General features: G+C 47.3%; 4 protein-coding genes across 4 annotated transcripts in view; all 4 read left to right on the top strand.

Annotated features, from left to right (window-relative positions):
- The first annotated feature begins 10,584 nt into the window (after positions 1-10,584).
- On the top strand, positions 10,585-79,611 carry LOC149337547 (uncharacterized). Its single transcript, XM_089554452.1, has 7 exons — positions 10,585-10,597; positions 10,797-10,975; positions 47,241-47,399; positions 49,123-49,257; positions 50,351-50,491; positions 75,185-75,319; positions 79,546-79,611. The coding sequence occupies exons 1-7, from the start codon at positions 10,585-10,587 to the stop codon at positions 79,609-79,611; spliced, it is 828 nt and encodes a 275-aa protein (XP_089410578.1).
- A 1,259-nt stretch (positions 79,612-80,870) lies between these two features.
- LOC149337548 (ATP-binding cassette sub-family C member 1-like) lies at positions 80,871-192,300 on the top strand. The gene is made up of 21 exons (XM_089554453.1): positions 80,871-80,986; positions 84,850-85,012; positions 104,548-104,805; positions 109,696-109,899; positions 114,025-114,171; positions 121,419-121,518; positions 129,465-129,667; positions 133,830-134,006; positions 139,900-140,067; positions 142,643-142,817; positions 149,781-149,789; positions 149,850-149,911; positions 151,342-151,540; positions 160,233-160,543; positions 170,838-171,170; positions 174,873-174,974; positions 177,058-177,231; positions 179,031-179,189; positions 181,058-181,224; positions 188,660-188,854; positions 192,150-192,300. The coding sequence occupies exons 2-21, from the start codon at positions 84,881-84,883 to the stop codon at positions 192,298-192,300; spliced, it is 3,426 nt and encodes a 1,141-aa protein (XP_089410579.1). The 5' UTR covers positions 80,871-80,986; positions 84,850-84,880.
- Positions 192,301-211,207: 18,907 nt separating this feature from the next.
- Positions 211,208-231,132, top strand: LOC149337549 (uncharacterized). Its single transcript, XM_089553463.1, has 2 exons — positions 211,208-211,535; positions 229,763-231,132. Exons 1-2 carry the CDS (start codon positions 211,245-211,247, stop codon positions 230,906-230,908), a joined length of 1,437 nt encoding a protein of 478 aa, XP_089409589.1. The 5' UTR covers positions 211,208-211,244; the 3' UTR covers positions 230,909-231,132.
- A 47,775-nt stretch (positions 231,133-278,907) lies between these two features.
- The window catches only part of LOC149337550 (uncharacterized), a 20,591-nt gene continuing 11,140 nt past the window's right edge, over positions 278,908-288,358 (top strand). Inside the window, exon 1 of the mRNA XM_089554899.1 lies at positions 278,908-279,225. Within this exon, the coding sequence (XP_089411025.1) occupies positions 278,935-279,225 (291 nt within the window). The 5' untranslated portion in view covers positions 278,908-278,934. The remainder of the gene's footprint in view (positions 279,226-288,358) is intronic.

Below are 288,358 nucleotides of genomic sequence, written 5' to 3' on the forward strand. Positions count from 1 at the left end.
ACAATAAATTCACCCCGGGGAGTAGCTTTTTGCTGGGGATCGCGAAGATCCCCGTGGTAATAAAGAACACGTAACAATCACAAACGGCCCCAAATTAACGCTTCGCGTCACTGCCGCTTTGTGCGTCTCGCGCGGGCTTGAAGGCCTGCGCAGTCAGCTAAGTGTAGACGACGACCAAACAACTTGGGGTAAACTGCCGCTCACTGCTGTTAGTTCCAAGTCGCGGTCAGCACTCGTACTTGCTACATGCGGACAATATTACATGTTTCTCGACATAGCTACTACCACCTATAGGCCTGGTTTCTCAATCCGCTTCGTCAGTGGTCATCTTGCACAGGTAAAAATGAAGAGAAGGGACCAGGCACCTGACGGGACAGCAGCCGATAGCTGCGATGTGACCTCTCTGTCGCATCCGCTCGTGCGCCCGAAAGTTGACTGACTTAAGGTTATTGTACGATCGTTTTTTGGGCGGATTCGCGAGCGAGCGGACCGCTCGCTTTCAGCCTCCACCCTGTCGTGGGGCGGAATGGTGTTGTACGATAACTTTGCTGCTGGCGGACGAGACGGATGGTTCGAACTTTCTGATTGGCGCTCCTGGCAGTGATGCCCGTCTAATCGCGTGCGGTGGTACAGACATGTCTTTGTAGCGAAACATGCAGATATATTGCGGTAGAAATTACCCGTATTAATTGCGGCGTATTGAAGACAATATCTGTTGCGTCAACGTTTCTTTTGCTGCGGGATTTGCGTCGAAGGTAGAATCGTGGTCGGCTGTGATTCGGACTGGAACGGCACGGATCTCGGTTCAGACGACCCTGATGCTGGCCGCGAACCAATTCGCGACAAAACTTTGCAAGATCGAAGGTGTCTGCTCATCTGAAGCGATGTCGTCCGAAACGATACGTGTTTGATTCATTTTTTCCTCATGCATGCTGCTGCGTTTCAGACTTTATTTCAGACTTTATTTCAGCATCAGACGAAACACAGATCATGATGCAGGGACAGAAGCTAAAGGCTAATGGTGCCTGACGAGGCCTCTGACCCTACACAGCCCACAGCGGTACAGATACAATACGCATCTTAGAAACAAAAGAATAAATCGTGCCTCCCAGCTGTAGTCACAAAAGATAAAAAAACGCAACATTTGACACCTGTACATAAACGTATTGCATATACATGTGCACACAAAAACAACAAGTCACACATAATAGGAGGTTACACAAATAACTTGAATAAATTAGCACAAATAACTGCTGTACAAAATAATACATTAATACATAATGCACTTTTTAAATTGTCAGTGAAAACTTCATAATACTGTTTGAAACGACACCAAAGCAAGATACAAGGAACTGATAAAGTCATTTTGAGTTATACAGAGTTTTGTGTTTCTTTTATGAGACGACAGGAAAACATTAAAAAAACTCTTCAATTATGACTATATTTAATTTGACAACATAACAATAGCTCCCTAAGTTTGCATTTAAATGCTTTTAATTTGCATTCAAAGTTTAGCTTGCCTTCAGATTTGTTTAAGATGGTAGGTATTTGATACGCCATTGTCTGTCTTCCATAATTTGTTCGGATTTTTGGTGTACGGTGTTTTCGGTAATTCAAAAGGTATTCAGCGTATTCGGAGGCAATAATTACATACAATTTCTCCTGGTGTATTACTTGCAGTGCTTTGAAATAATACAACTGGTCTGCCTTTAGGATGTTGTGTTTTTTAAATAGAGGAGCGGTTCTTAAGTCCTGTGGAATGCCACGATAAGATTCGAAGCAGCGCAGGATTTTCTTCTGTAAAGTAATCAGCTTAGTATAATTGTATTGTGTAGTAGTGCCCCAAATCATTAAGCCGTAGGTTAGTTTGGAATAAAAAAGTGAGTAATAAATATTCTTTTTCAGCCAGAGAGGTATGAGCGCAGATATTATGTAAAAACATCCAACTCTGCGGGAAAGTTCTACACTTAGGTTTCTTACGTGTACAGACCAGCTCAAGTCTTCCTGAAACCAAACCCCGAGAAATTTTTGTGCCTGAACTTGTCTTATCAAGGTGTTCTAAAATTTCACGTTAAGGTTGTGGTAAAGAGGTTTGTTGGCGGGACGAAATATGACATATGTTGTTTTTGAGGCATTTAATCTTAATTTATTCCTTCTTAACCAGTTTGAAAGTTGTACAAGGTAGTCATTTACAGAAAATTCTAATGTCATTAGGTTATGTGAAGAGAAGAAGACATTGGTATCATCTGCATACATTATAGCTTGAGCAGAACTATGTATTTCGACAATGTCATTAATATAGATTAGAAATAGTAATGGGCCCAGTATTGATCCCTGTGGTACTCCTTGTTTTAGCTTCGCAAGTGTTGATACTGCATCATTAATTTTCACCAGCTGATAACGATCATTCTAATAGCTATTTAGAAGATCTAGTGCAATACCTCGGACACCGTACCTTGATAATTTGTTGAGTAATAAGTCGAACTGTATGGAATCAAAAGCTTTCTGAATGTCTAAAAACAAACCTAGTGTATATTTTCTACATTCTGTTTTCAATTATCCTGTCTTTGATGTGTACGAGAGCGTGTTCAGTCGGTCGATGCTTGCGAAAGCCATACTGACATTGAGTTATTACCTGATGCTTATCAAAAAATGAAACTAGTCTCTCATGAATGACGCTTTCGAATATTTTAGATATTGCAGGAAGGACTGAAATAGGTCGGTAGTTAGATAAAGTATTTGCATCACCTCCTTTGAATATTGCAGTGACTTTGGCGATTTTTAATTGTTTAGGAAATACGCCTGTTGTCAGAGTGAGGTTAATTATGTAGCTGAGAACTCCACATATGAAAGGCGATATTAATTTTATTTCATTTGGACGAAGTTCATCCACCCCTGGAGATATATTGGTTTGGTTTATGGGGTTTAACGTCCCAAAGCGACTAAGGCTATGAGAGACGCCGTAGTGGAGGGCTCCGGAAATTTCGACCACCTGGGGTTCTTTAACGTGCACTGACATCGCACAGTACACGGGCCTCGAATTTCTCCTCCAAAGAAATTCAGCCGCCGCGGCCGGGATCGAACCCGCGTCTTTCGGGCCAGCAGCCGAGCACCATAGCCACTGAGCCACCGCGGCGGCCCCTGGAGATATATTATTTTTAAGCTTGCCGATTATACTTGAAACTTCACTTGGATCAGTAGGCCTCAAGAAAAGAGAGTGACTCAGCATTGTGTCCACTGGCATGCGGTCGTCGCAGGCAGCTGCATTCGGGATACTGTAGGAGCCAGCATCCACAAAATGTGTGTTCATTGCATCAGCTAGCCGTTCACCACTGAGTGCTTCACCATCGACTATGAGCTGCGTAATGCTATCCATTGTTTTTTTTTCTTGAAGTGAGCGAGTTTACAACCTCCCAAATTCGTCGCTGATTATTATATATGCTCTCAAAAAGATTCTGGTAGTAGCACTGTTTTGCTTTTCTTAAATCGGCCGTTAAAGCATTTCGGTACTTCTTGAACTCTGCAAATGTATTTGGAACTCGTGTACGAATAAAATCATGATATAACTTGTTTTTTATTTTGATACGGTGATAAAGCTCAGAATTAACCCAAGGTTTCTTGTGTTTTCTTCTATTACGACCAGATGGCTGTAATACAGGAAATGCGGCATTGTGTGAAGCGCGTAGTAAAGAAAAGAATTTCTCGTAAGCGCTGTCAGAATCTTTCTCATTGTATACCTGACTCCAGTCAATCAGACCGACCAAGTGGAAAAATTCTCTTTGCGTTTCAAGGTTTATGGCTCGCCGGCCTGCTTTTTTATTGTCGTCCTTGTCATGGCGCTTTGCAGTTAAAAAAAGCAGAAAGATTTCTACCCAAGATACTGAAAAACGCGTCAAATCGCAATCGAGTACTCCTCGTTCGGCGCTAAGTTCTCACAACGGCCCGTGATTCCTGCCCCAAAATAACAGAATGCTGCCTGCTCTGAAAGTTACGCTGCCCCGACGATTTCACAGCGACGACGCAATTCTTACTGCGAATTCTCGATCGGGCCAGGCTGCAGTACAGGCTGCTAACAACTGTCCGTAATTACAATCGGTATAATCACATTTCTTAGTAGTTATGATCACATACTTAAAATTTTTAGTCAGTATTCAAAATAACACACTGCAGTGTTTTTGAGCTGCTGACAGAGAAAAAACAAATAATTGCACTTGCAGCCTCTCCCAGGCATTTTGCACAGTCACTGTAATATGTAAACTGCCTTCTCTTTGGCTCCCTATACTGTTACTGCAAAAGACATGCTTACCTATTCAATATATAAGGTGTGTGTATGTGCGTCTGAATTGTGCATGCATTTAACATTCACAATTTAGCACAACAGTGTTGTCCAACAGATGCTAATGTACATGAGAAACTATGTTTCCAGCTAATTGGAAGAGGTTGTAATTAAGCAGTTCTGCATTTCACAGAACAGTGATATCATTATTAAAGCCAAAATATAAATAGCACTATGCGGCTGCAAAGGGGCTTAGACGTTCATCACTGGGCTAAAAGTGTATGGCTTTGTTCTGCACAGTGACAGCGGGCCATCAAGTTGTGGTTTAGCATTCCTTTCTGAGCTCATATTACAGTTGCACAAACCAGAATACAATGTTGAAAAAAAGTATGGGAAGTTCTGCTAAAGGCCATGTCATTGTTTCTATGTACAAAACAAGCTGGCACATAACTCTGTACAACTCCAAAGCATTCTCAAATGTCGCTGTGAATGCAAAACAAAGTGGGTGCCTCTGTATTGCATAAAAGTCTGTACATGCCATTCTCATTAGTATAAATATAATGAGATGTCGGAGCCAGTAAACTGGATTACAGGTAGAGTAAATGCAAGAACCAATCGGGAGGGTTTAAATGGCAACGGCTCCTGGCTTAGGCTGAAAAAGAATACTTGTATAGTCAGGGAAACAGGGTACGATGGTCATATTATCTGGTTATCTCGAGCAAACACTAAGATCTCAAGCAGAATTTGTAAAATTGGATTTTGAGTAAGGGAGCTATGATGTCGTGCAATAAAATGAAATTACAAATAAGCCGTTTAAATATGTGACAGGTATATATGCATATGTTCTCTGATACAGCCTTTAAGCAATGTCTAAATTTATTTTCACTGATCAGTAAAATGTAGAATGGCTGAATGTAACAATCAGTTCCCAAGATAGCAAGCAAAAGCGAGCAATGCTAACTGTTAACTGATGTTCATACCACTTAACATATGCTGAATTTTAGAGGGCTGTTAGTTGCTGACTATCAACATGTTCACCTAAATATACCTATATCACTGCCAGTGTGCCTTCAAAGAAAAATTAACTGAGGCATTGACAGGCAACAGAAATTTGGAAACGACCAATATGAAGTTAGGCCAGAGAATGCCAAAAAAAAACAGAAAAGCAGTGATGGCTTTTGTTGTTTCTGGCATCTCTATACTGCAACTTGAAGGCGACGGGTTTTGTGTTTAAGATGAACCAGCAGTCCTGTTAACACTATCCTGAATATATAAAAGTCACACGCATAAGTATGCATTTGCAGCATTCTCACTGAGCCATGTTATGAAGTCGATGTCTTGCTTAGCTGAAGAGACAATAAGAGAGACGCACCAAAAAAAAGTCTGACACAGGTAGGCACAGTAATGCATGCTTAGCTTTTCAGTGCACGAGTTTAGCTAGCTAGACCTAGCTTGTGCAGTGTGCAAGCTAGCCTAAATGCAACTGTATACCGTTCGACAAAACTATTGTGTAAATCTGCCTCGATATTACTTGAAATAGATTGTGAGGAAAGTTCTTACGCATAAGATAGCATTGTATTGGTTTGCTGAGCTGAGCTAGCGGCTAAGCACTTCTTCAGAACAGTTTAATTTAACATTTATTGTACCTAAACAGTAATAAATGATAATACGTGAGTGGTGAGCTAACAAGATACGCCAAGTAGGAACTTCATGAGTTTGAAATTTACTAATAACAAGTAATTAACCATTAGCATCCATGTACAGCCATACCACTACAAAGGAAAGCTTTGTATGTTTTCTTTGTAGCCTTATGGTTTCACTTGAGTTGATGCTAATGAGTAATTACTCCCTTATCAAAAATCTTCACCTTGGCGGATTTACCTAATTCAGTGGATGAACATCATCATTTAATGCATCGATTTCTGCAGTGACTAGCTCAAAGGACAAGCGGTTAGTAAGCCCTGTGAGTTGGAAGGCCATTCTAGCCTTTTGTGGCAAAAACAAAAATGGATCTTGAAATGCAGTGGCATGAGCTAACTAAGGCACAACACTGCTTGTGCGTCTAGTGCAGAAGGAACCACGAGTCAGAACTGATTAGTTCGTTATGGGACGATAATCAGTTTAAAAAATCTGCAGTTTCTGCTCGACATGCAGAAATTTGAAGATTCACCTTTAGTGCTGTTACAGTGGAGCTTCAAAAACAGTCTTAGAGCATAAAACAAGCGGCTCAGGTCTTAACTCATTCCAGGATTCTAGTTAAGTTAGATTTGTGGCATGTGCCATTAAAATACCCAAGCTGATATCACACAGGGTATTCGAATGCAAGCAACTTGAAAGACGGTGATACTAAGGACACGTCGTGGTGTAAATATCATATGTTATGGGTGGGTGTATGAAGATTATTAGGTGAGTATTTGAACCAGCATACAGTAAATAGACATTTACGGAAGGCCTTATAAGTTGGCAAAATGTAATGCGACAATAAAAAAAAATATTAGTGCATTCTTCGTAACATTATCAAACAAGCCAATCCAGAGGATGTAAAATGTTGTTTAGACAACTCAAATGCTGGTATTGATTTGAAGGTGGCACACCCCATAGAGCTATCGGTGAAGGCATGTGACAAAACACTGAAGGGAAGGTAATAATCCATGTACTAAAAAGCTGAGGCCTAAAGGAGTGCCTCGGGGGACGTCCGAGATCGCACGGAAAGGCAGGATGCATGAGAATTGGCAAAAGAAATCTGGCGACGGCTGGTCGTTTAAGCTTGGATCCAGTTTAGAGCTATCGGATGCAAGTTAAAGCACGAGAAAACCAGCCTTACATAAATCCAGGAATCGCATGTTTTTTCAAAGCAAAAGAAAAAAGCATCATAGGGGGATGTTGCAGTCAAGGTGCATGTCGTGAAGAACAAGCGAAAGTTGGATATTGCAGAAATGCTTTCGAAAAGCTTGCCGATTTTTATGAAAAAAACTTATGGGCCAAAACAATCTAGCAGGGGCAAGAGTATGAAATGTGTTTGGTGATTTGCATCCCATGGCAATGCCACAAAAATGGGCCATAGGTACTGGGTGATGAAGGGTAAGAAACACAGGGGGGCCAGGCTGTGATGAGGCAGGAAGCTATCTGCACAGCATGCACTAGATACGCCTACACAACCTGCTTCCTCTGACATTGTTGATTAACGTAAATTTCACAGAACTTAATCATAGTGTACTGTGGGGTGAACTGGTGTCAAGTTGGCATGTCGAAACTGTGCTAAGGGACGATGACCGAGCAAGAATTGCTATCCTGTGCAGTGGTGTTGTTCCCATTATCTTTATTCCTTGCGTAGCTTTACGAGCTCCACAGGGCTCATTACGCAGTCTGCAAGTAATCATGTCTCTAGCAAGCAGTCACAGGCAAATCAAAGTAGCGTATTGACATATGCAAATGCATCAACGACATCTCAAAGCTTCGAGAATGTCTTGTTAAACAAACTGCTGCGGCTGACCCAGGAAGCGCTGCTGAACAACCGCTCAACACCAATAAAGCCGATTTTGTGAGCAGCTCCGCAACAATAGCATTGTGAACACATCCAGTTTCGTACCACTGATCTCCATATCGAAAAGGACCGTGAGGAAAATCAACAACAAACACTGTCATTGCCCATGAGGTGCTTCAAGACCACTGCATTTTTCTGATTGCAGTGGAAACCAACATCCCACTTAAACTGAATACTGCCAATCATTTGTCAATATTGACTTAACACTGCTAAGCAAAAAGAGAAAAAAAGCAATGGCTAAGGTTTTCTCAATTTTTTTTTTATTTTTCATCAAGACTCGTTACGCCCAACTTGCTATGTGGAGAGTACTGTGCGATGTAAGTGCACGTTAAAGAACCTCAGGTGGTAGAAATTTCCGGAGCCCCCCACTACGGCGTCTCTCATAGCCTTAGTCGCTTTGGGACGTTAAAACCCATAAACCAGCCAACCAGTTTTCAGCGCATAAGCTGCTACCACACTTTTTTTATCTGCGCTACATCAATTGAAATGCTCATGAAAAACAGACTTATGAGTTGGCACATATTAGAGATTTCTACACTGTCAACCAGCCGTGATTTAAATGCGGCAATGATTCTTGTTTGTAATCGCGTAATACCATGTTGTCACAACCTAAACCGAAATGGCTAGAGGAAGGTCAGTCACCCCTTCATCACGCAGATATTTATTGCAGGCAAATGTGCGCACAGCCGGTAGGAAATGAAAATAAATGACGCTTCCTAAGATACATTTGCACAGCACCGATGTTTTCACAAGGGTTGCACAGTTCCTCACGCGAGTCGTAACCCGAGCACCCATCATCACAAAACGTACTGAATGGAGCACCAAAGCGCAGAAGGATGGCGACATCGCTGTTGTCGCCGCAGAAAGTCGGACGGCCGTGCACCCAAGCTCGCGTCGCGTTACGTCGCACACACGGGAATTCTCAAGCACAGGGCCAACACGAATCGCGAACAAAATGGTAACGAATGCGTAGCCAGGAACAACGTCATGTGCATGGTTCGGTCGCGATCACTGCAACCATCGCTACGAATGCGACTAGCTGCACAACGCCAAGTTCATTTCAGCATTAGGAAAGCACGGCGTGCGTAGTGAGCTCTCGAAGGTGCACATTTCACTGCCTTGACGTAAAAGCACTCGCTTCGATCGCAATCACTTTCACTACGCGGACACTAGTAACTGTGCTAGGCAGCTCATGCACGCACAGAAGTTCACCGTGAGCAGCTGTTGCTCGCCGCTGTGCGTGATGATCCTCGCAGGAATTAGGAACGCTTGCAGCAACCACAAACAGCTCCATATAAACACTTCGTGACACCTCCAACGCGTAGGTCTTGCGTCGGTTTGAAGAGGCGCTCTGTCAACTACATCAGCGTCGATTATTGCAGAATTACACTCGGGAAACTGTCGCTCGCTGCTGCTGCACGCGGAGAAGTTCGAAGTTGCTCTCAACACTCGTAATATCAACATGTGGGCAATATAGTATGCTTCGCGGCACAGCTACAGCCACTACAGCCACGACCTATGCCTCGATCAGTCGACAGACGGCCATCTTGCCGCGGCAGAAGCGGAGGCAGACGTCACGTAGTCCGCCTGCCTGGCGGATCCGCCCAAAAGCGATCGTACAACGGCCCTTAGTTCGCCCGGGTGGACGCGACCATCCGCCCACTGTTCGGCTCGTGAATGCGTCATGCGGCATGTGGCATGCGTCCGCATGTGGCGTCCGCATGTGGGCGCATCCGCGTGTCAAAAACGATCGCACAGCGGTTTTCAGCCCTCACGGGCCGGCACGCCTCCCCCCCGCCGGAATAGTCCAGCTAATGATTCCAAGACCGATAGCAAATCAAATTGACAAAGACACATGATGTGAGGAGCCTGTGTCGCCACAGGATGATGTACAAGTACTTGGTTGCGCGCTTTTGTTCTGATAATTATTTTTAAGTTTGTGCAGTCATATGTTTTCAGCATTTGTGGGCCTGCTGGAACATATAAAACTCCAATGCACGTTTTTGAACAAGTGAGAACGCTGTCTATTAGTTATTCGTTTGTCCTGTCTTTTTTTTTTGTTATCTCATTCATGTTAGTGTTTTGCTCGTATTATCGTGTTTCTTGTTAGATTATTGTTATATATCTATGCAACTGTTGCTTGTTCTTTCCTTTTGACACTATAATAATCTAACTGGTTGTGATGTAATCTTTTGTTTAGAGAAAGATTCTATTTTTTTTTGTGGTACTTACGATTTAGCTTATATCATGCCCTTTTGTTACTTCACCGCTTTGTTTTCTGTACGTGATAAATGGCACATGTAATTCTCACCAGCTCACCATCGATAGCATTAACGGCAAAAGAATTTGATTATTTGAGTGATCATGTTTGAGTGTTGCCTTGGCGCATGCGTGGTGATTACTTGGCGGTCTGTACTCAATGAAAAATTCAGTTGTTAGTCCAGCCGTTGTCCTGTGTCGTTCTCTTCTTGTGTTTCCGTCTTTTTTGGCTGGTTTTCTCCCTTGACATGCCTTACCAACAGGCCCACCATTCTTCCCTGCTCCTGTACTTTTCTTCTACCGTGGGCTCTTTCCTTTTATGTCAACCTCTGTGTAATCGTGCCAACGCGTGCGTCAGTGCCATTGCTTTGACTACATGCCGTGCGCGCTACCTGACGTACTGCATCAAGAACGACGTGCCTCCTCCTGATGTGATTGGGCTCTTTGGCTTTCTGGAGCCGTCCACAGGCCACTGGAGAAGGGTCTGCCGCATCCTTAAGTCGGAATGCTGGCGCCAGGTGAGGAACCTGCGTGACTGGCTCCGTGCCGTTACGGCCTACAGCGCTGATGGTTGGGCCAACGAGAGACGTTTCCAGGACTCATGTCGACTGGCAGCCCGTCTCACCGAATGCCACTGGAACCAATGTCGCGTTTAGCTTCCTAGAAAGAAGAAAAGAACACTGAACCCAGGACCTGTGACATACATCGACTGCGTAGCGGGGCCTGAGAATATCGACTCCCTGTTGTCCAAGGGTCCCAAGTACTGCTTGGTGCCCGAAGTGAAGAACCATGAGCTATTGGCGGTTGTCAGAGGCGTCTCGGACCTGGCTCCTACCCAAGAAAAGGAGAGATGCCTGTCCGAAGGAGTTGACTGTCTTCGGAAGTCAGAGAACCAAGTTGGCGCAAGGAAAATGCAAGACCTTCGCAAGGTGGTTAGTTTTTTTCGTGACTCGAAGCGTGCTCTTCTACAGTCTGACAAGGAAGGCTGTTTTGTTGTGCTGCCTATGGGGCGGTTCAACGAAAAAGCTGCGGTGGCCATGGCAAAACATTTTGTAAGTGCTTCGAAAAAGCCGACCAAGGTAAGGTCTGCTGCTGAGCAGCTCCTTGAAGAACTCAATTTGGACCACTTGCTAAAATCCGTAAAGAAATCTTCGCGTAACTCGCTACAAGTGTTTTTCTCAGCAAAGACACACAAGCCATCGGTACCGTTGAGAGCCATTGTTACAGAAGAGGGCTCGTGGCAGAAAGTGGTTGGACACTATCTTCAACGACATCTGAATAGTCTTTGTCCAATAGACCCTTTCGGGATTAGGAACTCAGCGTCACTCGTGCAGGAGCTCCAGCAAGACCTACAAGGAGCAAACATGGCCTTCTCTGTGGACATCGAGGACGTTTTCTACTCTATTCCTCACGACGAACTGTTCCATGCGGTGAAAGAACTTATTGAAGAGTCCGGTGAAGTGACCTTTCAAACAAGATGTGGTATTCAGAGCGAAAGTTTTTTGGAGCTTCTTGCAATGTACTTCTCTTCGACACTGGTTGAGTTTAATAACAAGTTTTATATCCAGAAAAATGGAATTTGTATAGGAGCTTGTGTAGCCCCAGTGCTTTGCAATATTTTCTTAGCAAAGTTTGACCACTCCCTTGTAAGTTTTTTGGACGACGGGTGTGTTCTGCGAGTTGTCAGATATGTTGATGACTTTTTAGTGCTTTTAAACATCGGACCTATTGACTCCTATAAGATGATGGTTGAACATGTTTTGGGTGCCTTTAGGCGCTGCTCATCCCATTTGAAGTTTACTCACGAACTAGCCACTAACAATTCCATCCGTTTTTTAGACTTGTTGCTAACCTTTTCTGGAAAAGGCCATGTGTGCTGGATGTACTCACCAAGAACAAAAAAGGGGCTGCTACCCTTTGACTCTAACCACTCTAAACTAGTCAAGCGAGGTATTGCTAAGGCTTGTTTCCATAACGCCGTGAAAAAAAGTTGCTGCCACACCGTGTCAACCAGTGTCACTACGCAAGCCCAACGTCTATCTGATGCAGGCTTCCCAGGAGAAATGTTGAGAGCGGTCGCTGAATCCATATTAAAGGAGATGAATGGCATGGCCAAGGAGGGAAACAATGATGCATCTGACAAAAGGAAAAAAGTGCAAGTCATGCCTTATTTGCACAAAGTGGCGCACAATGTTAAGAAAGTCGCCGAGCGCCAGGGGGTCAATTTGGTGTTTTCTGCGCCAGTTAAGCTTTCAGGTCTTTGCGCACGAATTATGCCTGGCGGAAATAAGAAGCGTTGCACGACCAAACATAGAACTATGTACACAAAGTGCCGGACCGAAGTGATCTACAAGATTCCGCTGACCTGTGGAAAATTTTATATAGGTCAGACAGGGGACTGTGTGAACGAGAGGTTGCGCAAGCACAGAAAAAAAGTCGGCGCTGGTGAAGATGGTAATCTTGCTTTGCATTGCAGTAGATGTCCCGGAAAATGTTCCCCACGTTTCGCAGATGTCACCATCCTGGGCTGCGGAAAAACACGGAAGGCTCGTGAAATCTTTGAGGCCTTCCAGATTGCCAAACATGGTGATGCTTGCGTCAGCTCACCATCGATAGCATTAACGGCAAAATAATTTGATTATTTGAGTGATCATGTTTGAGTGTTGCCTTGGCGCATGCGTGGTGATTACTTGGCGGTCTGTACTCAATGAAAAATTCAGTTGTTAGTCCAGCCGTTGTCCTGTGTCGTTCTCTTCTTGTGTTTCCGTCTTTTTTGGCTGGTTTTCTCCCTTGACATGTAATTCTCGTACTCATTTTCTCAACGGCTTTTGCAAAGCATAGTGAGTGCAATGTTTTTCTCCAGGAGGCGATGCCTCGTCGTTGTTGTTGTTGTTGCCTACGAAGCTACAACAACAACGGCAAGGCCTCGCTTCCTGGAGAGAAACAATGCCAGGACTATTTGAAGCGCCTTTTGTTTCGTCTCCTTATAGAATGCTCCTGTTTTGAACTTTCTTGCTGATGATGTATACGTCTTTTCCACCAAAATAAGATCCAAATACTTGGGTAACTGATCTCTTTCCTCGACTTGTAAGTCCATCGGATGATAAAAAAGTGCTTTTAACATGCATTTAACGCTCAGTGGTGTGTAACCGCCGTGGAGGGTACTGTAGTGAGTGAGCGGATCTGTTGCAGGCCTGTCCCGTCTTGTCCACCAGTACCGACGTGTCGATCAGACATAGTGTCATAACCATGAGGTAAGCGAGACCTGAACAGAATTCCGCATGAGCTCCAAGGAGGAACCCGAAGGGCTCATTAGGCTTGCCTGTATTCAGTGAACGTCGTGTGCTCTCACGCCACGAGCGAAAGACAGACAGGTCGCCCTAGATTTGCCGCTAATGAGCAGTGGAACAGTGCCCTCGAGGGCCGAGTGCCGCGGCGCAGGTGCTGCTACGTCGCAAATGCGTGTCGGCTCTGAGAACAGCTGCTCGGCGTCCGTGGTTTGTCGCGCCGCCCCCTCGTCCGCTCGGAATCGACTGCCAGTTACCTTTTTGACGGTGCGGTGTCGGGCGGACTTGACGGAAAGGGAACAGCCAAGGCAAGTGGGACTGCCAAGAGGTGTTGTATTTGTTTCTTTCAGCGCCACTTGTTTGGATTTGTTGCAAAACTAGACGGCGCGTATTTGTTGACTCTAATTTAAAGGTAGCGTGTGATGCTGTATTATGGAATAGCATATGCTGTTTAATTTCTTAAACGTGTACATAGACTAGTAGAGATGCCGTACTGGAGGGCAACTGATTGATTTCCAACCTCCAGGTATCTTTAGAGACACTGACATTGCACAGAACGCTAGTAATGAGCAAATTGCCACTTGCAATAAGAGTTCTAATTTAAAAACTTGATAATTGAAATTGTGCCTGTTTGCGGGTGCTCTTTTAGCAGCGCCTTTCCTGGGACCCTCCAGTGGGCACGATAGAAAGAATGTCCCGCATATCCGGAGTATTTTCTAAATTAGCATAATGCTTTCCGAGAAGCGTAAAGTTCTTTTCTCTTAACCCGCTCTTTATTTAGACCGTCAGTTACTGTTATTTGGTCGACAACCGCTTTAACAAACATAAATCAATGACATATAATACAAAAAAGGCCGTGCTAGGAATCATCAGTGCTCTTAACAGAGTCACTGCGAAACATTTTCAGGTGATTAACATTAGTGCCGTTCACTGAAATTTATCAGCATTCGCTGAACAGGCGTTATGAAACTGGTTTCCGAAAGAAAAACAAATCGCTTGGCTGTATATCCTGTAATAAAATAAAATAGAAACATTCGGAACACTCACTTTTATGAGATTTGCGAGGTCCCGCGCAGTTTTACGAACTACACCGCCACGGTGGCTCAGTTGTTATGGCGCTTGACTGCTGACCCAAAAGACGCGGGCTCGAACCCGGCCGCGGCGATAAAATTTTGATGAAGGCGAGATTGTAGAGGCTCATGTACTGTGCGATGTCAATGCTCGTTAAAGGACCCTAGGTGGTCGAAATTTCCGGAGCCCTTCGCTACGGCGTCCCCCATAGCCTGAGTCGCTTTGGGACGTTAAGCCCGCACAAACCTCAGTTGCACGAGCTACAGTGATCATATGCTGCGCTTCGAACTTCCAAACTTCCTTAATCATTGATTTGCAAACATACCTGTTTTTTAACATGTTACGATATTTTGGCCTCTATACGAAAACTACGTTGCAGATATTTTTTTAGCTCTTGGTGTAGATTTGCTTTCCAGTGCGATAATGCTGATGCTTTTTTGTTATGATTTCTCGTGGGTAAAGGCTTACTCATCTATTCTTGCTCTCTCTTCTGTTCCTTATTTTTTGTTCGTATATTTACTATCACTGCTGTGTCGCTGTCAAGAAGACGGTCAGTGGACGCTGCTAAGCACTATTTTGAGGCTTTTTGGATTCTACACGCAATATCATTGTATGTAGACATTGATGTTGAAATAAAAATCAGATTGAGTTAGATTATTTTTTTCTATTTCCGCTTGATGGAAATGTGGCCGCTACGGCTGAGATTCGATGAAGCGGTGATTGAGTACGATTTATGGGCCAGGACCATATAGCAGTTATATTCTACTCTATATACACCACCGTGTCCTTTCTATAGTCGGTATTATTGTGTGCACTGCAGTGGAATAGACTCGAGTGAAAGGAAGTGAATTATTTTACCAGCCCTGTATTCTTATTCGGTTAGTTGGAAGCACACACGCAACATTAAAGTCGTAATTAACTTAAGCTTTTTTGGGAAGGACTGGAGCTGAAAGCGTCCAGATGCATTGCGCCGTCCAGAACGAAGAATGATTCGTGTTAGCATGGCGATGTCGTCGGCATAGGTGGATATGCATGCCGCACAGTATGCGCACTCGAATAACGCAAGGCGTTCGCCACAGAGTTCAGCGTTGCAGTCGTATAAGATTTTGTTGAACTACCTCCTTCTGCATTCAGGAAGAAACATACCGCTCCGGAAGCCACGCATTGCCCTTTGTCTGCTTAACTGTTTCACGAGGGCCTCGGTCCTGGAAGCCTTGAGGCCATAGGAAGCATAAGAGGGTTCTCACACAGCTTCCGCCTTCGCCGTTCAATGGCGTTCCACGTCGCACCGGCGGTAATATAGGACTAACTACGTCCGCCGCTTATGGCCGAGGGTGGCGCTGATGAACACTCTCATGGTTAGGACACAGGTAAAAATAAATACCCCCGAAAGCAAAGATTGGACAACCGTCGCCGCAGCTCAGCTAGTAGAGCACTGGACGCGTAATTCGGAGGTCGGGGGCTCAGATCCCACCGGCGGTGTGTCTTTGTTCTTTCTTCTGCTTTTATTAATCTCCATTTGATGAAAACTACAAATTAAAAAAAGACCCCCTATGCTCCTTGGTTTATTTTGCTGTCGGCTTCTTTTACCTGTTGCTGGTTAGTTACGTATCCTGCGGCCGCACGCACCTAAAGCGAGGGCACGTCTTGAACCGTTCTCAGTGCTGCATGTTCCTGATTTAGCCAGATGAATATATTTATTGTAGTACAAGAACACGGCATCGCAAAGAGCAGCTGTTTGCCACAGATATGTTCATCTTGAGACATTCATGGCAAAAAATTAAAAAAATTCCGGGCGGCCAAAGTATGACGCACGAAAGCGCTGACATTGAATCGTCATTTGATGAGCTTTGAGGCAAATGTCTGCTTCTGGCAACCCCGGGAAAAAAGCAAAGAAAAACCGTTGCGGCGATAAAAGCAGAACCATTTCCGTTCAGTGATTTGATTGTCTTTCTTTTGCTGTTTTATCTCGGGATGCCGCCGACAAAGGAAATTGATCTCCTTCTCTCATAACACAGTTAGTGCCGTGTTGACGTAAGGAGGGCCCTTAATGTTGGCCGAAGCTGGAATTCCTGTTGTGCAAACCCTGCAGGATTAAGTAGTGATCGAACATTGGTTCTCGGCGACAAGCACTGGACAGCAGAGTAGCAGAGTACACAGTCGCTTCTTTACGCACGTTGGCTTCTGGCTCGCAGAGCCGCATCACAAGGCCGATGTAACTTTTTTGCAAAATTGCCATGAATAGGATAGCTAGGGTACACAGGCAGCATGCTGCTGAACACTGTGCTGCATGTAGCCATGTGGCCTTTTACGAATGTGCTGACCAGCTTTCGCTCGAAATTGTGGACGCGTTTGAGATCACGCGCGTGGCTCAGATTTTGTCAACGCTGCTTAATCCGGCCATAAGGAACCTACACTCGTAAGAAAAAAAGGTGTCATGTCCCGACAGATGGGTAAATTCAATGATCCTAAATGGCTGTCTTCGAATGCAAGTGTAAGCATTGTCTTTACAGACAAAATTGGTACATAAAGTTTTGCTCCTGCTAGTTTGATTTAAAGGTTCTGAAAGTGTGACTCGCCAACTGAGCTTCCTAATGGCGTACATTTCTTTCAAAAGCTCAGCGCTTGGTCGGCCGGCGCCAGTAGGCATTCAAAAATCTGTTGGGTAGCCTGTGCAGTAAAATGAAAGGCAACGTGGCGATAAGCAGAGCGTGCATGATTGATTTGGTTGTATTGCGAGACAGGAGCTGTCTATTGTAAACACAGGTTTCTGATTGCCTTAAAGGTACTAGGAAGAGGTAGCACATAAGGGGTGGAAGGTATCCGGTAATTATTGTTACGATAGCACATATTTTTAAAATTTTCAATGAACTTAGATGAACAGGTGATGAATGCAGTAGCGCTTAGAAGACCGTTCCAGCCTGCAGCAGTGCAGGGAAACCCATACGAACCCCGTGATAGCATCTTCTACAAGCACTTTTGTCTTAGCTAGAAGTGTCAAGAGTAGAGTTTTGTCCAGCACACATAAAAGGTTCCCGCTCTGGAGGTGTTAGAAAAGCTGAGCATTTACCACTGCATGCAGATGAAGATGTTCAGAGCGAATGAGCGCTGCTACTCCCTAAGTTCTGAAGAAAAAACAGCCGGTTTAGCATGACTAAGCATGGGATATTGTGCTGTAGCAACAGTTACGGTGCGTACATGAGGTCCTTACGTGCTTAAAGCATTTGACCTAAAGACATTTGATCTAAAAGCATTTGACCCTAAAGGTCTTTACCACAAAGGACTTTTACCTAAATGTCTTTGTCCTCAAGGCATTTACATTGAAGGCATTCACCCAGCCCTTCACCCAGGTGAAGGCCTGCCAGGTGTACTCACCTGGCAGATTGCCCTCAAGCCGGTGGGAAGGTGTGCCGCCGTCCGTAAAGCAGGCTTCAGGGACGTATGTATGCAGGGTGTTTCACGTAACTTGAACCAAAGATTTAAAAAAAGCAGTAAACCGCAGCCCGCTGAAACCAATTATATATTGTTTGCTATCATGTGGCGTGCCTCAGAATATATTTTTTATTGCGCTGAATTTGTTAATTAACAAAGGTGAATTATGCAAATTTTCAAATACTCATTTTAGAGCCAAGACCGTTACGTTAGGTTGTAGAGCAGGTTTCTAAACAACCGATCCAGTTTACTGTAGCATCGTATCTCCTACGGGGTCCTTTTTCCCGGTATGCAAAAGTACCACGTGACTACTGTCGTGCGCTACCAAATTGCAAGCGCTCTCAACGGCGTTTCGAGCAAACGGAGCGTGCCCGCTGACCGTGGCGAAGTGAACGGCCGCCGCGCCGCTGAGGAAAGTGCTGGCGCACTGTCAAGCCGCTGGTATGAGAAGCGCCTCATGATGGCGAACAATGTAGCGTTGGTTTGAGCGGGCCGCGGTTTACCGCTTTTTTTTACATCCTTGTTTCAAGTTACGTGAAACACCCTGTATATGCCCAAAGTCGGAAAATACGCCTAGAAGTGCTTCCGCAGAAAACATTCATCGTCGTGGTAATTGTAGAACATGCCCAGGTCTTTCAAATTTGCGAAAAGCCTTATTTGATGCCCGGCTACCATGCTGCTTTTAGGTACACCTGGGTAGGAGGTGCGTAGATGGGTAAGCCATCCAAAGTTTAGTAGAGAGGTTTGGGGCCGACCATAAAAAGAGACCAATAATACTGGAGTACGCTGCGGCTTAGTGATAATGGCAATTACTTCTTGACGGGTATTTCACCAACGAGATAGGTCGACGGGAGAATGTGGTGTCGAATGATGAACATATATAGCTGCTTTTCCAGGAGCAAGACCACTTCGGCGGTCGGGTATTGATGGACAGTGATATGCACAATAACCAGACCGAGGAAGGATGGCATTATGTTCCTGTAGAAGGAAAGCCCAGTCAGGGAGTTTGCCGTCTTGAATACGCTGCTTCAAATCAGGGAGCTTATTAGTAAGACCTCGACAGTTCCACTGCAGCACATGGGAAGTAGCGTTAGTGGCCATTCGCTTGCAAAACACATGCAATCATCTGAGGCAGTTGCAGCAGCAGGATAATCAGGGATGACATTGAGGTTGTAGTTGCAGATTGCTCGGCTTGTTCATATTATGAGCCTGAAGGTTGAGGCACTTGGCAGACAGGCGAAACTGGGGGTAGACACGGACGTTGTAGTAGGAGAGAGCGACGTCGGCATAGCTGGTCAAGTTGTTGGCGTATGCTGGCGATCGCATCATCGATGGCAGAGATCTCATCAGACATAGAGGGATTTAGCGGAGGAAATTCGTCGTCCTTTTTCCACTTGTTACGGCAACCTGGCTTTAAAACAGAGGCATAGGAAGGGCGGATACTAGAAGGTGAGGGCAACGATGCTGGCGGTTTTTCAGTATTATCCTCATATGAGTCTGCCGACAGAGCATCAAAACGGTTGGAGATCTTGCTCCAGGCTGAGTATGCGCAGCAACCGGACGACGTTTCTTTCGAGGGCCTTTAGAATAAGTGATGTCGTGGTCGTTTGCCTTACAAAAAGGACACGTGAATGAGGGAACGCCATCCGCTGGTGGTTTGGGCAGAGTGTCTTGCGATGCAGGGCAGAACTTTTTGGTGTGACCTTGTCGCAGGCACCGGTAACAGAAGACTGGTGCAGGACGGAAAGGCTTCGGATGAACGATTCGTCCATTATAGAAGAATCGGGTGGGAAGTTCTAACGGCCCCGCAAGCAGGAGAAGAAATGTGCCTCGGTTCCCTAGTTGGCAGGCATTAAACACTGAGTGGGTGTCGGAGTACAGATCCGTCATCACTTCCTTCGGAGGCGCATTAGGTTCCAGGTCATAAATGACACATCTTTGCAAGCCGGGTCCAGATGCTAGATAGGCGTGCACAGGTACATACTGTGACTCGCTGATATATAATTTGTCAATATGACAGATCTTTTCAGCATCGGCAAGTGACGCTACTTGAGCAGTGATGGAGCTGGAGGGACGATGGTAAATAAAACCGCGGTACCCTGAGACGCCCAGTGCACGGTCAATGAGCTGCTGCACCGATCTTGAAGGAACTGACGTTATGTCGTATTGCAAGGTAGACTTAATATGCACTCGGAAGGAGCGATTAAGTTCAGGGAGTGAATATTTCGATGCTGTCATCTTTGAAGGGGTAGGATCGGTTGGAGTGGCCTTTACCTTTTTCGCAGCCGGTTCAAAGCTGGCATCAGAGACAGGTCGCGCAGGAGTGGGAAGGAGTGGTGTAGGGGTAGGCACATGAGTAGGCAATGCGGTAGGGGTGAACGATGCAGGTGAAGACGGTGACTTGAGTAGTGACGAAATACCGGGTGCAGGAGGAGTTGAGGTGCTGAGGATACATCCCTGAGGTGGAAGGGTAGGCGAAACAGCAGACGCATCAATAGCAGGATGTGTCCTTTCCATGTCATAATTACTGTTCATGCCCGTTAGCCAGGCTGAGGTAGGCCTGCGCGCCTCACAAAACGAACGTAGGCATTGTGAAGGCAGTGTCGGAGGGTCCGTCCCGAGATCTTGTGGCGTTCTTGGGATCTTCAGGCAGCGTGAACAGGTGACGCTGTGGCCGGAAAGATAAACACAGCACAAAAAAAGCTCAGAAGTAGCCAATCAGAAGTAGCCAATATATCAATGTAGATATGGATTTTTATATGATATGATGAGACGGCAGAGCAGCGGAACAACTCTGGGCGGCCGTCCGGCGGCCCGGCGGGCGTACCTGTGGCTGATTTGGTGTTTTCGTTCCGGTTAATGCTTCCAGCGAAATCCAAGTTAACCGACCATTCATTGTCAATGCCGGTTTCGAACGCCGGTGGTGCGGCGCCGCGAACTCCGGAAAGGGCTCGTGCTTAGAGTAAGAGCAGAAGCACCGAACGGGTGGCGCAAAACTCTGTTCCCATAGCATGCCAGCAGAAGGTCGGGATGTCGGAACCTGTCTTGAGGGAGAAGACCTCGGTCATCGCGCCTGGTACAGAGACCTGTTTCGGTGGTTCGCTCAATCCGGATAAACGTACCGTGGTATAGAAGTACGCTAGGAGGCCGGGGGCCACACATCCGGCTAATAGAGAGCGCTCGCCCTGTTTGGAGGCCTGATAAGGAGCTGGTATATATCAGGATAATTTGGCAAAGCTCACGCTCCCTCACGTTCTTCCTACGTAACATAACCCCACCCTGATGGACCACATCCCGTTTCCACGTCCATGCCGTCCGTCTTTTGCAATAGCAGGTCAGGAGAGTCTGTCCGGGCCCACACCTCGGATTGTGGTTTTGCTACAACTGGTAGGATTCTCCCATTAATTTATATTTTGTCGCCTGCGGGCGCAAAAGCACTAACTGTCCTTCCATGAACTCATTCTTTTATGTTTGGATTGCATTACGACGGTAGTGCTTTGAGCTCCCGGTGAAGGCTGGGGCTCTTCATTTGGCAATATTTAGGGGAGCCCCAAGCTGACAACTGAGTGTGTACACAAAGCACAAAGCTCCAGTCACCTAAACCATCGCAGGAGTGTTCTGGGTGCAAAAGAGATTCTTTGCATAACTACAAGCTTTGTATTGCAAGATTGCTTTTACCGGATGATTTTCACCGTTATTTGTCCGCAGCTTTTTGTCCCTCTATCCCTCCGTCCTCCTAGGTCACGAGAAAACAAATAAAATTAAAACTCATGAGAGGGGTATATATTTGAGTGGAGATTCGAACATACGCCTTTTAGGTGCCAGTATGGATAGTAACAACGGAGTGCGCTCAAGGCGGTTGCGTTTAAGGGCGCAGGCGTCCTGGCTTGCAGGTAGAGTTTTGGACCGGAACCGAACCTGAACACTAAACCGGGACTGTACTCATGTATTTTTCGTCATTTTGGAACCGAACCCGAGCCGGAACGATTGAGAGGGACCGTTGCGAACCGGTCCGGGTCGCGGTTCAGCCCCACTTTTGGTGCAATGTGGTATATATTTTTTTCACAAAAGTAAGAGGTTCTGCTGCCCAGGTTTAGTCATCGACAACTGCGATGGGCAGTACGAAGATGGCCCCCTGAGTTCACGGGAGCCGTAGTGCGCCAGTCAGTCTTTCGACAAAAGGACATTTGTCTTCGCCTGGGCCAGACAAATGCTAGTCGCCTTGTCGAAATATTGACTAGCAGGCTGGGTCTCCTCCTCAGTCCTTATTCATTTTGTTGTTTGGTGCTGTGACGGATTCCGGTTTGTTGCCTTGTATCTACTATATACCTTACCTACGAGAGATTAAAAATGAGAGTGGAGAGTGGCGTCCACGAGACAAAATACATGTTTCCATAATACGCATTTGTTGATCCTCCGCGGTGGCTCAGTGGTAAGGCGCTCGTCTACCGAGCCGGAGTGCCCGGGTTCGAACCCTACCGCGGCGGCCGCGTTTCGATGGAGGCGAAACGCAAGAGACGCCCGTGTGCTGTGCAATGCCAGTGAAAGGTGGAATTTCCTCCGAAGACCTCCGCGACGGCACCTCTTTCTCTCTCTCTTCTTTCAGTCCCACCTTCCTCCCTTCCCTTACGACGCTGTTCAGATGTCCACCGAGATGTGAGTCAAATATTGCGCCATTTCGTTTCCTCAATAAGTAGTTATTATTATCATTTATCCTACAATATTTGCAGCGGATCGATGAGAAACCTTTACTTGATCATACACTCCCTGTTTCACCAGATTAGTGAAAATCTAAATGAAATTGGTAACACTTCTCACACTCAAAAGCGCTGTGTGCGAGCACCCCTCTTTTCTCTGGGCCATGTACCACCTATATGTGAAACAGGTGCAAGGATCGAGCCCCGTTATGCAGCATTTATTTTCGAAGGCATTCATTGTCTCCTACAGCAGCTGCAAAGTAATAAGACTCCCCCTCCCCCCAAAAAAGCAAAAAAAAAATATCAAGGCCAGATTTGCTTTCACATCAGTCACTCGTCACTGGAACAGTGTTGCTGACGGGTTGCGGTTTACCTTCCGAGCATTTAGTGCATCATTACTTCTTTCAGGCCTCCTTCGGTGAGTTTTTGCTGAATCGCGTCGTTCTTTCGCTGTGCGTCTGATTAGGAATCTGACCCAGCTGCCATATCTACCTTCTTTATTTCTGTTCTCCCTAACGCGCAACTTACCCGTTGATTTCTTTTGACTTCCCCAAAAGCAACAAGATCGGCTACATGTGGTCACGTGCCTTAACGCTGCTCAGGCGGATGGTCTGGTCACGTGATGCCCTTCACCTTATCGCTGTCTTGTGGCCGTCAATACCCGCTCATATGGCGAGATGTTGACGGCGTACGCTGTGAGGTCTGTGGGAAAGGCTCCATATAACAGCTCTTGCTGTTGAAACCATGCTATAGTCCCGAGTAGGATTCTAACCGTCGGGGGCGCAACCAGTGAAGCATTGCTTCCCGGTACCTTATACCACTCCACGATCTCCGCAGCCTCTCGCGCTACGTGTTTTAATAGGTAGCCTCAGGATAAATGCATTCTGTCTTGGTCTCAACTTTGGTCCGTTGTTTGTGCGATTCGAACGTTTGCTAAGGACGCCGAAGAGCGGACAACTGCTATCATCACCATCATCAGCCTGACTACTCAAATTGCAGAGAAAACGTATCTCCTATGTCTCTCCAATTAATTCTGTCCTTCGCCAGTTGCGGCCACCGTGTTCCCGCAAACTTCTTAATCTCATCCGCCCACCTAACTTTCTGCCACCCCATGCTACGCGTGCATTCTCTTGGAATCCAGTCCGTTACTCTTAAGGAGCATAGGTTATCTTTCCTTCGCGGACAAATGCTATAGCGAGTCAGAATGCGAAAGCAGCAAGAGACGCTGAGCGTGCTAGCAAGCAGCAAAAAAAAATAAATAAAGGAGGTGCATTCGGTGGGACGTAAAGGACACCAAAAACGGCGAAAGAAGCGAAAGCGCTGTCTAGGTAAGAAAATACATGAAAGATCTTGAAGTCGCGGAAGTAGCCAGGGAGGCCAAGCGTGCTGCTTAGCTTGCAGAATCGAAGCGGATGAAGGAAACTCATGCTTAGCGGCCCATGAACCTGGGTAATGCAGATGAGCAAATTTCGTCACGTACGAGCCATTGTATATAAGCTATACCCTCCCTGAAAAGTAATTTAATACTTGTATCTATGCTCGACTAGGAGATTGGCTACAATATCTGTTTTTGTGATCTATGAAAGCCATGTTACGAAGTCCAATATTTTGGAGAACCGCCCAAGGTAGAGTAAGTTTTCAAATCAAATCAAATCAAATCAAATCAAATCAAATTTGTTTTCCAACAAGTGGATGGTCGCCTTGGCTAAAGGCTGCGCAACCAGCTTGACAAAGGCCCAGGAAACCAGTACACAACATAGCAGGAGCAAACAACAAATTTCAAAAGTTCATTAAAAGTGTTATACAACGCATACGTCACTGTAGCACGAGATGAAAACAAAACACAAAAGTTTTATACAGTATAATATTGAAATGCGAGTATAATATTTAAAGTAAGAACACGTGTATGGATAGATTATATTTGCACGAAGTAGGTTCCCAATTGCTTAGGACTAAAACCAACAGTGTCTTTATATTTGTTGAGAAAAACGGGAAGATTATGAGCCAAGGATTGTAATTTGTAGTCTGTTCTAAAATGTGGTAGGGACCATGTGTCAGTGCATCTAGGGTTTACTATTGCAGTGCGGTGTTCAAGAGATGCAAGTTTTACCAAGAAATTACCCATACCTGCCGAACCGAAATAAGTTAATTGTAACAAGCGATATTCATAAATATTATCCACGCGGATCACATTAAGTGATGTTATTATGCGTTGAATATTTGACGTTGGTTCTAAGTTTACTATGAGCCGAATAATTTTTCTTTGCAAGACAAGAAGCTTGGTCATATTTATTTTAGTTGTTGTTGCCCATACTAGAGCGGATGCCCCCAAATTATAAAAAAAAACTCATCTGACAAGTCTAGACCAGACGAAGCAGCGCGAAAAGATGAGGATGAACACAATCTAACAGGACAAACGCCGAGAAGAAATCAATTGTACTAGATTTGTGGCTTGAGCTTGTTGGTCTTGTTGGATGGCTAGAGGGAAGAGCGCGAAAAGACGAGGATGCCTGTCTTGTCAGCTTGTTTCTTGTCTTGTTTCACGCTGCTCCCTTTAGCCATGCAACAAGAACAAGCCCAAGCCAGCAATCTAGTGACATGCCCGCCTGCACGCCGTGATTGCTGTGTTCTGAAATGTTCTGCGTACAAAGGAACAGATCATTGAACGGGGCATGCTGGCGCTTAAAAAGGCGACAGAGCAGCGACGCAAGCTCTGGCTGCGCGATATACGACAGCGGTATGCTTCCCTCGCCGCGAATAATGATAGCGGCAAGCAGACGCTGCCCTATCGCTTGCGGAAGCGTGAATCGCGCAGCCTGCGCCTGCATCGCCCTCGTGTTACTTTTTAAGGGGCAGAACGCCAGGCTAAATGATCCGTTTGTGCGCGGCACTTTTCAAAGCACTGCAGCCGGTCCCATTAAGCAGGCATGTCACGTTTTATCATTTTCTATTTCGCGCGCATCTGCAGTAAATTGGTTTTTGAGGAAAGGAAATGGCGCAGTATCTGTCTCGCATATCTCGGTGGACACCTGAACCGCGCCGTAAGGGAAGGGAGGAGTGAAAGAAGAAAGAGGGAAAGAAGTGGTGTAGGTCTGGGGAATAAATTGACTACCCGGGGATCTTTAACGTGCACTGACATCGCACAGCACACGGGCGCCTTTTGCGTTACGCCTCCATCGAAACGAGACCTCCGCGGTCGTGTTCGAACCAGGGAACTTCGGCTCTGTAGGCGAGCCCCTTACCACTGAGCCACCGCGATGGGTATCATGCGTGCACCTGCAGCGAGCCGAAAAAAATAATCTGTGATAGACGGAAAGTTACAAACTACTAAAAGTGACGTTTTGCTGACCGTTCTGCAACTTTCTGATTAGAATTTCTTGCCCAACTTCGTTGCTTGAGAAGTAGGTTAATTAATCTCCACTAATTATCCCACAAGCACAATACAAAAAAATTGTGACTCGCTCGATACAACCGCGTCTCCTTAGAGTGCCTGGGCACATGTTTGAACCCACGCTTAAGTTAGTTGGGACACTCTGTATGTGTATGTCTCTAGGCCACGCTGTAGTCTAGGCGTAGCACGGTCTATAGAGTTCAAAATTTTACCCACAACTGTAAGTTATGAACTGCAGAAGACGTTGCGCTCTCGACCGATTACGCTATTGTTTGCCGTTCCGTGTTGCCCTTCGTGCGTTGAAAATTTAATAGGGAGGTGCCCATCACCAAGTGGTCACGTGGTTTGGCTTCTACGATGTGGAAGCGCGGCCAGAAAATCCTGAGCCCGGGAATGTAAGCTTTTCTGGAATTGGGCGCTACACAGTGTCTGTTCAGATCCATTTGATTGACGCCTCACACACAAACTCGCTTTCTGCGGTGGATACCGCTTGATTTTTTTGTATTTTATGACGATTGAGCGCTGGAGCGCTGTCGTTAAAAATTATCTGAGATATGTGTAGGTCTGTGTGTTGGCTGTCGCACACTGTGCGTTTGGTAGGCTGTGCCATTTGACTTCTTTTGCGACTGCAGACGCCGGCGCATGTAGCGAGCGTGCCTATTTTAAGCGCTGCAGAAAAGATAACGCAAACTCGTCCTCCTTGTATGCCGGAGTCCTTGCGTCCGTAGGCCTGTCAGTCAATGTCATCCGAGCCGCGGCCCGCCAGCGTTGCCCGGCATACGTTTCGCTTTGAAGCATGAGTAAAGGTGTCTGGCAAATGAGTGAACGTTTAGTTTGGCGCGACTCCTGAGCGACGTAGCCTTGGGAGTGAACTTTGCGCACGCCGAAACAAACAACTCTCTCTCTAAAGATATTGAGGAAGGCAGACCATGCTTTCCCGTTCCCAGACCGGTACATATTTAGACACACCAAAAAGCTTTACCCGGGGTTTTGTTTGGTGCAAAAAAAAAAAATGCCATTCAACCTGCGTTGTGTTATTAAGAGGCGATGCATCCGAGACGGTCGTTAGTGAGCGGCCACGAAATGAGCATTGAAATCATTTCTAATCTATGCTCTATTGCTGCTTTTCTTTTTTACCTTTTTAACAGCCCAAGTTAACCCACCTTACCTGCAGAGATTGATCTACTCTTGAAGAAAAAAAACTGCATATTCAGGACATATTCGGCGTTCGAAATGCGCGGGTTGTCTCAAGCTCACGTATCGTGGTTTTGAACAGACGCAGCTGCAGCCATAACATTCCTCTCATATTTTCTGGGAAGAGCGCGGAATCTGCGCGCTGGCACCTCGCAGATGTGGATTTCGCTCTAAGCTGAACACCGCTTGTGGGCAGCGGGTTCAGCACGAATCGGCATATAAGGTTTCACAGGTTTTGTGCTTCTGAAATGAGCATACCGGGCTTGTAGCTGCAGTCTTGACCCTTCTTTCCTAGGCGCCATAAAAGTAAGTTTTACACTCATCGACATGGGCCTTCCTTGGCTCGAGAGCTTTTGACTGAGCAAGTATAGAACATTGTAATAACAATAATATAATATATAATCTATGGAGCACACTTCCTCTACGATCAATTCCCACAGAAAAGGTTGGCCTCTAAATGGTATTCATTATGCTCTACGAGTCAAGATGCTGAAGAATCGTGTCACGTGTCACCACTGGTTCCTACTCCGCGTAGTTGGGAACAGCACTGCCATAAAATATATGAATTGCTCATATGTGTGAATTCAAGGTTATAGATACTGTGTTCCTATGAATTTATTTTTGGTGACGTAATGCCTTATGGTGCGCTAGTTAGTGCACGTGAAGTTGACATGAGTAATTTGTTTTTTTCAGTTCCTATAATTCTTTTTTCTTTTGTGCACGATGGATTTTAATATCCCCGAGGATGACTGACAGCAGTGCAACAACTATAGGGAAAAGAATAGTTGACAAGAGAAGAGTTCAAAGCTTCTTTTCGATTTATAATTATATAAAGTCCGTGCATGCCAGACATCCAACGTTAGCCTGCTGCGGGGGGCAATTAGATATGCTGAAATTTTATTCTTTTCAAGAGCCAATGCCCTGGAAAGAGCAATATCCTGTGACAAAATTCACTGGTCGGTTACTATAACTTTGCGACGCGATATGCAGCTGCAGCTGCTCAGGTATTTTCAATTCGAAATATATTCGCGAAAAAAATCTTAAGAGTGACATGGATACAGTATGAATCAGAAGGAAACTAGCAGCCACCAAACACATGGAAGGAATAGCGAACTGCCTTCTGAAGCGAAAATCTTCACTACGGGGGACGGAGCCGAGCTTCGCGTTAGCCGGAATGGAGAGTTCTGCGCATGCGCGAAGCCGAGTGACGTCACGCGCGACGCAGATGGCCGCAGCCGTCGCCGCCGACTTGTCACTACGTAAAAGGAAACTGCGTTGAGACTGGGAATTGAACCAGGGCCTTCGGCATTTGAAGCGGAGACGCTACCACTCCGCCAAGAATGCTCAAGGTTTGAGCATGAATAAAGGCGCAGCTAGTGAATGCACGCTTTTCATAAATACAATAAAAGGAATGAAACAGTAAAAACAAAAAATAAAAGATAATGCAAATATAAAAATAAAATGAAAATTATAATATCGGAATAATAAAGTGTAGTGAATTACAATGAACGCGCCTGAACTATTATGAATGCGCCTCAGGTTGCCTCGATGGCAGACGAAGGAGTTGACGACGAAGTGTGCCGGCGCGCGGCTCCAGCTCTCTGGCTGTGTAGACTGACTGTGATTTTGCTGCCGTCCGCTCAGCTGTTTGGTGAACTGTATAGCTGAGGTCACTAGTACGCGAACCCCCTTTCATTTGGTGGAGGTTGCGGTCGTCTGACGCCCTGGACCTTCGCAGCCGTCTTCTCCCGCCGCTCACAATGCCTAAGGACTCCGTGCCCAGTCCTGCACCACCCACCCCGACCGTTCTGTGCGCTGGAGCGCTGCGGCAGCGTGATCCCGCTTTCTTCAGTGGCACCGGTGACGATGACGTCGAGGATTGGCTGGCATCGTACGAACGGGTGAGCACCCACAACAAGTGGGACGATGCACTCAAACTCAACAACGTCATCTTCTACCTTTCGGACGTTGCGAACCTATGGTTCAGAAACCACGAATCCGACATCCCCACGTGGTCAGCTTTCAAGTCCAATCTTTCTGATGTATTTGGGAGGCCTGCGGTGCGCAAGCTGCGCGCGGAACAACGCCTGCGAAGTCGGGCGCAGCTGCCTGGTGAAAATTTCACCAGCTACATAGAGGACGTTGTGAACCTGTGCACACGAGTTGATGCCTCTATGTCTGAGCGCGCCAAGATTGAGAACATTTTGAAAGGAATCGACGACGATGCGTTCCAGATGCTTCTGGCACGCAATCCCACCACAGTCGCCGACGTCATTACTCATTGCCAGAACTTTGACGAACTTCGGAAGCGACGCATCCTCACCCGTTCTCCGCTCTCGCAGCAGGAATCGCTTGCTTCCCTCACATCTGACACCGACCCGGCGCAACTGTCACCGCAGATAAAGCAGTTTGTTCGCGAGGAAGTCGCGCGTCAGCTCTCGTTGATGCCCTCCAGTCACGACGCTGCGACTCCTCTGGTGGCGCCATTGCAGGAGGTCATCCGCCATGAAGTTGCCGAGGCTATTCCTACTGCACATCCAGTTCCTTCGGTTGCTCCCTTAACCTACGCCGAGGCTCAGTATCCCCAACCATCTCCTATACCCGCTCGGATGACCTACGCAGAAGCAGCGGCGCGCTCCGTGCCCCTGACTGTTCCACCTCGTCAGCCCGTCCCGCGCCCCGCCCCGTCTCTACGACCAGCCCCGGTTTCTTCGCCGTCTCCGCAGCGGCTTTACAACCCTTGGCGCACATCGGATAACCGACCCATCTGTTACTCCTGTGGGTACGCGGGACATGTCGCCCGCCACTGTCGCCGTCGCATGGTGGCATCGCCAACCATCTCAACCCCTGTGCATCCATCCCAGATGTTTTATTCGGCTTCTCCATCCTCGCCGCTAGACGCGTACGCCCCCGACCGTCGTGCTTACGAGACCCGACGTTCTCCATCACCGCGCCGTCGCTCACTGTCACCAATGCGCCGTCGCCCTCCCTCTGCTGAAGAGGGAAACTAAGATCCGCAGTTCCGGAGGCAAGAACTGCGCGCTGTTCGAAAAGCTCAAGGCCTCCGTTTTCCCCACGCAACGTTCTTCAGGTCATCGTCGACGGACTGCCGGTACATGCGCTTATCGACACGGGTGCCTCAGTATCAGTGATTCACGAAAAACTCTGCCGCCGCTTGCGCAAAGTCACGACGCCATTTACGGGTATCTCGCTCCGCACCGCTAGTGAACAGTGCATTGCCCCTCTCGCCTCGTGCACAGCGCGAGTCATCATTGACGATATATTGTATCCAGTCGAGTTGTTGGTGCTGTCCTCATGCTCGCATGACATAATTCTCGGGTGGGACTTTCTGTCACACAACAACGCCGTCATCGATTGCGCCCGCGCTGAAGTTGAATTTTCTCCTTTGTTTGACGAGCTTACTACTGAAACCTCTGCCCCCTTGCCACTCAAGGTCACTATCGCTGAAGATGTTGAAGTAGCGCCGGGAGCATCTGCCCTTGTTTCCCTGTCGTGCCGTGCCGCGTCAGATGACACCGTTTTATTTACGCCGTCTGCTTCCTTTGTACGCCGGAAGAACCTGCCGCTACCTTCTGCTGTCCTCGATGTTCGGCGGGGTGTCACGAAGATGCTGCTCTACAATCCATCCTCGTGTGCCCTTACCCTGCTACCTGGTGAGTCCCCTGGCTGCATTCAACCTGTCTGCCTTCTCTCTGCCCTTAATGTCCACGAGGCAGCCAGCGGTCCCTCTCTAAACGCCATGCATTCCGAGCTCGCTACTGAACCAGAGCCTGACGAACTTTTCCGCGCCGCCATCGACGATACTCTTCCGTCCCCCTACCGTCAGCAGCTTTCAGCCCTTCTCCACACTTTCCGCTTCGCTTTCGATGCAGCCCATCAGCCTTTAGGCCGTACATCAACCGTGGCTCATCGCATTGAGACCGGCTCCCACCCGCCTTTTCGGCAGCGCCCCTATCGCGTGTCTGCGGCTGAGCGTCAAGTGATAAGTGAGCACGTTGAAGACATGCTGCACCGTGGCGTCATCCGTCCCTCTCACAGCCCTTGGTCTTCTCCGGTGGTGCTGGTCAAGAAGAAAGACGGTTCTATCAGATTTTGTGTCGATTACCGGCGACTGAACAAAATTACCCACAAAGACAATTATCCGCTTCCCCGCATCGATGACGCTCTTGACTGTCTCCAAGGCGCCGAATACTTCTCCTCTCTTGACTTGCGTTCGGGCTACTGGCAGGTCCCGATGGCTGCCGCTGACCGTGAGAAGACCGCATTCGTTACCCCCGACGGCCTGTACGAGTTCACCGTTATGCCATTCGGCCTGTGCAACGCGCCAGCTACATTCGAAAGAATGATGGATAACGTCTTACGGAAGCTGAAGTGGCATACGTGCCTCTGTTACTTGGCCGATATCGTTGTCTTTTCGGTAGATTTTTCCACTCACCTCACGCGCCTGCAGCAGGTTCTGACTTGCCTCACCGACGCCGGCCTACAGCTTAATCTGAAGAAGTGCCACTTCGGCGCCCGGCAGCTAACCATCTTGGGTCACATTGTATCTAAGGAAGGCGTTCTCCCCGACCCGGCCAAACTTCGCGCTGTTGCGGAGTTTCCCAAGCCGACAACAATGAAGCAGCTTCGGAGCTTTATCGGTCTGTGCTCCTATTTTCGGCGCTTCGTCCGCAATTTTGCGTCGATCATTGCGCCACTCACGAAACTGCTTGGAACAGACAACCACCTGTCCGCTTGGTCCCCCGAATGCGAAGACGCGTTCACCACACTGCGCCGTCTTCTTACCTCGCCGCCTATACTTCGCCACTACGATCCGAGAGCCCCTACCGAGGTGCATACCGATGCAAGTGGCGTCGGCCTCGGAGCTGTCCTGACTCAGCGGAAAGATGGTTATGAGGAATACGTCGTGGCGTATGCGAGTCGGGTGCTCAGCAAGGCTGAATGCAACTATTCCGTTACGGAGAAGGAATGTTTAGCGATCGTCTGGGCACTCATGAAATTTCGACCCTATCTGTACGGCCGCCAGTTTGATGTCGTCACGGACCATCACGCGCTTTGCTGGTTGTCGTCTCTTAAAGACCCGGCCGGCCGCCTCGCCAGGTGGGCTCTCCGCCTTCAGGAGTTCGACATCCGCGTTGTATATCGCTCTGGCCGTAGGCACATGGACGCCGACGCTCTATCTCGATCTCCTCTGCCCACCGCCGCTGCCTGCTCATCCGTGCCTGTACCCGTCCTCTCGCCTCTTACCGCCTCTGATATGCTTGCGGAACAGCGCAAAGACCCGTGGCTTGCGTCGATCATCGACGTCGTGACCAACGCTCACACTGCTGTGCCTTCGCGCACTCTACGCCGCCAGGCAACACATTTTGCGTTCCGTGATGGCCTGCTCTACCGCCGTAACTACACGCAAGATGGTCGACGGTGGCTCCTCGCGATACCTCGCCATTTACGTTCTGAGATCTGTGCCTCGTTTCACGCTGACCCACAATGTGCCCACGCCGGTGTGTTGAAGACGTTTCAAAGAATATCTCAGCGTTATTATTGGCGGGGCATGTACGGGTACATTCGCCAATACGTCCGCTCCTGCATCGCCTGTCAGCGACGCAAGTCTCCCGCGCCCCGTACGAGCGGCCCCTTGCAGCCATTGCCGTGCCCGGCTCGCCCATTCGATCGTGTTGGCGTCGACCTCTACGGCCCGCTGCCCTACACGTTATCTGGGAACCGCTGGATAATTGTTGGCGTCGACCACCTAACCCGATATGCAGAGACCGCCGCACTACCCGCTGCCACTGCTCGTGATGTTGCCCACTTCCTGCTGCACAATTTTGTTCTCCGCCATGGTGCGCCGCGCGAGTTGCTCAGTGATCGAGGCCGTGTCTTTCTTTCGGACGTGGTGGAAGCCCTCCTTAGAGAGTGTCGCATCATTCATCGGACCACCACTGCCTACCACCCTCAAACTAACGGGCTGACTGAGCGCTTTAATCGCACTCTCGGCGATATGCTCACCATGTACGTCTCGTCAGATCAGTCTAACTGGGACTCTGTGCTGCCTTTTGTGACGTACGCATACAATACCGCCACCCAGTCAACCACCGGATTTTCCCCTTTCTACCTGTTGTATGGCCGTGAGCCGTCCTCCACAATGGACACGGTTTTGCCGTACACTCCGGACGCCTCCGAATGCACGCCCCTTTCTGAACTCGCCAAGCACGCCGAGGAATGTCGCCAACTGGCCCGTTCTTTCACCTCGGACTCCCAAGGTCGCCGAAAGCATGAACACGATGCCCATCAAACCGCGCACGCTTTCTCTCCAGGTTCATTAGTTTGGCTTTGGGTCCCCTCGACTACACCAGGACAGTCTTCGAAATTTCGCAGAGAACATCATGGCCCTTACCGCGTCGTCGAATCAACATCACCTGTTAATTATATTGTAGAGCCGCTTACACTCTCTTCGGACTTGCGTCGTCGCGGCCGTGAGCTTGTCCATGTCAGTCGCCTCAAGACTTATTACGACCCGCTCCTCTTGCCAGCACCATAGGTCGCCAGGATGGCTCCTCTTCCATCCCGGGGCCATTGTAGTGAATTACAATGAACGCGCCTGAACTATTATGAATGCGCCTCAGGTTGCCTCGATGGCAGACGAAGGAGTTGACGACGAAGTGTGCCGGCGCGCGGCTCCAGCTCTCTGGCTGTGTAGACTGACTGTGATTTTGCTGCCGTCCGCTCAGCTGTTTGGTGAACTGTATAGCTGAGGTCACTAGTACGCGAACCCCCTTTCAAAAGAAATAAAAATCAGGAAACTAAAAAGAATAAATAAAAAAAATCAAAATAAAAAACAATCAAGGTAAGAAAAGAAACAAAACAAAAATAAAATGAAAAATAAATGAATATGAGAAATATAAAGAAAAAACAAGCAGTGCGCCAGGAAATGCTCTTGACTTGCAGCATTTTAGAGAACCGAAGTGCCCCCGGGAATTTTAACCGCGCCGATTACCGTCTCCGCCTCCGTACAGTCAGTGTGTGGACGGCTGAACGCCTCCACCGTTATCGTGGTGCTCCCTGTGCATTGTGCGCGAACCGCGACAGCCATGACGTCAAACCAAGCATAACTGAAGATTTTCGCTTGTATACTAAGGCTTAACCAGAGCTAAGCCATTGCCTAAATTTTTTTTGATTCCGTAGCATTAGAATGGTCTGTGCAACCCGAAACGGTGGCCCCCGTCACGTGCGACGTAATGCGAATCCTGTGACGTCATCACAACCCTGCAGATGACACTGAAATTAATGAATGGCCTTTAGAGATTGCTTGGGAAGAGGAATCTGGCTCTCAGAAGCACAACCGCTGGCTGTGGTTGAAACAGTCACTCGCCATGCCAGTTGCATACCCCTTAACCGCTGCACCACTGCAGCAGATGTGGTATGAGGGCTCCCTGCTATCTATGAAGAAGAGAATGACTGATTTTACATGTGTGAGCATTAGCTGCAAGAAAATGAGCAGCAACAAAAATTGCCAATGCATTCATACGATCCACCGAGGATCGCCTGTTTGCGGTCGACATTCTCCGATTTGTTTTAAAAAATTGCGGCTTTTAATTAACTTTCAAAATAAATTTTCGCCCATATTTCTCCGGAAATACGGTTGCCGTCATTTGAGAGCCCTTCGAACTAGGCCACCAAGAAAAAGTAATAATTTTACTTCTCTGGGCAAATTTTTTTAACAGTGTAACAGAGCAGAGCTTTTTTATCATCCGTCAAGAAATTTTCAGCACGAAGGTTTTTATGTTTCTTTAATTCGTTTATTAGCTCGAGCTGCATCATGTTATAAATTTTTTATTAACCACCCAAAATTCTTGAAAAGTATAAAATTTTTTCTCGGTTCTCCATAGGATGTGCTATAGGAAAAATTTTGAACAGAAGTTGAGCTGAATATGTCCTGAAAAAAAATATGAAAATTAAAAAAGGCATGAGGGGAAACATAAGCTCCACCTTAAGAGTATGACGGGATAGCATTAATGGTTTCATGCCCATATATGCTGAATTGGTAATTCTATAATATCCGGACTTCGCGTCTTCGTTCACTGCTCCTGTCCTGCACTTGCATCAGCCGCTTCACTAGGCCTACCACTGCCCGGGGCTCGAGACCCCGCTTACCTTCCATCGTGTAAGCCCTAGCCTTGGATCCTTCTACTCATGTACCGTCTCCGTCGCCTCCCACGCCGCCACCCCATGAGTCCGCGGTCTCCGACCTCCCCGACTTCTGGTCATCAGACTCGGAACTTTGGTTTCCCACCATCGAGGCCTTGTTCCGCTGGCACCATATCATGTCCGGGTCCCCAAATTTGTGGAGACGAATCGCAGACACAAGCTGTCGTCGGGTCGCCACAAATATATTTGGCTGGACGCGCTCAGCCAGGAGAAAACTGGACAGCATGCTGTCCAGGCATGCATGCCGCCGGCATGCAGTTAAGCAGCCACCTAATCCAGTTGCGCGTGCTTGGCAGGCGTGCTGGGACTGGCGACGTCTTCTGCTGCCGGACCACGATGGCACGGCAGGAAAACACGGCACGGCAGGAGAACAGGAAAACATTGCTGAAACAGATCGAGATTCAGAGGCAGTGACAATACCGGAAAATTTACTGGAACAATCTGGGCGCAGCTGGCCCACAGCGGGAGTTACTGGAGTTCGCGGACAGAGCTGTACATGCTGCAGAGTGACAACTCAGCTCATGCTGATGACATACTCTAAATATTGCTTGCTCACACGCGACACATGAAATAAGATCAGGCAGAAAGTGTACAGAAGGCAGTTACGTTTGTCTACATGTCACAATCGCAGCTGTACCCCAGTGTGAGGTGACGTAATTGCACATGTACTTGCAAACAAAAAATAAAGATTTGCAGCCATGCCCTCATGAAATTCTCATGATGTCCTCATGAAAGTTGCACCATCGCATACACTCCTTTTTGGTTAGTGCAGAGCCTAGGGATGCGCTAAGGGTTTTTTTCTGCCTGTAGGTCGAAGACATTATTAATTTTTCTTGCGAGAATGTACGCCCACTTTTCAATGGAAACGAAATGCAGAAGACACCTGCACGCTTATATGATGATAGTGCACCTAAAGAGTGGTGGCTGATCAAAGATTCAAGCGAATTTTATTGGCTCGAATTGTCTCAGGGACTCCAGTCCCTCGAAAGAAACAGTGACAAACAAACAACAAAAAACACACATGCGGGAAGCCCACGAAAGTTCGGGGCAGAGTCACAAAGAGTTCACGTCGCGGTGTTCACTGAGCACTGGTGTTACTTTAGTCCATGGCACACGGCAGGACCATGCGCACAACACACACTTTCCTGCTCACTAGTAGGGCAGAGGTATTACGGCCACACGGCTACGCCGCACTTCGATGAAGCGGTTGGACCAGCGACGAAGAAATTCGTGCTGCTCCAGCGACACGAGGTCCACGCACGCGTGGGCCAACATGCGCGCACGCACCCGCTGAAACTTGGGGTACATGGCCCCCTGCGGCCGTCCTTGCAGAGCCGCTACACCTCTCTGGCGCCACAGTACGAACCCCCCGACGCAAAGCAACATGCGTACAAAAGGGTCGCGGAATCTGGAATTAGGGCCTACTCACTAGACATAACATACGAGACATAAGGACCCAGAATGTCCTGGCGACTGCACATTCAAAGAGCGCATGTGGTATGGTCTCTACGAGACCGCAGTGTGGACATCGGGCGGAGGGTGCCGAGCCCTATGCCGCCAGGCGATCTGCCATAGGTAGGACCCGCCAGCCCCGCAGCCAGCCAAAGCCTCGCACGTTTGCGGGAAGAGATGAAGCCAGGTCCCGCCACCGCCCCTCTCTTCTTAGCGCCAATTTCTCCTGTGGTGCTTCTTTTACGGCCAGGGGTTCGTATATCCGGGAAGCGGGAGTTGAGAATAGCTCTATCTCTGGCAGTGCTGCGTTGAGCGACCTGAGCGTCTGGCAGGCTCTCTGGTAGAACCGAGGCTGCTGCAAGGCTGTCGGGCCAACACTCTGCACTTTGAAAGAAAGGGGACGCGGCGTGCCGAGTAGGTATGCCAGTAGCCCCTTACGCGCGGGTAGCCGGCCTGGTTAACCGGATCATTGGTCGCTCGCAAAGCGAGCACATTGCATATCGTGGGCAAGTGTGGAGGCTGAATCACCCCATGTTATTGGGAAGCCGGAGGAGTGCGCGCACTACAGGCTCCGTTTTTCCCGCCCAGAAAAACGAGCAACATAAAGTGGCCAAGCGGCGCGTGATGGTGCGGGGTGGGTGGACAACGCGAGCGGCAGAATACAGTGGGGCGCACACCGACGCACGAATGATAAACGCGCGCTCCACGAAGGAGAGGCGGAATCGCGCCGCCAATGCCAACCGTTTTTCGGCGGTCTCTCTCAGCTGTGTCCTAATCAAAGTTAATCCAGAGCCCTCCCCTACAACACCTCTTTCCTTCTTGCTGCTTTTATTCTAGCCTTCATCCTGTCCTCTCCTTGAGGTGCCGTTTTGGAGACAATTACAGCACCTACATTTTCCTCAAGGCTAATATTGTTACGGCTATACTTACGATGTATGACGGGGCTCAGGCTGACACAGTTTCAAGAAAGCAAACTGTTTATCGAGTGGAATTGCACCCGCAAAGCAAATAACGCAGCAGATGCAACAGTAATAAGTGAACCATGCATGCACAGATTTGAGACGTCGGTTAACTAGTACAGTACTTGTGTTACTATAACTTAACCAACTTTTTTTTAGAACCCGGCGGTGGTGGTTCAGAGACTAAGCAATTGGCTGCTAAGCGCATGTGGCAGGATTTAATTGCAGCTACAGAAGCAACATTTCGATGGAAAAAATCCAAAAGAGCTCCATGGCACTCGTGTTTAATGCAGCGCTTTGTACTGTAAAATTTGACATAGCCAAATTGGAACTTTGGGATGTTTAGCTTACATTCCACCTTGTTTGTCACAACACCACAAGAAAATCCTACAGGCACTGCAGCGAAGGAAGTGCCATTGCCTGTTGTTCGTGAACACGACGTTATGGACGCCTTGCAAAAACCACAAAAAAAGCATATGGCTGTAAGAGGAAGGGAAAAGGCAATTATTGTGCATACTTCCCAGTGCCCAAATATGTGGGATGAGGAATTTAAGTGGATTTTACAAAATTTTCTAGTGAAGCACTACATTTTGACTCCAAATGTGTGGCCTGATTAACGGAAGAAACATGTCACTGTCATCTTGTACTGGGAAACAACTTTATAAATTGGGTATTGCAGTGCATAGAACAAAAAATTGTGTCTTTTATGGCAGCCACTCAATTAAATTTTTGCACACATTACACTCGTGAGCACAGTACTTAACTTCAGTTTTGCATGTAGCGTCCAGTCATTTATTCTACTGATGACACTCATCAGACGTTGCCGATGAGTTCGGATTGAGCTCGAGGGGCTCCCAGGAACACCGTCCTCCTTGAGCAATGCAGAAAATTGGTGCTACCCCTAAAGAGAACCATTGTCTTCAGCGCGCAGGGTGCTCTTGCATGTGCACTCGGTGTTCCTGAGGCCAAAGAAGTGCTTCACAAGGGCGCCAGTAACATGATATACGGCATTTTCGCATACCCTGTGACTGGCTTCCTCCCAAGACGTTAGCAGGTCGGACGAACCAAGGTCCTCCTGTCTGATGCGGCTTCTGGTTGGTGTGTTGTTGCTCGGCGACAGAAATACAGAAGCACTCTCCATATTGGGGAGTAATGCATTTCCTGTGACCTCGCAGTTTCCTTGGCAAAGTTTGAAAACCTTGGCGTACGAAATATACTTCAATACAGCTAAAAAGTAGCACACATTTGAAGCCTCATGGCAGCCGTGTTTTTGACACATGATTCTGCAACCTTTTCCAATGAGACTTGCTGCAGTAAGCCTGCGAAAAGGTTGGAAAAAATCTTTTAGATCTGTCTACAGCACAAGCAAGGAAGCTGAAGAGAAAACAACCACATACCGCCAGTGGGATCCGAACGCACGACATCCAAAGGTCGCGTCCGGTTCTCTGTCAACTGAGCTACGGCGACGACTGTCCAATCTTTGGCTTTCGGGGGTATTTATGTGTAGTGAAACTGAACCTTGACAGTGTCCACCAGAACCACCCTCGTCCGTAGCGCGAAATTCGGAGATCGTGGGTTATAATCCAACCAGCGGCATGTAGTTGTTTTTCTTCTGCTTTTATTAATCGCCCATTGACGAAAAACTATGCATTAAAAAAAGACATCCCCTATGCTCCTAGCTTTCGGTGACCGTTGGCTTCCGTCATGCATGTGATGACGAGCGCCTCTTTCTATACCCTTGTCTGCAGAATAGTGTAATTAGGGCCTGGAATTTGGCAGTCCTGATGCCATAGGTTTCATAGGAGGGTTCTCGCACAGGTTCCACTTTCACTGTTTGACCACGTTCCCAAGTGGCCCTTGCGGTAATAGAGCAGGATCTCACTTTACTTCCAACCTACAAGTTGGGGGTCCCCCAGGCAAAAAGCTGTCACAGACAGCTTGACTGGGCTCTGGGGGCCTACAGGCAGCAGCACGCAGTGGACCTCACAGAACTATAAAAATGAACATGAAAATGCAGTGCTTACATTTCCTAATGAAGTACACACACAAGATGAATATGAACATGAAACTTACAAACAGCAAATGCAGTGTTTACACTTCCTGAGGAGGTATACAATAATATTTCAATATAATATATTTGATTTCAATACGTTTAAAAAGAAACGAACCAATACATGCTAGCACATTATGAAGCAAACAAATGTTAATCGATCAAGAACCAATCAGTTTTCGGCCGGTCGAGCAGTGGTGTGAGTTCTTATTGGTCAGTGTCATTTATTTGGGTTGCAGTAATATTCATTGCCTCATCACAAAGCAGGACTTACTACCCCCGCCGGTATGGACGAGGGCGGCGCTGGTGAACACTCTCGATGTTCAGTTACACTACACTTCAATACAATACAATACAATACAATACAATACAATACAATACAATACAATACAATACAATACAATACAATACAATACAATACAATACAATACAATACAATACAATACAATACAATACAACACAACACAACACAACACAACACAACACAACACAACACAACACAACACAACACAACACAACACAACACAACACAACACAACACAACACAACACAACACAACACAACACAACACAACACAACACAACACAACACAACACAACACAACACAACACAACACAACACAACACAACACAACACAACACAACACAACACAACACAACACAACACAACACAACACAACACAACACAACACAACACAACACAATATACATGTCTGAAGTGAAGGGAGTAAAAGTTGCGTAAAAGCGGCTTGACGATGCTCACCATCACCTATGGTGTGTTCGGCAGCGCGGTGCTCAGCGATGCCACGAAATATTGGAAATCATAACAATAGCAAGAAAAGAACACATATTCAGGAAGCAAGAGGGCAGTTTAACAGTCGCGACAATAAAATAAAACAGTTCTAACTTTGACTTTTTTTTGCATTTATGAAAACTGACTATGCAGAAAACATGAAAAGAACTTCACAAAAAATTAACGACAATAAGAGGAAGACGCGACAGAAGCAACTCGAGCAATCTCTTAGAAGATATGGTTGAAGTGTTGTCTTTTGTGAGACCAAACTATTCAAAGCAAAGGGTAATGTATCATAATTCGTGCGTAGTTGTGGTATGTACCAGTATATCATGATGGCGTGTGAGGTAGCAAAAGGACTGCCTTCTGGAAGGTTAGCTTTTTGTCTTCCGTGAACAACACACGCTGAATGTCCTCGCGGAGCAGGCCGCAAACGAAACAGTCCCGGAGCGCTTCATCCAAGAAACTTCCAAACTCGCAACTCTGCACCAGCCTTCGAAGTTCCGCGACAAATTCGGCAGTGGACTCACCGCTTCGCTGTGACCACTTGTAAAATTTCGCACGCTCTGCGATGACGGACGACTGCGGCGCCAGGTAATCGCTCAGGAATTTCAGAAGACTGTCAAACTCTCGTGACGACGGTGCGTCCGGTGCCGTCAGCGACTTGAGCAGCGCGTAGGTCTTCGCGCCGATGAGACTTAGGAAAGCAGGAACCTTCTTTGCTACTGGAACATCGTTGACCAAAATATAGGCCTTCAACCTTTCCCCGTACGAGCGCCAGTCGCTCGTGGTCTCGTCGAAAGGTTCAATGTGGCCGATGTGACTCATGACTCACTTGGAAGTTTCGGCTGCAGTGATGCCAGTTTCAGGAATTTCACCGCAGGGAAATCTTCGTGCCGGGAAACATTTTTTTTTTACGCAGAGGCCAGGTTCTTTACACTGCGAATTCCGTACGGCGGTCATCCCATCCTCGTCGCCAATATGTCATGTCTGGCATCCAATAACGGGGCGGCGTAGACGTAGCATCGAAGGAACGTTTATTCCTGCTACTTGGCAGGAAGCCAAAAGGTTACATACTGAGCGCGGTGGGCCCGTGCGAGCGGTCTTTTAAAGCCAGCACGGACTACCCGATAAGAGATAGCCAGGCAGTGAGCATGCGCAGGCAGTACGCGATAACACGCGTGCTAGGTTTCGCGCGCACACAACAGTTTTCTCTGAGGTTTGATATGCAGGTAAGTAAACTAAGGTTCTGACTAATTTGGGTCTTATGAACTGTTAATAACGGATACTCATATAATGGATACTCACATTTAGAATATGGTATCGAGAAAATAGCTATGCTGAATATGAAACGCTGGCTATCGCTCTTAATGCATTTTTTTGTATCACTAATAATTTCTTTGTATTAGTCAGAGTTACACTTCCCCCATATTTGGTGACAGTAGTGAATATTGGGCTGAAACAGGGCATGGTAGATCAAAAACGTAGTTTTAGTCGGCAATGTTCGTTGAAATCTCCGCAAAATACCTACCACACAGGGAAAGTTTGACTTGTAACTGTTCTGTGATGGTCCCAGAGCATATGCTCATTGAAATATGTGCCTAGTGTTTTGACTGCCTGGCTTACCTCTATTACACTGTTGTTTAGACTAGAGGAAGGTCACAGCTGTATTGATAATTTTTTGTTCTAAAAAGTACCGCCTTTGTCTTATTGGTATTTATTAATAACGCTATTGATTGAATCCTCATTCCCCAATTTTGTAGTTTGGCTAAAATCCCATTAGCCTTTCGCATTAGTTCAGTAGCATCAGTTCCTGATATAAAGATATTTATGTCGTCTGCATACACTATGCACTCGGCCCCCTCATCAACTTTGACTAGATAATTAATATAAATGTTGAATAAAAGAGGTCCCAGTATGCTACCCTGAGGTAATCCATGATGGACGGATTTGTATTTTGATTTTTGTTTGTCAATACTAACGGTCTGCACACGATTTTCAAGAAGCTTTATGCAATGTCAAGTGCCTTTCGTTGAATTCCGTATGCTGACAGCTTTTCAGTGCGGCTAACATGATTAATCCGGTCGGACGCCCTGTATAAGTCGACAAATACTCTCAGTGTTAGCTTTATGTGTTCTATGTTGTCAATAATTATTTCTCTTTGTATCAGTAAAGCCATTTTTCTGGAATATTTTAATTTTAAACCGTATTGGTTGCTCGGTACTACATAAAATTTCTCAAAAAGCTTGATAACCTACTAAATATTAACTTTTCAAGACCAGTACCGAAAGAGGAAACACGATATGGGTTGATACGGGCGCAGATACAGGTCGGTAATTGCTGAGAACATTTTTATCTCCCCTCCCCGCTTTCTATATGACAACCGCCTTAGCTTTCTTAATTTCTGAAAGTACCTGACGTGAGAGACAAGTTGTAAATATGGGATAAAGTGGGGGATATAACGTCTGTCACATGTAAAAATGGGCTTCAATTTGAGACCAAACACGCTCGCTCTTTTGCTGTTTCTCAGGTTTCTGAAGGCTGGCAGTACCTCCGCATCTTCACACGATTGGAAAAACATTCCGCTGTCTACACGGTTAGACAAGTATTGGAGAGATGTTTATCATACATGCTGTCTACTAATGCGACAAAAAAGTCATTAAGTTTTTCCGCTAGCGCAGAACCACTAAATGTGTTGCCATCAACTGTTATTGGGTCGGGACTATAAGGAGCGGTCCCCTGAAGGAGAACATAAAGTTTTTGCCATCTATTCTTGGGGGTTTTTAAAGGTACCAAGGATATTTATGTGATAATTGTTTTTATCTCTTCTTAATGTAATGTTAAGTTCATAGTGGAAAACTGTGAATGAGGCGCACTACGTGTCAGAAGGAAGTTTTTTTTAGTGATTTCTGGAATGATTTTTTTAGAAATCATTTTAATAACGTCTGCAGCAACCCAAGGCTTTCGAGCATTTTTTGTTCATTGACAGCCTTTTGTGGAAAGCGGTTTCTGTAGAACAACACAACGAAAACGGCGCAAACTTCACGAAGGACGCAGAAAGGGTAGACGAGACACAGGCGCTTCTGTGTCTCGTCTCCCCTCTCTGCGTCTTTCGTGAAGTTTGCGCTGTTTTCGTTGTGATTTAAAACCAACTAGCTCGTGATGTGTTCTTCGGTTTCTGTAGAGCGAGATGAATGCGCGCAAAAAACTATTAAATGTGTGATGCGCTGTCTTCTGCGCGTAAATTGCATCCCAGTTAAATGTTGCGATGGAATTACGAAAGGAATCCAGTGCCTGCGGGAAAATGTCCGGTGTTGTCATGCATGCAACTTGCCTCTCAGTTCTGGACATATTGCTATTGCTACAGACAATATATGCAGGAAGATGATCACTGATAGAATGGTCTAACAAACATCCAAAGAAGGAAACAAGTAAATTGAGAACTCTCGCGAAGAATCCGGCCTGCACCTCAACGACCTCAGCACCACAGAGCATGTGATGCGTTAAAGGACTGAGACGGCTGGACAGCTTGACATCAAGAATATCCGAGCGTCCACAAGTCGGAAGTGCTGGCAGGAAGTGAAGCTACCGGTACGAAAAATGTTATCTCCGAGCCACCGTCACGACTGATGAGTAGAGACTGCCACGTTCTGATAGCTTTGGATTCTGTAAGGATGGGTTTATGGGGGTTGAACGTCCCAAAGTGACTTGGGCTATGAGAGACGCCGTAGTGAAGGGCTCCGGAAATTTCAACCAGCTGGAGTTCTTTAACGTGCACTGACATTGCACAGTACATGTGCTTCTAGAATTTCCCCTCCATCAAAATTCGCCCGCCGCGGCCGGGATTGAACCCGCGTCTCTCGGGTCAGCAGCCGAGTGTCGTAACCAGCGAACCACCGCGGCCCTCGTAGCAATGGCTATGCAGCGCAGCGTCCGCGGAGCGGCGTGTTTGTTAGTGTGAAATCCTGTGCAGCATAAGCCAGCCACAGGTGTCTTCTTCAGCCTTCTCCGAAGCCTGACAGCAAAGTGCGAGGAAGCACCGTTTAAAACCTGGCAACTGCTATCGCTTACCGATAAGCGAAGCCGTCTTACTAGCTGCGAGAATAAATTATCTTACGTATCTATCGACTGGACGTGAACTACACTTAATAACACCACCTGATTTCGTAAATAACGTGGTTGTATCAGCAGTTGTGGCAAGAAACGTATTAAATTTGCTACCTGCACTCACCGCTGTGAACTTTGGGGATCACACACAGGAGTGTTATTTCAGGTAAAAATTATATCAAAGCGCGCACTGTGAAAAGCGTTATGTCTGAGACGAATACATAGCGGAAGTAACGGGTCGCATCACCACTGTGTTGGCGTTCTGACGACCGCTATTTTACGTGAGAGCATAAGTAGTGTTCCGGGAATAGTTAGAATACTATGGATTCTATGGAATACTATGGATACTATAGATAGTATGGATCGGACCGCGTATAGGGATGGTGCGCTGAGCTTCCAGGGAATCACTCAGGAGTGTATTGAGAAAGTAGCAGGCTTTTTGTAGCGGCATAGCACTCAACCAACTGGCCCACCACGACTTCTCTGGCGTACAGCATACCACTTGCAATGCTAGCGCCCTGCTTTGGCACGGCAAGGCTGTCACGAAAGCCTACGCCGTCACATTGACCGGCATTTTCCTTTGCAGCAGTGTACATCGTCGTTGCTCTTAGGGCGCTGAAATGTTATCAAAAGGAAAACCGACGGCTCTGTACGTCTGCAAGCTGTGGACACGGAGGCGCGATGTAGCGCGCAGTGCTCTAGAGTAGGTTAAACTGTGTCAAAAGCGAACAAAACATGCATCGCAGGTGCATGCCAATGCATGAAATTCATCCTAGGAGCACTTAGAGGGGCACTTATATTTCTTTTACTGCTGCGCACTTGTAAATCAAGGTGTGTCAAGAACGGAAAAACAACAACAGAGGATGTTTACTACATTCGAATAGGAGCGAAAGTACGGATTTATGATGCGTAGAAGACGACGGTGTGCAGGCAGTGCCGCGGGACGGAACTGATGGAAGTTAAAGAAGACGACGCTCTCCAATGAACAGCGCGAGATTGTGGTGCAGTGTAACACGCGGCGAGTTAGCTGCTTCGATAGCGATTCTTTAGACTACATGTATAGCCTATCCAGAAGGCAGATGACTCAGGCACTTACAGAGTATTTGTTGCCTGTACCACTGTATCGGCAACCTTTTCTGAAGTTCCTTGACACTAGTGTTTTACAACGTGTCCGGCGAATGTGCATTTCTTCTGCTGCAAAAACATTCTTCTTTAAACAGCACACATCTACGCCGCCTGTGAAGGCATGCCTTCATGCTAAGGGGATGCTTGTGCCATAGGCGGTGAACTGCCGCCTGTGCAGTACACCAGAGACAATTGACCATTCTTTTATTCTGTAAATGGATGCTGAGTTCTTCTGGGACATATTACCACGAAAAATTAAGAAGGACATTGACATCACACCCTACAGAATCTGTTTTTTGCCTGTGGAGAAAAACTGTTTTGCGCCGTATAATCTATTTATGTGGCTGGGACTGTTTAGTCTCTGGAAGAGCCACATGATGGGCCACCACGCCGAATCACCACGGTCGTTGAAATCTTTGTTTCGTGAACGATGCGCTTTGGAGCAGGGAGTATATGCTGGCCTGCAAGAGCCGCCTAGCTGGCTCCCCTATACGGATGCATGTGTGTGCCTCCCATACTTTTGAGGTTCTGGAAGGTGGGGTCGTGCAGAGGCATGGTGGCTTGGCGTTTTGTGGCGTTAGGATGCTTAGATTTTTCTTTTCGGCGCTATTTCTATGCAATAAAAGAATGCTTAGATAGCCTAGTGGTCTCGCTGAGCGGCCCTTAAAGGAGATCGGTTCACGCAGCCGCGGGTTCGACTCCCAGTTTTTTATTTTTTTTATCGTTTCATGGTTTGACCTTTAAGTCTGCTGAAGGTCAAGTTTACACGGTCCGCGATTGAAGCCCGAGGTCCCGTAGCAAAGATTTCGCTTCAAAAAAAAAAAAACAAAAAAAACGAGGGCGCACAAAGCTCACAGGGGCGATGCGCCCAAACCTACTGAAACGGAACTGCCTTCCTTTGGCGCCGCCAAGTACTGGTTTCATTTGGCTTCCAAAATTTAAGTTCTCTTTTTTTCAGCTTCCTCGCATGATAAAAGCGCAGTGTCAGTTTAGAAACCGAACGCCTCGCCTTACAAAGAAAAGAATGCGCTAGTCCCTCGTGCAGCTTTGCGGTAGCTTAATGTCGCCCCCGAATTCTCGGTAATTCTTCCAAGCTGGCAAACTTACATGAGTAGTACGGAGGTCCGAAACAACAACGCATTTGCGAAACCTGCTAAATATGCTTAGGCCATAATTTCTCTACCCGCTCTAAGGAGGCAGGCGATCACGGCTTGACTGCCGCAGTCAATACCTGTCTCCGGTGGACCAGCCTGGCGGTAGAAAAATTTTGCTCGTGTTTTTATTTTATTCCAACCTGTCGCCTCTGGTGCTGCACGGAAATCCTTCGCACTGGCATTGAATGCGTTTCTAATATGACCGGCTGTGACTTTACGTGCAGATGGAGTCCTCCGAGCGACCGTCTGAAACCGGGTCGCAGCTTCTTAAGGGCGCTGTCCTGGTCGCCTTGGTATTGTTCGGAAAGGTGCAAACTGCGCAGAACAACTACCCCAAGTTTTGCCGGGAGCCGTTCCCCACGCTGCTCGACGCCGCGCAAGTGGTACGTTGAACAGTGTTTTACACTTTTGCATGTTGTGAACAGTATTATAAAGATACACTAGCACATTGAAGAGATTCCTGACCAACTGTCGCGCGTAGTGTCTGTAAGAAGTTATGCCGAGCTGTTAGGTAATGTTAAGTGTGGACTTTATTACACATAAAAAATTTGGCGACAGAAGCAGGAAGATAAAATGTAGCGCTGAGTGTAACATGAAGTCCTTTTTTTTAGCCTCGGAGTTACATTTAGTTTAGGAACTAGGAAATGAAACATGATGCGTTTCTACAAATACATCAGTTTCTATCGGCGAGCTTAAGAACTTAGTATGCTTCAGACAGGATTGTTAATGAGAAAAGCTGTGGCGCTTTCACATAAGCCTAAGGTTTTACTTCAACAAAGACTGAAACTTTCTTTTGGCCCATTGCTGAGAGTATTTTTCGAAGAGATGTGTCGAAAAACATTTTAAATGTGGAACAAGGTCTTGAGAACCAAACCCAAAATATTTGTATTTGAGCATAATCATCGAAATAAAATTTCCTTACGCATTTCGCCGACATAGCGCTCTGGAAGCAATGCCCCTTCTGCAGTTGTTGCGCCTATGTCTGCGCACTGTTTCCAAAATTTTAAAGGCTTAACGCTGCTTTAGGCGCGTCATCACCTGCAGTACGGTTGAGCTCCGTTACACTTGCAGTGTAGTAACGGCTTGGTGCAAGGAACTTAAGTAGTTGGCGTGCTCTCCTGTGTAATATGAGGGCGATGTTCACAGTTTTGGACCGGTCGTACTCAGGGGCTGCTTAAAGTTCTCTTTAATGTATTCGCCACTTTCTCCTGAGCAGTTTACGTTATCAACAAACAAGGAGCGAGAAGGGTTATTGCCATAAACTGAAGCAGTGTCAAATACTTGCTCAGGAGTACAGAATCGGGTCTAAACGACGACTTACGCGTATATAACGAAGTATACAGCTTGGTGCACTACGGAAGGCGGCAAACATATCTCGGGACGCATGAAATCTATTTAATATACCTCGGCCATATTGCGTTTGGTCAACGAAGCACCTTAAGTAAGGAGCTTTGCGCATAGAAATTATTTCTTGTGCTGCAGCCATCAGTATCCGCAGCAGATCCAGGCCCCCACTCAAAGAAAGACAAAACTAGAGAAAAGTTCTGGAATATTTCTTACCGAATGCATCCGAATAACATAAAGTGTTCGTTGCTTTGATGAGCATGTAACTATTTTATATTTCATTATATTTCCTTACTATAAGCCGCGATTCTGAGGATGCATATTTGTCCAGACGAAGGACGCTTTAAAAAGCAACGTCTCTACTTAGAAGCATGTATGCATATTGCATGCAGGATGATTTTGTATTCGTTTAAGGTCTGTCGCTTAGCATTCCTTGGTAAATGCAGTGTACTGTGCGATGTCAGTGCACGTTAAAGAACCCCAGGTGGTCGAAATTTCCGGAGCCCCCCACTACGGCGTCTCTCATAGCCTTAGTCGCTTTGGGACGTTAAACCCCATAAACCAACCAACCAACCAACCAACCAGCAGTGGTTTAAAATATTCCCGCATCCGCATGTGCAAGCGAGTTTTAACCAACAGTTAATTTTACGGGTTTGGAAGATCGCAAGCATTGTAGATATATTTCTATATATGCTGCGGCCATGCCCTGGCATGCGAAAGGTCGTGCTGACGCTGAACTAACAACCATCGAATCCGTTTTAGGTGCTGCTTGCCGCATCAACCGTACTGGCTCTTGCTACGGGGTGCAACACTCTGAAGCCTGCCCTTTCCGTCGACCGGGTAGATGCGGAGACTCTCCGCTCGGCGACAGCCGACATTGCCATGGCTCTCTCCTTGGTTCGTTCTGAGTTTTATGAACTCTTTCTTTCAAACCGTGTGATTAGGCAACGAAGAAAACAAATAGTGCTACAAAGCTACACAGAAAAGAAATAATTGGTATATGCCAATAGCTTCAAATCAGGCGAACAGCAATAATTGTAAATCCTCGGTCGTAGATGTCACGATACTGTCACGAAACTTGATGTACATTAAAATCAGGAAATCTACCCTGAGGTAGACAAACTTGATTCGCCGACTAGCCCTGCGCCCGAGTAAACTAGCCTTCATTCTTGGCCCTGACGCTCCAAATGGCAGCGCTGCAATAGCGTGCTATATTGGGCAATATTTTTAAATTGGTGCCCTCAACACATTTGCGCTGGCGTTGTTGTAAACGCCAGCACTGTCGAAGCCGCGTGTAGTGTAGCCGACCGGTCGACTCTAACACTTGTCGTGGGTGCAGTCAACTGAAAATATCATTGCGCACTGGCCGAGAATGCGGTTTTAGGAAGCGCTAACTGGGACAGGAGCGGACACACACGAAAAGAGCTACTAACAACTGTTTATTTTTCAGAAGACACTTGAGCATTAAAACATGCCACGACTTCCCACCATGCGCAACAAAATACGCAGTAGCCCTAGATCGAAGTTTTCACGTTTAAAACAGAAAGAAAAAGTTTGGTTTGGTTTATTGGGGTTCAACGTCCCAAATCAACTCAGGCTATGAGGGACGCCGTAGTGAAGGGCTCTGGAAATTTCGACCACCTGGGGTTCTTTCACATGCACCGACATCGCACAGTACACGGGCCTCTAGAATTTCACCTTCATCGAAATTCAGCCGTCGCGGCCGGGATTGAACCCGGGTATTTCGGGTCAGCAGCCGAGCGCCGTAACCACTGAGCCACCGCAGCGGGGCAGAAAGAAAGGAAAAGCGAAAACAACTTAGCCAGCCAACACGTGCGCATGACAAAACCTTTAGATAGGGGTCCTTCATAAAGTTCTTCATTTACTTCACGCAGAAAAAGAATGCACTGTATTCTATTTAGGGCATGAAGAATGCGGGATACACGCACCGCGCTTTTGTACTCAATGACACCCTCTGGAATTGACGCAGGTGCTGATGTCAGCGCTGCTTTGGAAGCGCTGGGTGCGCTGTCTGCCTCCTTCGGGTTTCGCCTGCACTCTGCTGGGGGGTCTGGCCACGGCGACCGTCCTGGATGCGTTCCGATTCTGGGCTTCAGAGCATACGCTTCAGGTGCGTGTTTCAAGAACTTCACATCAGGAGCTGCACGGGCTTACAAGAAGTCTGTTGAAAACATTGAACGCAATTAGTTTTCATACGTTATCCTGCGATGCAGCCAAGATGGATATTTTTTTTTTCCAAACCAACCTTCATTTTATTTTACAAATGTGCATACAGTCTTTAGGATGAGCCACAGGCCAAAAGCTAAAGAAAATAGCTTGAAAATGAATGAAGCGGCTAGTCAAACGACCTTTCTTCACGCATGACTTAAGAAAACAAATCACGCTTCTTGAAAGCACGAGGATTATGATTTTAGGTAACATATAAGCCAGAAAATTGGCTTCATAAGTTAAGGAAAGCGCGCAGGCAGTGTGCAAACAGTCGTGTAGCTGCAGAAGCATTTCCAGCGTCATATTGTCCGGTTGTAGAGACGGCAGTCCAGCGGTCAGTAGGACACCAACAAGACCTGGAAATGAAGCTCTTTATTTGGGCTGACTTGCGCCCGCAAAAGAACTGAATCACTCGGCGGCGGCGTAAGCAACAAACGTGCTCGTCAGTCGTCGAACTACGAATGCCCGCTGCTCGCGGCATCGTTCAATTTAAAGCCGGCAAGGAAACTTCGAGATAACAGGTCGAGATCATCTAGAGTAATCTGGAAACACGTAGTTGCAGCTCGGCATGGCTGTGATCAATCGAGATTAGTCCGGTCGCTTCTCGCGTCACGAACACAAATGATAACACCCCTTTCCTGCGGCTTTGCGCGAACGAACGGACACTACAATGATACGTGGCAATATAGTACTGTGCAAGCTCGACCGTGGGACTTTGAATGGCAGCAAATTTTTGCTGCTCTAGAAGGTTAATGTAAGGTGGGCGGATTTCACGAAATTCGTAATCAGATTTACTCTGACATCAGAGGCCCACGGCGTGCGTAGCACGTGGCTAATGAACACGCCCTCAGTTGGTCGGTCGCTCGCTATCGTGTCAAATGATTTGGTTCGCCCTAAACAGTACACGGAAGAAGAGATAGGAGAATGTCGCAGCGACTGCGAGCGATGATTACGTCAAGATCTATAGACTAACACCAATAAGTGATGTAAGGAAGATGCGTAGGCGCTGCTGTCATTGGTTGTGGGTAACCGCAGGAGTACAGACCTTAGAATGCATGTCAATAAAAGTTTTCGAAGTAGTTTTGTTATTTCACTGGGCGCCTATAAGGAAGGAACAACAAAAATCGAGTACAAGAGGATCTGCAGCCGCGAATTCGATGCAAGCAGTTGCGGTCGCATATTCTAATTGCCTTGCATGCGACAGTCACAAGTGGGGTCGATACGAAATAAAGGTCTGCATTGACGCTTCGGTTCACACCAAAGAGAGCGTTGCGTCCGCCACGATTCAGCAGTGACAAGTCCGGCGCCATCACTAGAAGTAAAGGGAATGGGTAGCTGCTCACAGGTATCGCCATGCGCCGTTTTGCTGCACCGTCAGCGAGATGTTTGCCTGCCAGGCCGCAGTTAGCGGATAAGCTCTCCAGCACAAAGTACTTTCTTCATAAATATGGTGCATCAACAGCCCTCTCTGCGCGACATGTGGTGGTCGGGAAGATCTTGAATGCTTGGTCTGCTGCTGTGAGATTTTCAATACTCACCGCATGGGATTGTGGGTACTTTAGGACTCTGCCAAGACGGTGCCCTGTGCCCGGAGTATGTCCTTGGACCCTGGAGTGGTGGGGCTTCGGTAGAGCGTAAGACTAAAGCCTTACTAGTTTATCTCAAGGGAACAGGTGTTCAAATCAAATCAAATCAAATCAAATCTTTATTTCCATCGGTGCTACAGATGGAGGGCTACGGAAAAAAAGCTGCCACTTGGCAACTTGACGAGTCCGCAACTTTTCATGATCCGTTGTGTTTTTGAGTGCTTGAGTGTTATGCACACTTGATTTCACCTTTCAAGTGCCCTAGCACTTACAGTGGCTCTTCGCAGCATTTGGCCGTTATATTTTGTTTGTCTGTCTGTTTGCCTGAAGACTGTTTTGTGGCAGGCTTCTCACCCACTGTGCTTAATATATATATATATATATATATATATATATATATATATATATATATATATATATATATATATATATAAACCTGGGTAGCGTGGTGGGCGCCCTACCCAGGTTTATATATATATATTTTAAGCACAGTGGGCGATTTCCGTCTTCATCTGTACATATACATCATCATCGCTCATCTTCGTCTACGAAGTGGCCGCTATAATTTTGAGTGGAAATAAAGCTCACTCCGTCTTCAGTCCCACAAGAGCCTCTCTCGATCCCTGTTTCTTCGTCGCCGCCATACTGCAGCTCCGTTCCGGTAGCCACCTGCTCGGACAATCCACCATGATCCTACTGGGGCTTCCGCTGGGCCTTCAGCTGCCTCAGAAGGTGCGTCTCCTCTAGATTCTAATCTCCCAGCCTGCAGCAATGGCTCCACCGTACGCGCTGCTCCGCAGTCCCGGGGAATCCCTACGTGGACCATCACCACCCTTCAGCGCGAGCCTCCTACAATTTGCGAGTCTTCGTAGCGACGCGGAGGACTGGCTCGACCAGTACGACCATTAAAAAACAAGTGAGGGCCTGGAATCATTGGGACTCTGCTATGAAGGTTCTCAACGTCTCCTCTATCTGACTGCTGCAACCAAGGCTTGGTTCGCGAACCACAATGATGCCCTCCCGGACTGCACCCACATCTCCTCACAGATTCGTGAAATTTTTGGAACCATTAGTGCAAGCCTGGTCAGCTGCAAGAAAACAAATTAGATACGCGTGTCCAGCTACTGGGCGAATCTTACACGTCCTACAATGAAGATGTACTCGGCCTGTGTCGACGTGTCAACAACACCATATCTGCGTACGACTGAGTTCGTCATGTTGTTATAGGACTCGAATAATTTGCTTTCAATCCGCTTACTGCTTAGAATTCTCCACAGTACAAGATATCCATGCATTTGCACCGTTAACACGACCTTCAATCGCTCCGCTTGCAAGACTCTTGGGTCTTCCGCCATTCAACCAGAGTGGACATACGCTGCCGCATTCGCACTATTATCCGAGAACTTCACAGCTCCACCTTACCGACAGTTGAATCCCATCCGCGCCCAACTCGGTCCTCGCCCTTGCGTGATCTCATCAAGGACTAGCTCACTTCCGTCATTCGCCCCGCGGCTCCAGAACCCTCTGTGCCTCGTTGCGTGCCACATATACCCTGATGCCTCAACTCCTGCTGCCGTTGGCTATCCTTTCAATCCGCAGCAAGTCCAGCACAGTCTCGCCTCCTTATCCTCGAGACCTGCTATGTGTCCTAATTGGAGCCCACCTCCTCTTCTTCCGGTGTGTTTATCATCATCATTATCATAAGCCTGACTACGCCCACTGCAGGGCAAAGGCCTCTCCCATGTCTCTCCAATTAATCCTGTCCTTTGGCAGTTGCGGCCCATGTATCCCCGCAAGCGTCTTAATCTCATCCGGCCGCCTAACTTTCTGCCGTCCCCTACTACGTTTGGCTTCTCTTGGAATCCACTCCGTTACCATTAAGGACCAGCGGTTATCTTGAATTCACATTACATGCCCTGCCCAAGCCCATCTCTTCCTCTTGATTTCTACCAGGATGTCATTAACCCGCGTTTGTTCCCTCACCCACTTAGCCCGCTTCCGATCTCTTAACGTTACGCCTAACATTTTTCTTTCCTTATCTCGCTGGGTTGTCCTTAACTTAAGCTGAACCCTCTTTGTTAGCCTCCGTATTTCTGCCCCATAGGTAAATACTGGTAAGATACAGGTGTTGTAGACTTTTCTCTTGCGCGATACTGGCACACTGCCATTCATGATCTGAGAGAACCTGCCATATGCGCTCCACCCCATTCTTATTCTTCTAGTTATTTCCCTCTCATGATCCTGATCAGCTGTGACTACCTGCCCTAAGTAGACGTATTCTTTTACTACTTCCAGCACCTCGCTACCAATTGCGAACCGCTGTTCTCTTGTGTCCGGTGTGTTACTGTGGAATTCGTGGCCATGTTTCGCGCGTTTGTCGTCGGCGCCAGTGTGGCGAGCGTGAATGGCATGGTGGCTTCCGCCACCACGCCACGTAGTCGTCTGCTTACCGCCTAGCGCTTGCCACCATTCACTCCTAATATGGTGACTTCCGTCACGACGCCATGTATTCAACGTCTGCTTGCCGCCTGATGATTGCCACTAATGATCCTCGTGGCTCCTCATATTGTGACTTCGACCACGACGACACATACTCTTCCTATTCTCACCGCCGGCCGTTTGCCGAAAATGCTCCTTCTCACTTCTCCTCTCTGTCTATCTCTCCTGACCGCTCGCTAAACATCAGGTCACCACGCCGCCACTCCCCGTCACCTTTCCGCCGCTCCTCATCGCCTCTTCGCTCACCATCTCAGACCCACAGAAAACTAAGTTGTGCAGTTTCCGGAGGCAAGACCTCTAAATTCTTCGTCAGCCGCCGTCGAACATGTTAAGTGCTGATATTGAAGGCTCTGTTGTAGAAGCTTTGATACACGCGCCGCTACTTCTGTCATTAGTCCTGCTTTGTGTTCTCCTCTTCGGTGCGCACTTCTTTCTGCGGTCCTTCTCTCTGTCCTCTCCGTCCTTTTCTCCATTGGTCCTTCTCTCTAATTAAGAATCGATGTACCCTTCCGGACGGTGCACAGCACGGGAAACTATCGACGGCATCCTGCATCAGAAAGGGGACTGACACTTAGTCAGGCATTCGTTGCCTTTTTGTCGGCCTCCTCGACAGACTTTTTTGTGTTTCTGTCCAAATAAACATTCATTCATTCATTCATTCATTCATTCATTCATTCATTCATTCATTCATTCATTCATTCATTCATTCATTCATTCATTCATTCATTCATTCATTCATTCATTCATTCATTCATTCAAATCGAGCTCCCTGTGCTCCCTCCTGTCCTCATCTCCACATACTCGGCTCTGATTTCCACCGCTCTGCGTAAGCTGCACTTGCATGTTGTTCTCACACTCTACAGGTTACTGAACCCACCATTTCTGACACTCCTGTCCTGCCTTCTCATCACATGGTTACCACCAGTGACCATGCGCTTATCCATGCTTTGAAGATGTCCTCACATTTGCTTCTGCCCACGTCAATGCTGGGCACGTTTTAATCACACCAAGCCCCCTTCTTTTCTTAAGAGGCATTTTTCTCGTCGCGTCCCTGCTCCGTTTCACCAATGGGTCTTCACTTCTCACTGCCTTCAACACTACATCGGAGCGCATTCCTCTGCGCGAAGGCACGGTAATCGCTGCTGTGGCTAATGCCCAACCTTCGATAGTGTTGGTGGTGTCTTCCGCCTGTGGTCGTCTTTTTTGCGGTACTTTTTTATTCAAGTATGCGCCCAACCTGTCACCATTATCTATTTTTCTCTATCAAGCTTCGCCAATTCGCTATGCATCACCCCTGCACCTATTTCAGTTACAATCAGCACCGGTCTCACACAGGCCCAAAAAGAAGATTTTTTTCCCGTCTTGACCAAGCATGCCTATAGTAAATAGTTTTAGGACAAACTTCCGCAGCTACTCATGACATCCACGCAGACGGTTCGATCATCATTTGCCGTCGCCCGTAAGGTGTGTCCTCTATTGAGCGCAAAAATATTCAAGATAATATAGACGATGTGCTTAAACGCCGAATCATGCGCCCTTCATCAAGTCCTTGGTATTTACCTGTTGTTTTGCGTTAGTATTCTCCTCTTGTGCCGGCTAGTCAGTAGGCTGCTAAGCCTGATCCTGCAAAGCCGCCTCAGTTATACATTATCCCCACCTAACGCGCGTTAGAGACGTGCGCAGTTTTCTGGGCGCAGCATCATATTCCTGTCGCTTCATCCGCAGCTTCGCTTCCATCGTGTCCCCTTTACATGAATTTCTTGGCGCCATTACGCTTTTCGTTTTGTCTGAAGCCTGCAAGGCCGCCTTTATGACCCTAAAGCAGACTCCCTCATCTGATCCGATACTGTACAATTTTAGTGACAACGCCCTAACAGTTTTGCGCACAGACGCCAGTGGAGAAGAAACTGGTGCTGTTCTTTTGCAGCGTCCGCAGTCGTCTAGCGAGAAACTTATTGCTAGTTGTACCTGACTGCAGCGGAGCATAACTAGATGATCACTGAAATAAAGTGCCTCGCAGTTGTCTGGGCCGTTAAAAAATTTCTCCCCTATCTGTACGGCCGCCAGTTTACTATCGTCACTGACCATCATGCCCTGTGCTGGCTTTCGCCACATAACTTGTCCGTGTAGCTCGGATTCTGTATCTCCAGGATTATGACTTTACCGTACCAGACGATTGGGGAAAAAACATAAGGACGCCGATGCGCTCTCCCACTGCCCCCTCGCCTCATCGCAACCTCCTTGCGATCGCAACCTCATCGCAACGCTTCGCATACCTAACAATTTAGGGGAAAAACATTTGTGAGCTGGAAACCGTTTATGAGTGCAATGTTTTCATATAATGCAAGATTTCACTACAACAATCAATACGCTGGCAAATCACCGAACGGCAAGCTTGAATTTTTTTATTTTAATGTTTTTGCTATCGTCAAAGGCGTTCTCCATTGGTTTTATATGGCAGTCTTAACTGCTCGAAGCAATCGATGAAAACACTTTAAAAGAAAGATGTTGCTACTTATCACAACAACGGACAATTACATTCAATATTACCATAACAGTGTCTTAAAATTTTCCAATTTTCAAAAGTTTTGTCAGGCGATCTTGGATATGTCATTCCCCCAAGCTGCTCATTAACGGCTATCTAAACCTCGACAGCCGCAGCTATTGATTTGATGCACGCTCCCAGTCTCGACAATCTCGTTTCAGCACAGCGGGCCGACCGTACTGTCGGGCACTCACCGATCGTCTCGGTGGCGCTAAGCGGCCTCCCAGTGCCCGCCTACGTTGCCAACTTACCTGCTTCAAGCTGATCGACGATATTCTTCGGCGTAGGTTCTCCCTCGGTCACTCCTGGGCAACTGTCATACCCTGTTCTCTTCGTCGTGAAGCTTCGCAGGCGTTTCGCGATGACCCCATGGCTGGCCACTTGAGGTTTCTGAAAATTGATGACCACATCAAGCGGCGTTTCTTTTGGCCTGGCCCTTTAACCTTTGTCGGAAAATATATTGCCCCTTGCACACCTTTACAACGTCGCAAACGCGCCACGTATCCTCCTGGGTGCCTCCTACAGCTTCTCCCTTGTCCTTTCTTCCCTTCGAAGTCTTTGCAGTTGACAGCTACGGTAGCTTACCGCCATCGACCACTCACCCCAGATACGCTCAAACACCCCCCCCCCCCCCCCCCCCCCCCCCTGTTCTTTTCGGCTGTGCTTCTGAAATCGCCGATTTCCTGCTGAATGCCATAATTCTGTGTCGTCAAGCCCCTCGGAACCCTGTCAGTGGCCGCGGCAAGTTATTCCTCTCCAGCGTCCTTGCCGAGGTTCTTCATGCTTATAGAACTGACCATAAAACAACTTCTGCCTATCACCCCCAAACCAGTGGGCTCACACAACGACTTCATTGCATCCTGTCATATATACTGTCCACGTATACACAGCTCGACCCCTCCAACTCGGACACCATGCTCCCTTTCATTACCTTTGCTCACAACACTGCAGTGCAAACAACAACCAGCTTTTCAGCGTTTTTTCTCCTTTATGGCCGCCCACCTATCTTCACTCTCGAAGTACCTTTCTTCTCTGTCCCCACAACCTCTTCAGCACTACCACACGAAGAATTTATTTCCTGTCTTGCCATTGACGGCCTGAATAGTGACGCCTGCCAATCTTCGCATTAAAAACACCCATGACTTCACCAAGCGTGGTGTGTCTTTTTTACCTGGCGATGAAGGGTTGCTGTGGACTTCAGTGCGTGCCCCCGGCTTGTGTGAAAAACTCCACGATGAAGGCTTGCTGTGGACTTCAGTGCGTGCCCCCGGCTTGTGTGAAAAATTCCACAGCCGCTGTATTGGTTCGTATTCTGTACTAGAAGAAACGTCCCCTGTGAACTATAGCGTTGCCTTTGTCCATCCTGTAAACGACCGTCGTTACCACGGTGGTACAATTGTCCTTCTTAAAGCCCTTTGCTCGTCGCCCAACTCCGCTATAACCTGCGCCACGGCCGGTCCCTTTTGTCCTTTAGGAACGTGTAAGCATAGTGTGCGAACTTCCTCTTCATCTGAACATTAAATCTTTGTTCCTCTTTTAACTCGTTAAATCAGAATTGGCAAAAAGTTCATTTTATATCATGTGCTCTATTTGTGTTCCCTTGCTCTTGTTACAGATTCATAATTAACTGCGCATGAGTTGTTGACCTCGCTGTATGGCTATGTACAGGGGGCATAAGGTGTCATTCATGCGATGATAGTTTGCTTTTTGCCTGAGCTCGCCGACATCTTTATGGCGTAACTGAAAGTCAATTGAAAAAAAAAAATGAAAACATATTTTTCATCATCGTGCAACCTTCAGGTTTATCTGTACATATTCATCATCATCATCGTTCATCTTCACATTCGGAGTAGTGGCCGCCAGCGTACTTGCGAGTGGGAACAAAGATATCTCCGTCCTCACTACAGTGTGTATATCTAGCAACCTGACAACTGTGTCAAGCAACAGCTCCATTAATCGTGAAAGACTGCTTGGGATCAACAACCTGGGTCCCAACCTAACCCAAGAAACCACTGATGGGAGCACCTGCGATTGAAGGGCGGTCGCACATTCTTTGACCACTGCACCATTGCGCAGGAGTGGTAGGAAGACTCCCAGGGATCTATGAAAGTCGAGAATGAACAATTCCGCATATATTGGCAATAAATCTACCCAAACAACTGGCATCCGTGAACATTGGACGCGAACATCGGAACCAAAGCGAAAACCAAACTGCTAACGCACCTTGTTCGCATTTGGCCTAAATACGCAAATCAACCACGATTTTTGATCCTTCTTTTCCTCTCTTCTCCATATTCTTTCTTCACTCTAATCGGAGTAGCGTGCGGGGTTAAAAAGCAGGCACGCCTCTCGTCTAATCATTAAGATCTCCCACTGTGTCTCTGCCACCACGGCGATTCTGTGGTTATGGTGATCGGCTGCTGACTCGGAAGACGCTGCTTTGATACCGACTGCGGAGGTTGCATTTCGATGGAGGCGAAATGTCAGAGGCCAGTGTACTTTGCGAAATCAGTGCACGCTAAATTTTTATTTATACATGTACCTACATTCGCCGCAGGGGCATTACCGTAGGGGGGTGGAACACAGTATTCTTCATACATTAGCGCCGAGGAAACAAATATATACATAGGCAAAAACAGTAATAGAGGATAATGCAAGCACTCCGTTAGGACACAGCAAGAGCATGCGGCAAAATATCAACTTAAATGAACACCGGCAATTGAATGGAAAAACATAGTAATGTCACCGCGCACACTAAAAATTTGCTAAGTTTAAAACATCGTAAAGAGAACAAGCACAGAACAAGTCGACATACAGACCATGGAAATCAGTGTTAAACCAGAGCAGCCTTTAGCGCAACAGAAAATTTTGAATCGGATGTAGCCGCAGCTATGCTGCGGGGAAGATTATTCCATGAACTGATTGTGCGTGGAAAAAGTGAATGTGCAAAAACTGAGGTACGCGCTGATATTTCTTTAATCTTATGCGGGTGATCTCGACGCTGGGAAATGTACGTAGGAGGTAAAAGATAGGCATCTTTGTTCAGTACGGTGCGACAATGAAATATATCTGGTAAAAATACCAGTCGAAAAAATTCCCGACGTGAGGATAGAAGACGCCATTATAAGCTACTTTTGATGTCAGTGATACTGCTACGATGCGAATAGTTGTGGGACAGAAAACGGGCATCTCGGTTCTGAATTTTTCCAACCTGTTGTTAAGAACTTCCGTGTACGGGTCCTATATGACACAAGCATATTCTACTATTGGGTGGACATTTGTTACGTAGAAGTGTTGTTAAGAACTTGCGTGTACGAGGCCCATATGACACAAGCATATTCTACTATTGGGCGGACATTCGTTACGTAGAGCAGTTTTTTAATATCTTGTGGAGCATATTTAAAGTTTCGTCTGATAAAATTTAAAGAGCGGGCTGGCTTCAGAATTAAGTCTCTACATAATGGTGTCATGTCAAGTCGGAGCTAAATGTTACTCCTAGTTATCTTGCCTCGCTTACTGGAGAGATTATTTCAGTGTTTAAATAGTATTGTGTATTGATCGGTTTATGCTCTTGGGGTAAAATGAACATGCTTGCATTTAGACATATTTAGATTCATAAGCCAGGAGCGACACCAGAATGAAATACTGTTGAGGTCATTTTGAAGTTCTTTCCTGTCGGAATCATGGTTTACTTCTCGGTACAAGACGCGACCATCAAGCGTACAATCTAATTTTGGAGGTTTTACCGTAGCCAATGTCATTTACGTAGATCAGAAACAGTAGTGGGCCGAGAACCGACCCCTGGGGCATACCTGAATGTACGGAAACGTCTGTCGATTTGGAGCCATTAATCAAGACCTTTTGACTGCCTCCTGTCAAATAATTTTGTATCCCGCAAAGCATATTGTGCGGCAAGCTGAGAAAGGATAACTTGTGCAGAAGAAAAATGAGAGAAACAGTATCGAACCCCTTTTGGAAATCAAGTAATCAGGAATCCGTCGGTAGGCCCAGATGATAGGAACGAAAATGTCATGCAAAAATTCAATTAACTGCGTAACACAAGACCGGCCAGAACGAAACCCATGCTGATAGTCAACAAGAAAGTTATTATTGTGGTGTTTGAGTAAATTTGAATACATAACATATTCCAAATTCTTGCAGCAAACACTAGTGAAAAATATCGACCTATAATTTACCACATGGTTCCGATGTCCACCCTTGTGAACAGGCACAACGTTATCCATCTTCCAGTCTGCTGGTAAATCACAATTAGCAAGAGACAGGTTAAAAATTATGGCTAGATATTCTGAAATAACTGTTGCGCATGATTTCAGAACGAAGTTTGGAATACCATCAGGGCCTGAATCTGAATTAGGCTGTATCTTTTCAAGCAATTTGTACATTCTCAACATGTCAATGAAGATGTCAGGCATAGGTTCACAAATACAGCTTGAGTAAACCGGCAGTTGGCTAGGTAGGGCTCTTGCAAAAACTGATTGGAAATATTCGTTAAAGAAATTTGCCTGATCGGTATCGTTATTTATTGCGGAATTATTAACGTCAATTATCGGAACGCCGACGTCCTTACGGCTCGACTTAACCCACGTTTTGGACAGAGCCTGTCCTTTTACAAATCTTGAAAAAGGAGATGCTCTGTCCGAAACGTCGACTCGCAATAAATGTTTACCTATATGAAGCGTTCCTCAATTTCGCATATATATATATATATATATATATATATATATATATAGGTTGCGAAAGCATGGAGTACTTGACTGCTTACAACAGTATATAGCGAAGTATACGCTTCGTTAAAGGAAACATATTTATTCTACTCGACGTTTCGATCGGAAGACCGATCTTCTTCAGGAAGATCGGTCTTCCGATCGAAACGTCGAGTAGAATAAATATGTTTTGCTTTAACGAAGCGTATACCTCGCTATATATATATATATATATATATATATATATATATATATATATATATATATATGGCTTGGCAGCACCGCAGCTATGTCGACTACAACTCACCTGCGACGTTTGTTCGTCCTGCAGGTATCCGTCTGCCTCCTGCGATGCAGTGACTCTCGCCCGAGCGAACCCTGGAACCCGACTTGGACCACAGTCTGGCTGCCAACGGTAGACCGTCCGACCCCCGTACCGCTGCATCGCTTCCGTCCTCCTGACTACATGCCAGCAGCAAAGCCCCGTCAGTGCCCGGCAACACCCATTCAAGAACAAGCTCCGAGATTATCGCTGCCACTGTCAGCATCAGCGATAACTAACGACCGGAAGTCAACCTCCTCGCCGCATCACCCCTTTATAAGTCCAGCATCACCCCGCGCCGCCTTCAATGGGCTTGGCAGCACCGCAGCTATGTCGACTACAACTCACCTGCGACGTTTGTTCGTCCTGCAGGTATCCGTCTGCCTCCTGCGATGCAGTGACTCTCGCCCGAGCGAACCCTGGAACCCGACTTGGACCACAGTCTGGCTGCCAACGGTAGACCGTCCGACCCCCGTACCGCTGCATCGCTTCCGTCCTCCTGACTACATGCCAGCAGCAAAGCCCCGTCAGTGCCCGGCAACACCCATTCAAGAACAAGCTCCGAGATTATCGCTGCCACTGTCAGCATCAGCGATAACTAACGACCGGAAGTCAACCTCCTCGCCGCATCACCCCTTTATAAGTCCAGCATCACCCCGCGCCGCCTTCAATGGGCTTGGCAGCACCGCAGCTATGTCGACTACAACTCACCTGCGACGTTTGTTCGTCCTGCAGGTAAACACTTCATGTTCCCTATTTGCCCGCCGCACCCGCTATGCGGCTTTAGTGGTGCTGCCAAGCCCAATGTGTTGTATTGGTATTGCCTGTGATTGCTATCATGTTATCATGCGCTTACTAATTTTATCAGGCGACGTAGAACTCAACCCTGGTCCCACCACTCGCCACTGCGATGGTCAGCCACCTAACGATATACTTAAGGCCCTGAATGAAATCCAGTCCAGTCAAGCCACGCTCCTAACCGAAATGAAATCCATCCGCCTTAAGCTCTCCGAAAATGACCAAACGTTTGCAGAAATCAAAAATCGACTTACCAAAATTGAAACCGACTGCTCATCACTATTAGCAATAAAGGAACAGGTAGACGACATCCAGGCGCTGTCTGAGCAAAACGCGAATGACATTGCCACTATCACAGCTAGACTTGATATCTCAGAAAATCAGTCCCGAAGGTCAAACCTACTTTTCTTTGGCCACGAAGATAACGAGCAGGAAACATGGGCCCAGTCAGAGGCCACTATTATCGAACACTGCAGCTCAAAATTAAAGACGACTATTCTTCCTGTGGACATTGAAAGAGCCCACAGATTAGGAAAGTTTAGGGCGGACAGGAATAGACCGATCATTGTTAAATTTGCACATTTTAAAGTGAAGGAAAAGGTTCTTTCATGCGCCAAAATGTTGAAAGGTACAGAGTTTAGCATATCTGAGGACTACTGCCCAAACACCGTCAAGGCCAGGAAGCATCTTGTTGAATTCTGCAAAGCACAAGACGAAAAAAAATTCAAACTTCGACAAGACAAGCTAATCATCGGGAAGAAAACATACACGTTCGATCACAGTACTCAGAAGGTAGTGCCGCACGCTTTAAACTCGTAGAAGCCAATCGTCCCCGCTCTAGCCCTTCCAACACTTCCTTTTTATACACTAATATTAGAAGCCTCCTGCCTAAACTTGATGCTCTTCGTAATCTGATTCACACCACAGAGTCTAACCTCATTATTCTCACAGAAACATGGTTAAACTCTTCAATTGCCGACTCGGAGATCCTTTCTCTCTCTTCCGATTTAAATGTTTTTCGCCGTGACAGAACTAACAAAAGGGGAGGTGGCGTTCTAATTGCTGCCAAGAGAAGCCTTCAATGCATCGAAATTAAAACTTCATCCGCACTGGAAATAATATTCGTTCTCAGCAACTCCTGTTATCCCCCCTTAGTAATCGGCGCTTGTTATCGTCCCCCAGACGCTAGTAGTTCTTTTGTCGCTGAATTTCACGAGGTGCTTTTTTCCGTTACCGCAACCTATCATCAATCTCCCATTCTGATTTTCGGTGACTTTAACTTCCCTTCCATTAACTGGTCAAACCCCGCCTCAACCCTATCCAAAAACAATGCTGAAAGCGATTTCGTAAACACATGCCTTAACTTTGGACTAACACAAGTAGTTTCACAGCCGACGCGGTCTGGCATAAATTCATCCAATACGTTAGACCTGATACTTACAACTCAATCTGACAAGCTTTCCCCAATCACATACTTGCCTGGTCTTAGCGATCATTCTGTTGTTCATGGTTCCTTATACTGTAAATTACTGCATCCATCGAAAATAACAAAAACAATAACACTTTATGAGAAAGGCAATTATTCTGCAATTAACACAGCACTCGAAGAATTTTCCATCTGGCTGCTTCGTGACTTTTCGATACGCTCCGTAGAAACTAACTGGTTGCTGTTCAAGACTAAAATACGTGACCTGGTACTAACATACATACCCACTATCACTGTAACAGAAAAACAGTCATCACCATGGTTCAATCATGCGCTCAAACGCCTCAATAATAAAAAGAAAAGACTTTTCCGCTCTGCTAAACGAACTAACACGCAGTGCACCTGGCAAAAGTATTACGCTGCAGAAAAGGAATTCGAATCACAAGCTAACAAAACAAAGCGCCATTTTTATTCTGAAATTCTTCCGAACATGATAAAAACTAATCCTAAAAAATTCTGGAATACGATTAACCCAAAGCGCTCTCAGCCATTAAAACTGTACGACAGCCAGAATTGTCCTATTCCAGACAGTCAAGCAGCCGAAGAACTTAACACCGCATTTTGCTCTGTTTTCACAAAAGAACCTGATCATAATTTACCAGATTTTCCCCAGTGCCACCATTCATTCATGTCCGACATCACTTTTAATGCCTCCGGTATAGCCAAAATAATTGAATCACTAAAGCTAACATCCTCATCCGGAATTGATGGTATCAACACTAAAGTACTAAAGAGCACAAAAACTGTTGTAAGTGTGATCCTATGCAATATTTTTCAGCAGTCATTGTCATCAGGAGTGGTGCCGGAAGACTGGAAAGTGGGCAAAATAGTTCCAGTCCCGAAAAAAGGTCCTTCACATTTATGTTCCAGTTATCGTCCCATTTCACTAACAAGTGTTTGTTCCAAGGTAATGGAACACGTCCTCTACTCTCACATAGTAAAATTTTTAATATCTGTTAATTTTTTCAATCCTAGACAACATGGCTTTCGCAAGGGCCTCTCATGTGATACACAATTAGCTTCATTCATAAATGACATAAGCTCTAACCTAGACCTGAACATACCTGTAGACGCGCTGTTCTTAGATTTCGAAAAGGCCTTCGATAAAGTTCCCCATCGGAGACTACTACTTAAACTCTCAAGATTGTGCATTAACCCCCTTGTATTAGATTGGATTTCTAATTTCCTTACGAACCGAAAGCAATTTGTGTACGCTAACAACTGCTCCTCGTCTTTTTCTCCAGTCCTCTCCGGAGTCCCCCAAGGTACAGTACTCGGACCATTGCTGTTTCTAATTTATATTAATGACCTGCCTAGTAACATATCCTCTAACATCCGCCTTTTCGCAGACGACTGCGTACTTTACCGCCCCATCCACACCACCTCTGACTCTAGAATTTTACAGGATGACCTTAAACGAATTGAAACTTGGTGCGACAAATGGTTAATGTGCCTAAACACTAACAAAACGTCTTTGCTTTCCTTTCACCGTCGGAAAAACTATCAGGCATCAAGTTACACCATTTGTGGCTCGGTAATCTTATCTGTCCACTCTTACAAATACCTTGGCGTCACCCTTTCAGATACACTAACCTGGTCAGAGCATATAATGAAAGTTACTAACGAAGCCAATCGCACTCTTGGTTGCCTCCGTCGAAACTTGCGCCTAGCCTCTGCATCCGTGAAAACACTTACTTATCTTACATTTATCAGACCTAAAATAGAATACGCATGCTCAGTCTGGGATCCCCATCAAGCTAATCTTTCTAACACCCTCGAAGCTCTACAAAATCGCGCTGCAAGGTTTATTTTCTCAGACTACTCCTATCATTCCAGTGTCACTGCACTCAAATCACGGGCTAATCTTACTAATCTTGAAAAGCGACGCTGCATCTTCAGGCTGTGCCTTTTTCACAAATTCTACCATACGCCACTTAATGTTTCAGCAATCTTACCACTTCATCGACAGTCAAGCCGCACCAGCCATCCTAAAGCCGTCTATCCGCCCCCAGCACAGACCACAGCACATCTTCGTTCGTTTTTTGTTCAGACCGCTCGGGACTGGAACAAACTGCCTGTCGACGCTGTGCGCCACTCCGACCCACATTCCTTCAAGACTGCCATCGAACCACTCTTCACTTGAACATTATGCCCATCCCTCATGTAATACCCCACACCAAGGGGCATTTGAGGTACTAATAATAAATAAATATATATATATATATATGAAAGAAGCCAACAGCCAATATATATATATATATATATATTTATATAAGCAAACAAGGGAAGGGGATGAGGGGCTCGTTATAAATATGAGAAGCCAACAGCCACAGAAACCAAGGGGCACAGGGGATTTTTTTAAATTAATTTATTTATTTTGTGGTGTTGATCAATTTTAATATTACTGAATATGTTATCGCTTAAAGCTAATCGATTAGAAAAGCAGAAGAAAAAACAACCACATGCCACCGGTGGGATCCGAGGCCGGAGGTCGTGGGTTCGGATCCCACCGGCGGCATGTGGTTGTTTTTTCTTCTGCTTTTCTAATCAATTAGCTTAAAGGGATAACATATTCAGTAATATTATAAATTGATCAACACCACAAAAAAATAAGTTAATTAAAAAAAATCCCCTGTGCCCCTTGGTTTCTGTTGCTGTTGGGTTCTCTCACATATATATATTGTAAGCACAACATGCGACCTTCGTCTTCATCTGTACATATCCATCATCATCGCTCAAAGCACAACATGCGACCTTCGTCTTCATCTGTACATATCCATCATCATCGATCATCTTCTGCTTCGAAGGGTTGGTCGCCATACTTGCGGGTGCCATTAAAGCTCGCTCCATCCTGCGCTCCGTCTCCTGTCTCACAAGTGGTGGAGTGTGCTCTCGATCCCTGCGTCCTCTCCGCCGCCAGACTGCAGCTACGTTCCGGTCGCCACCTGCTCGTACCATCCGCACCGATGGATACCGTCAGCGACAACACCACTCGTACTCCCGATGGGCCCCCCGTTCTTCTTCCTCTCGATTCGAACCGTCTGGAGCCAGCAATGATGAGCCAACCCGGTTCTTCCCAATCTTCTGGACACCCCACTTGGACCATCACCACACTCCAGCGCGAGCCTCCCATTTTTGCTGGTCTTCGTGGGGACGATGTCGAGGACTGGCTCGACCAATATAACCAGGTCAGTGCCTATAATCGTTGGGACTCAGCGATGAAACTTGTAAACGTGTCGTTCTACCTCACTGCCGTGGCCAAGACTTGGTTCGTCAACCACAAAGATGCCATCCCGGACTGGGCTCAATTCTCGGCACAGATACGACAAATCTTTGGCACATCTGGTGCAAGCCCCGCTGTCTACAAAAAAAAGCTAGATACGCGCGTTCAGCTACCCGGTGAGTCCTACACATCCTACATTGAAGACGTGCTTGCCCTGTGTCGACGTGTCAACAGCGCTATGTCAGAGAACGATCGGGTACGTCATCTTCTGAAAGGGCTTGGGTCATTTGCCTTCAACACGCTTGCTGCTCAGAATCCAACGTCAGTCCAAGACATCCGAACAACTTGCCATCGTCTTGACGACCTTCAGTCGCTTCGATTAAAAGACACCTGGGACACCCCACTTTCACCTGACGTGGACTTACGCTCCCTCATTCGCTCCATTATCCGGGAGGAACTGCACGGCTCCACCTTACCGCCAGTTGATTCCCACCCGCCCCCAGCCCCGTCGTCCTCGCCTTTGCGTGATCTCATCAAAGACGAGCTCGCTTCGGTCACTCGCCCCTTGGCTGCGGAACCACCTGTACCGCGTTTTGTGCCTACCTATGCCCAGGTTGCTGCGACGCCTCCTGCTGCTGTTTACCCGTCGCATCCACAGCCCGTCCAGCAAACTCCGGTCTCTGTGTCCCCGAGCCCCGCTATGTGTCCTGTTTGGAGTCCGCCTGCACGTCGGCCGGTATGTCACTACTGCGGAATTCGCGGGCATGTTGCCCGTGTGTGCCGTCGGCGTCAACGCGACGAGCGCGAGTGGTACCCTGACTTTCGCAGTGGAGCTACGTACTCGTCACCTGCTTACCGTCCGGCGTTTGCCTCCAGTCCTCCTCGTCGCCCATCGTACGGGGACTTCTGCCAAGACGCTCCGCACTCGTCGTACGCTTACCGCCCACCGTTTGCTGACCCTACCAATTATCGTCCCTCCTATTCCTCTACCTCTCCGGACCGCTCCTCGACCGACAGGCCGTCGCGCCGCCGCTCCCCATCGCCTTTCCGCCGCTCGTCGTCGCCTCTACGTCCACCATCCTCCCAGACAACTGGCCACACGGAAAACTAAATTGTGCAGTTTCCGGAGGTAAAACTGCACCGCACGCCGCCCTCTCAATTCCTCCTGCACAGCCATCGAACATGTTAACTGTTGACATTGAAGGCACTGTAGTAGAAGCATTGATCGATACGGGCGCCGCCATTTCTGTAATTAGTTCTGATTTATGTTCTCGTCTTCGCAAGGTGCGCACCCCTTACAGTGGTCCTTCTCTCCGTGCTGCCAATGATGAATCAATGCGTCCTTCCGGATTGTGTACGGCACGAGTCACTATCGACGGCATCCTGCACTACATAGTATTTGCTGTGCTTCCCTCCTGTGCTTATCCCCTCATCCTCGGCTGGGACTTCCTCCACTCTGCGCAAGCTGTAATTACCTGCTGTCCCCCTACTCTACAGGCTTCTGGATCCGACCTTTCAGCCGTTTCTGTCCTGCCTTCTCATCATCTGGTTACCACCGCTGATCATGTACTTTACCCCGGCTGCGAAGATGTCCTCTCTGTTGCTTCTGCCCACGTCAACGTTGGGGACGTTTTCGTCACACCAAGCCCCCGTCTTCTCTCAAGGGGCATCTTTCTCGTCGCGTCCCTGCTCCGCTTCACCAATGGGTCTTCACTACTGACTGCCTTCAACACTACGCCGGAACCCATTCTTCTGCGTCAAGGCACAGCCATCGCTTCTGTGGATACCACTCAACCTGTGGCCGTTCTTTCCTCTGCCCCATCAAGCTTCGCTCTTTCGACCCCTGCCTCTGCCTCTGCATCTATTTCAGCTGCTATCAGCCCCGGTCTCACCCCGACTCAAAAAGATGAATTGCTTGCCGTCTTGACCAAGCATGCCGCTTCCTTCGATACCCAGGCAACAACCTTGAGCCAAACCACCGCAGCTAAGCATCGCATCTACACAGATGGTTCGGGCATCATTCGCCGTCGCCCGTATCGTGTGTCTTCTAGTGAGCGCAAGGTTATTCAAGATAACGTAGCCGACATGCTCAAGCGCCACATCATACGCCCTTCTTCGAGTCCTTGGTCTTCGCCTGTTGTGCTCGTTCAAAAGAAGGATGGCTCAGTACGCTTTTGTGTTGACTATCGCGCTCTTAACAAGATCACTAGAAAAGATGTTTATCCGCTGCCTCGGATTGATGACGCCCTCGACTGTCTCCAAGGTGCACAATTTTTCTCTAGTCTCGACCTAAGATCCGGATACTGGCAAATACCATTGCATGAGGCCGACAAGGAAAAAACTGCTTTCGCCACTCCCGACGGATTATACGAATTCAACGTTATGCCGTTCGGCCTATGCAATGCTCCGGCCACGTTCGAGCGCATGATCGACACCGTTCTCCGAGGCCTGAAGTGGAAAACGTGCCTATGCTACCTCGACGACATAGTCATTTTTTCTTCGACTTTTTCTGAACACCTTATTCGTCTCGATGAAGTATTAAGCGCACTTTCTGAGGCCGGCCTACAGTTAAACACCAAGAAATGTTGCTTTGCTTCCACTTCTATCAAGGTACTCGGTCACGTCGTTAGCCAGAAGGGTGTAAAGCCTGATCCCGACAAAGTGGCTGCAGTTTTGCATTTCCCTCGCCCATCGCGCGTCAAAGACCTGCGCAGTTTTCTGGGGCTAGCGTCATACTTCCGGCGCTTCATACGCAACTTTGCCTCTATTGCGGCCCCTTTGCATAAGCTCCTCTGCGCTGACCAGCCGTTTGTTTGGTCTGAGGCCTGTGAGGTCGCTTTTACTACCTTAAAGAAGGCTCTCACATCTGATCCGATACTGGCACATTTCGACGACAATGCTCCAACGATTTTACACACGGACGCCAGTGGACACGGCATTGGTGCAGTTCTTCTGCAGCGGCAGCACTCTTCGTGCGAGCAAGTCATCGCCTACGCCAGTCGTACACTGACTGCAGCGGAGCAGAACTACACGATAACTGAGCAAGAGTGCCTCGCTGTTGTCTGGGCCATTCAGAAATTTCGCCCTTATTTGTACGGCCGCCAGTTCACAGTTGTCACTGACCATCATGCCCTGTGCTGGTTGTCCTCGCAGAAAAACTTGTCCGGCCGCCTCGGCCGCTGGATTCTCCGTCTCCAGGAATATGATTTTACCGTCACCTATAAATCGGGCAAGAAACACCAGGACGCCGATGCGCTATCTCGTTGTCCCCTCGCCCAAACCAAACCTCCGCATCCGCAACCCGTTTCCTCCGCATCCTCAAACTGCCAAACTACCCCTTCGACGGCTATTTCAACCTTGACCGCCGCACCCATTGACTTGATGCCAGCTCCCAGTCTTGGTGATCTCGCCTCAGCGCAGCGGGCCGACCCTTACTGCCGGACCCTTATCGACCGTCTGAGCGGTGCTACTCGGCCACCGAATGCCCGCCTACGTCGCCAACTTAACTCTTTCAAGCTAGTCGACAACATCCTTCTTTGGCACAATTACAGCCCCTTCGGTGACTCATGGGTGCCTGTCGTACCCCGTTCTCTTCGCCGAGAAGTTTTGCAGGCCTTTCATGATGACCCCCCGGCTGGCCACTTAGGCTTTCAGAAAACTTATGACCGCATCAAGCGCCGTTTCTTTTGGCCTGGCCTCTCAACCGCTGTTGGAAAATATATTGCGTCTTGCATCTCTTGCCAACGTCGTAAACGGAGCACATCTGCCCCTGCGGGCCTTCTACAGCCTCTCCCCTGTCCTTTCTCCCCTTTTGAAGTCGTTGGGATTGACCTCTACGGTCCCTTACCATTAACACCAACGGGCAACCGTTGGATCGTCACTGCCATCGACCACTTAACTAGATACGCTGAAACGGCCCCTGTTCCTTCCGGCTCTGCTTCAGAGATCGCCCACTTCTTCCTGAACGCCATCCTTTTGCGCCATGGAGCTCCTCGTGTCCTTATTAGTGACCGCGGCAAGTCCTTCCTCTCCAGCATCCTTGCCGAAGTTCTTCACGCCTCCAGAACCGTACACAAAACCTCTTCAGCTTATCACCCTCAGACCAATGGGCTCACAGAGCGCTTTCATCGCACGCTGTCCGATATGCTAGCCACCTACATCCAGCCCGACCACACCAACTGGGACACCATGCTTCCCTTCGTTACCTTTGCATACAATAGTGCCGTGCAAAGAACCACCAACTTCTCCCCATTCTTCCTTGTGTATGGACGTCAACCTACCTTCACCCTCGAAGCGTCTTTCTTCTCCGCCCCCTCAACCTCTTCCAGACTCTCTCACGAACAGTTTACTTCTCGTCTTACCTACTGCCGTGCCATTGCCCGCCTGAATACCGACGCCTCCCAAGCCTCCCGGAAAAACACCTATGATCTCTCCCACCGTGCCATATTTTTTCACCCTGGTGATGAGGTACTGCTGTGGACACCAGTGCGTACCCCGGGATTGTGTGAAAAATTTTTGAGCCGTTATATTGGTCCGTATACTGTACTCGAACAAACGTCCCCGGTGAACTATCGCGTTGCCCCTGTTCATCCTGTTAATGATCGTCGTTGCCGAGGTGCCGAGATTGTTCATGTTTCACGCCTCAAACCCTTTGCCCGTCGCCCTACTGTGCTATAACCTGCGCCCGGGCCGGTCGCTTTCGTACGCGAGGGGAGAAAGTGTAAGCACAACATGCGACCTTCGTCTTCATCTGTACATATCCATCATCATCGCTCAAAGCACAACATGCGACCTTCGTCTTCATCTGTACATATCCATCATCATCGATCATCTTCTGCTTCGAAGGGTTGGTCGCCATACTTGCGGGTGCCATTAAAGCTCGCTCCATCCTGCGCTCCGTCTCCTGTCTCACAATATATATATGACGACGCGCCGACGAAGACGAAGCACCGATGAAAGACGAAGTGCCGCCGCTCTGCACGAGATCGGTTTGGCTGGACTGGCCATCTTCTGCGCTGCCCGCCGTCCTGCTCGCCCATCTTGTGTCGCCCGCCGTGTACTCCGTCGCCGGTCTACTTGTGCAAAAACCCCCTTCACTATATATGTATATATATATATATATATATATATATATATATATATAGAACAAGGGATCACAACATTGCAATTATCTTCATTTAATACCGACAGTTTCGAACGGAGGACTGTCCTTCCTCAGGGTATACACACGGGTATACACACGTGTGTATACCCTGAGGAAGGACGGTCCTCCGTTCGAAACTGTCGGTATTAAATGAAGATAACTGCAATGTTGTGATCCCTTCTTCTACAAGTATTCCTGGCCCATTGAACGACAAAACCTGCTGCAACTATATATATATATATATTCAGTAAGGGTCTTCTTATAGCAGTGAACATGGCACACACAGGGTTTGCAAAAGAAAAATGAGCAAATTTTTTCTCATTTTTCTTTTTCAAACCCTGTGTGTGCCATGTTCACTCTTCCATGCACTGTATGATCATTCTTGAAAAAGACCAGTCCCTGGTCGAAACGTTTAATAAATCTGTTAAGTTTTTCAATGACTTCCCCAACCTATTATATATATATATATATATATATATATATATATATATATATATATATATATATATATATATATATATATATATATATATATATATATATATATATATATATATATATATATATATATATATATATATATATACGACGTTTGGATCGGAACACCGATCTGCTGAAGAAGATCGGTGTTCCGATCTAAACGTGGAGTCGAATATGTTTCCTTTAACGAAGCGTGTACTTCGCTATATACTCTTGTAAGCAGTCAAGTACTTCATGCTCTCGCAACCTATATATATATATATATATATATATATATATATATATATATATATATATATATATATGTATAGCTCGGAGGAAGCTAGGGCTCGTCGTAGGAACGAAGTCAAGGGGAGGCGGCGAGCCAAGGAGACTGAGGAAGAGCGCGCTAAGCATCTAGATAAGCGACTAAGGACGACGCAGCTAGACGGGCCCGCTTAGCCGGCGACAGTGCATCCACGACGACAGATGGCGATGCACCGGGTTCTGCGTCTCTCAAAGAAGCTAGACTCTCGCTACTCTGCCAGGTTTAACCAGAGCTAAACCACAGCCAATTTTTTGCGCTGTCCTCTCATGAGTTATGTATGAACCAACTAAACCAAACACAAATATTTAAAGCACTTGGCAGAGCAGCGGGATTGATTTTCATGCAATAAAAAGAAAAGGTGCATGCGTGCCGTAGCGGTGGCATGTTCGACTCAGTACCAAAGCGTCAGTGGTTCGGTTGGCTGCTGGTGACCCCAATTTTCTTCTCAGTACAAGTTCACTTTATTTACTTAGATGTCTTCATGACGTTTCAGCCGTTTTGCGACCTCGTATTTGCCAGTTTTCCTACTTTTCAAATATGTCACCACACGTGTGACGTAGGCACCTTTTTAGCCGATGCGAATATTTTGTCGCAGCGCCGAGAACTACTACAATGCCGACGCCGGACTTTTTGTGGCGAATGTGATCCTTAACGCTGTCGCGTGAGAAAATGCGTAAGAAATTATCGTTTTCGTTTATTCGTTATCTAGCTCAGCTGTTGCGTGCTTTTTAATTTTCGATTTCTGAATTTCCTATTCCTCCTCACCTTCTTAATTTCGAGGCATGCTAAAGGGGCTGTCATGGCGGAGATGTCACGTGGACGGATGTGAGGGCTTTCTGCCAGTTGCCTCTGGTTTCTCGGGGGACAGGGCATCCGGTCACGTGCAGCATTCGCTCGAGTGAATCACGGCGATGGTACCGTCACCAGGGCCATGAGGCTACTTACCACATGATTAACATCACGGCTCATCCTGCATTCCTGCATCAAGCCAAGTGACATGCCATGCCGTTGGAGACGGATACAGGGCGAATGAACTTCCAACCGCTTCACTGTAAAGACAGCTGAAGTATTTGCACGCGAAAAAACAAAACTAGCAAGCGCGTGAAGCTCCTTGACGACACTGTGGTACAGGACCTCGCGTCAGTGACCGTACAGCAGTAAGACATTTTCGCTGACGGTGCTGTATGGTTCCTCAAGAAGAAGGAGAAGAAATATGGGCAGGGATGTTAATGAGAAGAAGAAACCCGTTTGCTACCCTGCACTGGGACAAATTACTGAAGGGATAGAAAGGTGGGGGAGAAAAGGGAGTAACAGGAAAATGAAGTCAATATGCGAAGGCAGTAAGCGTGCGATAAAATCACACCTATCCTGCATGCACTTGCTTCTCCTGCACCATCCGTGCGACACTCATGCGCTCTGAACTAATTCGCGCGAGCATGCACCATGTTTGACTGGTAACCAGTGTCTATTGTTCCCTCGCAGACCATCCTGTCGGCACCTGAGTTGCGAAGCCAGCAGGCAGTCATTGTCAGATTTATTTTGGCTGCATTGATGCTGGGAAACTTCATTGATTCTGGATTGCGTGATCTGGTGCTGTCCGAACCAAGTATATCAAAGGTGAGATTAAATTGTGCCAGTCTAACACTATGCCCAGCTGCATCTAGGTGATCATTCTGTGGAAAAGAAATATCCTTATGTTTTGCATTTTTGTAGACGTGCTTCTACACTTAAATTTTCATTGAGAGGAGAAGGTCACCACTACTGCAGTTGGGCGAATTAGGCAGGTAGTACGTCGCTTACAGAGCGAGGTTGTGGTATTGTTTTAGTTATCACTTGCTTAGGCTAGAGGAGAGTAAGACAACTGTTAGTTTTTCCCCGTAAAAGTGCAGTGCCTTGATGTAAAAAAGGGGAATGAAAGGGGAGAGTGGGCGTTACTAAGGACATCGTAGGATAATTCTGGGTTGATAGTTTTCCAATATTTGGGGGCACGGTGCTTTCGAGCGCCAAGTCTCTCTCTCATCTGGCAAAGGCAAGCTCCATCGGGGATGAGCGGACCAGAGTGAAACTGCCACCTGCGGAACTGGAACGACATCTCCTACCAGCCAGTGGTAAAGCGGGCCTTAAGCCTTCATCAGGCAAAGTTTTAATAAATAGTGTTTGGTCACGAAATCGATTCCTTGGATTGTTCCTCTCGCTTCAGCCGGGCCCCTTGAGTGCAATCCATTTGGTTGCGCTTTGGCTAACCACTGACAAGAGGGAAGGTCTTTTTTAGGAGCGCTGCCCTTTCACAGGGAAACACAAGGGAACTTAAACCACGTATATTAAGTTTCCGCCCATATGTTTTCAGCCACCGCTACCCGATATTGGTCTCCTGCGAGCTTAACTTTCCGCAAGAAATCTAGCAATCTGGTTACGCAACATTCTTCTCCTCTACATTAGGGGAACGCTGCACCTACTTGACATACTTTCGCGCGTTCTTCAGCCTCATAATGACAATTGGCGCGTGTGTAATATTGTCAACTAGAGAAAAGCAGACTTCGAACTAATGGCACCTTATGTTTCCCCTTCTGTTCAGTTCGACTGTGGGAGGCTGAAGGCCTTCATAGCAACGACCCGAGCTCCCTGAGTTATGAGTGGGCATTGCAACGCCCATCACTTACGGTGCGAAAGATCCAGGATGAAAGCCAGGAGAAGGAGTCTCGCATTATTTGCTACTGAGAGCGAACTTTGCGTTGCGAATAACGACAGTCCGACTTGCTTGCGGGGCTCCTCCTTCTGCAGTTGTCTGGACCTGAGCTTAATGTCACGGTCTCTGCACCAGCGTATCCGGTGGTTTTGTGATGACAGGATTCACGGGGGTGCCACATACTCACCTTCCAAGATTGTCCATTAACAAGGTGCATCTAACCCAAATAATTTCGTGCACATCGTCTGGAAGACTTTCAAGTGACTTATAGAGAATGCATGCCAAGAAAGTCTCTGAAATCGTCTGGAGCACACTATAGTAAATCTAATCAACATTTCTAGAGGCTTCCTTCCACACGCTGACTAGAGTGCGCACGCAATTTGATATGATACTAGAACGCATGTGTGGAAGGAGATAAAGCGCGCCATATCTTTAAATGAGCGCTGAGGGGCCCGTCGGTAGCAGCGGAAAATCAAACTACGAATAAAGAAGTTAGCGGACCAGCGTTGGAAGTCATCTTTTTCTCGCTCTCTCAATCCTCGCAAGCCCATGTCCCTAACTTGGAGAACGGTGCGAGGGCCTTGTCCACACTCGTAACTGAGACAACCGTTCTACGTGCTGTCTCTAAATCAAGGTCGTCAGCAGACCGAAGCTGGAAGTGAATTCGGCAGGACAATCGCGACCTCAATGGTAACGGCCTGTTCTCAGCTTGTCCTTCGTGCGTGTAAGGAACCAGTGATGGATGTTCCTTTCTCTCAGAAGCACGACGCTGCTTTTGTGAGAGTTGCAACAGCGTTCAGGCTTCTCCGCAGCGCACAGTGCCTGTAGGGGGCCGCATGTGGACGTCATCGACGAGGGCAGTACATTTACAACACGGTAACATTTACGGGTAAGAAGGAAATGAAACCCACTGCGGGTAAAACACGCGGGGCGTTACTTGGCGCAATCTGACGAGGGATGACAAGCCGCTTGCCAACGCGTTTAAAAGTTGAAATTTCACCGGAGATGATGCCAACATCGAACTTCTTCGCACAGCAGAATCCTATCACAAGAAACCTGAAATTTGTCGTGGCTTTAACTGATGATTGCATCACCATTTTAAATGCTAGCGAAAGAAATAAGTTTTATTTACCTAGTAGCTTCATACATTCATATCCCTTAAATCCGACCGCCGTGGTCGCTCAGTGGCTATGGCGCTCGGCTGCTGACCCGAAAGACGCGGGTTTCTATCCCGGCCGCGGCGGTCGAATTTCGATGGAGGTGAAATTCTAGAGGCCAGTGTACTGTGCGATGTCAGTGCACGTTAAAGAACCCCAGGTGGTCGAAATTTCCGGAGCCTTTCACTACGGCGTCCATCATTGTTTGAGTCACTTTGGACATTAAACCCCCATGAACCGTGTCTCTCAGACCTGCTGAATGCAAAAAAAGACGATTTAGCTTTTCTTTAGTATTACTCAAAGCCACTACTTCGTGAAATTCAACTACACTCATTTTACTTGCCCGACCCTGTTTTACGATGTTCCAACCCCAACTGGACCAACTGCCCTGCTCCCTCTGCCAGTTTAGAGCTCTTTTGTCCCCTCCTCGTGGTCCTGTCCTCTAGTTTCATCCTCTTTCTCTCACTTCTCTCCCTGGAGCGCCTGGCTGTAGTCAGCCAGCTTGATCACGAACTTCCCCCGGTCTGCCAGGCACGGATATACTTATGCATAGCGCTTCATCGGCGCTCTTTAATAAAAAAAAGATTACCGAAGACACTTCGGAAATTCTAAAGTGTGCTTGGCGAAAGCCTTGTGGTCAACCCACTGCCGCTTCCCCGAAGCGCTTGGCGCGGAATCACTGGGCCGCTTTAGAGCCATGCGTCTCACTGACTGGACTGCAACGAGACGTCTGGCGAAGGAGAGAGAGAGAGAGAGAAACAACTTCATTTGCCCGAGCTAAATACGACGTCTGCTTAGACGCCGTCGATGGGAGTGGTTCCCTTTTCACGGGACCCATATGCATCCCTGGCCGCCTGGCCCCTGGAGATCAGGACGAGCTGTTCTTCCACGGCGGGGCTGGTTAGCAAGTCTCCCATCGCTCGGTAAGGGAGGATGAGGGATGGGGTGGGATAGTGGGGCAGGTAAGAGGTGGGGGGATTTCCTTGATGAAGTTGCATACTCCAATGACATGTTGGAGCGTGCCTAACTCAGTCTTGCAGAAATCACATTCCTTCTGGCACCTTTCCGGGTACATCTTGTGTTGAAGGTAAGGGTGCGGGAAGGATCCTGCCTGTATCTGCCTGTAGATCGCTTGCTGTTCTCTGGTAAGCGATTTGTGAGGATCGGGATAACGTCGCCTCTCCGTCTTGTAATAGTTCGTAATTTCCATATAACTAATAATGGACTGTGGCTCACCTTCCTCTGCTGGCGAAGGAGCAGCGGTGCACCTGCCACCGCCGACACACGCGCGCTCGTTCTTCCCCTACTGCGTGACGTCACTGTTAGTATGCACAGCTGCGCCCCCCACCGGCGTGCCGGTTGCTAAGGAGGGGAGGAGGTGGCACCGCTGCGCGGAAGAGAGGCCACAGTTGGCACGATTCCAGCGCACGGACGGACACCGCGAGCATGAGCCATTAAAGGCTTTCCCCTTAATAATGCTCTCTATATCGGTTCGCGTTTCGTTGCTTTTTTCATCCTATCAGTATAACCACTCGCTGTTGAATAGCCTGCGATCAACGATTTAGAAATCACTCTCGTTGTTTACGTCAGTAAGCGAAATATCGACAATTTAATTTTACACAAGGAAGCAAGTGGACATTGCGAGAAACATGCAATAAAACTGTAGCCATCATACCAGGTGTGATTCTTTTGCACTTTGTAACGCTGCAACCATGAATGTTGCGCCGCGATTCGATTTTTTCAGTCATGTCACTTGTCGCGTTTATGCATACATGTTCCTGATTGTCTCAAATTATGGACTTGGTTGCCTACGGGTCTTTGAACCAGAACTGCTGGTACTACATATAGTATTAATACTACTGTACTACTGCCATTGCTACACTGATTATAAAATTGCGTGTATGTGTAGGCGAAAAACTTAAATTTGAACCTCCAAGCAACCTGGGAAACTGTAGGCACCTCCTGTGTTTGTCGACATCAGATTTTGTTTTCTCTTGCAGAAATCGAACGACGAGGATAACTCATCAGTATTCGCTAGGCTAGCCTGTGTGGTGATATATCCGTAAGTTAAAGGAATCATCGTTGATTGCTCTCTTTTGTGACCATTGATACGAATGCTTTCAGCGTGGGCACGCATAGCTGCTTTAAGCTCGCGACACCTCCGCATTGCAATAAGTTTTTATTTCATTCGTTATTTAATTTAATATATTGTGTTTGAAATGTACTTAGTGTTCAACATGTGTGCCCATTTTATTTAGCCAAGAAATGGGCCCGAGGAAAGGAGAGCAAAAAATAGTTATTTCCGGTACACGCCAAGTACTCATGCTGTGGCCCTTGTTATCGGCGGCCCATATTTAACGCAATATGAAAAAAAAGGAGAATTTCCATGCTTGGTTTCTTCGGGCCAAAAATCAACATATAGACCTAAAATTTTTTGCAGTGTGATTTTTCATTGCGTGGTTTTTATTCAGTTATTTGCGATTTTTTTCTTTTCGAAGGCAGTGCAGAGATGCCATTAACAAGAAAAAACTGGCGAAAATCAAATTTCCAGTGATTCGAAGAGGAGTACGGTGCAAGAGACTGCTCGACCGGCTGGTATTCGTGTTGGATTCCAGGCAAGTAGTGCACGTCTCGAAAACCAGTAGAAGGCACAAGTTCAGCAACAAAGTGGAAAGCGGTGCTGATTGGTGCAAAACTCACGGCGAAAAACCGCTGTTACACCGGAGAGAGGAAAATGTGTCGCTGCAGAGGAGCGTGTGCAATGCCCCCATTCTTCTCTACTTCATGTGAACGCTGTTTTTTGATTCCTTCGAAATGGGATCCGAGCGGCTCGGATTCGATCACGGGACCTCGACATAAGCACGCGAAAGCCGATGCCACTCAGCCACTGCAGCCGGCCGGGATATCATTCATTTAACAGACCTTTGCAACATCGAAAATGATCATCCGTAGATTTTTTTCCTTGCGCCATTAAGGACTGGAATTCTGTGAAGGCCAGTTTACAGTCCATTGAAGGAGGTTAGTGGGAATTATTCAGTAACATATTGTGCTGTGTGTGGAACTATTTGTGATTCAATAACTGCTTTCCTGTCTTATTTCCTGTGATTTCCTGCTTCTGCTACAGTCTTGTATTGGCGCAGCTTCTGTGGCTCGAAATTATGGCCTAGGGTATTTCAGGCGTACTTGCCAATTAAATAAAAACAAATAGACAAATAAACGTATTTAGAAGAGGCGTTTTGCGGGTCCTTGTGGGTACTTTCTTTTATTGTAATATGGGATAACATGAAGGTAACCGCATTTTCGTTTCAGAAAACGCTATTCAAGACGTACTCAAGCATTCATTTTTAGCGTGTTCAATATCCTTTGGATCGACGCGCTGCGTGTGGTATTGTGCACTGTGGCTTACTTCGCTTGTCTGTTCGCAAGAATTCCAGCTCTTGAGTGAGTATCATTTTCAGATGTTAAACAGTTTTGACATTTCTTGCCTTGGATCTCGCCGAAAATGTCTGCGCTGGAGACTTCGCAGAACAGAGCTGTCGTCACTGTTTTTACCAAGAACATGGCCCCTGTGCGCTTACGGTTTTATAAACGCATGCGAAAGCTGAACCCATTCCAAAGGAGCACAAGAAGTAACCGCAGGGTGAAATTCCCTTTAACGAGTTTTGAACTGAAGGGCTGAGTTACCCTCAGCGGGGAATTATAAGGAGTGCTTTGACTTCCGTCTTAACAGCAGAACGAAAGCTATGACTAAAGCTTCGAAAGTTATAACTTGCTTAAGCTGCAGAAAAAGAACTGATTTTGCAAGAAGAGGAAAGCGAAGTACTTTTAACAAATTTTGCTCATGTCGATGAATAACTAAACCAAAATGAAAGCCACACTACATTTGTTTTCACTTCCTTCGGAGCACTTCATTGAAGATTTTAGAAAGTAACAGAGCGAATTGGTGTTCAACAAACGTGAACACTGAGTGCACTTGGTGAAATTGTTGGAACGGGAAGAAATACGTTACTTATCTATTTCTTCCAAGAGTACAGACGGATAACAGCTTAACGAGAAGCTAGTGTCAACATGTTCCGCTCTGAAGCAACCACGACCATAACAACGTGGTCTGCGGCAATACAGTCGTCACATTTAAAGCAACAATCTGAGGAGCTCACAACAAATAAATGTCGGAATGCTCTGACAGTGCACCGTGTGGAATATTACGCTAAGGTAAATTTGAAAGCGTTCAACTGCGAAAAATATAAATGGCACAGTTAAAGCGCACCGTAATAATGTGGAGTACAGTACAAGGCTGATCATACAACGAAGTGAGCACGGTACTAAAAAAACAAATTAGGAGATAAAAGAACTGCACAGTGTCAATATAATTTCTGAACAAACGGGGAGGTAGGGAAATGAAACACATTGCATTGTATGTGCTACAATAATCTTAATACGAAGTGAATAGCCAAAACTCAAAAAGTTAGCAATACATTTTGTTACGACTCGTTTAAAATGCTGCTCTGATAGGCGAAAGACGTTGTGTTAAGGAAAGAGTCAGAAAATTTGCGCAAATAAAAGAACATATCTGAATGAGATCAGACATCGTTTGCAATGCTCATCAAGCTGTTGTAGCTGGAAGGGGAGCAAGAAGATCACAGCGTACCTGTGCTCAGAACCGGAATAAAACTAAAGAATGTTACGCATAATAGGCATCAGAAAGGCGAAAGAGGCAAACACCGGACAGGGTTTAAATTCCAAGCAATTTATTTCCGAAGAGTATATACGGGGGAACTACTGCAGATAGTGCAAAAAGAACTGTGCGCCTAAAAAAGGAAAGAAAACAAATCAATGCAATTTGCAAGCCGATATGAACGGATGATTCGTAAGGTAGTTGATGTTTTCATTGAAAGGGAAAAAGACGAACCGCCTCACATTTATTCATTAATCTGGCGATCTGTACGGCTTCCAAAATTCCACGTCTTTGTGGATCTTTCATCCTACCAACGGCAAAACACTTTGTAAAATACCGGCGAACGTTTTTCGTGTGGCTGTGAGCCACATGAACACATCGATAAATGACTTCCGCTAAAAGTTGTCACCGCTTGTTTGTAGGAGGTGTTGCGAGGCCTGGGTTTCAAAGGTTGAATTAAGATTTAATGGAGAATACTTAAGCAATTTGCGATTCGTTGACGACATTGCCTTGCTAAGTCACTCAGGAGATGAGCTGCACAGCATGATCAATGAGTTAGACAGGCAGAGGAGGACGGTGGGTCTAAAAATTGACACGCAGAAAACCAAAGTAAGGTTCAACAGTCTCAAAAGAGAACAGCAGTTCACAACTGATAGTGAGGTGCTGGAAGCAGTAAGGAAGTATATCTACTTAGAGCAGATAGTAATCGCTGATCCGGATCATGAGAGGGAAATAACTAGATGAATAAACATGTGGTGGAGCGCATATGGCAGCGTCTCTGAGATAATGAATGGCAGTTTACCAATATCCCTCAAGATTAAAGCATACAACAGCTGTATCTTACTGGTACTCACTTATGGGCTGAAACGGGGAGGCTAACAAAGAGGGTTCAGCTTAAGTTAAGGACAACGGAGTGAGCTATGGAAAGAAAAATAATTGGTGTAACGTTAAGACACCGGAAGTGGGCAGAGTAGATGAGGGAACAAACGCTAGTTAACGATATCCTAATCGAAATAAAGAAGAAATTGGCTTGGGCAGGGGATGTAATGCGAAGGCAAGATAACCACTGGTCCTTATGGGTAACGGAGAGGATTCCAGGAGAAGGCAAGTGTAGCAGAAAAGCGGCAGAAATATTGGTCGGAGGATGAGATAAAGAAGTTTGCGCGGATACGGTAGCCGCAGCTGGCAAAGAACAGGGTTAATTTGAAAGACATGGGAGAGGCCTTTGCCCTCCAATGGGTGCAGTCAGGTTGATGATGGCCATGCTGAAATGTCTTTTACGATCGTATTCTTCTCGAAATCTGCCATTAGGGCCCTTGCAAGACTTCCCAAAGTGTTGCCTGTTGGATGGTACACGATAATTGTGCGCATACGAAGTTTTCATATATGTCTGCTGGCTGCCTCATTTTATGTGCAGCGCTTTGTTTCATTTATTTTTCCTTTCTTGACGCATCCGCTCTCCACACAATCTGTCAGAGTTTCGCAGCAGGGTGTCCAAAAATTTGGCTGTGGTTCAACCTGGCTTGACTCAGTTTACAGAGCGGAAACTCAATTAAGTATCGCCAGATAAGGCTTGCTATGGTTTAACGTTTGCTCACGCCGAATCTGCGCGGAAGCTGGGCGAGTCACATGATTCCACGTCATCGCCACACCTGCACTCCGCCGCTTGAAAACCATTCTGGTTTGGACAAACCATGATGGCCAGGAAACTACTTTGAAATGTTTGTGCTGCTGGTCACTTACCTTTAATTTCAATACCTGCCGTTCAGCTAAGGTACGTTGGAGGAGCAGCGAAATGATTGAAGAAAATATTGAAATACCCTTTCTACAAAGCGGAGAGCAAGTTTCGGGCCATGTTCAGCCCAAGGGTTTCGGAGCTGAGGTTTTATGTCTTGGCAACATTTCTTTCTGTCAGTCGTTAAAGAAGAACCTAACTTTTTCTACATTACACCGCTTCTGCGAAACAACTGTTCCAGGAGTGTCAGTTTTTCAAGTTTTTTTTTATGTTTTGGTCATGTCTGTAGTCGGATATAACTAAAAATCGCAGCGCCTTCAAAGGACCCCCTTCCAGCCAGTAGCCCTGGCCGATTCTGATGTCCCTGCTAGTGTCACAAAGCAGATTGGTAGAAGAAAGGGGATAATCCCTTCACTGTACGATCGGGTATACACCCCTCTCTCCATTGTTACGCCGTTCCCTGCGTTGCCACACTAGCAGGGTCATGAGACTCGGCCGACGCCATTGGCTGGAAGGGGCGTCCGCTGTCGGGGAAAAGGCGTTGCTTTTTTGCTTTTTTGAGTAGCATCAAGCTGAAGTGACCAAATCATCATAGACAGTCGGTAGCGTACCTGTTGAACCTTCGTTGTTACTTCCAGAGCTTCAAATTAACAAGCACTAAGTACGTAAACATGTTGAGATGAAACCGCTGAAATACCCAAGTTATTGGGATCCAGCCATTGGGTGCTCAGTCAATCCATGCATTCTTGTCTTCTGTTGAATACACAGATTGCCATTTCACGAAGATGTGATAATGGGCAGTTAGGAAATGAAGAATCGACGGGCTTCCTCATATAGAGTCAAACTTGCATTGAATTCTGAAGAAAAATTTTACACCGCAGTCTTGTGTTTCAGATACATTGTTAACAGTTGCGGCAGCGTCCACATGCCTACAGCTTCTCTGCTGTTTGTCGTGACGTGCTTAGGCGAATGTCTGCTTTCGGTGTACACCTTGGAACTACTGCAAGTGTCTGGATGCAGAGCTCGTGCTCTGCTGCAAGCCATCGTCTACCAGAAGGTGAGACATTGTACGCTTTGTAATTGGAGCCGTGTGATGTTCCTGCAGGAAAAAAATCATCTGCCACTAATCTACAATTAACTTTGTCTTCTGCCGGCTGCATTAACTTTTTCTAAACCGCATAGCTCGAGTGCAAACGAGAGCTCATTGCCGTGTTGGACCGCAGCTCCTTTCATGCGTTTGTATGTTAGGGCCACATTAATTGTTCTATTTTGTGCCAATCAAGCCGCCGCGGTGGCTCAGTGGTTGTGGTGCTCGACTGCTGACCCAAAAGACGCTGGTTCGATCTCGGCCGCGGCGGCTAGAATTTCTTTGGAGGAGAAATTCTAGAGGCCCGTGTACTGTGCGATGTCAGTGCACGTTAAAGAACCCCAGGTGGTCGAAATTTCCGGAGCCCTTCACTACGGCGTCTCTCATAGCCTTAGTCGCTTTGGGACGTTAAACCCCATAAACCAAACCAAACCTATATTGTGCCAATCGTCGTTGCTGTATAAATTTCCGGCACGTACTGAGACAGCGCGGCCAGCAGGTACCGGCACGTACTGAGACAACGCGGCCAGCAGGTACCGGCACGTGCGAGAGAAGCGCAGCCGCGCTCGATATAACGCCGAGAAATGCGGTGTTGGGTCAGTTTTTTTGCGCACTGTCGTAACGTGTCCCGCACCTCCACGCACCTCCACCAGATGTCACTGGGCGTAGCGAAGAAATCGGAGAAACAAGGACGCACCACGCTTAATAAGCTAACTTGTGCTCACAGACACTAACACAAACACTTTTCAGGACCCTTAAAGAAATTTTCCACGCTTTATGCTAAATAAATACAGTTTCTTTTAAAAAAAGAGAAACAATACGGCTACGTGGGCGGTGCTGTCCATATTGACCCACCGCCGCTGTGTCTCCTCTTCTTTCGCACGTGGTGATACCTGTAGGCTGTACGTTCCTCTGCAAGTTCCCTCAGCAGGTATACAACTTGTATTAATAGACAACGTAATATCAAGCATGCACACAGTACACAGCTTGATTCCCTGATTTTACTGCTGCGCCTTATAACTACTCCTCTTTACTGACTGATGTAAGCATAAGCCGTACTAGTTGAATGTTCTTTAATATGACAAACAAACTAATAGCTAGCATGAGTATAAAATTTGTTGAAGGCTCTGCCGTGTGTAGTCCGCAGCCAAGGTATAACTTGAGTACCACACGACTAAACTGAAGAAAAGTCGTTAAATTGTACTTTAGATTAATACCCTCTGTAAAAGCTCTAAATACTTAAGTTCAATCCTCACGTCAGATCTCAGATGAAACGAACATGTGTCATATATTACAAAAAAGGCTAGGCAGAAACTAGGTTACATGAGAAGAGCCCTACAGAACTCTACTCAAGAGATAAAGCTTCTTGCCTAAAAAACTTTTACAGACCCGTTTTTGATTATGCTTGAGCAGTCTGGGATCCGTACACTCAATTAAAATTGCCAAACTCGAAAGCGTTCAAAAAAGGCAGCTTTATTCATCTACAGTTCATATAGCTGGCTTACTTCAGCAACTGCACTTGTGGAAAAAGCTATTTTAGAACCATTACAAGTGCGGCGGTATTATGAACGAACGGAATGCATGCATCTACACTCTAAGATCTGCTACTCCTCCATTAAGAGTAAAAGAGCCTCTCTACTCCTGCAGGTCTCAATCTACTCTCTCTACAAACGAGAAAGAGTGAAAGGTCCTATTCACTCCTCTTGACAAAAGAGTAAAATGGCATTTCCACTCCTGCGTACTTCAAGGGAGTTCAGTGCTTGTTTTACTCCTCCGCCCTTACGGCCATACATTCGTAAGGGCGCGCTAGCTTCTCGGGGCCGGCCTGCCAGCCTGGATGCCGGCGTCAGAAAAATGCACTGGTACTGTTTGTTCACGACCAAAGCTCTGGGATAGAGTATCATTAGCCAATGTCGAGTTGTTGGTAGAAGCGATAACAGCCATACAAATTTCCTCCCATAGCCGCTTTGCTGCTGCTCTGGAGTTCGCCTGGCCTCTGCTATAGCTCCGCTCCTGAAGGGGTCGCGGAAACCGAGCATATATTTATTTCCCTATGACGCGTGGTTCAGAGTAAAACGGTGCCGAGGGTAGCACCTAAGTGCTGGCCAGTTTCGAAGCGCATTCAGCTACAGCATCTATGTGAAATCGGCTAGGTTTAGCGACGACAAGGGCAGCCAGCGAGCAGCGCACAGTTCGTCGCCCGGCGCGACCGCGGGCGGCGTCGTTGCCGAAAGCTCAGCTCGCTCAATGATTCGCTCCGTAGCTTGCGAATCGCGCACGCAAGGCTGGAAAATCGAGCAGCGACTGGCCTGCGATTGAGCGAGCCTTTATGCCCACGTTTGCAGCACAAGTGAACAAATTTAGCACACATGTATGCATGGAATATCGGCTGCGTTGCGGCGATTCTTAAGCTCGTCCTCGACGCCATCATCACCATTCGGGTCGACCCGAGCATATCTTTATTTCACTACGAGACATAGTTCACAATAAAACGTACTTACAATGCAAAGAGTAGCACCTCAGCGCTAGCCAGTTTCGAAGCGCTCTCAGCTCTGGCATCGAAGTGAAACCTCCTAGGCTTAGCTACGAATACGGCAGCCAGGGAGCAGGCCGAAGCTCGTCGCGCGGCGCGCTCGCGAGCAGCGTCATTGCTGAAAGCTCGGCTCGCTCACAGATTGGCTCAGAAACTTGCGAATTGTACTCGCAAGGTTGGTAAATCGAGCAGCTAGCGGCTGGCCTGCGACTGAGCGCACGTTCGCAGTACAGGTGAACAACAATTAGCGCACGAATGCTTGGGATACCGGCTGCGTTGCGGCCACGTTAAGGCGATTCTTAAGCTCGTCCTCGACGCCATCGTCACCGTACGTGACACACAGGCTGAGAACTTGAATTCGAGTACGTGCTAAAGTAAGCTGCTCGTATTTCTCGGAACAATCTGAACTCGAAAAGACAGTTGCTTCTGTCGGCTTCCATGCATGTGGGCTCTTGCTAGTGAAAGTACACTCGAACAGGATGCGGCGAGTGCGGGCCGCTGTTGCATATAAGCTAAAGTGTGAAGCAAGTATCGTCGTAGTTCCGTAACGCAGTTGATATCACAGTAATCCGCTTGTACGGGTCACATTTAAGCTCTGTTTCATGTAGATCTCCGTCGAGCATGCCAGTGTCGCGTTGAGTAATGCATCGCAGCAGTTCTTTGTCCTACCGCTCGCGTCGAACATATCCTTGATATGGACCAGTTTGCGATACGGTGCGTTTCTTTGCGTTTTTTGTCGCATTTAAGGGATTTTCGCTGCCGTCAATCGAAATTGCATTCCGTCAACAGCGTCGTCTGCGCCGTCGTCTGCTAGGACACCCGGGGATGGGATCACAGGATCGCAGCTTCTACAAACGACATGTCAGCAAAAGTATCTAAAAGCGCTTTGGTATTCGCATTTAATAAAGAAATAAAATGAAAAAATATAATTTGTTTTTGTTGCGAACACAATTCAAATATTAGTAATAAAAAAAGCGCATTTGTAGGTTTTTTCAACGAAGCAAAACTGCAGCCGTCGTCACGTTTTGTGTTATTTGGGTTTTCGTAGCATTGTTTGAGTGCTCGTGCGGTGGACGTGTATGAAGAACACAAGTGTGTTTTGGAAACCAACGACGAGAATTACGCCCTGTCAACACTGGTGATTTTGAACGGGTAAAGCCGTGAAGAAAGGTAGCGCTACGACTTCTTGTCATCTGGAGAGGCAACGAAGAAGAATGTGCGGTTTTGCTAAGCCTTGATGAGCCGTCTGAACGGTGAGTCCCGTGTACGTTTCTTTACTTCTGATCTCTATTCGCACGCGTTATTAGTGTGCGCCTATATAGGGATGGCAGTGCAGGCGTGCAGGCAGTCTGCGTGCGGTTGCCTCAGCTATAATGCGTTAAGGCCGATTCACACGACGGTCCGTTCGCCCGCGGCCCGCGCACTACGTATACAGGCGCGCTGTCGGCCGCGGCCACCAGTTATCACAACAGAGTTATGCGGTCGCTTGCTAGCGCTGCGAAAAACAACAGACAATGTTTACTACATTCCAATAGCATAGATTTGTGCTACGTAGGAGAGGATGATGAGCGTGCAGTGCTACGTTAGAGAGCGCTCTTGCTAGGCCAGCTGCGGACAGACAAGGGAACTGACAACTGTCGAGTTGCCTCGCGGCTGGTGACCGTCGGATTGATTTGTGCTACTTAGAAGATGACGATGAGCGGCAGTGCCGCGCGACAGAGCACTCGCGCAAGGCCAGCAGCCGACAGTGCTCAGTGTGTGTACTCGTCGGATTAGTGCTTACATCTTAATATTTATCATACAATTTTTTCGGGGACAATGATCGCGTGTAAAAGGCTGGGGCATATCCCTTGCCTAGTCATTTGTAAATTTTTATCTGTGCTTCCCCATGGAACAGAATTTGACACAGTATTATGTCAAAGTTAGATCGTTCTTGCGTCTGCCCTGAGGTGTAGGTGTCGATGCTTCCTCGCCTTCAGATTTTGAGAACTGTTTGGGATGCAACTGCGCACTTATTTAGGATTTCAAGCTTTTTGCTATATCCCTCGTTTGTGCGGCCCGCTTTCAAGTCGTTCGCTATATCGGTGATGACTTGTTATTGATTTTCACTTTCTCTTATTTATTCTTGGTTGACTGCCACCAGCTGTGCTGCCGGCGATTCTCCGCGCTCGGAACTAATCCCAGGCACGAGACCCTACCCACAGACCTCCCTGCACCACACTCACCAGTTTTCTTCGGTATTTTTTTCCCTTGCTCTTACTTGCATTGCCACGAGGCAGTTTTTATTTCTGTGCAGATTTGTTAAATGCAATACCAATTTTCGTTTCATGCTGTGATGTGAGATATCGTGCTTCTTGCTAATGAATGCATGCCTTTTCCATCCTCTCATCATTTGTGCAAAGCAGACGGGTCTACTGGTCGCTACGTTCAATTTAAAAATACCTTCGGTGCTGCTCCAAAGCACCCTAGTAGTAATAATTAAATCCTGTGCATGCTATATTCGAATAGTTACGCTCTTTTCATCATGCATAAAAATAGTGGTATTCCAGCCTGCTCATCTTTCTATGCGGTTGTGACAGTCATGTAAATCTACTGAAAAAATGTATATCGGTGCATCACATACAATCTGTTCATTTCTTTTGTCATGGGCCATCTCATTGCTTTTTGTGTTCCTATGTGAATACCTTATTCTAATTTATGAAGCAGTAGACAATTTCTTCTCTTGTCATTCATGACATTGTTACGGCCGCTGACAACAGTTGCTCTGACATATTTATTTGCAGTTGCCAGCTGCCAGTATCTACTGGGCCATTCGTGCTTCCAGCTTTTGGCTGTGCTATCTCTCCTCAGCTGTTTGTGGTAGGTATTGTTTTCCAGTGATGCATACCTTACCTGCCTATTTAGAAAACTTTCGTAGACATAGGCTCACAGCCGGGTTTAGAAATGCATGCAGAGCTCTACGTGCACTTAGCAGCAGTACCTCCCTGTATAATCACATGAATCTGATCCTGAATTACATTAATGTAATTGCATGATCTGTATGAAATAGTCGCTCATGAAGCTTTTGACTGCTGCTGTTAACATAATGGAGTTTACACTGCTTCAGGTGCAGTGACTATTTCACACATGTTGCCTCTTATGCATATGTGCCCTCTGAAAGGGCGAACATATTCCTTTATCCCTTTAAAAAACATTGTGTTCTATCATGATGCTTTACCGGTATTTCTGGTGTATAGACCAAAATGTCACTCAGTATTGTAACATGAAGCGGGAACTCAGTTTGTCCAATGTTTTAGAGGTAACATGAAGCGGGAACTGAGTTTGTCCAATGTTTTAGGGGTCCTAAAACATTGGACCAACACAGTTCCCACTAGAGTTATTGATCACTTCGCTCTCGCCCTACCATAAGCTTGCCGTCCAGGTTGGACAAATTGGTAGAGCGACTGCTCCAGTGAAGTGGTGGTTCTGAGTTCGAACACCGGACCAGGACGAATCTTTCTTTAACTACGAAGTTTCTGTGAAAGCTGTATAGCTTTCCTTTGTAGCCATTTGGCTGTGCTCGAGTGGATGTCAATGAGTAATTACTCCTTATTACAGATCTTTTGTCAACGCCAAACTGATTCAGTAGCAACAAATAGTAGAAGGGTAAAAGCATGCTGCTCCCAAAAATTCGTTAAGCATGTTATAAAATGTATGCTGTATTGTTTTAACTGCTGCAAAGAAATAACGGTGATGTTAGATGCCCAGCCCCTATTAGGTAAACATAGCTCGCAATTAACACAGTGGATCGAAAAGAAGTATGTACTTCAACCCTCACGACGACCCTCACCCCAGTAAAACAAAAAGTGCCAGTGTTGCCATACTTGAGAGCTTTGCTCTCTAAAAGTGCAGTAGATTGCTACTCAAAGTTGACAAAAAAATGCGTCTCGTTTTCTGCATGTGCATTCCACAGTGCTGGTGCCATTTTCACTGGCCATTGACATTCAGTCGCATGATGTGCACCCCGCTCCTCGAGTTGATTTTGTTTGTCTTGTGAACCTGCCGTCAAAATCAGTGCAGGATAATGCTTCCCCAGTTGATCTGCAGTTAACCTTGTCCTTTGCCAGCTGCTGTCACCCTTTCTCCACAGAGAAGGGCGGTGGGAGTCCAAGCCAGGTGGAGTTGAAATATTTGACTAGTAGTGGACAGGGATCCTGCGGTTTGTTTGAGGACACAGGCAAATTGGAGACTTATGGAAGAATTTTTTTACCAGCCAAAAAAGACGCATACACAAGAGAGAACCGCACAGGACAAGGGCTGGTAAAAGCCGTAGTCCTCTGTGGTTCTCTTGTGTATGCGTGTTCCTTGGCGGGTAAAAAAATTCCTCCGTAAGTCTCCAATTTGCCGGCTTCCTCCACAGATTGGAGGATCCCTGTCTGTTACTAGTCAAATTTCACTACTCCACCTAGATTGGACTCCCACTGCCCTTCTCAAACTTTTGAAATCCTGTTGCCCTAGCAGATCATCAGCTGTCGGTTGTATTACTTTCGCTTCAGTGAAATTTGACATGTAGCGGACAGGGATCCTAGAATTTGTGGAGTACACAGGCAAACTGGAGACTTATAGAAGAATTTTTTTTACCAGCCAAGGAAGACGCATACACAAGATTCGTTGTCTGTGTTTCACTACTGAAAGTTCTAAATGCGTGCAAAAGTGTATCGTGCATTCGCATGTATTTTGAAAACTCAATTTTTGCAGCGTTAGGTTTTCGGAATTGGAGCTGTAGCATTGCCGCCACAGAATCCCGCTCGTTAACAAAGCGCACACTTATTTGCTAGGTATATATTCGGTATACCGCAACCAGTACACGTCACTGTTTGGAAGGTTCTGTCGTGAAATTTCTGATTGTGCAAGGTAGCTTTTCTTTTAAATTCAAGCGCTCTCTATTTGCTTTTTCCTGTGCATATTCATCGGTCGTTTCAATTCGGAAGCGTTGGTGCTGCAAGACGTGCATACGGAAGCTACGTTTGTGCACAAAGCTCCTGAATTTTTGAAAGCGCAGCTCTGACAGTTCTCGTTGTCATAAATAAGTACAAAGCAGCCTAATCTTTTTGGACACACCATTTCATGCTCTTAGCTGTTTCTGAGAAACAGGCTGCCTTTTTTTCTGTTTTTGGTGTGAAACATTCCTAACAACTTCTTTCTTTCTCCATGCACAGATAGCCTATGCATTCACGGGCAGCTTGATTGCAATATTTAGGGCAATATTTATAACAGGTGCAGTGAGCCTTGGTGCATGTGGACAGAAATTAAGCTAGGGTGGGGTGGGGTATTTGCGCACAGGGTAATGTTATGCGGAGGGTCTGGCGTATTGAAACCGAGTCTTTCTGAGCTCTTATTAGGCGTCCCAGCACCAGGACAGTAGTTGAGGCTTTTCTTCTTTGTTGTCCAGTCAATGGTTTCCATCACATAAAATAGCCTCAATTCTAGCTATCCCGTGGCCGTCTAACAGAATGATGCAGATATACTGAAGTGATCAGTGTTGCATAAAAGTAGTGAGAACATTGCAAATGCGAGACAACTTCATTGGTTTGCAGTGCACTAACGTGGCAGTCATAGAGAATTACACATTACATTTGCAAATCTAAATTGTGCATAATAGTATGGACTGGCATGTAATGTGCGAAGTAATCACAGTTTTCTCGTTCATGCCAAATGCTAGTGTCAAACATTGTCAGTATTGCATATTTATAAAGAGCAGACATGCTGCGCCTAACTTGTCGCTGGATAGATTTTATTACTATGAAAGCAAAAAGTTTACACATGGCTGTCGTGTTCTTGCGTGGGAAGTAGTATTATCTTAAATGAGTATAAACACCAAATTTTTGCTTATGTGTGTTCTTTGTAGCGACGTGCTGGGCATTCGTATACATAGAATTGTTGCATAGTATTCGTCTCCAATCGCTAAATAATTACAACCAGATTTCTTTTCTTCCCTGTTTCAATAGCATAGCAATTGCTATGACATCAATGTTCAGTATAGGTTATGGAAGGCACAAAAAAGCTACGATATCGCTACTTCATCATTTTAATTAGTACAGCTAAAGCCAGCCTGCCTTAAGAGTCGGAATCACAATGAATGACGAAGCCGCAATTATATTGCAGTTTTCCTCATGCCTCCCCTGGCTTATACTGACCTTTGATGCCATTGCCATTGCTCAGTTTTTAAAAGTGAAGCAGGAGAGAGAAGATATTTAATTACAAATTATTTAGCAGTCATAGGCGAATACTGTGTGGTTATCCGTGCATAGTAATGCCTTATGCATCATTAAAAAAAAAAAAAAAAAATGTGCAACTGAAATTTGCTCGGCTGCTGACCGAAAAGACGCGGGTTCGATCCCGGCCACGGCGGCTGGAATTTCTTTGGAGGAGAAATTCTAGAGGCCCGTGTACTGTGTGATGTCAGTGCACGTTAAAGAACCCCAGGTGGTCGAAATTTCCGGAGCCCTTCACTACGGCGTCTCTCATAGCCTGGGTCGCTTTGGGACATTAAACCCCATAAACCAACCCAAACCAAACTGAAATTTGTTGTTTGCCTCTTTGAGATGAAAAATTTTGAATTTTTCCTTCACTATTTTAGAGCATGAAATTCAGTTAATGGTATCTGAGAAACAGGAATTGCAACAGCCATTTCTCTGCAGCAAGAAAACTGTCATTGGTTTAAGTGTTTTCCCGATTCAAGGTTACCTTATATTTTAAACTGCACAATGTATTATGTGACAAGAAACCGTCGAGCACAATAGGTGTGGTTTTAGAAATGACTGGAAGTGATAAGGGAATACATTTACTTAGAGCAGGTAGTGACCGCTGATCCGGATCATGAAGGGTAATAACTAGAGGAATATGAATGGGGTGGAGTGCATATGGCAGGTTCTCTCAGATCATGAATGGCAGTTTTTCAATACCCCTCAAGTGAAAAGTATACAACAGCTGTATCCTACCAGTATTCACCTATGGGGCAGAAACGTGGAGGCTAACGAAGAGGGTTCAGCTTAAGTTAAGGACAACGCAACGAGCTATGGAAATAAAAATGATAGGCGTAACGTTAAGAGATCGGAAGCGGGCGGAGTGGGTGAGGGAACAAACGCGGGTTGAAGAAATCCTAGTCGAAATCAGGAGAAAAAAGGGTGCTTGGGTAGGGCATGTAAGACGAAGGCAAGATAATCGCTGGTCGTTAAGGGTAACGGAGTGGATTCCAAGAGAAGGCAAGCGTAGCAGGAAGCAGCAAAAAGTTCCATGGGTGGAGGTTTGCAGGAACACGGTGGACATAGCTGGCGAAGGACAGGGTTAATTGGAGAACATGGGAGAGGCCTTTGCCTCGCAGTGGGCGTAGTCAGGCTGATCATGATACTTGCAGAAGAGCTTGCTCATGTTAAAATTTTCATTTGGTAAATATGTGCTTGTTTTACATGCACACAGCTTTTGAAAGGACTAGGATAGTGATAATTGTATTGGGCTTCATAAAATTGTAGCTCTGAATGAAGGTTTGCAATGAAAGGTGTCTGCACTTGGTCACAATATAGGTACACACTAGTGGCGACATGACACACACGATCAGTACATTCTAGTTGTATTCTTTCTTTTTTTCCATGGGGTTATATGCAGGATAGTATGAAAAGGGCATTGGAATTGACTCTTACTTGCATTATTTTCATTCATGTTTGCAGGCACCCGGAGAAATGCACGCATAGCCAAAGCTCCTTCACTCAGCCGAGCAAGCTACGGCATCATCCAGCATCTTAGTTTCTTTTGAGCGCTTACAGCTCACTGCGGTGGATTTGGTAGATGGGTTTACTTTGCTTTTGGCAGTGTTCTTGGCATTTAATGTCAAGTACACCCCAAAAACAAAGCGGGTTTGTCTGCTGCTTGAGACACTAATGGGGCTTGATCCTAGCGAGCGCCTCCCGAGCGTGTTTTGGGCAGCCACAGCAATCACAGCAATGACTTGAGAAATAAAAGTTATCAGTGTTGTACATTTGTGTCATTATTTCTTGAACCATTGTTATTCCCAACGCAGACAGAGCGCCATACTAATGTGCAAACTGTAGTGTAGCCATAAAGTAGTTGTATGAGCAAAAATTATTCTACTCAAAGATTATAATCCCTTTTGCTCATTACTCTTTTGTAGATGTAGCGCAGGTGGATCCTGCAAAACATATGACCAACTTGCTCTGAAGAATATGTGAAATAAGAAAATTAGTAGGATACATTGAAAACACGTGAAACTCGTTTTGATGGAGTAAAATAAGATCTGGGCTGATACTCCTTGAAGGAGTATAGTCACTCTAACAAACGGAGTCCTGGAACTGTACCTGAAAGAGTAGTAGGATGCTGTTTCAATGTGGTAGCTTTACTCCCTCGGAGGAGTGCCTGTACTCTATTGCAGGAGTAGTACAGTACTCCTTGAGTAGGTGTTGGATCACTCTTTGTCCAGAGGGAGTAATTTTATTCTGGAAAAAGGAGTGGAATATGGGACAAGCGCATACTCCTTCAAAGTGTGTTCTGGGCACTCCTCTGCACTCCTTTAGTTCTAAGAGTGTACTCTACTATAGCAAGCTAAGTATAGACAGTAGCATTTATATTGAGCCTGTTATACGGTGATGTATACGTACAAACCATTCCAAAAAATTAAAAGAATAGAGGTGCCGAACAGACGCCTTCCGAAATTCCTTCTTTCCATTAACCAACCGTCAGTGGAACACTGTTCCTTCTGACGCCGTGGAATGCCTGACTGCCGAATCTTGTTAGTCATAACTGAAGTGCATGCGTTTGCTCAACCTAAGTGTTTTGGTTCGCGCAGGGCTTCATGTGTTATTACTTCACTCATCAATATTTGGGGTTGGCTTTGTGTGTTTGCTGACGGAAGAGGGAATGTCTTCCTTTAGTGTTTATCTGCCAAAGCAAGCTGTTGCCAGTGTTCTCGGGTTTTGAGTCAGTTTTTTCGTATATGCCTGAAAAGTGCAAGCTTGTACAAAGCATTTTCCTTTTCTTTTTCTTTCTTAGTGTTTATCCGCTCAATCAGGTGGATGACAATACTGTTGTTATTATCACGTCTTCTTGCGCTTTTGTCTGCTTTGTTGTAATTTCTTCACAATCTACGCTCACTACTTCCAAAGGCCTTCTGCGAAGACTGGAAGTACTTTTGAAACAAGTAAATCAAATAAATTAAAATTTTCCTGCACGAAAAAGTTTAGTTAGCCTACTTGACTAGGTGCTAGCCGAATCGAACGCGAAATTTTTTTCATTACTTTCAGTCGCAATGTATGGTAATATTATAATAAGTTCGTTTTGGGCTCCAAGAGTGAATAATTCTTTAAAGGTTAGCAACAACGTATTATATGGCAGTCTGTGATTGAATGATGTCTGTTTCCATTAAACATCATAGACAAACAGGTAGCGCAAGTTACTCGTGCATCGGGCTGTATTTCTCTTTCTTCGGCATAACAAATACATCTTACGTGTACAGATTTGAGGAATTAATGGATGTGAGCTGGATCAGTAGTAGTAAAAACATTGATTTCGTAATAGAAGCATAGGGGATGGAGGGTGGGGGAAGAGATAGATTTGGAGCTTAAGTGGTCGGTCTTCCCTATTCCAGATCCCATTGCCCTACGCCGCCTCCTAGGCCCTCGTAACCAGCATAACCTATGTACGCGGTTTGAATTCAGTCAGAAAGGCCTCCCACAGCTCTTCGCTAGGACTAGGTATCTTGGGTAGTGAAGGGCTTTTTTTACAGCCCCAGGTGAGGTGGTACGTCATCGCGTATACCCCACACCACATGCACTCTTTCACGTATCCATTCGGCCACGTTTTATGATATATGGCTCTGCATGAGTAGGCGTTCGTTTGCAGCCGTCTGAGCATGATGGCATGCTTTCTGTTGAGGTTGTCCGCCGGAACTGAATGCTTCTCGCGCGCTCCCAACAACGCCTTCATTGTCTCCCTGTAAGATTCTGGGGTGCTGAAGGGATCGACCGGCAGACCAGCCCTCCGGTTCGTGAACACTCGAACAACGGTGTCTGCCATGACATTTCCATCAACACCAGTGTTGGGGACCCAAATGATGATGCTTTGAAATGTTTGTGTTCTTAGTTCCTTGTCTGTGTTGTTTTTGTTCGGAGAGAATCCTCGCGGCTTTGCGGCCGATCCTTCCATCTCTGCATATCCTAGTTGCAGCTTGGGAATCCGTCGCTATAGAGTAACTCAGTCCCTGCCGATTGGCCTCAGTCAGCGGTAGAGCTATGGCGATCTCTTCTGTTGCCTATATTGTCTTTGTGGTGATTATTTTCCTTTCGGCATTTTCTGCAGCTACCACCCTCGCAATTTCCTCCATTATGTACCTGGACGCGTCCACATAAAAAACCACCTGTTTCTTCTTTAGGAACTTATAGAACTCCAACTCCGATTATCTTGTCGCCCTTCTTCCTTGTTTGTTCTTCGGGTCTATGTTTCTGGGCCCCAGTTTAACCAAGAAAGTGCTCCTCGTTTTACTGTCAATGTTGTTGTTGTCCTCTGCTGGAGTGGCATATGTTGTTATCCTCGTACAATGGCCCATCCCACACAGGGAGATTGGCCAAGAATTACCCACTGACTTGTCTTTGCGCTCGTCTTCTGCCGGGTATGCGCATGCTTGTAAAGAAAGGATAGGCTGGCGAAAACACTTATAAAAAAAAATTTAGCCTTTCTACTTCCTCTGATTTTACTTTCTGTTCCCTGTATAGCCTTCCTTAGGACTCTTCCTTTCTTCTGACTGAACGAAGTTCACGTTAAATTGGTTTTGTTCTGGCTTCCTTTCTCCGTACAATAAAAAGCTCAGCTAAATTTCAATTCTGTCCTTTCTTAATACCAACATACTAGCAATGTTATTACTAACATTGCTGAGACATATTTGAACACAATAGACGCATATTTTTTTTTCTCTTTTGAGCGACAATAAAGTAAGCTTAAAGCATTGCTTTTTCTTTCTATGTATTCTTTAAAGTTCCTACTTGTTCTATTGGCCTAATTTTTTATGGTAATCAAAGATTTTTTGCTAATCAAAGAAAGTAGAGTTAGTTCTTGGGCTAGTTGGTATTCTTGATTTAAGCTCATAATTCTTCAGGGCAACGGCACACGGCCAAAGAACAGAAGCAGAAAGAGAAGAAGGACGAACACAGCGCTGACTGTCAACTGTCTATTCAGGGACGCACACACAGCTTAAATACACTCAGACCGGCTCAGGCGCGCCCCGCGCAAGGTAAACAAGACAAAAGAGAAAAAAGACTCGCGTCACATATTTATCGCAAAAACATTGAAAAGAACATTTTTTCTGCATTATACAAAAGAACTGAAGTATCGCTGACACATTCTGACCCTGCTTTCTGAATATAATACGCCTCGATCGTTTCACGGGTTGTTTTTAATTTGCTTCTGCTCAGAATCCTCACTCCCGAAAACACCGGTGTACAATCCTTGCAGGTAGCGCAGTGCTCGACAAGGGTAGCACCTTCCCCATTCCTTAGGTTTCTTGCGTGCTCCCTGAGCCGGTCGTTGATGCAGCGCCCGTTTGCCCGATGTACGGCCTGCCACACGTCAAGGGGGGGGGGGGGGGGGGGGGCTAACTGGCCAAGCTTCCGAGGGGCTGACAAGACCAACGGCACGTTGTGCCGGTTTGCCACCTTTTTGAGGCCACGGGATACTTTGTGCACGTAGGGCATCACTTCATGCCTTACTTTCGCCTGCGGAGGGGTTATTGCCTCCTTGCCAGTTCCAGGCTTCAACTTCTTCGAGAGCGCTTCTGCAGCAGTGACAACAACCGACCCAGGGAAACCGGCGGCCTCAAGCCTAGCCAATTGATTCTCGAAACTATCTTGCATATCATGTACACATGATTTTCGGAGTGCAGACTCTAAGCAGAGTTCAGCGATCCCTCTCTTCACAATTTTCGAATGGGATGAATTATAAAGCAGTAGCTCTTTTTGTGCTCTGGGCTAGTAAGACCAGAAAACATGCTTATTGATGAACCTAACACTTAAATCCAAGACCTGCAGGCTGTCTCCAATCGGGAGCTCGTACGTGAAAGTGAGCCCCCTGCCATGCTTTTCGAAGTTATGCAGAACACTCATAGTGTATCCTCATTGGGAATAACGCATATTTGTTTAAATCAATTGAAAAGTCATCCACGTAACGAAACACTTTTTAACACATTCAGTCTTAGAACGATTGAAATGATCATGCAAATGGCGGTCAATGCACGCTAAAAAGATATCACATAAAACCGGGCAACGCATGATCCATTACAAACCCTTCTTTTGCAGATAAAACTTATTGTCAAGGGCGATAAACGTACTACACAAACAAAATTCTGAAAGCGCTAAAAAGTTTTCTAAAGTCATCCCCGACGTATTCTTAAACTGAACCGGGTCCGTTATCCTCAATACATTCCTTGCCAGCAGCAAACAGTCCTTGATGTGGAACGGAATAAAAAAGGTCGTCAACGTCAACCGAAAAGGCATATCTTATATCTTGGTTGTCCTTTAGGAACTGAACTACATCCATAGAACTTCTCGCTATAAAAGGGTCATTAATCTTGAGGTCCTTCAACACTCTTTGAAGGAATCTGCTGACATTAATCTGCCATGTTCCCCTTTCACTTAAAACTTACGGAGCGGCGCATCAGCTTTATGGGTCTTCACATTGAAAAACACCTGTAAGCCACGACTTACACTATTTGTAATTGCTTTAGCAAGCGGCAGTAGCTCTAAACGCTTGCCAAAATCCGCGAATTCGCCTTGAATCTGGGTGTCACGTTTCTTCACTGCTACGAAATTTTTCCTCACTGCTTGCAAAGCTTTTTCATTAAACATGGCTCTAGGCATGGCAACAGAACCAGTGACTTTATCCGTGTGGAAAAGGCAAAACTCATTATCAGTGAAAAAATTCACGATACTAGTCAAATATTTTTTAGACTTGTCTCTCAAACTTGATGTTCTGTGCCAGAGAACCTATGCCATCTAAAAGGCAACGTCCCTGATTTTCCTGAGCTGCCGTCTCGGCTAGGCGCCGTTTGAGGCCCACAAGCTCATGAGGGTGCACACAAGGTTCCAGACTGAATTTTGGACCCTTGTCAGGCAAGTTCGAGATGTTGGCAGGGACCCATCACACCAAGTTCCCCCTTGCTCCGCTCTTGTTGCTTAGGCTTCCTCGAGGTAGCAAAAATTCATTTCAGGTTCTTGTTCCACCGAACCTCCTTCAGTCTTGCAGCTTCACTTCTGAGGTGATGAAACCACATCTCAGCAATCCATTCCGGGAAACACGCGAAACATAGCGCGCGTAGCCAGTCGCTCTATAAGCTTACTTTTCTCCACAGTTCAGACCTTAAGAGTTTGCAAACGCGTTTCACACTCCCCCACGACGGCGGAACCGCACCAAACAAGACACTCACTTCTGCTGGGGTCACACTCTAGTGCTACCCGCTAATTCAGTTCTTTTGTATACTGCAGAAAAGGTGTTCCTTTCAAAGTTTTTGAGATACAGATGTGATGCGAGTCTTTTTTCTTGTCTTTTTTCTTGTTTGCCTTGCACGGTGTGTGCTTGGCTGGTTTGAGTGTATTTAAGCTGTATGTGCGTTACAAAATAAACAGTTGTCAGTCGGCGCTGTGTTCGCCCTTCTTCTCTTCCTGCTTCTTTTCTTTGGCCGTGTGCCGTTGCGCTGAAAAATCTATGAGCTTAAATTTCAGCTTGAGAGCGCTCTTCAGCCTCCGGTTAAAGGATAGACAGATGAGAACCCTTTCCATTTTTTTCAGTGAATAGAGAACAATAAAACACATTAAAATCTCATTTTTATCGTTTACCCTTTATCCTCCTACTTTCAGCTCCTACCCTTACCGTTCGACCACGTTCCTACGTAGCTCTCGCTGTAATAAGGACGTTTACACAACACATAAATACCCCTAAAGGCAGCAGATTGGACAGCATTGATTGCATACGTACCACACGAGAGCTCTCTCACAGCTTCCGCTCTCATCGTTCGACCACGTTCCACAGGACGTACCACGTCCGCAGCTGTAGTCGAGGGTGGCGCTGGTGAACACTCTCAAGGTTCGCTTACACTTCACATAAATACCCCCAAAAGCAGCAGATTGGGCAGCCGTCACCATAGCTCCATTGGCAATGCACCGGACACGAAATTCGGAGATCGTTTATCAGAATGCGACCGCCGGCATGTGGTTGTTTTTTCTTCAGATTTTATTAATCTCCCATTGATGAAACACTAAAAATATGAAAAAAAAAATTATGGATGTCCTCTGCGCTCCTTGGTTTCGGTGGCTGTTAGCTTGCGTTATGTATGCCATAACAACCACCTCTTTTCCCTTCACTTGTATGCTCAACCAGCCGCAATGTCAGTCGTACTAATTGGGTTCACACTTCTAAAATATTCATGAGGAAATGAACTGCGCGGATTACCGCGGCGCTAAATAGTCATGGATGCCGGCATTGACAAATGCACGATTCTCAAGCCGAAAACAATCGTTCAGTGATGGCAATCTCGCATTCTTGTTAAGAAGGTGCCCCTTTATCTGTATGAGAGGGAACTTGTTGAAAGGACATAATACAGCAGCGGTGCGAACGCGAAGAGCTGGTCGAGAGAGGTACTCGTCAAGAGGATGCATCATTGTAACCTTCCGACGACTTTGCTTTCCACTCTACGTCAAGATGTAGCGACGGTCGGGGCTTCAGGTTCACGCAGATTAGGTGAAGACCCTCTCACCTTTTCGGATGCAGTGAAGGGCGACCGACTTATTTCCCCTTGCGCTAAGCCCTTCAGTCAGCAGGGCAGAAAGTGAAAACGTGGTCTGTGAACGAGAGTTTTCGGTTGGAGGAAACCTTCGTGTAAGTCAGCTTTCCTGTAATTTGCAAGTTTCCTTCTAGGCGGCGGAAAGCCGTGTGTATCAATGCTTACGTGCGCTGGGAAAGTAATACGAGCAGCAAGAAATGGAAGAAGAAACGGTTATTGTACCTCTTGCCAGGAATCCAAATGTCGATGAAAATACTAGGAAGTCTGAAAGGAGCTGCAATGAATGTTTAAGTCGCAGACATCTAACTTCTGGAATTTTCGAATTAGAAGGAAACGCGCTCAGAGTGCGACCTAGCTGCAGGTTTCACGCCGAGAATTGGTTAGATTTCAAAGTGGTCGGTTAGTTTATCGAGATTACCGTCCCGAAGTTACTCAGGCTATGAGGGATGCCGTAGTGGAAGGCTCCGTATGATTTCCACTACCTGGGGCTCGTTAGCATGCACTGACATCGCACAGTACACAGGCCTCTAGAATTTCACCTCCGCCGAAATGCGGCCGCTGAGGTCCGGATTGAACTCGCGTCTTTCGGGTCAGCAGCCGAGAACCATAACCACTAACCCACCACGGCGGCGATATTCACGTGTCGTGCCGTAGTGCAGTGTAGCGCAACGTATTGGCAGTTGGAAGATGACTAGTTATGAATCATGCCGTTGCCGTCTTGCTTTGTTTTATTACTCGAAATGTATGACCCTTTCGCTCCAGTGGCGGGATTTTCAGCCCGGTTGTTTAGGGAGGATATTGGAAGAAAATTGAAAGGATGCTCAAATAAAGGGCATTAAATCTCAGTTCATTGGTGGTGGCCAGTTTTCAATTGACAGCATAATGGCATGATGCCGTGGAATTAATGGGCAATAGGGAACTTTTGGATCACAAGAAATTCAAAGACTGTTGCCACGCATTGCCTTTGGGTAGTTCACTTTGAATTCTAAGGACTTTTGGCATTTCCATAGCGGAAGGTAGTTTTTTTTTTCGAGTAACGCAAATACTGCCGCTAAGCTTTGTCATATTTTTTTCTTCATGCTCAACGCCGCCAGCACGCGGCTCTATCACTTCGTGAAGTGAAACGCGGCAAGATTTATATTGAATGATCGGTCCCATGCGGAACCGATTCTGCGATATTCGAGAACGTTGTGGCTACTTCGTTGTGCGGTGATTGTTTACGGTGATTGTTTACGGTGATTGTCCTGGCATTGATACAAACACTTATCTAAAGCAGCCACACTACACATCGGAGAAAGTAGACCGCACTATAAAGATAAAGAGGTAGTGCCGCAATAATGTTATTAATTGGTTGGTTTATTGGTTTATTAGGGTTTAACGTCCCAAAGCGACTCAGGCTATGAGGGTCGCCATAGTGAACGGCTCCGGAAATTTCGACCACCTGGGGTTCTTTAACGTGCACTGGCATCGCACAGTACGCGGGCCTCTAGAATTTGGCCTCCATCGAAATTCTTCATTTCCCCCTAACACAGCTCTATACTAAATTAACGTTCCGAAAACCTCTGTTTGTGCATCCGATTTGTTAACGATTGTTCTAATGATAACTTGATCTGCAATTTGCAGTTAGTCGTTTAGAATGCGGACCACAGCTTGCCGAAATATGTTATGATTAATACTTAATAGTTGCAAATTGATGTCTTCCTTCTTTTCGTTTGTGGTCTTACCTTGCTGGCATGTTCTCAATACACTGGCTGTATGTGATATTATACGTCGTTAACACCCGTTAGAACACTGGTTCACGAGCGCAGTAGGTATTTATAATAACTATCACTTTCCATATTATATCTATATAATTCAAGAGAGCACGTTGTTGGGCGAGTCGGTCGTACGTACTTAAAGAAGGGAAGTGCGCTAAAAAGACACACACGGACGAGGCACGTCCATGTCCTTTCTCGTCCGTGTATTTTTAGCGCAATTCCCTTCTTTAAATATTCATATAAGGCAGCTTATTGTGCAGTCAAGGAGGCACTGCCACGAGTTGCAAATTGCCGTCTCAATAAGGTCACTTCACGTGAAAATTCCCGCCAGAAAATTATTTCTTCAAGTGTAGTCCGTTGATATTGTAAAGGCACTAAGACTCCGTCGTTAATCCGACAGGTGACCACGATGACCTCGAGCACTCGTGCTCGGTACCCTGCTGGCCGCATAACTTCGATACTGGGCGTCGACTGCATCCAGCTCAGCGGCCTGGTCTTCGTGGCGCCCATTCCCATGGTGGGCATGCTGACTTTGCCTTTCCTCCTCTGGATGCTGGCCGCAAGGGTGGGCTGTGTTCCAGCATTGTGCTGCCTCGCATGGATTCTGTTCGTGGTCAGCCTGCCCTTCATCGTGGCGCCCGTGCAGAAGCGGTTCTGGGTGAGGGGATGATACTTTGATAGGGAACATTTTTAACGCGACAACATTAGAATTCGCATCACATGACATCACAGTGACAACATTGTGTATGGGGAAAAAGATTGGTTTGGTTTTTGGGGTTTAACGTCCCAAAGCGACTAAGGCTATGAGAGACGCCGTAGTGGAGGGCTCCGGAAATTTCGACCACCTGGGGTTCTTTAACGTGCACTGACATCGCACAGTACACGGGCCTCTAGAATTTCTCCTCCAAAGAAATTCCGCCGCCGCGCCCGGGATCGAACCCGCGTCTTTTGGGTCAGCAGCCGAGCACCATAACCACTGAGCCACCGCGGGGAAAAAGAATGGACAAAGACACATAAACGTGTAGCAGCAAAGTTTGTTTCTAATGCTGCCGCATTCCATTGTTAAGGTGACCTGAGCGTTCCCGTAATCTTAGCATGCATCACTTATCAGGTGTAAACAAAGAGAGCTGCAGCGCGGATACTAATAAAGGAATCATATACCAACGGAAAATCATACACAGAGTTTGCACTGTGAACACAACAAAAACGGTGTATGTTAACAAATAAAAGCAGGCCTCTCGTCTACAGCTGTGATTCCCATGCCCGTCAATGCATTCTTTCTTGCGGGAATGGAAGTGAAAAGAATGGAAGGTATATGCTGAAGGAGAAATGTAGCATGAAAGGAAGTTTTATAAAATAATCTCTCACATTACAGTTTCTTCCTTCCTTGACCTTTATGAACTGAATTTCGCTTTGATTTCTGCGCCATAAGAGGGTTATAATGTTTATATTTTTAAATCCCAGAAACACCCTAACAATACATTATTCAGTCGGAAACCGCAAAGTAATTTTCAACAGTTTACCACTGTTGCTCCGAATAGATGTTTTCGCATTGTTGTCCGCCATAAAAAAGTCAAGAAGTACGTCACATCTGCATGGCTTTTTGTATGTGTTCTTCGAAGTCTTACGTACAATGCAAGTATTGGGACCCTGTTGTTTACCTTCCAAAGCATAAAATATGGAATCTTTTGACGCACTTTAGACAGCACCCCTCACTTCCATTATGACGTTTTGACGACCAATATGGTATAGACGCTGAAAATGGAGAAACATGCTGTGTACCTTCTGGTCGTCATGTTCCAGCGGGTGCTTCAGCTAGTCCTAATACAGTTATAGTCAGCTGAACACAGATCAAGAACAAAGTGGTATATGAGCCTCAAAGGAGCTCCTCCAACCTATGCAGTGGACCTTGTTCCATATCGCTGAGGTCAACCGCTTAGCACCTGGTACATCGTCTAGCAGGCTTACGCTGGCGTGTGTGAACTGAGCATGACCTCTCAGGACTCTCTCGACGCTTTTAACTGGAAATCCTTTTTAAGGGCTTTATGCGCTTCGTGTGTGTTTCATCATAGAGCAGCTACTAATAAACTCTTTCTGAACAGGCACTTAGCCACTCGGCTAGTACTAGTGCTCAATGAAAGCTGCGAATTCACACCACAAGAATAAAACTGTGGCCGCTCACAGACACAGATTGAACAAAAAGCGAGTAAAGGTCTTTCCCGAATTGTATGGAGATAATATTATTCATATCTGCCTCGTTTACGGTACACCGAATTACGTATAAATGCTTGCTCAAGTCAAAAGATTGCCTCTGAGTTATTTACAGAGTGCATATAACGCGTAGGTCACACTGAAAGGCTGACCCCAGCTTGTATCATAAAGGAAGAGAAAACAGAAACAAACTAAGTGCAGATAAAACTAAACGAAAAAAAAAACACTTGTTGACAAGCCATGTACTCCTCGCATATAGAAATCACGAAGGCGTTCACTTTATGTTGTCCGCGCGTTTTTCCATGCATATTTTGCATTTTGCGCAAACAGGAGATATGCTGTTTCGCACTGACGTTCACAAACGTAGTTCTCAAACGTAGTTCTCACCATAATAATTAACAAAATGTTCAAGGCAGGTGTGTTTCCAGATTGTCTGAAGACTGGTAAAATTATCCCAATTTTTAAGGCAGGTGATCGCAACTACATCAATAATTACCGTCCCATTTGCATTCTCCCTTTTTTCAGCAAAGTAATTGAGAAGCTTTTTTGCACGCGTATAATGAACTACCTTACTAAATTTAAACTTTTATCTCCTCAACAGTTTGGCTTCAGACAGGGTTATTCTACCGATCTAGCACTGATAAATTTCATTGAAAATGCCAAACAAGCCATTGATAATGGCTTAATTGTAGGAGCAATCTTCAGCGATCTAACAAAAGCTTTTGACTCAATTAACCACCGCATACTTGTTCATAAGCTAGAATCTTTTGGTATTTCCGGTCCACCTCTTCAGTTCATATGCAGTTATTTAAGTAATCGATCACAAGTTATTGCTATAAACGACACTTTTTCTACCTCTCAGACTATAAACCAAGGTGTTCCGCAGGGATCAATACTGGGACCGTTACAGTTCTTACTATTCATTAATGATCTACCTATCGCACTAAACCACACAAAATGCGTATTATATGCGGACGATACAACCATTTACGCTTCAGACAAATCCACCACCACACTTCAGCATAAACTTAACATAGACCTAAATAATATCAGCCAGTGGTGCAAAAATAACATGCTGCAAATGAGCCCCAAAAAAACAACTTTCATGCTATTTCACTCTCCTCTCAGAATCATAAATATTCCACCATCACTAACACTTGATAACCATGCACTGCATATTTCCGAATCTTTCAGATTCCTTGGGGTCACTTTAGATAAGCACTTGAAGTTTCATCTCCATGTCCAATCACTCATGCATAAGGTTTCCTTCGGCATTCATATCATAATCAAAACACGTGCATACTTTCAACCGCACATCTTACGTTCATTATATTATGCATATATCCACAGTCACCTTAGCTACTGTTTGTCTTGCTGGGGAAATGCATATTTCACTCACATTGAAAGACTTCAGCGCCTTCAGAATCAGGCCATCAGGCTCATGTCATTCAGTTCATTCCTAACACACTCTTTACCACTTTATCATAGCTTGCGCATACTTCCACTTCAACAGTTATTCACTGTGAAATTATCCATCATTATCTACAAGGTAATTAATCATCATGCTCATATTGATGGCTTTCCTGATCAGCTTATAAATACTAATTCTGCTAGGTTTCAACAGCGTAATAATCTTCTTCTACCTAAAGTGAGGACTAATTATGGAAAATTTACCACAATATTTGCCGGCATATCCTGTTGGAATACTTTGCCATGTGAAATTAAAGCGTCGTTTACTGTTCACTCATTTCATCACCGCATTAAAGAGTACTTAATTAATTTCCTGTGTAGTTCGCATGCCTAAACAGTAGTAATCCTTGTTTAAAGTCTCATTTTCTTTGCATTATGTTTCAAAGTCGTTGCTGTATATACTTTTTGTTCCGTTTTTCACACATAACATTGTAAATTTTTTTGTAGATTGTTTATTTATGCTAATTGATACACTGCCTTCCATTCTTTGCAATTTTGCCCCACTTGATTTGTTCTAGGAGGTCCCCCCGACAGTCGTGTACTATGGGACCTCCTTCTGTACTGATTTTATTGTATATGTATTACTATGTGCGTTTTAAATAAACTTGAAACTTGAAACTTGAAACCTTCGAAGGCATGCTGCAATGAAAACGAACACCTGAACAATTAACAAATTAACACTTCAAAAGGACGGAATAGGAGCACAAGTGATGCATCTAGGAGCAAGAAGAAATACTGGAATAGTCGATGGTTTGACGGCGTACCGTCTGGTCAGGAATGATGGCTGATGAAGTTCACTGCTCACCTGTAAACCAGTGAAGTTCATAAAATAGTGGCATAGCTTCATGAATAACTTGCAAAGATGTGTGAAAACAGAGTTTATTCTGAATTACATTAGCCGAACCGAATTTATTAAAGTACACACGCGTCACATTAACAGCGTCCGTTTATAGTTTACCGACGGCTTGATCATACTTAACGAGACGGAATACTAAAAATGAACTGCAGTAAAATGGCACTTTGGGCGAGTTGGTTATGCATCGCGAAATAAAACAGCGCAAGGACACAGGACAAGAACGGGGAGAAGACACACACGGCGCTCAACTTGCAACTGCCAAGAGCGGTGCTCGGAAACTATTGCCCTGAACGGAATCTCTGGATTATGTGTCTTGGCCGCAAAGAAGGTTTCCAGAACCCCAGCTCGGCATCTTTCACCTTCTTTGCTAGCCCTTCTAAATTAAATTTAAGCAGCAGAGCCTCTGCCATCTGTTTACAACGTGCTAGTTTTACCTTGGTGGTCCTGAAATTCTTCATCACAGTATGGCAGGCTTTCTGGGCATAAAGGTCTTCCTATAAGACAACAAAAAACCCTTCTTTGTCCGATTGCACCGCTCGAAGCTGCCTATCACACAGATAGTTTACCAAGGAACGGAACCGGTTACTCTGTCCTTTGGTAGTCTCACAATGACCTACATCTACGCACTCAGAAACACATTTTAAGCGGTCATCTACTGCTTCCCTAGACGATACATTGCGAGAAAAACCAAGCTTTTCAACAGTCTTCATACAGGTTTCCAAACAAAAATTCGGTCCTAGGCATAGGAATACTAAAAGCCTGTCACCCGCATGATGAAAATCTCGGCACCAATGAATGAATTGATTTCGATTAAGCTAAATGACATTTAAGCAAAATTAAAGGGGTTCTAGAACTGACCCATGCGAAGTTCACTGGCCAACATTGTATGATTGCTTTTAATATTTACTCTTTTTACGAAAGGTTCTATTAGCATTGGCCAAGACTGAACGTTGAACATAACCAATTGAAAACCCCGTATTTAGCGTTGTTCCTTTCGTGGTTTCCCTGCAGACTGCGGCACAAGCTGCTCGCGAGGAGCGTCTGAAGGCAACCTCGGACCTTCTCTCCACCATTCGCCTGGTGAAGATGTACGCTTGGGAGGATGCTCTGCAGGAGAGCGTTGTCCGCGCACGCCTGGTCGAGCAGAAGTGGCTTCTCCGGGTGAACTTGCTAGACGCTGTGCTGGATTCGGTGTACAGCTCATCCAGCTCTGTGGTACGCTCTGCATTGTGTCGAGCACGGCAAATAAAAAGCACGGACACATTGCTAGTAACTGCCACATTCAGCATTACCAGCAGCATTACCAGAGGCAAACGTGGCAGGGGGCGGCAGAAAGTTGGGTGGGCGGATGAGATTAAGAAGTTTGCGAGGATACAGTGGCCGCAGCTGGCAAAGGGCAGGGTTAATTGGAGAGACATGGAAGAGGCCTTTGCCCTCCAGTGGGCGTAGTCAGGCTGATGATGATGATGCCACATTCAGCGAGTGGCAACAAATAACCACTGAACTTTTAATCAATAAGAATTTAACGGAAACTGAAATTACCGATACTGATGTTTCCGACTTTACTACGCATACGTATGTCGAATTGCAATTAAAAGTGCTCGCCTTAACTGCCTACCTTTTCCCTTGCAAGAAAAAATGTTTCAGTGCCTAGGCTGCAAATAAATTGAATTGTTCTTGTGAAGCAGTCATACCGTGGTGATGATTCCACGCAACCAATAAGGCCAACGCGAGCCGAGTGCACAGTACTGCTTAATGTCTTGCTAAAAACAACATTCTTTAACGTGCTTGAAAACTCGCTCCGTGTCCCTCGAAATTTGATAAGCGCCCCAGGGGCTTTGTAAGCTGAAACATTAAAGGCGCTTACATCAGTCGGATAGAACTGCGGAGCAAGTAGCTTCGCAGCGTTGCGTCATGTAATCAAAGCTAGGGACGAAATACCCAGGAATAAGATCAAGAAAGGCAGAGCGGTCTCTATACCCTCGCCAGACGGGCCCCGCGCACATTTTAATGCATATTGGCCTGTTAGGCATTAAAAAAACAACGAACCAATTCTGCAGTCTCCTATAAAGTTGTGCTATGAATTCAATTCAATTCAATTGCTTTTATTTCCTTCTTCAGAGGAAGAGACAGGACAAAAAGCCGTGACAATGGCTTGAAGCAGGTCCTGCCCCCTTACAAATTGGCAGACAGATGATACCTTTGTGGCACAAGTGTTTGACAGGTCAAAAAAAGTAAATAAATAAAGGAACAAAGTATTAGCAACCTTTGACCAGTCACTCAACACAAAGAAAGTTTCGAAAATGAATGCGAATAGACATAAACAGTAGTCATCAAAAAACGTTAATTAGGAAAGGCTAAAAACATGCTACACACTTCACATAGGTAAAGATGATAGAAATAACTTAATCTTAGAATTCGGGTTAGAAAAAAGATCGAACGACTCTTGCTCCAAACGATTGCTCCAAGTAAGCTATTCAAGAAATATGCCACAATAAGAGGGATCTTAGAAGCCTACAAATTTGGTTCATTTGTATAAACGTAGTTTGAGCTCCGAGAGGCCAAATGGCTGCCATGTTACTCGCGCTGAACCACGCAATTATTTGTAATTCTGATTTAAATGCGAATTTTATCGAGTATTTATTTAACTAAATATGTTTCATGAGAAGTTGCTGCATGTGTCTATTAGTCCAGATGTCCATAGAGGAGAGCAGAGAGAAAATTACGAAAGAAAGCTTTGACCTGCGAATGGAAATTATCTTTGATGATGATGATGATGAACTTTTATTGCGGAAAGGCGTGTGATGCCGAAGAGCACCACAGCTCAAGGTTTTCTTCTGCTCAAGATAGGGTCAAAGACCCATTTCCGATGCATTTCACTTTAAAGAGTCCGAGCACTAGGCAGGGGAGGGCTTGTACCCATTGTATTACCCTTGAGTACCCGGTGGAACTCGGGATCGAACCTCGCGCCTCCCGCATGCGAGGAGGTGTAAATTATTTTTGTGTTCAATCATGGAAAGCCGGAGGCTGTAGAAATTCGTTCCCATTAGCGGGGAGAAGTCGAATTTTTGCTCGGGTCGTACCAGAATATACATGAAATTCTTGCTGTAGCATACTTCTCTTCGGAAATGCATGTTCGTTTCGCACCGTAGCCAGGAACAGTGAGGCTCCTTACGGCGGCTGTAGCGGCCACGGGATGTCCGCACCTGTCGTAAAGCGCACGCTGGAATCATTCGATGCCAGACAGCCGATGTGGCTTCCTCTCTTTTCAAGACAGCGAGTACGTGGTGCTTCAAATTTTGAATTCGACGCCGTGAAGCGTAAGGAGCGTGGTAGCTAAGATAGGGACTGATACTTTATTACCTTAAAGACCTCCAGGATTGGGGGCATTACGTGAGGGGTGGGTGAGATCTCAAAAGCAGATTGAATAAACAAAGAAAATACGTAAGGTACATAAATTATTCGCTGTTAAAGTCATTTGCTAAACAGTTCGGAAATGGGCAGGTGATTGCGGCGATGTCATGTGGAAGGCTGTTCCAGTCCTTGGCTGAGCGTGGAAAGAATTACGATGCAAATGTAGTTGTACGCGTACACGGCCGGGCTACTTTAAGGGGATGACCAATGCGGAGGCAAATGCGTGCCGGCGGGTTGATGTAGGGCGGGCGACGAAGTGAGCTCAAATAACATTTATGAAACAGGCACATACTAGTAATACGACGCCGACAAGCCAGGGAATCAAGACCTTTGTACTACGACGCCTCTCACAGCCCGTGCCACTCCGCGACTATACAGTCCATATACGATCCATCTAGATTCAGGCGTCCAGTGACATAAGGCATGCATGAGAGTCATTTTCTAAACGTGACCTATAGAGATTGCCCGCAAAAGACAGTACAGCAGAAGCAAAAAACTAAGGATATTCTAAACTGCAGTAGCACATAGTATGGGGGTAAGCGGCTCGTTCGGCAATTATCCTTTGACACTCTGCGTGGATAGCAAGACTGTTCCCAGTTAGTTTAAGCAGCATGTTTATTTTTCTGCGAGGCACAGTTACGTTAGTACTTTTCGCTATTACAACATCGCATTCCTAGTATAAATCAATTGCATCCAAATGTAACGGCGAAATGTGTATTGCAAGCAAATGACGAGGTCATTTAAGACGTGGAATTCGAGGTAAATACCATTTTTTTTTGGCGCGGGCATCTTCGCAAAATGCTTGCCTCTGCTTTTAGTGATGATATACTGACATTATATGAATAGCAGGAATGTATGAATCTTGTGGCTCGATTTTGTACTGCCTCTAGGGAATTTATTAGGTAATTTTGGTTGGGACCCTAAATAGCAGAGGCGTATTCTAATTTAGAATGGACAAGTGATTTGTAGGCAAGTAATTTTAGGTTTTGTGGCGCATGATGTCAATGTCGTTTTAAGAATCCAAGGCTTCTGTTAGCAGATGATATGAGTTTAGTGACATGCCAGTTCGAGGTTAAATCATTGGTCAATGTTACTCTGAGGTATTTGTAGGTCTGAGCTAATTCTACCATGACGTGCGAGATAATATACGAGAAGAGGAGAGGATTACGTTTTGGGCTAAATGACACGAGTTTGCATTTGAAGCCGTTTCACATTTGAAGAATGTGCCTGTAGATGTGACATGCTTTTTGCGTACGCATGTGAAACATGGTACCAAGCCACGGATTGATGAAGCAGTCAGGGTGCTCTACGGAGACGAACGGCGATATTTGCATAGCGTCCTTTCGTATGAGAGGAGTACGTTGCACCAATCTGTACCTGGCTGCGTGGAGGCACTTCTACTATTGATCGTATAAAAATATTGTACATATAGCAGCGCAATACGCAGGAAGCATTATTTAAAGTGGTCCTTAGAGGGGTCGTAAAGTATTACGCGTTGTGGTGCTATTAGTTTACAATAAAGAAGCGAAATAGACACGGAGCAGATCCTAGAGCGAGGACAAGTTTCGTCTGTCCTCTGTTTCTAGAAGGGCTTCAATATGAGGCGTGAGACTTGTCGGTCAAATAAGCATACAAGGGCAACTTCTTTTAGCATTGTCTGCGTTGAAATGCGGGATAAATTTTCGAAAGTTGCTCTGTTTTCAGTACGTGTGTAAATAGGGATACATGCATGCATGGGATGCAGATATATTGGGGTGGCGCCTAGTTATCGCGGTATTGTGAGTACCCGCCTGGAGAAGTTTCCCGCTATGGAATTGAAATTTATCACCTCGAACATGAAACTACACAGTAGCTTCCGCCGATGAATTCTCCGCTTAGCCGCTTTTCATACGTACGTGGATTAAATGCTGTCATTTTTTGTTCCAGCTTGTGATAATCTTCTTTGCGGCACTGACCTTCTTGGAGCCTCAAGTGCCCCTAAGCCCAGCGCTGTCATTCTCCTGTGTCTCTCTTATCTACATGACTGACCTTACGATGAGTGGAATTGGACAGTCACTGAGGGTCCTGAATCAGGTAACCAAGTTTCAAACTTGTCGAAGTAGTTCCTGCGAAAGAATCTTGTAGTGTGATAGAGATTTGTCCTGCAATTCACGACTAGGGTGTAGTAGATGCAAGGAAGCAGTCTAAGTTGTTTGTACTTTGCCCTTTTATAAGTTGGGGAACGTAGTTATGTCAGTCGTTTATTTTATTAAAATACGAGGAACTGAAAGCGGCGCCTGCGTTTTACTTGTGTGGCATGTAGGAACACGGTCGGCCAGCGCTTTATTACGCAGAATTTGCTTTTTGTATTCTTGTTTCATCAGCATAATTTTGTTCACCACTATGCAGTATGGATATGGAGTATGAATGTTACAGTGTGAATATTCACGACTGCCTTTTCTTTCACCAAAGATCACGCTCACCTATTAGTAAATTTCCTATGCTCATGATTGTTCACAGTTACAAAGTAAGAGTGACAGGAGCTCTGACTGGAGCGTGCCGCCACTCATTCGACACATGGCGCTGATACAACCATGGAACGACGCAGTTGGCGTTTTCTTGTGCCGTGAGGCTTCGCTGGCTTACTTTTGACGGCACACTTTTCAGCACGCTTTTTTCGTTTACCACTCTGACCGCAAGCCGATTTGGTCGACGGTAACAAAAATGTTGAAAGCGGCGGCACTGAAGGATGGTGCGTACTGCTAAGGTGTCTGAATAATTCTTACCAGAATGAATTAATGTATGCTAACAGCGTCCTCTTTGAAACAAGTTGGAGGCTGCCCGCAGGCTCAGCTTTGTTTTCCGCCTATTTTTGTAGGCCTTTGATTTTTGCTCTGAAAAGCATTTGGTTCAATGAAACTTGTTTCTGGGCTAGCTGGGGACATACTTGAATAGAAAATAGCGCAAAAAAAATACGACCACAGAGGAAGACACCGACTTCGTGTTTACTTGTCTTCTTCCTGTGGTCATCTTTTTTCGCGCTACCTTTTTATTTAAGAAAAGCCTTAATTTTATTTTAACTATTTTAAGTTAACAAAGCGGTCGGTCGGTAGGTCGGTCGGATTTATCAGTGAATTAATCAGTCAAATTTTTTCTTGCATGTACAGTACAAAGTGGAATATATATAGAAGGATGTACCATAATTCGACATTCTATCGGACGTCTTAAATTAATGAGCACTAATTTCTTTCTAGGAGCAGACAATCTGATAAAAAAGTTACAAATATCAGATTAATGTATAGAGAACTATAAAGCAAAACATTTAAAAAGATTTCTACAATACCAGAAACAAAAGACGTGAAATCAGCTAAACTTAGCCTCATTGTAAAAACGTTTTGCTCAGTACAGAACGATTTAATTCTTTCATAAATTTGCACATTCATTTCGAGGCTTTTAGTTGACGTGGTAATGAATTCCAGAGAAAAAATGGTGACAACTTTGTTTTCCGAAGATAGTATGTACTTCAGGCACAACTATTTTGTTGTTGAAGCATAAACTTATTTTGTTGTAAGCGGTGAAAGACGGCAAAATGTGCGGTAGGGAAGCTTGGCCATTGATGAGCTTATAAACTAGAACACGGCGCCTATAATTTATAAGTCGGCATATGGAGGTTTGAATACAGTGGCACTTTTCCGCTAGTATTGGGGGGACCCTATGTTTGAATTAGAATGTCTTGATTTTGAACTATTTGAAGAGATGTGAGCTGAATGTTGCATGTGCTACCCTACCAACAATGTTGTAACTTATATGAGAGTGGATAAACGCGTACTAAATTCCCTGTAATGTGGAATGGGGAAAAATAGACTTGCTATAATGAGTGATCTCAGGATGTCGGCAATATTCTTCTTTTTGGAATCTATATATGAAAATGAAATTTAAGGTTTTCGTCAAGTATAACACCTACAATTGATGAGCAATCGCTCGGTTTGATAGTAAAGCATACAGCCAGTGTGGAAAAAGTTTGCTGTCATTGATGAGACCTGAATGCCACAAACTTAGTTTTACTCGGGCTAATTGAAACCTTGTGAATGTGACACTATTGCCAGAAGCCATTAAGGTCGTGGCTCAACTTTAATATACGCGCATTATTGGATTTGTCGGAAAAAATGCTGGAGTATCGTCAACTTAGAGTATAGTTTGAGCAAAAGAAAGAGAATTGGGAAGATAAATTATATAACGATTAATAAAATCAGCTCAAAAATGAAATCCTTTAGGCTACGCCGGTATTAAATGTTAAGATTCATATTAAAGGCCAGAAATGCTGCCAATTAGAGGTTTGATGAGCAGGAATTTTTTTTAATCAAAATTATATGTGCACTCAATATACGAACAGAGATTACAATGAATTTTAGGCAGCACCGCTCCCGGATGCTACATCTCTAGGTCATGCCTTTCTTTGAGGCCATCGATTTAAAAGCCGTGTTTTACTTAGGCCCCGTGAGAATCATAACCCCTGTCCTGGGGTTGCCCCTAACACCAAGGCTTCGAGGATATTTATTTTGACTCCAGTGGCGCACAATGGCTGTTGGTGAACTACTCATTGGATACTGACATATACACGGTGTTTCACGTAAGACTTCCCACAATTTTCATAAACAGGCTTTATGAGTTAGAAGAGCGCTTTTTTCGATATGTCAGCATAGTAGTACATCAAAGCAAGCTGGATAACTAATACCAGGATAACTAATACGCGTTACTTTTTTCGGTAACTTAGTAACGTACTCGTTACCATTTTGGAACTGTAACGGGTAACGTACTTGCGTTAACATTTTCCGGTAACGTGAGATTTCACGTTACTAGTTACTTTTTGTTTCAGTTGTCTCCGTCCGCCTCCTTTTCAGAAAAAAAAAGCCGAAAATGATGTTGCAAATAAACAAAACATACGGGTGCTCTCTACGACCCTTGTTGCGGCTCGCATGCATGCCAGAAAACACCTGCCCTTTACGACGCACTCACCTAAAAAAAGCACGAACACGCATTTACACACTTGTCTTCACCCCCAAACCACTCTCACACACAACTCTCTAAAGAGTGGACGCTTGCCGAGCCACCAATGGACCATTTGCAGAAAACTGTAAGTCAGTTTCTCCGTAAGCTTGTTTTCCAGCCAAAAGGTCTCGTTCCCAGGCGACACTCTCGCATTCTTTGTGGAAGCAGTTCCCTCTTCTGAGTAAACTCAGAAATGTCGCCACTTTACTTCAAGATGGTCCCAAGACAGCCGTCGAAAGAGTGCAATGGTACAGCGCAGAAAAGGGGATTGCAGTCAACCGGCTGTAGCACCGAAGTAGAGGAAAAAAGGAAATGGGCATTTGCTAATTCCTGTGCCGGCAGTAGTGAGCTACCTCACACTAAACTTTCTAAAAATTTTCTGCTGAACAACACTGTCGCTCCAACTTTCTCCCGTCACAGTCATACCCCCCCCCCCCTCCCCCTCTCCCTAGCCAGAACAAGGAACAACACACTCCCCACAGCACTGTGACTAAGGACGGCCTTCCTCCTTTTCCTGCCTAGACCCTGTTGCAAGCAGAGTGCGACCATCCGGAGTTGCCATTCGCTTGAAGAATATGAGCGTGTCGTCAGGGTTTGAGATCTTTCGTTTGGAAAACAATGCGCTGTTCTTATCATGCATCGCGAGCACCACCCACTTTCATGTGTATATAAACATCGTCACCGGAATAAACGGGGGTCATTTGGTGGAACGCCGCCGGCCACGAACCTTGGCGTCCTTCTTTGTTTTGGCGCCACCACACAAGCCTTGCAAGAAGACGCGTTATAAGTCACAGAATTACAGCGAAGACGCACTGATTAAAATTTATGGCCATGGAGTAACGGCAAAGTAACGTGCGATACTTTTTTTCGGTAACGGTAACGGTAACGCGTTACCTTTTTTTGAAGGTAACGTAGGGTGGTAACGCGTTCTTTTTTTTCTTAGCGTAACGAGTAACGTATTTAGTTACTTTTTTTCGGTAACGCCTACAACACTGACTAATACTGAATAGCTAATTTTTTCAACCATTACTGTTAGACTCCTTAATTACTGAGATGCATGTAGCAAACCGTAATTGATATCCACAATTTTTAGAATTTTGACGGCGCGGTTACCCTCGGTGTTGTGGCCTAAGAAATTTTGGCTGCTTCGACGAGTTACGTGCACTAGAGAGGCTGTTTTGCCTGCAAGTTTCTCGAAAGCGAGTGTATTTGGGCGCACGTAGCCAAAATTGGCAGCGGGACGGCCCGTATGGCAAGCTCGTTGGTGGACGCCAAAGGATGCTATCGGATTGTCTCAAGTAATCAGTGATTAAGCGCACACTTAAATTTATTCATTGGAGGTACAGTCATTTATGCACTATGGAATTATGTAACCAGCAGATTTCCACCTTGCTAACAGCAAGCAAATCAGTATCAACCATACCGTTTAACTCGTGTTCATGGCATTAAGAAAAACCACCTTTTTCTAAGAGCTATACAAAAAAAATGCTGACACTCATCTGTCTTGTCATTCGGAAAATTCTGCATAAATAAAACATGTAGTTGCTGGAAAAGAAAAAGCGCTCCCGGAGCCCAATAAAAAACTAGACAACATATTGACAGCCTTGTCGAAACCTGTGAGGAGTGCAAGTCGGGTGACTGCCATGCAATTTTCAGAGAATGTGGAGTCATCAGCAGGAATAAAAAGCCACTAAAACGGAAGATCCTCTCACTGGACGCATAAAACAAAACAAACGTTGATTGTGCGAACATTTCTTCTGCATTACCATGGGTTGTAAACAAGAGGCAAATACTCCGTTGGACCGTGATTTGCTTTGTGGTAGGCCGGTGGAAAGTGTTGCTCGTATTGCCCTGCTGTTCGAAAACCTGTCCAAGCAATGAATCAAAGAAGTTAAAAACTAGCATCTGTTATGTATTTCGATCCGTCTTTATCTGCCAAGCACTAGAAGTTTTGTCTTTAGTAAAAAACTCAACCAAGCAGCTATCCATATTATGCGGACGTCGTGTCTTCGGCGAAATGAGCCTTGATTGAGGAAGAATGAGAAAAATTCAGGGGGCACTTTGGCTCTCTAAAGTGCTGCAAAGGCGAAAGCGTTTCCTGGACACTGTTTGTTTTTATTTTCTTTTTTATTTTTCATATTTTGTTTTTTAATTTATTTTTGCTCCATTTATTCATTTTATTGTTTTTTTATTTTTATTTTCACATCTTATATTTACTTTGTTTTTATTTTTGTCCATTTTCTTATTTTTATTTTTTATTTTCCTTTTCTTGACTTTACTCCTTTTATTTTATTTATGAAGCCCATGCATTCACTAGATGCGCCTTTATTCATGCTGGAACCTTGAGCCTTTTAAGCAGTGACGCCGAAAGGCGGACGAATCTGCCGACGCGTCTGTCGACACTCCTGCCGACGCGTCTGTCGACACGGCTGCCGACGCGTCTGCTAACGACAGTATGAGGCATTAAAGGCTTTCGCCTTAATATAGCTCTATGTCGCCCACTATTCAGGAACACGTGAGCTTACGAGGTACAGCATCCCCAGAATACGGTGTCGGCGCCGTTCGATGTACCGTTTGCTGCAGTAGGCCGTTTCATATTAACCCATGGTTAAGCAGCGCCGAAGGGACAAATGGGAGACGCTGAGTTGGTATGAACCCATAACAACTCGTCCAGTTTTCCGTTCTTGTGAATCATATTAACGATCATCGCCATAAACGTAGATTGACCTTTGAGCGCTTCCACCCATCGCGTCCGCACACTCAGCCAAAAATTAGAGACTGCAGACTGCTTGCCCCAAACTGGATAAAAGTCGATTAGTCCATCACGGATACCATTGCGCTTAAGCTGTACTTTAGACTTGTAGAAGTTCACGTCTTCCAGAGTCCGATAGGACTCAAGAATGCAGCCGCCAGCGTCCTGTCATATTCACCAGCAAAGCAAGCCACCTGAACGCGATGCGATGACAAAACGTGTCCCGCCATTGATTGGAGGCCATTTTTTTAGGATTTCGGTTCGTTTTTCATCATCATCAGCACCGTAACTACGCCAACTGCAGGGCAAAGGCCTCTCTCATGTCTCTATAATTAACTCTGTACTTTGCCAGCTGCATCCAACGTATGCCCCCGAACTTCTTAATCTCATCCTCCTACCTAACATTCTGCCGCTCCCTGCTACACTTGCCTTCTTTTGGAATCCACTCTGTTATCGTTAAAGACGAGCGGTTATCTTGCCTTCGCATTACATACCCTACCCAAGCCTATTCGTCTATCTTGGTTTCGACTAGGATGTCATTAATCCGCGTTTGTTCGCTCACCCACTCTGCCCGTTTGCAGGCTCTTAACGTTACACCTATACTTTTTCCCATACCTCACTGCGTTGCCCTTGAGCTGAACACCTTTCGTTAGCCCCTACATTTGTGCCCCATAGGTGAGTATCGGCAATATACAGGCATAGCGGCTAGCGCAAAAAGGAGACGCACACGGAAGGATTCCAGACAGGACAAACGCGTTTGTCTCGTCTGGAATCCTTCCGTGTGCGTCTCCCTTGTGCAAGAGCCGCTATGTCGAATTATAATAACCAACTAGCCCAATTAAGAGCCTTGGCACTATACAGCTGTTGTATACTTTTCTATTGAGGAATATTGCTAAACTGCCATTCATGATCTGACAGAACCTACCGTATGCGCTCCACCCCATTCTTATTCTTCTAGTTATATATCCTTCGTGATCCGGATCAGTGGTAACTATACCTGCCCTAAGTAGACGTATTTTCCTTGCTACATCCAGAATTTCGCAGCAAATTGCGAACTGCTGCTCCCTTCCGAGACTGTTGAACATTGGTTTGGTTCTCTGCAGCAGTAATTACCCTTACAAAAAGGTTTTAGACAGTCTATAGAGTGTCTATAGAGTTCTGTCTATAAAGTATATAGACTGTTCATAGACAAATTCTTCAGAACAGTCTATAGGCAATACAAATGTCGCAGACAGTCTACAGGCAATCTATGGATTTATAGCCATACACTTTTAGTAGACTTTTTTCTATAGACAGTCTATAGACTATGCAAAGACAAAAAGCAATATCTATAGGAAGTCAATATAGTCAATAAGAAGTCTATAGACTGTCTATAGACCATTTTTATAAGGGTATGCTGCCATCGCGTTCAATTAGAAGATTCTCCATATTCTCTCTTTTACTTTTCCAAATTTGGTACTTCGTTCCTTGTTTGTTGCAGCTTCCACAAGAAGAAGGGAGCGAAGAAAGCGCTATTTACGTGCCTATTTTTCCTTTACAGTCTTTAGTGGGCATGAAACGAATCGCTGGTTTTTGTACAGCGGATGAGTTGGAAGAAGAAGCTGAAGAAAAAAAGGCGCCTTTGGTGTCGAAAAAAATTGGTAAGTGTTGGTTTATTTCCTCTATGCGAAAAGTAATCGTGACTACAGATAAAGAACTTCCCTCATGGTGAGCACACATCTATGTTTTACGTATAACGCGTTACGCCGGTAAATAGAATTAACGATAGCCAAAATATATATTTTAATAACCATGAATGCTAACACAGATCTGTAGCACAACATCGTATGATCGCCCGTTAAATTCCGCTCGGCGAGAGCCGTTCTTGGGAGCCCCCCTGAACCGTCGTTGAAACCGAATCCGACACAGGAAAGGCTTGGTTTGGGTGATCTAAATTTTTAAAATGCACAATACAAAATTCGTATATAAGTGTTTAAATGAAAAAGTACATTGTTAAAATCCTGTATCTATTTATTGAAATAGGTAATATAACCTAAAAGTGATAATATGAAAATTTTGTAGTTTCTTTTAACATTAAAATTTTACTTCAAAAACGTTTTGAGAGAGTGCCCTTTCCATGAAAGTTTTTGCAAAAAACTCTTCGATTTATTTCATAGAAAAAAAACAAGTAAAAGTGGGCGTTTACTTATCTTTTCAATCATCGAAGGAGCGGAGCGGCAAGTCTAAGGAGCGGACCGGCGCTTTTCTTTTCACAATAGCCCCCATAAAATGAGTTAGCTCGAGGAGAAACGGCTCTTTTTGGGGCCAATTGAGTAGGACGTATGAACGATTGTGCGAACGAGGGTGTTTGTTGGGAAAAAACGCGTGGTGAAGCTGACTTGCCAATTTCACAAAGTTTTTAAATTGATCAGTAATGACTCACCGGATGTTTTAGCGAAGCAGTGGCTTAGTTTATTTAGTTTTTGTAATTTGTTACAATGTTCATTCGTATCGTGGTGTATCTTAGTTACGTTTTGCCAAAGAAAAATTTCTTCATTGTAGTCGTTTGCAACTCTTGAACTTTTGTGGGAATGGCAAAGTTAGTAATTAGGCCTACCTCGTTCTCGAAACCACTGCGGTAAGAGCTTTGACAGATATTGCATCTCATAAGGGTGAACTATATCATAGATATTGAAGTTTATATAGCAGCCCGAACTACCGATTAACAATATATACCGACGCAAAATAAATAAAACAACGTGGGTTGTGAGATCACGTCGCGCCTATGTTTTGTGCAGTCGCTGGTGAAATTTTCTACAAAAAACAATTTAAATAAAAGCAGAATTGTTTAAAAGTGCTTCAAGGAGCTTGATCTCCTACGTACACCCTCGACTGTTGACATGTTCTTTGAGGTCTGTGTTGGCGCGCTTTAAAAAAAAAATGCTGGTTGAATTGGAATAAAAGCTCCTGATATGCATTGAAATATTCATTGCTACTGAACGCGATGCAGAATGAAGACACCGACGACAAACGCTGATACCGATTTGCGAGTGTTTGCGAGATTAGAGGGGAACTGTACTCCGGCATTTATGTCCCCTACACTGAATCGTAATGTAGTCCCACTAAATATACTGCACATCAAAAACGCTAAAACATGAACACGAAATGGGAAATACTGAATAAAGATGATTTTGGATGGTGTTGGATATGATTTGGGTTCAGGAAAGCTGCTGTCGCGGGTACAATTCAGGGATTTGTGCTAAATTTCAGCTATATTTGACGCATGTTTTCGTTAGCTTCCACGTTAAGAGTTCGAATGGTTGAAAGCTTTAATGGCTGCTCTATTGATGCCGTTATCAATGACACATCGGCATGCGCAAAACTTCCCAGAGAAGCAGGCGCGTGCATTGTGCCGTTGCAGCCTCAAAGAAACTCGCAGGGCAGCTAACATTTTGTAAAGGGAGATCCAGTAGCAGCTATGAAGTGTCGACAGGGTGGTCTGGCGATACTGCAGTCCCTTAATTTTTTTGCAAGAGGCAGCAAGTTGTGAACTTTATAAATTGAGAAAGCTTACCTTTGTTCCGTAAAGCGAACATTTCAAAGATAGTCGGCGAACACGTTGTCAGCTTTTCTGAATATCTGCCTCTTTCATCGATTTCTTAACCCCTTTCTTCACGGTATGGCCTAGGGGCCCACCCGCTGTGACAGTGCTACAGCGCATTTCCTTTCTAGCGGTTATGAGGGATAGTGCTATCGCTGGATGCGCCGTATTCCGTAGCCTGGCGTAAACATCGTGGATTTCCGTTTACAAAGTTTACGGCCACAGACTTGCCGGCGTTATTGGGCAGCGCGTTTGCACGATATGCCGAGTGTGTACGCACTGTCCTGAACGAAGTGTTTAAAACAACTGCATGTTTGAAGCTCTCGCCTTTCGCCACTGTGCAGCGTCCAATAGGCGTTTTGAAACGCTCGCAGCGTGTTACGAGTGCGTGTCCAACCCCACGACATTTAAGGTAGCGCGAATCGCGAGGAACGGGCTGCCATACGGTGTGGGTCATGGGATTGTGGGTGGCCTTACTCGAAGACGGTGAATACATCACGAGGCACGCATGCTTTGCCGCGGACTCCCTCCCACAGTATTTTTTCGCAGATTCCATTCACCTATGTTTCTCGTGACACTTTACCCATTTTGTCTGAGCGCAAGCGTCTCTTTTCTGCTTTCTCATGAATAATTGCCTCTCACAAAGCTTTACATCTTTAGCAATGCCTGACTGACGCAGAGTTGTATGGAAGAATAAAATATATAATTCATGAGGTTTTTAAAAAAAATGGCTGAGGCTTAACTTGGTTAACCCTGGTCAGATGCGAAGCATTGATGGCTAGGCTTGTTAATACATGGCTTTCCTTGGTTGAATACTTGATCATTTTAATACAACCACTAGAAGCCTTCGTCGTGGGGGAAGACAACGGCATGGCTACAGCGGAACGCTGACTAAACCCGAGACGCGCGTTGGGTGAGCGCCTGGATTGCCACGGAAGCCGCGTCCGCCTGCCCGGTGGAGCGAGCGTTTCACCTACACCGAGTGTGAACGCGCGTTCGAAATGCGCGGGAATGCTGCTCGAGAACATTCCGGTGTCTGGGCGATGGCATCGTTCACCCTCTCCCAGCGCGTGACGGCGATCTGTCGTGACGTCATGTGTCACGTGGTATGTCACGTGGTGTGTCGTCACTGTACCACGTGGTCTGCACGGCGTGCAACCCCAGCGACGGCGCGAGGTGGACCCTCATCTTCCTCTGTCGTGACGTCATGTGTCACGTGGTGTGCACGGCGCGTAACCACGGCGAAGGGCTGTAGTGTACCTCTAGTAATATGCTTCGCATAAAAATTCAGGGGGCACTTTGACTATCTAAAGTGGGTAGAGGCGGAAGCGTTTTCCGCACCACCTTCGCTGTTTCTGTGGCACTAGTGGCGTCACATATAATTGAGTACTAATTACTAAGTGATGACAAATCACTAATTAATGGTTAATCACTGATTAATGCCTGAATACTAATTAACTGCTAATTAATGACGCTTAAGCTTCGCCTTTAGGAGTGGAACGTGACAGCGCGTTGTAGCGCTGCCAGGGAGTCCACGGAACGCCACCACCCGTTCGGCGCGATGCCTTGCCCTTTGAACGCAACGCTTTTTGAGGAAAGGAAATGGCGCAGTAATTCTCTGTCATCTCGGTGGACACCTGAACCGCACCGTAGAGGAAGGGAGGAAGTGGGAGTGAAAGAAGATAGATAAAGAGCAGCCGTAATGAAGAAAATGAAAATTGTATTTGAGGAAAGGAAATTACGCAGTAACTGTCTCACAAAATTCAGGGGGGCACTTTTTTGACCTAAAGTGTGGTCACTGATGTGTGGTTAAGATGTTAAGCTTCGCCCCTAAGAGTGGAACGTGACAGCGTCTTGCAACGCTGCCAAGGAGTCCATAGAACGCCATCGCCCATTCGGTTCTACGCCTCGCTCGTCGGTAAATTGGTTTTTGAGGAAAGGAAATGTATCTGTTTCTCATTTGTCGGTGGACACCTAAACCTCGCCGGAAGGGAAGGGAGGAGGATGAGAGTGAGCGAAGACACCGTATTCACTAGACGCGCCTCTGTTTATTCCAAACCCTCGAGGTGGCATGGCGGAGTGGATAGCATGCTCGTCTCTCACGCCGAAGACCGGGGTTCGATTCCTGAGCTCGACCAATTTCTTATACCCCTGTCACACGGCCATTTTCAATGGCCATCGAGTCGAGGGCCTTCGAGATTTTCGATCGCCATCGAACTCGAGGGAGTTGTGGTGCTGCTACACGGCAAATCTAAATGGCCATTGAAATCGTTCTCGCGTCTTACGCCAAGCTCTTGTGGCGCCACAATCGCTACGTTCGGTTTCGCGCAAATAACAAAAATATATTGACGAAACTTAACTAAATGTTGAAATCATAAGACGCGTTCACACTTGTTCAAAAATCCGGCAAAAAAAGCGGATTCGCTCGCCGCAAAAACTAGGACCTGTTTTGATCTGTTGACGCCCGGGCGAGTTGGAACGGCGGCGCCGCTGCTGTTTCTCGCTGTGCGCACCACGTCGCCGCTCGCGGCGTACACAGATACAGTGAGAAAAGAGCATAAATTTATGATGTCTACGTACCGCGAGCGTATGCACGCTTACGTACGCTAAACGCAGGCGCATTCCCACATTTAGTTCAGCGTATGCTTGCAGACACAAAAATAAATGGATGGATGGATGGATGGATGGATAGGAGCGCCCCCTTTGAAACGGGGTGGTGGCAATTGCCACCATGCTCAGCTTTTCTTTATTTATTTTTTTTTGTTTACTGTGTTGGCAATCCTCATTAAGATTCTCCATCAACTCTTCCTACGGTTTCCTACTATTCTAACCTTATGCCACATCTCTGCTTTTCAGCCACCAATCCTCCAATCGCTTTTTGCTGACTTCCACTGCAGATTTATTTACATGACCATTGTTATCTTTAAACCCTAGGGCCTCAGAAAGAGTGACTGTGCCTGCATCGACATCCGGATGGATACCATCACATTTGATTATGAGGTGTTCAATTGTTTCCACAGATCTACCACACACTGCACATGTGTCATCTTCTTCGTTAAATTTCTTTTTGTAGCTGCGCGTTCTAAGACACCCTGATCTAGCTTCAAAAAGTAGGGCACTGTCTCTTGAGTTATCATAGAAAAATTCTTTCCTGATCTGCCTTTTCCAGAATCGATATAGAAAATCAGCCTCTAGTGGCGCCATCTGGTTGTAAAAACGGGAACCATTACTGTCAACGAACCGACTCTCTTAGGCCTAACAGCGGCAGAATCGTCACTCTAAATAAAAAATAAAGCAAATTTATCACTTCTACGTTTTCTTGTAGCAAGATGAGACGAAGTGAAAGACCGGTGCCCCATTTTTGACCAGTGAACGGACAGAAAAAGGCAGCAACAACGAGAATTCAGTCCGAAGCGAGGGGTCCGGCTTTGAAGGGCGCCGCCATGTTTGTTGTCGTTCGGAGCAATGCTAGCAACCTTGGGCAACGCTCGAAGGCCCTCGAAATCTCGATAGAGTTCCGGGCTGTTCCGTCCACTCGATAGACTATTTAGTCGATGGCCATTGAAACTGGCCGTGTAGCAGCGCTCGATCGCCTTCGAGTCGATAGACTATCGGTTCGAGGGCCTTCGAAATGCCCGTGTGACAGGAGTATTAATCGGTTTTATTTATTTATATGGCCTGACTAGTAAAGCTAATTAGGCTTATTGGGTAATTAAGCAATTAACTAAGCTCAGTTTCACTTACTTGGAGCATCACTATACGATTCCTTCAATTGGTCGCATGGTTACTAGCCAAAGTACAATTGGCCCCGTTTCAAATTCGCGCACTGTGACGTCACGACCGTTTCCACCAATTGAAAAGCGTGACATTTTCTGTCGACAACTGCTGCTTACAACGATGAGACATTAAAGGCTTCCGCCTTAATAGTGCCCATTAGACTTAGCTATACGGAAGAGATGAGAATATCAGCGGATAGGTGACGTATGGCGCAAAAAATAAGGCGAATGAGCGCTCGGCCCCGATCATGAGCTAGAACGTCCCTTCAGCAAAGCATCCGCGTTAATTTGTTTTTGTTTTTTTTTTTGTCTCGAGCTTCGCAGCGATGGCAGAGTGTCTGGTGTTCACAGCTAACGCTGAAACCACCGGGATGCAATCGCTGCTATGCCGAGCATTGCGACATCTACGGCTGCAACAGAAGAAACTGCTAATAAATAATTAAATAATATAGCTGAATGGTTTACTACTAATAAATTAACGGTGAACTGCACAAAAACAGATTATGTAATTTTCACATCTTCAGGCAGCAAAAACAAAGGTTCTATTAACTTAAGCATTGGTCAGAAAGACATTGCTCAAGTTGAATCATGCCGAAACCTAGGTTCCACGCTGGACTCATCATTGCATTTTAAGGAGCACATCAGTAACGTCTGCAAGAAGCTAAGCCATGCATGTTTTGTACTTTTTCAAGCACGACAGTACTTTCCCGTAAAAACGCTCAGAGCAATATACTTCGCAATTTTTCACTCTCATCTCACATACTGTGTTGAATCCTGGGGCTATACCTATCCTTCATATCTAGAACCACTTACCTTTCTGGAGATACGCGCCCTGCGCATTCTAACCTTTTCAGGTGACAGAGAACACACTGCAGCACTACTTCCCGAACTGCAGATTATGCCATTCACAGTCGCAGGTTATTGCAAAACAGCTTGTGCTGTTCATAAAATTCTGTCAAGTAATAACCCGTTTCCCTCCACCAACTTTGTACCCCCCAAAAGGCACACGCAAAGTGAGGATCATTATAATTTTAACTTACCTGCCGTTTACAACGCATACAGCAGGCGATTATTAACATATACTGGTACAAAAATCTAGAACGCTCGTCCAGTAATGGTTAAAAAAGCCCAAATTTCTCTCGCTTGGTAAAGGACATTATCTATAAAAATAACTTTCAGTCTCTTACCGAAATGTAGTGTACTAAAAAGTGTATTATTTGGTTTGAATAGAATGATCTAATACTGTTGAATCTGTATATATGTATTATTCAATGTTTGTAATGAACGTCCTGTGTTGTCGTTTCCTTAATTTCATTGAATGAAATCGTTTGCTTCAGTTGATTGTAGTTTTGTGTAATATTTTCTATGCATATAAAATGTACACTTTTTTATGTTGACGCCTGGGTACGCTATTTTGTGCACTTATTGCATGGGCCCGAACTAGCAGGTTGCTAAGGGCCCAGATGCTTTTATCACTCTCTTTAGTATAACCCTCATCCAAACTGAATAAACTGAAACTGAAACTAAATCTTGTTGCCTAGAATGACATCTCTACAGCTACCAGTGATACCCAGAGTGTAGTTATAAAATATGCGTTGTAATTTCTTGTGGATTCGCCGACAATTCGAAAAAGCACATATACTGCGTACCGCATATTTGTTGCATGAAAATAATCGTTCTGCTGTAACATAATTTTGTTAAGAACAGGATACGGTGAGAATACTGCCACATAACTCATATGGGAAGCGTCTAGAGAACATCAGTAGTAACTACAGGAAAACACCGATCAAGAAAGCCCCTGCAGAAAAAAACCGAGACCAGGTGAAAACAAAGGGCGGCATGATTTAGATTAAAGGTGCGTGCAGTTGCCTGTAAGCATGGCCTTAATATCACTGAAAAGGTGCCAAACCTGTCAGCTCCACGACCCTTTCTCGAACTGACCGGTCAAGCAGAATGTTTAACGATTATAGCCGGCTTGTGGAACTTCCCACCCCCCTTCCCTTGCTCTTACAAGCGTTTGCCGTTACACCAACAATAAACTGGATTTAACCATGCGTATCTAGTTGACCAAAAGCATTCGGCTTTGCCAAGGAGATGCACAGAAAGTTTCATTGTTACCGCCAGTATATCGAGCTTATTTCTTAAAGACCTGGTTTTCTTTCCTTTTATTTGTCTTTTCATTCAACGCACCTAAAACGTTCGCATTTCTGTAATTTATTTGTTCGGGCAGGACATATAAGAATGGAGAACTGCTCGTTTTCTTGGGACCACCATCCAAAAACTGCGACTGACGCCCACCTCCAGGACGCAACGCTGAACGTAGAAGCTGGCTCTCTGGTTGGAATCGTCGGCTTCGTCGGCAGCGGAAAGTCCTCGCTCCTCTCTGCCATACTCGGGGACATGGAGCGCGTCAAAGGCAAGCTCACCTGCCGTGTGAGTATGAGACAGCGAGCAACTATCGCCAGGCGATCATACAATGCATTGCAATAAACATGTGACCGCACTGAGTTTTAGATTCTCGGCGTCGCTGTAGCTCAGAGGGTTCTTGTTCCTTGAGTTGGCCTTCGCCCCCAAGCTGGTGGTTTTGCTGCTGCCCAGCGCGACAGGTGTCCGCATTCGGCAGATGATGTGGAAGGAGAGGGAATCGACATTACGCGCGCTCCAGTAATTCGAATGCTGGAGGGGAGGACAGCTGGGCACAGCGGTGGGCAAATGCCCTCATTTTTAGTTTACCTCCGCCACCCTCAGTTTTGAATCCATTTCCCTCCCTCACCCTTGCCCTCATTATGAAAAATTATCCGGCCCTCTCTCACCCTCACTTGAGAAAACTTGCTGGCTCTCCCTTGCCCTCACCCTCAAATTGTCGACCCTACCTGACCCTGACTAATAGTTGTTCAAAACTGGCGTTATATTTTGTAGTCGGCAACTTCTGGTAGTATTCCTCAGAAATAAACGTAAGGCAAGCATTTAAGGCACTACTGGATGAAAGGCTAGGCGGTTGTACAGGTGCGTGTATGTGTATCGTTTGTGCTAATACGTGAGACAAAACCGTCACAGTTGCGAGTTGAACCCCAGAATATCACTCTGCCTTTACTTCTGGCTCGCTCTGCATGCATACATGTGCCCTGTACTTTTCCACCGCCAAATTGAGTCAGCGTGTCATTGTGCCTATGTACAAAAAGTAATATACGCTAAGAATATTTAGAGAAGAAGGCAGCAGCATTTACCACAATTGCAATAAGTGCTAAGCACAGAATAGACTCAGAAGAAGAAAAATTTGTACGTCGCTTAAGTACCAATATCCGATGACATTGTCATATAGCACTCGGTGTTATAGCTAAATTTCGTTGCTTCTAATCTCTGGTCGAATTTCGATGGAGGTGAAATTCTAGAGGTCCGTGTATACTGTGCGATGTCGGTGCACATCAAAGAACCCCAGGCAGTCGAAATTTCCGGAGCCCTTCACTACAGCGTCCCTCATAGCCTGAGTCGCTTTGGGACGTAAAACCCCATATAACAAAACCAATCTCCCGTCATTTCGTGCGGCTTGCTGCATGGTCGTCTCGTGGCGCTTCCACGCGCACGGATGGCAGACGATGAAGACAACGTTTTCATACTACTGCGCGAGAGACTGGAAGTTTAACACGTGTGAACGCGGATAGGCGGCGAAGACGATGACATTGCATGCACAGCTCGAAAGCCTGGCAGTTCGAACAGGCATGATGTTATGATTTCTGCCAATTGATTGTGGATCTGAGGGACGTGTATGGACGGAGCCGTTAAACCTAACGCTGCGGTCAGATCCGGTGGTGACTCAGAGGCTGGCGGAGATCCGGCTTCGCTGATATTCCGGCCTTTTTAGAGCTGGAGGCAGATATCTCCCTAGGTGGATGGTTCTGTCCCCATTCCTCAGTGTTCAACTTGTGGTTTGTATTTTACTCTTGAATAGTACGAGGCTGGCGGGGATCCCGCTTGGCGTGGACTCCGACCTGCTTGAGAATGAGTTTGTAGCTTTTACGGGGAGTACCTGCAGACCACTTTGTAATATAACAGTAAATAAACGGGTACAGTTGAAGAAAGTGTTTTCCTCTCCACCCGTCGTAAACTGTCGCCGGGTCAGCAAACAAGTGCCAACATCAGTGAACACCAGCAACGTCGTTGTATCATCTAATCTCTCTACTACGGCGACGTTTTCGAGCAAGGGCTGCTTTCAACTACGCTGATACGAGCTTCTTAGTCGCAGCACTCACAGCTTCAATTCAAAAGAAAGAATGGAGGGAAATACTGCATAACAAGCATCGGCACCGCCGTCTCGCAAATATGATCACAACGCGAGACGTTCCACTCACGCCGCGATGGTTCGAATTCGAGAGAGCCATCCAACCATCAACTTCCATCTTAAACGCGCCGGTTCGGGCCGATATTGCCAAATTTATTGTCATGACGTTGTAATTACTGCCGCGCGTTGGCGCATATTTCCTCATGAACGCGCACTTCACAGTTCCCTGTTTGCAGTCCATCACTGCCTCTTTCAAGTGATTTCGTAAAAATATGTTCTAGATAAACTGAACACCATTCGGCATCCCATTTCAATAAAGCATTTGAAATTTTCTCAGGACCTGGACGCTTCTTTTTCGTCGAGATGATGAAATAAATTCGAAATTCAATGTCTCTTTGTAGCAAGCTCTGGTAAAGATGGATGATCAAAAAGTTCTTTCTGGGGCGTAAATCCATCGTCCCAAGTGAAAACTGATTAAACAAAATCACTGACGAGGCAGGGTATTTCGAGGTTACTAACGAGAGTTTTGTTTCCCTGCCTCAAGAACTGAATACCATACTTTAGCCTTGATATAAATCTCGCAAACTTTCCCGGAAACCTTTTATAAAGTTAGTTAATGTTTGATTCATATAGAGGTGTTTTGCTTGAATGATTTCTATTTTCAGCTGCTGTGAAATAGATTTAACGGAATGGCGTGGTTATTGAGAGGCTGATTTTTTAGTTCTCGTTCGTTTCAAAGAACACTTTTTGGGAATTATTTTTTGTGTTATCCAAGGGTTTCGTTCTGCGAAGCTCTTTGCACGTTTGTGTACAAATAGATCTTTACAATCCAATACCGCCTTCTTGAACTTACTCGAGGCATCGCTTACGGATATAGATTCAAGTGAAATACACTGGGTAAAATCACGATAGCCTTGCTCTAAATAATCCAATGCGGCAACATCGTCTACTTTTGAAAAGTAGGAGACGAACAGGGTATTATTGGTATCCGCTCTGTGATAAATGCTGGTTTCATAAGTGAACATCAGTTTGTGCTCAGAATTTCCCTCTGGGACTTTACACTAGCACTCAGAATTCGCATCTGATCTGCTTGAATACACAAGATCAAGACGCAATTCTCCTGACTCATAACGTTTGTGCAGGTGTGCTTTCAGTTTGTGTTAAATCAAGAGAGAAGGCTAGATCCAGAAGAACATGACGACGTTGCTTGCTTATTAAGATATTCGTGACAATATATCGGTCAATATCTGGCAGACTAAAATCTCCGGCCATTATATTATTACCCCTGTCAGACGGGCGCTTTCGATCCTAATTGAACTCTATCTGCATCGAGGTTTCCGAGCACGATCAAAACATCCGGTGCCAAACGAGTGTTTGCAATGCTCATCGAGAAGTTGCCCTCATATGGGCACGGTGGTGCCGAATGTTCCATCGTACGACGCTGATGTCTGCCAACAATGTGCAGCCGAAGTCAGTGGTCTCGGTGTGAATGTTCGGGGTGACGGTTGCGATTCACCAAATTTCATTTCCTTCGTCGGCATACTTTTTCCGTTGTGCGAAAAGACTCAGTGGAAATGGTCAGAGAGTCAACTGGCACTGACGATAGAGCCTGGTGTTGAGGTTAATTAAAGATGTGCCTATGTACAGCAGGCATGGTGCGACCAAAATGGTTTTGCATGCGTTATGATCAGTTTATGCATAAAAATCTGTGCTTTTCCTTTAAAACCCTGTTTTTATTTTTATAATTCAGTGAGAGCGAGTGTGTCAACGCCCGCTTTCACTTGTGCTTCAAACCTCAAGCGTCCTTGGGGAATCGTGATCGAGCTAAGCACGATCACTTGAAAAAGGCCGTGCGACAACCCCTGGTCTGCACTGAATTCGATGAGCATTGAGTCAGTAAGGATAGAGGTGCCCGTGTGGTAGTGGTGTGCTGCGAGTTAACATGTCAGTAAAGAAATCATTTAGTAGTAGCATAGTAAGACGCCGATCAAGTGAGAAGAAAGATTTTTTATTTCCCTAAGCAACTTAAACTCGAATATTGAAACTTTCCGAAAGGTTTCCTAAAAATCTATCTCCTGTTTCCTTGAGTTTAATTTCTTTTAGGGGCTATTGCAGCGGGTTATTCAAAGGCATGGTACACTGCACTCATTCCCAAGCCTGCTGTTTAAGAATGTTTGTTGGGGCTGCTATTTGTTATATTTGTTTTACACTTGTGCCCCGCAACAACCAAAGTGAGAGTGGGTGCGCACAGCATTAACGCCTGTTAAAAAAATGAAGAACAGCTTTAAATCTCGAGATTCGCATTTCGCTTTTCAGGGGCGGATAGCCTTCGTGCCTCAGCTTGCGAACGTGCATAACATGACCATTCGGGACAACATAACCTTCGGGAAGCCGCTGAACCCGACCACCTACCACCATGTCCTCTCAAGCTGCCAGCTGATGAACGACTTGAACAAGCTGCCGTTTGGAGACATGACGGAAGCAGGCGAGAAAGTACTAAGATATCTTTTTTACACATTGACGATGTATAAAATGTGCCGAACGCCACTTTAACCATAATAACATTACTACAGACTTAATATGTCCTTTTGATCGCAATGCAAGGCCATACCGTGTACGATATGAGTGCGATGATTAAGAAAGGGTGGCGGTGAAAATATTTTAACGAAATTGTTTAGGAGGTTGTAGTGGCGGTTGCAGCCCTCAATGAGGAACCTAATTAGCGCAGGCTGCGGTCGGGGCTCTTTAAATTAGTTCATTTTAGCTCGTTTCGTCCGAGCTGGTGAGAGCTCCCTCCGACCCCTCCTGCGTTGGCTGGTTATCAACAGTGACCGCTTGATTTCGTTCGCACGGCCATACCATATGGCACAGGTCCACCTCCTCCCCGCAGAATTTGCAGTGTGAGTCAAATGACTCCGGGTCTATTGCGTGTAGTCTTCGTGGGTTGTTATAAGTGTTGGCCTGTAGCTTTCGGAGGTGTAGTTCTTCTCTTTTGTCTAGTGTCTTAGCCGGTGGAGGGTAGACCCAACGGGATAATCTTAAGTGCTCAAGTATGTCGCTTTAAGTTACTAGTGGGGTAGGAAGTTCCACGGCATCCGCAATGGGTGCCCGGGGGAGAAATTCTCGGGCTGAACCATGTGTGCTCTTGTTCCCTGGGATGCCCTGGTGACCTGGTACCCATATTAAGTGTCTGTGGGTGGGTTGTTAGCCACTGGTAAAGCTATCTTGCACGATTTTAGCCGCTAGTGGTGCGATCCTGCCCCTGGGGTAATTGCGGTACCCTGCCTGTGAATGTGTAAGATTGTATTCCGAGCTAGTGTGTGTTGCAGCTAGAACAATCGCCACTTCTTCCGCAGCCAGTATGTCTTGGCTAGCCAGTACTAGTCCGTCCATTGTTTTATTTTGGTGCATTACCGCGACGGCCGTCATTCCCTGCTCGGGACCCGCAGCATTGATATAGAACACGCCCTCACGCCCACCGTAGTGCTTTTTCATGGCTTCAGCTCGTGCTTGTCGTCTTGACTGGTGAATATCGGGGTGCATATTCCTGGGTAGTGGAGCTGCCTTGAGTTTTCCTCTCCATGAGGCTGGGATGGCGGTTCTGGTGTCTAGCTGTCGGGGGCAATTGATGTTTCAACCACTATTTCAAGCACCTACGCCGTAAGGTGTGCCTCTATCAGCTCGTCTATCGTGCTGTGCATGCCCAGTCGTAAGAGCCGGTCCATCGACGTCGCAAAAGGGAAGCCCTGCGCCTTCTTGTAGGCTATTCTGATTATGACGTCGAGGTTCTTGATGGCACGCTTCTTGAGGCGGAGGTAGGTTGCTCCGTAGACGACGCAGCTTACGACGAGCGCCTCCACCAGTCGCAGTGTGTGTTCTCGCATTTATGACTTCCGCGTCGTTATCCTGGCGATCATCCTGGTGACTTGCTCGCTCACGAATCGGAGTTTCTGGAGGGTGAGGAGGTTGTTGCCGTTGTTATTTGTGTACAGACCCAGTATCTTGAGGGTCTCAACTTCCTTGATGGGTGAGTTGTCAACGCGTATGTTGATGGTGTCCTAATTCTTGCGTTTGATATGGAGGCATGGAGTTGCTAAAGATGGTGTGGGCGGCTGAACGCATCGCTAAGCTCGAAAAACAAAAGTGGACGAGTCCAGCTCCATCTACGATTGCGACTTGGGCGACAGCAGCGCTAAGTCAGCGGTTGCGACTTCAGCGACCTGGTCTAGTTGGACTAAAAGGAGCGCCTCATGCTGACACCCACTCTCGGGGACGGGACACACCAGAAGTGTGGTAGCAATAGTAGGCACATTGTTCTGATTTCGGGCATTCGTACGTCCCTAAATGCTTCTCGGCAGGCGGCCCACCTGGCCGCAAGGTACTGGACAACCTGCTAGGGCTTCGCGCCATTGAAGATATGAGTGAAGGGTGCATTTTGGTGAAGGCCTTCAAGGTAAATGCCTTAAGAGCAAAGACGTTTCGGTCAAATCCTTGAGGGTGCATGCCTTTATAGTATGTGCCTACCGGGTAAAGGACTTTAGGTTGAAAGGCTTTAGGTCAAATGGCTTTAGTACGCACGGACCAGAAGTGCCCACCGTAACTAGTGCTATACTGCACGATATTTCCCGCTTAGGCGCACTAAACCACCTGCTGCATTTTCTTTTGCAGTTTTCCTGCACGGCCGCCAAACGCACTCGCGTGTGCGGCTGATGAAATCAGATGTGTGGCAATTTTTCTTATATCCCGTCTTCTTTATGCCTGATGTTGCGAAAAGCTATTAATGTTTCCAGGGTTATCTTGTCACACGTATCGTACTGAAACCTGTACTTATATTGGAAGAGGGTTAAAAAATGTGACGGCGCCTGCCAATGTTTTTTTTTTTTTACGCGCTTTTAAGTGCACACAGACAAGGAGAGAATGAGATACACTCTAGTGAATAAAACCAGGATAGAACCAAGCTTTCCAATGCGCACAACCGAGCCGCCTGTTTTCCGCCCATTAACGAGGCTCTGCGGTATAATGATGTAACATGCACGATGCGGTTTGTGCACTGAGCCGATAGCGGAGCTACTTTGAAAGAAAGGGCAATTTTTAGCGCAGCGTAACTTATGCATCTTTACACTTCACTATCGAAACTTACCTTTAGTGGCATATTTCCTCAGTTAGGAAACGGCACCAGATACTACAACTTCTTCACAAGTTATTTCACTACTAGGGCGAGCCGTCTAGGGAACCCGGAGACGGAAGGCGAGGCGCGGCTCAGGAACAAAAGTGTGTGTCTAGCGGGCCTTTTTTGTGCCTCATTTTTATTTCATCATCATTGTCAGCCTGCCTACGCCCACTTCAGCACAACGGTGACTTCCATATTTTTCCGATTTACCCGGTCCTGTGAGAGACGCGACTACATTATTTACGCAAACTTTATATTTCTTTCCGAGTTACAGCGCATCATAGGAGAAGGACGGAGAACTGGAATTGACTCCCACAACGTTATTATTGTTCTCTGTCCTTTTTATGTGATGTGTTTTAACTCGGAAATGTGAGCCAACAAGCCCAGGTTTCTAGGTTCCTATCCTTATACGCCCACTTAATTTTACGCCACCCCCTGCTACGCTTGCTGACTTCTATTGGAATCCAATCAGTCCCCTTTGAAGACTATCGGTTGTCTTGTCTTTGCATTGCATACCCCACCAATGTTATATCTGTTCTTGATTTCGACTACGATATCATTAATTCGTGGTTGTTCCCTGACACGCTCTTCTCTCTTCTTGTTTCTACACCCATGATTTTGTTTTCCACAGCTTGCTGCGTTGTCCTGAATTTAAGTAGAGCGCTATTCGTTAGCCTCCACGTTTCTACCCCATATGTGAATACCGCTAAGATACCGCGATTATAAAGTTTTTTCTTGAGTAATTAATTGTAAACTGTGATTCACGATCTGGCAGTACGTGCGAAGTACATCATCTTATTGTTATTTGTGTAGATATTTCACTCTCGTGGCCCAGACCGGCGGTCAGTGCCTTCCCTAGACGTATTCCTCTACCACTTCCTGTTCCTCGCTGGCTATCGTAAACGATTTTTCCCCTCCAAAACTATTGAATATTAGTTTAGTTTTTGCTTACTAATTTTAGGCTAACCGTTCTGCTCGGTCAGTCAATTTAATTGATCATGATTTAAAATTCGTCCCCTCAGTCAGCAGGCAATGACATAAGCACATTGGAGAATAGTAGTGTTTTGCGCATCAACTTTTATCCCCCGATATTCCCAATTCAAGTTCCTGAATATCTTCTTTAAAGATTGAAGTGGTCGCCTTCCTGCGGGCACCTTTCTCTATTGAGATATTTTCCCTTTATTTATGTACGATTATGACGTCTGTGCGGCCGCTCTAGATTTGCTGCAATATTTTTACATATGTCCCTTTTAGAGCAGTATTTCTTAATTCCTGCATGACTGCTGAGGCTAGGACTAAGTGAAATGCTTTCTCGTAATCTATAAAATGTATATTTATTGGTTGGTTATATTGTATGCATTTCCATATCACTGTACTGACAGCGTGAATAGGGTCTTCTGTCGAGTAGCCTTTACGAATGCCTGCTTGAAAACTTGGTCCAAGTCAAAAGTGGTCCTGATTCTATTAGCGATTACCTTAGTCAATACCGGGTAGAGAAACCAGCAGAACAGGACGCGTATACAAGAGAATGAATTCACACGGACGACTCACCCAACGACCCCTTTTCAGTCCAGTCCTCAACGAGCGTAGTGCAGTTTATCTCTAGTACCCCAATGGGTACCACTTCTGCCATGCCCATTGACATCGAGGACTTGTTCTATTCAGTACAGCACAAGAAGTTACTTCAGACTGTGCATGACCTCATCGAAAGCAGAGGCGCAATTCCTTTTCAGGACAGTACGTGCTTATCTGACGGCTCGTTTCTGGAACTGTTAACGTGTTGCATATAAAGGGAACCAGCGAAAATAGACGCAAGACAAGAACAAAGAAGGCACATACCACAACGCTGGACTTACAACTGATTTATTGCGACGAAGAATTGCTCATTTTAAAAGAATTTCCTGCCTGCGCACACACCCTACAGACTTCGCGCACCACATGGTGACATGACTACTATAATGATAAAAACTTGCACTCTTTTTCGGTGATAATCACAGACGGCTCACTGATGCATTTCTGCTTATTCTTTCTGATCAGGAATGCATCAGTGAGCCGTCTGTGATTATCACCGAAAAAGAGTGCAAGTTTTTATCATTATAGTAGCCATGTCACCATGTGGTGCGCGAAGTGTATTGTCTGTAGGGTATGTGCGCAGACAGGAAATTCTTTTAAAATGAGCAATTCTTCATCGCAATAAATCAGTTGTAAGTCCAGCGCTGTGGTGTGTGCCTTCTTTGTTCTTGTCTTGCGTCTATTTTCGCTGGTTCCCTTTATATGCAATATGAACCAACTAGCCCAGCAGTTTGCACTCCTGTTAACGTGTTGCTTGTCTTCTACTGTTGTAGAGCATGAGGACCGCAGATACATAATGAAGCAAGGCATTCTTATTGGTCGAGCTTAGCTCCTGTGTTACGGCACCATGCACCAACGGGCCCAACAAGCTACCCATCTACAATTCTTAGTACATGCATTGCAGGCAACGGATATTATTTGATCGCTCTATTTTCTGAGTCCTTGACCTCTCCGTTGTTATGGATTAGAATGATGTTAGCACTTTTCTATGATTCTAGCATATTAAAGGCCATGAAGCACTGCGTATACAGGGTGGAAAGTTTTTTTTGGCAAGATATCCCCCCACCACTCTTTAGCATATCTGTGCTCATCTGGTCATCACCAGCTTCTGTCCATCTTTGCATTGGTTTTGAGGCTTTCACAACTTTCTCGTTAATTACCGGCGGGATGTACAGACGCTCTGCATTACTGCCTCTCTCGTTATTGTCTTGATTGCATCGGTTACCTTATAGATTTGTTTATACTTGTGTGTCCGTGCTTACACGTGCATAAAAGAGACTTTGTCAAAATTTCTGCGCACCATGGCTGGAAGGGCCAACCACCGGTTGACACTTCTCAAGTGTCATCGTCTCGTTTCTAATAGTTAAAATAAGATTTTTCAGGGGCAGACCGAAGTTTTCTCTGTACTGAAAACTAGAATGTTTAAATAAACTCAAACTGAATGTTGCTGGAATACTTGGGCTCTATGTGAACCAGATGAAATAGCAGCTGCAAACAGTTTAATCTCTTCTTTTTTACTAGTATATCGAGCTTGCTAACTAGCGTGATTAAAGTTTCAATCGAGTGTTTGAAAATAAACGTCGGTGCATGTTTCTGCGGGAGGGTGGCTAGTGTCCTGGCTTAGTCGTTTTTCACCTAATGCAGGGAAGCAATCTGAGCGGCGGCCAGAAGCAGCGCATCTCCATCGCCCGCGCCGTGTACAGCCAGAGCGACGTCTACCTGCTGGATGATCCCCTCAGCGCCCTCGACCCCGTTGTGGCTGGCCGCCTATTCAGAGAGGTGATCGGGAAAGACGGCCTGCTCAGGAAGAAGGTGAGTGTGCAAGTTAATGTGTAGTTTACTTTAGTGTCCTTCTATGGGAGGGCGTCATACGATCAAGAGAACAATGGAGGCGGAGTAAGCACATCTTCAGTCTACCTAATAAAATAAATTCAAGCCTGAAGGTACTGCGCTGCGTTCGGCGAGTCAGCATGTACCCCTGCGAGAGTTTATTGGTGAAATGTGCAAGCACTGCGATTTTCTTGTGCAAAGCAGCAGCGGCAGCTAGGCTCTCCGCGGAGGGTCATTGTACGGACTGAGCACTCTTTTAGGTCGAACTTGTAAACCTAAACGATTGGCTTAATGTGCTAATCACAGCGCGCCGTAGCGATCCACTCGCCCGAGCGCCGATCATACAATCTGTTGCAGATCCGTTGAATGCGTTTTGGTAATCAAAAATTTGATATGATTCTGAAATCGCAAGCAAGATGAAATTCAGCAAGAAAAATCTCGACACGAATGCTGGTTAAAGTGATGGGTAACTGTGACCTGATTGCTGTGAACTTGCCGTAGTTTGAAGAGACTCTGAAGAGACTTCAGTGGCTTATTACATTCGTTGCAGCCGACGGTCGGTGTGTAGACTATCCGAGCTGATATCTTCCGCGCTTATATACTCGGCAGTGTAGTTGCGATCTTCATGTGTGCTCAGGATTGGGAGCTCCCAAGATGGCACTGCCTGCGATGATGTCATCTAGGACAGTCTGACAGACAGCATTTTCTGTTGGAGATGGATTGGGGGCGGTACAGATGTCACTTTTTCGTTCTGGAAGTGCCTGGTAGTATTTTTGAAGTTTTAGTTTGGTTTCGCTTCCAAACATTGTGAAGGCCATTCATAAGGCGTGGTTGCGACTTCAGTTCGGAGCCCTACCTAACGAGTCAACCTGAGGCTTGGGCGCGTATAGGATGCGTTGGCCTGTGCGGAAACAAAAAGGAGAACTGAAATATAGTGAAGTTCAAATTGCTATTCTAGAGGAAAGACTACATAAAGCGGCTTCCACATATGATTTCATCGTCAGCACATTCTATGACTCCGGGAGCTGGTTGCTTCGCTTGTGTTAAGAATTGTGCGACAGCTAAGGATCAGAAGTGCTGAAAATGTTCGTCGTAATCTTCTTTCCTTAGCGGACCAAGGGAAGATTTAGGGGGTGGGGCACATGCCCTCCCTCTTTTGGATAACCAGCATCTCATAGCTTCTGCTCTGTAACGAAACTTCTTGTTTTTGTGCGTCGATTGCATTGGAGCAACTGCGTCACTGTGACGGCCCTCAAAAACTGCTTTCTTTGAGAGTAGCATGGATAGCGCCTGCAGAGGCAAAGAAACGTTGAGAGTGCTATGAACTTGTGTTTTATGTTCCCCATTCTCCACAATTGCCCTAGCAGAGAGCTTCGCTTTCGCGTCCTCGGCCATTACGACACTTGCGAAAGTTCAAAGTAGTGCTAGAAAGTGATGTTTATTTGACAGCGCTTTAACCGGCCCTCGACACCTTTTATGGCCACAGCTTCTCGAGGACTTATGGGCAGGTTGTGCATTGAAAGCTGCATCAGAAACGAGTTCAGATGATTTAGCCGCAGTCAGGAAGCGCGAGTTTCTTTCAGATGCTCCTTCACGTCATACTGCTCTTCGGTTTTGCTTTTCAAATTGTGAGCTAGATTGGTGTTGGTGACAAGAAACAGCAGGAACAGCTTGGCAGCTCAAGAATAGACCCGACAGCTGGGCAACGCGCCATTCATCAGGGGAGCCGGCGAGCTTCAACGCCTTTCAGTTAGCGCCCCAGACATCAATGTCTTTGCGTCTGAGTGCCACCTGGCATTACAATCCAGACGTCTACAACACTTTCTTCGCACGGCAGGCTAATAGTTTGAAATATAACCGCTGATCAGTGCAAAACTTGAAGGGATAGAGTTGTGGTAATCGAAGCTCTCAATATTACGTATCGATATAGAAAACCTGACATAGGTGTTTGTAGATTAAGCAGTGAGAGCCGCTTGCAATAGCAGCATAGAGCAGAAACACCTCTTTCACTTGCTGTCTTCTTCACCCTTAAATTGAGGTCTCCACCTTTTGAAAACGATCCCTACGTCGCGAAGCGTCTCAGGCTATGATGGACGCCGTAGAGGCAGGCTTCGGATTACTATACACCACCTGTGTTTCTTGAAAGTGCGCTGACATAGGAGAGCACACGGGCGTTTTTGTATTTCGTTTTCATGGAAATACGGCCGCCGCGTGGGGAGATTGTAGCGTGGGGGAGCAAACACGCGGCCTTATGCGCCACCGCGGCGGGTACACGGGTGAACAGAAACCCAAGGTGCAGACAAAAGGTTTCTGTGAATGAGGCGTTTTTCTTGCCGCATTCAATGGAACAAGGACAGCGAGGGCATTAAAATCCACTTCAGTTGTCTTTTTTCATTTGCTTCAGCTAGCAAACAGAGGTTTGTCTGCAATGTAATTATCACACTGAGCATAGTAATTTAAATGCGAGCTTATGTAATGTTTGCATTTTATTTTTTCGACACCCATGTTATTGCCGCTGGAGCGACCTGCTTCGTTATTGCCACTCTTTTTATTCCAGACACGAATCATGGTCTGCAATCAGGCCAATTACCTGTGCCACATGGACAGGCTCGTGTTAGTGCATGACAGACGAATCAAAGTTTACAAAAACTTAGAAGACCTCATACGAGACCCTGAAGCTCCAAAACATTTAAGTGACGCCTTACAGCACAACTCTTCTGACGATTGCTCAAGTGTGCGGTGAGTTTTTCTGCAAAGTATATTCGTGAAAATATTTTCCTTTTTTTCTATTTATTTTTTGCTGTGAAAGAAAGCTTGCGAAATAATTTTTCAGAGTTGAATTTTTGCACTCATTTGCAAAAGGGTTAGGTCAGATCTGTTAGGCTGCAGTTATGGGGGAGGCGTGAAACCATGTGAAATGAATCGCGGTTTCATTCATCTTTCACACGAACTGGTAGCTGCAATATGAAGGGGACGACATAGACCACATCCGGCAAGTGGCTGTTGCTTAAGGATGACCTGAAAGAACGCATTTCTTACTTTTATACAGTTTTTGTCGGGAAGGTGCCATCTCTGTACAATAGTTTCAGGCATTAACTGCTAGTAGCTGAGCTTTCTGAGTGATGCTTAGCCTCGAGGAGACACCCAGGGTAAAACTTTATTTATTTATTTCTGGTGCATAATTGATAGTGTATATGAGGGTTAGTGATCACTTTATTTAGAGAGAGTAGAAAAGGAACCAAGGAGAAGCTGCAATACAGGCATGAAACTCAGTCAAAACATCACGGCCGCATGCAAGGGAATGGCGTAGTTCTGCTCGTCTGGATCAATGATCTCTGCCTTCAACTCTTGGCCGGTAACAAACTTTGCACTATAACTCAGAGAACTGGTGGTCGTAGGAAGCACGGTGGCCTCCGGGGCGTTCTACGTGGGCAGGTATCCGTTGTTTATCCAAACTCGGGCAGAGAACAAGCCCGGCGGCCTGAGCAGTTCTCCAGTTAAACATTTCATCCTCGCTGCCCGAGAAACGTTCCAAGTACCACCACTTCTCCCTCTTGCCTTCTTGCGCGGCGTGGACCCCGGTGCGCTATGTTGTAAGCAACACGGGACTCGGTGTGACCACTCCGTTCAGCATAACGTGGCAGGCCTAGAAAAGTGGTCCGATAATAACAGCGGCGAGTGCCCATTATACATAATCAAGTTCAGTGTAGAAGTAACAAAAAAATTCGTTCTTATGTGCAAATTGAGTCGCCCTTTTCACACAGCAAAAACTAGACCGATAACGTATCCCTCTTGTTCCTCATGAAGGTGAAGTGGTATTTTTTTTTTGCTAAGGTTACTGGGGTAACACTAAATCATATTCCTTTGCCCTTGGTGGTATGAAGCGATTGCACGGTTTCGTTAGTACCGCAGGTGTGTGAAGGGTGACCCGTTGAGAAGAAAAATTTCATACTGAAAACCTTCACTTCGGCATTCAAGGTCTTCTACCGATATGTGGATGACTGCTTTCGCATTTTACAGAACAAACGCGCGTCGCGGATCCGACACGAACTGAGTAGTGTTGACCGAAGCGTGAGGTTTATGGCCGAATTAAAGCAAGAAAATCGCGTTCTACTTTTGAATGTTCTGCTCAAGCTAAAGCCGATCACTTTTTCAGTGCGGTACATATAAAGAGCCTACGCACACCACCCGGGTCTTAAATTTTAAATGGAACCATCCGATTGAACACGAGATATCCGTCGTAGACTGGCTAACAAATCGGGTGACATGCGTTTGCAAAGAACAAACAAATCACCAAAATGGCCTAAAGAGAGTGCGCTGGCAACTTTCGGCTAATGACTACCCGAGCGAGTTCATAACGAAAATACAAGAGGGTCATTCCACGAGAAAGGAAAAGCGCTAGATTTTTGACATTTTAGATGTGGCTCAGCAAATTTATATCAGCTAAGACGACCCCTAACAGTGTTTAGTGGCCTTCTTACAAAAAAAGAATTTTTCTCCAAATATCATGCTCCAAAGTGCAAGAAAACGCCTTAATCTGAGCATTTAAAAAAACAATTTTGTTCAGCAACCATTCCTTGCAGAACGGTTGCTGTAGTCACGTATTGAGATGTAGTCAAGTATTGAGATGCTCCGTCGTGCCCCAAAAGATAAGCCGTCACTGATGCCATTTTGGTTCTAAATAGAAGCACCTACGAGGAGAACAGATTTCGCCGTTTTAAAAGTGAACTTGGAATCCAAATGTTGACACAAAACTCTTTTCCAGTGTCGATTAGATTATTGTTATTGCACTGTTAGCGCTAAAGTTTAGAATTTCCCTTGCATTCTTCTTTAATTTAATTACAAATATCTTGATTCCTACGAAAACGGCCACATAGAGGACCAAGAAACGCTATGTGGGCGGTGCCACTAGACAAAACAAAAACAGCCTAATGGTCAGCCCATCTACTGAGTTTCACTTGGCAAAAAATTGGAAATGTACTTTTTTGTTGTTGGCGAGATATGATTTTTTGCAAAAGGAGTCGCACTGATGCGGTGACCTGACACCCAAACCGCTCGCAAAACATGGCGGCGTCCACTACGGCTGAGCGAGACACGGCCCTTCGATGGCATTCGGTCAGCAGACGACATATGCATATTCACTGGTAATCGGACGAAGCATCGTGATCCACCCGAATTTGAAAAGATACAAGCTGTTCTAGCAACCTCGTTCGTCTGATGATTCCTACGCCAAGCGAAATTACCTTGAAGCAGCCGGCATCTTAAGGTTGCAACGGTGCTCAGCTAATTAATGTAATTGAATTCGGTGGAATGCTGTTTTGTGTGTGTGGAGATTGTATTCATATAAGGAAAGCGACACTGCATTAGACGCATTCCGCCCTCATTTAAATGCGTGTGCAGAAGGACGTTTGGAGTGCATATACAGGGCGTCTCATTTACTTCAATGAAAATGATTTATTAAACATTGCACTCGCTATGCACCACGGCTTTGGAAGTTGATAATCTGCTCAGGAGAATGCCGCAATCAAGTTAAATGTAAATAATAAATGCTTATCTATCTAACACGTTCAGAATGGTTTCTCAAATTCTGAGTTTCGGTCAGAACTACAGGGAATAAGATGGCGCACCTCGTATTTACCGTGAGCATTCCGCCCAAACACATTCTCTAAGACTAACTTAAATGGTGAAATCGCTCCATTTGGGCGTCTTATCACTATATGTCCGATGCTGATGGCGGCTACTAATGATTTTTGCGAGAACGAAAACAAAAGCCGTTTTACCTGATCGCAAAAGATGCTGGTGCTACTCGACTCTTATTTAAAAATTTATTTTTCGCCAACAACTTAACGCACTTCTCCAATTTTTTTTAAGCGTTAAACTAATATAATGGGTTCACCATTTGGCTATTTTCATTTCGTTTAACACTATTGCCCAAATAGCGTTTTCAGGCCCTTAGTGTGGCGGTTTTCGTGTAAATGAATACCTTTAAATACAGACTAATTGAAATAATTATTAACTTAATAAAGAGATAATTAAATTACAGAACAACGCAAGGGTAGCTTTCAATTTTATTGAAAACAGTGCTATGACAACGTTCCAGACAATACTCCGAAAAAGTTCTCTTTCAAAATTTGGGCACCAATAGTACTTTAGATGGAGGCGAAATTCTAGAGGCCCGTGTACTGTGCGATGCCAGTGCACGTTAAAGAACCCCACGTGGTCGATATTTCCGGAGCCCTTTACTACGGCGTCCCTCATAGCCCGAGTCGCTTCGGGACGTTAAACCCGAATAAACCAAACCAATATTACTTTAAAAAATAGGAAAATCTCGAAATTTTTCTCCGGATAATGGCTTCTATATTTAAACAAAATGGCGCTATCAACGGTTTAGTTTTTTTGCGGCATGACAGGGCATCTTAATTTCTAACTACATGCGAAGAGGAAATTTTTCGGCAACAAATTGTTCTTGAGCAATAATTTTTTAAAAATGTCCAGATTAAGGTGATTTCTTACACTTTCAAAGCGGAAAGCTGGGCTAGTTGGTGTGTCATAGTTAATTAAAAGACTAGCGCATAAAACTGGGACAAAGACGGAGAAAGAGACAGGACGAGCGCTAATTACATCAACTGAAGGTTTACTACAAAAAAACGGGTACTTAAAAACACTTCAGTGGCACATGCGCACACTTACAAAGAGCTCAAACTAATCAAGAAGTGGCAAACTGTTTCGAAGATACATGGTTTCTTTCGTGGTCAGGGCAAGTGACGTCGTGCTTACACACTTGTCACCTTCCCTGATAATGTGATAAGCCTCACAAATCTCACGACCTAACCTTGTGCCTCCCCTACCAAGCACACACGTGGCATCAAACGCCGGCACGCACCCGCACCGCTTACAATGCGTAGCCAAATGGCTGCCCCCCGCCAATGAATCCACCAGCGTGCGATGCTCTCGTAGCCGTTCATTTAGGCAGCGTCTAGACTGTCCCCGTAGCATCTACCGCAGGAGAGGGGTATGCGGTATACAATGCCAACAGTGCACGGAACGAACTTGCACTCGTGGTTAATGGTGCATACCGGTTTCCTCTTCTCATTGACGGCTTTGCACATGCGCACCAGCTTTTCGGGGGCGGTGAACATGACGTCCACACCGCACTTCCTTCCAACTTTCCTCAGCCGGTGCGAAAGCTGGTGCACGTACGGTATGGCCGTACGCCTGAGCCTTTTGGCACTTTCTCCGGCGGCCACGCCAGGGCGGCCACCTGCCCTGACTTCCTTCAAGAGGCATTCCGCCACAGCCATCACTGTGTCGTTAGGGAAACCGGCCTTCTTCAAGCGGTGCACTTGCGCTTGCAAGCTGTCCTCAATCTTATGCTGGCAGGACTTCTCGAGAGCACCCCGCAGGCAACTTTTTGCAATTCCACGTTTTACTAATTTAGAATGGGCCGAATTATACGCTAAAATTTCTTTTTTTTGTGCGAGGCTGGTACGACCAACAGATGTGCCCAGTGCCAAAGAACAAACATAGCTCGAGGAACTGGAGGCACCCGTCCACTGGAACTTCATGCGTGAACCTCAGCTTGCCAGAACAATCACCGAAAATCTCTACAACACTTTTTACAACCTGTGGTTTGTCGCTCTCGTTGTTAGCATGCATAAACACAATAAAGTCATACACGTACCTAAAACACTTCACAACACGCTTTTCGTCTTCTATGCACGCTGCAACGCGCTTGTCAAACTGTCCTAAAAAGATTTCACTAAGAATCGGGGCTATGCAAGACCCTATGCAAATGCCATCTTTTTGCACAAACAACCGGTCATCAAAACAAATGTAAGTGGATGAGAGGTAACACTTAACTAAGGCTACAAAGTCATTTACCGAAACCCCGCTACTATTCTGAAACTTGACAGCCTCCCAGCTTTCAATCCGCTCTCTTACTGCATCTAACAGCTCTTTTTGTGGTATGGAATAGAATAGCTCCTCAACATCAACTGAAAACGCGAAATTAGCTCCTGAAGCACCACCTTGCGCTGCCAAAAATTCTATCACCTCTTTTGAATTGCGCACTCGAAAAGGGTCTTCCACGTCTAGTTGGCTAAGGTGCTCTTGTAGGTATTTTGACACCAGGCCTTGCCAGGCTTCTTTCTCTGATACAATAGCTCTTCTAGCGCTCGTCCTGTCTCTTTCTCCGTCTTTGTCCCAGTTTTATGCGCTAGTCTTTTAATTAACTATCTTACACTTTGGAGCATGATATTTGGACAAAATGTTTTCCTTCGAAAAGAGGCCACTAAACGTCTATTGAGATTTGGCTTAACTGATATGGATTTTCTCAGCCAAATATAAAACTTCAATAATTTGGCGCGTCTCCTTTTGCGTGGAATAAACCAAGAGCGAGCGGCGTATCTGGCGACAAATAGAGTAGGTATTTTCGCACTCGAGTAGCGATCCCATACTTGCATGGCACCAGCGAAGTGTTTTCTCCTGTTTTTTTTTCGATATACGACTTGCACACGCCCCCATACCGTCTAACAAGCCCTGGATCCAGCTAATTAGTGTTGAAGATCAATAACCATGTGACCACTTCCCCTGAATGTAATCTCAAGTGTTCAGTGCACAGGCTTTTTATCATGTTTTTTTTGCTTCACGCGTTTTCTTTTACTGCATTTTTTACGTTTTTTATACAATATCGTTTTGTTATCATCCTATTGGATTCCATTCAGTCATGTTTCTTTGGCCTTATACACCACATGTCATGCTTTTAATCTTCTTTCGCCGCTTTTTATCGTTTTTAGCTACGTCGTGTTTTCAGTGTTTGTGTCTTTTATCGCTTTTATGACCCTTTACATCATTCTGACGTTTGCTGCAGCTAATAGGTGGTGTGACGGTGTGCCTATATATTACGAGTTTCTTTCCAATAAAGGATCAGTTGTCAGTAGCGCGTTGTCCTGTCCACCTTTCTTGTGAGTGTCGTGTTTTGCGCTAACTTTTGTACGAAGAATAATGCACCAACTAGCCCGGCAACAAGTGTTACTTGGGTATCACTTCTCAGGAGTTATCCACAAGATTACACGCCTGAACTGCAGTCATGCTTACATGGGTGAGGCAGGAGGATTCTCTAGATGCATAAACGATCATCAACGTGAAGTAAAAAAACAGCAGGCATGCCACGAATGTGCTCACGGGCCACGTACGTGACACTGGTCCCCAGAATGACTGAATCAAGACCTGTGTCTTAACCGAAAAGAAGCCTGATGGCGGTCTTTCTGCTGGAATCCTCATTTCTTCAGAAACTTTAGCGACAATGAAAACTCCGTGCGAGGCGTCTACGCCCGAGCATTCCGTCATATCTTTCGCATATTATATACATCACCGCTCGTGCTTTTCTTACGGTGAGCAAAAAAAAGCACGTTTTCTTTCGAAACGTCTTAGTTGTTTTCGACGATGGACAGTGGCTGGTCCTTCATTTCATCAGCTCTGCCATTTGTGGGCTGCAGGTTGTGGGCGAATAAGTTATATAAGTAATATACGTTCTTGTCATACGTTCTTGCACCCCTACCTACTCTCATGCTACTTCAGACTAAGTTGAAATCTCTAGCCACACCACTACTAGCCCAAGACCTTGTAGTTTTTTTAAAACATAAGCGTAGTGAACCTACGTTGCTGCTGATTCCTTTGCAGCTTTCAAAAATGAGTACTTAAGCGTAACTGGTAAGAGGCGTGACTCGGGTTTTCTCTTCTCAATTTCTTCAGTGCTCGAGAAGAGCTCCAGGACAACGACACAGTTGGCAGAGTTACAGTGGAGGAAATTGGAGTCTCTACGAAGGTGAGTGAGCGATGCCAGATCTGAATAAAGCAGAGGAAGATAGAGCTGATAAACAGTGAGTAAGGAAGAGCAGTGAATGAAAAGAAATGAAGCTGTTTATCTTTCACTCATGCAAGCAAAACTCGAAGTAAAGTCACTAGAAGTTAGCAAGAGTGAATTTCGCATTGCTAATAACCAGAATATATCTGTTTTGTATGTCATTGTTTGGTATGATCAGTTCATGTCCCTAAACAGAATCGCTTCTTAAAAGCCAGTTGCCTTGTGATTAAGCTCCATTACCTGTAGCTAAAGCAAAGTACAGCAACAGAGAAGTAGTTAGAGAAATCTCCGTCTTTTTTCGAGGGACAATGTGTCATGCTTAAAGGTGACTTCATTGTGTAGCAGGTACTGGTGACAAAACAAGCCCATATCACCAATTTCAGACAGCCGAGTGTGCGAGGTCATGCGGTATTTACAAATCGGGAACATTCTGAAAAATATGGCTTGCGTTAAGTAAAGAAGCCAGTCTTCGGGTTGTTTATGCTCGGTGAAAAGAAAAATAACAACAGGCATTACTCTCGTATGCAGCAAGTATATTTGTAAGCGTAATCGTATTGCTGTGATGCCACTTATGAAGTGTTTACGTGAAACAGAAGCAGAATAGTCTTGAAGCTGCTGCTAGACTGAGTGTCGGGACATATGGCAAGGTTACGTCGTTGACCGCTCTAAATTTCTGTTTTTATATCTCAACCAAAATTTTCCCACACAGCTGAAGTGCACAGGAGAATTAATTGTGTTTGGACACACACGCCCACGCACGCACACGCACACGCACACGCACACGCACACGCACACGCACACACACACACACACACACACACGCGCGCGCACGCACACACGCACACGCACGCACGCACACACGCACACACGCACACACACACGCACACACACACGCACACACACACGCACACGCACACGCACACGCACACGCACACGCACACGCACACACACACACACACACACACACACACACACACACGAAACTCCTATCTTTCACTTCTTTCACTACCTCATAGGTTCTAGAGTAGGTGAGGGAAAAAACGCGGGTTATTGAGATCCTTGTCGAAATCGAGGATAAATGTGCTTAGCCAGGGCTTGTAATGCGAAGGCAAGATGACCGATGCTCGTTAAAGCCAACTAAGAGAAGTCAAGCGTAGCAAGGGTTGGCAGAAAGTTAAGTAGGCGGGTGAGATTAAGAAGTTTTTGGGCGTACGGTGGGTGCAGCTGGCGAAGGACAGGGTTAATTGGAGAGACATGGGAGAGGCATTTGCCCTGCAGTGGGCGTAGTCAGGCTGATGATATATTAGTTTCGAGCAGCTCAGACTGTTCTCACCAATGCTTATAGAGCCAACGCTGATGCCGCGCGTTTGATGCCAGTATGTCCCGCGCAGACTTCATGGCGGCTGGTGAGTGCACTGCTGAGGCTTGGTAGTTGGCGCGGGCCGCTGTCCGTGGCAGCGTTTGCCGTGGCGGCCGCAGGGCTCGGCTGGCAGCAGGTCTGGATCAAGATGTGGACGGACGCGACAGCTTCACCACAGCAGACGCAGACGCCCTGGGTTCAGGTGTTGTTGGGGCTCTGCCTTTTTGATGGTAAGCATTCTTGCTAGTTATGCTTCAAAGAGAAAGAATAGCTGTTTGTTGTCTCCCCTATAAACGGCACCGCATTGAAACACAGTACTTCTCGAACAGCTTTATTAAGCTCAAGCCAGGCGCCTTGTTATGTGTTCGCCGACAAGTTCGTGATTCCTCGCTAGTCTCCGAATTAGCTGAGTTCCTTTTTGACAGAGCAGTTTGACAAGTTCAAGTTCTTCGACCGTAACAGTGGTGCAGTGCAGCAGATGGAAATGAAGAATCTAATACAAAACTACGTAACATCACACTTATAAAAAGGCCCATTGACTCCTACAGCGCGTCGCAGCAATCGGCCATGCAGGAAGATAGAGACAGGGACACACAAAAAAGTAATTGAGCCAAAGAGGAGTTGCAGTTAAGTTACAGCAATAAAATCAGTTTCAAGTGATTTGAGCGAAGTATTAAAAGCTTCTTATCAATTTCGTTGAGCATATTCAGTGCATGTGACAATGTTCTTCTCAGACTCTGTGCAACATATGTGCTACGGTACGCTTAAAGTCACCAGAACTCCGTTTGCCTGCAGTGAAATGAATGAGTGTTAGTATGACGGTGTGCAAGGTGGCGGATGTGCTTGGAGTTTTTAAATTTCAGTTTTGTACTCGCCAAGCAGCCTTAGGTGGTAAAGATGAGGCTTTATCAATACTATACTGGTCCACAAGCTGAGATGTGTGCGCGAAGAAACTTTGGCTGGATATAACACGTAAGAGAATGAGAATCACGTAGTCCTTGTGGTTGTTAATTGCAGTGGTTTTTCCTTCAGAAATTCACAATAATTCAATTGCGATAGGAATATACATTTATAAAGAAGTTATACTTAAATAGCAAGTAGCCACCTATGTCGATTTGTACTTATTGTTTTGCGATAAAACTTAATTATTACTGCGCCTACATAGTTATCCCAGCGCAACTCAATCGTTAAATGTACACCGGGCACACGAATTCTGCCCGCAACATCAATGCTTTCTGAGCCGAAGTGCAGATCTGGCATCACTCTCAGTGCATTATTTTTATGCCCAAGATATAACAAATTTTCTTTTAGTCACATTAATTTTTCAACGATTTGCAACAAAATCAGAAATTCTCATGGCTTATATCCACTTTTGAATTGTTAATTATATCAGGAACGGAGTTCGATAAGAGTAGCGGGATTGTATCATCTACATACATATGGCTATTAATTCCACTTGAGGTAAGGATACAGATAGCATAAAAATAAAATGGAGGGCCAGAATGCTGCCTTGGGGAATGTCAGCTGCAATTTGTCCCAGTGATGAATTGTGGTTATTTATGATAACGCATTTATGATTAAGAACCGGCAAAGCATGAGGACGTCTAACTACACAGACAGATGGAACTAGCAGAGTTATCGAAGTTAAAAAATAAGCGCAAGGTAGCCGACTTAAAAAAAGTTTAACATGGAGCAAATCGAGCATGCTCTAAAGAAGAGAGGTAGCCTAAAAGCAGTGGAGAGAAAATTAGATATAGGTAAAAACTAGATTTATGCAATAAGAGACAAAGAGAGCAATATCATTAGCAATATGGATAGGATAGTTAAAGTAGCCGAAGAGTTTTACATGAATCTATAGAGTAGCGAATGTAATCAAAACATTACTCAGAGAGGCAGTTGAGCACAGCAATGGGACGTCTCGCCAGTAAAGAAGGTGGAAGTAAAGACAGCCGTAGGAGCAGTGCAAAGAGGGAAAGCAGCTGGTGAGGACAAGATAACAACAGTTATTTTGAAGATGGAGAATAGATTGCGCTAGAAAAACTAGCCACCCTGTATATGCAATGCCTCGTGACCTCGAGCGTACCAGCAGCTTGGAAGAACGCTAACATTATCTTAATTCTTAAGAAAGGAGACGTCAAGGACTTGAAGAATTACAGGCCGATCAGCTTATTGTCTGTTGCCTACAAGGTATTTAATAAGGTAATCGCTAATAGAGTCAAGAAAATCTTAGACTTCACTCAAGTAATTGATCAGGCAGGCTTTTTTAAAGGGTATTCGACAATAGACCATAATCCCACTATCAATCAGGGGATAGAGAAATGCACAGAATATAACCAACCCCTATATGTAGCCTTTATTGATTATGAGAAAGCATTTGACTGAGTGGAAACCTCAACTGTCCTGCAGGCATTGCGGAATTAGGGTGCAGAAGAGTGTTACGTGAAAATATTAGAAGATATAGATGTAGCGGCCTTTATTGGCAAGAGATGACTGGTTGTTAAGGCCGGTTAGAGCGGGCAAGGGCAGGTCCGGTCCCGGAACAGTTGATGCTTTTGCCGCGCGTCGGTTCTGCTGCTTCAGCTGCCGATCGTCTTCTTCTCGCCTCGCGCCGCGCATCGGTTCTGTTGCTCCGTCTGCTAAGCGTCTTCCTCTTTACATTGGCCCCCGGGGGAAAAAGAGCCATCCTGGCGATTTAGGGAGTCAACAGGACGCAGGGGTCGTAATACGGCTTGAAACGCGAAACGTGCACGGTCTCGCGCCCACGTCGTCGGAGATCGGGTGATGGCGTCACGGGCTCAACGATGTAAGTGACGGGAGAAGTGCGCTCAAGGACACGGTAGGGTCCGTGGTATTTTGGCAGCAACTTGGTAGAGAGACCTGGGGCAGCAGAAGGCACACGGAGCCAAACAAGGGATTGCGGCTGAAAAGTGTCTGTGCCATGGGAGTGGTCGAAACGGTATTTCTGGCGCCCTTGGTCGTCAGACGTGAATGACCGGGCGAGCTGACGGCACTCTTCAGCGTGTCTGGAGGCTTCAGATACGGTTGTGGATTCCGACGAATCAGGATGGTACGGAAGAATAGTGTCGAGCGGCGAGGATGGTTCACGGCCGTATAGAAGGAAGAATGGTGAGAAACCAGTAGTGCTCTGCGTAGCGGTGTTGTAGGCATATGTGACGAAGGGGAGGACGACGTCCCAGTTAGAATGGTATGCCGCGACGTACATTGACAACATGTAACCTAATGTTCGATTGAAACGTTCTGTCAAACCGTTCGTCTGGGGATGATAGGCAGTAGTGGTGCGGCGAGTAATGTTGCATTGCTGCAGAAGAGATGAAACTACGTCTGACAGAAACACCCGCCCACGGTCGCTCAACAGTTCACGCGGGGCTCCGTGCCGAAGTATGAAATGGTGCAAGAGGAAGGCTGCAACATCCCGCGCCGTAGCAGCTGGGAGGGCGGCTGTTTCGGCGTACCGTGTCAGGTGGTCTACAGCGACGATGACCCAGCGGTTTCCTGCAGCAGTGTAGGGAAGTGGTCCATACAGGTCAATGCCAACTCGGTCAAATGGCCTGGATGGGCAAGACAAAGGCTGCATAGGGCCGGTCGAATGGTGATGAGCGAGCTTGCGGCGCTGGCAATCGGGGCAGGAACGGACGAGTTTTCGTACGTAGTTATACATGCCGCGCCAGTAATAGCGGAGGCGAAGCCGGTTGTAGGTCTTAAAAGCACCGCCGTGACCAGCTTGCGGGTCGCTATGAAAGGCTGCGCATATTTCTGAGCGTAAATGTCCAGGGATCACTAGGAGCCATTTGCGCCCATCAGAGAGGTAATTTCGGCGGTACAAAATCCCATCATAAACAGTGAAGTGGGCAGCCTGACGGCGGATTGCGCGCGGTACCGGCACGACAGAACGGTCTGAAAGATAACGTACAAGAGAAGTGATCCAAGGGTCCTTGGACTGCTCGTTGGGCATATCGTCCAATGACAAGGAGGCGCAGTCGATGGCGGGAGGAGAGGCACGTTCATTGGCTAGAGGTGAACGAGACAGAGCGTCGGCGTCGTTATGCTTCCTGCCAGAGCGATAGATCACACGAATATCGTACTCTTGAAGGCTAAGGCCCATCGAGCGAGGCGGCCATTTGGGTCTTTTAGGGAGGACAGCCAACATAGGGAATGGTGGTCCGTGACGACCGCGAAAGGCCGGCCGTACACGTAAGGCCGAAATTTCCCGATCGCCCAAACGATCGCCAAGCGCTCTTTTTCAGTTACTGAGTAGTTTTGCTCTGGCTTCGTCAGGGTGCGGCTCGCGTATGCAACAACATACTCCGCATACCCCGGTTTGCGTTGAGCAAGAACAGCACCGATACCAACGCCACTGGCATCTGTGTGGATTTCAGTTGGAGAAGCAGGGTCAAAGTGGCGCAGTATGGGCGGAGAGGTAAGTAGACGGCGCAACGTGATGAACGCGTCGTCACAGGCAGGACTCCAGCTTCATAGGTCGCTACTGCCACGAAGAAGTGCAGTCAGAGGTGCGATGATACAAGCGAAATTTCGGATAAAGCGCCGGAAGTAAGAACATAAGCCGATGAAACTGCGAAGTTCCTTCACCGTAGAGGGCTTCGGAAACTCAGAGACAGCACGAAGTTTTGCTGGGTCAGGAAGGACACCCTGTTTCGACACGACGTGGCCCAAAATCGTCAACTGACGAGCAGCGAAGCGACATTTCTTTAAATTGAGTTGAAGCCCGGCTGCCGCGAGGCATCCCAAAACTTGCTCCAGGCGAACGAGGTGCGTCTGGAAATCTGGGGAGAAAACAACGATATCGTCCAAGTAACATAAGCATGTTTTCCATTTCAGGCCGCGCAGTATCGTGTCCATCATCCGCTCAAAAGTGGCAGGGGCATTGCATAGTCCGAAGGGCATGACGTTGAATTCATAGAGCCCGTCAGGCGTCACAAAGGCTGTCTTGGAGCGGTCAGCGTCGGCCATCGGGACTTGCCAATTACCCGAACGTAGATCTAAAGAAGAAAAGAATTCGGCTCCCTGCAAGCAGTCAAGTGCGTCATCAATGCGGGGCAGCGGGTAGACGTCTTTGCGGGTAATTTTGTTCAGGCGCCGGTAGTCGACGCAAAAGCGGATAGAGCCATCTTTTTTGGTGACAAGGACGACGGGGGAAGCCCAAGGACTGTGCGATGGTTGTATGACGCCCCTCTGTAGCATGTCATTTACCTGGGCGTCGATAACTTGGCGTTCGGTGGCAGAGACGCGATATGGGCGTTGGCGCAACGGCGTATGGGCGCCAGTGTCGATCCTATGGGTAACAGCTGAGGTGCGACCCAAACAGTGGTTGGAGAAGTCAAACGATGACCGAAATTTATTTAGCAAGGTCTCAAGCTGGGTCTTCTGCGGTGGCGAAAGATTCGCGTCGATTGGGCGCTCAAAGACGGCTTCGGGAGCGGCATCAGGAGACGATGGGGAAGAAGTAAGTGAAGACACTTGCATGCGGCAGGGGTCATCCTCATAAGGGTCCCAGGCGACGATGGAGGCGAAAGGCTGGACACGTCCCAGGCATTCACCGCGAAGAAGATTAGAGGGGCACTGGAATGGATTTGACAGGGGCAAGGCGCTGCAGCCGGCTGAGACGGTAAGGACGGCGAATGGCAGGGGTAGACAGTGACGAGAAGCGAAGGAGTCGGACGGGATGAAGATGACAGGACCGTTGGATGCAGAGTCGCAATGAACAGAGACTAGCACAGCAGAGCACGGCGGGATCACGACGTCATCAGCCACAGTCAACTTGGAGCACGGGTTAGTGGAAGCGCTCACCGATGCGTCGCCGAATGGAAGAAGGGTGACTTCGGAACGAGTGCAGTCGATGACAGCTTCATGTCGCGAGAGAAAGTCCCAGCCTAAGATGACGTCGTGAGACGGCGATGCGAAGACGATGAATTCAACAACGTACAGAACGTCCTGAATAGTAACTCGAGCTGTACAGGCCCCCAAAGGCGCGATAATTTGCGAATTAGCGGCGCGAAGCATAAAACCAGATAGCGGAGTCATAACTTTTCGTAACTGGCGGCACAATTTTGCACTGAGTACAGATACAGCAGCACCGGTGTCAACAAGCGCGAAAGCATCGGTGCCCTCCACAGAAACGGTGATCAGATTGGCCGGAGAAAGTCGAGGTCTTGAGCTTGGCGACGAGCACGCAGTTCTTGCCTCCGGAACTGCGGGCACTAGTTTTCCGAAGGGGAAGAGGGACGACGGCGCATCGGGGAAACCGAGCGGCGACGCGGAGATGGAGAACGGCGGCGAATAGAGGGGCTGTAATCGGAGGAACCAGTGGGCTCAGAAGGCGAAGTGCGGTGAAAAGGCTGGGGAGGGGCGTAGGCGTAACCTCGAGGGTCGGTATCCGCAGCAGGGGACGAAACTTGGCGGCGGCAGTGACGCATCACGTGGCCAGGAATACCGCAGGCATAACAAATGGGTAGGTTGTCTGGTGTGCGCCATGGACGGAAACGTTGCGGTGGTGGCCGGGCAGGACGAAATGGGGTCGACTGCGGTGGATGTTGGTACGACACGAATGTGTCTGGGCGGGGACGCCTGACTGCTTCGGCGTAGGTTAGTGGCGCAGCGACGGAAGACTGGGAGGAAACCGGCGGCAGGGCCTCGGACACTTGCTCCCGGATCACGTGCTGGAGTGTCGGAGTTAGGTTAGAGGGACTCGGAACGGTAGGAAGAAGCGAAAGCTGCCGCGCAACCTCCTCACGGACAAACTGCTTGATCTGGAGCAGTAGCGAGCTGTCCTCTGTCGTCATGCTCAGGCTAGTTACTGTGTCTGTCTGTGCAGAGGGCTGCCGAGTGAAAACGCGCTGTCGGCGGAGCTCGTCGTAGCTTTGGCAGTGGTCGAATATATCGGTGACAGATGTGACATTTTTGCCCACAAGCATATTGAAAGCGTCGTCTTCCCCGCACCTCCACCAAGATGTAGCGGCCTTTATTGGCAAGAGATGACTGGTTGTTAAGGCCGGTTAGAGCGGGCAAGGGCAGGTCCGGTCCCGGAACAGTTGATGCTTTTGCCGCGCGTCGGTTCTGCTGCTTCAGCTGCCGATCGTCTTCTTCTCGCCTCGCATCGGTTCTGTTGCTCCGTCTGCTAAGCGTCTTCCTCTTTACATTTATAACGATCGCACAGCTACCATAGTGCGGCATAAAGCCAGCAATAAAAAATTCCGATAAGGAAAGGTGTCCGACAGGGAGACACGATCTCGCCAATGCTATTCACCGCCTGTTTACAGGTGGTATTCCGGGGCCTGCAATGGGAACAGTTGGAGATAAGAGTTAATGCAGAATATCTAAGCAATCTGCGACTCGATGATGACATTGCCTTGCTAAGCCACCCAGGACATGAACTGTAAAGCATGATGAATGAGTTACGCAGGCAGAGCAGAACAGTGGGGATAAAAATTAACATACAGAAAACCAAAGTAATGTTCAACAGCCTTGCAAGGAAACAGCAATTCGCAATTTGTAGCGAGGTGCTGGAATGTAGTTATAGACTGTGTCGGCTTAGGCCAGGTAGTGACCGCTGATCCCAATCATGAGAGTGAAATAACTGGAAAAATAAGAATGGGGTCGAGCGTATATGGCAGGTTCTCTCAGATCATAAATAGCACTCAAGAGAAAAGTATTCAATGGCTGTATCTTAGCGGTGTCCACCTATGGGGCAGAAATGTAGAGGCTAACAAAGAGGGTTCAGCTTAAGGTAAACACAACGCCGCGAGCTATGGAAAGAAAAATGATAGATGTAACGCTAAAGGATCGAAAATGGGCGGAGTGGGTGAGGGAGAAAACGCGGGTTAATGGCAGTTGATGAAGTCCTTCATTTATAGGCGCACTCTGCGTCTGTTCCCTCTTCGCGGAAGGCAGGCGCCCTCATACACACAGTATCAGCTGTGCAAATTCCTTCTCCTTATCGCGCGGGGTGTGCGTCCCCATTGGTGAAGCGCGGAGACTGGCATTGTGAAGCTTCCAGATCCATTTTGCATTGCGACACAGCCGGCGCACGAGTGAACGAGAGAGAGCAGCACATGGCATGGTCAAGGCTACGCCCTCTCCGCCGACAAGGAGCAGAAATTGCTCAGACATTCTGGGACAATGGACGACGTGCGCTGACGTAATTTCCTTGGCGCCGCGCCGGCGAGCGAGGTGGAGGGGGCAGCAACGCGCGCATGGTTAGGCGATCTCCGGGGTTTCTTTCTCCCCTGTTCCTGCGGAGCGCGTTGGCGAGTTCCCTTCCGCGCTACGCAGGTTTTTATAGAATATGCGCCTAACTTTGTGAAAATTATCGAATTTTTCTGGACATACTCTACGTACACGTGCACGAAGTTCTTCAGCGCGTTCAAGTTCTTCAAGAACACTCGAAATTAACATCTGCTGAATGCGACGATCATCACGAATGAATTCATCCCCTCAGGAGTGGCAAGCAGACAGCGGGCGTCCACTGCGATTCTTGTCTTTTACACTCGACGTAGCAGAGTCTTGCGTGAGTACTATCCGCACCCACCTTCTGACAGCAAAGGTACTACATGCCTTGCCGTAAACGGCGCTCATTCGGTGGTGAGTGTCAGTAGCTAGAATAACTTCCGCACATTCGTGTAGCCCGACAATTTGCTTGTGACTTCTTCAGTTTCAGCGAAACCACGAGCAAAATCAAAACAACCCCCAAAAGCGGGGACATAAAGATTTTTTTCCGTAGTAAAGCCTTTCATTTTTGCCAGTTATATCTTTCGTGTTTGGGCCACGTGAGTTCACTTTCGTACATACGTACGGGTACTTCCCGCTATCCGTGTCAGTTCACTGCTTGATTTGAATGTTTGCTTTAAAAGAAATTATTTTTCTGGAGCGTGTTCTTTATTCGCGCAGTTTGCTTCCGCATTCTGGGAGCCGTTCTGCTGGGCTTCACGGCACGAGAAATGTCTCGGTCTGTGCACAGCCGGATGCTCAGCGGCGTACTGCGGAGCCCCGTTTCCTTCTTCGAAGCGACGCCTCGCGGACGAATCCTGAACCGCTTCACCACCGATATGGACTTTGTGGACGCGCGAGTCTTCTTGACCGGCAAGCAGGCTGTGCAGAACATGCTGCTCACGTTGGCCAAAGTCGCCGTCATAGCCACTCAGTCACCGGTTGTGATCGCCGTGACAGCTGTGCTGCTTGTGCTGGGAGGTTTCGCGATGGTGAGTAGTTGCGATGCGAGCAGAGATCTGAAGCTGAAGCGTCGCTATCCTTGCAGCACATTCTTTGCAGGACATATGACTAATTGATGGTTGACGCTCGTATAAGATGTGGCCCTTTCCACAGTGAGACGGAGATCGCTTAGACCTCCGCCGCGGTGGCTCAGTTGTTACGACGCCTGGCTGCTGGCCCGAACGACGCGGGTTCGATCCCGGCCGCGGCGGCCGAATTTCGATGGAGGTGAAATTCTAGAGGCCCGTGTACTGTGTGATGTCAGTGCACGCTAAAGAACCCCAGGTGGTTGAAATTTGCGGAGCCCTTCAATACGGCGTCCTTTATAGCCTGAGTTGCTTTGGGACGTTAAACCCTAATAAACCAAAGCAGATCGCTTAGAAAGCACTCTTACTTTATATGAACACACTTAATTGCTGTGAATGCGAAGGAGTATGGGAAAAAAAGTTGAAATTTGTTTACTTGACAACATTCAAGCCTTATTTTGCATCACAGAGATTAATTGTTTGGAATGCAAAATACGCATATATAAATTAGAAACGAACCATTACAAAAATTTATAGACACGTGTTCCCTGTGAAACAAAAAATTGTCATACCCGTTACCGTTTACATAATGAGCACTAACATCACGATCATTTAGGTAATTAAAGTGGGAAGACAATCATGACGCATTTCGTGGCCATAAGAAGGCACGGCGACGCGAGAATAATACTTTCGAAATATCAGATGAGCGAGTAGGGTGAATATTGCAGATTTGTCATTGACTTCAGCAGGTTCTCGCGATAACTTAGGTCGCATGTATATCGTTTGGCTGGAGTAACTGATTAAATGTTGTGGCAAGAAATATACCTATTAGAAAATATTACCTGCGTGGGCTTGGTTCCCTACCAGTAGTGTGTGGAAAAGTCTTTCTATTGCAGTATGTGCCATCGGCTTAACTTAGGGAGCCTGGTTTTATCCGCTCTAAAGAAAACAGTGGTTTCGTGTTGGAGAAATGAAGCATTTGCGATGTGTATGAGTACAAAAACGAATTTAGTGAGCATGCAGGCTGCTTTCGACGTGAGGGAGTAGCATATTTTGCGTTATTTTAGAGGGCAGCTGTTTGGCGCCCGTACCTGCATTGAACGGCGCGCCTAGGTGTAGCCTAGTGAACCCGCGCATCGGAAGATAAAAGAGGCCGAACGCAGAGCGTAGCGGAGGGCGAAAGACGGCGACAGCAGAAATAGAGCGCGACGAGGAAAGCCGAGAAGGAGGGAACGGCAGCAGCATGAAAAAATTAGGCAGTGACTTAGCTCTGTTTAAGCCTGAATATACAAGCGGAAAGCTCGGGTTGTGCTTTGTTTGGCGGCCGTCCACACACTGCCTGTACGGAGGCGGAGAAGGAGACAGAAATCGGCGTGGTTAAAACTGCCCGCAGGAATGCGGAGAGGAGGGCTTCGACGCGGGCAACACGCGGCTGCAACGAAAGGTCAAGCGGTGGGCGAGGAGGCGAAGCGCGCAGTTGTAGCGACAGCGACGCACATGCGCAGTAGCGCGCGGCTGTGCCGAAAGGTCAGGCGACGGAGTCGGCGGCACTGACGGTTGCGGCAGCGGCGAGGAGCGACCACCTGCGCGGTGCGTGACGTCACTCGGTTTCGCGCATGCGCATAACTCACCAGTTAGGCTCACGCGAAGCTCGGCTCTCACCCGCGTAGTGATGATTTGCGCTTCAAAAGTACCCAATTGAAGAGTAGCGGGCGCCGTTGTCCGCTCGCCGATGACGTCACCGATAAGGTATGCACTACTGCACTACTGGCCAGAGGTGGCGCTGCCTTGAAACAGTTCGCAATCATGGAGCTTGTGCGAATGCCTGAGGCTCTTTCCGATCTGCTCCCCCTCTCAACCGCCACACCATCCTTCTCTGGGTTCCAGCACACGCATAGCATTTTCAGCGATATATCAGTATACAGGTAATACGTGCTAACTATCAGGCTGGTTAAATAATATTAAAGAGTTAGCTTCTAACAATTACTGTAAGACTTTTTAATTATTGAGAGGCCCGTAGCCCACCGAAAGTAATGCCCATATCTGCTTTTACAATTTCGAAAACGTGGTTACCTTCGGTGCTGTGGCCCGACAAATTTTGGCTACATCGCGCAAGAATACAATGCTTTCGTGAAGCTTGCAAGCAAAACAACCCTTCTAGTGCATGTAGCTCGTCGAAATAACCGCAGTGTGTTGTGCCACAGTGCCGATGGTACCCGCGTTTTCGAAATTCTAAAAACTGATATGGGTATTACTTTCGGCGGGCTACGGGCTTCTCAATAATTAAGCAGCCTAACAGTAATTGATTGAAGTTCCCTACTTAATATTAGTTAACCAGCCTGCTAGTTAGCTCATCTTAGCTGTATACTGATGTACTATATCGCTGACAATGCAATTGCTGAAAAAGCGTCCTTCTAGCCCAAAAAGCCTCTTTGTAAAAATTGTGTAAAGTCAGGTGAAACACCCTGTATAAGGCGTCAAGCTCGAAATTAAAGCCCAAAAGAAGTACAATATGCAGAGCATCGAGCCTGGTATTAAGAAGGGAGGCTGCCTACAAACGGTTGTGAGGAAATTAGGCATAGGCAGAAATGAGGTGTTAGCCCTAAAAGGCACGGCGGACAAAGTTTATATCAATATAAATAAAACCATTACTATAGCTGGAAAATTTCTACGCAGATGTTTACAGTAGCCGGAATAATCAAGATGCTAATGATGAAGCCAGAGGTACAGAAGGATTGGAAATCCCACCGGTAAAGAAAAAAAGAGGCAAAAAAGAGCCTAGCATGCAATGCAAAGGGGGAAAGTAGCGTGTATGGATCATTTAACTCCAGATTTGTTAAAGAATACTGGGGACACTCCGGAATTTGACTATAACCATAGAGATCAGTCAACCAATGGAGCAGGCCAGCTTTCGGGAAGCTTGTTCGACATTAAACTATACGCCTGCTTCACGCCGCGACGTCACGAAGATGCGGTGGCGCTGATGTCAGCAGCGAATTTCGCACGTTAGCCTGAACAGGTTTGGCCCGGTCGTGCCTCGCGTACCTGAGTAGCTGCAGGTAGAACGGCGCGGCTCTATCGTGCCCTAGCACTGCAAGAACAACATGCATTGACCAACTCTGTTATTGTGATATCCGTGCAGTAGCATAAAAAGTAAAATTAAATAAGCTTCGGTAGGTTTGTCGGAGATAAATACCGCAATAGGCCGCCGCATAAAGCTCAGTCTGGGTCTCGATATAAGGTATGCCAGACTACAAAGGATTTAATGCGGGGGAGATTTTATGCTGGCTCACCTAAAGAACAGCATGCTACGCTTAAAACAGCGCAAGGAAAAAAACCAGCCCAGATTTAGCTGCGCTCGTAATTATCATCTGGAGCTCTTTTGATGTGTACTGGTCTCCAGCCGGCTCACTCGCGACCATGGAATATGCTTTTGTTGAGAGTACGGCATAATACAACTTGTGGGGAATTTAGAGCAACATATAGAAGCGGTCTTTGCATTTAATATTTGATTCAGATGACTTCTTAACACGAACGACATATTTCTATATAAATAATGTGCAGAGGTCTGCTAAATGGTTACTTTTGCACGGCCACGTTAGTATATTTAGAACAGCGCACTTAAACGTGTGCGAAAAGTCACGTAAATACGTTTAGCTCCTTTTATTGTATGATGTGTCATTAGCTGTTTCACAAAGTGGCGCGTGGCGGCGAAGCTTGCTTGCAAAAAGACAGCCGCGGGCGGTAATTGCCCGAGCTGCAGCCTTCTTTGGTCTTTGTTTTTGTCATCGCGTGACAGTGGCTGGCGAAAGATACTATACAGCATGCGGAAAGAATTGCGAGCACGCTTTGCTGCGTCCAGCACACGTAGTTTGCAGGCGAGTGGTATTTTGCTACCTTAGCCGCTGCGTATTTCAAACACCTGCGTGGCTCAGCAACCTATTCGTTGGCTAGCAAAAGCTATCGTGTGGAACACTTTAACGAGATACTGCTGATTAAGTTATTCAGTGCAGCGCTAGCTGGCAACGCACTGCACGGTAGGTGTGTCAACAGACCGTGAGCGCTCGTTTGCTCGGCTGAGACAATTCCAGTCCTTCCTCTCACTGCTATTCCGAAGTTAGATCACGCTGACTAGTATAGTGTGTCAAAGACTGGCGATTTTATTCAATGCCTACGGTAGAAATTAAGGGCGGCAACGCTTTATGTTTGCCACTAACAGTGCTCACCATACAGGGCTCAGTGCCAAGCGATTTTCCCGAGCACGCTGCACGTGGTCAAAGGGAGCCCCTGTACTTCGATCTAAATTACTTAGTTCAATGTATGAACCAGTCTTGCGAGTCGAAGAAACCGAAAACGCGCCTACAAGCCTTGAAAACGCATGTTCGAGACATCCCCGTGACGTCCGCTGCGCGACTTCTTGCCTACCGCGAGCCCGCTAGCGGTGCAGAGTCATCTCGTTTCCTTGCAAACATGCAGGAGGTCCATATCCATATAATCGATGAAGGGATAGGGAAATTTTCGGGATATAACCAACCTTTCTGTTTAGCCATAAGAGATAAAGAGAAAGCATTTGACACAAAAGAAACCTCACCAGTCATACCGGCATTGCTTAACAAGGGCATACAAGAGGAATGTGTAGAGGTACTGGAAAATATCAATAGTGGCTGGACAGCGACCATAGTTCAGCAGTCAGGAAGGATGTCTGAAAAATACTCTCCGGAAATGATATCCATTTTTTACCCATTTTTTCTGCCGGATTTGCTAACCGTTTTGTGTTCTTTGTTATTAATGTGATCGCCACTGCTGTTTCTGCCAGGAGTTTCGCGGTAGGGTGGAGGTCTTGGCAAGCCTCCAGAGAGGGCTTTTAGCCTGCACCGGCAACATTGCATATATAACATGTGATGTTGAAATAAACTGATTCTGATTCGGATTCAGGAAGGCACGATCTCTCTAGTACGAACCACCACGAGCTTGCAGTAGGTATTCAGAGACCTGAATAGGGCACACATGAACATAGAGAGACTGGAAGACATTTTCGCAATCTCCAATTTGCTGATGGCATTGTCTACATAAGCAAGATGTAGAAATAGGTGTGGGCAGTGCATTTAACGCTATGGTAAGCAAGCCTTGTAGTAACGGAGTGGATAGCAAGAGACGCTAATGGTAAAAGGGGGGTCGTCAGATAGTGAGATGAGTTGATGACACTGGCTTTTTGCGACGATTGAGGTTGCTGCATATGACATAAAACGGTGTTAATTGGAGGGATACGTGAGAGTCCTTTGTTACCAGGTGGACGCAGTCAGACTGATGATCATGATGAAGACGGGAAATGCTTAGGCGTGCATACGTAAGGACCGCGTAGCGTTCGTGTGAACTTGCCTAATTTTTGGATTTCATTTCAGCGCGCTAGCACCTATAGTGGTCATTCCCGGCATTTAGCCTTGTGTGTTTGTCTGTCAGTTTTTCTGAAGCCAGTTTTGTGGCAGGCTGCTCAATTGCCCACCGAGTGGTGGGCAACCTGCCCAGGTATATACCGGGTGTTTCAGCGAACACTTTCAAAAATTCTCATAAGTAGAAGTAGCCGGTCGTTAGTAAAAGCCATATCAGTTTTTAGAATTTAGAAAACGCAATTACCCTCACCGCTGTGGCTCAACAAAGTCTGGCTGTTTCGTGCGAAAAATACATGCGCTATCGAAAGCATGAAGGCAAAGCATCCCCTCCAGTGCACGTAACTAGTCGAAAAAGCCAAATTTTGTCGAGCCACAGCGCCGAGGATAATCGCATTTTCGAAATTCTAAAAACTGATATAGCTATTACTAACGACCGGCTACAAATATCTAGTTGCAACTAGGCGCCTAACTGTAATAGTTAAAAAGTTAATTATTAAAAATTAGTTAACCAGTTTACTACCTAATATGATTTACCGGTTTTCTGGTATCCGCCAACATTGGTAATACTATGCTGCAAAAGCCATATCTTTACCAAGAAAATTCTACTTATGAGAATTTTTGAAAGTGTTCGCTGAAACACCCGGTATATTACATGGGCAGGTTCCTCACCACTCGGTGCGCAGGTAAGCAGTCACCCACAGTGTGAGGCGGCAGCTTAGTTAATTGTGAGAAGCTGCTCTGGAAGAGTAACCGGGATTTCGACCCAACCCAAGCAAGCCAAGTCCCATCCATGACAGCAACTGCCATAAAAGGGCAGTGGCACATCGCTTCACGCTGCACCACTGAGCCAGGTATGGTAGGAAGATTCCCAGGGATGTGTGAGTGTCGATAATGAGCAATTCAACATATATGGCCCCCTTATCTCTATACGAGCAACTGCCATACGTGAAGAGTGGACCTGAACACCGGAACTAAACTGAAAACTGAACTGCTTGCCCACCTAATTGGCATTTGACCGTTATTTTTGGCTGCAGCTTTGCATGTATCCAGTAGAATTATTTGCTGAATGTCATCATCTGGCATACACTGCACGCTCAATGAACATCGTGTTGCAGTTTAAGCAACCATGGTGTGGCCGACGAAGTGCTGGTAGTTCTCTAGGTGTCAGACGCTGATTATTTTGGGTGCATGCTTTTATTCGACTGCGCAAAAATTAGCACAACCCGTCACACGCTGCACTAAGAAAATAGCAACATATGGATAAAGCGTTCACTAGGACTCTCGTGTTTAGTATAGCGACCTTTATTAACGACAGTACTACGTAAAACTAATCGCCATTCAGTTATTAGCATGCATTCGAATCTTTTTTTTTTCAAGCCAAGTCAATCTTTATTCCCTTCCTAATACAAGGAAAAAGTTTGGTTTGGTTTATGGGGTTTAACGTCCCAAAGCGACTCAGGCTATGAGAGACGCCGTAGTGGAAGGCTCCGGAAATTTCGACCACCTGGGGTTCTTTAACGTGCACTGACATCGCACAGTATACGGGCCTCTAGAATTTCTCCTCCAAAGAAATTCAACCGCCGCGGCAGGGATCGAACCCGCGTCTTTCGGGTCAGCAGCCGAGCACCATAACCACTGAGCCACCGCGCTCGGCACAAGGAAAAGGGGCCCCAAACTAAAAGCTGCAAATCAGCAGCTTGAATGTTTTAGTTTGGTTTGGTTTATGGGAGTTTACCGTCCCAATGCGACTTAGGCAACGAGGCACACTGTAGCAAAGAGCTCCAAAAATTTCATCAACCTGGGGTTCTTTTAAGGTGCGCAGACGTCGCACAGTAAACAGGGCTCTAGAATTTCGCCTAGAACGAAATTGGACCGCCGCGGTCGGGATCGAACTCGCGTCTTTCGGGTCAGCAGCCAAGCGCCATAACCACTGAGCCTCCGCGATGGGTGCAGCTTGAATGTGTTTTTGAGGCCCCACAGACTGACATGGCATACCGCAAGTGGTCCGGCACGAGTCAAATTAACACATACAAAGGATGAGAAATAACCAAAGTACAGACTGCTAAAGATCTAAAAGAATGGCACAAAATTATTCTTGTTCTTGGACTGAAGAGAAAAAAATAATTGTCGATGTACACTTCTACGTATTTATTATTACAAAGTGCATTTTAACTTTTTGGAAGGTAAGGTGTAAAGTAAGGTGTATATTAGTATTGCATGGGCTGTATTTTTTTAAAATGAGTGGCATAAGAAAGTGTTGTGCCTGATATCCATAGCTTGTGCTTCTTTTTTTGCTTTCCGTGCAAGTTTGGCTAGGGATTTCAGAATTCACTCATTAATGGGGGATGACAACGGAAGATAGTGCATTAGTCGATGTTCGTGCATAATGATAACTAATATAATCTTGCATTCAAGGAAGAAAGGATGGGTGTAGGTTTTGAATCCGATTCCAGCTACATGCCTTATTGCCTTTTTGTGCAACACATATAATTTTTTGAGGCTTGTTTTTGATGTTCCCCAAACCAGATGGCAATAGTTCAAATAGGAGTGGAATAATGCAGTATGAGCGGTTAATTTTAACCGCATGGGAAACTCGGATCGGCATCTTGAGAGAAAGCCAACTGACCAGAATAGTTTTTTAGCGATGTGATTTACATGCCCATTCCATCTCATGGTGCAGTCGAAAACAACGTCAATGGACTTAAAGCTTTCATCTAATTGTATGCGATTTTCACCAAGCATAATGAATCGGTCTGTCTAACATTGTCGTTTCCAGGCCGAAACGGTACAGCTTTAGACTTGATATGTACTGTTAACCCATTCAGCGTTGAAAATTCATGCAATGCACTCAGGGTGAGGTTACCCTTCTTTATGAGCTCATGGGGAGAGCAACCACTCAAAAATAGGATGATGTCGAAACACCCGAAATTTCATCGCATTTTTCATCTATTTGGATTTGGTCATTAATATAAACATTAAACAGGAATGTTCCAAGATGACTGCTTTGAGGTATATGCTATAATGAATTGTGGTAAGGATGGATTTAGCATCATCAATAAATACAACTTGCTTCCGCTGGCTTAAATCAGATACCAGCTCATGACAAGAACCTCGAACACCATGTGGTTGCAATTTATGCAACAGAATGTTATAATTTAAGAGGCCGACCGCTTTAGTGGCATCTGTAAATAGTCCTAATGTTAGTTTTTTTAATTTAAATGTTACACTTGTCGAAGAACACCGTAACTGAGTGAGGGTGCAGTAATGCTTTCTTGTTCAGGGTAGTAAAGCGAAGGTGGGCTTTGCACCCAAGATGGTATCGTTTGCAGTGCTCATTACAAACTTTTGCTGACAAAACAAGTTCCTGTTTCATTTTCAAAGGCTGCGCAAATTTTACTAGACGGCACTTCACTACTTCCAGTCATTGACAAAGTAGTAACACGTATGACTAGCAGTTGCTTCTGCATCGAGAGCCGTGACTGGGGCCCCACCCCGAGTGTTCGTGTAATGGAAGGTAAGCCTAGTTGTGGCACTTGTCTAAGCCAAGGCAAGCCGAAAGAATACAGAGTAAAAGAAGGGCAAAAAGGAATAGGGACTAAAGAAGAATAATACGAGAAATAACACGGAGCAGATGAAGTAAATAGTTAGGAAGAATAGAAGACAAAGAAGCAATAATTGAAGGCATACGCCAAGCTAAGGGAGATGAAATTAAAAACATAAACGAAGAAGAGAAGAACAAAAGAAGGGCAAAAATAATAGAACGAAAGAAGAATGATAAGAGAAAGAACATGGAGCATATGAAGTAAATGGTAGGGAAGAACAGAAGACAACGAAGCAATAATTGAAGGCATAAGCCAAGCTAAGAGGGATGAAATTAAAAATAAAATAAAATAGGAAGAGAAGAACAGAGGAGAAGAGAAAGAAGAAAAAGTCGAAACAAAGACGGAATCCTAAAGTTCGTTTTATTTTGAGTTTTATGCCTAACATGCGTTCGGTTTTTTCTTATCAAAGAAGCCAACATGCAATTGAAATAATTTCTTAATTCATTGTTTCCTTTCAACCTTACTTTTATGCATCTCATCTACTAGCTTTTCTGTCCGACTTATTGTTTGTTATGCAGCCTTCGTATATTTTCTCGTGTTTCCTACCTTTGGCTGCAGTATGTAAAAATAAATTCCTTCCTTTGGAGTACATAAATTACACATCATGTAACCTGGTTTTGTTTCAAAACATTTAGGAATGGGTTAGGTGGCCAGCTTGATGCATTTGCCCTGAGCCAAAAAACACTCACGTCTGTATTAAGTCTGTTAGGACACATTCTATCGCAATGGGTTTACCGCAAAAGGGATGCTTGAAAATGAGCCTGGCAAAAATATAGAAAGGATTAACTATTGTGATTCGTTAAGAAGTAAAATTGTTATGTTTTTTCTCGCCGGTACCAAGCTTCCCAAGCGCTGGAGTATACACAAGTAGGCAAAGTGTGTTTAGCAGTGAGTTCACAACACTGAGACTTAAGCGCGCTAGCGTGGCGCATTTGACAGCGTGAAGCATGTCAAGCATCAGACGAGGATGACGATGACGATGATTACCGTACGGCGATTACAGTTTCTGTCAATATCACGAACCCACAGGCGCTAGGCTTTGCTGAGATTGCGCACATCACGTGAAGTGACACTTTACTTACGAAGCTGCAGCTGTAGCGTTTTTAAGAAGGACAATACAGCAGTGATTTTCTCGACAGATTTTGATGCACGGTGAAGATCGCCGAATATGCGAAATTACTTTAGAGCTCTCCGACTCTGACTTTCCAATTGCCGGCTGCAGATTTTAGACAAGAAGGCATTTTTTTTCGCATTTATTTTTTACAGAGCTTAGCCGTGAAGGTGTCGCACCAGGGAAGGTTCGGCGACAGCCTTGCGTCCTCCCGGGTCTTCCAGGTCGTCACCGAAACCGTGGACGCACTGAGCAGTCTGCGGGCTTACGGAGTGTTGGAGCGGTTCAGGAGACATTACTGCCGCCTCACAGACGAGACCATGTGTGCCTTCGGCCTCTTCACCACCTGCTACCGGCTCACGCGAGCGATCGCCTCCAGCGGCGCATTCTTGGTGGTTTTAAGCACGCTGGTCGCAAACACCGCGTTCGCCGGTGACGAAGGACCAAACCCCAGCAGCCTGGGACTCGTTCTCAGCGCCGCTTGCTCGGTTCGTGTTCTTTGCTACAGTTTGAGGCCATTCCACGTTGCTAGTTTTGGGCCAATAAGTTACACTTCCTGTTCTCGTCATGCACCTCAGGTGAAATTCCATAACTGCAGCATTGTACAAAAGATGAAAATTACTCCCGCATCTGTCTGTGTTTATACTAACTGAAAGCAACAAGAACTGCATTTAGGATGCTCTAGAAGTTGATGAAAACGAACCGCACAGCGCTAACAGATGGGACGGAAGAGACGAACACAGACGCATGCGCTGTACCCCGCCGCGGTGGCTCAGTGGTTATGGCGTTCGGCTGCTGACCCAAAACACGAGAGTTTTAGCCCGGCCGTGGCGGCCGAATTTCGATGGAAGCGAAATTCTAGAGGCCCGTGTACTGTGCGATGTCAGTGCACGTTAAAGAACCCCAGGTGGTCGAAATTTCTGGAGCCCTCCACTGCGGCGTCCCTCATAGCCTGAGTTGCTTTGGGACGTTAAGTCGCAATAAACCAAACCAAAGACTCGCTGTGTTTTCTCTCCCGTTCCATCTGTTAGCACTGTTCTGTCGTTTCGATCAACATCCCCAATCAGATCCACTAAGCACACTTCTCTAGAAGTTCCTTTTTCTTCCTTTGTTCCGGAGTAACCTGAACGCTAAGCCAACCAAGAAACAAGCAGCCCTCTTCTTTAAAGTTTATAAATTGCTGGGCTGGCTGGTTCATAATTTGCAGGAGGTGGAACCAGCGAAAACAGACGCAGGACAAGAATTAGGAGGCATTACAACACCGGTGGATTTAGCGTTGATTTATCCTGATGAAGAGACCAATATTTTATATGTTTTCCTGCGCAAGCGCACACTCCTAACAAGATGACGAAATAAATTACGAAGACAAACACTGACGCTCCTTTTCAGTCATAAAACGGAGTGATCAATAAGCAGACATGCATAAGCGATTTTCGAGATTTAATCACTGAAATGAGTGTCTGGTTTTATGTTCGTAATTTCGTTCAATCCTCTTGTTCTAAATATGCCCTTGCGCTTAAAAAAACATGCGAATGTTGGTTCGGAATAAATCAGCTGTATGTCCAGCAGTGCTTTGTGTGTGCCTCCTAATTTTTCGTTATGCGTCCGGTTTCACTGGTTCCACCTTCTCTGCTTGACCATCGCAAAAGTGGGCATGAATAGACCGAATGAGAGAAAAAAAAGCTTTAGGTAGTAAATGCCTCACGCATAAAAAAACACAGCGCGGAGCCGGAGCTATTACAATATTGCATTGATAAAGCCTGAACTGAAGCTCTGTATGTGGGGCATTGATCCTCACATCAGTATGAGCTTATGCGTGGTAATGGGATTCGAAAGTGTGGCACAGTCAGCAGTCTCTGACTCGCCACAGAGGCGCGGATGTCCCATGGCGCAGAGCTCGTAAAGTGATGCTGCTCACCGCTAAGCCTATAGTTAAAACTGCTGCCTCTCGGGAAAAATGTCACAATAGTGGATTGTTATTCCGTCCAGAGCTTATGATATGAACGCAGGGCCGGTGGACTGACACTGCACGATCCGGCAGCAAGCTTCCCGAGAACGGTTGCTGGTCATCGTTGTCGTTCGCGATGGAAACTTGACGGAAACGAAACAGTTCGCTGGCGATCAATGCTATTTGTGTTCAGGGTAACCATACTTTTCAGACATCGAGATCAGCGTGTACGCGAGATAATGTAGGCATACCATATTAGGAAATGTCGGAATTCGTGTATCAGTGAGCCCTCTGTTAACTTGGCAGACTGTGAAATCGATTTTTTAGCCTCAGCGTTGCATTGAATTCCTTTTTTGATAACGGTTTTTTAACTGATCTTCCACAGCGATGAGTGGCGCCTGATGCTTCAATTTCAATTTTTTCCTCTGACTTGGTCTTTCGAGGAGGGACTGTTCGTGGTTGTTTTTGTTTTATGTTTTTAAAGTGACTACCTTATATTGCGCGCGTCAGCAATAAACCTCAGTTGAGAGTTAGCGCTTGTCTGCGTCGTTTACTTTCCGTCCCTTGTGCTCCCTGTGCGCTATTTTTTACATCATCAGGGTAACCAGTTTACAGTGATGTCCGGTTTTATGAGCGCTTTGCTTTCAAGAACTGCATTTATTCATGTCAATAGCAATTTAAGTTCTTTGTTACCCTGCTGCGGTAGTTCAAATATTCCACCGTTCTGTGTGACTTGCTCTTTACTGCTCAGATGTTACATCCTTGAACCTATTTTTTTTGGGTGGTTCATACCTCGTGGCTTTCTGAAGTATCTTGCTCCATGAGCGTCAGATGATGAGCGTCCTGTCTGCATCTTTTCTGTGTTCTGTCTCCTGCGTAGTTTTATGTCTTCAGAATGTCTTACCAACTAGCCTCTCATCACACACTTCCAGATGAATATTCCTTGTGTTTTTTAGGGGGGTGGGGGCGGTCTAAGTGGATGAAAGTGAACGAAGATGAAGATGCGTAAAACACAGTGCGAGTAGTTGGCAGTTTAGCACATGAGGCGAGACGCTGCGGCGGTGGACGAGTGGACTAAATCAGTGGCAAGCAAGGCTGCTCTGTTCTCGCTGCCACGGGGTCGAATCCTACCCGAGGCTATATGTTTTTTTCTTCCGCTCCCGCTTTCATGGAGGCATCAGAGAGCGACAAAGAGCAGTTTTTCCCGACCTGAAAGCTGCAATACCGATGTATTAAAATGCTCCGAGGACAGCGCTATTAATCTCTAGCTGTCAAATATGTGGTTCATCGTGACCACCACACGGGAACGCACGGGGTACGCTGAGGAAAAGACTGCTGAAACTGCGTTGCTACGCACAGCTTTTAAACTTGTGTGTCCAGATTGAAGTTGCCAGTAGCATTAACTTATAGAAGCTTCAAATAAATACTTGCCTGAGAGCAAAATAGACGAGAGACTGCGTCACACGCCCTGCTGGCCGTATTTTAGGCGGTAAGCTTAGAAGTGCTTCTTCTCTCTACAGTTTTCTGGAGTAAGAAAAGCTGTCCACTTTGTATACTCTGCAGCAGACGTGCGTTCCTTGTGAGGCTCTGCCAGATTTCCTGATGTGACCGGTAGCAACTCGGCTTGCGCGACTGCCCTTGCAAGCTAAGATTCAGTAGCAAAGTTTCTGTAAAATATTAAATCAATCAGAACCGTGAAGTATGGGAGTTTTTTCTAAGTCTTGCGTGAGAATTATTCTGAATTATAGCCTTGACGGCTGAGTAGAAGGAATACTCGTGGCACGTGTTTTTAATTGGCAGACCTCAGGGGCGGGAGAGAGGGGCGGCTATATTTAGATGTTATTCTCTTCATCATACGAGGCTAATTACATGAATTATAGGAGCTCTAAATAGTTTTGTATATTTCGTACTTTTCCTTCGATTCCTCAACAGCTTTAAGTTTGCTTTAGACCCAACAAAAAATCAACTGCTAGTATGCAGTCGTAGAAAAAAAAACAAAGAGCTTGCCCTTTAGATCACTGCTTTACAAGAGCGATAAACCTGTTCATGCAAATAAAGACATAGAGGAAGTCAATTAACTGTTAGCCTAAAACTTTATTTCGAAACTGTAAACAGCTGTGTTTCCCGAAGCACATCCTTGACCAGTCGCAATTACCTGCGAATACTGAGTTTCGAATAAACAAAACAGTTCTGCCTTTCCATTAGAGTACATGTGATTTCACTTTGGTGGTGGTTTTTGCAGGTGCCCCTTGGACTCATGACCCTTGGCGTCATGCTGTTCAGCGTTCTCCAGATGGTGGTGGCCTTTGAACGCTGCCTGGAGTACATGGAACTGAGCCCCGAGGTAGTTCCTGACTCAACTGTTCGAAACCGAAATCATGTGGCCACAACTGCGTCTGTTGATGATTTACAACCGCAAAATGCCGGGTAACAAAGAGAGGAAGGGATGAGGATTTTTCATTTGGCATGCTCAAAGCAACCTCTGTTCTACTTAGCGACCGATCCTTATATGAATTGTGAATCTCTGAGTAAACCGTAGACCCCCAGGGTACCAATATTGACAAGGAAGAGCACGGAATTGGGAATTAGAAAATTGTGTGACCCTTTGCGTTTTGCAAAACGTTTGGCAAAGTGAGATACGACGGCTGTATTATCGCGTGGTCTGGAATCAGCCTGCACCTGAAAGAGCGCGGGGAGAAGTTGTCAGATGATGATGAAAAACCACAAGGAATTTCCTTGCCCCAAAAAGGTGACTTGATTCCTTGCAAGCAATTCTAATGTGATCGGACAAAAGTTTAATCAGAAGCCGTTTTTAGAGTTGAAAAATTTGCGCTGCTTTTGTCATGGGTCGCGCAGGACCATGATATCAAAATTATTGAGGGGCGCTGTCGCTTCTAGTAAAATTTGTAGATGCTGTCATTTCACTATAACAAGATCGACGAACGTCTCACGCTGATGTGCTCGGTGTCGACGTCTTATAAATGTAGTCCTTTTGTATGTCAGAGGTGGGCTCTTTGAGTCAGAATACTCACCCTTTGGAGGTCTCTCACCTGAGCCCACATAGTGTGCAGACTTGAATGGGGCAGTCCAGCAGAGAATTACGCAGGACAGGTTTGAAATTGTGGACGCATGTGCGACCTCAAGGAAGCTCCGCTCTTGCCGCTCTAAACAATCTGGAAATTTTCCTGGCCTACAGCGCATGCACTATTTTTACAAGCAAGGAGCCATATACCCCAGGCTAGTGTCAAAATATGAAGGAATTGACGGCGTGTTTTAGTGCGTAAACAAAAATCCGATGGGCATCAACCCTGAGCAAAATCGTCCGTTGTCTGTTGGCGCTGTCCGCACTGTTTGCACGCGTAGAGCGAGCGCTCCGTCCCGCAGCACTTCCCGCTCATCGTCGTCTTCTACGTAGCACAAATCCGTGCTTTCGCACTGATTCGAATGTAGTAAACACGCTTGATAGTTTTTATTAAGGATTTAGTAGTTGAAAGGAAGTTCATGAATTTCCATGCCGCCAACAGGCAACTAGGCGGTGACCAGCGTCGCGGACAGAGCCCAATCAGTTTCACTCACCTGCAGTCATTTCAGGAGCGTGAAATCTGCAACCACCGCCACTCTTGCATTTCGCCTGACCAGAAGGTGGGTGCACATGAAAGGTGGAACTTCGAGTTGGGAGCAGTACACCGTAGCAGCTAAGCATGAAGTGGGGGTTTACAACCAGAGAGTTTTTCTTTACTTTCGGAAAGAAAGCTTACAAAACCACAGCAGAAATACTTAGTAAAGCCGTAGTTTTCCTTCCATAATCGCAACTTCTCTTCTAATTCAGATCATTCCAAAAGTGTAATAATTATGTCAATAATTATATCTATTTATTTATTTCCACTTGTGCAAGAAGGTGCAGCAAGTAAAACCTATTCCTCGAGGCAGCTTGACGAGGTGGCTTCTCCTACAAGTGATGGCAGCAACAATGCATGCATACATCGAAATGAACTTTATCAGATGAATTTATCCCTCAGGAACAAAATAATCTAATACTGCAGTCACGAACCGGCAAAGAAGATCCTAGAAGGCGCTTGCTCTCCTGAGCACGAGACAGATGACAGACAAAAGAGATAAAACAGCTACGGCGCCAGCACTGAGCGAAGCCCAGCCGCAGCGCCTGCCTGATTGGCCGCATTTCAATCGAGGCGAAATTCAATAACATACATTTATTGAGGCATGAGAGCATGAAACAAATTTCACATAATGTGAAGCACTCTGAAGCGTTCCATTGTTCTGTGCCTCGCCACACTAACTGTTCATTTGGAGCTTATGTAAGCATCGATCATTTAAATACTTATTTCATTTAGAGCTAGATTTAACCAGGAATTCGAAAACATTTGCGAGCTGCAAAAACTTTCATACGAATGATTTTTATTTTCCAGAAAGATGTCGGAGAGACTTGGACCGAAGAAAAAAAGGCTGCGGTCGCAAAATCTTTAGAGAAATGGCCTACGGAAGGAAAGGTTGAATTCCTGAGTTATTCATCTTCCTACAAACCTGGCATCTTGCCCAACGTCTTAAACAACATCACGTTCACAGCGGAACCAAAGGAGAAAGTAAGCGTTGTTGACATCACTTTTTGTTTTTGCTTTTGCATCGGGAGAGGGATGCAATTTAGAGAACTAAAGAGAAAGAGAGAGAAATGTGGAGACAAAACCGCGAAGAAAAATCAGAAAGCCAAAGCGCTTCGGAGCATGGGGTCACTTTTATTTTTCATCATTTTATTGTGGACTTTCCTGAAATCTATTAAATGTAAGAGCAGTCTCCTTAGGTGATTAATATATGTTAGCGCTGGGACAAGTAAACGATATCATTGCTAAAACTTATCATTTTTTACATGAGCTGTTAACTAGGCCGCAAAGCAGGGTTAAATGAAAGAGTGCCACATTTACAGCAGCGTACACTGTTAATTTACATCTCTCTATATTAGAAAGTAGGATAAATATATTCAATTTTGTACAGAGCGCGTCCATGTGTGCACATTGGTTTTTCCTGCGACGTGTTTAAAATGTTGGAAATAGTGCTTTGCCATCTAAAGTTAGGTTCCCTTTTTAAACTGGAAAATTGTGGGCACAATGCGGAAAGAATATCTGGGGAAGTTTTGACCCAAAAGTAGCATGGTGCCGTCTGCCTTCACGCCGCAATGGCTGAATGAATGAATGGAATATTTCTTATGTTCTTTACGTTGGCGTATATACCGCAAAATACCTCAATACACTGGGACAAAGCAAGCCTACAATGCAGCAAAAAAATTGAAGAAAATGATGCATGGTAAAAGGACATTAGAGATAAAAATGATCGGAAACAAGAAGCCATGCTGGATTAGTAGCTAACCATCCGGATGCACTACTAGTAGTGTTGCCTACTACAGCCTCGCATGCCAGAGTTGAAGGGTTAGGTCTCAAGTGCCGCCAGGTACCTACCGGTGATACATTGGGTATATGCTTTTCCTTGGCCTGGTGCTCGGCTCTTTTGAGGCGAAATGCTTGGGAAATTAGCCTTTGACCTCACTTTGAGTAGTCAGAAACAGACTTGTGCCTTGGCGCTCTATGGCCACAGATGGCCTTGCGCTATAAAAATTATCATCATCGTCATCATATTCTATAATGCCGTCCTCCGTCATCTTGCTGGAGCAACGTGCGCTTTATGTCGAAGAGACATCCTTCAGACGACGCTGCTTTTCGCGCAGGCGTAAGAACATGGAAGTATACGGTTTGTGCCTGCGGTTGTCAAAGGTGCACATAAATAATGCGTTAGTCTGGGAAACAAATAGCCAACCTGTACGTATCGGGACGTAGGTGGCACACTCGACAAGCCGTAAATAGCATGAGATGTCTACGTGAGGAGTTTGAAATATATTGATACACATTTTCCGCACGCTAACTTCCGCTACGTGTCTTAACGTTTAAGAAGCCTGTGACGCTTTCGAAATTCATTCTTTTTGCGGCTGAGCCTAGGCTTGAAAATTGTTCGCTGTCAAAGAAAGTCACGTGTATTGGACTGATTAATCATTCAGAAGCAAGCTGACGCACCAGAGATGCAATCTCCTTTAATCTTATATGCTCTCAGAACAAGCTATATTGTATATGAGAGCCTTTTACCACTTGATTCTGAACGAATAATTTCGAAATACGCAGCAGTAAATTTAAATTTTCTGAATGCTACAGCCATTCCTTGCGTGCATTGGTCTCCCGTCTAAAAAATACTGCGGATACGGTGCAAGTCAATATAGGTGGGAGACCGGTTGTCAGTGATTGGTTTAGTCTAGCTGTATAACCAGCCAAAAAGCGTGGAGAAGCTCAGATGTAGTACCTTTGGCCACGTGAACAAAGCCTTGTACAACCTTCCTCTCCAGATCGGCGTCGTCGGTCGCACGGGCGCAGGCAAGTCGTCCATGGTGCTCGCCCTTCTGCGCATGCTCGACGCCTCGGAGGGACGAATCCTCATCGACGGCGTTGACATAGCCGAGGTACCACTGCCCAAGCTACGCAGAAGCATCACCGTAATTCCGCAGGTGAGCCACTGCAGGGAACGTGAGCCCCGGTGTAATGTGCACTTTTTCGTTTTCTGTGATTTGGCATTGTTACACTATTACAATATTACACTATTACAATAACAATGTTACGTCAGAAATGTTAGTTGAACAAGAAGCGATATTTATTGGTTTAAATCGGCAAAATATGCGTCAGGCTGGGAGAAGTCGAGTGAACGGATGCTCTGCTCAGAAGACGCTAATATCTGGCACCCTGACACACGATAGATAACACCAGTGTGCTATGGGCGATAATGTGAGCCGTCGGGTCTCTTGATTTTTTTTGTCAGCGCATTCTTTCATGGTGTACAACCTTGCAAATATTTGTCATAGGCCACAGCGGGACTCTTGAAAATACTTTGTTTCTAGAAGAATCAAGCTGTTACTCTTCGAAATGCTGCGGAAAAGTGGTAAAGCGATGAAACAATAGACACGCAGAGAGGGCAGGGGCGTCTCTCAGTTGATGTAGGCTGTGGATTTTGTGCTGCATTCTTACCAACTCTTTTCGTTGTTCTGTTTGGCGAATCGTCGAAACTTATTTCAGGGATGTCAAAGTAGCACGGTTAGTTCATTTTGTCTGCGACTCACTAAAAGAGCCAAATGACGAAACTAGCATTATGGGCAAGCGCCTCCGCTCGCTTCGTCTGCCGTGACCTCTCCTAAACCAGGCCTTCAGCGTGCTGCTTGGCCACCACATCGCGCTGTATTTCGCGGCATCAATTGCTAGCTCATGCGCCATCCGTCGTTGCCACTACACAGACAAAGATACAACACAGCATGAAGATGCTCAAGCTAGAGTCTAGCTGTCGTTCCCTAAATGTGCATAGGAACACTTCGGAACAAGTGCAGACAGTGAGTGTGTGACGACACCAGCAAGGGCTAAGCAAGCAGATTACGCTCGCAATAATCCAAGTCTGCGACGTTGAGAGAAACACCGGCCATCTTGGTCTCATCAGCTTGTAGAGAGCAGCACACATACTGACACAAAAATAAAACAGTGCATGAACGCAACCAGAAGCGCTCTTTAACAACTAAGTTGCTGTTGTCACCAAGCGTGCTTTTGTACGCACCGTGAGAGTGACAACAAAGGAACAAAAAACAAAAACAACCCAAACGTACATTCCCAGCCACCTGTTCCACAAGTATCTGCCCGCTGTAACACATGTGGTCAGGCCTGTCATAACAGCTTTTTGCCGCTCATTTATGAAGGAATGATGAAGCACTACATTCTGAATACTTTTTAATCTTCATATATCTATTAAATCTCGTGCACATGAGCAGTGCCATAGTCTTATAGACATCAGGACTTCTTGCACAACCCCTACCGCCAGTACTTGGGTGCCTTGAATCAGCTGCGCCAAAATAATGTTATATTGTCGAAAAAAAAATAGATTGTATCATAATGCATCGGGTTGGATGCCGGTATGCCGTGTAATTGATTGTCCATTAGAGTAACAGAGCGGGTTCCAAAAGAAGGCAAACGCAGCAAGAGCCGACAGATACTTGGCCGGATGAGATTAATTTTCTGGGCATATGGTGGCCGCAGCTGACGCAACGCGTTGTTAATTAACCTCCATGGAGCATTATGACGTGTCACGTGCATGACATGACATGCCGTGAGCAAAGGCAATAAATATAGGTGGAGTTACTGAGCAGGCACTTAAATACTTATAATGAGAGAGGATGGGGTCCCCAACATGAGCAGCACATCGATACTTCAAACACCGAATGCTGTCAAGCGGCTCATGCTGAGCCAGACACGATACAAATAGGAAAGACCTTTTTCAAGCAGTGGACATAGTTTGGCCGATGATTATAGCATTACACAGTAACAATATTTTTCTTTTCAGGACCCAAGCCTTGTGAGAGGAACGTTGCGCGTAAACTTGGATCCAAGCAACTCGTATTCGGACGAAAAGATCTGGTGGGCTCTGGAGAAGGCCCACCTCGCCAGCATCGTCACCAAGGATCCCAAAAAGCTGCTTTTGGAAACAACGGATGGCGGAAACAACCTAAGGCAAGCGGTGCAATTAATGTCAGTTGCTGTATATGCAGTAAACTCGGTTTTAGAGCGAGGTGCAGGGCGCACTATTATCGGTTCCTTGTATCCAGATTTAGTGGAAAAGCGCAACACGGAGTGGATACAAAGAATCATGATTAACAGATTAACTTTCATGATTAACTTGGTTTATGGGGGTTTAACGTTACAAAGCGGCTCAGACTATAAGGGACGCCGCAAGGGCTCCGGAAATTTCGACCAACTGGGGTTATTTAACGTGCATTGAAATTGCACAGTACACGGGCCTCCAGAATTTCGCCTCCATCGAAATTCGACTACCGTGGCTGGCATCGAACCCGCGTCTTTCGGGTCAGCAGCCGAGCGCCATAACCACTGAGCCACCGCGGCGGAATTAGTATGATCGGACAACTGCTTTTTGTATACAGATCGGTCGCATAAACCCGCCAGTGCTGAACCACGGCTGTCATGCGACCAATGGGCACAGGGCTCCGGCTGGCAGTATTTTCCTTTGTGTCCCCTTACCCACATTTGTAAATACTCAACGAGAGAAATAAATTTTTGATCAAATTGAGCGAGAGAAATAAATTTTAGACTGATTGATTGATGATTGATTATTCCTTGGGAGCAGTGCCATTATTTTCTGCGCGGAACGATGGTCGCGTCGCTGAGAAAACAGCAAATAAAAGCCTCGAAACTTTTGTATGTGCATTCAAAGAGTTTGCGAAAAATGGATTGCTGTGATGTCATTTCTATGCTGTCTCTACAACTCGACTAATCTGAGGCCCATCTCGAAACACTGGAAACGCGGACAGGAACCGAAAACCGAAAGTCAACAGATCAGTTGTCACGGTCGCAAGTTCTAAGTGCAGGCCACCTCTGCCCTCGACTATTTCGATGGGGGCTCACCGCTGCATCGCGTGCGTCTGCGTCTCGTTGCAACGCGCGCGTACTGCAGAAAAAGTCTGCGTGAGGACGAAATAAACTACGTGAAATAACCGAGGGCAGTTGCTAACTGCAGAATAAACTTGTGACCGCAATCGCGAACGTTTACACCGGCGACGATATTGCGAGCGTGTGGCCTTCAGTGCGTTATGTGCTGTCGGGAAGTGTACACGTAATCTTCGAGGGATCTTCAGAAGCTTTGATTCATGGGATTAAACGTCCGGAAACGACTCAAGCTAAGCTATGAGAGACTCCGTAGTGGAAAGCTCAGGGTAATTTCGGCCACCTGGAGCTCGTTTACATTCACTGACATCGCAGAGTACACGGGCCTCGAGCATTTCGCCTTCACTGAATTTCAACCACCGATGCTGGGATCGAACCCGCACCTTTCGGGTCCACAGCAGAGCACCATAACCACTAAGCCACAGCGATGCTTGAATCCTCACCAGCATTCGAGCAGTCGCCGCGCTGTAATGTATTATATGCAACCGTAAGTATGCGTGAAAATTTGCCCAGCCATGTATTTTCGAACGGCGCACTGTTTTCTCGACTGTCGCCGTGATTTTTTCTCCACTGTCGTTAAACCACAATTTTTTGAATAAATCAGCCCCGTTGCTTTCAACTGTAGGGTGAAGCTCTCAACAACAAAGGTCATGCCCTCTCGTTCTCCTCTCCACACGCATCGCATATGGTGCAATAAACTGAACCCTTGCGGTACGGATTTGAGAGCCGCCCAAGCTGTCGTGACTCTCTTCAGCTGCGCAGCGAATGTTCAATTCATCACCGAACAACAGCAGTAACTTTTGGTCTCCTATAGCCACTTTAAGGTCAGAGGTTCTTGCTCTGGAGTTGAATGTAAGTTGGGATTTGGTGTCACAGCTTTGGCAGGTGTTGGTACTGCGGCTGGAACACATCGCTCTCCTCTTTCGTGGCAGCGATGTTATTTCGAAGTTGCGTCGCGTCACTGTCGGGCTAATCTTCGTTTGCGGTGTCATCGTAGAGAATGCGACATGGCCTTGCGTCGTCCGCGCTGTGGAATCTTCGTTGTTTCCGAGTGCAGGAGCCTCGCCTCTAAAAATGGCTTTCTTCAGTTTCTCCTATGGGGGCTGGGGTTCCTTCCTCGCACAGCCGCTGCATAGCTGCGGTGTGGCGAAGTAAGGCGCGTAGTTGGCTGCATGTTGTGTCCCCTTATTGCTTTTGTGTGTGTGCGCCCCCGCACCCTCCTCCTAACGACCACTCGCATCCTCCTCCTAACGACCACTCGCATCCTCCTCCTAACGACCACTTGCCCTTCGTCGCACGCTGTCGCCAGATGCCCCCCCATGGTGCGCCCCCGCATCCTCCTCCTGTTTTGGGAAGCCACTCCCTCCCGTGGACGCTTCTCCGCTCCCTCCTTTCTTCGGGCGGCCAGTTCGGCTCCTGCCTCGGTCGACGCTGGTCGCACCCTCATCGGCTTTAAATAAACGAAGTCTTAAAGTACCGTGTGCGTCTTTCGCTGCATTCAACACAGCGACCGGACACGACAGTGGCGACGAGAAAGTGGATTCGACCCGCGCTACGCAACGCTATTGACAAGCCATGGCTACGCGAGGGTTTCCCAATCAGATACCAGAATTCAACGGCTCATCGTGGTCATCGTGGGTTGGACGCCTTCAGTTCTACTTTGAAGCTAACAACATCACAGACCCAGCCTTGAAGAGGGCCAACCTGCTGACGCTGTGCGGGGAGCAGACCTACGATACTGTCTGCGCCCTTATTCAGCCAAGCACACCAGCGGCAGTGTCTTACGACGACATCGTATCAGCACTGCAAAAGCACTACGACCTAAGGCCATCCGAGGTCTACAGCCGGGCTCGCTTCCAACGACGAGATCAACTGGGAGGAGAAACTGTGAGCTCTACGTAGCCGCGCTCAAGAAGCTCGCTGCCGACTGCAATTTTGGAACGCTGTCGACAACAGCTACCGGGCAGGAGGGAGACGCAGCTTCTTCTGCTAACACCACCATGCTTCCCTTGGACGTGATGTTACGCGACAGATTTGTGTGCGGACTGAGTGACGAGTCACTGCAGCAGCGCCTGTTCGCTGAGAAGGACCTCACATTCAGCAAAGCTTACGACATCGCCGTTCGAGCGGAGAGCGCCGGTCACCAGCAGAGAGGGATTCGCCGGAACACCGAGCCGGTACACCAGACAAGCAACCAGGTGCGCAAGCCTTCTGTTGTTGTAAAATCGGTCAAAAAGGCACAACGCTGCTGGCGGTGTGACGACCAACACAACCCCCAGGGATGTCGATTCCAGTCAGCCACGTGTAATTTTTGCCACAAGCGAGGGCATATCGAAAGAGCATGCATTACGAAACGGAGACTTGCCAAGATAAAGTCACCTTCCCAGCCTAATCACAGCGTCAACGCCTCAGAGAATACGCCGCTATCTGATCTCCATGGAACAACATCAGCAACACCATCTGTGTTGTACGACCTGAACACCATGAATCTCGGCACGCGACCGAAGATTTTTACAGAAGTAAGCGTACATCACCAGCTGATTAAGTTCGAGGTGGACTCCGGCGCAGCCTGTACTCTGATCAGTGAGGACACGTTCCGAACTTCATGGCCATCTGACGCACCCGCCCTGCAACAAGACGACACGCACCTGCGAACGTGGTCAGGACAGAATCTGCCACTATTGGGCTCTGCCAACGTGCAGGTTAACTACAACGGCCAGACCCATACGCTACCTCTGCTTGTTGTGAAGGGCACAGGATCAAGCCTTCTAGGGAGAAACTGGTTTTCTCCACTAGGCGTGATGATATGCGGCATACACCAGACGCCGAGCCAGAACATGGTTTAGCAACTGCAAGAGAAATACGAAAGAGTATTCTCGGAAGAGATTCCAGGAAACGAAGGGCCCCCGGTCACACTGGAGTTGTTGGACAACGCGCAACCCAAATTTCTGAAGGCCAGGCCGGTGCCGTTTGCTCTCCGAGCTTCAGTTGAAAAAGAGTTGGACAAACTGGAGCAGCAAGGTGTCATCGAGCCGACGCAGCATTCAGAATGGGCCACACCACTTGTCGTAGTTCGCAAGAAGAACGGAACCATACGCCTCTGCGGAGACTACCGGAGCACCGTCAATCTTGCGACTAAAGCGTCCTCTTACCCGCTACCGACACCTGAAGAAGTATTCAGTGTACTGCGTGGCGCAAGAGTCTTCAGCACATTGGACCTCACCCAGGCGTATCAGCAGCTGAAGGTGAGCGAGTCAACTGCTGAATTATTGGCAATTAACACACTGAAAGGCTTGTACAAAGTCAAGCGACTGCCTTTTGGCGTAGCTGCAGCCCCGGCCATATTTCAAAAATTCATGGAGACAGTGCTTCAGGGCATCCCAGGAGTTTGTGTCTACCTTGACGATGTCATCATCAGTGGCACTTCCACTGAAGAGCATGCAGTGCGCCTAGAGCTCGTTCTCGAAAGGCTAGCAAACGCTAATTTGTGCATAAGCAAATCGAAGTGCTGTTTTGCGGTGCCAGAGGTGCAATTTCTGGGACACCGAATTGATGCGGAAGGCATTCACCCTACCGAGGACAAAGTGCGAGCGATCACAGAAGCACGAGCTCCAACAAACAAGCAGGAGCTACAGGCTTTTCTCGGACTCTTGACGTTCTACGACCGGTTCTTGGAACAAAGAGCTACCGTGGCCAACGACTTATACCAACTCCTTCGGAAAGATGTGACATGGACATGGTCGCCACGCCATCAGCAGTCATTCGATGCCCTGAAAGACCTGATTCGAAGATGTACAGTCCTCCGCCACTACGACGAAAGGAAGCCTCTGCTTTTGGCTTGCGACGCATCACCGTGCGGAGTCGGCGCGGTCCTATCGCAAACTGACGAGCAAGGAAGGGAAGCTCCCATCGCCTTCGCCTCACGTACGTTGTCGCAAGCAGAACGCAACTACGCGCAACTTGACAAAGAAGGGCTAGCCATCGTCTACGCGGCGACACATTTTCACCAGTACATTGCCGGCCGGAAGGTGACCTTTATAACCGATCACCGACCGCTATTGGGCATTCTGGGACCACAAAGGCCTATGCCACCAACTTTGTCTCCGCGAATGACACGTTGGTGCATCAAACTCTCAGCGTACGACTACGCTCTGGTCTACCGCAATGGGAGTAAACATCAAAACGCCGATGCGCTAAGCCGTCTGCCACTAGACGCAACTGTTGACGAACCATTTCCACCAGGAGACGTTCTGATGTTCGAAGCACTGCCAGAACCTCCGCTTACAGCAGGCACAGTTGCAGCATCTACGCAGAAGTGCGCAGCTCTCCGGCTAGTTTACACAGCTGTTCAACAAGGCAACGTGCATAAACTCAAAGGGGACAACTTCGACGCTTACCGCAGGCGAGCTACAGAGTTGAGCACCCATCGCGGCTGCATCATATTTGGGTCCCGAGTTGTGATGCCGAGAGAACTACGCGCACAAGCTATGTCTCTCATCCACGCCGGACATCGGGGCATCGTTGCAATGAAAAAGTGTGCCAGAAGCTACATGTGGTGGCCTGGCATTGACAACGACATCGAAACAGTGGTGCGAGAATGCAAGCCTTGCCAGAGCAGCCGGAGCGCCCCGCCGAAAGCTCCTGTCCCAGAATGGGAAAAGCCAGACACACCATGGCACACACTGCACATTGATTTTGCAGGACCAATTGAGGGCTGCACTTTCCTTGTGGTCGTAGATGCCTACACAAAGTGGCTTGAGATAAGGCAAATGGGACAGACGACTTCGGCAGCAGTCATTGACAACCTCCGATCACTATTTGCAACGTTCGGCCTGCCGCGCAAGGTAGTGTCGGACAACGGAACACCGTTTGTGTCTGCGGAGATCCTCAAGTTTTATCGCGACAACGGGATCTCATCAGTTACATCGGCCCCCTACCACCCAGCGACAAACGGACAAGCCGAGCGCTACGTAGCCGAGCTAAAACGCGCCCTTGAAAGAGATCAGACAGGCTCGCTGCAGCGCCGCCTTGCGCGCTTTCTCTTCAAGCAGCACACGACGGTTCAGAGCACAACAGGCGAGACCCCCTCGAAAATGATGTTCGAGCGTGAAATGCGAACCCAGCTCACAGCCATCCTCCCCGAGCCAAAGGCAGAGACGTTCCGGGAAGAAAAAGCAATTCCGCGCTGCGGCACGCTTAATGAGGGGCAGCGCGTCCTCGCCCGACAGTTTCTGAAAAAGCCACGCTGGGAGGAAGCTACAATTGTCAGACGCATAGGCCTGCGCTCTTGGCTCGTCAACATACATGGCACAGTAGCACGCCGACATCTCAACCAGCTGCGTAGATTTACGACGCCGTCTGAGAGCTGTCCGCCAGCGGAGAGAACACGTGCACCATCTTCCCACATAGCCTGGCACCTCTTGCCGGAAGAAGAGACTTCGCCCAGGACAGACCTAGGAGACACAGCGAACAACAGCCAGCCTACAAGTGTTTCTCCCCCGAGCGCACAAAGCCAGCGCGCCTCCACGCGTGAGCGCCGACCCCCTGCACGATACCAGGCAACTTTCTAAGGGGGAAGGAAGTGTTGTGTCCCCTTATTGCTTTTGTGTGTGTGCGCCCCCGCACCCTCCTCCTAACGACCACTCGCATCCTCCTCCTAACGACCACTCGCATCCTCCTCCTAACGACCACTTGCCCTTCGTCGCACGCTGTCGCCAGATGCCCCCCCATGGTGCGCCCCCGCATCCTCCTCCTGTTTTGGGAAGCCACTCCCTCCCGTGGACGCTTCTCCGCTCCCTCCTTTCTTCGGGCGGCCAGTTCGGCTCCTGCCTCGGTCGACGCTGGTCGCACCCTCATCGGCTTTAAATAAACGAAGTCTTAAAGTACCGTGTGCGTCTTTCGCTGCATTCAACACAGCGACCGGACACGACACTGCAATAAGCGCCTCGTCATGTATTGAGCGTCGCGAAAGCGGTTTTCTACCTCGCGAGTTCGCTGACCGCGTTTTGTTAGCCGCGAGTTGCAGGAAGAGCCTCGGAGGCCCATTCTTCGGTATTGGCAGTGCTGGAGGTTGTGAGATCCTTGAGTCACAGCGACACAAAGCTTAGCGGCTGACGAATGCTCTAAAGATGCGCACATCTGGCTGGAAGTGTGAAGCCAGGCTGCCCCAAGAGAAAAACATGAAAGAAGCATGCGCTTAGAAGATGGCGGAGGCTCGTAACTAGGCAACAGTCGGTCTATGCTTGATCGCAGACTATTCACTTGGCGCCTCTGCTGTACTTCAATACCTGCTTCCATATGTCACACATCACACGAAATCAACGGTATACAATGCGGCGAACACTTCGCAGAAGCAGGTTCTATTCCTACAGACACCGCGAATTTCGCATGTTTTTGTGCACTTATGCTCGATTTCGGTCACGTGCGGAAAAATCTCGGCAAATCAGGCATACAGCACTGTGTTGAAATTAGCGGTTCTTTTGTGCAGCGTGGGCCAGCGGCAGTTGGTGTGCCTCGCCCGAGCTCTGCTGCGGGACACGCGGATCCTTCTGCTGGATGAGGCCACGTCGCAGATGGACGGCGACACGGACCGCCTCATCCAGGCGGCGCTGAGGACCGCCTTCGCGCAGTGCACGCTGTTCACCATCGCCCACCGCATTCACACAGTCCTCGACTACGACCGGTAAGCTAGGAACACGCGAGTGCTTTCTTTACTCTATTTCAAGTAGGGCAGCAGGATCAATTTATTATAAGCTCTTAGGGTTCAGAAGTGACGTCACCAACCGCGGGCTGTGATGCGAAATGGGCTCCATATTGAGAAAACTTCGTCCAAAGTGAAGTTAGCGCTATAAGGAAGATCACTTGGTGAAATGACGGCAGGACAAAGAAGGACGCTATCAACCACATATTTATTTTTGGCTTACGGCTTCTAATTTATCGGAATTTTCAAATAACGTGCGTACAACGGGGGCGGCGGCAGCAGTATAAATGCAAATGTGATAGCTCACACTCTCTTACACACCTTGATTGGATGGCAGCATAAGTCACAAGGAATGATTCTGCCACCGCGGTGGCTCAGTGGTTATGGTGCTCGGCTGCTGACCCAAAAGACGCGGGTTCTATCCCGGCCGCGGCGGCTAGAATTTCTTTGGAGGAGAAATTCTAGAGACCCGTGTACTGTGCGATGTCAGGGCACGTTAGAGAACCCCAGGTGGTCGAAATTTCCGGAGCTCTCCACTACGGCGTCTCTCATAGCCTTAGTCGGTTTGGGACGTTAAACCCCATTAACCTAACCTAACCTATCCTGAACAGGATGCAACAAGCAATAAAAACAGCAAGAATTACCAGCTAAGCAGGGGAGGACGAGAAGCTTTTCAGTTCTTCTTTACAGATCTCTTCAAAACATCGCGCTCTGCAGAGTACAGCATTATCGAGGCATCGCTGCTGCACTGTCGAGCCTTTTTGTGTGTGTGGAAGGCCCCCAGCAATAGTCTGGATTTAGTACTTGCACCTATGCTCAGAATATTTGCCTCTTGAAACCGTGGCACGCACTTGCACTACGAAGCTAAATTCGCAAGTTTATCTTGTTGGTTGCAGTAGGTTCTGCGCATGCTTCCTTGAACAGTGGCTGTTAACGCCTCGTCTGCCTATACAGAGTGTTTCACCTAAGACTTTCTGCAATTTTTAAGAATAAGCTATTTGAATTAGAGGCGCGCTTTTTCTGGCATAGCATTTTCAGTGGTGTAGTACATCATAATTCAACTAAGACGTGCTAACTAGCAGGCTTGTTAACCAATATTTAATAGTTAACTTTTAAACTATTACCGTTGGGCTCCGTAATTATTGAGAGGCATGAAGCCCACCGTAAGTAATGTCCATATCCGTTTTTAGAATTTCGAGAACGCGATTATCCTCGGCGCTGTGGCCCAACAAATTTTGGCTATTTCGACGAGTTAGGTTCACTGGAGAGGTTGCTTTGCCTGCAAGCTTCTCAAACCGCATGTATTTTGGCGCGATGTAGGCGAAATTTGTTGGGCCACAGCGCCGATGATAGTCGCGTTCTCGAAATTCTAAAAACGGATATGGACATTACTTACGGTGGGCTGCATGCCTCTCAATAATTAAGGAGCCCAACGGTCATAGTTTAAAAGTTAACTATTAAATATTGGTTAACAAGCCTGCTAGTTAGCACGTCTTAGTTGAATTATGATGTACTACACCACTGACAATGCTATGCCAGAAAAAGTGCGCATCTAATTCAAATAGCTTGTTTTTAAAAATTGCAGAAAGTCTTAGGTGAAACACCCTGTATAGCACCTTTCGTACGAGAGGGAGACCGTGCAACCACGCTCACCATCACCGTAGATACGGGGCCACAGCTTCGCCAACTTATTTGGCGCTGAGAAAGCAAGTGGCAGGTTGTGCCTTCTGGCTACTTTTTGGGGGTTATGTGTAACCCACGTCAGAAGCCTTCGTCAGGTATGCCTTAGGAGTGGCGTACACGATCCATCTTCCCTGCGGAAGGTGCTATATCGGGCAGAGGGGAGTTGTCTCAACGGCCATTCAAGGCAGCATACACAATACCTAAAGTAACAAGATAAGCTGGGGAATTTTAATAGAGCGCAACTGCGTGCCATGTTTTCAAGAGGCAGATTCTGCGTGGGCATAGGTGCAAGTACTGAATCACGGCTATTACTGGAGACAGTCCACATTAAAAAAAGTCACGACCGTGCATCATCGATGCTTCGGTAAAGCTGTACTCTGCCCAGCACGATTTTCTGTGGAGAGAGAGAAAGAATAGGTTAAACGGAAGGCTATTCCGGTTGGCTACCTTAGACGAGGGGGGGGGGGGGAGGGGGGGGCAAGTGGATAGAGACGCGTAAAAGAGAAAAAAAGAAAAGAGAAATGCGGTCTGGAGCAAGCACACCAAGCTTAGCTACAAGCCCTCAAAGGCACGCCACCGCAGCAGAGGCCTGCGCACCTTGAGGGCTACCCAGCATTGCGACCCTAGTACAGCACAGCGTCCGTTGGAGTCGGCAGCTATGGATAACGATGTAACTTGCCGGGTTTTTCAGCGAACAGTTGAAAACTCCTAAATCTTAAAGTTCGAAATGGAAGGACAATGTCACAGAACCAAGTTACGAGCGGTGGACGGTAGCTATATTAAACATAATCACAATTAAGGCATTATTGACTTACTTCACAAATTGTTTATTAAATTAGAACACTCTGTTAACTAGTACCAGTGGTCCGTTCGAAGCCACAGAGATGATAATGGTATACCTATTTTTGAAACGAAGAAAAGTCACCCTAGGAACACCTGCAGCGCGAAAATATGCCTCGGTTTTTACCGTAGAATACGTAAAATTTGTGCATGAGGCGCGCAGGAGGTTAACTACAAGCGCAGCATCTACCGATGACGTATGCGTTTATACAATCAACAAGGGTCGAAATTCTAATTTTCTGTCGCACCTATTGTACAACGGCATGCATATTTTCTTCGTCGCTTAGTGCAAAGAAAATGATTGCCTTCACCAACTGCGCGATCGTCATTTGATGGTTGATACATGTGGCGGAGACCGGTTGTTCAGCGAATGTGTTTTAATATCTTGTTTTATTTTCAGCGTGAAGAACGAAAAATTAAAATGAGAATACAATTCGGGCTCCAACTTGAAGATGGATATGCGCTTCTTCCATCGGTAAATTATAGATAAGTTCCAAAGCAATACTGCAGTTGAAAACACAGCAATACAGACAGGCTGGCTTTTGAGATTCAGAAATTTGATTTAACACGCGCTTTGAAAGCAAAACATTTATTAGAAAGTACCGCATCTTTGTGACACATTGTTAATTCGTGTCCAGTTTTGACAGAAAGCAAATGTATTGTAATTCGAAGGGGAAATCTGAGTTTGCGTTTTTTCTACTGCTAAAATAGTGTCGCTAAGTCAGATATTATCTTCAATCACTGTTCTTTCCAGAATACTTGTGCTTGAAGATGGCCAGGTTCGAGAGTTGGATTCACCAGCCCGACTACTGTCAGACTCGCGCTCCATGTTCCATTCCATGGCTCTCGACGCTGGAATTCAAAGGATTTGTGATGAAGATCCGGACATCAACTCCAATTTATGATCAAACTCATTGCGCTCATCTCTGACTTTCGTGCATCGCTGCTTGTGCAACCATCCACACCTATGCGCAATCATACGATTACACTTATATAATCATTACTATTTAACTGGTTGAAAGCTGCTCTTTGCCCGCATATCTACGTAATGTACATTTTTAATCATCAAAATCAACGACAATATATGCGTTTTATGCAAACCCAAGAATCTGGATTCACATCAGGGTCCTGTCGGTCATGAAATGGCAGACTCCTGTGGTTTCCTGCGTCGCTGTACATTTTCGCTGCCGAGGACTAGCGCATATCTATTGTACATGGTTACATGTTTTTTCTTTCTGATTAGTTTCGGTTATTAAAATTTCACTGTTGTGATTTTATTAAGGAGTAGTAGTATCTAACAGATAATTTATATGCTCATAAATCAAAGCTGATGTTTGATGGAAGCGTTTAAATTTTCGAAAACAGTGCTACCGCAGAAGCCTTTGGAAGCGGGACATACAAACTCAGAGCAAAACAGGCTAGTGTGTAAACGAGCCGCCTTTGTAATGTTACAACATGGTTCGAACATGTTATTCGTTATGAATGACTGGATAGTGTGATATCGGTTATCCGTTCAAGCACGTGCCTATGACGTAGGACTGTCTCGGCACATGCTATAAAAGCAGAGGCGGTTGGCCATAATGTGGTACTTTGGGACGGGGGGCAATTTCATCGATTACTATCTTGAAAAAGAGCTGTGGGCATGCCTTTGTTTACTTCTGTTTGCCTATATACAACATCGTTTCTAAAAAGTATAGAGGTCCGAGCCTGGCAATTGTGATAACGGTTATCAGTTCAAGCACGTGCCTATGACGTAGGACCGTCTCGGCACATGCTATAAAACCAGAGGCGTCGTGGAATAAAAGCTCATTCGTTCCTGCCTTCGTTCGTGCGTCGTGTCTTTCCTTGGGCACGATAGAACAACTGGCGACGAGGATGGGATGATGCCACGATTCTGAAGCAAGCACCGGCGCAGCTGCTGCAGCGGTACGGACGGCCGGGCCACGATAAGAAGGCAATGGTTTCAAAATGGCAATCCCCGTGGCTTCGCAACGTTTCGGAAGCATGCCAGAGTTTAACCCAAGAAGCGACGATATCAAGTCGTATTTCGAGAGGTTTGAGAATTTTGTGGCACTTAACGACGTTCCGGAAACAAAGAAGTTGAGCTTGTTCTTGAACGTAGTAGGCAGTACAGTGTACGGGGAGCTCAAGAAAATTCTAGTTCCTGACAGTCCTACTGACAAGACCTTCGCAGACATACAGAAGGTACCTGAACAACACTTCAGTTCCGAGTACTCGGTAATAGCCGAGCGCTGCAAGTTCACAAACGCCCGCTGCAGGAAGGAGAATCTGGCGCGTAATTGTGAGTTCAAGGCGTTTCTGAATGATGCCTTGAGAGATCGCCTTGTGGCAGGATTGCGCGACCAAGAGACTCGGAGGATATTGTTCGCAACGGAAGACTTAACCTTTGAAAAAGCTTGCAAGATTGCGCTCGAAAAAGAACTTGCTGCGAAGCAAACAAAGGAGCTGCATTGCCAGGCAGAATGCTCGGCCGCCGTAAATGTGGTTCGAGGAAGAGTGGAAACGAAAGCTAGGCTGTCAGGAAGAGGAAAAGAAAAGGTGCAAAATCGGACAGTTCGTTCTCGCTGTGGGAAAGGGCACGATTCAGACAAGTGCTGGTATCGTAACGCGAAGTGCCGCGCATGTGCAAAGACGGGGCACCTACAAACGATGTGCCAAGAGAGAAAAAGTCGTCCGGTGAACTACGCTGAAGCGACGGACGATGAATCTGATGATTCTCAGGCATTTCACGTTGTGTATGCGCGAGAGATGGAAAGCGAGGCTACAAGGTTTCCGTGCAGATTGAAGGGAATGCCATTTCTATGCTTTTGGATACGGGCGCAGCTGTCGCGTTGATGCCTGAAAGTGTTTTCAAGCAATGCTTTCCGCAGATTAAATGCAAGCCAGCCAATGCAGTTTTGAAAACGTATACAGGTGAGCCTGTAAAGCTGCGAGGAAAGGCGACCATGACTGTTGAGCATAACGGCTGCAAGGCTGAACTTCCACTGCATATAGTAGAGGACCAGGGCAAGGCTATGCCTACACTTCTAGGCCGGGATTGCCTTGAAAAGTTGCAACTTGACTGGAAAACCGTCAGTGCTGTCACAGAGAACACTGATGTCGATTCTCTGCGAAAGACATTTCCAGAAGTTTTCCGTACAACACCAGGATTAGTTCGCAATTTCGAAGCCAAAATAGCCATAGACCAGAATTGTACGCCTGTGTTCTGCAAAGCTAGGTCTATGACGTTCGCTACTAAAGAGGCAGTCAGCGAAGAACTTTGTAAACTGGAAAGTCAAGGCATTTTAAGAAACGTCGCCAGCAGCAAGTGGGCGACGCCCATCGTACCGGTTCCGAAGCGTGGTGGTGGAATCAGAATTTGCTAACACTGCAAGAGCGGGGGCTAGTTGGTGCTTCACACTGATCAATTCGCGCTACAAGGAACATACACACGGAAACACAATGCGCTTTGTCCGTTTGTGTTTCCGTGTGTATGTTCCTTGTAGCGCGAATTGATCAGTCAGAATATGCGGAGACTACAAAGTAAAAATAAATCAAGTACTTAAGACTAATTGTTACCCGCTCCCGCTTCCTGAGGATTTGTACTCAATGCTAGCCGGTGGTAAGGTATTTTGTGTCCTGGACGTGTCCTCTGCGTACCAGCAAGTGCCTCTCAGTGAAGATTCCAAGCCACTGCTCACGATAAATACACATCAGGGGTTGTACGAATTCCAAAGGCTCCCATTTGGAATTGCGAGCGCACCAGCTTTGTTTCAGGCTATGATGGATAAAGTACTAGAAGGAATTCCTAATGTCGGGTGCTATATAGACGACGTCATCATCACCGGCAGCAGTAAAGAAGATTGCTACGCAACTGCCTGAAAACACAAGTTCTGAAAACACTTAGCGACCACAACATAACGCTCAAAGAAGAAAAATGCAAGTTTTGTCGTGATTCAGTTGTCTACCTAGGGTACAAGGTTTTGAAGTAGGACATCTATCCCACCGCTGAAAAGATAAAAGCAATACGAGACGCCCCGGAGTCCAGCAACATCACAGAACCCCGGGCCTACTTGGGTCTTCTAAACTTCTATGGCAAGTTTCTGCCGAATTTGGCAACTGTGGTAGCTCCTCTTTATCAGCTTCTTCAAAAAGACCACAAGTGGAAATGGACGGAACAGTGCAATGCATTCGATACAACTAAGGGAATGATTCTGAACAGTGAAGTGTTAGCCTTCTATGACGTCGCAAAGCCACTCGGACTTAGTTGCGATTCTTCCGCTTACGGCTTGGGAGCTGTGATTTTCCATGAAATGCCGGACGGAACGGAACGGCCTATCGCATTCGCGTCTCACACTTTAACAAGCAGCGAACAGAACTATGCTCGAGGGGAGAAAGATGCGCTCGCGCTCATATTCGGTTTGCGACGGTTTCATCGTTACCTGTATGGGCGCAAGTTCAACCTGTACACCGACCATCAGCCACTTATCGGACTTCTTGGGCGTGATAAACCACTCCCATCTTTAGCTACTGCACGGATGCAGAGATGGGCACTGACGCTAACAGCGTATCAGTACGATCTCAAGTTCAGAAACGGCAAGAAAATGGAAGTCGCTGATGCACTGTCACGGCTACCGCTGCCGACAGCCTCAGGCACCGACGAGCCGGGGTGTTTGGCTGTTTTTGTCGCAACCCCGCTGCAGCTAAAGAAGTCGCTCGGGAAACAAAGCGAGACCCCCTTCTAACAGACGTTTTAAGCTACGTTCTTTTGGGATGGCCAGAGCGTTACTCTGAAGAGCTGCGACCGTTTTTCAGATGGAAAGATGAACTGTCTGCTAAACAAGGGTGCGTAACTTGGAGCAATCGAGTGATTGTGCCGAAAACCCTGCAGGGACATGTGCTCGCGTTGCTGCAAGAAGGACATCCCGGGATGACTCGTATGCAGATGCTGGCACGGGCATACGTGTGGTGGCCTTTCCTCGACAAAGACATAGAAGAAACCGTTCGGAATTGTCAAGTTTGTCAGAGCACTCGGCCAGCAAAGTCGGCCGGGCCTCTGCAACCTTGGAGGTATCCAACAAAAGTTTGGGAAAGGATTCAGGCTGACTACGCTGTAAAAGACGGCGTCAATCTGCTAGTAGTAGTCGACGCGTATTCTAAATGGATTGAAGTGTTCGTCATGACATCGACGACTGCCGCTAGAACATTGGAAAAACTGGACACTCTCTTCGCGGCCTGCGGCTACCCTGAAGAAGTTGTTACAGACAACGGGCCGCAATTCACTTCGGATGTATTTGAAGAGTTCATGAGGCACAGCGGTATCAAACACACGAGGACACCTCCGTATCATGCAGCTTCAAAAGGAGCTGCAGAGAGACTCGTAAGAACGACGAAGGAAGCGCTCCTAAAACAGGTTCTACACGATGAAAATGCTAGAGTAAAGAGTACAGTACAAGACCGCCTGAATAAATTTCTTGTTTTGTTATCGAAGCACCCCACACTCGATGACTTCGCGGACGCCTGCTGAAGTTTTCCTCAAACGTCTGCCCCGAATTACTTTGTCTCTTCTCAAACCGAGTTTTGCAGGGGACATGGCGGAGCGTCAGAGACGAGACACGGAACAAGGTAACGACCAAAGAGGATGCGCAGAATCCTTCTCCGTGGGCGATGCAGTCTACGTGAAAACTACACGTGGTGAGCCTATATCGTGGCATGAAGGCATTGTTGAACAAGTTGTCAGCCCAGTCACGTACACGATTAGGGTCCAAGGCCGACTACAGTTCACTCACGTTGATCACCTGCGGACCAGAAAGACCAGCGTATGGACTGAAGCCACCAATCATACGACAGCACTAACAGTCAGGAGAAAGATGGTGCGATTGGTCTAGGAGGTTCAGAAGAGCCGCGATGGGTTTCTCAAGATTTGTCTTCTCAAGAGGTGTTTTCCAGGTCCCCGGATCATTCAATCGAAGTGCAGAACCAACCTTCTCCAAGAAGAGATCCAACTCGGGTGACCTCTTCAGAGCCAAGGCGTCCGCTGACCAGCAGACCCCCCGGCCCTGCTACCAAGACCACCACAGGACCCACAAGCAGTAGCAGGAGGAGGGCGTCCAGAGACCAGGTCTAACGAGACCAGGAGCCTACCCCTACAGGAAACCAGTCATCAGCAGTGGCATTGCGACGAAGCACACGTGCGCGAAACCCTCCCGAGAGATACGCTACAGAAGACTTCAGGAAGAAGAGACAGTAGTAATTAAAATGACTTTTGTTTGACTAAGAAGGGAACAATGTGATATCGGTTATCAGTTCAAGCACGTGCCTATGACGCAGGACCGTCTCGGCACATGCTATAAAAGCAGAGGCGTCGTGGAATAAAAGCTCATTCGTTCCTGCCCTCGTTCGTGCGCCGTGTCTTCCCTTGACCACGATAGAACAGATAGACTATGTGATCAATTTTTAAAAGGCTTCGTACCAAGCAGCTTTTCTGCGGGAAGCACGAAAATAAATGTCTTTGGCCAAAATCAGGATAAGCGCACGTTTTATGAAGTAGCATGACAGTTGACGTAACAGTTGTGAACTCACAATGGCATTTGCATTACTTCATATAAAAAAGATTCAGAACATTTTGGACGAAATAGTTAGGCTAAGGTTAAAGGATGGTAGGATAGAAGTAGGAACAAAACACGGAAATTAAAAGCGTTTCTTATGGAGGGTTAATAATGCGACGGTTGTGACTTGATTTTACCCTTACATAAGAGCCTGTGCGATCCTCCGGGTTCTTTTTGTGGGGTTAGTAGGCTGGTTCTAGCAGATACGAGGCTAGAATTTCACCCGCAATGCTTCTTTCCGCTTAAAGAGCAAACCTAAGTAAAGAAATCATTTTGCAGAAAAAACCCAAGAAATCTGCCTACGAGAAGAAAAAACGCACCAGTGAGCGCATTGGCATTATGTAATGAGATGTGAACCTATGCCATGAGCGCATAACAGTAGCAGCAAAAGAAGGTGCCCCTAGGAGCCACGCATGTAGCTAGTTCAGCGTGCGCTGGTCCCCTCAAGAAAGCTCAGTAAGGGTGTTCCTTACTAGGATTTGCTGCCAAATGAAGAGACTAAATAATTTTATTGAATAATTTGATGCGAGCGCACTTTGAGTCATGCAGCTTATTAACTGAAGCTACGAAAGGTAGCGAACACATAATAGCACACAAGAACTTATACATAGTAGGGAGCACGTCTTATTGATCATGGGGATTTATTTATCATAGTTGTCCAGCTAAACAATAAGCATGGCCAGCACTAAAGCTGCATGCGCCGTTTTTGCTTGATAATTAAGAAAGAACAGCAGCTGTTGTGGTCTCCATCAGCTTTACTTCGGTTATGCTATTCTTCGTTTTTTTAAAGAGATGCGGAGGAGAGCACCATGCAATCCGGGTTCTCAGTAAATGCTGATTTCTTCGCTCTTTCTGGGAACGTTGATGTTTCACCAGTACCCACAGACGAATTTATGGCCTAGAAAATGCGATTTAAAAATCTTCCCCAGTCGATTGAAACTCGGCATGCCCTTGCAAAAAAAGGCGAGATGCAACTGCTCTGACGTGAATGGCGATGTAGAGTAGCCTGTGTATCCGGGACGAAAAATCGGTGTCGACACATGCATTTTACGCACGAAATTGGCCTGGCAGGGCGAAACCTCTATTTAGTTTTTCGGTCTTTTCTATCTGACACGATAAGCATGTTTGCATCATGTTAGGCCGCAAAATGATGTTTATGTGGGACCGAATCGCGACATTTTATGGAGCGAACTCGTCGCACTGCTGTGTCCTGTAGGAGTGTGTAGTACCAAGGTGGATCTGGGTTGAACAGTGTTCTCGGTAGAAATGCCTCACTCATTGCACTATGCTATTCTAGGCGTAGACGTTCTGCACATGTGTGGCGCCACTATCGATTGTGGCACGGGATAAATAAGCGTTGAAGGTTGGCTTTCGCCGAGCTTCTTCGACGCATCCCCGATTTGTGGCGATGAGCTTTGTGTGTCGTGCCGTCGTGCCTTCGATGTCTGCGCTTTGCGTCCCGGTGTCGTGTTCCCGCCGTACGAATGAGCCTTTTTTAACGTTACCGTCCCGCCTAACTATTCGCCTAACTATTTCCCGCCTAACTATTTCTTGTTTTTGTAAATGATTTGCCGAGTGATCTGTGCTCCCGTGTTAGGCTGTACGCCGATGACTGTGTTGTTTACCGTTCTGTCACGTGCGCAAATGATACCATTCTGTTGCAGTCTGACCTTGACAAGGTATGTGCGTGGTGTGACAAATGGAAGATGACTCTCAACACCAGTAAATGTTACCTCATGCAGTTCACAAACAAAAAAAAGACGATATGGGGCAACTATAATCTAAATCAATCTGTTGTACGGACAAAGGACAGAGTAAAGTATCTCGGTATCACATTTACAGCGAAGTTGGATTGGACCGCACACGTCGACGCGATAACTGTCAATGCTTCCCGCGTTCTCAACCTTTTTAAAAGAAACTTTAAACATACAACTCCACGCCTAAAAGAAACATTGTACGTTACGAATGTCAGACCAATTCTCGAATATGGATGCGTATGTTGGGACCGTTCACAAATATTTTAAAAGTGAAGCTAGAACGAGTGCAGAAGCGGGCAGCAAGGTTCGTAACTGGGAATTATAATTTTAAGGTTAGAAGTTCTGAACTTCGGGAAGCTCTTGGTTGGAAGTTATTATCCCACCGAAGAAAAGTTTTTAGAATAAAGTTTTTGTACGACATTTACAATAATAAAACAGGAATTAATAACAGCCTCTATTTAAGGCAACCTCACTAAGTTTCGAGTAGAACGGACAATACCATGAAAATTAGAGGGTATAACTGCCGGATTAATACATTTAAATATTCATTTTTTCCCAACACAATAAGTGACTGGAAGCTGCTGCCTAATGAAGTATTTGAGAGCGAAAATTTCCAGGCCGCAATTGACCATGCAATAATCTGATTATGCTGTTGTCAGTGTTGGTTCTGCGTCTCGGGTGCAATCAGAATGCTTTTATCTTTTTGGAAATTCTTAACTTTTTTCTGTAACTTTTCTTTCTGTTTTGTTTTCTTGTGCTGTATTGAATTTTACTGTTAACGTACTTACCCCCCCCCCCCCCCCCCTACAATAATGCTTCTCAAGGCGTTGTAGGTACCTTGAATGAATAAATAAAAAATACAAAAATTCGAACTGTGCCAGGAAATCGGTTTTGATTCCCCTCGGCGTGGTGTCGGTGACCCAAGGCTGCACATGGTTGTGGACTATTAATTACTCTCTGCAGCTGGTGCTTTCACCAACTGTTATGAAGCTTGCCGCATTATATGAAGACGTCCCATTATCAGTGGCTCTGCTAGCGGATGTGCAGGACGAACAAGTTGCTACGCCATCACTCGGCTCCCAACTGAATATGATGGTTAGCAAATCGCTCAGCACAGAGGAGCGTGATGCTTTGGTGGACTTGCTGTCGAAGTATTCTTCCATTCTGACTTCCCGCAGCCGGACAGTGCTCGCCCCTTTCCAATGTTCCGCGCCAGGCATCGCACTCACACTGGACATGCACGCCCAAATCGCCAGCAAAAACCCCACAGAGTGGCGCCATCCGAGCGAAAAGTCATAAAAGAGCAAGTCCACAAAATGTTACAGAAAGGGGTTATACAGGAGTCCTTGAGACAATGGGCGACTCCTTTCATTCTAGTGAGGAAGAAAGATGCCGCATGGCGATTTTGCTTGGATTACCACCGGGTCAATGAAGCCACTAAAAAAGACGCCTACGCGCTTCCCCGCATCGATGACGCCATCGACTCCTTGTTCTCCGCCTCGTACTTTTAAACTGCGGATTTGCGGCCGGGCTACTGGCTCATACCGATGCGCCCAGCGAAAAAAAAAGTACTACCATCATTAATGGATGCCATATTACGCAGCTTCAAATGACGCATCTGTGTGGCTGGTATTTAGCTGATGTCGTGGTCTATGGCAGGACGTTCCAAGAGCACAACAGTCCTGGACTGCTTGCCCGAAACTGGCCTTGTTCTAAATTCACAGGAATGCCATTGTGGTGTGCGTCAAGAATTGATTCTCGGTCATCTCGTCGAGCGAGAAAGCGTCCGGGCTGATCCTCAGAAGTCTATGGCCGCTGCAAGGTTTCCAAACCCCGCATTTGAAGGAGTTTCGCCGTTTCTGAGGGATGTGGTTATACTTTCGTCGCTTTATTTCTCGCTTTGCTGACGTCGGCCACCCGCTCGTACTCCGAAATGACGCTGCCCAACAGTGGGCATCGGAGTGCGACTCGTCATTCCGCCAACTAAAGTTCCTGCCAACATCACATCCTGTTCTGTGACGGAGGTCTATATTGACGCAAGTAGTGTTGGCATCGGCGCAGTGCTTGTGCAGCGCTCTGATGAGTAAGAACATATGATTGCTTACGATAGTAGGTCTCTAGCAAGGCTGAACACAACTACACAATTACCGAGCAAAATGCCCGGAGGTTATTTTTGCCGTGTAGCGCGTGCTCGCTGTTACCTGTACAGGCAGCCTTTCAAAGTCATAACCGATTACCATGCCTAATGTTGGCTGCTCAGTCTTGGTGATCTGTCGGGTTGTATTGCTAGCTGGGTTCTCCGTCTGCAAGATCACGACTACACAATCTCGTGTAAGTCTGGTAGACGATGCGCTAACGCCGAGTGCCTCTCCCGGTTACCACTTGTTACGACACAATGTGATGCCGATGATTTCGACCATAACATCACCTGTATAACACCGGAGTTTCCTCGGCTGCTGACCCAAAAGACGCTGGTTCGATCCCAGCCGCGGCGGTCGAATTTCAATGGCGTGTACTGTGCGATGTCGGTGCACGTTAAAGAACCCCAAGTGGTCGAAATTTCCGGAGCCCTTCACTACGGCGTCCTTCATAGCCTGAGTTGTTTCGGGACGTTAAACCGCCATAAACCATAAACCAAACCTCATGCTCGAACATTCTACACTGAGCAACACAAGGACCATCGCATCGAGGAATTCCTTATCGCAGCGGAGGGTTCTACCGGTGCCAGCACTTATTGTCTACGTGATGGACTCAAGTACAAGAAGACCTGCTGGGCCACCGGTCGTCGCTTCCTCCTTGTTGACCCCGAGAGACTCCGCTCCTACACTTTGCGCGTTACGCATAGTGATCCGACTACTCGACACCGGGGATCTGCACGTACCCTTCAGCGCACTCAGGTGCGTTTCTACTTGCCGCGGTTGCACGAAAGGATTGAGAAGTATGCAGCCAGTTGTGCCCGGTTTCAGGCTCACAGACGTCCGACTGGTGCTGCTCCTGGTATGTTACACCTTGATGCGCCTACCAAAAATCTGTTTTGAGAAAGTGGGAATCGACCTGTTGGGCCTTTTCCTCCAGTGGCATGATGGAAACCTGTGGATCATATCATCGTCTGCGTGGATTACCTCACTTCTTACTGCAAGACAGCCGCCCTTCCGGCAGCCACGGCGCACCACGTGTCTCTTTTCAAGCTGCATTCTATCATCTTCCGACATGAAGCTCCACGAGCAGTTATAAGCGACAGAGGCCGCCAGTTCACTTCCGACGTCATCGAGGAAGCGCATCCTATTTCCTACATTAGAATTCTTACAATCCTCAAACAAATGGGTTGGGGGTGCACCAACAGATCTAGTGAAACTGTCGAATTTATTCAGTTTATGAGCGATCTTATTGAATATAGATGCATGTTACACAGGCCTGTTGTTTTGCTTGGGGACTTCAATATTGACCGGTTGACAGACAGCTGACCACGAAGTTATCTTTATGAGGAAATGCATCACTGCATAACGTTATTCAATCACCAAGTAGAATAACCTGAGAAGTTAAAAGTTAATAGATCAGTGTGTTACAAATCATGAGTTATCTAGTGTTCAATAAGGTGTGCTATTATTCGATTTAAGTGACCACTAGGCGGCAGCTCGCATCGGCTGTTACATCAAGTATATTCAAAATGAGAGGGTTTTCTTTGCGACATTTCTCTACACAAAATATTTCCTGTCCCGCTGGATCCCAAGTGTTGCATGCAACAACAAAAATCAAGAAAGGCATGCTATAGGCGTCATGTTTACGTCTTAAAAATTAAATGATGCATGTTGAAAAAGTTATTTTCAAGATTACTGTTCTTTCTTTCATCAGTGCTGAGGAGAGAAAGCAGTGCAGCCGAGGAGACCTTCTCTTACACACTTGTCGCAAAGTTTTGATCCAGAAACACAATGAAAGGTCGTAAACTCTGCGCCATTGGGCCATTGATCTAAGCCCTCAACTTGTATTGTTTTTGTGGTCTAATAATTAAGTAGACGGCCTAGATGTGACGGCGTTTAAACTTCAAGAACACTACGTTTTCCTGAAAGTGGGTGTGTTAGCAAGAAGCCGCAGCATAACCAGCAATTATCACATTTTTTTCTTGTTCTGCAAGAGTTGGCTGACCGCACATCACTGCTTAGAAGTGGGCGAGTAGTTTTAGCACAGCACCATTGAACAGGCTTGAGCAATGGCTGATCTCATAGAGCCAATTGCTTCACGCCAATGTTGTGGACTTTGCATCATCTTAGTCAGGATTTATGATCATAAGCAGCTGCTCTTTCTTCTCGTCTTGGATCTGATGACGGATTTCACTTCAAAGAATTCACAAGGGCACTTATTTCATAATGAGTTGGCAATACTACAGAAGCTGTTGATGTCATATACGGAAGTGCAGATATCTCCTACTATCGAGCCTATCTACCACTGCAGCTATGATTTCTTTTCTAGTGAAGTCTCTATCAAGGCCTTAGTTCGGTTCCCCCGGTAGCTTCTACCCTAGGGTTGTAGGTCTCTCGTGGTGCAGATGTTAATCTATGAGTTCGTGATTCGTACCTTTAACGCTGTGTAGGGCTCGATACAAATTTTTGTGTTCTTCAACCCTTCACTTTGGGAGGGTCAATTAGGCATTGGAGATGGCTCCACACAGCCTAATATATAGGTGGGCATTCAGGGTGTCGCACTAAGTTAACTAATTGGTGCTAGCGAGGTTTCACGTATATTGGTCCCCTTGAATACTTGGCTATTCGAATTCCGAGTTTGAGATTGTGTCTTTATTTCATCCATCGTTTTATGAGGCCACTCCTAGCTTCCCAGAGGAATGAGAAGTGGTCGTCAACAACTGGGTGGTTCTTTGTGGTGGCGAGGGCGTTTTAAACTCTTCTTTGACGTCGAGAAGGGAGGTCCCCTATTCTTCGTAACTGGTCATTTCTTCCGACGTAGGTAGTTTCCCGTCCTTCCTGAATTTCTTCCAGTCCGTCATTCTGGCTTTCCGTCGTGGTCTGCAGCGCTTATTGCTTTCGAAGACGGTCTGCAGCACGTAGTGATCGCTTCTCACGGTCTCTTCCTTATTGAGACACTCACAGGTAGTAGGCGTTGCGGGCGAGCATGTGGTAGGGAGATGCATTGCGCGGTGTGCTGGCACAGATCTCCGTCGGGTGCTGCGGGTTCTTGAATAGGGTTCTTAAATGAGTGCCGACGGTCATAGCCGATGCTAATTTTCTGCCTTTGCATCTTCCCTCGGGTATCCCCATAAGAGCCTAGAGCATTAAATTCGTCGACTACGGCAAGGGGAGCAGTGCAAGCTTTTCCCTAGCGCCGTTCTTTATTCTGAAAGAGGCGTCGAAGGCTACGCTGTGCTGTTTGGGGCGGCCATACATACAGATGCCATTGCTGCTTCTGTGCTATAGTAGTAGCTTTATGAAGGTAGCTTTAGAAAGTAGCTTTATGAAAAATGATGAAGAGGGAAAGGCGTGAAGACGAGGGAGTTTCACTCGCCGTGGTGGCTCAGCGGTTAATGCGATCATGTACTGAACCGGAGTACCCGAGGTCGAATCCGACTGCGGCGGCCGCATTTCGATGGAGGCGAAACACAAAAGGCACCCGTGTGTTGTACGATATCAGTGCACGTTAATGATCCCCAGGTGGTGTAAACTATTCTGGAGTCCTCCACAATAGCACCTCTTTTATTCTTTCTTCTTAAACCCTTTTTCCCTTCCTTTAAGGCGCGGTTCCGATGCCCATCGAGATATGTGAGGAAGTTGCTGCGTCACTTCCCATCTCAAAACCAATTTTAACGCGACAGTGGTTAGCGCTCGGCTACTGAGCTGCAGTTCCCGAGTTCGAACCCGCCATCGCATTTCGATGCAGTCGAAACGCAAAAAGCGCCCGTGTGCTGTGCGATATCAGTGCGCGTTAAAGATCCCCAGGTGGTCGAAATTATTCCGGAGACCTCCACTACGCCACCTCTTTCTTCTTTCACTCCTACCTTCCTCCCTTTCCTTACGGCACGGTTCAGGTGTCCACCGAGTTGTATGAGACAGATACTCCGCCGTTTCCTTCCCTCAAAAACCAATTTGCCCATTTTGCCCTCTGCTTTCCAAGCTTCCGCTCCGTTGGTTTCTCACCGTGCCAGGGTGGCAGGGTAGGTGCGGACTTTAATGTACGTATAAAAACAAACAGGAATTTCTTACCAGTTATGCGGGAAAGTATCCCATTCATCTCCCTTATAACGCTTCCCACGACTGTGAGAACCTCGCGAAATACTCGCATAGACCTCGTCTTTGAGAACCAGACATTGGTGCAGCAAGCCGAGAATATATCCAACTATTTCTCCGACCACAAAGCTTATAACACAAAGACTATAAATAAAGTTTATTCTCTCTCTCGCGCGCGCGCAGAGGGACGCTGCAAGTGTTTCTTGAAGAAGAAAATTGTGCGAAAAATATCCAGTTGTCTCTAACTGTACATTCATGTCTGAATCGAATTATTTGCCTCAATATATCGAAAAGCTAAAACAGCTGATAGGCTGCGCTCAAACTCCGAATTAGGAAGTAACGTAATCGCCGGAAATTCTTCTTTCAAGCTTTTACTGTATATAACTCATCTTGCACAAAAGGCATTAAAAAACTGCTTGCTGGAGGATATTTGTGAAGCAGAGCCCTCTAACATCCCAGATAAACCGCAAATTTGTTGAGAGCCCCTTTCCGAGGCTGGTCGCAATAAAATCATATCTCATAATCTTTGTGAATTCCCAGCGTACACTTCTGCAAGACTTTTTTCACGCCGTGCGCTGGAACACATCGATTCAAGCCCCCTATCCGAGTTCGAGGTTCTTGGACACTGGCCGCGGCGATCGTCGGTGGTGAGGGCCTGCCAAGCCCTCCTGCGGTTCTTATGAGGTCGGGCCTGCACGACAGGCTGTGACTTTGACGTAGCCTTTTCGCATTCTGTTTTTTCTTATCGCTCGCTTTTCTCCCTCACCTTCATATCTCCTCATGAAGGGTCGCATCCTGGTGGTTTTGGAAGTGTCCGGCAAAGAGTCCATACGGTATAGCAGCGCTTTGGCAAATTGTCCGGGGAAGGATCATGAGTTCGGCAGCGCCGACGTGAGGCACGCCCGCAGCGTCCCTCGGCGCGCGCGCGCGAGAGAGAGAGAATAAACTTTATCCATAGTCTTTGAAGAGGAAGGCTCCCTTATAGCGACGGTAAGCTACTGTCTCTTGGTGGCCTTTATCTCTTGGATCTTGGTTACATGGTCATCTCTCTCTGTGAGCAACTTTTGTGTCCACAGGTACGAGCTGCGCAGCGCGGTCTCCCACTGCACTGCTACTCTGGGGTTATTCGGCTGAAAGGGTTTTTACTGCAGGCCCACATGATGTGGTTAAGGTTAGCATATTCTCCGCAGCTTTCGCCTTCTGCAGAGTATACATCTGGATGAATTTTGGCTAGTATTGCGGGGCATCGGAATGCGTGCGTTTGGAGCTGCCTGAGAGTGGTTGTTTGCTCTTGCGTGAGCGTGGGATAGGGAGGGGGATACTCCATTCTGCTCCTTTGATAAAAAGTGGTGGTTTCACTAAAGGTGAGCAGATGGTCCCTCACTAAGCTGGCCCCATGGTTTGGGAACGCGCGTGGTCCTGCCTAGATAGTTAGTTCTTGGGCTATGTTGTTGACCTTTTCGTTTCCTGGGAGCCCTGAGTGTGCGGGGGTCCATATTATTTTGGTTCGAGTTTCTGGGCGCAATTTCCTAATTAATTTTGCCGCCGGGGGATGTACTCGGCCTTTTATGAAGTTATTTATCGCAGTTTTTGAGTCAGAAACGATGCCTTGTATGCGGCAAGCAAGAACCCCCAGACCTACACGAATGCAATCCGCTATGCATTGTGTGCTGTGGAGAGCATGAGAAGGGAACTAGCAGGTGCAAACTCATATTCAAACCACGAAACACGAGGACGCCTACACAAGGCAGCGAGGAAAGGAAGACCAATGAACCCGGGGCAGCGGTGGGAACTGATGGCGACGAAACGAGAAAGTCGGGATTTCGGGTCAGGAACACGCCGATCTGGGGAAACCGAACGCGGACCGCTAACAACACAGAGGCGAACCCTGGACAACAGCTAAGGACCAGTTCCAATTCCAGGTCCAGGCCCAAATCCGTATCCAGGTTGAGATCCGGATCCAGGACGAGGTCAGGATATAGGTCCGAGTCCAAGTCCAGGGCAAAAGTTGCCACCGCAGGCGGCAGGGGCAACGACACAGCCAAGCAGGGGAGGTGGGCAGACGCTGTCTCCACACAAAACGCTCTGAGCAGACGCCTCACAGGGCATGATAATCACATATCCGCTCTAAAGAAAAGAGTTAACGAATTAGGGAGCCAGCTTAAAATAAGCAACAACGAGAACGAAGCTCTAAAACAAACAGCTAAGAGACATAATCGCATCCCTAGAAGCGACACGCGCTAAACCCAATGATGGACCAAGTTAGGCACCATCACTAGGAAAGAAAAATAGAACTAGCGAAGTTAAGCAATCATAATGCTAATAGATGAAACCAATAACAGCCTAGCAACCATGATAACCGAGCTAATAAATGAAACAGCGCAGGGGATAAAAACCATTGGCCAAGCAATGAGATGCATGAGAGCGGAACATGATGCAAAAATAACAGCAATGCAAGAAGAATTCAAAAATGGTCTGGAGAGCATTATGACAATGCAAAAGGCTATCCTAGCAGACAGCCAGACGCCCCGTCTCAGTGAAGTGAGCGCGACGCCTGCGTTGTCAGAGACCAGCCCCACAATTCACAGTCCTAGAAACATACTCCCTGCCTCTACCGTAGATGAGGGAGCAATTCCCATATTCAGAATGGCCCAGACACCGTAAGGCAACAATTTGGCAGTGTAACTGCAGAGGGTTCAAAAGAAAAAGAAGCAATCTGCAGCTCCACAACCAAGCGCACCCTGGCCAATCCCCCGCCGTGGGTATGTGCCATTCAGCCCGAGGTCATATTCATCATCATCATCATCAGCCAAGCGCAAGAAGAACCACAGGATGTGATAGCCCTCCAGGAGACCATGAGGCCGGTTAAGCTCGCCGAGTATAAAACATTCAAAAACGAAAATGGTCAAACGAATACAGCAATTTTAGTACAAAGAAATATACCAGCCACAACCACGAGACTCGACAGCGTCGACATACTGCACGACCTAGTCGCGATCTTTCTGCAGAAGAGAGGGGAATCCAAGCTCTAGGTCCTAAACGTGTACAGTACCCCCAGAGCCAGAGATCGTAGATTCACCCAAACTGATCGCACTAACTGTGAAAGAAACGGGAAAGCACGCGCTAGTCGTGGTTAAGGACTTCTACAAACCGCACCAAGCATGGAGTTACATATCAGCCACGCCGAATGGCAGGGAGTTATGGAAAACCATTCAAGTAACACATATGACGGTCCTGAACGACCCGACTTATTTCACCAGAATTGGCAACAGTCTTTCCGGAGACACAAATCCCGATCTCACGTTGATTCGCGGGGTATACAAAGCTGGCTGGAGGCGAACAGAACATACGCTCGGTAGTGATCACTACGACATAGCTACCACCATAGGCACATCCAAAGTTAGGCCAAACAGCCACGTCGCATAACAGCCTGGGATGAAATAAGGACTTTAAGACAACAGCGGCAAGTCGAGCGTCCTTCGAAGATCGTGGATACGAGGCGTGGTCAAGTGCGCTAGCAAAGGACGTTGAAGTGTGTCCCTCTGCGCGAATGTCGGGAAAAGTGGCGCTACATGGAGGTCGGCCAGTGTCTGATATATATAAGACAACGATGTGTATAGGATTGTCTGGAGTGGTGGTGCTCGGCTTGCCGTGTGCCTCTTACGGCCGCCTAATGAGGTGATGCTATTCTCTTACCATCGCTGGAATTTTCTGTACCATCTGCGAGTACACACGCCACCGACTTTTCTCATAACAGGACAAGTGAAGCTTTACCCGCCGCGGTGGCTCAGTGGTAAGGCGCTCGTCTACCGAGCCGGAGTACCCGGGTTCGAACCCGACCGCGGCGGCCGCGTTTCGAAGGAGGTAAGAGGCGCCCGTGTGCTGTGCGATGTCAGCGCGCGTTAAAGAACCCCATGCGGTCGAAATAATTCCAAAGACCTTCACTACGGCACCTCTTTCTCTCTTTCTTCTTTCACTCCTACCTTCCTCCCTTCCCTTACGGCGCGGTTCAGGTGTCCGCCGAGATATGTGAGACAGATACTGCGCCATTTCCTTTCCTCAAAAACCAATTTGCAATTTAAAGCTTTCACATTAACAAAACAAAATGGCTGGCCGAGTAGCATTGCCAAGAACAAAACACTGAGCGAAAGCCCGGTGTTTTGAGGATGGGCACCACTGTCATGTACCTCGAAGCGCGGTTGAGGTGTCCAATGGTCCAGAGAGCCAGTGATGAGCCTTTCCTTTCCTCAGCATCAATAGAGTCTAAACATTCCGCTGGTTTTCAGAAAAGGAAAGGCGCACAACTGCTTAAATTTGTAGGTGGACACAACGGACTACTCGCAGCGTGATTGTATCCACTGGCCCAGTGAGCAAGGCACGCTTGTACTCAGAGGCTTCACATATACAGACGCATACCGCTGAAACCCGTGGAGTGTGGCTAGAAGTGCAATCGCGCTTAAAAGACGGGAACATGCCGGACCCGGTGCTGGTCAAATGGTGGCTAAGTGACGAGGGACAAGTGTGAGCAGAGCGAAGTGCGGTGGGCGTTTCTTCGATTCTACAGCAAGCAAGTCGCGTCCAGACGCGGGTTCGACCCCGGCCGCGGCGGTTGAATAGATGGAAACAACTTTATTACACAAAAAAAAATCTTCTAGGGCGGTCCCTTCCTGGTCCAGGAGTCCACGGGCTTGTGCTTCACGTATAGGCCGGTCCACCAGCCATTTCTGGCCGGCAGGCTGAGCGGTCCGTAAAGCAGCCTCCCAGGAAGAATGAGTGGGATTGGGGATGGGGGGTACTGCCTTTGGCGAAGGACATTCCCAAAAGTAGTGGAAAAGTGTGGATTTGGGCACGCCACAGGTGGTACAATCAGGAGGAAAGGTGGGGTGAAAGCATGAGCGACGGTAGGGTGAAATAAAGGAGCCTGTCTGTAATTGAATTTATTTGGAGGAGAAATTCTAGAGGCCCGTGCACTATGCGATGTCAGTGCACGTTAAAGAACTCCAAGTGGTCGAAATTTCCTGCGTCTCTCTTAGCCTTAGTTGCTTTGGGACGTTAAACCCCATAAACCAAACCAAACCAAACCATCTGCCTAGCCCTCAAAGTGTACTGCGCATTGCGTGTAGCAAGAAATGAAAAACGTCTTGTGCGCATGCGGCGTGTGGTGCCGCATTCTGGCACGTGTTGGCGCGATCACGAGCGCTTCCGTCATTTTCGCCCAAGTGTTCGAGGCGGTGGGGCTGGACGCGAAACCATGTCCGGCACTGACGGCGGTCTGCTGTATCTGACGCGCGACTTCGCTGCCGGCATCAACTGGAGGCCTACGCGATTTGCCGAGAGCGTGCCGACTTGGAGCGTGTGCGCGTTGTGCCGAGTGGTGGCCAAGAGTTCGGTGCTGCTGCCTTGCTCGCACGTCCTTTGCGAGCCGTGCCGAAGGAGCAGCGTCCAAGATGGCGAACCTGTTTGTCCCTTGGACGGGGAAGCCTTCCGGGAAGAGGAGTGCCAACAGGTCAAGCTGCCTGCCAGGAAAGCGGAGGGTATGAAGGTGAGCGTCTGCCGCCTTTCTCTTGCTCTCCAAGTGCTAGGGAAAGCTGTGTCTTACGCGACATGAGATTGCAGGAATTTGCAATGAGCTCTTATTGAGTGGCAGGTGCTTTTGAGTGGAGCACCAGCTTTGATCGTAATGCGACAGCTGCTTGACTTGTGCACTTAAATCGCGATCTGCTCACCGAAGCGCAGTTAAGGTAGGTTGAGCTTGGCGTATCTGGCTTCCACAGCGAGTAAATTTTAGAGACCTTTTGCGCGTCGATATTGAGCAGGTGGAAATTTCCCCAGTTTCGTCGCCTTTTAACGACTGTTTAGCCTGTCAGAAAATCTTCTGTTGGTGTCGTCGGCGTTGTGAGTGAAAAAACAGGACTCAGCGCCGCTGAACGAAATGTCGAGCGATAGCTCCGGTGATATAAGACGACGCTGGTTTCAAGTTTTATTATTACCTTGCCCAGCCGGGAGCTTTGACTGTTGGCAACTGGGTGTCGTATCCAACGCAACCAGCGTTCCGTTCAACGCATCAAAGTGCACCGGCGTTCTATGCAGAACGCACTCTCACAAAGGCGTTCAGCTACTGATCTAGAGTACACGGGTTCGGACTCGACCGCAGTGGCTGTGTTTCGATGGAGAGAAAAAGCGGAAGCGCCTGTTTGTTTTGCAATGTCAGTGCACGTTAAATATTCCCAGGTGGTCGAAAATTCTCAGGTGGTCTGGTCGCCCAGGCGGCGAATAAAGATCTTTTACTACTAGTACTATCCTATCCTTCTCGCGAGGAGCTCGTCGAAATTACGAGCTGGGTTGCCCTCAGATCGTATCGAATACTCCGCAATGCGGCGCGGTACCGAGATCCTACGCTCCATGTGTTTGTCTCATCTTCTTCCGTCCCGTCCGTCAGCGCTGTTTTGCCGTACCATTCAACATGAACCAACCAGCCCGACTCAGCCCTATTGGGATCGGGTGAGCGTGGTCGGGCCGGAGAAGGGACGAGGAAGGACGGGAAGAGGTTAAGATGAAAACGAAGAAAACTTTATACAGGCTATTTACATGATTACAGAAGAGCAACTGAGAGGGACTCTCAGTGGATGAGGACTGCTTCGCTAGCGGGAGAGCACACTGGAGTCCCCAAAACAACTCCCGTTAAATAGCGCACAGATTCCCCAGATCCCTGTCTAGGGAAATAGTTCGAAGAATGACGCCCAATCAGACGGACAGTTGCGGCCACTGTTGATACCGCCCACGGCAGGGCGGCGCTGGGGCGTGGTGCTCTGGCGCAGCTCGGTTGATGGGAGAGGGTAGAGGCTCAGTAATTAAACACTGCTGTCTTTCACTAAGCACACCACCACTCTGTTCGTTGACCCGAGGGTCGACTCGGCCACGGAACGCCGCCATCGTCGCCGCATCTTCGGCCTTCGGCGATCTTTGACCTTTGCCGCTGCGACCATGGTCCCACGGTCCTGGAAGGTCGCTGCCTAATCCACTTAGGCAGCAGGGGAAGCATCACAGGTCCTACAGCACCCCTCTTTGAGCTTCGCCGCTACCGCCATGTTCCCACGGTCCTCGAAGTTCGCTGCCTTAATCCCCTTAGGCACGAGGGGAGGGGGGGGGGGGGCATCCCAAACACAACAGCACCCCCGCCACCAGACAATGCGTCCGGAAGATGAGCCGCTCCTACGCAGCTCGGCTGACAGGACGTGCAAGAGGGGGCTCTCGTTCAACTCTTCTCCAGGCCTCTCTTCATCGGCTGTTGATGTCCAGCTCTCGGAATTTCTCTGGAAGGTGAACCAAACGGAACCACAAACGCCAAGCCACACACAGCAAAAGCAAGTGCCGTCTGTTGCCCACTCGCCCCGCCAGACCAAAACAAAAGAAAACTGATTAATCAGACTTCCCTATAAGTAAAATCTTAAATGAAACAAAATTTTCCTGAACGAACACGAAGTGCGTAGCCAGTGCACGGTTCAAGTGTTCGGACCTCTTCAAAGTGTTGTCATAATGCATGACACTTCAAGAAACAGAAGGAAAATTAGAATGGGTCTAGAATCGGTCGGACAAATTGAAACGATTCTCGATGTCACCCGGGCAGGCAGGAATCAGCCGAGAAGTCAGACAGAGGCTTGCAATTTTGCCCCAAGCTAATTCCTATTCGCAGCTGCTACAGCTGCCCATGTCGTTTTCGTTGCGTTCTGCATCGCAGCAGACGCGACGTAAATGTGCGAAACTTGCACAACAAACCTCGCAGAAGAAACAGTCTGCGCAACTTCACACGGCTACACAAAGTAGTACCTCTAAGAGCTCACACGAGCTACGCTACAATGTCCAAGAGCGGCTTCGCTCGCGCCTCTGCGTCAGCGGACACTAGCGTGTAACAAATATTGTAGGTAACCCTACTTGCAGAACCGCAGAACAAACACTGTCGAAGCAATTACGTTCTGCAAAACTCTAATTCGGCTAAAGGGTAGCATCTCTGGGAGCTTACATGAGCTACGTACGCTACAATGTCCCTTCGTGCTTCCGTGTACGCGGACACTATAACACGCAACAGTCAGCGCAGGTAAAGTTTGCGTGTCAAGCCACAAAACAAACCTAACAAGGTTAAATCTCGAAGTAATCTCGTAGCGCCCACGCGAGGGACTACGCCACATTCGCCCATGAGTTACTTCGATAGACACCTTAACTTCGGTGTACATCCGCGCCTCAGCGGGCGCTCTCACAATTCGCAGCGCAGTTAAAACTATATACAAGTGCCTGCTGCACGGCAATTCGCATCAAATCTCGTCCGAGTGATGCCGTCAAAGAACAAAACATAGATAATAACGCGGGTGAGATTACAGTTCACAAAGGAAATCGTTCGCGCTACAGTGAACTGCGCCATACAAAGATTACTTAAAAACAAGCTTTGTCAAGATTACATGACTACAATGAAAGTAACAAAATGCAAAATTCCACTCAAGCACAAAAGCTCAAAACTTGGTTTGCTTTCATTTTTTTTTTCTACAGTTGATTAAATGAATACAAGGAAAAGCAAACAGTAAACACAAAATGTGCTTAGTGAAATGCGCCTGGAAAGAGTCTTGTGATTCATTCAAAGAATCCAGCGCTTCCTGTTCTTCAGACGCGCCCTGCGCGGTCGCGGTCGGACGGCCGGGCTACCAGTTAAGGTTTCCAAAAATTTGCGGGGCTGATTAGTTTCGCCTGTGCTAGAGCGGCGCTTCCCCTTCTCTTGGTTCCCCGCATGCTGTGTCCCCCTCCGACTCGCGGGTCCTCTGTGGCGTTCTTTTGTGCGGCGACCATGCACCCTTCTCTCTAGCACGCCGCCCGCGTCACATGCCTTATCTCTCGATGGAGCAGGTCGTTTACGCCCTGCATGCGCACGCGTAGTCTGCTGGGCTATATTGCAAAGCTTGCGAACCCTTGAGCGCCGCGGTGGCAATTTCGACAAATTACGCCGGGTCCTCAAATGCAGAAGCCTGACCCGCGCTTTTTGCGTTCTTGCAGAGGTGTTCGGACCAGCTGTCTTCACGCGTGGCCGTCTTCCGGAAACCTCGCCGGTTGAATTTCGCTGCCCGTCAAAAGTTCGCGCGTGGTCAACAGGTGCTAAGCCGCCGGCCCTCGCCTTAGTCGGCCCATCAATTTTCAAAGGCTCATCGTTTTTGCCATTTTTGTCGCGCAGCAAAGCCGCTGGTTCTTTGCTCAGAGTGCCAGGCGACGGCTCACCTGCAGAATCACTCGCTCCCGTGACCTCTGCTGTTTCCTCTGAGCGCAACAGCTCTCTGTCCTGAATTAGGCGTTTTGGGGCGGCGTCATCAACATTCCAGACTCCAGCGACAATCTGACTGGAATCGCTCTTCATATCTAACGCTGCGCTCTTACTTGGCGCTTCAACGTTGATATCTGGTAACTCTCCGTGGCGCTCTTTCCCGGAAAGCTGTCTTTCAGTGCGGCGGCATACAAGCTCAGTACCGTATTTCTTCTGCCGAACCTCCGCCTCATTTGCCATAGCGGCCACTGTCTCAGGGCTAGAACCAGCCATGTCACTGCTCTCTTGAGCGACTCTTTCGTGCGCAGCGGACCAACCGGGGTTCGTTGGCTGGTCGCTGACGCACTGATGGGAGCGCTGCCCGCTGCCATCACTTTGACCTTTGGAGTCGACTTCTACCTTTATGCCGAAGAAGCGAAATAGGGCCCTTTTCGCTACTGCATAGCTGTCGACCTCCTCGTCGGACAGGCGCGCTAATACGCCGCCGACGTCACCAGGGAGAATGGCCACCAACATCATCGACCATTCACCCAGGTCAAGCTCCTCCTCACTACAAATTCGCTCGAAGTTTTCGAGGAAAGATCTAAAGCTCTCGCCTCTGCGGTAACTCCTCAGACGATCTCGAGCCCTTTTCCATTTTAGAAACTGCATCTTACGCATGAGCTCCTGCTGCTCTCGTTCCCGCAGTTCCTCAAGCTCAGCGCGTCTCCTACGACACTGCTCCTGCCATTCTCTCTCTTGCTCCTCTCGGAGCCTTCGTCTTTCCTGCTGCTGAAGCAGTTCTCTCTCTCCTTTCTCCTCGCGGAGTTTTCGCTTTTCCTGCGCCTCTCGCTTCTCTCTCTCCTGGAGAAGCCTTCGCGTTTCTTGCTCCGCTTTTCGTTCAAAAATTGTCTCCCACGTCTCGTCTGCCTCCTCGACTGTCACCTCCTCCGCCCGTATCACATCCAAAATCGCCTCTCTCGTTTTAGCGGGGCCTACTGATATGCCCAGTTCTTCCAAAATTTCAAGGAGGTCCTCTACCTGGAACTTCTCCATCGCGGAACGCACTTCGTGCCGCTAATCCCTGCTAAAACACAAGCCTCAGCTTGAAGCGAACAAAACACAAAATTGCCAAAATCTTCATCTCCCAGAAATCCAAAATCGCACCACTAACATCTGCCTGTGCTAGTGCGGTCTGGCGAAACAAATGGCAAACATCGGGCACTCACCCTGCCGAGATACAGCTGACGCCGTCAGTCCCGTAGCTGCCGGGGTCCGTTGGAGCCGGTGACCTGACGCGTCCATCTCTCGGTCTTCGGAAGCGTAGCTGATGCCGTCAATCACGTAGCTGCCGGGGTCCGTTGGAGCCGGTGACTTGACTTGGGCATCTCGAGCAATTCAACTGTTGAGACGTAGCTTCCATCTCACCGCTGGCAACCAGTTATTGGGATCGGGTGAGCGTGGTCGGGCCGGAGAAGGGACGAGGAAGGACGGGAAGAGGTTAAGATGAAAACGAAGAAAACTTTATACAGGCTATTTACATGATTACAGAAGAGCAACTGAGAGGGACTCTCAGTGGATGAGGACTGCTTCGCTAGCGGGAGAGCACACTGGAGTCCCCAAAACAACTCCCGTTAAATAGCGCACAGATTCCCCAGATCCCTGTCTAGGGAAATAGTTCGAAGAATGACGCCCAATCAGACGGACAGTTGCGGCCACTGTTGATACCGCCCACGGCAGGGCGGCGCTGGGGCGTGGTGCTCTGGCGCAGCTCTGTTGATGGGAGAGGGTAGAGGCTCAGTAATTAAACACTGCTGTCTTTCACTAAGCACACCACCACTCTGTTCGTTGACCCGAGGGTCGACTCGGCCACGGAACGCCGCCATCGTCGCCGCATCTTCGGCCTTCGGCGATCTTTGACCTTTGCCGCTGCGACCATGGTCCCACGGTCCTGGAAGGTCGCTGCCTAATCCACTTAGGCAGCAGGGGAAGCATCACAGGTCCTACAGCACCCCTCTTTGAGCTTCGCCGCTACCGCCATGTTCCCACGGTCCTCGAAGTTCGCTGCCTTAATCCCCTTAGGCACGAGGGGAGGGGGGGGGGGGGGGGGCATCCCAAACACAACAGCACACGGAACGCCGCCATCGTCGCCGCATCTTCGGCCTTCGGCGATCTTTGACCTTTGCCGCTGCGACCATGGTCCCACGGTCCTGGAAGGTCGCTGCCTAATCCACTTAGGCAGCAGGGGAAGCATCACAGGTCCTACAGCACACCTCTTTGAGCTTCGCCGCTACCGCCATGTTCCCACGGTCCTCGAAGTTCGCTGCCTTAATCCCCTTAGGCACGAGGGGAGGGGGGGGGGGGGGGGCATCCCAAACACAACAGCCCTCTCCGCTACTTCGTATGTACTCCAGGCCACCAAAGCCTACGAGGAAACGAGGCTCCAGACGCAGGCACCCGCGCGCTCACTTCCCGGGCCCCTGGCGACAACCTTACCAATTCGGATCTGTGCAACTAACCACTTATAAAGTTTAAAGACATCGTCGATCACTACCAAGACTCTGACCGCAAGTACCCTACCATTCTAAATGGCTGGGGAAAGCAGGTGAGCGTCCTTTGCTAACACTCATCACGAATACACTGCTGTGCCCGGCAGTACTGAAACACTTCGACCCCTTCTTTTCTGGCCTCTGATCATACTGTACGGAGACAGCTAGCACCTGCCGTATGGTGTGGGTATGCCATAGCAACCCTTCCATCACCCGCTTCCCCAACCCAACCCGAGAGGACTCGGAGCCGAACGCTGCTGGGCTGAAATGACCTTCCGGCCCAGCAGGCCATGGTTCGCCGTACCCGAGCTGCGTTAGAGTCAAACGGCGCCTGAGAATAGGGACCCCTCCGAGTATTTTGAGGGGATGGCCCACTAGAGGTCACCTAACAAACAAAGGATCTCTGCATATAAATAAATGCTTTTCACTGCTGCCGAAAACGTTCAAAATTTTGAGCAACCAACGGTTGCTCCAAATTTGCTCACAGCACTTCAGGTGGTGTCACGGCATTTGTCTTTGCATATAGCTTACATGTTTAGTCAGGTTGGAGGCTTGTGACTATGGTTCGGAGCAATGACATATTAGCTTCAATTGCTTGCTTTCTGATACTTTTCTCTTAAGATGCGTTTGAGGCGTCCACCGAGTTAACATGATGTACGTTTTCTCTTTCTTCTCTCACTCCCACCCACTCCCACGAAATGCGAGGCAACTACTGCCTTACTTACCTTCCTCAAGAAACAAGTTTCATTTTCAGAAGTGGTGGGGGTGGGGGGGGGGGGGGGGGTGAAAGTGGTAACAGTAGAAGGAAGGCTTAGAGACCCCGTTTTTTGAAAAGGTCAGGAATAAAGTGGACCACCCGGTGATATTAAGGCGCTATGATGGCAGCGGGTTTCCCCAGTGCATACGTGGCCCCCGCCAATTTTTTTTATTCGAAGACAAAACCCTCCTTTGATTTTTGGGAAAGGAAAGGCGCATAACGACTGCCTGAATTATGAAACTTCAATCGCGCTGTGAGGTGGGGGTGGTGAAAAAAAAATGGCTGCGGTTTAGCTCTGGTTAAACCTGGAGAATTCTGAAAACATCTGCGCGTAGCCATATATTGCTGCGGGATCCACATTGCCCACAGCTTCGCCGTTTCGCGTGCCCTTGTACGACCATACTGCGCATGCACGCGGCTCAAGTGCTGTCACTACGCACAGCTGGCGAGGCGCGCTCTCGCCTTCCTTTCCTTAAAATGATCGGAGTGTTTGATAGTGCCAACGCTGCTGAAAACAGTGAACGCCGACGGCCCGTGGCGTCAGCTTCGCGTTTCTGCGCGACGTTGTCAATGCCAACGCATGCAGCGCACACCTGTCACTACCACCTTAGCTTGAAGCACGGTTGAGGGGTCCACTGTTCCAAGAGGACAATTATGCCCCTTCGCTCTGGTTCAGGTGTCGACCGAGATGGGGACACCTCGCCCTCACCTCACGCTACGTATATCCTTGCATAGCAGAGCAGAGCCACTGCAAATTTCAGATACACCACAAACCACGCAGATGGCGATGCGCAATCGGTACTGCGCGTCAGGGAGGGAGATGGAGACTGTCAGCGAGGCAATGGAGAGCGCGCGACGGCGACCCCGGCGGCGGCTCCGGCGCGCCAGCTGTGGTCCGTGTGACGTCACCCGCTTCTCGCGCACACGCAGCTTGACCTTTCCAGAGCTCCACGAAATGGCTCAGCAACTAGCGTAGTGTTTGCTTTCGCAACAAAAATTGGAAGACGCCTAAGCTTCGCCTTAAGGAGTGGAACTGGACAGCGTGCTGCAGCGCTGCCAGGGTGTCCACAGAATTCCATCTCCCGTTCAGCCGTTGAACGCAACGCATTTTTAAGGCGGAAGCCTTTAATGCCTCATCGTTGTAAGCAGGAGTTGTCGACAGAGATGTCACGCTTTTCAATTGGTCGAAATGATCGTGACGTCACAGTGCGCGAATTTCAAACGAGACCAGTTGTACTTTGGTTAGTAACCATGCAACTAATTGAAGGGATGGTATAGTGATGCTCCAAGTAAAATAAATAAATAAGCAAATAAAGCCGAGTAGGAAATTGGTCGAGTTGGGAATCGAACTAGGGTCTCTGGAGTGCGAGACGAACACACTAACCACTCCGCCATGCCGGCTCAGATGGTTTGGAATGTATGAAGGCGCGTCTAGTGAATACGGTGTTCCGTTCACTCCCATCTTCATCCCTTCCCTGACGGCAAGGTTCAGGTGTCCACCGAGATATCCGAGACAGATACATTTACTTTCCTCAAATACCAATTTACCGACGAGCAAGGCGCAGTGCCGAACGGGCGATGGCGTTTTGTGGACTCTCCGGCAGCATTGCAAGACGCTGTCGCGTTCCACTCTTATAGACGAAGCTTAACGGCTTAACCACAAATCAGTGACAGAAGCCGCAACACCACACTTAAGGATTTTGCCTCACGGCACTTTAGATCAACAAAGCGCTGCCCTGAATTTTTGAGAAGAGTAGATGGCTACATTCTGTGGCAAACGGTTGGTAAGATAGACTTTTTTACGACGCGTGGTTCCGGCCACTACAGCTACGATGTCGACGGCTTTTCGACCGAACGAACTGTATGCGCTGGAGCATAAATGACTCTGTGGGATACTGAAAAGAGCGCCATAGAACTGCACAGATAAGAGGTCGCGCTCATATCCTGAACCACAACGTATCGCATTAATAGCTGTCGCTGAATGTCACGTTGACACGTGGCGACCGTCATGTCACTTGATTTTTAACCTTAACCCCAGAGTAAGAGATATGCGGGTTGTGAGTCATCACACGCGAGCGTGGAGTGCCAGCCTTCGATGGAAAGGATGGAGATGAGCAGTAGAAGTAGACATTGAAACATGGCCGGGGCACTGCACTCGTGCTTTGCAGCATGGTGCAGGGGTGCGTGTGTATGCGAGACACACACACACACACACACACACACACACACACACACACACACACACACACACACACACACACACACACACACACACACACACACACACACACACACACACACACACACACACACACACACACACACACACACACACACACACACACACACACACACACACACACACACACACACACACACACACACACACACACACACACACACACACACACACACACACACACACACACACACACACACACACACACACACACACACACACACACACACACACACACACACACACACACACACACACACACACACACACACACACACACACACACACACACACACACACACACACACACACACACACACACACACACACAGAGGCCGCCGCGGTGGCGCAGTGGTTACGGTGCTCGGTTTGGTTTATGGGGTTTAACGTCCCAAAGCGACTAAGGCTATGAGAGACGCCGTAGTGGAGGGCTCCGGAAATTTCGACCACCTGGGGTTCTTTAACGTGCACTGACATCGCACAGTACACGGGCCTCTAGAATTTCTCCTCCAAAGAAATTCAACCGCCGCAGCCGGGATCGAACCCGCGCCTTTCGGGTCAGCAGCCGAGCACCATAACCACTGAGCCACCGCGGCGGCCGATTATGGTGCTCGGCTGCTGACCCGAAAGACGCGGGTTCGATCCCGGCCGCGGCGGTTGAATTTCTTTGGAGGATAAATTCTAGAGGCCCGTGTACTGTGCGATGTCAGTGCACGTTAAAGAACCCCAGGTGGTCGAAAATTCCGGTGCCCTCCACTACGGCGTCTCTCATAGCCTTAGTCGCTTTGGGACGTTAAACCCTATAAACCAAACCAAACACACACACACACACCGTACCGACGTAAGCCTGCATGACAAGTTTTGTATACGACAGGAGGTCCTGGTAAATTCAATTTTTTAATTCAAATTGAATTTACTTTCCACAAAGATTCTGGAGGGTTTAGAGGTAAAATTGTTTTTGACGAGTGGAAATGGCGCAGTATCTATCTCACTTATATCGGCGGGCACCTGAACCGCGCCGTAAGGGAACGGACGAAGGTACGAGTGAAGGAAGCAACAGAGAAAGGGGTGCCGTAGTGGAAGTCTCTGGAATATTTTCGACCACCTGGGGATCTTTAACTTGCACTGACATTGCACAGCACACGGGCGCCTCTTTCGTTTCGCCTCCATCGAAACGCGGCCGCCGCGGTCGGGTTCCAACCCAGAACTCCGGCTCGGTAGACGAGCGCCTTACCACTGAGCCACCGCGGCGGGTAAAGGGTTTATAGGCAAAAAGCTGTTCCTGACAGTTTGAGAAAAGGCCTACAAAATCACCAACGAGGTGGTGACTTGATGATGCAGAGTATTAAAGAAAAATAAAATATGTTGTACGCACAATAGATGACTAAAACATGAATAATAGCAAAGTAACCAAATATACCAAGGATTAAATTTAAAAATTTCACACCAGTTCAACAGCAAACACTATTGACGAAATATCGATTTTAACTTCAAAGGAAATTTACACATAATGTTCTAGAAATACAACTGTGTGCCATTCAAAAAATAAAAGACCTTATGTCTAAGCTATAAGTAGCTTGAACAAGCTCTTCACCAAACAATTAACTGGTTATATTTTGAGGAAAAATAGGCAACACATAATACAGACAATCTCGAACCTACATTATATAATTATAGCTAAATGAGTACACTTGTGAACGTTTGAAATCATTTGTGAAGAAAGGTGCAGCTATGTGGACAAGTATTGGTCAAGTAATTGTTTTAGTGTAGGATTGGTTATGTTTTCGTATTTATTTAGGATTACTGGAAGATTATGCTGAAGTGCTCGCACTTTATAATTTGCACGGAGAGGAGGTATGAACCTTATAACAGTGTTCCGTGTATGAGTGTTTTTATTGAGTTCAAAGAGGCTAATGACATAAGGAGCTGCCTGAAAGAATTCATTGCTAAATAAAATGATCGTAGTACGCGAAACTCGTAAGCACGTTTCATGCTAATTGTATTTTAGGACTGAAAATGTTCTGCCGCTGACGACATGTAATCTACTATGGCGATGTTACGAATATTTTTTTCTCTGCAATACGTTTATCCTCTGGACATTTCTTTGTGATGTAGTGAGCCAAACTAAGTTGCATAATTATTGTACGAGGCAAACAAGGCATTGTAGATGTGTAATATTATTTTTGTTGGTAGAAAGGAAAGGCAACTCGATAATGCCCCTGTAATTGTTGGAAGCTTTTTGCAGAGGTTATCTATGAGAGGTTACTGGAATGGACTGGAATGCGTTCTGCGAAGCACGCGACAGCAACCTTACCGAGAATGGCATACAGTCGTTAGAGGAATGGGGAAGCATCCTAAGGGATACGCAAGACAAGTACACCAAAACCATAAACCGAACAGCGGAAACACCCGAGGTGGACGGTCGGCTGCTCAAGCTTTGGGATGCTAGGCGCAGTCTCACCAGCAGATGGAAAAAACAAAAACATAACAGGAAACTCAAGCTTAAAATCGCCGAAATTACAACGAAAGCAGAGGAATACGCCACACAGCTGGCAAAACAAGATTGGCAACAATTCAGCGACTCTCTTAGTGGGACGCTAAGCACGACACGGACTTGGCGTATCCTTAGAGCGCTCCTCGATCCGACTAAGACAAAAGCTGAAAACAATAAATCCATATACCGGTTCATTCACCAGTTCGAGGGCACTGACTCGGAACTCCTCGACAGATTGCGCGCCAAATGCTTTCGCAGCACGAACCCGCCGACCTATACAGGGGAGTACCGGGGAGACGATAACGCTTATTTGGACAGACCCATCACACGAGAAGAGGTCTACGCGGCCATGCGAAACACCACCATTAATACGGCCGCGGGAGCAGATAAAATAAACAACGCACTCATCCGCAACCTCAGCGATGCGCTGGTCGCTGAACTGACATACTTCCTCAACAAACATTGGGAAGCTGAAACTGTCCCCGAGGAGTGGAAACATGCTGAAGTGGTGATGATACCCAAGCCAGGCAAGAAACTGCAGATAGAAAACCTCAGGCCGATCTCGCTTACGTCATACCTGGGAAAACTATACGAGCGAGTGGTAACGCAGAGACTTCAAAACTACATGGAAGACAATGAACTGATCCCTCACAGCATGTTCGGCTTTAGAGCAAAATTATCAGCTCAAGACGTACTCCTCCAATTATATGAAGGTGTACTTCGGAACGTTCCTCGGGACGGAGAAAACGTGATAATGGCCCTAGACATCAAAGGGGCTTTTGACAATGTGAGCCACGAAGCAATCCTTACGGGCCTGGACAACCTGAACTGCGGGCGCAGGATTCACAGCTTCGTCAAAGCATTTCTGTCCAACAGAACTGCAACCATCGGTATAGGAGAACTTCGGTCCGAGAAGTTTCGAACGCCTAACAAGGGAACACCTCAAGGGTCGGTCATTTCACCCACGCTATTCAACGTGGCCATGATCGGACTGGCGAAGCAACTAAAAGAAATTGACGACATCCACCATGCCATTTATGCCGACGACATCACAATATGGACTAACACTGGCTCACTCGGCGAGAAAGAGGATAGGCTACAAGAAGCGGCCACCTGCGTTGAAAACTATGTCAAAGCAAGAGGGCTAGCATGCTCGACCGAAAAATCTGAGCTCTTACGGGTTTGGAGAGGAAAACGGAACCGAACAGTCCCTACCAGTAAAGAACTTCGACTACAAGTTTACCTCGAAGGAGAACCAATACCAGAGAAGAGACTCATACGGGTACTAGGGATGTGGATACAGTCAAATCAACGCTGTACACACACCCTTGCGCTATTAAAGGCATCTACACTCCAAGTGGCCCGCATGATTACGCGCATCTCACACAGACGTCATGGCATGCGAGAAGAAGACACACTCAAGCTGGTCAGGAGCCTAGTGGTCAGCCGGGCGACATACAGTCTCCCGTACTACAATCATATCAAAAGTGAAATACAACAGGCGGACGCGATTTTACGCAAAGCGTATAAAACCGCGCTTCGACTACCCCATAACACCTCAACTGAAAAGCTCTTAGCCTTGGGACTGCACAACACGTTTGAGGAATTACGGGAAGCGCAGCATGTTGCCCAAATGCGCAGACTACAGCAGACCCCCACAGGCAGAATTCTTTTAAAGAAACTGGCCTACACTGAACAAATTCGAAAAATATTGAGAACTAAAACGATCCCCGATGAGTACCGCAGCACGCTCAGGGTGGCACCAATACCAAGAAACATGGACCCGAACCTCCACAAAGACCGAAGAGAGGCAAGGGCCGACCGCTTACAGAAAACACACGCATCCCAGGATACAACAGTGTTTGTCGATGCTGCCACATATGCCATGACTAGGGGACAAGGCACCAACAACGCAGTGGCAACTGTAGTCAACTCGGAATTACACGAGATTACCAGCGCCTCCCTGCAAGACTGCACGATAGCTGAGGCTGAAGAAGCGGCCGTCGCTCTAGCGGCAGCGGAGGGCTATCGGACTGGGCGGTCACTGACAATTCTTACTGATTCACAAGCAGCCTGCCGCAACTATCTTTGCGGCAGAGTCGGTCACAGAGCGCTCCGCATACTCCGCTCTGTAGAATGGAAGACGCAACAAACACATGCAAAACCACACAAGCCGATCAAACATAAGATCATCTGGGTACCGGGGCACACGGGGGTGGCAGGAAACCAAGAGGCAGACAGGATAGCTCGAGGATATACTAACTAACGAGCATCCAACGTCAACGACCTTGAGGAATCCCTGCCAGTACCTCAGGAATACTCGGCCATACTCAACAACTACAAAGGCAGCAGGATGCGGTACCCACCACCGCACAAATCTTTAAACAAAGAAGAGGCTGTCACATGGAGACAACTTCAAACGGGGTCATATCCAAATCTAAACACACTAAGTAAAATTCACCCCACACTTTACGCACACAATTGTCCGTGGTGCCATGAAAAACCTACACTGTATCACATCACATGGGCATGTCAAAAAGTCGACATCGTGCCAGTTATACAAAACCCGAGTGTGGAGCAATGGGAGGGTCTGCTCTCCAGCGACTGCCGCGATGACCAGATCGGTTTGATACGGCGAGCTCAGCTGACGGCAGCATCCCGCGGAGCCCTGGAATAGGGGCAACCGACCGTTGCGGATGGACTCATCTGACCACATAAAAAAACCTTGTGCTAGAGCCGAATAAAGTTATCCTATCCTATCCTATCTATGAGAGAGTCCCATAGAAGATGAGATTAAATATTATGCAAAGTATCTTGATTTCTTCAACAATCTCAATAATTTGGCCTTCGCAGCGGTTATCTTGTTCAATTGTAACTGACCTATTTTTGCCACGAAAAATAATTGCTTGGGTTCTTGAGAGGTTGATTTCCGCTTATTTGATCGAGACCGAAATATTAATTTATTAGTAATATTATTACCCTTTGATATAAGAGTATTGGCATCACTGCCTGATAGCAAGATGCTACAGTCATCTCCGCACACAATAAATTGACATAGATAATGAAAAGTATTGGGCCCAAGATGCTACCTTGTGGTGCGCCAGTTAATATTGGGAAAGGTGAAGATTCATGTTTGCCAGCGAGAACACACTGAGTCCTCTTTTTTAAGTATGTCCGATGTAATTCGAGGTTTACCACGAATGCCATAATGTGAGAGCTTAAATATTAAAATTTTGTGATCACGAGGATCGAAAGCCTTATTGTAGCCAATAAAGAGACCAAGTATAAGGAGTTTTTAATCAACATTTTCCAACACAAATTCTTTCAGTGATAGAAGTGCAGATTCGTTCGATCGTCCCTTTCTAAATCCTAACTGGTTATCTGAGAACAATTTACGCACGTCCAAAAACTTGGTTAATCGTAACGATATCATTTTTTCCAAACTCTTTGAAATAACAGGTATTACAGATATTGGTCTGTAGTTTCTCACATCATAATTATCCCCGCTTTTATACATGATAGGTACCCTAGACCTCTTCATGGCAGTAGGAAATATACCCTTTTCTATAACAAGGTTGAATATGTATGCGAGTAGAGGGACAATATGCTGCAAAACGTGTTTTACGGGCGTAATCTCTAAGTTATCTATATCCAGGCCTTTGCTATTCTTTGGACTCATAAATGTGGCCTAAATTTCATGTTCCGTTAATAAATGGAGAGCAAAGCTTTCTACAAGGCTATGGACGGTAGGCTGAACCGCAGGAAGGCAGCTGTCTTCTGCGGCAACATCTTCAAACACTCTATTGAAATCATCAGCTAGTTCTTTACCAATAAGCTCGCGGTTATTATGTACTATTCTATCAGGAATTACATGTTTATTATGGCGACCTAAAACATTATCCCTTTCCATGCAACTTGTGGCTTTTTGCTAACGATGTCAAGGAACAGGTGTTCATAATATGCAGTTCTTCCGCGCCTAAGTTCTTTATTTACTCTATTTCTATAAGTCTTAAATTCTGTTAGCATTGCCAGGAACCGAGTTCGGAAGAAAGCATGGAATAGTTTATTTTATTTTAAATCATCCCGAGGAGGTTTGGTGTGATCCATGGTTTCCTAACTCTTTTCGATGGCTGCAATGTTCGAAAAGGGAAGTGCATTTTGTAAAGTTTTACAAAAGTTCCATGAATAATGAATATGCTTCATTTACATCAGTAATTGTGTATTAAATAACCAGTCCTGTGCGCCAATATTCCTTTCGAAAGAAAGGAGAGCCTGTACAGATAGGGAGTGAAGTGTAACTATGTCTCGTCTGCAGGTTCTCTGCCCATATCGATTACAGTGGAACATAAAGTTGGGAGAGTGATCACTAATATCAAACGCGACTGTTCCGGCATGCGAAATGGTGCTTTTAATATTTGTTATAGAAAGGTCAAGAGAAGTGGAAGAAGAAACCGTTACAATTGTGGGCGATGTAATTATGTTAATGAAGCCAGTTTAATAAACGGTTTTGTTAAAGTCTTGTGCAATAATTCGCCTGTGGCGGGAGGTAAACAATAGCAAATAATTCAAGGTTATGCTTTAAAGTTAGGATTTAATACTCTGTGGTAACAATACAATATTCAGAGAGAAGTTCATACTCCCGAGTAGATTCAACATCAATTGCAACGCCCCCTCCTCTGCGGTTAGTACGATTCGCGACGAAGTTCTTATAATTGTCAAAAGTATGCCGCCCTTATCATAATACCATGTCCCGGTCAACATTATTATGTGATATGAAAAATAAAACTGACTTAGGAGATATGTTATCATGCTTTCCTAGTGCGGAGCGTGTATTAATGTGCTGAGCTGAAGTATACGATGCAGAGGGAGAGGGAAGTGCTTGAGGTGAAACAATATTGTAATATTTCATTGTAAGTTCTTTGTTTTCTGAGGGTGATTGGCTATGAGTTGGTACTGAAAATATCTCAGCAAGGTCGTCTTCTCGGGTAATGGGTACAATCTCAGAACCATCGAACTGTCTTTAAAGGATTTTTCAGTTTTGTATCCACACTGACTTCCATTTGTGTTCCTTTTTACGGTTTATTGCCATACTCAGAAGCGTCTTCAGACTGAGGCATAAGTACTGATATACATATACCAGTTAGTCCCTATCCAGTCCAATGTCACGATTGGTGACGCGAGCTTTCTTTCCTTTCTTTAGCGTTTTGTCACGTTTCACTCTAGACTTCAATTGTACAATTATATTAGTTTTATCACTGTATCGGATCGGCACCCGATGGCAAACTTCGATATCGTCTGCAGAGATTGGTTCTTTGATGACGCCACCATGGCGTCAGCTGCTTTGAAAGCCTGACGTTTTCCCAGTATATTATTCTGTAGTATCCATGTTTACATTTTCAAATCCGCTGCCTGCATTTTCAGCTTTTATGTAACCGAAGTAATCGTAATCAGTGTGTGCAATTTTGTGCTCTCTACTCGTCTGTAAATACCATTTATTCTACTCTGTCATCGGCTATACGAAATTTCCTTATTTGATGAGAGTGTTTGTTGTGGTTTTAACAACGCTTCTTTGTTGCTTGGTCCAAGCTGGCGCATTACCAGAGCCACCCCGCTGCCTAAAAAAGGAGCAGATGGTGGGAGAGCTGTCGCAAAGTGCGGTCTACACTTTCCGACTCGCAACGGTCTACGAGACATGAAACTGTTATCAGGAATTCGGCCCATGTGCTTCTAGTTCCCTTGACTCCTGCCATGTGGCGCATGGATTTCGACAAGAAAGAAAGAGAAGGAAAGAAGGAAGGAAGGAAGAAAAAAAAGAAAGAAAGAAAGAAAGAAAGAAAGAAAGAAAGAAAGAAAGAAAGGAAAAAAAAGGAAAGCAAGAATGAAAGGAAGAGAGTTATAGTTATATTTACCACGTCTCTGCTGAACAGACCTTGACAGGCCGCAAAGCTTAGCGGTTGCGGCTGGGTGCTGCATAAATTTTTGGTAAAGTAGCACGCGCTTTTCCTACCACAAGGTCGCAGAATTGCGCTGTGGAAAGCAGTAAAGAAAGAAGTTGCCATATATCGCCTGAATTCTACGCACTTAGCGCATCATATAGCGCTGTAAGTCCGAACGAAAATTTATGCGATAAGAGTCGAAGCTTGATACTGGTTAGTTTTTCGAAACTATAAAAACTGGCATTACTTATATTAACTGGCTACTAAATATATTGCTATTGTACCAGGAGCGCGACAACAAGTTTCAACTTTCTTTCGATATTCGTAAAGGCTGGTATGAAAGTAGCGCAGAACCAGTATCTATATCTTAGAAAGCCCGTTAAAAGCATTCCGGATCACCTTTACTTACCTGCCGGCCATAAAAAGTTTTGTTTTATACCACGTTCCATGTTTTTCTTGCATTTGCCAACGTGTAAAACGCCATGCACATTATTTTTTACATTTCCATTTTCAGGCGCACTGCTGGAACGAAGCCCACGGCTGTGACTTCGTGGGCATCCTGCCGGCAGTTCTCCGCCACTACGAGGACGAATGCAGCTTCCACGCAGTTACATGTCCACGGTGCGGCCAGAAGGTTCTGAGTACCTCCCTGCCGACACACTGCTTAGGCGGATGCCCAGATGTTCCGTCTTCCTCAGCAACGCACAAGGAACCACCACGAGACGGCGCTCATGGTATTAGTGATGAGCTGAGCGAAATCAAGGCAATCTTGAGGGACCAGGAGCAACTGCCTGCTCTTCAGACTCAGGTCAACGAGCTCACGGAACGCGCTAGAGGGCACGAAGCGAGACTGCAGGAGATCACCGCCGCTCTCTCGGGGAATCTGGAGACGCTGAACGCCGAGCTGACGCGAGTTCTTGGCAAATTCTCGGCGGCCTTCGACGAAGTGCTGGGTACGGAGCAGCGGATGCGTGCCTCCTCAGTGCCGGAGTTTTCCGGGGAGGGAGAAAGGGGAGCTGCTGGCGAGGCGGGTGCCAGCGGACCGTCTTTTCCGTGGAGACGGGAAAAGAAGCACATCCTCCGGAAGTTGGATCTCATGGTCAGCGGCGCGCTGGGCTGTCTGGAAGACATACGTCAGTGCGCAGTGGTGCGCATGGCTCATCCAACTGAGCCGATGCGCATTCCTTCAGCGAGGCTGGAACCGATGACTGAAAGTCGTTCCGATTCGTACCCTCTGGGAAAGACCGAGAACAAGGGATTGAATTACCTGTTGACTGTGACGAACGCCGACGCTTTGACGGAGCACTGGGCGCTCGAGGGTAGCGGCAGCGGTCCGTTTACGGTTGTCACGGCGTGGCATGGTCGACACACGTATTTTACAGTGCGCGTTGGTGTTTCCAAGGAGCGGGCTGACCGTTTAGAGTTGACTTGCACCTGGGACCGGACGTGCGAAAGCCACTGTTCTGTGCCAAAAGTCGTCCGAGTGAAGATGGGGTCGCCTAAATCACCCGAATCATATCTCTTGAAGGAGAACCAAGCTGGATTAGCTTCAGCTCTTCGCGAACACCGGCAGGTGTTCTACGTCGACCCAGAATGGACCTCGTGGTGGAACTACGCAAGCGACGGTAACCTGCTGTTTGAGATGGAAATGGACCGATAATTTTTGGATCGTAACTAAATTCTTCACGCCGCATCCGTCCAACCCTACCTGTTTCGAACACTTAAGTTTTAGTATTCGTTTTACCTTTGCTTCTCTGCAATTCTTTCATTAACCCAAGTGGTCTCCAGGGTCATTCGTCTGTTCAGATGAAAAGCTTCTTCAGCTGACAGATGTTGCATGAAAAATTCGGTGTGCAAATAAATCATACGCCTTCGTTTCAGGCTTACCAGTTCATCGAAATTATTTTTTTATTTTTTTTTATTTTTATCGTTTTACGTCTCAGACCTCCATGCCGGAAGTTCCAGTATGGTACAGCGTTTCATATGTGGGCAGAACGCTGGTTGATTTACGATTGGAGGCGTCGGCACCTTTGCTCACAGTACGTAGAAATGCGTGGAGGCAGTGGACGTGTCACCGTTTACGCGCGTATTTGGCTTCGAAGCATTTTTATACGAGTTTAGCGTGTGCGCTAGAAAGTAAGTGGATCTTTTTTTCTTGCATGGACCTCTCTTTAGCCAAGCAGTGATCATCAGCAATGCACCTCGGTGTTAACCGTTTTCCCGCTGCAGCCCGCAGTGCCACACACTGTAAAAAATTATTTGCTCAAGTTTACGTAGAAACCTGGAGGCAATGCGCTGTCGACTACTTTCTGTAATTCATAAAATGGATATTTGAGAAATACGGCAAGTTATTAAGACGGACTCAGTGTTCTTAATCACGGGAATTACGTACAGTTTAGAATGTAAGCCAAAAAAATCTTTACGTTTAACCTCTCTCGGGCTCTTCTCCATGTATTCGTGATACGGCTTGTCGCTAATGGTTTTGGACAAAACGTTACAGGAGCAGTGCGTGGTCCCAAATGACCGTACTGGCAAGCCTTCTGCAGACATACTGACACTGCTAATGCATGCTGCGGCCAGAATGATGAGGTAGAGTTTTATGTTGAATATAAGCTGCCAACCGCATCCAGATTTTTAATTTGTGTGACTGATCAATGTGTCTTGAGTCACGTTCAAGCATGCACAATAGCAGTCCAGGTGCTGAAGAAATGAAGCACTAGTACAAGTTATTCTTTTACGCACGTTGCATATTGCATACATTATGGGGGTTTATTCTTGTGATAACGCTCAAAGGGCTAGAAGCAGTTGTCGCTCTCTAGCACCAGCGTGCCAGCCCTAGCAGTCAGAGCTGTGACCCCCAACCCGCGGTGCGGTGAGTCGCAACCACGGCGGGTTCGGGCCAGAGGGGACAAACACGAGTATGCTACTCGGATGAGCGTTTATTCCGAGCAATACAATGCACCAGCAACAATACAACCGCCGTAACGAGGGAGAGTGTTCCGCTCGCGTACGGGGGTGAATAACACAAAGGAAAGAACGCACGCAAAAATGTGGGGGAAGAAGGTTCCGCTCACCTCGCGTGGTTCCTCGCTCACGGCCCGCGGCGGTCAAGTCACACACTGTGGCCGGGCGATAAGGGCAGCGGTCTCCGTGGCAGATCTCTGATCCATGCGTGTGCACGGCTCCCGCCAGAAGACGAGCGAGCCTCGGGAGAAACGCGCCTTCTTCCCGGGCTGTGGAGAGGAGGTCTCTCCGTTGAGAAAGAGGAAAGAGGGAAAGTCTCCGCGGCGGCGTCGCGGCGGGGAGCGAAAGGAAGCGGGGGTGGCGTGAGTGCCCTCCCTTGCAAAACCTCCCGAACGGCGCGCGCATAGCATCGCGTGATAATTACGCGCGGCCATTACAATGGGGCAGAGGATTCATGTGTATCCCCACATCCCCCCCTCCTTAAAACTGCCCTACGGCCGAGAAGTGACCGCGTTCACGAAAAGGGTGTACCGAGTGGGGCCGGCGACACGCCGTTTAACTTTAAAACCAATAAAGAAAAGATTGAGCTCACAGCCAGCAGTGCCGTCGTCGAAGGTCGTGGACGCCAGGGCGAGAAGGCAGTGTGGACGACCGCCATGGACGACTGTGGAGCCCAGGGTTGAAGGGGGTCGATGACCGCAGGTCCCGTGAGTCGGCCAGGGCAGCTTTGCCGGGACGCGCGGGCGGCAGGCAGGCTCAGGCAATTACGCACCGAGTCGTCCGTCCCGTTGCACAGCGTACGGCAGGCCTCCACTCAGCTGGTTGAACCGCTCGCTTTCGGCTCGCCCTTTTTTTTTACTCTCGGTGGGGGTGGCAATGGCACGCCGACCCATTTTCCCTCTGCCGCGGAGGGCTTGCGAGGCGGGCCCAGCGGGGCACCAAGCTTCTCTCGTGGGCGAAGTCGCTGCCGCGGGGACACGGGGAACTCCAAGGCGGCTTCTCTGCTGCAGTTTTCGCCATAGCCGACATAGGCCCCGGTTTCTCCGAATTCTCGTTCGCTCGTCCCGCGGCCGACCGGAAGCTGTTTTTCGGCATGGTGGCTCGGTGGTGACAGCGGGCTCTTGGTTTTGGAATGCGGCCGCCCTCCCAACGGCCTGGCTCTCGGTGTTCGAAGCAGCAACGGTCGTTGCGGCGTCCGCTGGCTTTCCTCCGGGCACGCAGTGAACGCTGGCCTGCGGCTGCAAAGCTGTCTTTTCTTTCTAGTTACTTTTACGATTTACACTTTTTTTTTTCTTTGAGCTAGTCTAACCCCGCTCGGTCTTTTCCGACGAGAAAGCGTGTGCTTGCTCCGGAAGCCGTGGTGCGAAATATGGAAGGGGTGTTCCGTGCCTATTAAGCCGGAGAAATTACTCCCTGCGCGTTGGTCAGAGTTGTTTCTGCCGTGGGCGCAAGTTGTAACGAGGTGCTGGGCTCTGTTGTCGAGCCTTGCCTCTCGGTGTGGCTGCCTGCTGGCGGGGGAGGGTGTTCTCCACAGGCCACTCGTTCCCTCTGTCAAAGTAGGGTTTGAGATCACAGACATGCACTGGCCCGCCGGTCGGTCTTAGCGTCAAGTTCGCCGGCCTGTAGACGAAAGAGGAAAGTTTCTCCCGAACTACATATGGTCCCGTCCATTTCGGCGCCAGAGAAGCAGAAAACCGCTTACTGGCATCGCTCAGAACGTGACTGCGCCTCAACACCAGGTCACCCGGTTTGTAGTGAACTTCCCTGTGAGAGCGGTCATACTGCGCTTTCTGCTGGGCCCGAGCAGTGCTCAGATTCCGGCGTGCTTTGTCCAAAGCCTCCGTCATCCTCGCGCGCAGCCCGGTCGCATAGTCGGCGCGTGCCGACCAAGCAATCGGGGTGTTGCTGCGAACCTGTACAGTAAGTTCTAACGGGTTCGGCAGCTCCCTGCCAAGGTTGAGAGCGGCAGGTGTGTACCCAGTCGAGCGGTTCACGGTCGACCTGAGAGCAAACCCAATCTCGGGGAGACAGGTGTCCCAGTCGATGTGCGTCTCCGCAACTGCAACGAGCATGTGCTTGATGTTGCGGTTCACGCGTTCCGTGGGATTCGCCTGGGCGTGGTACGTGGTTGTTCTCCTGTGCTTAATGCCAAGGGCCGCACATGAGTCCACGAAAAGTTTGGCAGTGAAGTACGGTGCATTGTCCGTTATCAACTGCCCGGGGTAGCCGAATCGTGTGAACACCTCGATAAGCTTCCCCATGATTACGCGTGCCGTCAGCTTTCGAAGTGGGAACAGTTCCACCCATTTGCTGAAATGGTCTGTGACAACGAGCAGATATTGGTTCCCACTCGGAGTCCTGGGGTAAGGTCCCATGACGTCACAAGCCGCAATTTGCCAAGGAACCTGGCTATTGATCGGCTGCATAAGCCCAAGTGGGCGTCCACCACGTGGCTTGACCCTTTGGCACACGTCGCACGAGCGGGCGTAGCGTATCGCATCCCGCTTCATGCCAGGCCAGGTAGCGAGGCGGCACAACTTGAGGTAAGTCTTAGGGCCACTCGCTTGCCCAGCGATGCACGTGTCATGAAAGTAGGGTAAAAGTGCTCCTCTCAACGTGCGTGGAATCACCACCTTGAAGGACTCGTGTGTATCCTTCTCGGAGGGGATATATCTCAGCAGGATGCCATCGGAGTCGAGCAGATAGGAATCCATCGCGCTCATAGCATTACCAGCTGTGTTCGAGCGCCCCGCACGGACAACAATACCAGTTGCCTCCATGTGCGCCGCGGCCGCGCCGTCCGGCTCCCTGAGCCCGTCGAACACTTTTCGACAAAATGGATCCTCCCGCTGTGCCTCCAACAGCTCCTTTCTGCTGAAAACGCTCACCACTGAACTGACGCCTTCCAAGTGGTTCACGCTTTCGCCCTGGGAAGGCGGGGTGTCCCTTCCCTCGGGGCGTTGTGTGAGCTGCGCGGCAGTCGCGCTGCTCTGGTAGTCGGGCGCGGCGGAGTGGGCAGTGTTGTTACTTCCCAAGCCGTCAACGGGCGCGCGCGAAAGTGCGTCCGCCACCACGTTGTTCTTGCCCCTCCTGTAGCGCACGGTAAAGTCGTAACGCTGGAGGAGTAGCGCCCATCGCGCTAGGCGTCCGGACGGCTCGCCTAGGCGTCTCAGCCAAGTGAGTGCCGTGACCAGGATGTTGCTGCTGAGAAGCCGTATTGCACAACCACAGCAGGGACTGGATGTCAATCCCGCTCGCCGCCATGGCTAGTCTGTGTGTCGGCAGTCGCTCACACAGACACTCGGTTTGTCACACCTCTGGCCCCACGTTGGGCGCCAAGAATATGGGGGTTTATTCTTGTGATAACGCTCAAAGGGCTGGAAGCAGTTGTCGCTCTCTAGCACCAGCATGCCAGCCCTAGCAGTCAGAGCTGTGACCCCCAACCCGCGGTACGGTGAGTCGCAACCACGGCGGGTTCGGGCCAGAGGGGACAAACACGAGTATGCTACTCGGATGAGCGTTTATTGCTCCCGAGCAATACAATGCAGCAGCAACAATACAACCGCCGTAACGAGGGAGAGTGTTCCGCTCGGGTGCGGGGGTGAATAACACAAAGGAAAGAACGCACGCAAAAATAGGGGGAAGAAGGTTCCGCTCACCTCGCGTGGTTCCTCGCTCACGGCCCGCGGCGGTCAAGTCACACACGGTGGCCGGGCGATAAGGGCAGCGGTCTCCGTGGCAGATCTCTGATCCATGCGTGTGCACGGCTCCCGCCAGAAGACGAGCGAGCCTCGGGAGAAACGCGCCTTCTTCCCGGGCTGTGGAGAGGAGGTCTATCCGTTGAGAAAGGAGAAAGAGGGAAAGTCTCCGCGGCGGCGTCGCGGCGGGGTGCGAAAGGAAGCGGGGGTGGCGTGAGTGCCCTCCCTCGCAAAACCTCCCGAACGGCGCGCGCATAGCATCGCGTGATAATTACGCGCGGCCGTTACAATGGGGCAAGGGATTAATGTGTATCCCCACAACATAGATTGTTTTGGTGAGTACAGGTACACATGTTTTATCTTCTTGGCAAATTGCATACCTTGTACCTCTGCACATTGCTGTCAGATTCATCTGAAAAGCATAAAAAAGACTTTATTTTGCAAAGCAATTTCGCAAACACATTCAAACCATCCACTATTGACCAAATGACTTTTGTAGAACCTTGTGAAAACAATTTACTGAGAACCAACCCATTATGCTTCATTGAAAATGCATTTTTCATTACAGGAAAGAAAGTAAACACCACAGGACCAGGAAGAAGCAGACAAAGTGTGCTTGCTCGAACAACACTGTGTGCATGAATGCCCTGAGCTGCTGAAAAGAAGCTGGCACAGGGTGGGTGCCAAAAAAGATTTAATCCAGATGCCTTCTTGCTCTCCATAGTAATCATTGCAAATCTTAGTGAGCAAGGAACAATGGCAACATCTTAGTATGGCCAAAAACTTGCCCACAAGTAATGTGGAAGCCCACTATCCCCAAATCTTATGCTTTCACTCACAGCTTCCATCATCTCAGCATGTGCAAGAAAATGTACATACCCCTGATTTCGAATGAAAACGGAGTCATAGATACCGGTCACTGCTCATTGAGGTATTCCGATAAGTCTGCAGTACACCTTACAAGGAACATATCCTCAAGTTTTCTGAACAGGCTCTTCGCCGAAATTTAACCGAAGGCGTTTGCCATGTGCACCTTTTCGAAATGTTCCTGAGGTGTTTTATGAGGTGTTTTAGGTGTCCTCATGTGTCTGGTGAGAAAAAAGGTCTAAGACCTGAGTCTTTCTGCTTCTTCGTCAGCTGTGGAATGGTCTTTATTCCTGCTGCTTCGCGCAGCTTCACAGTCTCTTTTTTGCCTTTTTGGAAAACCCTTCCAATAAGCAAAACATCTCCCTCACAAGCTTTTCAGCACTCATGTAGAGGCAGAAAGACTCACGTTTTAGGCCTTTTTTTCACAAAATACGTTAGGAAGGCTCGCCTTTCTGGGTCAATATTTCGAAAAGGTCCATGTGGCAACAAACACTGGGACAGTGGGACAGTTTCTGTGAACAGCACTACCAGTTCTGAAGCCTGAGAATTCATTCCTCATGAGACGCCCTGTAGATGTATCAGAATACCTGAAATGATCTGTTACTAGGACCTGTGAGTACACTGTCGCTGAAATCAAGGATGTGTACCTTTCCCCGTCACGTGCGGCGACAATGTATGTTGCGAGCGAAAGCATAAAAGATTTCCGAGGACTGCCCTTCCAGATTGCTTGCGGAGGGAAGCGCAAGAGTCTGGCCACGCTCAGCTGCCACCTTTGCTGCTTGTTCATTGCGTTCTGCAGTGAGTACTAGGGACAGAAAGAAGGCACCTGCATCAGCTCATCTTTGACAGCCATCCTAAGCGACCTTGTTCTTGAGCAACATAACGGGCCACTTCATAAGGTCCTTCAAGCACATGGTGTCATTCGAGTCAGTGTGCTGTGTCAACTATTTCTTCCTAGTCGAGTGGTTTGTACCGTTTGCTAGAAATTGCTAGAAATATTGGATCCACTCTCTGCTTCCCAAAGCCTGAAAGTGCTACAAAGGGTTGTTCCACACATTGTGTGGCAACCTGGCTATTTTAAAGCGAAAGCCTTTAATCGTTGTCAAACGAAGGTTGTCAGCAGAGGTGTCACGCTTTTTCTAGTCACACCATAAAAAATATCTGAGCCCGATGGGATTCGAACCACCATCCTTCCGTTCCGAAGCCGAGCGTGCTAATCGCTACGCTACTTCCTGCCAACGCATATATAGGTCTGGTTGTCCTAGACGCTGGACAGTGTGTGCAGAAAGGCGTCGAAACAGACGGATGCCTCCCAAGTGCCCTCCAGTGTCTCCAGCCTTTAAGATTCACAAACAATTGTGTACTTAATTAACATCTTAACCACACGTCAGTGACACATGCAGCAATACCGCGCTAAAGGCTTTCGACTCACCGCATTCTAGGCCAACAAAGTGCCCTTAAATTTTTTCTCATACGTCAGAGGCACTCGGCTATCAAACCATGCTTAGTGTATTCAGCAGTGAAGTATACATACGAGATATCATTATTTTCAAGTTCTCACATGGCATCTCATGCAAGAATATCAAAATGCTCCTCAATTTTTGCTGATATCTTCTAAGAGATGCAGTCTTATTAGGTGAAAAACAAAAGTTGGCCGCATACGAAACAGCAGAAGCAGAGCACCAAGGTACTCACGAATTGCATGAATAGCTGTCTGCCAGTTCTCGTGCCATCCCGAATATGGGTACTTTTGACTGCACTCCTGTCCATGTCTTCATCATGTCATGCCACTCCAGTATTTTAGTCGAAAATGTTCCCTCTAAAAAGAGCAGTTTGTTTTGTTAGACTGGTCATGTTTAATCTTACTGTGCACTCGGTAGATGACATTGTACTGCCCTAGACTAATGAATACAAACGATTAATCACCCTTTGAATTTTGTCATATATGATCACAAAATTTGGTGTATGTAATACATTCTTTTAATTTCTGATAGTCAAGTATCGTTTTCAGGAATCTGGAATCAAGGAAGGAGGCTAGCCAGATAACCTGCATTAATGTTTTCAGGTGGGTGCAAGAGTCGGCACTCTAGCATACAAAATGTAAATGGTCATCCGCTCTTACTGCGAACACATGGCCGCTTTTTTCAAAGGGCGACTGCAAGCGACACAGCCGCCCATCACCGCAGTGGGGCTCTGGAGAATGAGCTGAATGTGGTGTTTCACCTCATCTGCCACTTTGTTTCAATGGCCTTCCAAAAAGCCTTTCAAAGAGCACAGCCATGCGCTCGCGTGTTTGCACTAAGACTCGACGACCATGTGTAATATGGCAGGTTTCATCTTCTAGCATGAAACTTCATTCTCCGACCACAATCTAATTATGCCAAAAAATGTAAATCTTCCACTCTGCATAAAGGAAAAATTAATTTTGTCTTTGTTCACAAACCTCTGCAAGTACACATGAACTGTGCACATTTTGCGTTCAGTTTTGATAGCTTTGCTCTCTATATGACGTCTTGTAGTATAAAATAAAAAAAATTAAAATTATTTTTTCATATTGTCTGTGCTACTGAGGAGGTGTGAATATAAATGCAAGATGCCTTCTTGTCCCTGCATAAAATCGTTAATATAGATACAGCTGCGCTTAATTGAAATAACTATTGTGAAGAACTGCGCTATTTAGTACTAGCTCGCTGAAGCCAGAAAACGCATGTGAAATATCTAAAGTCTTATACTCGTTTCAAAAGAAAAACCAAGTCTGAAAAAGCAGTAAAAGAGGAACATAGAAAATAGTAAAGTGCAAATAATCATACGCCTTTATTATGTGATATACGCCTTTATTGACATGCTATAGCCGAAATACAACATCTATTCACCATGCTGGAGCACTAAAAAACGGTGAAAGAAGCACTAAACAATGGTTTGTTAATACCCTACGCACGTTGCAGAAAAAAAGAGGCTGGGTGTGATGTCTCACCTCTGCACAAATCCAAGTAATCACATTGGCCTCTTCACGCCGAAGGCTCAGCACATAATAACGCAAAAGAAGGATTGTCATTTCCAAGAAAAGGTCATGGATCCATAAATATTGCTTCATGCTCATAAGACAGAGAAGCACTCATTGTACATTTTACCTGAAACACAAAAAGCGAAATCTTAGTTTGAGTGGACAAAACTAAAAAAAAAAAGCATAAAATGTCTATGGCCAAATGTGTGTACCGAAAGAAATTTAGGGTCCTGTAAATACGAATATATTAATCTATTGCATGCAAGGTATGTGTGATATTCAACACAGCTACCATCGGCTTAGCTGACTACCTTACCCATTATCATAAAAATACTGATATAGTACTATCATCATCAGTAGTAGCAGTGAAGAATTCATGGAAATAAAGGAAGGGACCTAGTGTTGCCTGTCATTCGCACAGCAGGCACCTGACGAACAGCCAGTGCAAACGAGACAGGATAAATGGCCGAATAGTGGGTCAGGAGGAAGGAAGATAGCATAGGAGGACATAGGATACAATAGGCAGGCAAGGCTTGCATAAAGCAAAATTAAGACACCAGCAAAGATGTACATGAACAACCGCATCACTGTACTGAGTGGAAGACTCTTATTGAAGGTACGGCAAAACAGCGCTGACGGCCGGGACGGAAGAAGATGAGACAAACACATGCGCTGTCTTCCGTCCCGTCCGTCAGCGCTGTTTTGCCGTACCTTCAACATGAACCAACCAGCCCGACTCAGCCCTCTCCTTGAAGACTCTTATTAACCATATTTAGCCGAAATGTAGTCTCATATATCCTTGTACTAAAATTGGTAGTTATTAATACCATAACTGAAGGAGTGAAACCAGAACAGGGGTGAAGGGCAGTGAATTAGCCATGGGCGTGATGCTTGTGCCTTCCTTGCGGGAGACACATTGATCTTTAAGTTGACTATTATGTCTCAGAGACTACTAGTTCAATATTAGCAGAAAAATAGATGTAGGAACAACAAAATATGCAATGTTACTAGCTGCACATTGTTTCACACACCATTGTAAAACATATGCGCAGCATTTTCCACAAGACGGTGCCTACTTCAGTTGGGGTACCTGCTTGGAGAGAAGTGTACAGTCAGGCTGGAATGTAATATGAGCCATCCCTATGAACAAAACAAAATATTTTGCCTGTGTGCTTTCAGCTGCAGGATACAGCCAGCCCAATTCATGTTTCAGGCTAAGGGATCTACCGAATTATACATTCACAGAGTGATCCGCTAGGTGGCACCGCCCTGGTTAGCTGGCTGCCTATAGTGCTCTGTTTTCACCTGCCCCTGGACTGGTCCATGCCCTCGCCCGCCCCTGGATTTACACTCCATCGCTTCAGGAAGGCTTCCGAACCACGTGGAAACCATTGGCATCACGACCCGCTCCCGAGCTGGCCCTCCAAGCGTCTCCAAAAGTCTGACGCGGCGCGGCGCCTCGCTAACCCTAACGCGCCGCGCCTGCACCTCCGCAATGCAGCGTCTGAGCAAGCCCCTGCAGCCGAGACTCACCGATGCCTCTCCGGCCTCAGCTTCTTCCGACGCCGCAGCCGCGGGGCCTGCTCCAACCACGCCGACAGCTGTCTCCCAACCGGCTACGTTCAAAGCCACCCATGGCACCGAGCACAATGCTGTCGCATTCAGCGCCATGAGCGACGCTGGGAGCTCCGAATCGACGGCCGCTGCACAGCTGGCAGCGTTCGTCGTCGCCGCAACGACCCCTGCTAGCCAACTCCAAGCTCTCAGGGACGCCAAGAGCATCGGGACATAGACGCGTCGCAGTTGGCTGCGTTCGGCGCCGACGCCGGAGCCGCCGAACCTGCTCCAGCCACATGTCCAGCTGACACCAAGACCTGCAGCCCGCCACCCGCGTCGCAGATTGAGACTGCGGCTGATGACTCAGACATGGACCTTATGATGTCCGCGGTAGACGACACTCCATCCCCGGAAATCGGCTGGAGCACCGTCGCTGCCAACCGTAAGCCTGCCTCCGCAACCCGACCCCGCGCCGAGCTCATTACAGTTGCTATCCATCTTCCCCCCAGTACCCTCACTCCCAAGCTACCTCTCTACGACGTACTCGCCGCTGTCATCTCCGCTGCACAACTCTCCGCCAAGAGCAGTGCAGAGATCACCCTTCAGGCCAAGCCAGAACAAAGCCTTGTGTTCTTAAAAGCTGATTCTCCTCTCACCGTCCACCTCCTACTTTCTATCACGCATCTACAGATTCACGGCAAGCCGTTAAAGAAGCCCAGGTGGTCAAAATTTCCGGACCCCTTCACTGCGGCGTCTCTGATAGCCTTAGTCGCTTTGGAACGTTAAACCCCATAAACCAACCAACCATCGCCATCAAAACATATGCCCCTAATCCTCCCATCTCATGCCTCGGCGTCATCCATAACGTCGGTGGCCACTTCACCCCGGATGACCTCATGCATGATATCGAATCATTCAAAACCGATATTCTTGCTGCTCGCATGACGGGCACCACTCAGTCGGTGCTCATCACTTTCGCTGGAACCGTCATCCCCCACTTTGTGCATCTTAAACATTTTGCCTTCCGGCGCCGTCCCCATAAGACTATGCCTCCCACCTGCACCCGTTGTCTCGCTCTTTGACACCGCGCTCACCAATGCCCACAGCACAGCGTTGCGCCTAAGTGTCATCGCTGTGCTGCTCCTCAACCCGCCGACCCTTGTGCTGATGTACGTGCCCAGCCCTGGTGCGTTCATTTCCAGGTATACACACACCCCTCCCTCGACCCCACTTTCCCCTTCGTCCTCGCTAAACAACGGGAGTGTGCCAAAGCTGCACACCTCCGACGCCTAGCTTCGCGCCGGGCCACGCAACCCACCCCCTCCTCCTCCTCTAATCATGAACCTCCATCAGCTCCGATCACGTCACCACCGGGCTCCTACGCCGCCAAAGTTAAAGGATCCTCGGTTCCAGCGTCCCCCTCTACCACTACACCACCCTCTCCATCCCTGACTGACGAGAGCCGCTCGTTCGACCTCCGGCTCGCATGCTGGAACGCCAGCAGCGAGAGCAGCAGCGCATTTCCCACGACCTAGAACTGCAGATTCATGCCTTGACCCAAACCCTCCAGACAACCACCTCCTCTCTTACCTCACAACTTACAAAGCGAAATGAGAACCTTGCCACGTTCACCACTCCCTCCTCCACCGCCCAGTCATCCCTTTCGCTGATCTTGTCGAAACTACCACACAGGCACACCACACTCGCTTGGTTCAGCTGGAGACTTCGGTTCTCCACATTCTTACCACACTCCAAGCACAATCCAAGCAATTCGAAGCCTTCACTTCGACGCTCGACATCCTGCATGAGTCACTGCCCCTGGCCAAGTAGAAGGAACGCGTACCCTCAAGAGCCTCTACCTCAGCATTATAATAATGGCGTTTTGCGAGGACCTCGAGATTGTGTAGCGGAACTGCCGAAATCTCTGCCATAATAAGACCCCCTCCACCAGTATCTACTCACCCGCGCCTCCCTGCCCCATTTTCTCCTTCTCCACGAGACTCGGACCACCCGCACTGTCCCAGGCTACCGCGCCTACCATGCCACTACGGCCACACCACTTGCGTCTATTTATGTACGCAGCGACGTGCTCGTGAAGCCACCTGACATCCCCTCCACCCTCCATAAATATTTAGTTGGTATGGTCTATTTCCACCGTTCTTCCCGCATCTCACTCGCCCTTTTGTCTTTCTACAACCCCCCTGTCACCTCCTCTTTATTCTCCGCCTTGGGCAAGTTAATTCACCCTCTTCCTTCTAACTCCCATCTACGCCTCGGTGGTGACTTTAATGCCCCTCATACACTCTAGGGTTACCCTCAAACTCGGCCACCACCTCCACTGTCTGGCCCAGGAACGTCACCTCACCCCTCTTAATACACCTGGCTCCCCTAGTCGAGCGGGCACTGCCTCACAGCGCCCCATGGCACCCGACCTCACTTTCTCTCGGGGTTCGCTTTCCTTTCACTGGAAGGTGACAGCCTGAACTCTTTTCAGTGACCACTTTCTCGTCCATATTACCAACTCTCGTTCCCACATCCCTAGATATCCGGTCATTCACACTGACTGGCACGCCTTCCGCGCTAATCTCGCCTCCGACTCCTTTCAATCCTACGACGACTGGACTCCGCACATAAGTGCAGCGCTAACGTCCAGCAGCCGTCGCGTTCGCTCTCATCACCCAGTCCCAGACCCAGATCCTCACCTTCTCAGTTTATGGCGTCGCCTTAAGCATCTTCAACGCTCCTTTCGCTCCCAACCCCACAATGCCCAACTTTCCTCCCGGATCACTGCTTTGCGGGCCGAGATCGTCGCCCACTGCGCCTAACTCGAGCACTCTCGTTGGAGTGCTCTTTGTGACCGTCTTGACTCTGCATTCGCGATCCACATGGTCTCTCTTCAAATCTCTCCTTGGCACTAAGCCTGCCCTTGCTCCCACTCTAGCTAAAGCCATCACTCAGGGGACTCCCTCCGATGTTTTTGATCAGCTCGCCTCTCTCTACCCCCCGCCCCCTCTGGCACCCTCCTACCCGATGCACTCGGGTGGACCTAACCCCGATCTGGACCACTCCTTCACTGTCCGAGAGCTCTAAACGGCTCTGGCTGCTAATGCTACGCGCTCGGCTCCCGGTGAGGATGCCATCACATTCACCACACTTCGCAACCTTCTTGACTGCGCCAAATAATTCCTCCTTCAAACCTCCAATGAGGCATGGGACAGTGGCTGCCTGCCGAGCTCCTGCACCTCCTCCCTCATTTCTATGATTCCAAAGCAGGGCAAACCTCCCTCTCTCTCTAACGTCCGCCCAATCTCCCTGACATTGTGTGTTCGTAAGACCCTTGAGCGAATGGCCCTGACTCACCTCTCTAATTTTCGCGAGGCGAGAGAGTTTTCTTTCAACGGCTTCCGGCGGCGCATCTGTGCACAGGACATGTTTCTGATTCTCCAGCACACCGTTCTGTCCCCTACCCCCACTCAAATTCACGCACTTGTGACCGTCGATGTTCGCAAGGCCTTCGATGGTGTCTGCCACGAACACATCCTTCCCCCAACTCGCTTCCTTAGACGGTGGCTACCGCATGTACTCTTATATCAGCTCATTCCTCTCTAAACGTGTGGCTCGCTTTCAAGTAGACACCCATCTGTCCGACCAACCCCACCTGACCCGTGGCACTCCTCAAGGTGCTGTACTCTCTCGTACCCTTTTCAATCTTGCTATGGCCCTCCTCGCCTCCCAGCTAGCTGAAATTCCCGACCTGCATCATATATTTTACGCCGATGACATCAATCTCTGGTGTTCGTCGGGCTTTCCCAGTCACGTACAGGACACCCTGCAACGTGGCCTAGATCTCACCGACTCCTTTCTCACCACTGCTGGCCTCTCTCCTGCTCCTGAAAAATGCCAGCTTCTCCTTCTCAACCATTCCTCATACCAGCTCTCACACAACCACTTCGTCTCTCTCCATCTTTCCGGCTCTCCCATTCCTGTCGTTACGCAGTGCAAAGTTCTTGGCTTTCCTTTGCATGCGGCCAAGAACGTGGAAGCCCTCCACCACGCTGTCACCACCTGCCACTCGGTAACTAACCTCCTGCGGCGCGTGGTCACTCGGCGCTCATGTCTCCACGAGGCTCCTGCGTGCCGAGTTGCCCACGCGCTGGCCCTCAATAAGGTCTCGTACTTTGCACCCTACATTTCCTTCAATCAGACTCAACTTAACGCTCTCGAGACTGCCCTTGTCGGCCTCTCTCTCACGGCAGCTCTCAACCTCCCTATCACTACCTCTACCGCTAAGATCTTTGCCACAGGCCTCTTTCATCCTCTCCGTTCTCTTCTCTCTCTCCATCGTGACTCGCAGCTTGCCCGCCTTTCCCTTACCCGTCAGGGTCAGTGGTTACTGACTCTAGCGGGTATGTTGCCCATTCCCATCGCCCCTTTTACCTCTCCTATTCCAACCCCTGCTCCCAATCTTCGTATCCTCCCCCTCCCGACCAACATGTCCCCCGTCCTGCACGCCGGCCGTCGTCATGCGGCCACGCAGCACCATTACCCTCTCTTTGATACCCAGGGTGTAGCCTATACGGATGCCTCCTTCGCGGCTCCTCGAGGTTCCTGCGGCTACGCCCTGTACCATCCCCACCTCCCCGCTCCTGAAACCCACACCAGCGGGACGTATCTACACCCTCCGGATGCACTGTCTCTCGAGGTCCTCGCCATTGCGCATGCCCTCCAGTCATTTGCTCTCCTTCCCTCTCTTCAAGAGTACACAGTACATTCAGACCCACAAGTCGCTATACACCACGTACAGAAACGCACCCTAACCCCTTCTTTCCAACAGGAGGTCGAACGAGCGGTCTCCGCATTGCAGCCTTCCATCGTTTCCTCCGCTGGGTCCCTGGGCATTCAGGGATTGACGGCAATCAGCTGGCCCATCAGCTCACCCGCGACACACTTTTCCGGGCACCGTTGACCCCCTGGCCCAAACCCTCGGAAGACGGTGGGAGACTCACCCTTCGCCGCACCATAAAAGAAGTCTACCTCGAGCTCCGCCTCGACAAAGGCCTTTACCCTCCCCTCATCCATCACCCACGGTGCGGGAGGCTCGCCTTCACGGCACATCCAGATGAATGCAGTCATCACCCCGTTCCGCCTCTTTCTCTATCGCTATCGGTCGGACCCTTCCTGTCCCAACTGCCCCTGTATCCATGCGGACTAGTACATTGCCTCTTCTATTGCCCGGGTGCTCAGCAGTCGGGTTCCTACCTCCCACGTTCTTTATCCATCACCACTAGGCTCGACTGCCTTGGCGCTGAAGGGGAGGAAGAATAGCGACTTCTGGTCGCCGAGGCGGTCGACATGCTCGGCCTCTAAATTATGGCTGAATAAAGGTCTTGTACTACTACTACAACATTTACAACCTCTACTAAATGAATATCCCGATGCAAAGTACAAACATACGCCTTATGTGTGTTTGCGTTTCATTCCGCCCAGACTGTACTTGCCGAACATATCTGTAATGAGTATTATTATTTAGTGATGCTTGTTACATCCAAGACTAAGCAGATATGTGAAACCTCCAAGCCCTCTTTGAAGGCAAGTCATTGCAGACAAGATGCTAAACATGCTTTGAAGTATGCAGATTTGATATTTAGCAGAGCAAATCAATACTGCTGCAATAATAGTGAGCACTTCAGGTCAATACATCATGCCTTTGAAATTTTCTGCCTAAAATATGCTCGGGAGAATGCAAAAAACATGCAAGAGTGCAATCCATAAGCACAACAATGCATGCTGTGCAAGCAAAAAGAAATAAATAGCGCAATGCTGTGGATACTCTTTCAGTCATTCAAGAGTAAAAATGACAATGCATGTTGGCTGATGGTGCTACTTTAACAATGAAAAATAGCGGCTACTGCTTACTTGGAACAAACGCTGTCTCTGAGCAAGCAATGAAATAAGCACTATCACTCATGCAGCATCTCGTCATTCCTCTTTCAAGCCTTCCCGCCAGCGGAACGGCGCAACTACACGGGGGTTGAAATGCCAACAATATAAGTGTTAATTTACCACGTCGCAAATTTTCACAAACGATTCACGCGCGTTCTGCTCCGGGCCGCCAGTCAACGCCGACTGTTGGATCACGTCCTGCCTTGATGCGGTACATGACAGGATGCACCAAGTGTGCGATACTGCCAACAACACTAGCAAGCAGTGTATCCAAGTGAGCGCAAAGCAGATGAAGCCAAACACATGCAGCAGCAGCCGATGAGGAACTGAGATTATGAAAACGGGTGCACTAAAGCGCGGATGAAACGGAAAGGAGCGCGAAATTCGCGCACGCCAAAGGTTCCTCCTGGGAACAACACCACACGGCGATAATCCAGGCGACGATGGCTGAAGCAGATAGAAGCTCGAGCTGGCACGCTAAGGTGTGCGCGGAGCACAGCACGAACAGAATCCGGCGACGCAGAAGAGTGCGCTGGGAACCACTGCAGAGGCATGGGAGCGCATCGAGAGACGTGTCGACATGGCCGCCGTGGTGTTTTTGCAGCCACACGAGGGCACCCGGCAGGAAGAAGAGCCACTACAGGAACCGCGGTGAAGCGTTATCGTGGTAAGTCGCCCGAAAACACAGTTCAGGGTTACTGTGGTTGCGCATGGGACGAAGACTGGAACAACGAAAGTGGCGCAACGGCTGGCGTACGCTGGCGTGGACCACGTCCGCCCAAAAACAACCACCGGCCACTGCCAGCCAAACATATGCAGTGCTTGGCTTGTTGAACAAACGCGACAGTCGACTGAGAGGAAGATGCATGGTATGGTCAACCTTGGAATGCAGGGGAAAGTTTCCTTGAGAGAAAGGAAAAGAACAGAATAGAACGCAGGCATTCACGCCGAACCGAGAATGTGAGGAGCATGCCCTCTCCGCAGTGGCACGAACGGCGTACTCCCTACTCTCCGATTGGAAAGGTTCCTTATCACAATGGGCCCATTCCTCCCTTCTCAACAGCCTCTACATCTGCGAAAATACAAAGCTTCACCCAAGGAGAAGCAGAAAGGAACTGGACGCGCCTCCTCCAAAGCAGTAGCATGTAACTACTGCGAGACGCCCCAAAGAACAGTTGCAGTGAACAGTTCTCTATGTACTGCTTTCTCGTTTCCAATGCATCAATTAAATGAGTTTGTTAAAGTTTAGCAATGTTGATAATTGACCCAAAGCGAACGCATCATCCTTGCGTTACGAACAAAACAGATCGTTTTTCGAAAGTTTCCTGTAAACCACTGCAAAATAAAGTTGTTTCTCTCTCTCTGGAAGCTGCTGCACTCTGCTCGGTAATTACACGACGCATTAGAGCATTCCATAGTAAAAGCTAAACGAACGCGAGGTTCTTGTGGTCGAGTGACAATGTATTTGCATACTAGGGACCTGGCAAGTTGTTTACGCAGGGACACCGAGCTATGCGCGCTTGAGACAGCGCCTGTCTTTGCAGCGAAATGTGAAATACGACTCCTGCACGACAAATGACTCGATGCAGAGCAGTGAAATTACACTTACCTTTCACTAGTGTTGTAGGCGTTACCGAAAAAAAGTAACTAAATACGTTACTCGTTACGCTAAAAAAATAAGAATGCGTTACCGCCCCACGTTCCCTACAAAAAAAGGTAACGCGTTACGGTTACCGAAAAAAAGTATCGCACGTTACTTTGCCGTTACTCCATGGCCAAAAATTTTGATCAGTGCGTCTTCACTGCAACTGTATTCTGTAACTCGTCTTCTCTGCAAGGCTTCTTTTCCAACCAAAAGATCTCAAACCCAGACGATACGCTCATATTCTTCAAGCGAACGAAAACTCCGGATGGTCGCACTCTGCTTGCAACAGAGTCTAGGCAGGAAAAAGCGGGAGGCCGTCCTTTGTCACAGTGCTGTGGAGAGTGGGTTGTTCTTTGTTCTGGCTAGGGGAGAAAGGGGGGGGGGGGGGTATGACTATGAAGGAAGAAAGTTGGAGCGACAGTGTTGTTACGCTGAAAATTTTTAGAGAGTTTAGTATGACGTAGCTCACTGCAGCTCGCACAGGAACAAAGGCCCATTTTCGTTTTCCTCTACTTCAGTGCTACAGCCAGTTGACTGCAATCTTCTTTTCTGTGCTGTACCATTATACTTATTCGACGGCTCTCTAGGGGCCATCTTGAAGTAAACTGGCGACATTCCTGAGTTTACTCAGAAGAGGGAACTGCTTCCTGAGACCTTTTGGTTGGAAAACAAGCTTACGGAGAAACTGACTGACAGATCTCTGCAAATGGTCTATTGGTGGCTCGGCATGCGTCCACTGTTTATAGAGTTATGTTTGTGAGTGGTTTTGGGGTGAAGACAAGTGCGTGAATGCGTGTTCGTGCTTTTTTTTTTTTGGTGGAGTGCGTGGTAAAGGGCAGGTGTTTTCTGGCATGCATGCGAGCCGCAACAAGGGTCATCGAGAGCACCTGCAGATTTTGTTTATTTGCAACATCATTTTCGGCGGTTTTTTTTTTCTGAAAAAGAGGCGAAAGGGGGACATTTGAAATAAAAAGTAACTAGTAACGTGACACCTCACGTTACCGGAAAATGTTAACGTAAGTACGTTACATCTTCGAAATACGTAGCGCGAAAAACAAGACACAGGCAATGTGAAGACAGGACACGAGCGCTTCTCACGACTGAATTTTTTATTGGGAAGGATATCAGAAAATATACCATAGATATGGAAGCGGGGAAGGAAGAAGGAAATACAAAATAACAACTAAAAAAAAGAACAAGACGAGGAGTTGTTGAATGTTTAACTCAAGCGAGACAGAGGAGACTGTCCCCACGACATACGATTTATTTGCGCCAACGTCTCTCGAGAACGAGTAAATTGAACCGCAGAACTGACAGCTTTCTGTTCCCCGGTGCACTTCCGGGACGATGAGCGTGAAAAAGCAGTCCATGCACTCCTGCTGTTATGTGGACGAGTTCTTCAAAACCAGAAGGGTGGGACCTTGATACCCATTGAAAGACGCACTTCTGCTCGAAGAGGGATTCTAGCAGTTAAAACAAATTTTGCTCTTAAATTGACCTGATCTACGTCAGCAAAGCGGCTGTTCATTAGACTACGGCTACAATTCTTCAAAGAGGGGCAAATTTTCTGACGCCCAATTTCAATCTCTTGGCGATGCAAACAAAGAAATTGGAAAATTTTTTAGGAATCATTTCTGATGCGCAACTTTTTGCGCCGAAAATATAAAGTAATTTAAAAATTTTTTGATTACGTTCGGCAAAGTATTGTGATGTAATGTCATTAGATTCTGTAATTTCATTTCTTTTCCGAAATTTCCAGAAAAGTATTTACTAATGTAGTTGAACTATTTTTCAAAAGTAATTTCATCGCGTACGTATGATTTGGTCGCACCCAGGCTCGGAATTAACTTTCAACCTACGAATAACGATGCCAAAGTAGACTTACCCCGCGACTATAGGACAGCCCTACTAATCAAACCACTCCCCAAAAACATGCACCCCTTACACCATGAGGGTAGAAGACAAGCACGAGCCAAAGCCTTACATAACAAATACAGACAGTGCGCTGGAACACTTTATGTAGATGCGGCAGAATACAAACATACCAATGCCTTTGCAATTGTGGTTGTGAACGAGAATGGCGACCGCATCGTTTCGGCAACAATCAAAACGAAATCCTCTGAAACGGCAGAAGAGGCGGCTATAGCCCTCGCCCTAGTCCATACCCAAGAGAGCATCATCCTTAGCGATTCCAAAATGGGTATCAATAATTTCGCTAAAGGGCGAATTACAAACACCTCCCTTAGAATCCTTAACGCAACCAAATTCTCACCAAATTATTCCGAATTGATATGGGTCCCAGCCCATTCGGGGAATACGGGGAACGAGGCAGCCCACAATAAAGCCCGAGGTTTCGTCGACCGGGCAGGGGATGAGTCTGGCTCCCTGAATTTCACGAAGGACTCCATGATCACATATCATGATCTCACCAATCATTTTAAACTAGAGAGGAGAATTTCCCCCCTCCAGACAAAAGACTTACTAAAGAAGAAGAGGTTACGTGGCGTCGTCTACAGACGAGATCGATACGCACCACATCACTCCTCACGCACATTTATCCAGATCTTTACAACCCAAACTGCAAACGCTGTGGCAAACGTGCTACGTGCGATCACATCCTGTGGGACTGCAAAATAGAGCCACCTCCGGGTGATCTAGTTACAGCTCCTTCTCTCGAGCGGTGGGAGACCGTGCTGGCTAGCTCTGACCCCAGAACGCAAGTTTTGGCGGTGGAGTGGGCTGACAAAGTCGTCGAGGGCTGCGTACTCTCGACCACTTGACGCGACCTCTTTCCAAGCTCTTTCCGGCGAATAAAATGTTTCACAATCAATTTGGTCGCACTCCCTGCTTTTACTTATCTTCATCTTCACTCATACGTTGTTCAGCATGCTGTTGTTGTTGCACAGGGGGAGAAAGAAGCTGCAAACTACCTTGTCCTAGTCTTGACGCCGAGGGAAAGTCCAAAAATGGCAAGACGCACACGCTGTCCATCGCTGTTTTTGCTTTGCATGAAATGAATGTTGCTTCATAGCTATCATAAATCGAGCATGGTTATGCCAGCATGGAGGGCCTATTTGAGAATCAGTCGAATGTTGGTGTGGACATCACATTATCTAAATGGTGGACTAAATACGCCCTGACAGAGAGCCGCACGTGTGTTATCACCGCAGACGGTTTCACACGCGTTCCGAAAGATATAACCTTGTGTTGTTCATAGCGGTTGTCGTTTTCCTGTTTTGCCGATAACGATGACTGCCGTATTAGATGCTGCCGAGAAACTAATGGAGGAGAAATGACACTCAGCCTTTCGCTTTCACAGTGGCAACCAGCTGACCACAGTTGAGCTGAACTGGCTCTGCACTTAAGTTAGTACTCGCTCCCGCTTCCTTGATAACGAGAACTTCTATGGACCGTTACCGAAAGCAACCACTCCCTAGCTGGTCTGTCCGTGGTGTTCAGGGCCACATGTAAAACATTCTTTTTGGCAAGTATGTGATCACGACACTTCAGATACGACACACTGCGTCGCAGTAGTCCACCCCATGTTACGTGGTTTTCAAAACCAGCTGTTTCAAGATCAAGCCTCCTGAATGCTGCTTGAGTACTTGATAGAAAGAGCGGTGGTGAGTGGCGCAAATGGTGGAATTAGAAACGCGGCAATTTTTTCATCGTTGCTAGCCCAGTACTGTATGCCATGAATGCGTCTACGCGCTTGGAGAGGTTAATTTTCATCGGTCTTGACTGACATCAACAACGAATCAATGGCGCTACCAGCGCTACGCTTCGCAATTCCTCAGCCGTAGCTTTTCTTTCGGACTATTCTTGAGTTCGCAGGAAAAAGTTATGTAAGAACTTATATTCTAGTTATAATGCAATTCTTGGACAGAATCATCAAAATGTCATTCCGAGCCTTTTCCGCTCATGAGTAAAGAATGAAATCGATGACTTTTTTCAATGCTTGTACTTCCTTTTTTAGCCTCTATCGCATGAGCCATCTGAAGTGTACCCTCAATTTTTCAAGATGTTTCGCTTCGTTCATGCTAGACAAGCCCCTGCTATTGCGCGCTGCCTGGGTGCCCTCTATAATGATTGTTAAATAAACGCGTTTCGCGCGCATCGGTTACTGAGGGCCACTGAGGGTTACTGAGGGTTAATTACTGCGCACTAATATGGGCCACCACAACAAACACAAACCTACAGAAACTGTCAGTACTGGAAAAAAAGATGCTTAGAATAATATATGGGTTACCCTACGGACACACAACCAGGCACTTGTTTACCACATTCAGCATTGTAAACGTCCAGAAAATATATAATTACAGGTTAATTAAATCTTACATAACTGAACAAAAAGCCTACTTAAACACAATTACCCACTTAGCCTCACTTCAGGATTTCCAGACTCCATACCCACAACGTCACAAACCACACTGGTATATACCTGTTACACGAACAAATTACGGACACCAAATGCTTAATTACCGTCTCCCGCTACTTTTAAACATATTTATTGACTCAAACATTGATGTCCTTCATATTCCGTTTTCCACTGTACGTGATTTTATAATTCAAAGCTTGCAATTATACTAATTCTTATTCATAAGCAGCATTAACACCACTTTTGGAATCGAGCCTTTTATTGTGTTATTTTTTTTTTGCTTTACTAAGTGTGTTAATGTTGTATTACGTGTTGTTAATTCTTTTTTTGCACTTTTCTTTTTTTTGCTGCATGTGTGCAGTATGTAAAGAGCGGAATGTGTCTTGCTGCATGCCACTGCCTGAGGTGGTGAGAACTTAGTCAAGCGTCCTCGCTTTTTTTCTCACCACCTCCATCATATGTTATGATGGAAATAAACATTATTATTATTATTGTTATGTCCTGTATAAACGGGTGCAATACACACCGTGTTTCGGATACGAGCACTATGGCGTTTACCCAGTGGTTAATGACGGTATTATTCACGATATTAACGCGGAGTGCCTGAAGGGCCGCGCTTCTGGACGCCCCATAAACCTCGTGGAAATGGGTCCTCTAACATCATGTGATGCAGTGTGCCTGTTCTGTATGGGCATTTAGTTCTGGGTACGTGCACTGTCTGGCATCTTCCAAGCATTATGCATTGTAGGTGTTGTAGTCGGTATCAGGTGCTTATCATTTCGCAACCGAGCTGGCCGAACCCAGTCGCACGTCGGCACCACGCAACATGAGTGCGCGTTTTTCCATATCTGTCCTCTCCTGCCCCCGCCGTCCCTTTCCTTTCGCTGCTATAAAAGATACGCTTAGATAGCAATAGACGTTCTTCTGATGCTAGCACCTGACTCGTGCGGTTCTTCGATTGGGGCACCCGCTTGACGTGTGCCTACGACGCATCAGTGGAGACGAGGCCGGAAGAAACCCTGGGAATCAAGGAAGAGATAACCGACGAAGACGGAACGACGGCTGCGGCAGAAATCGCTTCCATGGCGCATCAACAGCTACCAGATTATGACGATAAAAGAGACAACTGGCAGGCGTACGTCATCAAAGCAGAGGCGGTCAGGTGCGGCCAGAATAATACGGAGCACAGGAAGGGTCGCGGAGCAGCGGAAACGTGCTTATGCGCGCTGCCTAGCAGAGACATCTTGATATGGACGCGGCGAGATGGCGCCGGCAGCACGGACCCCCTTTTTCCGCAGGCCTATCAACATCACAGCATATAGCATGCAGTCCCTTGCTCTATGATCGACTGATTCTCTGCTGACAGCGCCATGCGCTTCGTTGCACCGTTTATCGCATCGAGGAGCGGCGCGCGCGGTAACGGGCGCAAGACGGCCGTTTCGGCATTACGTGTTATCTGGGCCGTTCAGTCCGCGCGGCCACCGCTTTGCAGTTTAGTCGACACATCTTCCACCGTGGTCGACACCGAGGCTGAAGTGAGCACACCTGGATGAAGGCAGCACCTGGCGGTGTTGCCCGAACCAGCTCAGCATCTTTCGAACAGTGATAACGGCAGGGTTGCAGCAACGAGGGGCGCTCGGCGGCAGGCACTCTCGCTGCGCGCGGATAGCCAGGGGCGCGATTACGAGTAGCTCAAAATCGTCTCAATCGGAAAGTGGCTCAAAAAGTGTCTCATTTGCCCCGTTCCTATTGGTCGGTCGTGACCAGCGGCCATATTGTTTTTTGCGTCACCGGCCGACGTCATAAAACGGGCAGAAGTGTTGACGTTGCTTACCTAATTATGCGAGCCGATTGAGACGATTTTTCGGGATTGGAACGAGTGGTCTCAAACCGCTTGAGTCAGAAAATGGTGGTTGTTTACATGGCCGGTGGCCGCGCGAGCAACAGTGTAAGAGGGTGCATGAAGACGGTTTTGACGTGCCGGACGAGTTGTTTCGAAGTTTTGACATAGGAAGGAGCATAATGGCTGTGCGACGAACTCGCCGTTGAACTTGGAGGTGTGCGGGTGAGTGCGCGGTCAGTGGAGCGGCAAGTGCCTGTGCGCGCCTTCGCCGCCGGTGGGTTTCAAGACACCGTAGGAAATGAAGTAAACGTCGGCGTAGCCCAACCGACTGTGAGCAAGTGTTTGCGGTGAGTTGCGGAGACCACTGTCAAAGTTAAGTCGCAGAAGGTGCGCGCTTTCCGGCGAGACCCCCCAAGACAAGGCGGCGGCGAAGGAGGACTTCCTTCGCATAAACTTTCGCCACCGCAGTATCCCCGGCGGTGTCATCCGAGCATCATCCGAACGGAACGGCAACAACACCAACACGAATATCAAGTGCTTAACACGAAGCGGGCGGCATGAGTTGGTTACGAGGCGGAAGAGTGTTGCCACAGGGACCGGGCGTGCCGGCTCTTAATTCCCGCAATGAGATTGCAAGCTCCCAGCAGCTGCACCGGTCTGCTTCCGTTCGTCGGCAGTTGCTGCAGTGTGATTATTCATGGTCGCCGGGTATTTTCTGAACAAAAATAAATAGAATCACCCATCGCCCTTGGAGCACATTTGCCATCGATAGAAGGCTAGGCGAGTTCACACTGGCGAATCGCGGAGGTCGCGCGACAGGCTTAAATCGATTTGTTACGCTCCCTCCCCGCTTTACATGTGCTTCGCAAACCGTAACTAACTGACCGAAATCGGTCGCCTAGAATACTAGCGCGACGTTTGCAACTTGCCAGTGTGAACTTGCCTTAAAGCTGCCTTCGCCGGTTTTCGAGCCAAGCGCTCCTTGCAAATTGATCTCAGCAGACCCGTAGCAATCGCTGCCTTTAAATAGATTTTTCCGCGCACTTAAGACGTCCGCACACTACGTTGATTCTATGTAGTGTGTAAAAAAAGGACAGCCGTCAATCAGCAGATTTTTTTTCTGGCTGCATGTTTACGATGGCTGAGTATGTGCGTGGAGGGATAAGGCTGAATCCTTTGAATCAGGCGGCAGCTCACGCCACCTAGCCGACGCTACCGACGCTTTTCCAGCGTCAGCGCACCCTCGCGGCAGCAAAAGTGACTGAAGAGCAAACTTAATTGCAAAATTGAGGACGCTTCTTCTTTTTCTTCATGTCGTTGAGTTTGAAACATAGCTTGTTAGCGAAATAAAACATTCTTGAAATTATTAACGGCGTGTTTACAGCAAAACTTTAGCATACGGTCCCTTATTACGCAACTAAATGCTTCCTGGGTGGAACCCTACTATTAGCCACCACAACCTCGCTGCTAATTGGTTGATTCCGCGGTCAGCGACTCGCGGTGTCGTCATTTTGACGTCAGAGTCTCAAAATTGAGACAAAAACTCGTAATCGCGCTCCAGGGGTGTCTTTGTTGTGCTGATAGGTGGCGCTTAGATGCAGTTTCTGCCAGCTTGGCCGCCTTTCGCGTGCTCCGTATTATTCTGGCCGCACCTGTACTTCGAAGCAACGGGCATCAGCGACCAGGCCTAGAAAAGGGCGTTGCTTATCGCGGCGCTCAACACACGCACAGTACACGTACTGGCAGGAGGAGTAGCACCAAGACAGCCCAATGCGCTCACCTACGACGAAGGCGTCAAAGCCCTGGATGATTACTTCGACCCAAAACGATAGGAAACTACGGAAAGAGTCCGGTTCTTCAATCGCTCTCAAAAGGAAGGTGAGCCTATCCATGCATTTATTCGGGAAATACGACGCATTGCTGATAACTGCAATTTTGGGACAATGATAGACCGGATGCTATGGGACCGTATTGTATGTGGGGTCAGGTCAAGCTCATTACAGAAGCAATTGTTGGCGAAGGAAAATTTATCGCTGGCGGAAGCGGAAACCATGGCGCTGGTAGCAGAAACAGCCGAAAACGATGGCTAGAAAAGTTCCGAACTGATGGCCTTTCTGAAGGTTGGTGCACGTCACGCGTCAGCGGATTGCAGTCGGTGCGGTAGCAAGAAGCATAGTACCAACGCTTGTGGCTGGTCAAAGGCGCGGTGGTACCGCAGCGGCAAGCAAGGGTATCTTCTTAAGAAGTGCTTTAGTGACGCAGCCGGAGAACGGCCTCGGATGGATAGCCACCGAACTCATGGCATACAAGGTAGAACCTTTGCTGCAATAGCAGACTCCCCTACTAAAGACTTTGATGATGCTGCGCATGTTTGGACGCTAAGCTCAACACGTATTGCTGAACTGAAACTGCCTATTAAGCGCAATTTCACCTGGGCTGGCATGGACGTGTCAATAAATGTAGACACAGGCTCTCCAGTGTGTGTTGTCCGACGACACATTTTCGACAGGCAGCTACAACAATGCGCACCACTGAAGCCCACGGATGTCAAGCTATCGTGTTACCTAGGCAAACTTCCCGTGCTGGGCGAATTGCACATGCCGGTGTCGTACAACGGCGCATCCTTCTACTGTCCCTTGATTATCATAGACTGTCCACATTCCAGTCTATGCGGCCGTGACTTGGTCGCTATGATTTCAAAGTCAGGATTGCCAATCTTCAACCGAACAGCCCAGCCTAATGCTCTCCCGCCTGCTGTGGACGATAATCTTGCTGACTGAAGATGTGTTCAAGACAGACATTGGAACGGTTGACGGCTCCCCGGCACATCTACACCTTAAGGAGGGTGTGAAATTATTCTCAGCTCGAGCGAGAGGCCCTTGCTCTCGTATTTGGTGTGACTAAATTTCGCGACTATCTTGTAGTTCACGAGTTCACCTTAGTCACAGACCTGGGCCTCCTGCAGTCGGATCGACATACACCACCCCTGGCTGCTGCTCGCCTTCAGCGTTGGGCTTTGTATCTTGGAGGATTTCGCTACAGGATACGATAATCCCCTGGCAAATTCTACTGGAATTCGACTTTGGGGGCTATTGCGATGTGTCTGTGTTTTATCGTTGGGTTTGGTGCTTATATATCTAACCTTTCTAGGAATAAAATTCAGTTGTTAGATTGCGCTCGTGCCGTCTCTTGTTTCTTTCACTCGTCCTTTGTATCGCGCTGCTTTAAGATGAAGCCGTTCCAACTTGGCCAGTTTTCTGTTGTCGTTAACCACATTTCTTGTACAATGGGCTCTTTTCCTTCTGCAACCTTTATCCTGCACACCCCAGCGGTTCTGACTGCTCTCATAGCAATCTGTGTGTGCAGAGCAAGAACGGCATCTTGGCATGGAAGACATCAGCAGTGCCCTACCGACATCCAAGTTTTGTGCGGGTGGCTGCAGCCCTCCCCTGGGCACACGAGACGGATGATCCGTATCCTTTGCTCTGAGTGGTGGGGACCGGCGCGTTTCTACAGGATTTGTCTTCGAGTCCACTGCGGCCTTGCAAGGAATGAGCAACACCAACTCCGGCTTTACGCGGACTGGTCCAAGACGGCGGACCGCGTCACCGAGTTTTTGCGGAATACCGTACGGCCTACGTTACCCACTAGGAGAAAAGCTTCAGCAACGAGACGGAAGGCTTGCGTTCTTGGCAATAGGACAATTGAAGATCGTCACCGACGTACTCTGGAGCTTGGTCCCAAGTTCTGTTTTGAGCCAGCCTTAAGACCTCTCGAGAGGATGGCGCTTGCGCGGACAGTTTCCCACGGGGTTCCCGAAGGCGATAGACAGAGGTGTGTCAGTTAGTGCTCAGAAATCGTCGCCAACTACAAGGGCAAGAAGGTGACAAGACCTATGAAGGGACTGATCAACTACTTGGCAGCTGAACGCCTGAGGCCTCTCCTTTCTGACAAAGAGGGGTTCTTCGTTCTCGCACCAGAAGATGTGTTCACCAGGAAGGCAGAGGAAGCTGTGAAAAAGAATTTCATGCAAGTGGCTTTGAGGCCTGCTGCCATCAAGAAGCAGGCCATGAGTATGCTACAAGGAATGAACCTGGATGCACTGTATGCTACTGTCAACAAAAGAAAAGGTACGGTGCTGGACATGTTTGTCACGTTCAAGACCAAGAAACCCGATGTCCCTTTTGGGGCAGTTGTATCGGAGCGTGACACTTGGCAGCATGCTGTTTCAGGCTTTTTGCAGCGTCATTTAGGCTCCCTCAAGCCGTCCGACCCTTTTTTGGTGAGGAACTCTGCTGAGGTAGTTGATTTCCTATCGCGGAGGGAGGACCAGAGGCTTTATGCCTCTAGCATAGACGCGGAGGATTTGTTTTACTCCCTACCCCATGCTGAGCTGTAGGAGAACGTCAAGGACTGCATTGTCAAGGATAACGACGAAAGGAACTTCATTGCCAATTGTGGCATTTCAGTGGAAAGTTTCGTTGAACTTCTGTCCTTTTACTTGCGTTCGACCTTCGTTGGATGGGGTGAGAAAGTTTTCGTCCAACGGTTTGGTGAGTGTATTGGGTCTCGGGTCGCCCCGGTGTTGAGTGATATTTTCCTCAGCAGGATGGACATGGGACTGGATGAAGATCTTGAGGACGTAGCTGTGAAAGTGTTTCGCTATGTTGATGATTTTTTTAGTGTTTCTGAACCAAGGATCCCCCAGTAGTGTTACCGATGTCATTAAGATTTTCAAAGAGAGGAGCCAGGGCCTATGTTTCACGTTTTAATTACCAGACTCGGGTTCGATTAAGTTCCTTGACCTGAAAGTCAGTTGCCGTGACACAGGAACTTGTTGGGAATATAACCCAAGTACAACTAAGCCGCTCCTCAGTTTCAATTCAGAGCACTCTAGGTTGGTCAAGGCCGGAATAGCGACGGCATGTCTCACGGCTTCACTGCGGGAATCGTGCTCCCATAGGGCCCAGACTTGCTTCCAGGGGCAGGTTCAGAGGCTGAGGGGCGCTGGTTATCCGGATATGGCTCTGGCTCAAATATCCAAGAGGATATTGACTAGGGGCGTTGGTCTAGCAAAAGAAAAAGACCGCACGCTTACAAGAACCGTGGCGATTCCGTAGGTACACTCGCCGTCAAAAGTAAATGAAAAGCGACTTTGTCAAAAAAATTTAATTTCTTCAAATCTAAAGCATAATGGTCCATGGTTGTTGGTGCACAGTGCAATTCGCAAAATCACAATTTGGCTGCACATATGTTTTCTAGGATGCATTAATTCGGGGGCCAACGATTAATTTTTCTCGTGAATACTGCCTTCCATTTACTTTTGACGGAACCTGTACATGGAATGTCTCAACTTTTGAAGAAGGTAGGTTTGAGATTTGGGGTGAAAGTAGTTTTTACAGCGAAGAATAAGCTGAGCAGAGTCTGCAGTCCGTAAGGAGGAAGATCGAGTGCCGGGACGACTAAGCCAAGAATGAATGCACAGTTTCGCACAAAAAACCACTGGTCGTTTGTAACACTGGAGTGGTTTATACGGTACCCCTCTCCTGCAGCAAGATGTACATCGGTCAGACAGGCCGCTGTGTTAATGAGCGGCTGTTCGAGCACCGCAGGTCAGTAAAAGGGGCAGTGTCATCGAACCTGGCTTTGCACTGCCTGAAGTGTAAAGATTGTTTCTCCAATTTGGAAAGGACTGATATCTTGTTCAGTCACCCAGATCGGACATGCAGGGAGTCAGTTGACGCGTTTCGGATAAGCCAGGAGACTGAAACATGTGTCGCCTCGCCTTCTATTAATCTGGTGGAAAAAGAGATTCGTGCTCTCGGGCAATTTGTGGCGAAGGGGTGATAGCGGGTGCTTGTGATGTGCTAAGATGCTGAATGGCTTTGTTGGGACGAGGCGGTTTTTGCATTTCTCTACATGCGCGTACGGGTTTTGTGGGGGCTATCGCGATGTGTCTGAGTTTTATCGCTGTGTTTGGTGCTTATATATCTAACCCTTCTAGGAATAAAATTCAGTTGTTAGATTGCGTCGTGTTGTCTCTTGTTTCTTTCACTCGTCCTGTGTATCGCGCTGCTTTAAGATGAATCCCCTGGCAAGCTGCTCATTAATTCTGATGCACTGAGCCGATTGCCCCAAGAGATGACACGTTTGGAGACAAAGTGAGCCTGCTGATTATCTCTTGGCATTGGAACGTTCACTGCCGAGACTGTTTCGCTGCCCGAGTTAAAGGGGCCAACCACAGTCGACCCTTTGGTGAAAGTAGTTGTAGGACACGTGTTACGCGGCTGGCCAGCAAGTAAGAGTGAGCTCGACTAGGACATGAAAACCATTTGTCGACCGGCGATTGGAACTGCCCGTAGCACACGATTTGTTGTACTGGAGTCGGAGAGTTCTGATTCCAGAAACCTTGCGTGCCCGAGTGTTGGAACACTTGCATGAAACCCACCAGGGCTCTTCTGCCATGAAGGTGGTCGCCAGGTCTTCGTTCTGGTGGCCGGGCCTCGACAGCAGCATTGAACGGCTGTCTGCTTCCTGTCAAAGCTGCATACAAAACTTGCCTATGCCTGCTGCTGCACCAGCACGTAACTGGTCAAAGACCCAGGAAAGAAGGGAAAGAGTTCATGCTGACATTGCAGGGCCAATATTGGGTATAATGATCCTTGTGCTCGTGGATGCACACAGTAAGTGGATTGAGGCCGTTCCACTAAAAAATTACCGACGATTACGTTACTTCCTAATGCGAAATTTGAGCGCAGCAAATAAGCTGTTTCACCTTTTCGATAGTGAGTCAACCCCAGCTGCGGAGTTGGTTTCAGGGACAACGCCGCCGATGCCAACACAAACAATATGATACCCTCGCTTCCGCAGCGCTAAGAACCAGGTCTAGCCGTGGGAAGGTGGTCACGTATTCGTCGACGTGCCGGGCCCTACGTGAAATAACCGGCGCGTCGGCAACTGAAGAGCACCCTATCCGCCACACAAGAACAGGGGGGGGGGGGGGGGGCACCCTTTCCTCCTCTTTCTGCATGGCGGCGACGGTGTTCTATGCAGTCACGTTATCTTGACTCTCTAGCGGCGTCAGCGGCATCCAGCGGTATCAGTCGGTCGCTGCTAGCGCTGGGGGGATGAAAGGGGGGCGGAGCTGGTTACGAGGCCGACGACAACGCCGACGACGACGCGAAACCCAGGAACGGACGCCAAAGAGCTGCGCTCTAAAAGATCTGGCACCTCCGCTACGATCAGCTCCTTGCGGAATATATTTTCCAGGTTTGGCATTCCTCGCACTATCGTAACCCATAATGGCACACAGTTCACCAGCGATGAATTCGCAACATTTGTGAGGAGGTCGGTTGGTTTGGTATATGGGGTTTAATGTCCTAAAGCGACTAAGGCTATGAGAGACGCCGTAGTGGAGGGCTCCGGAAATTTCGACCACCTGGGTTTCTTTAACGTGCACTGACATCGCACAGTACACGGGCTTCTAAAATTTCTCCTCCAAAGAAATTCAACCGCCGCGGCCGGGATCGAACCCGCGTCTTTCGGGTCAGCAGCCGAGCACCATAACCACTGAGCCACCGCGGCGGCTTATTTGTGAGGAGGAATAATATAACCCATCTGCGTACGCCTGCGTACCACCCACAATTGAGCGGGCTAGCAGAACGAACAGTCCGCACCATCAAGGATGGCCTCAAGAAAATGGGTAACCGCCGACTAGAAGACAATCTGAATCGCCTTCTTTTATGCGTAGCATATTGCAGTCACTCAGTTCAGCCCTTGGGCGCGGCCGGGCAGCCACCAAACCACGTGACGTGACGTCACGACAGCCGGAGGAAAAGCTGGGTCCCAACTCGGCGGTCGCGCGCGGCCGCAGCCACCACCTGACTCCCGCTAAAACAAAAAAAGGAAAAAGAAACAAAAGGAGAAAAGAAAAAAAAGGAAGAATGAAAAAAAGAAAAAAGAAAAAAGAAAACAAAAAGAAGAAGAAAAAAACGACTGAGCGTGGTGGCGGTTGCCACCGCCCCGTTTCAAAGGGGGCGCTCCTATCCATCCATCCATCCATACGTCACGGAGGAAAAGCTGGTGAGAAAATCGAGTGCCGCCAAGCAATACCTCGCGCAAAAAGACCGCGCAATATGCAACGCATTGTTGGCTTAACCAATCTAAGCCTGGGCATTTTTTAATTACATAACGACTCCCCTCAGTTCAGAAAACTGTCCTTCTGAACTCCTTTTGGGCTACTGCATCCGATCTCGCTTGAACGCACTATTTCCTCCCATTCATGCGGGTTCTCCCCAAACGGACGAGTGGACGCTTGCAAGGGTGGAAGAGCGGGCTAGTTGGTAGTTCATCTTGAGGAAAAAAACAGCGCACTCTTAAGACACGGACAAAGAAAGGCAAGACGATACAGCGCTGACTTCAACTGATTATTTTATTGTGGAACAACATATATATATACGTTGGAAAAGTGGGCGGGAAGACATGAGTAACATCTGCTGTGTTTGCACGCGACCGAAAGATAACAAACTGCAATTGAAAATAACATGAGGGCAAGAGTGACCCTTGGAGGGAACAAAAAATGAAAACTAGACAAGATAAAGAGACAAGTGGAGGGGCGATTAAACGGATCACGCTTAAAAGGATGACGCTTAGAAGGATGACGCTTAGAAGGATGACGCAAGCAGGCAGTACAAGAGACAAAGAACACTAGGAGATGACAAGGGAACAAAATGCACTAAAAGGCCAAAAAGACCATTAAAAAATTTTTAAAACCGATAAAAGAACCAAAAGGGACGTTAAAAGCAGAAGACAGATAACAACCTTGTCCAAAAGGTAAAAGAGGCTAAAAGACGAATTTCGGAATCCTACAGATTAAAATTGCTCTATGCCTGGCTCAAATAATCTAACTCACGTTTCGTTAGCGCTATCGAGGGTGTGCTAACACAATCTTCACCTAGCTTTAGAATGTGGGCGGCTTCTATAATTTCGCGTGTGGATTGATGCGCGTTTCTCGCGATGACCGAGCAGTCATGAAGGAAAGGCTCGCAGGAACCGGAGGGACACTTTAAACAGTGAACACCCAAGTTTTTCTTGACGGTGTTAGAGACAGTATTTGAGTGCTCCATAAGACGCTCATTGAGGCAACGTCCGGTTTGCCCCACGTAGGCCTTGCCGCAGCTCAAGGCTATCTTGTAAACTACACCAACCTCGGTTTTAAAAATTTTTTAATGGTCTTTTTGGCCTTTTAGTGCATTTTGTTCCCTTGTCATCTCCTAGTGTTCTTTGTCTCTTGTACTGCCTGCTTGCGTCATCCTTCTAAGCGTCATCCTTCTAAGCGTCATCCTTTTAAGCGTGATCCGTTTAATCGCCCCTCCACTTGTCTCTTTATCTTGTCTAGTTTTCATTTTTTGTTCCCTCCAAGGGTCACTCTTGCCCTCATGTTATTTTCAATTGCAGTTTGTTATCTTTCGGTCGCGTGCAAACACAGCAGATGTTACTCATGTCTTCCCGCCCACTTTTCCAACGTATATATATATGTTGTTCCACAATAAAATAATCAGTTGAAGTCAGCGCTGTATCGTCTTGCCTTTCTTTGTCCGTGTCTTAAGAGTGCGCTGTGTTTTTCCTCAAGAGTGGACGCTGCCGGCAGACGTTCCTGTTTACGCTCGTAATTACGGCTTGGGAGATAAGTGGACACTGGGAAGGACGGCATCTGCGCCCGGATAGTCACGGTCGATACGCCATGTGGACCCATGCGGCGGCACGTTGACCAGGTGCGCCCAAAGTGGTCAGGCTCGTCGCAAGTTCAATCAGCTCCGGAGCAAGATGGACTGACCGAGTCACACACGCAGCAGGTATCGTCACCATTGCGGCTGCCAACACAAGGGCCAGCGCAAGACAACACACCTCGCGGGGATAGCTGCGAAGTTCCGCTACGACGTTCAAAGCGCCAGCTCAGACCCCGCCCCCAGCGTCTGCAATATTAACAGAAGAGGAATGTTGTAACCTGTATCAGGTGCTTATTATTTGGCGACCGAGCTGGCCGAACCAAGTCGCGCGTCGGCTTCACGCAACTTCGTATTTTTCCATATCTATCCTTCCCTTTCCGTGCCGTCCCATTCCTTTCGCTGCTATATTTATTTATTTATTTATTTATTCACGTTGCCTCACAGGCTCCAAGCATGGAGTATTGAGTGAGGGGGGGATTACATAAATAGGGGTAATAACAGGAGCATGAATGACATGATTATATAATGATGATTGACTGTTAGTACTCATTTAACAGTAAGAACATCATTACACAATGCCAACTAACTGTTAGTACTCACCATAAAACAATAAGAACATCATTACACAATGCCAACTGACTGTTAGTACTCACCATCAAACAATAAGAACATCATTATACAATAGTTATTGACGCGTCAGTAATTGGAAAAAATGGCTGTTATTTCGGTCCTAAAAGAAGCTGGATCACGAATATTGACGATGTGTTCCGGAAGACCATTCCAGTGAATAATAGCCTGCGGCAAAGCGGATGAATTGAATGCAACGGTTTTACCTGAAAGGCGTTGAAAGCTCAGATGGTTGTTTAAACGGCGCGAGGTGCGGTGAGGTTGGGCAAGAGGGAGAGTCGAATGATTAGTGCTATAGACTATCTTGTGAAATAAGCAGACTAGGGCAATTAATCTTCATGATTTCAAGGTACAAAGAGAGAGCGATAATTTAATGTTTGTGACGCTTGAGTGACGGTCATAGTTTCTGGAGATGAAACGCGCAGCACGATTTTGGACTGATTCAAGGGAGTTAATTAAATAAGCCTGGTGAGGTGACCAAATGGATGACGCATATTCGAGTTGCGGACGAACAAATGTTTGATAGGCGAGCTTACGGGTAGTAGCAGGAGTTCCATGAAGATTCCGTTTTAGGTAGCCTAAGGTCCGGGATGCTTTAGCTGTTATTTTCTGTATATGAGTGGACCAGGACAAGTTACATGAAAAATGGACACCGAGGTATTTGTAAGAAGACACCTGAGAGACTAAGCTTTTATCGAGCATGTAATTGAACGAAGAGTTAGATTTTTTGCGGCTGAATGTCATTAACTTGCATTTTAGAGCGCAGCTCTTTGGCGTCCGTTCCTGGGTTTCGCGTCGTCGTCGGCGTCGGCGTCGGCGTCGGCCTCGTAACCAGCTCCGCCCCCAATGTCACGCTTTTCAATTGGTCGAAATGCTCGTGACGTCACAGTGCGCGAATTTCAAATGGGGCCAATTGTACTTTGGCTAGTAACCATGCAACCAATCAAAGGGATCGTATAGTGATGCTGCAACTAAGTTGGACGGAGTTTAGTTAATTGCTTAATTAATCAATTAGCCTAATTAATATAGAGGACAATGAAGAGGTCAGAAGAAAAGAAAAGAAAGAAAGAAAGACGCGCGCCGCAGCGACAACAGCGTCCGCGGAAGGAGACGCTGCTGAAAAAAAAACAGATAAGTACAAAGCCGCGTTCCCTCCACCACCACGCATTTCCCCACTCAGTAAGACGTTGCTCGTTTCATATTCGTTGTGTCGAACATCCTAGACAGTTCCAACAATTGACAGGTTAATGACAGAACACGATGGATAGAAATACAATAATATAAATATGAAATAGCCTAATTAACCTTTCTAGTTAGACCGCATAAATCAATAAAACCGAGAACGAAATTGGTCGAGTTGGGGAATCGAACCAGGGTCTCCGGAGTGCGATACGAGCACGCTAGCCACTCCGTAATGCCAGCTGAATGGTTTGGAATGAACAAAGGCGCGTCTAGCTAATACGGCGTCTTCGTTCACTCCCATCTTCCCCCTTTCCCTTACGGCGAGGTGCAGGTGTCCACCCAGATATGCGAGAGAGATACATTTCCTTTCCTCAAAAAATAAATTTACCGTCCAGCAAGGCGTACAGCCGAATTGGCGATGGCGTTCTGTGGACTCCCTGGCAGCGTTGCAAGACGCTGTCGCGTTCCACTCTTAGCGAAGCTTAACATGTTAACCACACATCAGTAACACACGCAGACAGCCAATGCACGCGTCATTCGCTGGCAGCACTTGATTCATCATTCACAACCACATTCTTAACGTACGCTCCCTTGCCGCACATGCCAAGGACGTACACCACGATCACATTCTGCGCCATTCCTCTGTACTTTGCTTTGCTGAAACCTGGATGGATCCCGAAGAGCCTCTCGAAATCATAGATTTCCTATACTGCTGTGGTGCTCGGAGAGACCACAACAGAGCGGCGGGAGTCGCTATCTACTTGCGCACAGGTCTCTCTGCAATACCAGTCGAAATGTTTGGCACGTCACATAAAGTTGGCGAACTGTGCGCCGCAAAGTTGCCCAACGGCTTGCTGGTAGTAGCTGCCTACTTCGCCCCTACCGCACTCACGAAAGACGTCGTGCACTTCCTGCAACTCGCATTAACCGTCCATCGATCCACACCGATGTTAGTAGTGGGGGACTTTAATGTTGACATAAAGACAAACAGCATTTTCCTAACACTTATGCGGGAGCACATCCCGTTCCTCTCGCTCGTAACGCGTCCCACGGCTGTGACAACCTCGCGAGGCGCTTGTATAGATCTCGTCTTTGAGAATCAAGAATTGGTGTACCAATTCGAACATATATCACTCTATTTCTCCGACCACAAAGCTTCCTTCATGACTGTCAAGAACTGTTAGTGGAGTCTTTGTTAAAGGAATACGTGTGAAAAATAAAAAAAAAATTCTGTGATAGCGCATACATGTGTTGCTCGATTTCTTTGCCTCAATCTATCGAAAAGGTGAAACAGCTTATTTGCTGCGCTCAAATTTCGCATTAGGAAGTAACGTAATCGTCGGTAATTTTTTCAGTGTTAAGTGACATTTGCCATGATGAACACCAAGCGGTTACATGATCGAGGTCCCTTTGAAGTGCAAGATGATCTGCAGGTGATCGGATTTTGCGGTAAATTATGCAGTCGTCTGCGAACAAGCGAATGGTTGATGTAATGTTGGATGGCAGATCATTAATGTAAATCAGGAACAGCAACGGGCCTAGGACGCTTCCTTGAGGAACACCAGATAGAACATCGCTAAACGGAGATGAGTGGCCGTTAACAACTGTGAACTGTTTACGAAAAGACAAGAAATTCCTTAGCCATGAGGTAGTTAGTGAGTCTAGGTTGTGGGAAGTAATTTTACCTATTAAGCGTGAATGCGCAACGCGGTCGAATGCTTTTGAAAAATCTAAGAATATGCAGTCTGTTTGGAAGTTCTCGTCCATGTTGTGTAGTAGCTCGTTAGTAAATTCCAGTAGTTGAGTCTCACAAGAGAAGCCTTTCCTGAACCCGTGCTGGTTAGAAAAAAAGAAATTATTACTATCTAGATGCTGCGCCACTGCTGATACGATGATGTGTTCGAGGATCTTACATGGCACAGATGTCAAAGATATAGGGCGATAATTTTGCGCGTTCGTTTTATCACCTGATTTGAAGATGGGGATAATTTTACCAATTTTCCAATCCCTTGGAATCTCACCAGTTGATAGCGACTGACGAAAGATATGGAAGAGAATATTGCTTAAATGGATCACTGTGCTTTTGAGAATTTTTGTATTAATATCATCAATACCAGCAGAAGTCGAAATCTTGAGATTGTTTGTTAATGCTGCAATACCGGAGACACTTATTTCTATGGGACTCATGTACTGGTAATCGGCATCTACTAATGGTGGAGTAGTGGAATGGTTTTCCTGTGTGAACACTGAAGAAAAATAATTATTAAATATAAGTGGGCATTCTTCTTCTATCACTAGAGCACCAGTGTTATCCAACAACGAAATAAGAACCGGAGTGTCAATAGGTGATATCGTTTTCCAAAATTTTTTAGGGTTGTGTGTCATAAGGGATTGAAGGTCATGGGAATAATATTTAAGCTTTGCTTTGCGGATGGCACTACAATATGTTTTTTCGGCGATTTTGTGTTTCTGCCATGAAGCCGGTGTGCCAAGGCGTTTGGCAGCTTTGAAAAGTCGCTTTTTCTTGTTTTTTAGTGCATGTAACATCCTGTTGAACCATGGTTTAGACGCGTTCGTGCGGAGGGTGAGCAGTGGTATATGACGGTGCACTAATTCCAGTAAACTATTTTTGAACAAAACCCAGTTATCGTTGGCCGAACGCTGAGAAAAGGTCGGAAGATATGTGTCACAAAAGGATTGTAACCCGATATTAATGGCATTGTAGTCAGCGCGGTTATAATCAAAAATACGTTTATGTGTTTGTGCACGTGCGCATGAAGGCATGGAAATCGTGAAATTAAGTAGTTCGTGATCACTGAAGCCATCAGAATAAGAGATAGGGCTTATATTGTCTGGGACTGACGAGAATATGAGGTCAAGCTTATTGTTTCCTCGGGTAGGTTTTTCGACTGTTTGGACCAAAGAAAAATCGAGAGTTAGTTGAACAAAATTAGTGCTATCACGTATTCTCGAACTTAAGCTCGGCCAGTCAATTTCGGGAAAGCTGAAGACACCGAGTAGACAAATACTTGCTTTTGGAAATTTAGCTTTTGCTTCAGTTAGGTTATCATGTAGATCGGAGACGAATGATTGCGGACTATCTGGTGGTCTGTAACAAACTCCAAGAAGATGCTTGGAAGATGGCGATGTAAGCAAACCCACAAAATTTCTAATTTACTAGGAATATCAACGAGAAAAGAAGCTATATGCTTTTTAGCTGCAATCAACACCCCTCCTCCCCTTCTGTCGCTCCTATCGTTTCTGTAGATAGTGAAACTGTCCATATCAGGCAAGACTTCATCGTTCCTAATATCTTTATGGAGCCACGTTTCGGTTAGTATTAAAATGTCGCATTCACAATTGTCAAGGTATGAAGAAAGTTCGATGCGCTTAGGAAGAATGCTGCGTATGTTAGTGAAAAGTAAGGAGAGCTGCGATTGCGCGGTGTTATTGGGGTAAGATGTTCGTTCTTTCCTGATGACACGTGTAGCCGAGCAACACCTTACCTATGCGGAAGATAGTTTTACGGTGTCAGTAGCGGCGTCGTACACGTAAACACTATCGTTTATTCTCAGCTTATCGACATTTAGCTTGTACGGAACTTTTTGTGGTTTGGCAAATTCGATCAACTTCTTTCTAGCCAGTCGTGTCTGAAAGGAAAAATCTTCGCGCACAGCGTAGTTAGTTCCTTTCAGCTTGATGCCGTTCCCAATGATCTGTTGTTTGTCCTTAAACAATGTGAATTTTACCATCACTGGCCTGCACTTTTCCGGGTCGTGTTTACCAATGCGGTGTGCCCGTTCTATTTGCGATGAATCTACTGTAATGTCCAATTCATTCTTGCACAGGTCAATCACTTTCGTTTCAGCACTTGGCCATGTCTCAGACATGTCATCGGAAAGGCCGAAAAAAAGTAAGTTGCAGCGTCTCAGCCTGTTTTCCGCGTCATTACAACGCGATTCAATAATTCTGAGCTGGTCAGAGATGACGCTGGAACCTGCACCAGGAGAATCAGCCGAAGACGTAGCGGGATTGTTTTTTAGATCTGAAACGTCCACTTCAACACTGCGAAGTCTAGAAGACAACTGCTTCAGTTCAATGTCTACTGACGCTTGCCACTGCTTCAACTCTCTCAAATCACTTCGAATTCCATCTTGGCCGGATTCGATCCTTTGTACAGTCTCCAGCACAGTAGCCAGGATGTAATTAGAATCAGGTCCGGGGTTTGTTTCCACATCCCCGGAAAGAATTAAAAGTAGACTACTTAAGCAATGTTGCACAGTTTCCTCGCATGCTTCTAGGGCAAATAACCACTCTCTGGGGCACGACACCAAAAACAAGCAACGATTCTTGCTTCTTAGGCAAGTGCAATGATCAAGGTTACTCACCTGGAACAGTGTGAAAGGTAAGCGCTCCATTGCCAATACGGCGTCGTGCCCCAGAGGGGCGTTCACGGGCAGCAGCTTATATTCCGTGTGGCCGGCGCTGATAGTGGTATCGCTGGTGATGCACGACCGCGGTTGCCAGCCGAAGAACAGGTTTCCTTCCAGATGGATCTGTAGGCAAGGCTGTTGCGTCCAATCCGCGGGTTGATTCGCGTTCTCAACTGGGCAGGTGAAGACCACGTCCGATGCCAAACAAGGTAGCGATGAGCCAAGGAGTAGGGCAGCCTGGAACAGTGTGAAAGGTAAGCGCTCCATTGTCAATACGGCGTCGTGCCCCCTATACAAGGTACGCTTAGATAGCAATAAATGTTCTTCTGATGCCAGCACCCGACTCGTGTGGTTCTTCGATCGGGGCACCCGCTTGAGAGAGAGAGAGAGAGAGGGAAAGGCAGGAATGTTAACCAGAAAGGATTCCGGTTGGTGTGCCTACTACGCAACAGTAGGTGACGTCCAGGTAAGCTTTAGGGGGTCCAAATTGTTTTGGCGCACTCACCTTGTGGGAGCTCTGGTGCATCTACGTCCTTCTCTTGTCTTCGGTCCATGAGCTATGGAAACCTGGCCTGGTTTTTGTGCGACAGAATATTCGGGTGTGGCCAAGAGAGGAGCTTGTTTTTTACGCTTTAAGTTAATGGTGTGATTTTATAGGACTGTTCTAGTGTGTTCACATGTAGTGCGAGGAGAATATGAGATCCTGGCTCAGCGTAACGGACTCTGCTTTTACGACGCATGAAATGAGCCGGGGGTTGCTGACAGTTAGGTGGCAAAATGAGAAAAGAACTTAATGTGGCCATGAGGGGAACAAAGCGAACTTAATGAAAGGTTAACGGCAGAAGACGTTTTGTCTTGCAGAGGATGTAGTTAGGCTGATTATCAATACTATAACGGCGTGCTGAGTGCAGTATTTTTTCCTTTTGTTGCTCCTACCGCAGCAGCAGAAGAAAGGCGGATACTCTGCCGCCAAGCGCTTCCTCTTAGGTTCCTGGGTCGTGGCTAAAGTGCCACTCAGCGAAGAACAACCATGCGGCACGTCTTGGAGCGAAGGGTTCCTTGTGGACGTGTCCTCGAGCACGGACCTCTCGCACGATGCGTTGGCGGACCATGGGGAAAACAATGCGACCGCGCAGCAGGAGCGAATGCTCGGGAGAACGAAAGACGGACGCTGGTAATGATCTCCGAAAGCCTGATTGCAAACTGCCTCCCCTCCCACTTAGGTCAGCTTGACGACGGGTGCCAGCAATCGTCACTAACGCCTTCTTGTGATCGGCAGAGGCTTACTGATCCCTTACACTGGTCGTCCTGTGCGGGGCTGGTTTCTTCAGGGAGCAGCATCAGATGACTAGGACACGTCGTCAGCATGGAGAAGCGCACCATTTGCCCGCGAAAAACAATTTTCTTTAAACATGGTGCCACGAACGTGGCAACTTAAAACGCTGTATTCGTCTGGCAGGGAACAGCAATAAGCGTTGCAAATACCTCAAGCAGCACCCCAAGTTTGCCAGCCGCCATCCACAAGTGACAGGCGGAGCGAACGCTCAGCCCACCTCTGAAAACGGCGAGCAAAGCTGCCGCTCCAACCGACTGTCGTTGTAAAAAGCGCCGCGCCGCGGATGAAGCGAGAGCTACACAACAAAGGGTAGGAAGGAAAAATCTGACAATTGTGTGGTGTAAGAGTAGGACAGAGCTATTACCAGAAAGCCAGCACCGCGCGCCGATGCGCAAGCATGGCGCAAGCTGTCCTACCTGTAGTGCCTAAAGACCCTCAAACTTGGTAAAGTAGCAGCATATCGCCTCCCCTCCTCCGCTTCATACTCTCTTTTTTATGCAGAAACGTCTATTCATGCATCAAAAATGGCGTGCAACAAAAGCCTTGGGAGGCGCACGTTTAGGGGCACGATGGCGGCTCCCAGCGTGGGAGAGATTAGAAGACGGAAGGGTGACTGCGGGCGCCATTCTTCAAAGGTTGGCATTACTTTACTGAGTTTGAGGGGCTTTAGTCCTACCATATGGGTAGCGCCGCAGCGCAGCAGCTAACTGAACTGAGGCGTATCGACGGCTCCATTTGCGAACAGGGGGATGCGGATGGCATTGAAAAATAGAGGAGGCGCTGACGAAACTTTATTTGGGCTGACTTGCGCCCGCAAAAGAACTGAATGACTGGGCGGCGGTGTAGGAAGAAGCGAGCTCGAAGGTCGCCGAACACAATGCCCGCCGCTCTCGGCCATGCTGAATTTAAAGCTGATAGGGAACTTTCGAGACAAAGCATGCAAAGTTACTAAACACTCTGGAGGAACGTACAAGCGGCTGCGCCTGCATGTGATCAATCGAGATATACCTAGTCGCTTCTTGGATCACAAACAAAATGATAAAGCGGCGCGCCAGCAGCTCTGAAGAATGAACAAACTCTACGAAGATTTACGGCAAGATAAGAACAGATGTAGTACAATCGGCCGGAAAATAAAATGGACCACCGTTGAGGGTTGCGGAGCGGCTGCGGAGCCGGACAGGGGCGCCGTTATCTCGGGCCGCTCGCTGGCAGCAAGAGTGCCCCGAGTGACGACAGACTTCGCCCTCGCTCTCGCGCGGGGGCTTGTCCCGCTTCATAAATATCTAGTGTTGGGTTCAGGTGCTCTGCTGTTGACGGTCCCTACGAAGGGGAGCGCGCATCGCCTATTCATCGAGCACATCGGGCTGTGGCAGATCAGTTGGACAGCCGTAGTCGGTCAAACCGCGGCTCTGCGAAGAAACGAGTCGGAGTTTTGTTTTTGGTTGTGCTTTTATATTGCCCTCATGTTGGATGTTACTGCTAATCCCCTGCATCCACGATAGAGGGTTTTAGGCAACGCGGTCCAAGACGCCCCATCAGCAGCCACCGTGACGGGCGCTTTTTCACGCCAGTGAGATAACAGAGACGGCGAACTTCTCTGCGGGCGCTGCTTCTCTTTCGAAGCTGTCGTATTGGCATTGTGTTCGCAATAAGCTTGATATTCTGTTCAGCAAAACATCTGCAATTTGTTTTTTAATTGGGGTCTACGATACTAGTCTTTGTCTATAATTTCTTTAATATAGTTCAGTCCCGAAGAGATTCTTAGGAAGACCTTTAGAGAGCCTTTAGAGCTCTTTAGAGAGCCAAAGTGCACCGTGAATTTTTTTTTGTCATAGGCTCATTTTTGTATTCAGCCATCAACAATGAGTGTACCTTCTCGTCGACGCAAGATAAACCTAATACTGTCACGTAGTGGTGACTGCAGTCCGGCGAACAGGAACACAGCGAGGGCTGACTTACGCCCGCAAAGAACTGAATCACTCGGCGGCGGCGTAGAAACAAGCGTGCTCGGCGGTCGTCGAACAGAATGCCCGCCGCTGTCGGCCGTGCTCTTTTCAAAGCTGATAGCGAACCTTGGAGACAAAGCGTGGAAGTTACTCGAACATTCTGGCACAAAGTATAATCGGCTCCGCCTGGATGCGATCGACCGAGATAATTCTAGGCGCGTCCTTCGCCACAGGCGAAGCGATAAAGCGGCGTGCCGGCAGCCTTGAAGCATGAACAAAAAGACAACAAACAAATGCTACAAAGATTCGAGGCATTACGAACTGATGATATTTTATATAAACGTGATATAAGTTTCGCTTCAGTTATAAGGACCTCTGCGGAGCTCGTCTGCAGTGAACAGATTCACATTTTTTTTCAGTAATTTCTCTCATCGCGCGGAGCATTGCTTCTCGTGTTCCGTTCCGCGAAAGTGTTACCGTAATTCATCGTATGATAATGCTTAAGTATAAAATGTGTACTGCTCCAAACCTCGATAGCGGATCCGGTTTGAAGTGCTCTAAATAACGCGCCAATGTTTCATTATGAGCATTACTTTGACTCTCATGTTAAATATTGCCACTTGGTCTGGGGTACAACGACGCAAACTAATATTCAGAAGGTTTTGACATTACAAAAAAATGCAGTCAGAGCAATTGCGGGTGCCACATACTTAGCACATACGAGTGCTCTGTTTGCAAAATACCGCATTATGGATGCAAGGGTTATTCATCAGTACCGTGTAATTCAGCAGTACAAATCTCAGGTACATAGTGACACCACATTTTTTGCTGACCTTGCGAATCTACGGGAAAATACCGCTGTTCACAACACAAGACACTACGAATATTGGTATGTACCTTGTCCACGCACAAATTACGGTTTTCAAACTCTCAGGTATGTGTTGCCATCTTTCCTTAATAGTAACGCTTTCACTAATCAATCCATTCTTTCCGTTTCATATAACGCTGTCAGAAATATGTTCTTACAAAATAATGAATCATATCCAACTGTAAAATAAACAAAGCGTCCATGTGCTGTGATTAAACTATCATTTGCGTGTGTGTAACAGTACCGAGACTATTCTGGTGATCTGTTATGAAGATATTGTACATATTTGTTATTTCATGCATTCTCTTGTTATTGTTTTACTGCTGTCTGTCATCGCCGTGCCAAGCCGCTACGGGAGATGGGAGCTTTGTCAAGCCGAGTGCGCGGCTTTTTTTTCCTTTCTCCTCAGCCATTGTACATGACTGAAATAAATGCACTGAACTGAGGCTATACCAAGTCCTTTGCAAGTGCAAAAAAGAAGCGTGCAATTGATGGTAGTGCAGAAAGATGTATTTGCACTGAGTTGCTTTGCTGAGACAAACACAAACAAAGGAGCATAAAGACAGCAAAATTAGCGACCTGTGTAGTGGCCTACAGCAGCTATAACTTCGGCAATTCTGCGCGGCAAGGACGCGTACAGAGAAAGAACAGTGTCAGTGTCTGAGCGCAGTGCGTCCCACGCCGCTTGAACCTCTCTCCAAAGAGCATCTGCGCTGGCGATGCCACGACTTTGTGCATCGAGGCGCCCTTTCATCAGGCCCCACATATTCTCAATAGCACTGAGGTCCGCACCACTTGGAGGCCATGGTAGTCTCAGCACTGTGCAAGAGTCAGGGGTAGCTCCCGCAAGCCGCGCAGTGTGCACTGGGCTCCGGTCGTGCTGCAGCCAATAAAATCCGTCAGGAAACGGGCCGTCCAGGGCTTTCGGCACAAAGGCCTTCTTAATAATGTCGCAATATGATGGTGCATTAAACGCTCCATCGATCCGGACTAATGGCCAAAATCCGCCTGGGCTGATGGCTCCCCACACAGAAACGCTGCATCGACCACTCGAGAGCACAGCTTGCGTGTATTCCAGTCGGCACTTAATTAAAACGAAAACAGGAAGAACGGCAGTTATGAACTCTGTCATACATGCGGCAAGTAAAATTTTTGTAGTCATAGGGAATAAGCTATCTTTATACGAATCGGCACGCGAAAAAGAAAGCTAAAACATTTTAAACCGTTGTAACTGTACGGTACTTGAACGCCTAGCTCTTCCTTCAATTCTTTCGCTCTCATGAAAGGATCAACCACGCCGGCGACAATAATCATTGCGTCGTTGTCTCCTTCGGTGACCGTCGGTCGTCCGCTACGGAGAGCGTCAGCAATTCTGCCTTGGTCGTCTCGAAACTCTTTAACCACTGCTGGAACTGCAGAGTTTGACCTTTCTGTTAATCGACATATTTCTTTCTGGGGCATCCCTTCCAGGAATAGGCGTGCAATGTGCCGTCTTTCGTACTGCAGAACGCGAGGCGGCATCGTCGCGGTACACGCGCCAACATCAAATATGGTTTCAGAAGCAATGCACGGCGAACAGGAATTGTGGGTCTCAGTGAGTTTTTCTGCGCTCGTGTTATCAGTCGAAAAATAATGCCTGCTATTCTGGCAACGCGTCATGGAAGCTAACATTTATTGAGCGCGCCGCACAAACCGGAGCAGCTTCACCATTGGGCGCATTTGTTTTTCCTGTCCTGGACTACTTGCTGACAGGTCTCGGCTTCCGCTTTGACAGGAAATTGCGTCATGGTCGCATTACCTACTTGTCAGAGGCTGCTTGCCGACTCGCCGCCGGAGCCGGGCTCCCTATCGGTTACCGTAACAGGACGCTGCCGTCTACTAGCAGGCGACGCCAGTGATGGCCACCACGACGCCGAAGCAACGCCGTGCGCTCGATCATGATACTGAGTCGATTTGAAGACCGTACTGTCAGCTTAGCGTAGGTTCATTACAGAACTCAGCTTCGGCGGTATGCTCGCCTCTACTGCTCGCGGCGAAGTTCGCACATTGTAGCCCAACTCGTTGTGGATAGGCAGATAGACGAAAGCCTTCGCGAAAGTGTTGACATCAAGCGCTAGCTGCTCCAGTATACGAGTGGTTCACCTGCGATGTTTTCAGATAAGCACGCAGAGAGCTTGTCGCAACACCAGCGAACAAGAACCTCTTGACGACACGAGCAAACAATACGCGCTCGCAGCTCCGAACGCGCGTCCCTGTGTGGCGGATTTCAAGAAAATAGAACGACGATGCAAGAACAGAAAGTCTTACGATGGCTCAGAGATCGGCTGCGGAGCTCATGTGAAGGTTTAACGCACGATATCGTCCTCCAGGAACACGAAAAGTACGCGAAATGCACACAGAGTCTAATTTAACATGGCTGACAGCGCGGCGCGCAGCTCTCGTCTGCTGCCTTCACCGCAGCCCCAAGTAGCCCGCGGACTTCCATAGGCGAAAAACGAACGCTTTGCAACGGCGATGCACGCAACTTTCTGACTGGTGGGCGGAGCTTTCGGGCTGCCCAAAAAACGAATACCGGACTCGAGTCCGCAAGTAGTCCCGGACAGTCCGGGACTGAAAAACAAATGTGCCCATTGCAGCTGCCCAAGCAGTCACGCAACGGTGGTGACACAGCGACTCAGCGGCAACGAGTGTCAAAAGCGGATCCCGGGCAAGAAAGCGATGGGGCATGCCAGATAAAGAAGAAAGGACAGGCATGCACAAAGAATGGTTAACGAGGAAGTGCCGTGAGCCACGAGATCAAGCGCAACTGCGACAGATGGCACGGCTATGCAGTTTTGCGTCGCTCCGCCACGCGCTGGAGATCCCGCAACCTTTTTCTGCTGACAGTACAGTTGTTACAGCTGAAATGAAAACAATATTACCGCCCACACGCAAGTACAACTGCACGTAGAATGACACAGAAGACAGGACGCCGTCAGGGCCGCTGCGCTGACATCTACATAGGAGAAAGTGCACAACGGTGATACTGCTGCCAAGAAAGAAAGCTCGCCCGAGGCTCCACTCTGGAAAAACCTCCCTCGTAGGAGGTGATGGTGAAAACTTTGCTGTACGCAGGGGATTCCGGGAACGCTGGTGCCAGGGTACCCGCCTGACCCGACTCCACTTTTCTGTCAACAACAAGCTGTTGCTCAGGGTTGTGCACAACACATAGCATTCCATAAGCTCGCTTACTCCAAGCTAGAGGCGGCGTTAAACTTGGCGCTTTCCGCCGGATTAAGCGCGGAATCCAAAAAAGGCCCAATGGTTGGACGTTTCTAACGAGCCTCGCGCGTTGTAGCTGAAGCAAGGAGGAGGCTTCGGCTCACTTCTCTGCCACCCATTGACACGGACGACGGGTTAGCCGTGAAAAGGGCGGGGAGTGTTTCTCGCCGTTTCAGCGCATGCTCGAGTTACTCCATGCTGAGTAATTATGCCCCATGCACGCCGCGTGTGCTGCTGCGCACTGCGTGCAGATGGCGCGAAGTGAGGAAGGAAACATGTCTTGCGCTCATGCGCCATGCAGTGACGTATTCGCCACTGGCGCCAGATGGTGCGATCACGAGCGGTTCCGTCAGTTTCACCGGTGTGTTCGAGGCGGCTCCGCTGTACGAGAGACGGACGGAAAGCCATGTCCGGCACTGACGGCGGTCTGCTGTATCAAACGCGCGACTTTGCTGCCGGTGTCAACTGGAGGCCTACGCGATTCGCCGAGAGCGTGCCGATTTGGAGCGTTTGCGCTTTGTGCCGAGTGGTCGTCAAAAGTTCGGTGCTGCTGCCTTGCTCGCACGTCCTTTGCGAGCCGTGCCGAACGGGCAGCGTCCAAGATGGCGAGCCCGTTTGTCCCTTGGACGGGGAAGCCTTCCGGGAGGAGGAGTGCCAACAGGTCAAGCTGCCTGCCAGGAAAGCGGACGGCATGAAGGTGAGCGCCTGCCGCCTTTCTCTTGTTCTCCAAGTGATAGGGAAGGCTGTGTATTAGCTGCGGCTTGAGTTAATGCACAACACACCAACAAAAAAGCAGTAGTAAATTCTCAAGTGCTTTTGAGTGCAGTGCAATTTTGGGTCGTAATACCACGGCGGCGTGACCTGCGCTGTTCTCTCGCGATAGCTTTTACCAAGAAGGCGATTCTAACATAGCCGCCGCTTCTGGCTTCCACTCTACGGCGAGCTAGTCTCGAGATCGGTTTTTTCCCATCGATACGAATTATGTACAGATGTTGGGTCATCTTTAATCGATGCTTACAGCGATTTTTCGCCAGCTTAGTGCGTCTCGTCTGGCCGGCCCCTATTCGCTTGGATCTGTTCTCCTTATTTCGCTGTTTAAAATATGAAAGCTTTATTAGTCCTATTACGAGAAAAACGGGCGGCATGTGTTTGTGTTAGTATGTATGCTCGCAGATGGTGCAAAAAATGCCGGCGATGGCAACAGAAATAGGGTGACATCATTAAGCGGCTGTGGGACCCACACAGAAAGCCGAGCGCCGCCATTATAAAGTGCTCCCACTTTTGCTCCAATGGCGCCATTATGCGCCAAACGAGATTGCGCCAGAGTGCTCCAAAATGAATCTATCAAGCAATGATGATGATAACATAGCCTGTGGGCCGGAGTATGATGTTGATGATAAGGTTGGATGGATGGATAGGAGCGCCCCTTTTGAAACGGGATGGTGGCAATTGCCACCATGCTCAGCTTTTCTTTCTTTATTATTTTTTTTGTTTACTGTGTTGGGAATTCTCATTAAGATTCGCCATCATCTTTACCTACGGTTTCCTACAATTCTAACCTTATGCCACATCTCTGCTTTTCAGCCACCAATCCTCCAATCGCCTTTTGCTAACTTCCACTGCAGATTTATTTACATGACCATTGTTATCTTTAAACCCTAGGGCCTCAGAAAGAGTGGCTGTGCCTGCATCGACATCCGGATGGACACCATCACCATCGCATGAATAAGTCGTGGTTGTATAGCTCCATCTACTGCTGTGCATTCGACCTCATACACAGGCGTTTGAGCCAGATTAAAAAAAAAGTTGGAGGCTTATCAAGGTTAAGCCCCGTGGATGCGAAGCAGCCTTCGTTTTGCATTCTCATTATTAACGTCCTTAGCGTTTAGAGGCATCTTGACCGCATACACGCCCGGCGCAGACGCTGGCGCGGTTGCGGGCACAGAGACTGACGCGACAGCGGGCGCGCGCCGCTTCATCCCTGGCGTGACGTCACATATCACGTGATGCAGCGATGGTGGCGCCGCCGCCGCGTCGCGAACCGAAGCGTGGAGGCCTCCGCCATCCATGCCTCCGCCGGGCGACGTCCGACGGCGCGATATGAGGCCCCATCTGCAGCTGGTGTGACGTCATCACGTGACGTCATGTGATCTCACTTCAAGGTCAATGGTGGCCACCGCCGGGCGTCGCGCGAAGGCCCGAAACCTACGTTAATATGCTTCGCATAAAAAAAAACGGTATCGTGATGCCGCCGATATGGCGCTGTTAGCTTTCGCGACCGCGCGCCGGACGGACAGCTTTCCTCTCTCCGTGAGCGCCACTTGGGCAATGCGTACTGACCAGTGTGCTTCGCCGTCGACTTTGTGGCGATACTTCCAGCGGTTCTCTGCGCGCGATGTTTCTGTGTACCGCAGCCTGAAGAGTTGAAGACGCAGTGAAGAAAGGTAAGCCTCATTGATTCATTTCATATCTTTTCTTTGTTTTGCGCGGTGGCTTGGCGATCGTTCTTCACGTGTTACGCTTTTTGTTTTCGGTTGACGCGTGTTCGCGCTGCTGCCGCTTGCGCGTAAATCGTTACGCACCAACGCTGTTCTCGATGCAGCCAATTTCAGCGCACAAAAGTATTCTGCGTCAGATAGACACCGGATTTGGGCCAGACAAGCGGCATGATGTTTGCGAGTTCTGCACGCCCTCTGCGCACGCACTTCGCGAAGGCGGATGAATAGCGCTCACTGGAGCACACGCCAAGGTAGATATACCATGGTAGCGAAGGCTCCATAGACGCCCATTGGTCCAAAAAATAGCGGCTCATGGGGCACCCCAGCGCCCCCATTTTGGGGGGCAACCTACGTATGAGTGACGTTGAAGGACGTCACGCATACGTATGTTTTTGGCGCGAATCACAAAGTGGTCTTCTTATAGAACCCGCATTTTCGAACCGGTATCTCTTGAAGGTTGCCTTTCAGTGCGCACCAACCTTTGCCAGTCAAATGTGCTCGAGTTCCTGCTAGTTATGGCCTTGTTAATGTGCAATTGGGAACCCACTGAAAGTGACTGGCAAAGAAGGCAGCATAGAAAGGCAGCAACACTTTCAGACGCTGGCTAAGCATGCATGATTCGTAGTGGAAACCTTGGTGGAAATACTGGTGCTAGTACTTTTGAGCACATCAAGGTATGATGCACAAAGCACAGGCTCAAGTGCACAGTTTGCAATACAGTGTGCGGCAAGTATGGTTTTCATATTCATGGTTTATTACAGCAACCAAACAAATAGTGATAAAGCACACCAACAAAAAATGCGCGTCACAGGCAGCTCAAGCAGTCATCTCAATGGTCACAGTGCGAATAGGAAAAAGCCCTGAAATTCCACTAACCTTGCCAGGTAGGAAATTGAAAAGTATAGAAAACAATGCTGCGACAGCTTCCATTGAGGCAAACATGACATGACATAAGTAGGCGCATCAACACATAGACCATGCAGCACACAGGGATTACTCTTCACATTTCATTTCAACTGAAAGAATATAGCAGCTATGTTTACACCTGCATGAAAATATTAAAAACAAGTTTTAGCATCAACAAATCTGCTCAACGCTAGAACATTACACCATACATAGGGCCTGCGCACAACCTCAAGAGCACCTTCTTGTCGCTAACCGAAGTAATTTGAAGCAATTCTAATCAAACTACAATATACATGAAGTGCAGTTTAAAGTGAAGTGCAAGGACATTCAATACATCCACTCCTTCCTCGAGTAGGCACATCATCGAGACGCAGCCATCCTGGCCGCAGATACACAAACAGTTCGAAGTGTTTGGAAGAAACCCTCAGGTCTCGCAGCTGGCACGGCGTCTTCTCCAGGCTGAGGTTGCGGCAGAACTGCACCCACGTTTTGCACCTGGACATGATGCAGCGTCCACGTTATACAACTGCACCCAAATGAATACCATATACTCCAAACGTCAATACGCCAAGATTCCTTTCACCTAAATGCAGTACGTTATAACTATGGCAGAAAATGCTCGCGCCAAGCCTCCGCGCCTCAGAGTGCGGTTACGCTCGCCTGATACCACGCGGCTAGCTGCTTTTCTATGCTCAAAGAGTGACGAGAGCGATGCAGCAAAATGAGTTTAAAACTACATTGACGGTCATGTATACGTAGAACGGCAATAACTACTGCTGGGCGAATTCAGTTAAGGCACAGTCAATGCGGCGCACATACACATGGTTGAGTTTCGATACTGTCAGTTGCGAGGGGATCCTCAAATTGGCTTCACGTTGCTGCAAAACCTATCAATGTCATGCTCAGAGCTGTTAGGCAGCGCAGTTGGTTTTAAATTGACCATGCGGCAAGTAGAGGACACGTGGTTGCTCATGAGAGCCCGGTATGAATTTCACGTTGGTGACAGTCGGCTGCACGAAACTAGCTATAAATAAGACAAATGATTTGTGTCTTTTGCACATCTTATGACTGCAAGTGCGTGCCCTGCAATTTACTAAAATATCCCGATAACATGAATCCAAGTGTGTATGAATGGGTTACAGCTACGATAGGCGCGGAAAGCCCGACGAAAGCATATCTAGAGCAGACAACGGCAAGAGCTCAACTGCGAAAGTCCAGAGGCAAGCGGTGTAGTCTTGGTAAGACACCCACGGTACAACCCACGCTGTCAGTGTGCTACGGAGCAAGGTTTCTTCACATGCCGCAACCTCATCTTGAAATGCAGAGTTAAGCGCTTGAAACGATAAGCGCGAAGCCTCGAGAAAAGGTTTCGCACTGGCCGTACACCGAAGGAAACGCTGCAGCGGTGCAGCGGGCTGCATATCTTGCCAAACGGTGACAGAGAAGCGACGGGCAAGGACGACAAAAACTTCTTAAAGGGGCCATTTCGAGACCGGCGAGCTTAATTTGCACGCTTTCCAAGGCGCGCCATAGCAGGCAGCTGGAGATAAGAAATCGCTTCGTAAGTTCCCGCAGCCACTGTGGCCGGGTAGCCGGGTACCGAAACGAGGCCTGCAAAGTCGCGCTGCAAATGCACCGCACACTCATCAAAAGAGGGCGCAACAAGAGCGTTGCAAAAAATTACAAAATTCGGCGCAATGTTTTGCTGAAATAGTTTACGTATTTTATAAAACGTGGCATTAAAATATTCGTTTCTTTTTGTTCTTTTATAGTACTTTTATTTGTGCTTTTGAATTTCATTATATAAGTGTTTCGGCCGTCCAAAGTGGCTGTGCTGCAGTCGCGCTAAACCGTTTTTGGGCCCAGCCTTCGCCACCATTCTACATCCGCCTTGCACACGCTTCGAGTGCCCTGCGCACAGCCACGACACTGAGCACGCGCGACCGGCTACATGAGCTGGCGCTTGGTGGCGGCAGCGGTTTCCCGCGCGCTCGGCTGCCGAGTGTAGTTAGTGCGCAGTGACCTGTTCGTCAGTGTCGTGCAGGCTAGAGGGACCACCGCTACAGCATCCGATGACATGGCGGAATCAAGCAAACGGCGCCGGCGTGGGAAGCGCGCGGCTGGGGTGGTATTCTGCCGGTGTCGCCTTTTGCGACATGTCGCATATGGGCGGGGCCTAAAACGTGCTTACAGATGCTCGAAGAAACGGAAAAAGCCGCCGGCACTTTCGTCTACGGTGCATTCATTCACTCCGAGAAGCGACAATTTACCACTGCTGATCCACTAGCAGCAGTAGTTTCGTATCTTTTATAGCAAGAATATTTGCCATCACATGACGTCTAATGTTCAAAAAAAATTTGCAAATTTAATATAAACTCGCTTTACTTCATTTAAGTCTATAAAACACCGCGAAAAAGCTGCGAATCTATTTTTCTTTCGTTCCGGACGGTTGTGCTAGGTTTCGGCGGCGTTTCGGGTAGTTGAAGACGGTAGCAGTGTAGCTGGAGGTCCCATTAGGCTTGCGCGATCCAGAATCGAGAGCGTATCTAAAACACTAGGCTGAATTACAGCTTAAACTTTATCGTCGAAGCAAGGTAAGTCATAGCGAAAAGTAACAACACCAGTAGTTGCCGGTAAACATGCCGACCGGAATCGCAAGGACTGCTGAATTGGCTTAAGCGGGCGGCTCTCGCTTGAAAGGACGTCGCCATGTTTTCACGCCAAGGGCGCAAAAGCCGCAACTGCCGATTGCGTTCGTACGCTAACGGTAGCCCGTCGCCCGCGCGAATCGCTTCAGCGCATTCCGTTGTTCGACTAAGCGTAGTAAATTGGGGCGACGTCACGATGACGTAGCAGGAAGGCGGCCGTCACCGCGGCTCGAGCCAATCAGCGAAGAGCGAAAGCTCTTCGCTGATTGGCTCGAGCCGCGCTGATTGGACCGAATGCGACGTGTCGCAACAGGCGACACCGGGAGAATACCACCCCTGGCTTCGCCTTTCGAACCAAGCGTTCCTATCACGTGTCGCGTCTACCTCGTTGTTTTTTTTCATCTCTCTTCATGCTGGCTTTCGCGGCCGCCATGGCTGGCACCGCGCGGCAGCGACGGTGGCAAACCCCGGCATGAAGGTGGAAAAAGGTTTAGCTTTATTGGGGTTTAACGTCCCAAAGCGACTCAGGCTATGAGGGATGGCGTAGTGGAGGGCTCCGGAAATTTCGACCACCTGGGGTCCTTTAACGTGCACTGACATCGCACAGTACACGGGCCTATAGAATTTCGCCTCCATCGAAATTCGGCCGCCGCGGCCGGGATCGAACCCGCGTCTTTCGGGCCAGCAGCCGAGCACCATAACCACTGAGCCACCGCGGCGGGTGAAGGTGGAAAAAGAAAAAGGAAAACTAGGCAGGCGCGTCACTCTGCTCGCGGCGCCGTGCCAACGAAAACAAACATGTTTTATTTTTGTCGTATCGTTCTGTTGTTAATGGAATTCGATAGTTCGATTCGAATTATTCGAATTCGATTCGAATTATTCGATTTTGAATCGATTCGATTCGAAATATCGGGAGTTTTGGCCGTTGAAATACATAGGGCTTTTCAGGGGCCCGGGTGCCAGTTTAACTGGCAGTTCGAATTAAACGGTTTCGAATTAACGAGCTTTTAGTGTATAACGCGAATTAAGAAATATATTTCAGTGCTTCTCGAGACAGCTGTCAAATATGTTCCTCAGCCCTTTTGTTTATGAAGTATGATGTTCAGAGGATTTGGTGGTCGTGCTCTTAAGCGCTGTGTGCATTTTTTTTCTGTTACAGCTAGAGCCACAAGCTTCAATTCATCGATGCTTGAAGAACTAGACAGCAATGGTGACCAGATAAACTTGTGTTGTCAGAATATGGACCGCGAAGTTCAGATTCCAGATGCATCCTCTCCAACACCATCATTTCATGTGCACATCATGGCACTTCTGCTGTTAAGACATGCTACATCACAAATGCCCTTTAAGGCAGCAGGAAAGCACCGTGGCACTGATGGAAAATTGGCAAAGCCGAAGCCACTGCAGCCAAGTATCAATCAATCAATCAATCAATCAATCAATCAATCAATCAATCAATCACCTTTATTTCCTTTGAGAAGGAGGAGTGCGGGACTAAAAGCTCGGGGAGCTTGACGAGGTCCCGACCCCTTACTGGTTGGCAAACAGCAAGATGTAGCAGCAAACAGTATCAGCTTTGCTGGTCAGGATGCTGCCCCTTCGCTAGCGGATAATATTACCAAAGCTGAAGCATTGTTTGCTTTATCACTGACAGCGAAAACAGTGTCCTTTGCCTTTTGCCTATGCTGATGTTGCATCGAAGGCCTTTACTGTTTATTCTAAGACTCCGAAGTTGCTGAAAAGTTTTCTTGTGGGAGGACGAAAGCATCATACATCATTTCAGGTGCAATAGGCTCACTATTCAAGTAGGAGGTGATAAAGGAAGTCTGCTGGCCTCAATGCAGATCGATGAATCACTGAAGCCCGAGCAGCGTGTTCAGCAACTCGACATCCTGTTGCGATACTTCTCAAATACAGAATAGAAGGTGGTTGTTGAACACTTGGAATCATTTACAGCAGGCTACGGCAGACATCATAGTCGACTGCATTGAAAGAAGCCCGACTTAGCTTCCAAAAAACAAACTCTTGTGTTCATTCACCGATGGATCAAATACTGAAATCTGTGAAAAGAAAACTAAAGGAGGCTATTAGTCCAGACCTGCTGGAATTTGGAGAGTGCAATTTGCACAAGGTCCATAATGCATTTTGGACTGGCTTAAGTGCCTTTGGAAGTGACGTAGAACAGTTGGTTATTGACGTTTACTGCTATTTTAAGCATCCTGTACGCTCTTCACTTTTAAAAAACCAGCAGAATAAACTTGAAATCTTGCGGAATGTCAGTAAGAGGTGGCTGACATTTCAGGAGAGCCTAGAACGTGTTCTACAGCAGTTTGAAGCATTGAAGGCATATTTTCATGCGAAAAATGAAACAGCCCATCGAGCATACCACTTCAAAAGCGATTGGCAGTAGCACTTCCGGACATAAAAATACTGCTAATAATGCAGCACCTACCTTGTCGTTGGGTTCCAGTCCCTTTTTCAGAACCAAGAGCCACTGATACATATTGTCTACTCTGAAGTGCTTTTCTTGATCAAGAAGCTCCTGGCTTGGTTTATGAGGCATCAAGTGCATTCCACCTTGTCAGGTCCGGAGCTGAAGCAACTTGACATAGCTGCACCAGGATGTCTGAAACAAGTCCCTAGGATAGGGGCAGACACCGAGCAAACTATGCAAGGTTGGAGTGGCCAAGAAAAGAAAGCGTTGAAGGTTGGCGCTCAGGCATTTGATATTGTTACTGCAAAGCACTTGCTCAACCAACTTCCGCTCGACGACGGGCTATTTCATCTACGCTTCCTCAATCCATCGCTTGACCTGCCAGTGGAGGACATTGTTCGCTTTATTAAATATGTGACTGTTCATGTGTCGCAAATTATCAGGAGTGACCAAGTAGCATCTCTCGATGAGTGGCATTCCCTGTATTGCTAGCCGATTGAAGGTGCTGCCTCTGGTAGCTCCAGTGTTGATAGTTACTGGGGCAGCTGTCGTAATGTGTGAAAAACAAGGTTATAAGTATCCCCTGATTTCTGTGCTTGTCCGTGAATTACTGTCTCAAATGATACCGCAGACTGCGAACGAGGCTTCAGTCAGGACAAATGCATTGTGGACAATCGTGCAAGACTAGAAATCGTGACCATCAATGGCATTCGCCAAGTGAAGACATATATGAAACGCTATAACAGTGATCCATGCCAAGTACCTTGGACGAGGGATTTACTCAAGGCAGTAAAAAAACTCTCACGAGACTTATCTAGTTCGTCTACGTCAGGAGGCAGAAGCCGATGAGAGACTGAAGAGGAAACTGGCTGTGCCAGACAATATAGCTAGAGAAGCAAAAGAAGCTTGGAGAAGTAAAAGTCTGCATAAAAAGCCTGCATAGAGAAAGTCTGCATAGAGAGCCACGTTTGCTGGAGCTACTCTCCACTGACTAAGAAAAGCCTGCTGCCCTACTCCTCCTCACATTCTAAGCTTGTGAAGAGAGGCATTGCCAACCTTTGCCTCGGTAATGATCTGCGCAGATCTTGTACACACAATATGCAGAAGAGTTTGTTAGGTTAGTTTGACCGCATGAGGTCAGCGGGCTACCCTGAGGACATCCTCGTTTCTATTGCCGAGACCTTGACCAGTAAGTTTAAGTCACACTACGAAAAAAAAAATGGTGGGGGCTTAGCTTGGTTAAGCCTGGTAATTGCGAAGCAATACATGGGTTCTGCTATTGTACCGCTTGTGGTGATACTTTGATTAACCTTATGCTAGCATAGCTATGGTGATTCTCTTAGC

Source organism: Amblyomma mixtum, chromosome 7, assembly GCF_055824585.1.
Source record: "Amblyomma mixtum isolate Tamu chromosome 7, ASM5582458v1, whole genome shotgun sequence".
NCBI lineage: Eukaryota > Metazoa > Arthropoda > Arachnida > Ixodida > Ixodidae > Amblyomma > Amblyomma mixtum.

Bases quoted from the DNA above. Each gene is read 5' to 3' on its own strand.
- LOC149337548 (XM_089554453.1), top strand. From the start codon at position 84,881: ATGCCTACAGCTTCTCTGCTGTTTGTCGTGACGTGCTTAGGCGAATGT. The intron at 179,190-181,057 runs GTGAGCCACTGC...TTTTCTTTTCAG, and splicing joins GCATCACCGTAATTCCGCAG to GACCCAAGCCTTGTGAGAGG. The intron at 188,855-192,149 runs GTAAGCTAGGAA...TGTTCTTTCCAG, and splicing joins ACAGTCCTCGACTACGACCG to AATACTTGTGCTTGAAGATG.
- LOC149337547 (XM_089554452.1), top strand. The intron at 50,492-75,184 runs GTGCGTGTTTCA...GTTCCCTCGCAG, and splicing joins CTTCAGAGCATACGCTTCAG to ACCATCCTGTCGGCACCTGA. The intron at 75,320-79,545 runs GTGAGATTAAAT...TTTCTCTTGCAG, and splicing joins CCGAACCAAGTATATCAAAG to AAATCGAACGACGAGGATAA.
- LOC149337549 (XM_089553463.1), top strand. From the start codon at position 211,245: ATGTCCGGCACTGACGGCGGTCTGCTGTATCTGACGCGCGACTTCGCT. The intron at 211,536-229,762 runs GTGAGCGTCTGC...TTCCATTTTCAG, and splicing joins GGAAAGCGGAGGGTATGAAG to GCGCACTGCTGGAACGAAGC.